Source organism: Cornus florida, unplaced genomic scaffold (assembly GCF_030987335.1).
Source record: "Cornus florida cultivar Cherokee Brave unplaced genomic scaffold, ASM3098733v1 CherokeeBrave_3.0.0_Hap2_Chr03, whole genome shotgun sequence".
Classification (NCBI taxonomy): domain Eukaryota; kingdom Viridiplantae; phylum Streptophyta; class Magnoliopsida; order Cornales; family Cornaceae; genus Cornus; species Cornus florida.
The window spans coordinates 83726934-84015291 of record NW_026775573.1 but is presented as its reverse complement, the minus strand read 5'-3'; the positions used below and the strand labels follow the sequence as shown (position 1 = coordinate 84015291).

General features: G+C 36.6%; 2 protein-coding genes and 4 pseudogenes across 2 annotated transcripts; 3 read left to right on the top strand and 3 right to left on the bottom strand.

The window, feature by feature from the left end:
• Positions 1–13629: 13629 nt before the first annotated feature.
• Positions 13630–13726, bottom strand: LOC132301990 (small nucleolar RNA R71; annotated as a pseudogene).
• Positions 13727–43455: 29729 nt separating this feature from the next.
• Positions 43456–46998, bottom strand: LOC132300819 (uncharacterized). Its single transcript, XM_059798061.1, has 3 exons — positions 46811–46998; positions 46570–46635; positions 43456–43768 (listed from the first exon to the last, which is right to left on the bottom strand). The coding sequence occupies exons 1-3, from the start codon at positions 46877–46879 to the stop codon at positions 43721–43723; spliced, it is 183 nt and encodes a 60-aa protein (XP_059654044.1). The 5' UTR covers positions 46880–46998; the 3' UTR covers positions 43456–43720.
• A 4701-nt stretch (positions 46999–51699) lies between these two features.
• On the top strand, positions 51700–53924 carry LOC132301772 (uncharacterized). Its single transcript, XM_059798997.1, has 2 exons — positions 51700–52525; positions 52642–53924. Exons 1-2 carry the CDS (start codon positions 51700–51702, stop codon positions 53922–53924), a joined length of 2109 nt encoding a protein of 702 aa, XP_059654980.1.
• An 11799-nt stretch (positions 53925–65723) lies between these two features.
• On the top strand, positions 65724–280103 carry LOC132301770 (uncharacterized; annotated as a pseudogene).
• LOC132301938 (small nucleolar RNA R71) lies at positions 130800–130898 on the bottom strand (annotated as a pseudogene).
• Positions 251525–251623, top strand: LOC132301929 (small nucleolar RNA R71; annotated as a pseudogene).
• Positions 280104–288358: the final 8255 nt, after the last annotated feature.

Sequence of the window (288358 nt, the reverse complement as noted above, 5' to 3'; positions counted from 1 at the left end):
AGACTAAGGAAGCATCCTAAGCTACCATGGAGCAATTTCAACAAGAATCATGATATATGTACATATATGAAACAAGTCAAGAATGGAACAATCCAAAGAACAAGACAAGAATAACGCATGGAATCAAGAACAAGGCATAATGTTTATGCAAGTAAACAAGATTGGAATATTCCAATTAACACGACGTGAAGTATACTTGAAATCAAGGACGAGGCATATGATCTATGCGATTAAACAAGGATGGGACATTCCATAAAACACGAAAAGAGATTATACATGAAGTCAAGGACAAGGCATAATATCTACGCAATTGAACAAGGTTAGGGATAATCCATACAACACGATAAGAAAACAAGGAAATATAAGGATCACATTATCAATGCAATTTACATGATTGGAACATACCAACTAGCACGACATGAAGTAATACACGAAATCAAAGACGAGGCATAATATCTATGCAAGTAACAAGATTGGAATATTCCAAGTAACACGATAAAAAAAAACACATAAAGGTGTACTCGCATGCGCACTGCGGATCGTTGTACTCGTGCGTTAGAGTTTCAGGTTGGGATCAGGTTCTACTCAATGTGTCTCCTATGAAGGGTGTCGTGCGTTTTGGGAAGAAAGGGAAGTTGTCTCCTCAATTTGTCGGTCCATTCATGATTACGGATCGAGTTGGAACTGTCGCTTATCGGTTGGCACTTCCAGATAATATGGATCGTGTACACAACGTGTTTCATGTTTCCATGTTGCAGAAATTTCTGCAAGATAAGGATCAGTATCAGCATATCGATGTTGGGGAGATTGAGTTGCTGCCGAATACAACTTTTTTGGAGCCACCATATTGTATTGTCAACCATCGGGATCAAATCCTTCGTAATAAGGTTATCCCTTTGGTGCGTGTTCAGTGGAGTCATCACAATGAGGTTGACTCTACTTGGGAACGGGAGGATGTCATTCGCTCGCAGTTTCCTGAAATATTGGACGAAGGTAAGAGCCTTTTGTTAAGGGGGAAGAATGTAATACCCCTAATTTTAAAATGATAGTCTCGGCATGTTAATATTTATTTTATTGCATTTTTATTTGTTTAATTGTTAATTTTATTTGTTTAATCGTTTATTTGCATTTATTATTTGATATTTGAATTATTTAATTATTGTGTGTTATTTTCTTTAATTGTTTAGTTGTATTTTCTATTTGGAATTCACCTATTTTAATGAGATTAAATTAGTTGTATTTTATGTTGGTTTTGTTATAATTAAATTAATTGTAATTGGTTAGTAACTTTTATACGTGAATGGGTTTACATTACGGTTTAGTTAATGTTTAATTTAGGTTTTAGTTTTTCTTTTAGGATTCACGTGGAGGCCGACTAGAATTTAATTAGGGTTTTCAATCTCTAATTCTAAGTGGACTAGGGTTTAGAGACGTCTATATATATATACTATCATATGGGTTCTGTCTAGGGTTTACAACTAAAACCACGAACAGAAGATATTGAGAGGCAGAGAGAGATTTTGAGAGATGGACAGAGAGGTTCAAGGAGGACGGGAAGAAGAGCAATAGAGGAGTGAAACGGCAGACTGGGAAGTGGTCGAAAATTACAGAGACAGAGGTTTAAGGTTTTGAACAGAAACCTAAAAGCAAGTCTTTATTCCATCTCTTTCCCTTAAACCTGTGTTCTATGCATGCCTAGGTAGACTCCAAGGATTAAACTAATGCTAAAACACATTTTTATGTATGTTTAACAGTATGTAATTTCATTGAATTAATCTGGCTTGAGTTTGCTTAAAGTTTTGAACTGAAATCCTATTACCGTTGTTTTAGAATCTTGTGTTCAATTTATGTCATGATTGTATAACAATATTTTATGATTAATCTGGGACTAAGATGGAACCCTAGAACACGTAATAAAATTAGTACAGAGACTTCTAGTATTGCCGGAGGAGAGGAAGACAACAGAAAAAAACAAACGGGCTTCAGAGAGAGAGAGGGGGGGCCCCCAAAAGGAGGGAGCTGGCTCCCTCCTTTTGGGGGCCCTCTCTCTCTCTCTCACATGGAGCCAGCTCCATGCTGTATAGAGCAGGCTCCCTCCTTTTAGGGGCCCTTGCTCTCTCTCACACATGGAGCCAGCTCCATGCTGCATAGAGCAGGCTCCCCAAACTAGGGAGCCGGCTCTCATGATAAAGGAGTAGGCTCTCAATTTGTGTGAGCCTGCTCTCGCCCAGTTTTGCGTACAGATGGTTTTAGGGTGTTATTTGGACTGTGCAAGGTAATTATAATTCATTTAAACTGCTTGGAAGGTTGTTTATGATTGTTATAAACCTGTAAACATATAGGGAAATAATAATTCATAAATGGATTAGGGAACGGACAGTGTGAAATTAGGGAAAAGTCCTACATGTCGCACTTTGGTTGTTAAGCAACTTACATACTAGAACTTATAGATTCTTATATATATGATTTTATATTATTGAACCATATTGAAACAGAGTTACAATTACAGTGAACTATTTAAAATTTACTGTGCTTGGGTTGGATTAAATTAGGGTTTAATTTGTTATTAACCGCATTAAGTAATGAATTGTTTAGAGGTTTAGATGCCTAAATTTACTTTAGCCATTTAAAAAGTTGGAACATGATTTTTAGGTACTATAATGAATGCCTAAGTTCTTTATATATGTATTAACTTATATTAATACATATTTTGGAGAATGGTTGATGAATATATAGTGTTGTTTTATTAATTACGCTATTTGGAGAATTGTATGCACCGGTATGGGACGGTGGCATACTAGGGACGGATTAGTTCAAACACTAAGTCCTACCTATTCTGGATAGAAGTATGGATTAACCATAAAGGTTAAGTCCTACTCAAGTTAGAGTCATGTCAATAAAATAATTGCATGACCTACTAGATGGATTGTTATACATATATCAAGCCAATATACCAGATGGATGATATTTTGGTTTAGGAGTATACGGACTTTATATATTTATGTTATGGTGCCATGGTATGAGCTTGAGTCTTAAGACCATGGTTAGGGTGCGTATATCGCCTAGGATGGATAACTGGACATAGGTATTGTTCCCTTGTAGGTCTAGGTACACATGACCACATTATGTGCGATTTGCATGGTATCTCTACTCAGGCTGAGACAGACCTATTGGATTAGCGAACATTCTATAATGTGTATTTATACATATATGGACTACTCTAGATATTTTTGGGCTATCTAGGATGTATTTGCGTATTGGGTTTCTGTATGGATCGTAGTAGAATAAGACTTGCATGTGGGCCTGACCCACTCTCTTATTTTTTAGGTGCTCGTCAGTTCCAGGGTTAGAGCTTGGTCGTACAAAGCAGATACTGATATTCATTCCTCGGACTACGTAGGACTACTTCTTTATTTAGCTTTGGATTTTGATTACAGTTATTTCCTTTCCAGTTTGGGATTTTATTAGGGGTCCACTTGAGGGATTCCTGAGTTGTTAAATTAATGGAGTTACTTTATAGGTTTTGGATTAATGGATTTTAACATTATTATTTTGAGGATTTTTAGTTAGAATTCTTTTCTGCTTTATTATTTATTTCTTATTAATTCGATTTGTATTCTGTGCTTAATTATATATTACTTGTTTGATGTCCCTCAGATCTGTGCTCGGACTTGATCACCCGTGGCTCTAGAATCGAGGGGTATCACATATTCCCATCCTGGTATGGTGAGTAGCTCCTTCTAGGAGACATCAAGGAATGATAACCACCACGGCTAGTGATTATTTCTACCACAACCACGACCACGTCCACGACCGTGAATTAAGGATGTATTTATTTCGGGTAATGGATCCAATCCAGTCGGACGGGACTGGTGGTTTTTTAATAAAAGTTCATTATTTTGTTCAGCCACCAATAAGCATGAAATCAACTCCGAATACTTTGTGAATCGATGCTCTCGATATTGCTGCTGGAGGAGCATGTTCGAGGCATGGAATGTGGAGTAAGTTTTTTCCAACATGTCCTCATCAATAATATTTTCTCCACATAACATTAATTTTGAGCTTATTTTGAATAAGGCTAAATTATATTCGCTCACACTTTTGAAATCCTACAGAGGCAAGTGTATCCAGTCATATCTGGCCTTTGGAAGGATTACGGTCCTTTAATGCCCATACCGTTCCTTCAAATTTTTCCAGAGTGTAAGTGGGTCTTTAACCGTGAGGTACTCACTTTTCAATTCCTCATGGATATGACGCCGAAAGAAAATCATTGACTTTGCCCGATCTTGCAAAGATGCTTATTTCCTTCTATAATTGTATTTCTGAGATTCATTGCATCCAAGTGGATCTCAGCATCAAGGATCCATGATAAATAATTCTTGCCCGAAATATCAAGGGCAACAAATTCAAGCTTTGTCAGATTCGACATTCTCGGGATACTATAAATGATAAAATAACATTGTTAGAATTATATAAATAAAATGACATATGTTCCAATCTTAAAATGAACATAATATGAAAAAAAAAATATGATATATTAATAAAGAGAATGTTGAAAGAAAAATAGACAATACAATATTGCATTTCTATGTACATGTATATAACAATAATAATAATAATAATAATAATTATTATTATTATTATCATTAAAATATTTAAATTGCTGAAATATAATTTATTTTCTTACCCTTTGGTGTGAGAAAGAAAAATAGAGTTTTCTTCTCACTTGGTTAGAGCGTCGTGCTGATAACATGTTGTAAATATATATAAGTAAAGAAATATATAAATAAATATATTGAGAGACCTATCAAAGAAAGAAGTGTAATATAACATATATACAGACCTACCCAAAAAGAAGTTTTATTACTTGGAAAGAATCCACCTACAACATACTATCTCACACACACACACACACACACATATATATACGAATTGCACGGCCTCTTTATTGCTTGCTTCTTGATTTTACCATCAGACCAACCTTATATCAGCACATCATTGTACCCAATCAAAAGCCTCCAACTAGTCACACCAACAAAACACTACCATGTACTGGACCCACTATTGTGACACTATGGTCCTTAATTCATGGTCGAATATGTTAACTGAGTGTTGTATCATGGGGGATAGACACAATACAAGTGTATCTAAAGAAGCCCTTGCAACAAAGACTTGCCCTGGAATTGCTGGGAGAGAGAGGTCATGGCTCAGATCGTGCTTTCGGCATTTCAATCTCTAGTGTCTCCACTGCAAATCGACATTCCTTTTTTTATAACCTCAATCTGTTACATTCAATTTTACCACTTGTTGGATTTCATCAAGTCGCTCATTTACTAATTATTTGACCCACTAATCATTTATCATCAAAATAATTTCAATAAATAATTAAACTTATCAAATTCTACATGTTTGCAAGTAAATTATTCAATAAATAATTTCAACAAATGCATTTATATATATATATGTAAAATAAAACGCCTGTGGAGTTGTACAAGCAATTGAAGTAGAAGATGCGATGGTGGTAGGCGTGTATTTATAGATTTATCGTTGTCAAATACACTCCATATCAAGATAAAATACCTACAACCACTTAACTAAAAATGTCTAATGGTAAGTAGGGTCGAATCACGCATTCAACTGAGTTTTTATTTTCGGACAAGAGATTTAAAAACATTGATTTTAGAGTTTGTCACTAGCTAGAATTAACTTAAATCATAGAGAAATATTGAAAAACAAATATTTGAAACAATATTAGAATAAGAAAATTCAAGTGCAAGAACTAATAAGTAATAAAACAACAATGCATTAATTGAGAATGAAATTACAACTAGAACAACCAAGAAAAACTTTCTTCAAATTTATTCTATGTATCTCTATCTCTCCACACCCTCTTTTGTACAAAAGGGGTTGCCTATTTATAGCCGGATGAACAACACAGGTGGTGTGTGGATCCACTTGCCTATTCCAACTTCTCCCATCAGAGGCCACTCCATCTCATTGCAATCTGACATATTGCTTCCTTCCATGCCACCACCTTGTTACACATTTCTAACCACTTCTGCTGACTTTTCTTTTTTCTTTTCTTCTTTCTCTCTCCTCTTTTCTTCTTTCTTCACATGCACATTATTTCTCTTGTTGCAATTGACTTTGTTTTTATTTTCTTCTTTTATTTTCTTCTTTCTCTCCCCTCATTTCTCTTCTTCACTTATTTTCCATTTTTGTTTCTTTTCTTCTCATTCATGCATTAATACCTACAAAACATAAAACAAACATATAAGAATATTTAAATAATATAAAAGTCCAATTAAAAGCTTATTTTGGTGCATAAAATAATAGGTTTTGTGTACTTATCAAACTACCCCCAAACAAGCTTTTGTTAGTCCTCTAGCAAAGAAAGACAAAAATAGATAAGTTCACGAAAAATGTTACTTTTATTAACAAAAAGATGTGCCACTTTCGCAGGCTACTTTCAATTGCATTTACCATATGCAATAAGGCCTTAAACCACTAGGTTACCCCTAGTGGACGAGTTATAGCCTCGTGAAGGTTTCTAGTGAAGGTAACCACAAACTTCCAAAAAAAAATTTTGCATATCTACAAAATAAAAAGTTTCAGAGATGAAAATATCAAGTTCTTTATTTACAACGAGCTACTAAGGTATTATAAAAACAAATATTTCAAGAAAGTTCACCCATAAACAACCTAGAAGTAGAGAGTGTGTGTGTGCAAAGTCGGCAAAAATTCATTTTCAAATCCAAGTGATGAAATTCCCAAGTCTTTAGAAAATTATGTTTTGACTTCAAATCTCACAGTAAATATCTCTCTAAAAGAACATCTCTCGAGGATTTGGCTAACTGTATCTCTCAAATGTATATGAGTAAGAACTCTGTTTCCAAAGTAAAATCAAGCTCACATACTAATTATTTAAAGGACCAATACATATAATAGAAGAGTCTCATGACAGGAATGTTGATCACTTTTGAGATAATGTCAAGTCACCCACCATAACGCCTACTCATTTATTATGTACTTATCATACCTTTCTAATAACATTATTGAGCTCAATTTGTATATAAATACTTCTGAGAATGTAATGACCCAGTTTTTTTCCTCCTTTTCCACTTTCAGCGATTTTCTTTTTTCGTCATTTTCTTTTTTTGTATTTTCCTTATTTCGTCTTTTAGTCGTTTTTCATTTTTCCTTGCATAACCTCACTTATTGTGCTCGGATTTGATTCCGATTTTGCATGCATTCATGATATTTGATTTCCATGACATTGGTATTTCTACTTTTCTTGAAAAGCATGCTAGATTAGTACTTTTCTTGTAAAGGGCATGAATACATACTTTAGTGTAATTATTTATAACTTTTGGGGTTTTAGTGTAATTATGTAAAATAATTATTTTTCGTTTTGGGGACCTTTTTGCAATTTATTCTAGAAGATATTTTGAAAAATGACCATTTTGCAATTTTTGGAAAGTGTGACAAGTGTCACACTCTCATGGAGCCATTTGTTGGCATTTAGGTGAAGAGACTTGGCACCATGACTTCTTGACATTTGGTGGGTGGAGATTCATCCATGTGTTGGCCTTTGATTAGTGCACATATAGCCTTTGGTTTGTGACAAGTGTGGGCTTGGGATTTAGTCTTGCAAGAAGCATTGGATTAGTGACAAGTGTAGGTTCACCATTTAGTCTTGCATTGTGTGTGTGTGTGAGGTAGTGCAAGAGCACATAATGAGTGGAGGATTTCTAGTCCTTCCACTCACCATTTTACACTTTACCTTCTTCATTCCATTATCTCTCATGAACCCTAGCAAAGACTCCATTAGAGGAAAGCTTAGTATAGAGCTTTGACTTCATATTTGGCATTCTTCCACTCACCCTAGACTTTTGACCTTAGGAGAGAAAAGATTCCTTTCACTCTCCTCTTCAAGAATCCTAACCTTGTTTTCCATTTTGTGCTTGGTAGCTTGGATTATAGAGATTCAATTCTCTATTGAGGTAGGGGTGGTAGTATGTTTATATTCTAAGTGTTTTATAGTCCTTGTGGTTTAATATATATTGTGTACATGCTTTTGATATGATAATATTGCATATTATAGGAAACCCTCACTTCTTGACTTAGGGTTTATTGATTTAAGCATGTATGATATGTGTAAACCATGTGTAGGAGGATTATATAATTTAGTAGCATGCTAAATTTTAGAAATTTCACATGTGTTAGTGATGTGGGACACTTGTTATATTTGTTGTTACAATAATTCTATGCACTTGTGAATTACTAATTGTAATTATTTAAGAGCTTATTGCTATGATGTTGATAATTAGTATATAGAGCTTGTTATTGAGGCATGACTTGAATTGATAAATTTGTGATATTGTATTGTGCATAATATCATGATGTGAATTTGTCATTTGGCATGCCACTCTAGATTCGGAACCCTAAGACATGGTTTGTATGGTTTCAAAATACTTGTGCATGGAAGGTGGTTCGTATGCCTTATTATATATATATAAATTTTGAACTTGATATATATTTTGGAATCTTTTGGGACATTGTTACATGTGACATGGCTAAAGTTTGGCTTTAGTACGGGAGGTATGAGTTCTCCCCAATAGAGATAGTGCGCACTAGGGTGGTCTTCCCAGCGGGTTAATACCCGAAATAACCGTATTAATCTTGGTTAAGTCCGAGACGTGATGTCCAAGTCTTCCATTACTTGTTTTCGCATTAAATTTCAAGTTGACAACCAATGCTTAATTGTAGCTTGAAATTCTTATTATTAGCGAATTGATGTTGTTGAGTACATTGATAATTATTTGTGTTGCTAAAAAATCATTTAAGTTAGTTTAAGATGATCCCTTAGAACACCTCGAACATAGACGTTAAGTGGAATGATCCCTTGTATTCGCCTATATTGATCTTGCAATGATATTGAAACTTTAGGGTATACGTATTTGCTTCTCCTACGAGTAACTTGATTACTCGCCTTAGTGGTTTGGGTTGTTTTTCAGGTAAGGAGACTATGTTCATGGATGCTCATCATCCTTAGAAGCTTTTGAGCTATTTGAAGCATTTTTGTATATTAACATGCAAGTGTTTAGCATGACTTGACTTTTGATATCATATTTTGAATGCCATGGGTGTATGGTACTTTTGGAGCTTTAGTAGCTTCCTTGACATGTAATAACACTCAAATATTTGCCTTTGACATTTTAAGTATGTATGTAAAGAGGCCAAGGGCCAAGCATGCCTACTTTTGTACTTAGACACCTTTGGTAACAAAGTTTTGCTTCAAATATCTCTTAATCAAATATTGAGGTTTGACATGTGAAAATCTTGTAAATGTTATATAAGAGGCCATGGGCCATAAATTTACATTCAAAGATCCATATCAAAGATGTTAGTATGTTCACATATCCATTTTTCATTGAGCAATCAGTTTTATGCATTCATTTTGAATCAAATCATCATGGGATTCAAAGTAAAGGTTGACCTTAGCGTCTTAGGCTCATAACAGGTTTAGCAGCAGGATTTTGTGGTGTTTCAGTCGACCGAAACTCCATTTTGGTCGACCGATGTCAATTAGTTTTGTGTTTGTACAGTAATCTCACATTCCAGTAGCCAAAAATACTGTTCAAAGGTCATTTTGGTCGACCGAACCTTTATTTCGGTCTATCGAAGCAATTGGAACCTTTTCTTCATGATTTCAGGTCTCAGCACTTTCATTTTGGTCATCCGAAAGTCCATTTCGGTCAACCGAAATAGCCTGAACCCGAGCCTTGCCTCTGTTGAGTTTCAGCACTGATCATCCGATTTCAATGGGTTATAACTTCTTCGTTTCTAATCCAAATGGGGTGATTCTTGAGCCTAAACTCAAGAATTTTGAGTCAGATTTCCAATGGTACCAATTCTATTCTCAAATTCAAAACACAGTGGGAGTTATGTATGTTTTAGTGAAGTAGTGTCAGTTTTCACTTTAACCGGGACGGGGCATTTTGTGGGATTCTTAGCCAATGTTCATGGAACCTCTTAGAATGTTTCAAAATGATTATATTAGGTTGTATTAACCTTGTTTGACTTATTTAGAGTCAATTTTCTCCTTTTAATAGTGAATTGACCTTTTTGCCCCTTGGATAGCAAATTTTACCCTTTTTAACCTTTGTTTCCGTTTTTGTCCTCTTTAAGTTCCGTGACCTCATGGAGGGTCACATTTGTGTCTTAGGAGTGACTCCTATCTCTAGAGACCTTGGTTTACCTTTAGCTTCCGCAATTCGGATTCGTTATCGGATCACTTTCGGTTCATCACTGACGCACCGGGTTGAAAAACTTGGGCCGTCACAGAGAATGAGGGGTTTTCAGAATACTTGAAAGGGACATTTTACTCTTCTTTTTATTCTTCTTCTTCTTCTTCTTTTCTTTCAAACTATAATATATATATGAAAGAAGAAAGAAGAAAGAAGAAGCCACGGGAAGAAGGAGAGAGAAAGAAGAAAAGAAAAGAAAAAGAGAATGATGAAAAGGAAGAGAAAGAAAGAAGAAATCAGAAAGTGGTGAAGATTGAAGTCAACAGAGAAAAGAAAGATGAGGACTGGTGGCGTGTAAGGAAGTTACATGTCAGATTAGGCAATGAAGAGGAATGGCCTCTAATGGAGAAAGTTGGAATAGGCAAGTGGATCCATACACCATTTTTTGTTGTTCATCCGGCTATAAATAGGCGACCATCTTGTACAAGAGAGAAGAGAGTTGGAGATAGAGAATAGATAGTTAGAAATAGTTGTATTTTTCATTGAGAGTTTATTTACTTGTGTAATTTTTCTTAAAGCTTTCTCTAATTTAATGCAAGTTATTTTCACAAGTTTTATTCTCATTTAAATGTTTAATATTTTGGAGTCATAATTTCATTTTCATAGTTCGTGACAAACCTCAAAATTAATATTTTTAAATCTCCGAAAATGGAAACTCGTCTTGAATACGTGGTTCGACCCTACTTGCCATTAGACATTTTTAGTTAAATAGTTGTAAGTATTTTATTTTAATATGGAGTGTATTTGACAACGATAAAACTATAAATACACGCCTATCAAATGGCGCCGTTGCCGCTTCAAGATTGAGTTTTACATTTTAAACCAATTTATCTTCTCTGCTGCAATCTATTTTCTATTTTTACTTTGGATTATTTTATTTCATTTGTTTGTTTTATCCATTTTGATTTTCTATTTTTCTTTTTGAAACCATCACTGGTACGAAAAAAAGAAAAGAAAAGAGAAGCATTATGGTTTTCTTCCACTCCCAGTATTAGAAAGACAGAAAAAAAAATAATAATAAAAAAAAAGTGTGAATTTTTCTCACTGTTTTGTGCTTCTATTTTGTTATTTATTATTCTCTATATATACATACATATATATATATATATATATAGATATATATATATAAATAAAAACCATCTTCTTCAAACTGTTGCATACAGTGACCAGAAGAACCAAAAAAAAAATCAAAAAGAGAAACCCATTTATAGTCAAGCTCGCAGCCGTCGGCAAAAATAATTTCATTCTCGCCGTCCGACCTCGTCACATTTACTGCCATCAGCGCCCAGAGATCTCTTCTTGCTCACCGTCAGCTGTGGCAGTCATCACCACTGATTCTTGTTCGTCGCCAGGAAATTCTTGCCCACTGTTCTTTGCTCACCACCATTGAGTTCCGGTCACCACCATCACTGACGGTCCAGCTCCTCCGCCCTCCTTTCTCAATCTGAAGTTCGGTAGTTGTCGTCTCTTCATCCTCTCATTAGCAGTTCACAGCCGCGCTCATCGCCGGCCCGTTCCAAACGAGTTCACCATCTCCGCCTTCACCATCGGAGATCGCAGCCAAGTCCACCGCTGCGCAATCTCGCCGCCCCGCAAGTTCATAGCCGCGCTCATCGCCGATCCGCTTCAGCCGCCGTTCACACCCCGTCTCTACTGGCCAAGCTCGCCGGGCCGCACGTCCAACAGCCGCCATCCTCACCGCCGCAAGCTTCCAAGCTCACGCCGCGAGTTCAGCTGAGTACAACTTCGCCGCACCACCGTCCATCACGGCCGATTCGGCCGTCGCCATCTCTCCTCCTGCCAAGCTCGCTGTCGCCGGCTGCCCATCTCCTCCTCGCTGAAACTCTTTTGGGTTTGGGTTTGGGTTTGACAAGCTACATATATGATTTATAAATGTATAATATATGATATATAATATATTAAAGGCCCATATCTCTCTGTTTGGCTATAAGTGTCGCACTGTCCTAGTTCAGGACCCGGACAAGAATCTAAACTGGTTCTGTTGTAAACCAGTTTCAAAAAAAAAAAAATTGCCGATTCGAATTGGGAACTCATTTTGGAGCAGTCAAAGCTTGGATATTCTCATTGGACCGCACGTGGAACAAACGGCAAACGATAGCTTTGTCTTCCAAATAAGTATCTCAAATTTTTATATCGCGAATCTTTCTTTAGCGGTTTTATTTTTTTTTTAGATTAGAAAAAAATTAGTTTTTTTTTTTTTTAGGTGATTAACTTTTGCATGTGAATTTTAGGATAGAATAACATAGACTTAACCTTAGGTTCATAATTTCTTCTATTTTATTTTATTTTTGTATTTCTTTATCTTAAAAAATAAAATAAAAAAAAAAAAAAAATTCACCCTATCACTCCCTTTTTATTTTTATTTTTTTGATTGTCTTATTTGTGCATCTTTTAATTAGCATTTGCATAAGACAATGTCTAAGGAAAGTTTTGTCTAAGGGTGTGGGCGTACCGTCATTAAGCCGGCCTCGTCCTCCCCACACTTCCTCGAAAGTTCCCTGGTTGTCTTGTTGGCAGGCCTTAATTGGTAAGCCTCTAATTATTCTAGAAGAGAGTAGGAGTTTTTTTCATAGGAGCTTTAATTACTTTAGAAAAAAAAAAAAACATCATACTTGAATTTAAGCTCAAGATTAAAAAGCCAAAAATATTTGTGTGGTTTGTGTGTGCACTCCAATGTCTAGCCCATTTTTAGGATCTAATTCTCAAGGGTTTTCACTCAAAAAAAAAAAAATTCGTGTGCTCTTTGGTGTCCGTTTTGTATGCCCAACTGGTTAAGAGTTAACAAACGATTAATCCGTTATTCCAGTGATCCTTCAATCTTTGCTTTGGAGAAAACATCCTTAGTTTCTTCCAAATCCAATTATTCTCCAATGGATCCACCATTTGCACCACCAGTTCCACCACTTGTTCCACCAGTACAACCGGTTGTCCAACCAGCTCCTAGAACTTTGAATGACTATTTTGCTCCTATCACAGCCAATCCACCCAATTGTATTGTTCTTCCTCCAGTCGGGCCTCAATTTGAGATTAGAGATCAATATGTTGCCTACATTCCATGGATTTGAAAGTGAACAACCTTATGTCCATTTAGGGAAGTTCCTAACCATTTGCAGTACTTTCAAAAATCAGCATTTAGATGATGAGGGTGTCAAATTGTGTCTGTTTCCCCTATCCTTAGATGATAAAGCTTCCTCATGGTTCAACTCTCTTCCTCCAAACTCCATTAGAACATGGGATGAACTTGTTAAAAAATTCATGAACAAGTTTTATCTAATGTAAAAAACTGAGTTAATGAGAGATACCATAAGCACTTTTAAAGGGAAAAATGAAGAACAATTCTATCAAACTTGGGAGCGTTTTCATGATTTGCTTCTCAAATGCCCCCACCATGGCTTTGAGAAGGCACAATTAGTTCATTCTTTCTATAAAGGGCTTTCTCCTACTAACCAAATCATGATTGAGTCAATGCATCAAGGAAAGTTCAAATCCCAAACTCCCGAAGAAGCTTATGCTTTCTTAGAAGAACTTGCTGAGAATGCCCAAAGTTGGAATTGGAACCCTTGTGATGACGAATTCTCTAGGAATGATCCCTTTAAAAGAACTTCCAATCCTTTTGAGATCAAACCCGAACCTAAATTCAAATCAGTGATGCAAAGTCTAGCGAAAGGAGTCAAAGATTTGAATAAAAAATTTGATGTCTTTGCTCTCATGTCAACACCTGCAAAATGTAATGTCTGTTCAAGTTCATCTCATCCCACTGAGGCCTGTCTAATCTACTGTACATCAGAACCTTCAGATGCACAAGTTTATGCCTATAATACCTATAGGAAACCGACGGCTAATTCCTTTAGTCAGACATATCATCCCGATACTAGAAACCATCCGAATTTTTTGTGGCGACAAAATTTGCCTCCACAAAACTTAGGTGTTCCTCCCGGTTTCCAAGGTAATCCCAATTGGCCAGCACAACCTCAAGGTCCTCTGGTCCCTTCGAGATATTTTCCTAGGAACACTCAATTCAATCAAAATAGAGAACTTGCAATTGATCCAATGAGCAATTATGTTGCTCCTGTCCCACAGCACCACCGTGCTACCAATTATGAGGACACTCTGAAAATGCTTGCCCTTAATCTTAATTAATCTAACAAGAAATCAGATCAAAGAATTCACAAGTTAGAGAGTCACTTTGACTTCTTAACTCAGAGGCAACTCCAATTTCAACAATCTATCGAAAGTCAGTTGACTCAACTCACTTCTGCACGGTCTGAAAGACAAAAGGGTACCTTGCCTAGCCAACCTGAAATTAATCCAAAAGGCAAAAAAGTGAATCACATTGGAACTTCTCCTCCCACTAACTAATCAAATAATCAAGTGAACTCCATCATAACCCTTCCTTCAGGGAAGAAAGTCAACAATCAAGTTGAGCTACCCACCCAAGCTACAAGTGCATCGTCCAAGTCTAGTGCATCAGACCCACCCAATACCAAAAAGGACCAAGGTTCCCAATCTGAACCAATCCATCTTCAGTCTTATGTTCCCCCTGCCCCATTTCCTTCTCGATTAGCCAACATTAAGAAAGATTCACAATACAGTGAGATCTTAGATATTTTTCAAAATCTTCAGATCAATATTCCATTTCTCACTACTATTAAACAAGTTCCTTCTTATGCAAAGTTCATCAAAGATTTAGGCAAAAGGAAAACCAACATCCCAAAAGAAACTTTCATAGCCCAAAATTGTTCTTCCTTCCTACAAAATCAAGCCGTGGTTAAACATAAAGACCCTAGGAGTCCAACTGTCATTTGTAGGATTGGACAAAATTTTGCTGAGCATGCTTTGTTGGATCTCAGTGCTAGTGTGAATTTGTTACCATATTCAGTTTATTTGGAGTAAGGCTTGAATAATTTGAAGAAAACTGATGTTAGGATCCAATTAGCTGATCATTCGGTCAAAATTCCAAGGGATATAATTGAAGATGTGATAGTGTGATCAATTGTCGAAATGGTAGTATGACATTAACCTTTGGGAACATGAAATTGGAAGTCAATGTGTTTAATTTGATGAAGCAACCCCCTGACTTGTTTTTGGAAGGATTTGAACTTGGGAATTTATAAAAGATTTTGAATACAATTCCATCTCAACTACAATGCTCCTTGTGTTTTCTTTTGCTTAGTAAAACATATAACCTTCTGTGCTTTGTTCTCCATTTTTGCTTGCATTCTTTCCATTCATGCATTAACACCTACAAAACACAAAACAAGCATAAGAATATTTAAATAATATAAAAGTGTAATTAAAAACTTATTTTGGTACATAAAATAATAAATTTTGTGTACTTATCAGATGGCTGAAAGGAGTCTTTCATATCACAAGGAATCAATGGATGCAGATGAGTTTATTGCTCACTTGCACAGTGGTTGTTGTGGTCGTAAGTGTAGCACAATTAAATTTACATTCTGAACCACCGAAAACGAAGCCGTCACATCTCATCCAGCAGGCATTGCAATAAGCTTATTTTTTATCTGAAGAATGAGGATGACTTGCTTCGAGATGACTTGCTTCCAGAGGAAAAGCGTGAGGGGATGTTCCCTGTGAAACAAATGATTTATTGATTTAACCATTGTAGAAGCAAATCATTTAACAATTAAAATAGTGGTTAATTTTAACAATTATAACATTACTTAATTTAATTACAAAAAAGACAGACAAAATACAGACAATTGGAGTACATGAATAAAACTCATGTATATGAGGAAAGAAAAAAAATACAATGTACAACTCATTTACATCAAAAGAAAGAAGAAGAGTAATATTCTTTGCTAAATTCCTTTTTCTCTGCCAACAAAGCAAGAAAATCTTTCCAATTTTTAAATAATAAAATCTTTTAAATTTGGAAAAGAACAACACAGTTTTGAAAAAGAAATACTCCCTCCGTCCCAGTTGTCCATCGTTTCTTTTTGGATTGTTCCAAAATACTTGTCCACTTATCAAGTTTAAACAACATATTTTATATCTTTATATAAAATACCTTTAAAATTTTAAAAAATTACAAACTTGATTAAATATATATATATATATATATATATATATATATATTTAAACTTGAAATGATAATTTTGTAATTTTTAAAGGTGACAATGTAATAATGACATGTCCCTTAAAAAATTCTACTCCCTAAAAAGAACATTTAATATGGAACCGAGGCCGTATACACCTAATTGTTTTTCAGTTAATAAAACATATAAACTATAACCGTTTAAGTTGGTTTTAAATAGATACATCGAGGTCCAGATAATCTGGTTAGTGGCAGGATAACCATAACATGGAAAAAATAATTTAACACTTTTAATAATAATTGGCTAACAATAAAAAAGGACATGCACTACAATTCAAAAAAGGAATACACCACGTTGTTCGCATTAATGATGCGTTCAATATTTTTCCAAAGACAATAAATGATAAGATAAGCATGAATATATTTTGCAACCGTAGAGTTAAAGACAAAATAATTTTATTTTTTTTTAAATAAAATATTTTTAAAATAAATATAAGAAAACTTAATGGATCCGCCAATGACTAAAAGTAAAGAATTATATAAAAAATAAAAGCAATAGGAATATATGAATAAAACTCCTGTATAAGAGAAAAGAAAACAAAAAATTTACAATGCACTACTCATCTACATCAAAGGAAAAAGATAAATTTACCTAAATTCCTTTTTCTCTACCAACAAAGCAATAACAATATGGTGTCATGATGATTCCAAATTTCCAAATATAGAGTAAGTTCCCAAGATTAGGTCAAAATGGAATAAACATTTAAAACATAACTCAACATCAATAGAGAAGAATTTATGTAAAATCACTCAAAGGGGTAGATATTAGAATAATCTCTAGCTACCTCTATTGAACATGAAAGTGAAATGGTGATGATGGTGAGAGGACGATAGTCTACAGATTTCCCGTTTCCTTGTCTTCTTCTTCTTCTTCTTCTTCTCTCTCTCTCTCTATAGCAGTTGAACCCCTCTCTGTCTCTGTCTCTGTCTCGGTTCTCTCTTCATTCTCTGCTTTTCTTGTATTCCTCTTTCTCATATGATGCATATAAGTTCATGAGAGATAACAGGTGTAGTGGTGTGGTAGACGTGTCTAAGTGCACGAGGGAACATTGTTTCATGGATGATCTGCAAGTGCACATGGACCACTTGAACCGTTGCATCTCATTTTGTGAACATTGTTTCATGGATAAAGGTTGACCGTTTCATGCAGCTCAATCCTACTTCAACTTAATTGCTTAACTTTAACTTGAATTGCTCAGTGCATGTCATTTTTATAAAGGAAAATGATTTTTTTTCTATTAAAAAAAAAATTCCCAAATACATGGGAGAAAAGTACGAATAGATCCAGAAAATTAACTGAGAGGGGGTGGTCTTTAACAATAAAATTTTCTATAATTCCAGTGGGGGCGGTTTTAAAATCTTATAGATATGTAATTCAAAAAAAAAAAAAAAAAAAAAAGGTATATAATACTAAAAATAAAATTTTAAGTGGTATGCGCCTCAAGGAAAGTAGGGATGCAACTCGGGAGGGTTAGACCGGTTAAAGGGCTCAACTCGAGATATGAAATCTTCAAAACTTTAACCCAACCCCTCCATCAACTTGAGTCTAACCCAATTCTTAATTTTTTTAAGCTCGAATTGAATTCGGGCATCCACCATAAGTTGCTATCTCGGGTTATTTTCCCGAATTTAATATATTGGCATGAATTAATAACAAATGGATGAAAAGCTAATAAGTTGAATATGACATTGCATAATCAATAACCAATAACCAAAGAGAACAAGAGAAGAGAGAAGGCCTGAGGTGAGATGAGAGATCTAACTTAGGGTTACTATCCTAGTAACTGAATGATAGTTTCAAAAGATTTGATACAGTGTATTGCATATTTGTTATAACCAAGTCAACCACTAAATAATCAATCATATGCAACCAACACAAAGATGGTTATCTATATATATATATATAATATAATATTACATGTATATCAGTAGGGTTGCAAATGAATCGAGTCGGGCTTTAGGCTGTTTGAGCTCGATTCGCCTAGGCCAGAAAGGTGCTCGGGCTTAGCTCGAGCTCGGACAAGCTCGGCTAGCCAAGCTCAAGCTCGGCTTGGTAATTTTTTGACAAGCTCGACTCAACCTCGAGTCCATGTATATAAATATGTATACACATCAATTAACCATTTTCGAAGGCAAAGCCACTAACTTTTTCAAAACGGATTCCATGTTCACAAATCTCCTTTTATCTTCATCATTTCCTTCCCCAACTTCAAATTTCAACCATAAATCTCCGATGGGTTATGATAGATGTGGGCCGATAACTTTGGTCGATTAGTTTGACAGAACACACAAGGCAGTCCATGAAAGTAACTTTAATAATTAAACAAAAAAAGAAAATAAAATAAAAGGAGAAAGAACATACAGTAGATTCATCTTCTCCAAACTGTCAAGTTCATCTTCCCTGGGCTATTTAAGTTATTCTCTTACGATAGTTATCAAACCTCTCGTTCTTCGTTGTCTTTTCAAAGTGCAAACAATATTTCTTAAAGAAAGAAAAAACCTTTAATTAATTAATATTTAAGGGGAACAAAGCTAATAGATCAGATTCGCCGGTGACGTCGCGTCACAGAGACAGTATCCGTTACCGATCTGGCAAAAGGAAAACAACAGAGAAAGTCAGTACGAAACTCCGTTTAAAATTATAGATGATGGACTGGCAGTGACGATGAACTGGACTTTCTATGATGGAACGCCGGTAAAACTTAACAACAGAGACAAAAGACTAACAGAAAAGATCACCAGTGACGATGCAGAACTGGTTTGGCGACAACGATGAGAACGAACGGCGGGCCGCATGAGAAAGATAGGAATTCGGTAGAGAGAAGAACAGGTTGCCAGAGTAGGCGCTGGCTGAACCGATGAGGGTGCGGGACTGAGATGAGATCTAGCAGAGAGAAGGATAGGTCACCGAAGAAGGACTGAGCAGAGATCTGGAGAGATGTTTCATGAATGGTTGGGCGGGAGAAGTAAGAACCGACAGTGTGCTTGGAAGTTGGAATGGAGAGCTGAACAAGGACGGAATGGCGGTGTCAAGCCAGCGATGGTGCAAGGATACACGGTTGATGACAAGCTGGCGGCGACTGCCGAATGCGGGATTGCTGGTGATTGATTAAGTGGCCGTGATGATGGATTCACAACGATGGAGGAGGACCTCAGCTGAGGATGATCTAACCAGCGAGGGGAACTTCAGTGGTGGCACTAAATTGGCGATGACAGATAAGGATCTGAGGTGCGGTGGTGGACAGCGCTATCGAACTACCTGCTCTGACGAACTAGCTTCAGAACAGACCCACTTCTTGTTTCTTTCATGGGTGAATGAGATATTAGAAAGAAAAATAGAATGAGAAAACTAAAGAAATGAGAGAGAAATGAAGGGAAGTAGTCTTTGATGTAGATAACATAGCTTCAGAACAGACCCACTTCTAACTTCTTTCTTGGGTGAGAAAGATACAGTATTAAAGAGAGAGAATGAGAAAAAGAAGAGACCTAATACTTCAACCGAAGTATCAGACCTATTACTTTAGCAGAAATTATGTGGCTTGTCCAGCTAGACCAGTTCCGTCTCTTTCTCTCTCATTTATTCTCTCTCCTCTCTTTGTTTTTCTCATTCTCTCTCTCTAATACTGTATCTCTCTCACCCGGGAAAGAAGCAAGAAGTGGGTCTGTTCTGAAGCTAAGTCGTTGGTGCCGAAGACTACTTCCCTCCATTTCTCTCTCCTTTCTTTCTTTTTCTCATTCTATTTCTCTTTCTAATATCTTACTCACCCATGAAAGAAGCAACAAGTGGGTTTATTCTGAAGCTAGTTCGTCAGCACCGATCGGGGTCTATTCTGAAGCTAGTTCGTCACTGTCCACCACTGTGACTCAGATCCTTATCTGTCTCCGCCATTTTAGCGCCACCACTAAAGTTCCCCTCGCCGGTCAGATCATCCTCAGCTGAGGTCCTCCTCCATCACCGTGAATCCATCATCACAGCCGTTGATTCAATCACCAGCACTTGTGCATTCAGTAGTCGCCGCCAGCTTGCCATCAACTGTGCATCCTTGCACCATCACTGGCTCAACGCCGCCGTTCCGTCTTTGTTCAGTCCTCCGTTCCAACTTACTTCCAAGCTCACTGTCGGTTCTTGCTTCTCCCGCCCGACCTTTAATGAAACATCTTTGTAGATCTCTGCTCAGTCCTTCTCTGGTGACCTGTCCTTCTCTTTGCCGGATCTCATCTCAGTCCAGTACCCTCACCGGACCAATCCGTGCCTACGCCAACGACCTGTTCGGTAACGGATACTGTCTCTATGACGCTACTGTCACCGGCGAATATGATCTGTTAGCTTTGTTTCCCTTAAAAATTAAAGGGTTTTTTTTTTTTCTTTCTTCAAGAAATATTTTTTGCACTTTGAAGAGACAACGAAAAGAAAGAGATTTGATAACTGTATATTCTTTCTCCTTTTATTTTTTTTTTTTCTTTTCTTTTCTTGTTTGATTATTAAAGTTACTTACGTGGACTGATACGTGTGTTCTACCAAACTAATTGGCCAAAATTGAAAAAGAAAGAGAGGAGAGAGGATAGATGAGAGAAAAAGAGATAGAATTGGCATGTAATTTCTGGCAAAGTAATAGGTAATTTGGATGAAATATCATTTCCCATTATCATTAATTAATCATTATGAGTACAAACCTCGTGACCTTTGAACTTATTCACCTTTGACCTTATTCACCTACTTATTGCCGCGGGGGGGACCCATGGCACCTCTCACTAGAGGGTGTCCATGGTAGATCCAAGGGCTGGGATGAAGCCAAATCACCCCCACTTGCCATGTCATCACTGACTAAGTGCTAAGTCAACAATAAGTTTTGAGACCCATTTTTTTTACCATGTATGAATACTTTAAACAAAATACATACTTACCATAATGAATACAATATATAAAAATTATACGTGGGACCCAAATACATACTAACTTACCCTTTTTACTTTTACTTCCTCTTCTCTTCGTATTTTTCTTCCTTCTCTGAGGCCAACCTGCTGCTATATTGTTCATCTTCCTAAAATCGTCCTCTGCTTTCCCGTCAGAACCGTGAGCCGTTGGCTTCCCTTTAGTCATTCAGTTTCTAGTTTCAGCTTCTGTTATCTTCTTCTTCCTTCACCTTCTCTTCCCTCCTTCTTCCTTTATCCTCCCTCCTCTGGTTCATCTCATTTTCCCTCAGAGCCGGTATCGTATTTTAGTTTGTCCGTCTTCCATTTGGGTTGTTTAATAGCAGTTGTTGTTGTTGTTGCATCTTGTTCCTTAAACGAACAAATCCTTTGATTTTGTGAGAGTTTTATAGTGTGATTTTACGAGGGTTTTATACATTCGGGGAAGTATAATGGCAAGGAAAAAAACTATAGCAAAGAAGAAATTAGAAAAGAAATCGATATCTAAAACAATGAACAAAGAAGATATTGCAAGTGGTGAGTAGAATTTGGTGAAAGCGCCTACCTCAGTCTTCGTCATGTATAGGTAAATATTCTTTAAGCTATTGAAATTAATTTATATCCACAACTGCTTTAATTTTAGTATTTAGGTTTTACAAAAATTTGATTGATTATATAAAATTTGATTGATTAAATTAGTGTTTTTTATTTTATTTGTAGAACTGGAAATTCACATTGTGTTAATTTTAGTTGTATAACTGTAAATACATATGTTAGGATGGTATGCAATTCATAATACACAGATGTTGAAAGAATTTGTGGTTGTTATATTTATATAAATATGAAAAAAAAAAAAAAAAAAAAATGAAGTGTATCTTATTTATTGAAATAAGAAGTACCATACACATACACATGTTAGGAAGGTTTGTTGATGTATTATGCAATTCATAATACACAAATGTTTAAAGAATTTGTGATTGTTATTTTTATAGAAATATGAAATGAAAAATGAAGGTGTCAAATGGAAAGTAATGGTGCTCTTGAAATTTTCATGGGCATTAGGCAAAAGGTTTTCATGGGCATTAGGCTAACCAAATTCGCAGTTTACTAGGTGAAAGGGTTTTTGAAAAAAAAAAAAAAAAAAAAAAAACATAATTAGTTTTGTTTCATAATTGTGATTGTATATAAAAAAGAAACAAGATATTTACAGGTGCAAATTGGGCATTCACTTAGATAAATGAACATGAAAACCTTATGAAAAGAAAAGTAAAATAGCAAACTTATGAATCCAAAAATAACAACTCCAAAAATAGAAAATGCAGACCCTTGTAATCAGTTCATGGTAACAAAACAACAGCAAAAAATAGGGACCCCTAGAATCTCCACTAATGCAAATCACAGACAAAAGACGTCAACAAAAAATCACAATTTATATACTAATATCTTCTAAGCTAGCATTCTGTAATGTGAGAACATCAAAGAGATGTGTCTGGCCACTGAATTAGAAAGAGTGCAAACATCCAAATGTAATGTAGCATTTCTTTCCTTCCAAATAGCCCACAAAGATGCTGCAAATAAATTTTTCAGAGCCGTCAAATTATGGCATTGAGAATTAAACCCGAGAAAAAGCTCCCAAACTGTGTTAAAAGCTGCAAACAATTCCATATTCCAATGTAGGACTTCAACAATCCATTTCCAATAAATAAGAGAAAAGACACAATTGATGAATATATGATCCATAGTATCCAAACCTTGAAGACATAATGAGTATCTTGAAGCCAAAGACAGTTTTTTTGTCTGTAAATTTATTATAGTAGGGAGTTTATTCTGCAACACTGGTATTGCAATTGGAGACCACCGAGGCCTACCCTTACCCCAAACCAGTTTATACCACTGTACTTCAACATTTCAAACTCTGCAACATTCCCATGCTCTCTTAAAAGAAAATAAACCACCATTCCATATCAGTTTATGTGGTTTACACTAAATGCTGATAGTATCAACATAAGCCCTGAAAGGAAGAAGCAAATCTTCTTGCAAGAAAGCAAAATTCCAGCCTCCGTCCACCATAATACTATGGATTAAAACATCCCCGTGTAAACATAACGTTCTAGCCAGCGTATGAATAAAATTTTGTGTAATTGTTAACCCCTCACACCAAGGGTGAAGAAACAAATTAATTTCTTGGCCACTTCCAACTTGAAAAGAAACAAAAGAAAGATAGGATTTAGCACTGTTTTACTCAACTCCAACTTACCAGGAAGATATAACAGCTTAGTATTCGAATGAGAAATCTTTTTAATAACCTTATCAACCAGATCTTTTTAACCTTATGTTCTGTTGTTGTTGGACATCGTAGGAAAGTTACTTTGTTGATGCAATATACATTTATTTAATAACTATTGAGTCGTCTAAAAAGTTGATAATAATTTCTTTATTATGATTACAGGTCTGACAATATAGCCAAGTATCAGAAAACTAATAACAAAATGGGAAGGATGTCGAAGGCTCTGATGAATTCAGTGCACAGTGCTTGCCAAATGAAATGGAATGGTATGAAGGCCAGTAAGAAAGAATCGTGGATAAGGGAAAGAAAGAGATTAATGGAAGAGTATGAGAAGCTCGCTCCAGAAAAAAGAGCTCCCATTAAAGAGAAAGTAATTATATTTAGTTGTAATGATTTAATTTTATGGCTAAGTTGTCTGAAAAGATTATATGCATGATGTTTGTTTTTTAATGGTATGGCTTTGAAACAGAAGAGAAAGGCGAAAAAAATTGCTCATCCAGGTGTGTGGTACAAATGCGCTGTTTCGAAGTTTGTTCAAGCTGTTGTATAGCTTGATGAGGATAAGAGAAAAGTAGTGGAGGAAATAGGATTCAAAAATTTATTAAAGCTGAAATGTACATATATGTCCCGGGACTTATGCATGTACTTACTCAACAATTATGACCTTGATAATTCTTACATAAGACTTGAGGATGGAGGCTTTATGTCGATACATTCAACCGATGTGCACTCGATTCTTGGGATACCATTTGGAGTTCTAAATGTTCCCACAAATGCCCACTTCTTTGATGCGGAGTGGATAGACGAAAGTGGTTACTTTGAGACAGGTGGAATTCCTGATGACTTCTTGTTTGACCAAGTTGTAAACTTAAAGGCAAGTGATGAATTCAAGAGAGCATTTGTCCTCTTTGCTTGCTCCACTTTACTAAGTCCCACTAGCAGAAATACACGCCATTGGGGCTTGTTGAAAAGTGTGGATGATGTGAATGGTATCAGTACATACAACTGGTGCGGCTATGTCTGCGATTGTTTGTTGAGAACTATGAAACCATATACCAATGGGAAGCTAAAAAAGTCTTATAGTGGTTGTTTGATGTTTTTGCAGGTATCATTGCCTTCATTGCTATCAACATTTGTTTTTCTTTTGTTCAGATTATCTTTTTGTTTTCTTAGATTTCCTTTTTATTTACTTTGTTTGTTGTTATTCAAAATAGCTATTTTATATGATGCGCTGTGAGACATAATATGGAGGTTACCCAGAGGGAGATATTAAAGTGCTTGATTTTTGGACCACAGAAATTTTTCGGTCTCGCGTAAGATGGGAATTGGGGAACGGAGGTTTTGGTCGTGGATAGGTAATTCAAGTTTTTGTTGTGAACAGGTAATTTATTTTGTTATATGATAATGTAATGACTGACTTATGTATTTTCATATGGAATTTGAGTAGTTGGTGCCTCTTAAGGCGAAGACATGTAGAAGAAGTAGATGCGATGATGGTGCAGCCGAAGATGGCTCGGCCCCTTCTCCGTCTGATTCATTGAACTTTGAATATAATGATTATGAATGTTTTGACTCAGAGGTGGAGGTAATCATTTAGTGAAATGCATTTCATGTATGTAGAATATTTGTTTTAAAATTTACGGATGTCATTAAAATGTATATACACAGGTTTGCATTAAAAAAGTGAAGATGGACATTGCATTAGCTTAATATAATTTAAGAAATTCAAAGAGGAGTCTGGGAAAATTGTTGACTTCATTGAAGAAGCGTGGAATTCGGAAAAAAGTAAAACTGTGTGGGGAGAACAATGGCAATGGCAGCAGTGTAGGTGCGGAATGTGAAGAAGAAGAAGAAAGAGGTGGTAAGGATGGGGATGTTGAAGCGGTTGAGAAAGCAGGTGAAGATAATAGCAGAGGTGGTAAGGATTGTCCTATAAATGATGAAAATGATGACTACGACTGTAATGGTGGTGATGAGCTAGTGGGGGAGGGAATGGGTTCAGATAATAGTGAAGATGAATTGAATGGGAGTGAGGAAAGTACTGGAACAAGTGACGATGAGTGCAGTGATGCGGAGGGTGAAAAAAATGAGGATTGTTCTAGTCTTAGGCAGGAGGTGTTGTTAAGTGCGAAGGAAAAAAATGATTTAAATGCGGTTATTGATTTAAGATATGTTGAAGAGGGAACCAGTGATGTAAAATGAAAAAAGGGAAAGGGGAAGAGTAAATTGAAAGTGAAGAAATATTTTTTCTGTCAATATATATACAAAGGTGGTGAAATGGTTAGTCTGACTCTGGAGCAAAACATGTTGCTGACATATGTGGCAAATGCTAAGTCGGATAAATCGTAAATTTTCCAATGCACCGACTTTTATTAGGCTGGTCATTTAATTTGAATGCGTAGTATATATGAAAGGTACATTGAGTTATAATTGAGCTAATATTGCCTTAATATATTTAGATTTGTGGAACATATATATAGCAAAAAATTTGTGCAAAATGGATTACATGAGTATGATATTAAACTTTGTTGTGGTTGGTGGCAGATTGCTCTGCTTACAAGTTTCTTCTTCTTTTCACTTGAGTAGAAACTGAGCTGAGAAGGATATATATTGCAAGTTAAGTTAAGCAAACCACATGAACAGAAGATGTACAAAGCCTCAGTACCATTTACAATGAGGTGTCACAACACCAAGTTGAAAACACCTGAACCGATTGCAACTATATGTTGTCACAGCTTCAAATAATCATAATAAACTTGCACCAACAATGTTCTCAATAAGCACAGTAACATAATCAAACTGTAGCACACAATCAATAACAAAACAACTAGGGTTAGGTTAGTTTTGTAGCTACTGTGATCCTGTGAACCGAGGGTAGAAAAGGTATTGTGCAAGGTGTCAGGCCTGGAAAATATTCTCCTACACTTGGTTTATGTTTTGAAACGAAACTTAAAGGTCGAGCACTTCTTTATGAATTAAATTTCAGCCCCAAAATCTATTCCTAACCAGTTTCTGCAAAAACTCTGCAAGTTGGGACTGAAATGTAAATTCACCGCTACACTGTCTTGTACTGGACAGCCTCAGTCATATTTCATGATAATACACATGCTCAAATAGAAATATCATCAATAATAGCAAGGTATAATGTCTTCTTAGTTCAAAACACAGTAAACATGCCTAAAACCCTGTGTAATGTGAGGTTTAATAGGTCAACCACAAAAATAATTAGTTTTCTAGTAAATCTTGAATTTCAATAGCCTTTAATTAGTAATGGAAACTTGCTAGGATGAATAACATGCAGCTCATAGCAAGATACAAACAATATAAGTTCAGATTAAGTGAGAAAACCAGAAAATTAGCTGTAATGAAGGTGTGAGATGTAAAATCTTACTTCAGCTCACTTTGGTACAAGAGAGCACCTTCTGCAGATGTAAAAACCATAACCATACATGCTTGAACCTTGTTTTAACACCAGAGGTAGCCACAACTTGATTTCACCTTCAGCAGCCTCAGATTTACACTAGAAAATTAACTTCACAGGTTCATTTTAGACTTGAGTGGATCAGTGCACTCTTCATGGTAATTTCAGAGATTAAAAACACAATTGTTCATGAACTTCTAGAAATGCCTTTCAATTGTCACTTGTAGTGCATACAGGAGAAATACTAATTTTCAGCATTTTTTACATAATGCACCTTCATAAAAGTGATTTAAATTAGCTCTGCCAACTGACTGAAATACCCTTGATACCCTTGAGGTTGTACTCAAAGAGACTGAAATACCCTTGTTAAAATAACATATTACTTAGATGAAAACAGGTTGCAGCAACCTCTTGTAAATTCAGACTGTTATTGTGCTTGATTATGGAAATCTGAACCACCACTTCTTTGTCACCTAGTTGATCATCAGAAACTTAATTAATCAGGTTAGTAACATATTTTCATCATCACAAACTGATTTGATGATTGCATTTTGGACAGGGATGAAACAATTCTTTCCATGTACGGTATTACCGTATCTCACCATGAGATTCAGACTCTTTTCGCTGATAACTGGGTGTCTGATGATGTGAGTTAAATTAACTTTGTATATTGTTTATACATATGTATTAATGTTAATTGAATTACTTTAACATGTATGTTAAAAATCTGTAATTTTTACAGGTAATTAATTACTTTGGGAATATGTTAAATAATAACCAAGGATCCAAGGGGGACAGGTACTACTTTAGTAGTAGAGCCATCCAGTTAATGACTGAATTGAATGTAAGTAAATCAAAGAAAAAAGCTGAACGCATCAGTCGGCTTGAAGAAATGTGGGAAAAATCAAGAAGCATGGTGAATACTGTTTCCTACCTGATGCAGAGACAGCAAAACTGGTTAGTGTGTTTTTTTTCCTTTTCTTTACTTCATAATCTTGTAAACCTTACTTTGTACTATTCATTAACTCTGTATACTTACCTTAATGCAGTTATTTTTCCCTGCATGCATGCAAGGACATTGGTTACTCTTTGTTGTCAACCATCCGAAGAAGATGGTTAATTACCTTTGTTCATTGCGAGGGCCTCGTAAATATATGGATTATTAAACTGTTGGTACGTATATTTAGTTTGTCTTGATGTAATTGATTAGGATTGAACATTTATTATATACAAAATATTGGTATGTACAACAGAAAGAGTTTATTGGGATCGTGTTTAAGGAAGATTTCACAGCATTTCAGCCCAACACACCAAGGGCATTACCCAGACAACCAAATGGGTAAGAATAAGTTTTATGTATTTAATTAGAAAACAGCCCTATACATTTATATAGGTAATTACTTTTAATTAAAAAATGTTGCCATTGCTGTGAATCATGTGGAGTATTTGTCATGAGTTTTATGGAGTGGTGGAATGGGAAATGTTTATCCCCCACTTTCGAACATGTAAGTAAAAAATGTGATAACTTATTCGTACAATATAATGCATGTAATTATATTAATGGTTAGATTTCACATTTACTTTATCAAGAAATAACTCAAACTGTTAAACTTTTCATAATGTTAAGACAGACGCAAAGGCGATGCATTCTGAAATACTGCTCCAGCTCTTGGATGATGATAGGAATGGAAAAAAAGGTTGATTTGTACATCCTGTCATCTATTCGTGGATCTTAATTTGTATTAATTTCGTACAATGAATTTGTGTTAATGTGGTAAAATTGATGGTTGGCAAATTTTCTTAAATGTTGTAGGACTGTTATACAAATTTTATTTATTACACATTAAAATGTTTGAGTACCATGTGTTACAACATATTTGTATATAATATAACATTTATCTTAACATACATCACAGCTTTTACGAGCAATATAGAGCAAAGGAAGTTGAAGGAAGTGTAAAAGGAATCATTAAATACGTATCATAATTTTTTACTAATATGTGTTACAATGTTATTTTATATTATATATGAATTGTTTGTTAACATGCATCAGAACTTTTAATTACGAAGTTAAAGGTAACTGTTAAAAACACATCAAAATTTTTTATTAATATGTGTTACAATGGTATTCTATATTATATATGAATTCTTTATTAACATGCATCACAACTTTTAATTACAAAGTTGAAGGTAACTGTTAAAAACACATCAAAATTTTTTACTAATATATGTTACAATGTTATTCTATATTATATATGAATTCTTTGTTAACATGCATCACAACTTTTAATTACGAAGTTTAAGGTAACTGTTAAATACACATCAAATTTTTTTACTAATATGTGTTACAATATTATTCTATATTATATATGAATTATTTGTTAACATGCATCACAACTTAGAATTACGAAGTTCAAGGTAACTGTTAAATACCTATCATACTTTTTCACTAATATGCATTACAAAATAATTGGGCATAACATATGAATTATTTCCTAACATGAATCCAAATATTTCATTTACACAACAACACCTGCATGAGTAAAATCACTGCCAATCCAAAAAAAATCAGCCCTGCAAGAAAAAAAATAAACAAAGCTTTTGTGATAGACAAATGTATATTTAGAAGATCGGCATCTGCAGTGGTTGTTATTGAACGAGCAACAACGTTTTCAACCGTAGATGGTGGATCGATCCACACAAAAAAAGAACAACACCTTTCTGCACAATTGAAGAATCGCCTCCTTGGATTCTCTTTGGTCTTTAAAACATACAAACGACTTATTTCTCCACATAAACAAATTGGACGATCAACATCACCTCTACGACGTACTCCACTACTGCTCGATGACGCCATTAAAGACAGTTGCTATAAATACGCAGTAAATAAAGTAGAGACCTTAGACCAAAGAGAGAGACTACACAGCTCCTTTGTTCGACAAAAGTGGAATAAGACTGATTATTGGAAGGTTTTAGGGCTATGGATTTCAGATTGTGTCTCTGTTGCTGGTTCTTTGTATACATACATACATATATACATATATATATATATATATATATACATGTAGCTGTATGTGTGTGTCTGTGTGTTGATAACGGCTCTTTGACAGTTCATTTTGTAATGGTTAAAATTGAAGGGTCAGTCATCAGTTTCCAAAGTGGTTTTAATACTTGGTTTTAATTAGAATAAAATAATGGTTCTATTCAATGTAATATATCTTACCAAAGTGGGTTTGTATTCCACCAAATCAATGCAGAGAGAGAAGAAAAAACAGAGGGCTTTAGTTAAAGTGAAATTAAATGGGCCTGCCGGAACTACTGCTAGAACTACAAAAGAAATAGAAACTAGTTTGGAATAAGAAAACGGTTATTACATTCACATCATCCATTCTTCATATTTACTTACATTCACATCGGGAAGTTGGTGAGTGTTTCTATGTTAAGTATAATATTTGTATCTTAACTGTGCATATATAAATTATACTTTTCAGTCTGAGCACTGAAGTATTCAGTTTTGTGTACTTACTTTTCATATTGCATTGGCGGCATGGTTTCCATTCTTGTTCACTATAGTCCGCGTATTGGTGAAATCAGAATTGTGGACCCAGAAAAATTATGGTTACCAGAAATTTTTAGAAGATTTGTGTGGACTGCCATTCATTAGTGCAATTCCACATCCTTTTGCCATGAACGTAGATGCTTATATCCCTGACACACTCGACATAATGGTCCTCAGCAACGATTCAGATATGGCGAGGATGTTTGAATTGAAATATCCCTGTAGAACGATGATTGTTTTCTTTGAAACACAGGAAATAGGTTATCCATTAGCTACCTGTTTTTGATCCATCTACTACTGTGACTTGAAAGTTTAAAGGTGGATGGATGAAATAACTTTTATAAGTATTTTGTGGTTCTTCATGGTGTTCTTCTAATATTTCACTTATGTTATATAGTTGTGACATACGTTTAAAACATATATAAAGTTGTGACATATGTTATGTTATGTATGTCTAACAAATTGGTCTAACATGTGTTTAAAATATATACCTATATGATATACAATGGTTTTAATACTTGGTTTTAATTAGAATAAAATAATGTTTGTATTCAATGTAATATATCTTGCCAAAGTGGGTTTGTATTCCGGCATATCAATGCAGAGAAAGAAGAAAAAACAGAGGGCTTTAGTTAAAGTGAAAATAAATGGGGCTGCCGGAACTGTTGCTGGAACTACAAAAGAAATAGAAACGAGTTAGGAACAAGAAAACGGTTATTACATTCGCATCATCCATTCTTCATATTTACTTACATTCGCATCGTACTTCCATCCCTTGTTATTTAGAAGGAGGTGCTGCCGGACCCGCCAGGGGCTTCGTCGTCACAATTTTCCACCAACTCTAGACCACGTTCCACCAGTAACATTCCATCCTCCATCCAGTTCACCATCTCTATGAGGCGGCCCAATTTTTCCATTACTAACTGCCGAAGGTTTTCATCGCTACTTTCCAACAGAGTTATTGTTGGTGGAGGATGGGGGAGTGGTGGAGGAGGAAGACTTGGGTTCTTGTTCCTTACTACTCTTCTCCTTCCTACGCTTCCTCTTCTTCCTCTACTGTTACCATTTCCACCTACTTGTTCAAACATTGCTATGTCGTACTTATCTTTTGTATTCATACTCAAGTTTTATAGAGGCTACGGTTCTTTCATTCATACGAAATTGTCAACCAAAGTTGATATGCAAAGATTGCATATCTGACCAACCAGATATGGTTCATTGAAATTGCCACCCTTTCCAATCACTTTACATCTATCGCATAGCTCATTCTGACGTCCCTTATGTGTAGCATGTATGACATGCATTAATAGAATATGGTGTTTGTCAATTAAAATCCAAACATTAAAGTAACATATATCAGAATGTTTGACTAATATGTGTTACAATATAATTGTATATAATATATGCATTTCTGCTTAGCATGCATCAAAACTTGCTTTTAACATGCATCACAACTTTTATTAACGAAGTTAAAAGTAAGGAACATTAAATACATTTTATTCATACATCAAATAACAAATATAACATACTTCAACATCAAATACGTTTTATTCATACAATTTCAGGTTGAAGTTAAGGCAATACGTTAAAGTAACATATATCACATTATAAATATAACATAAATAAATTCTAGTATTACCCAAACAGGCCCTCTAGGCAATCTAGTGGAAACCGCCCTTGCAAAAGCATAAGATTTAAATCACACCAACACCAGTTGCATTTGATGATATCCTCGTTAAGGATCCAACAATTCCAATCAATGTGGTTGCCTTCAAGACAACAATGAGGAACATGCATAAAGAAATTACGATTGGAATAAGATCTCAATTTAATAATTGTTAACATCTTTCTCCGCGCAGACTTCATAAATGTGCAAAGTATATCATTTGTCCTCAATAATGTTAATAAATTAATCCCCGCCTCCTTGTCCGCTTCATTGGATAATAATAATGCAATGCACATAGGATATATCAACTCGTAACCATTTGTGTGGAAGAAAGCCAACCCTTTTTTTTCGTTGTAACCAATCCAATCAACCTTATTCAAAAAAACTTATCATGTGAACTTATGAAACAAATAAATTATGTAGTCTTTGAAAAATAGATTATGTTCGTAGACTTATCACTCCCCTAATAAATCTTCCCACATTATTCCTACAATGAAGACATTATTGCAGGTATATAGTTCTTGCTGTGATAGCATTTTTGGTCCATTAAGTGCAAGTAATTGAATTGTTTCTTCATAACGATGTATATTTCTGGTCCACGATGCCCTGCCCATTGCATCGGTTTCCCTTAATGGTAGGACAAAAACAAAGCCATGAATTTTATGTTAACCAAAAATCATATTGATGACAATAATTGTGCTTAATTACATAAATAGAATACATGAACAGAACTGACCAAGCATGTTTTTCATGATTGCTCGTAAAAGCAATACGATTAATTCGATGGACAACATCTTCAATCGCATGTTCAAGAAATATATCCATGGACTTTAATGTAATTTATTAGCCAACAACGATATAAATAGACGAAAATTGCAAGAGCGATTGACAATTAAATCGTCTCATATCGTCACATACTTGGTGTTTTTGAATATAAGGTCTCTTACAAACATTGTGTAAACTTGAAACGCTACTACCAGCGGTTATACAAGTCACTCAAAAAAATAATTCAAACATTGGTAATAACTGACTGCTATTTTTCATTACAATAAACAAGGCTGGAAGTACATCAATAAGAATTATTTTTTTGTTGCATATCTTGGAGGTGGAATTATGAAGTCATCATCTCCCGGGTCAGAAAAATCCGATAAATCAGAATCTGATTTCAAATCTGGGTCATTCAAAATGGAGGCAATTTGTTCTGTTGGATCCTCATATGTTTCTTTAACTTCATTGACTTTCTCCATCTTACGCCATCTTACATAAAGTTGACGAATTTCACGGTTAATCTAAGCAATGATGGAATACATATCTGATGTACGTGCCAGCTTCATTTCAAGTGAACATGGTCTTGGAATGGGTAGACCTGCTCGTCTACAATTGGCAACAATTACACTCCTCGCCTTTGTTAACTCGTCATACTTAATAAGCTGTTTCGGTTGCCATTCAGCTTGAGACACCTGTGGAGGTGGACAGACTGCATTAGCTTCAATATCTTCTACAGCCTCACCTTCACTTTTTACCACTTCAGCGTGGCAGTGGGCATTCCATCTGCTGAAGGCCTCAACAGTGTCTGCATGAGTAGTACAAGGATAATACTTCGCATCAAGATACCCTCGCATCTGTGCCTTCGCTTCTGCCAACTTCTTATATATACCCACCCATATTCCGGCCCTTGAAAACAACATAAAACCGACGTGCACCCATTGCTTATACAGTGTATATGATGTGAATATGTGAAAAAGGATATGGAGATGAAGAATCCCTGAATATTTAAATTTCAAGTTCAGCAAAGGGAAAACATAACTCGCCTCTTTAATGTTCTTACCAAACCGTAATGAATTGTCCAAACAACTACGAGTGTAAGTGGAAAATATTGTTCAAACAAACCATACCCTCTTTACAGTTCTTACCAACGACTTCACCAAACCGAAATATTTAATGTGCAATAATAAATGCAATCTACATAAATAAAGTAGAAAAATTCTAGAGCTTAGATCACATAGGAAGTAAAAGCTTTAAGTTCATATATGTTCTTCAATAACATATTTATACCAAAACAAATAAAAGCACCAACTTTTTTTGTCCTACACAATGTTCTGTTCTGCATCACAATTTTCGACATACATGTTGGTGAACTGTCAGATTCATGTTTCCCATTGGCACAGGGGACATTGGCACAACATTCGATTCACGTATAGCTTATACATCAACTCCCTTTTAGTATCATGATTGACACAAAACAATACAGAAGTTCTGAGCATTCTGAACAGCAAATTTAATTAAAATTTGGGCTTTATGAATATAATATACATTTACCAGATTCAACATGAATAGTTCCTCATATGCATATGGGGTCATTACTGGTTCACTTGAAAATAGGTTACTTAATGGAGTCATGGGTTCACCAAAATAAGCTGTACAGGGGCTATTATCCAATTCCTAGGGTTGTGTTGAAGGTCCTGCCCTATCAAATTCGATCTCCCGACATGAATATGTGTGATGGAATTTCAACACCCTTCAAACAATCAAACCATCAACTCAAGTGTTATGATATACATATAGTTTCAGATATGTGAATCTTAGAAGACGACTCACATTGTGTAAAATAGATGAAGGGGTGGTTGTAATGACCTGGTCATTTGCCTCCCTTTCCTTTTTCTTAAATTTTACGGATAAATTTTTTCCGTTTAATTTTTTTTTTCTGAGTTCTGTTTCTCATCACTTAGTGTCGTCTCGAGTGCTTGGAAATGGTTTTCAAGACTCTTTCATTTGGATTGACAACTTCTTTTAAGGACCGAGTCATTTCCACATTTTTCGTTTTTTGACACTATTCATTTTTCGTCCTTTTCCCTATTTCGGCTTTTCCCCGTTTGTCACTTTTTGGCACAACCTCAATTTTTGTGCTTGGAGTTAGTTTTTGACTTCACGTATCTTCAATCTAAGTGGTTTCCATGAAATACGTATCTTTACTTTTGCAAAAAAGTACTCTGGTTGCTCCCGGTGTCCATAGGGGCATGGATACACAGTTCTTCAGAATTTTTTTCTTTTTTTGCGGTATTTTTCGTAAATATCTTTTGAAGATATTTTATTTCAGGGGTTTTTAAGAAAATATTTTTGGAAGATATTTTCATTCTGGGCCATTAGTGCAGTTTTCACTTTTTGGAGGGGCCATTGTGCAATTAACGAAAGTTATTATAAAAATACCTCGTTTTGAGTCTGGATCCTTGTATGGGATTCATTTTCACATTTCGTCAAGTCGTGTACTCTTAGAATTTCCTTTTGGTCGTTTTTCTCCAGTTTCAGAGTTTTTGACCCTAGTTATCGCCGAACTTGTTCGGGGCATATCTCTCTGCTCGAGACTCGATTTTTGACGATGTTTCTATTCATATTTTCTCATTTTAAATCTTTTTCATTCATAGAGTTATGCCGTTTGAGCGCGTTTGCTCAAAATTCACTTTTTCGGACCCGGCGAGACCCGTTCGGGGCACTTTTTGAGATTTTCTATAAATAGGGGGGTCTTAAGTCAAAAAGTCAGATTTCATCATCTTCCTCCCCTCTCTTGGCCGGATTCCATGGCAGCCATGGCTGCCACCTTCTCTCTCCTCCTTTGAACCACTTTTCCTTGGCGAAAAGTCTTCGGCCTTACCATTTATCGTAGGCCTTGACGTGTTCTACCTTTCCCCCTTATTAGAATCCATTTCTGACCATTTTTTGAGTTCAGGTTTGAAGTCAAGTTGTGATTTTCATGGGGCTTCCTTCGGATTCTTGTTCACTGTGTTGTCCCCGACAAAACCCCTCTGTATCGTCGGATTCAGAGCACTTTTCTTTCAGTGGGGATTTGAGATTTTCATCTCAAATTGAGGTAAAGGGTGTTAAAGTTTATATTCTTGTTATATTATATGCTATGGATGCTTATACAACTCATTTACATGCTTGGATATCAAATCTAGAATTTTTATTTATTTATTTTCTTGTATGAGATTTGATTTTCCCAGTGGGTTATAGCATGTTTTAAACTCGTGGCATGGCATTATAGTACACCTTGATATGGTCATTGACATATATTAAATTTAGAGCATTTGGACAAGTATTGAAGATTTTATTTAATATTTATCTTAAATAAATATTTAATTCATGTGGCCTTAATTAGCTTGAAATCAATATATGTTAACATATTATATTAGGCCCTAGCATGCTCTTCAACATAGGTGAACTTGAGAGTAATCGGAGGTGTTTTAAAATCTAGAGAATATTTAATTAATTTGATTAATTAATTTATTTCAAGTGCAATATTCACTCCATTGGAATTCCGACTTGATTTTATTGATATACATGGCATATACTTTCACATATATTAAATCGCGAATATTTGGTTAGGTTTTGAAACCTGTCATTTAATTATTTTCTAGTATTAAAGTTAAATACTCGTTGCCGTATCTTGTATGGAATTCACTTGTATCATGTTTTTAAATCAAGTCTTGGCATGTTGTATAACATACATTAAATTGAGATCATTTGGATGAATTTCAAAATCTAGAGATTTTAATTAAAAGGCTTAATTAAAATCCATTCAATGGTTCCATGAGCATGATTAGGTTTCTATCTTGGCATTCATGATTTCCATGACAAGTTCATTCACGTGTATCAAATTAAGAATAATCGGATAAGTTTTGAAACTTGCATTTATTTATTTCCTTTGTATGAAATCTAATTCATATGGTTGTATCTCGTATGAAGTAAACTTGTAACTTGACATTGGACTTGTCTTTGACGTATCTTGTTCGTAGAATATTTGACTTGCCTTGCAATCTTGATAATTTAATCCCTTTAGTAGATTAAATTCCCTTTTATGCTTCCATCGATTTAATCATGACCCCTTGTATCTTGGCTTCATTAACGTACTTAATGAACATGCACATTTGTCTTGGAATGATTTAATTACATTTGAATCATGTATCTTATACTTGTGGTATATTTACTTCAATGGATTTCTTGTGCCATATATCTTGGTTCTAGTCTATATAGATGCACACTATGATTTCTTGACATTTCACATGCCATCATAGTTAAGAACTTAGGGCATGACTTGTGTGTTCCAAAATCTTGGTTATGCATGAAACGTGGTTAATGTATTTCTTGTATTTTGATACAATCGTGACTTGCACAACTTGTTGATTTTGGGACTTGGGATATCAATCAAGAATTGACATGGCTAGGACTTGGTTCTAGTACAGGAGATAGAGAGCTCCCTACACTATAGTCCGCACTAGGGGAAGGTACCCATGGGTTAGTAGCCCTAAAGTGATCCCAAGAGTACGGTTTTAATCCAGGCGATATCCGAGTTTTCACATTGGTTGATTTCACTCTTTAAATTTCAAGTTGCTATTCCTTGAAGATTTAAAACTTGTCTTATTATGTGAAATGCACCAATCTTGTTTATAGCATTGATATTATACCTTGTCCTTGATTTCATGTATTACTCCTATCGTGTTAATTGGAATGCTCCAGTCATGTTAATTGCATTGATAATGTAATTCTTGTTAACTTGCATCCGAGTATACTTCTTGTCGTGTTAATTGGTATGTTCCCGTCATGTAAATTGTATTGATAATGTGATCCTTGTATTCTAGTATTCTCTTGTCATGTTGTATGAATTATTCCAAACCTTGCTTAACTGTGTTGATAATGCAATTCATGTTGATTTATATTCAAGTATCCTTCCTATCATGTTCTTTGGATTATTCCAACCTTGATTTGTCTCACATATGTATGTATATCATGATTCTTGTTGCTTATACTCTAAGGTAGCTTAGGATGCTCCCTGAGTCTCATCTTGACATAGACATTAGGTGGCATGACCCTTTTGAACTATATCATGTTGGTCTAAAAATCTGAAAGAAATCGAGTCGATGCATGCTCATTCTCTACGAGTAAACTTGTTTACTCACCCCGAAGTTACTGGGGGTTTTGTTTCAGGTACGAAGGCTTAGTTCGTGGTGCTTATCATTCATTGGGATGACTTATAGCTCTAAGTTTCCATTTCATGCAAATGTTAGCATGAAATGCCATTTTGTAGCCCTATATGTTCAAACTTGTATTCTTTGATTCCATGTATGTAAAGTGTACATAAGTACACTCTTTTCAATATATTCGACATGTATAAGATGAGGACGGAGGCTAATGACATGTATCTTATATTCTATGCACTTTTGTTTTCAAGGTTTAATATGAAAATATTAAAAAAATGCTAAGTTATTGTTTCATAACTTTTGCATCGGGTGTGGGAATTCCATTCTTTTTCTTTGGTCGACCGAACTGAAATAAGGTTTATTTCGGTCGTCCGAAATGAGATAAGATCTGCTGAGTGCTTCATTTCGGTTGTCCGAAATGACTAACCGGTCTGCCGGTTGTGACTTTCAAACTAGCCTAGCTACTACCCAAATTTCATGAGACCGGTATCTATTGCCAATTCATTTCAGTCTGCCAAAATGGGCTATTTTAGAAATACTGGTACTTCAGAAAAATGTTACAGTATTTATTTGTCCATTTACTTTAAGTTTACAATGTAAATAAGGAAGTACCCCCTATTTGGATTCAATAAAAAATTTAAGAAAATTGAAATCCATCTAAACCAAAATGTAAAAATTCAGTTTTAGTACAAATTTTGATTTCCAACAGTTTTGGTAAAAATGAATCCTTATGTAGACCAATGTAGAGTTGGTAATAAATTCTGATAAAATCAGTTTAGGCTATTTGAAGTATAAGGAGTTATTACCAGGAAAAATTATTTTGAAATAATCATTATTTCAAAAATTCATTTTTCACACGTAGCCAAAAACACAGAGCCTCAAGTACCTGTACACTCAGAAGGAGTTGAATATAAGGCAACGTAAGTGGATGGAGAAGATTATGGATTTTGATATGACCCTTCAATATCACCGAGGGAAGGGGAATGTGGTAGCAGATGCCTTGAGTCGGAAACCGAGAGGAATGGTTGGCTTTATGATGATTCAGGAGTGGATGATGTTAGAGGCATTGGCAGAGTTCTCCATTATGCTAACTTCTAAGAATACAGGGGCACTTCTTTGTAGTTTGACTGTAAAACCGACTTTGATCAGCCAGCTTATTCAAGCTCAAACTCAGGATGACAGGTTCCATGCCAGGGCAGTTGAGGCTGCCAAGGATGAGGGTAACGTGGACTGGATATGTGGAATACATAGTGCATCTAGGTGGCACTAAGATATATCATGATCTTAAGAGGCAGTTCTGATGGGAAGACATGAAATGTGATGTGGCAGAGTTTGTGTCTAGTTGTCTCACTTGTCAGCGAGTGAAGGTTGAGCACTAAAGACCAGCAGGACTACTACAGCCTTTGTCCGTGCCTAAGTGGAAATGGGAGCATGTGACGTGGATTTTTTTATGAGGTTACCAAGGTCAATACATGACCATGATACTGTGTGGGTGATAGTGGACAGTTTAACTAAATCAGCTCATTTTCTACCCATTCGAGCTACTGATACTGTAAAGGAGTTGTGCAAGATCTACATCAGAGAGGTAGTTAAGCTCCATGGAGTGTCGATGTCTATTGTTTCAGATCATGATCCTCGTTTTGCATCTCGGTTTTGGAGTACTTTTTATACAGTTTTTGGTACTCCTTTAAGTTTGAGTACTATTTTTCATCCTCAGACCGATGGCCAATCTGAGAGGGTCATTCAGGTGTTAGAGGATACGCTTCGTGCTAGTGTGCTAGATTTTTGGGGCAGTTGGGAGGACCACATTCCACTAATTGAGTTCGCTTATAATAACAGCTATCAAGCTAGTATTGGCGTGGCACCATATGAGGCACTTTATATAAACCTTGTCATTCACCTGTATGTTGGGCTGAAGTTGGTGATGGTAGTCTATTGGGGCAGAGTTGGTGCAAGAGACTACAGAGAAGGTTGCCATCATTTGAGATTGACTTTGTACAGCTCAGAGTCGACGCCGATGAGCTTTAAAGTTTAGTGTGGGAGATTTAGTATTTTTGAAAGTCTCACCAATGAAGGGAGTTACGAGATTTGGTAGGAAGAAAGGAAAGTCAGCTCCTCGATTTATTGGACCTTTTGAGATCACATAGAGGATTAGGAAAGTGGCGTATAGATTGGCACTACCACCCAGACTATCAGCGGTTCATGATGTTTTTCATATCTCTATGTTGAGGAGGTGCTTTAAGGATGAGACTCAGGCCATTGACTGTACAGAGGTTCAGTTGCATCATAATGCAACCTATGTTAAGACGCCTGTTCGCATTGTTGACCATATGGTGAAACAATTGGGGAGTTACGAGATTTGGTAGGAAGAAAGGAAAGTCAGCTCCTCGATTTATTGGACCTTTTGAGATCACACAGAGGATTGGGAAAGTGGCGTATAGATTGGCTCTACCACCTAGACTATCAGCGGTTCATGATGTTTTTCATTTCTCTATGTTGAGGAGGTGCTTTAAGGATGAGACTCAGGCCATTGACTGCACAGAGGTTCAGTTGCGTCATAATGCAACCTATGTTGAGACGCCTGTTCGCATTGTTGACCGTATGGTGAAACAATTGGGGCGGGCAGAGATACCACTATTGAAGGTGCAATGGAATTATTAGGATAAGAGAGAAGCTACTTGGAGCTAGAGTCAAAAATGAAGGAAAAGTACCCACATCTCTTTGAATTAGGTACGCAAATTTCGAGTACAAAATTTCTTTTAAGGAGGGTATGATGTAATACCCGTAATTTATATATATATATATAGATATATATTTCAGTTAAAGTTGGAACCGGATATTAGAGATATATGTATCCTTTAAGTTTTAAATTTTTTTTTTTTTAAAAAAAAGAATCCCAAATTATCTCAACTATCGTATATCATTATCCTTCTTATAGTCATGCTATATCAGTCTTTTGAAATATAATATTTTATTTGTGGAAAGAAAATTACCGAGAGAGAGAGAGAGGAAGTGGATTACTAACGTTACATTGCCAATCTGCAGTAGCCAAAAGAAGAGACGGTGACCAAGGGATCGCCTAGAGAGGAAGGTTTAACGATATTTTCAGACAAGTTAATCTTGCTTTATATTTTTATATATGTGTAAAACTTGATTTATAAAAATTCTTTGAGAATTAATCTAGCATGGTCTAACGAATTTTAGCCAATTAACTGATTAAAATCTATGATCAGTTGATGTATGAAATCTGAGCAGATTATATTGGAGGAAACTAAAAGGAGTGAACAACTTGGTGAAATACAGTAACACAAGGCTTGACAACACTTTATTTTTGTTTGTTTATTATAGAGTTTGTTCATTTTGACATTGTTTAGTATAAAATGTTTACATTGAATTAAATTCCATAATATCTTTTTACGTACCGGAATATAAAATGTTTGCATTGTTATATGAATATAATTGTGCAATGTTTTATTGAAACTCAACGAATTCCATAATATCCTGAAGGACATTTTTATAAATTAAATTCCGCAGTCTCTTTTCTGACAGTCATATTTTATAATACTTGTTACTAATGTAAAGGTTGTGCGTGCGCGCGCGCGCGCGCCTCCACCTCGACCTCCAGACTGAGTGAACCTTAACCGGATATGTGTGACTGAATATTTATAATCCTTTTTTGGCTGTAAATTCATTTATACTTCAATGAGCGAACAAGACATTAATTTCAACCTCACCGTGAGCTGGGGAATTAAGTTTGTGATACTTGGAGGTAAAGACCATGAGCTTGGGTGCGCCCGGAGCACCGTTCACGGGGCTCGCTCATCCTAACTGAACCATACATGTGCACCGTTCACAGGGCTCACTCATCCAAACTGAACAATATGTGTAAGTGGTGTTGTGCATGCGCAGGCACGGTATTGTGCAACGGATGAGCCGGCTACCGGCACACCGAATATCTATTCCATGAGCTGGGGATATTGGAGTCATTTTTTTTGCTGGCTTGAAAGTATGAGGTGCAGAGGACCACAAATTCAATAGTTATACCGCACATACCATGTAAGCACGCTTGGTGCATACATGCATTATAAAATTCCCCAAAATCTTGAGAAAAATGAAACAAATAAAATATATGTATGCACCAAGCGTGCTTACATGTATGCATGTATGCACCAAGCCCTTGCCCTTTCATTCAAGAATATGCATATTACATCTAAAAAAAATAAAAATAAAATAAAAAAAATCCAACAACCATGGGGATGCTCCCACTAGAATTTAACCTTTTAATCAACAGAATGATGCACAAGATATATATATATATATATATATATATATATATATATATATATATAAATCACGAGTTTATTAAGGAAAGTGCCCCGTCTTTATCAATTCACAATACATTGGCTTCCTGCCTCTTTCCACCACTCAAGGATTTTTTGCTCTAGTTAGGATTTTGACACACATCCAAATGACGGCAATAAACAAATACTCAAACTTGTTAAAAGGACAAATAAAATTTTCAACAACATAGACCTCAAAAAAAATAATAAAAATTAAAAATATATATATGGATTGTTAAAAAATAATTCATTTATAGATATAGCAAACATCAACAATACAAGATATGCAACAGAAAATTCAACATCTTGCAAACATTTCAAACATTCAGCAGTAGTTAGATTATATGTGTCTCTCTTGAGTTTTGACCGAAAAATGGAGCACAAAAGGCCGGAAACAGTTTTAAGTTTTGTCACTTTGATGTCTGTATGAAATATTAAAGGACAATAGTTTTGACCGGATCTCTTAAACATTGTGTTCAAGGCCTTGAGTGCAACTCTCTCTCTCTCTCTCTCTCTCTCCAATGGTGGAAAGTTGACAAACACCTAACTCAAACTTGTCTGCAAAGTGGCAAAATGAACACATTCAATTTGACAGGGTATTATTACTGTTTTGAAAGAATAAAAAAAAAACATTTGACAGGGCATCTAGTCTGCTACAAATTGGATTTGAGGCTCTCTACAAATCATACGGCACATGTTGACGCATCTTTCAGACTAATAATGAACATCATTCTGACCATCCAAGTAATAGCAAATGAAATCCAAAAGAGCACATATAAATAAGAAAGCCAATTGTCAACCAAATTTGTAGAGAATGGAACAAACACGACAATGAATAGAGGATGCTGTTAGGTTTAGTCAAAGTCGATCAAAATACTGAACAATCAAATAAAGGGAGATATAATCATCCCAATTCCCCATTTTGTTCACAAAGCAATGAAAACAGAAATTCCATTGCAATGGCTAAGGTCAGAAGAGAGAAACAATTCTCAAAAATATTGCAGAGCTATAAGCAGATAACCATGGCCCCCAAATACTCCAAATCAAGATAAAACACCATTAAAAATCTATAATCATGCATTATTTCTATCACAAATTTAAAACAGAGCCTCACTTCTTCAGTGATGTGCCTTGGCTTCAGCTTTCCTATGAGAATTGGCCTTTGCCTGAACAGAAATAAAAAATAACATAATCAGTAAGAATTTTTTTTTTTTTTTTTTTTTTTTTCCTTGGGTAAAGAAATATTGATAAACTTTTTTTTTTCCTAGTTATATTGATAAACTTTTTTTTTTCCTAGTTATATTGATAAACTTCAAACAGGTCAAGCATAAAGTTTTTTCTTCCTTCATGTGTTTAAAATAAATAAATAACTAAAAAACAGAGAGAGAGAGAGAGAGAAAGAGAGAGAGAGAGAGAAAAAAGAAAAAGAAAAGAAAAGAACATTACCTAGTCAAAAAGGGATATATGAAGTAACTCATTAGTAATTGACTAATGGTATTTCATGCAAACGTTGGTAAAAGGATTCACATGTAGACTGATATTCTCTTGCAGCCAGAATGTGTGTGTGTGTGTGTGTGTGTGAATATGTAGTGATGCACATGATGAGGTTAAATCAATTTAACTTATAAGCATTTTAATAAGTTTTAAATACCGGTACCATGTGTTCAACATTAGACATATTTACAAAGGTGATTTTCTAAAAGATGCAATGCACAATGCACCAAATGTTGATAATTCTTACCCGTCAAACCAGATAAAGAAATATAATAAGAATGCATTGTTCTATTAAATGACTATGCAATCTAAATATTCCATCATAGAAATGGGAGTGCATGTTCAAACATGTCAAATAGTATAACAGGATCAAAGGCGTCTATAACGTTTCTTATCTTGCCCCTTACCCAGCTTATAACAAAGGCATGAATAGAAGTTTACACAGCATTTCTAAAGCTTGACATCCTCATGCAATGTGCTAGAATCAGAATTTGTATTCTTACACATCATAAATAGGCACATTGTGTACCATTTATTTTGTGATGGCAAAAGACACATCATGGCAAATGCAACATTAAACATATCTAACAAATCAATTCACCGTTGAGCATCTCCAAGAGGAGGAAGACACAACGTGAAAAAGCCTGATACTTGCTTTTATACTACTCATATACTCAGTATACTACTGATATATTCTAGCTTCAACAAGTTTAATCCCAACCATAATCTATCTCCAATACGATGTATAATTCTCAGGTTTACTTTCAAGTTTATAATTTGGAAAAACTAGAACTTCACATAACTTCGAAAATCAGAAGGCTAAAGGCGTGGAAGATATAGATTTAGAAAGAGAACTACAAATAAAATAAAATATAACAAATGACCATGCAAGATTATTTATGAAACAAATATGAAAGTCAATAAGAACATATTATATTAACGTGATCAAAGCTTCATGCTATCAAAAATTGTGTGGCTGGTGTATATTTAATGGATCACTGTCAATTTATCCATAAAATGATAGTAAATTTGATATTATAAGCCCCACTGACAGCCATCTATTAGTAATCCCATGAAGCTCTTCATCCATGTCAGGTTCAACCTCACATAAAAAAAATAATAATAATAAAAAGCACAGTAGCTTCACTGAGATTTATGGATTTAGTTGGAGGAGTCGGGCATTAAACCTCGGAAACTACCTTAACTGAGCAGAAAAACACAATAACCCACATTGCAAATATAGTAACAAATTTGACAACATTTTATTATATTGTTCGGTTTTTACTTTTTACTTAAACTAATTGTGAACAATATGAAGGATTGAAACTGGAAAATATAATAGTCAAATCTATTCATTTTGACATTGTAACATGGAGATCACGGGTTCGAAACAAGGAAACAACCTCTCCACATTGAGAGGTAAGGCTGTGCACATCTAACCCACCCCAAACCCTGCAATGGCAGAAGCCTCATGCCCTAGTTTATGCTTTTTTATTTGTTTTTACACCACACTGCTTATTCTACTGCTAAACACGAAAAGCAAAATCTTACATTTTCGCATTCCAGTATAATTGTGGTAATCATAGATAAGACTAGTATATTAGTGTATTTTGGTCATACGAAATGAAAAAACTCATTTAGACTTGGTAACTAAAAATAAATAAAAAATGAAAACCTTTGACTACACTTGGGAGAGGTTTAATATAATTATACAACAAAATGCTTGTGTTGTCAAGCATTAGAATGCGGATTTAAATCTTGAGAACAACCATTTTATTCAAATAATGCCAAAGGGTTAGGTTTGCAGATAGTCTACCCCTCCCAGCCTGCACAACTCATGGAGACAACATTGGGTAATAACGGTTAAACAAGAAAATTTGGTGAAAAGGAACAGCATCGCCATGTGAAGAATTATTTAGCTTTTCATTTAGAGATCAATAGGGTTACAAAACTACTAAGATGGTTGGTCATACAGAAGGCGTAGGAAGTAGGAAAAAATGAACTACCATGATTTACTTGGTCATCATTCACGATACTGTAGCACATGGGTTGACCTGATTTGTATATAACACCTACCATCAGTGTCATTGACCTTAATGCATTTTCACATTCAGACCGTGGGTTGCAATTTCAAGGGTCATCTTGGAGTTCATAATCCCTAAATCCTCATGAACCACAGTACTATAATGGGTGCAAATACTAGAGAAAAAAATATAGATACTATAACAAGTATTCATCAAATGTAGTGATCTGTTTGTTGCAATGGAATTCACTACCAAGAAATTATGAGATTAATACAATATGATACATGGACATTCCAAATAAACAATAATTTCCTCTGGGTTAACACTTTGCTTGAAATTAAATTTATAATTTATAAACCATCACATATATATGATTACACCCAACTAACAAAAACCCAATTAGACCAGAATAGTTTATGCCCAACAAATCATGAAGAACAAAAGAGTACCTTGAGATACTTGAGTTTCATGGTTCCATAAACAAGTCCAAGAGAAAAGGCGGAAACACGAGCCACCTACATCCACATACCAAATTTGAAACATATTACTTCAAAATTAAACCAAATATTTGCGTTTACGTATATCTATGTATACGCGCGCGCGCGCATACACACACACACACACACACACACACACACACACAAAAACACAATCACAAACAGATAGAAGGAAGGACTAGTGAAAGTTTACCAAAGCAAATGTGTTTTTTCCAGTAAAAACACCTGGGAACGGATGAGACTGCGACGTCGCCGACTCCATTGAAGATGGGTTTGTGTTCAAAGTGTGATTGAAGGAGATGAGAAGAGTCTTCAAGGTGCTATGTACGCCTTCAGATCTATATAGCCCTAGTTTTCTCTCTCTCTCTCTCACAAGTTGAGAGAGAATAGTGTGTGATTACGTAGGATCGAGTCCAGGAATACTAACGTACGGCTGCTATATCTCGTGCGTTCGATTTGAGATCCGTATCAGGACTCGTTTTATACCGCGTACTACACTACTAGAGTTACAAAAATCTCATTTGAATTTAAAAATAAGAGAAAAGTGCAAAAAAAAAAAAACGGATATTCAAAAATCAGCAATTAATTTCCTAAATTACAAAAAAAAAAAAAATGCAACTAATCTCTTGAACTATGCATTTTTATTACAGATTGTCCCATCCGACAAGGTTCTTGTCGAAAAAGTGACAATGTGACGGTCACGTGACAAATAATATAATTTTAATGACCATAACGCCCTTATGAACATAAAAAGACACTAATGCCCCTGACCATTACACCCAAATCCTCAACACCCAAACACACCCATGTGACTTATTTATCATCAATACATATATATATATATATATATATATAGTTATAATCACTATTCATCTTCTTTACTATGTTCTCTCTGGTAGTTTAAAAAAAAAAAAAATATGTGTTCATCGCATAAGAAAAATCACGCACTAATGAAAGCAAAAAAGAAATATTAGCCTAAAACCCCCAAACCTTTGGTTGGAATCTCAGGAAATGCATCAACGACTGATTTTGTTCTTTGTCGGTAGCGTCGGCTCAGTGTGTGTTGTAGAAGTGTAGAAGAACACTTTACAACAAATTCTCATACCTCTCAATCGTCAATACACACCATTATATATACACACCCTTATATATAATATTTACATCCAAAATCCTTAGAAACTTAACCCAATTTCAGGAAAATACTAAATAATCTGCCAAATTTAACTTCATACCTCTCTATCGGTCTCAATATCATAATTGAATTCTGCAATATTTGCATCAATAATATCTAATTTACACCTCAATCACAATATAGTTCATACATATGTCTCTGTATTCTTTTTTTGCATGAATAATTGAACAAGACATATGTATGAACTTGGTCAGATTCCTTGTTTCCTCTTTGTGGGTTTTGTATCTCCATGGCCATTGTGAACCTGATAAGTACACAAAACCTATTACTTCATGCACCAAAATAAGCTTTTAATTAGACTTTTATATGTTTAAATATTCTTATATGCTTGTTTTGTGTTATGTAGGTATTAATGTATAAATGAAAAAAAAAAAAAAAAAATCAGTTATATTGTATATATGTGTGTGCAAGTGAAAAAGAGAAATAAGGAGAGAGAAAGAAAAAGGAAGGAAGAAGAATGAAGAAAAGAAGAAAGAAAAGTGTATGCACATGAATCAAGAGAAAAGGAAGAGAGAAAAAGAAGAAAAGAAAAGTAAAAGAGAATGATGATGAATTAGAAAAGGAGAAGAGAGAAATAAGAAATCAGAAAGTGAGTAAGTCAGAAGGCAACAAGTGGGATACACAATTTTGGCTATAAATAGCCGACTCTGGAGCATTCAAAAAGGAGTATAAAGTTAGAGATAGAATTTCTTTATGTAATTTTTTTTAAAGTTTGTTTAATTTAATTCAAGTTATGTCACAAGTTTTATTCTTATTTAATTTTCAATTTGAGTGTTTAATGTTTTATAGTTGTAATTTCATTTCCATAGTTAGTGACTAATCTCAAAATCAATATTTTTAAATCTCTTGTTCGGAAATAGAAACTCATCTTGAATGCGTGGTTCGACCCTACTTGCCATTAGACATTTTTAGTTAAATGGTTGTAGGTATTTTATATGTTGAAATGGAGTGTATTTGACAACAATAAGTCCATAAATACACCCCTATCAAATGGCGCCGTTGTGTATTTGACAACGATAAATCCATAAATACAGTCTTATCAAATGGCGCCATTGCCGCTTCAAAGTTGAGTTAAAATTTTTGGACCAATTTTTATTTTATTGTTTATCTATTTTCTATTTTTATTTTGGTCATTTTATTTTTTATTTTTTTTGTTTTCTGTTTTTCGTGTTATATATAAAATTAAAAAATAAAAATAAAAATTTACTCACTGTTTGGCATTATTGCTATCCGCTGATTTTCTTCAACTCCCAAGTTTAGAAAGAAAAAAAAAAAAAAAAATTAAAAAAAAAAGGTGTGAATTTTTCTCACTGTTTTGTGCTTCTATTTTGTTATTTATTATTCTCTATATATACATATATATATATATATATATATATATATATATAAACCATCTTCTTCAAACTGTTGCATACAGTGACCCAGAAGAACAAAAAATAAATTAAAAAAAATCAAAAAGAGAAACCCATTTATAGTCCTCTTCACCAGCCATCAGCCGAGCCCGGAGCTCACCGCCGACCTCGCCGTAGCCATTGTCTCCACCGGTAGTACCCAAACCCATCATCCAGCAGCCGATTCATCCACAGCCGCTGCCCATCTCCGTTCACGGCCGGTTCTGGCCGTCTTGTCTCGCCACTGCAGCACCACAGTCCTCCGTTCTCACCGGCCGAGTTAACAGCCCACCTTCCTCCAAGCCCTCCAAGCACTGCCGTCGCCACACCTCGGGCCCAAGCCGCCATCATAGCCCCCATCAGCCGCCGTTCTTCTCCTTGTACGGCAGTCCAGTCCATCGCGCTATCCTCACCGCCGCAAGCTTCCAAGCTTACCACCGCGAGTTCAGCCGAGTCCAAAGTCGCCACGCCGCCGTCCATCACGGCCGATTCCGCCGTCGCCATCTCTCCTCCGGCCAAGCTCGCTGTCGCCGGCTGCCCATCTCATCCTCGCTGTCCTTCTTCTGGGTTTGACAGGCATCAGAGACATATATGATATATATGTATAATATATTATATATATATATATATATATATATATTTATATATATATTATATATCAAAGGCAAATAGCCCCTGTTTGGCTACAAGTGTGGCACTGTCCTAGTTCAGGACCTGGACCAGAATCTAAACCAGTTCTACAAACTGGTTCTGTTATAAACCAGTTCTGAAAAAAAAAAAAAAAAAAAAAAAGAAAGAAAGAAAGAAAAAAAATTGCCGATTCAAATTGGGGACTTATTTTGGAACATTCAAAAGATTGGATATTCTCATTGGAGCACACGTGGAAAAAACGACAAACGATAGCTTTGTCTTCCAAGTAAGTATCTCAAATTTTTATGCCGCGAATCTTCCGTTAGCGGTTTCAATTTTTTTTTTTTTTTTTTTTAAATTAGGAAAACTTAGTTTTTTTTAGGTGATTAACTTTTGCGTGCAAATTTTAGGATAGAATAACTTAGACGTAACCTTAGGTTCACATTTTTATTTTTTTTATTTTGTTTTTGAATTTCTTTTTCTTGAAAAAAAAAAAAAAAAAAAAAATCACACTCTCACTCCCTTTTTATTTTTATTTTATTGATTGTCTTATTTGTGCATCTTATAATTAGCATTTGCATAAGATACTTAAGGGCAAAATCCAAACAAGATACGGTCGGGATTTCATCACCCGTTTTCTGTAGCCCACAAATCATTAAATCCTTGCATTTGTCAAACCCGAGCCAAATTTAATTTAATTTTAAAATCAAGTAGACATTGGCCATAGGGTTTTTTACATAGCTCATAGGATCCTCTTAGATAGAATTAATTTTTGGTCACTCCAATTAGTACCTTCCAACTCGACAATGTCTAAGGAAAGTTTTGTCTAAGGGTGTGGGCGTGCCGTCATTAAGCAGGCCTCGTCCTCCCCACACTTCCTGGAAACTTCCCTGGTTATCTTATTGGCAGGCCTTAATTGGTAAGCCTTTAATTGTTCTAAAAGGGAGTAGGAGCTTTTTCATAGGAGCTTAAATTGCTTTAGAAAAAAAAATTCATCATCCTTGAATTTAAGCTCAAGATTAAAAAGCCAAAATATTTGTGTGGTTTGTGTATGCACTCCAGTGTCTAGCCCATTTTTAGGATCTAATTCTCAAGGGCTTTCCCTTAAAAAAAAAAAAATTGTGTGTGCTTTTTAGTGTTCGTTTTGTATGCCCAACTGGTTAAGAGTTAACAAACGATTAATCCGTTGTTCCACTGATCCTTCAATCTTTGCTTTGGAGAAAGCATTCTAACTGTCTTCCAAATCCAATTATTCTCCAATGGATCCACTAGTTCAACCAGTTCCACCACTTGTTCCACCAGTTCCACCATTTGTTCCACCAGCACAACCGATTGTCCCACCTGCTCCTAGAACTTTGAATGACTATTTTGCCCCTATCACAACCAATCCACCTAATTGTATTGCTCTTCCTCCAGTCGGACCTCAATTTGAGATTAGAGCCTATATCATCAATATGTTGCCTAAATTTCATGGATTTGAAAGTGAACAACCTTATGTCCATTTAGGGAAGTTCCTAACCATTTACAGTACTTTCAAAAATCAGCATTTAGATGATGAAGGTGTCAAATTGCGTCTGTTTTCCCTATCCTTAGATGATAAAGCTTCCTCATGGTTCAACTCTCTTCCTCCAAACTCTATTAGATCGTGGGATGAACTTGTTAAAAAATTCATGAACAAATTTTATCCAATGCAAAAAAACGGAGTTAATGAGAGATTCCTTAAGCACTTTCAAAGGGAAAAATGAAGAACAATTCCATCAAACTTGGGAGCGTTTTCATGATTTGCTTCTCAAATGCCCACATCATGGCTTTGAGAAACCACAATTAGTTCATTCTTTCTATAAAGGGCTTTCTCCTACTAACCGAACCATGATTGAGTCAATGCACGAAGGAAAGTTCAAATCCCAAACTCCTGAAGAAGCTTATGCTTTCTTAGAAGAACTTGCTGAGAATGCCCAAAGTTGGAATTGGAACCCTTGTGATGACGAATTCTCTAGGAATGATCCCACCAAAAGAACTTCCAATCCTTTTGAGATCAAACCCGAACCTGAATTCAAATCAGTGATGCAAAGTCTAGCGGAAGGAGTCAAAGATTTGAATAAAAAATTTGATGCCTTTGCTCTCATGTCAACAACTGCAAAATGCAATGTATGTTCAAGTTCATCTCATCCCACTGAGGCTTGTCCGATCTACTGTACATCTGAACCTTCAGATGCACAAGTTTGTGCCTTTAATACCTATAGGAAACCGACGGCTAATTCCTTTAGTCTGACGTATCATCCCGATTCAAGAAACCATCCAAATTTTTCGTGGCGACAAAATTTGCCTCCACAAAACTTAGGTGGTCCTCCAGGTTTCCAAGGTAATCCTAGTAGGCCCGCACAACCTCAAGGTTCTCTTATCCCTCCAGGATATTTTCCTAGAAACAATCAGTTCAATCAAATTAGAGAACTTGCAATTGATCCAATGAGCAATTATTTTGCTCCTGTCCCACAGTACCACTGTGCTACCAATTATGAGGACACTATGAAAATGCTTGCCCTTAATCTTGATCAATCTGACAAGCAATCAGATCAGAGAATTCAAAAGTTAGAGAGTCACTTTGACCTCTTAACTCAGAGTCAACTCCAATTTCAACAAACTATCCAAAGTCAGTTGACTCAACTCACTTCTACACTGTCTGAAAGACAAAAGGGTACCTTGCCTAGCCAACCTGAAATTAATCCAAGAGGCAAAGAAGTGAATCACATTGAAATTTCTCCTCCCACTGACCAATCAAATAATCAAGTGAAATCTTAACCCTTCGGTCAGGGAAGAAAGTCAATAACCAAGTTGAGCTACCCACCCAAGCTACAAATGCACCAACCAAGTCTAGTGCATCAGACCCACCCAACACCAAAGAGGACCAAGGTTCCAAATCTGATCCAATCCATCTTCAATCTTATGTTCCCCCCGCCCCATTTCCTTCTCGACTAGTCAATAATAAGAAGGAGTCACAATACAGTGAGATCTTAGATATTTTTCAAAATCTTCAGATCAATATTCCATTTCTTACTGCTATTAAACAAGTTCTTTCTTATGCAAAGTTCATCAAAGATTTAGTCAAAAGGAAAACTAACATCCCAAAAGAAGCTTTCATAGCCCAAAATTGTTCTTCCTTCCTACAAAATCAAGCCATGGTTAAGCATAAAGACCTTGGGAGTCCAACTGTCATTTGTAGGATTGGAGAAAAGTTTGCTGACCATGCTTTGTTGGATCTCGGTGCTAGTGTGAATTTGTTACCATATTCAGTGTATTTGGAGTTAGGCTTGAATAATTTGAAGAAAACTAATGTTAGGATCCAATTAGTTGATCGTTCTGTCAAAATTCCAAGGGGTATAATTGAAGATGTGATAGTGAAAATAGCTGATTTCTATTACTCGGTTGATTTCATTGTTCTAGATACCCAACCTACCCAAGGTACGCAAATTCCTATTATCTTAGGTCGACCATTCTTAGCTACCGCTAATGCTGTGATCAATTGTCGAAATGGTAGTATGACTTTAACCTTTGGGAACATGAAATTGGAAGTCATTGTGTTTAAATTGATGAAGCAACCCCCTGACTCAGATTCCATTGAAGAAATTTGTCTCATTGAGTCATTAGCCGCTCACACCTTTGAGCACTCTTACCTTAAGGATCCACTCCAACAGTGTTTAGCACATTTTTGTGATGAGTTTGATGCGGATAGTTATATTGGTGAGGTTAATGCTTTACTCGATTCCACTCCAATCTTTGAACCATCAAAGATTAGGTTTGAACCATTATCTGTTCCCACTACCACTGTTCTCGAAACTAAGAAGAAGCCACCCAAGGTTGAACTAAAGCCTCTACCTGAGACTTTAAAGTACTCTTACCTAGGTGAGTCCGACACTTTTCCCGTGGTGATTGCTTTAGACTTAACTACCCATCAGGAAACCCAACTTCTTAAGGTTCTTAGGGAAAATCGTGCAGCCATAGGGTGGTCCATTGATGATATTCACGGCATTAGTCTTTTAGTCGTTCAACATCGTATTCATTTAGATAATGATGCAAAAACCTATAGGCAGCCCTAAAGGAGACTTAACCCTAATTTAAAGGAAGTTGTTCGTGCTGAAATTATCAAACTTCTTGATGCCGGTGTCATCTATCCCATTTCTGATAGTCAGTGGGTAAGCCCCATTCATGTTGTCCCAAAAAAATCAGGCATCACTGTCGTATCTAATAGCCATAATGAATTGGTTCCTACTCGTGTCCAAACTGGATGGCGAGTTTGCATTGATTATCGAAAGCTCAATACTGTCACTCGAAAGGATCATTTCCCTCTGCCTTTCTTTGATCAAATGTTAGAAAGATTAGCTGGTCAATCCTTCTATTGCTTCTTAGATGGTTACTCTAGGTATAATCAAATCCCTATCCACATTGATGACTAAGATAAAACCACTTTCACCTGTCCATTTGGCACATTTGCTTATCGTTGCATGCCTTTTGGTTTATGCAATGCACCTACTACATTTCAGCGATGTATGATGAGTATTTTCAGTGACATGGTTGAAAAGTTTCTTGAAATCTTCATGAATGACTTCTCTATCTTTGGTTCATCATTTAAGCAATGTCTTCACCATCTTACTCTTGTTCTTCAACGTTGTCGTGACACTAACTTGGTTCTTAACTGGGAAAAGTGTCATTTCATGGTTAAAAAAGGAATTGTTCTTGGTCATAATATCTCCGCTGCAGGAATTGAGGTAGATCAATCCAAAGTTGACCTTATCTCGAGTTTACCCATTCCCAAAACTGTTCGGGATATTAGAGCTTTCTTAGGTCATGCTGGTTTTTACCGTCATTTCATTAAAGATTTCAGCAAGATTGTAATGACCCGGTCATTTTCTTCCTTTTCCATTTTTCCTCAAATTTTGCGGATAAATTTTTTCCGTGGATGGTTTTTCTGTGGATGGTTTTTCGTCGCTTAGTGTCATCTCGAGTGCTTATAATTGGTTTCTGAGACTCTTTCATGTGAATTGACAACTTCCTTCAAGGACCGAGTTATTTTCGCATTTTTCGTTTTTGGACACTATGCGCTATTTCGTCTTTTCCCTGTTCTGTCATTTTCCCTATTTCGTCTTATCTCCATTTGTCAGTTTTTGGCACAACCTCACTTCTTGTGCTCGGAGTTGGTTTTTGACTTCACGTATCCTTATCGTGAGTGGTTTCCACGAAATACGTATCTTTACTTTTGCAAGAAAGTACTCTGGTTGCTCCCGGTGCCTATAGGGGCATGAATGCATAAATCTTTGGAATTAATTTCATTTCTTGGGGTGTTTTTCATAAATATCTTTTGAAGATATTTTATTTCAGGGGCATCTAAGAAAATATATTTTGGAAGATATTTTCATTCTGGGGCAGTTTCGCAGTTAACCCTTTTTGTAGGGGCCATTGTGCAATTAACGAAAGTTATTGCAAAACGTCTCGTCTGGAGCTTGGATCCTCGTACGGAATTCATTTTCACTTTTTGTTGACTTGTAAATTCATAGAATTCCGTTCTGGTCATTTTTCTCTAATTTCAGAGTTTCTGGACTCGGTTGCCACCGAACTTGTTCAGGGCATAACTTTCTTCTCGGGACTCGGTTTTTGACGCTGTTTCTTCTGTTGTTCATATTTTCTCATTTTGAATCTTTTTAATTCATGGAGTTTTGCCGTTTGAGCACGTTTGCTTAAAATACACTTTTTCGGACCCGGCGGGGCCCTTTCAGGGCACTTTTTGTGATTTACTATAAATAGGTGCCTTAAAGAAGAAAAATCAGATTTTCTTCTTCTTCCTCCTCTCCTTGCACGACCAAAGGCAGCCATGGATGCCCATGGAGCTGCCATCTTCTCTCTCCTCCTTTAACCTACTTTTCCTAAGTGAAAATCCTTCGGCCTTTGCATTTGTTGCTCGCCTCGTCATGCTCTACCATTACCCCTTATTAGAAACCATTTCTGACCAAATTTTGAGTTTGGGATTTAGACCAAGTTTGGATTTTCATGGGGCTTCTTGGAGATTCATATAAATCGTGTTGTCCCCGACAAAACCTAGGAGTTTCGTCCGATTCGGAGCCGTTTCGTTTTGATGGCTTTTGAGATTTTCATCTCAGATTGAGGTAGGGGGTGTCTTAGGATTATATTTATGTTGTATTGATTGTTATATGAGTATATACAATTTGTGAGCATGTTTTGTTTAAGATTTAGAATTTAATTTAATTAATTTCTATATTTGAGATTTAATTCATATGGCTTTGTGTATAACATGGAATTAAATTGTGGTATGCTAGGAAATTAAGTTTTAGTATGTTGATTAACATATATTAAATTTGGGGCATTTGGATAAGAATTACAAAATTTATTTAATATTTATCTTTTGTGAAAGTTTAATTCACATGGTGATAGCAAACATGAAATCATGATGTAATGTGATATTTGGATAGGCCTTGGCATGTTCTCTATCATAGATTAAATTGAGGGTATTTGGAATTGTTTAAAAATCTAGAGGAAATTAATTAATTAGTTTGATTAATTTTGTTTTAAGTATTTTAGTCACTTAACTTGTCATTTGATGATATATATGTGATGACCATGACATGTCCTTCAAAATATATTAAATTGAGGTTATTTGGGATTAACTTGGGATTTAGAGAATTTAACTATTTGTATTTAATTAAATTCTATTTTATTACTCCATGGATTTAATTATATTTTGGAAGTTGTTTTTATATTTAAATCATGGATTTGGATTTGGTGTATGTTCACTTGATTACTTTTGAGCATTGGATAACATAGTTGTTACTTTTATATTCATGAGAATATATTTTTCCTTATTGAATATATTGTTGCTATGTGTAAGGAATTGCACACTTTGTATTTGACATCTTTCATGCCATAGTAGTTGTAGACTTTGAGCATGTATTGTATAAGTTTCCAAAATTGGATTGTGCTTGGTAAATATTTGATATCTTGTATATACATGTTGATATATATATACGTTGTTGCACAATTTGTTAATTTTAGAAACTTGGGGATGTTGTTGTTTGGCTACAGCTAGGACTTGGTTCTAGTACGAGGGATTGTCCCTCTATATAGTCTAGTGCGCACATAGGGAGGTTACCCATGGGCTAGTAACCTTAAAGTAACTATGTTGTCGGTCTGATCCGGCGTGACGTCCGAGTATCCATTTTGTTTGATTTCGTATTTCATTTCAAGTTGATAACTAGATGATATCGTAACTTGTTGTTCTTTGTTTGATTTCCCATTTTAAGTTGCAAGATGTTAACTTTGAGAAGTCATGCTTTAAGCGTTGTATTAGAAGTTTCAATATTGGTTAAATTGCATCGATATCATAATTTATGTTTTGATGTTCAAATGTAGTTTATGAATGATCCTATAGATTCACTTTGAACATAGACGTTAGGTGACATGACCCACTCTTGTTGTTTTCGTATCTTGGATTTCAAGTTGAAGACTTTGAGAATCTATATCTTGTTGCTTTGTATAACATGTTTCCATGTTGTTTGAATTGCATGAACAATGTGATTATGCTAGAAATGTTTTAAGGTAGCTTAGGATGATTCCTGAGTCTCACTTGACATAGACGTTAGGTGGCATGAGCCCCTTTAACATGTTTCACCCTAAGGTGATAAAACTGTAAAATGCTAGGTCGATGCATGCTCATCTCCTACGAGTAGCTTTACGTTACTCACCCCTACGTTACTGGGGTATATTTCAGGTACAGGACTTAAGACTTGAAGATTTCAATGCCTTGGATCGTTTGGTAGCTTTATGTATCAAACTTGTATTCTTTGATTCTACGTATGTAAAGTGTACATAAGTACACTCCTTTTAATGCATTTGACATGTAGGACATGAGGCCAAGGGCCAAGTAAGTTTATATTTGCACTTGTATTCAATTGGTGCCATATTTTGCTTGAAAATGTATTTTTATCAACTATGGAGGCTTTGTATGCTAAAACTTGTTAATGGAATGTAAAGAGGCTTTAGGCCATGTTGGTACATCTATTTTATCATATTGCATGCACTTGCATGCTCACTTTGGCAAACAACAGCATCCTTGATGAAACAAAAACTCTAAGTAGCATTTTTAGGGAGCTTTACCCCATTCTGTTCCAGGGGCATTTAGGGTATTTCACAATACATTTTTTTTTCATTTTTCCTTGTAAGTCACGTAGAAAACTCAATTTTAAGGGGGGTTTCTTCTTTGTGTTTTTCCAGAAAATGCCATCTTGGCCCTCAAAAATCCATATTTTTTCGTAAAATCCTTGCTAATAGGTTTTGCAGATTTTTAGTGCAAATGTACTTGGTACTATTCATCGACTTTTTTTTTGAAAAGTGTGACGACCGATCCAAAACTTCCGGGGGTCTCGTGGGTGTATTTTAAGATTATATTTTCAATTTAGTCAATTTAAAAACCTCCCGAAGCCCTATTTCCTTTCTTTGGGCAGCAGTTTGGAGAAATTTTTACCCTCTTGACTAGAATTTCTTGGGGGCATTCTGGGCATTTTACAATGCATTTTTTTTTTTTATTTCTATCCATAAGTGGGGTAGGAAACTTGATTTTAGGGGGGGTTTCTCCTTTGAGTTTTTCCGGAAAAGTCCGTTTAGATGCCCATTTTTACTCTCAGTTGCAGTAGTAGTGGGTTGACGGCACTGTAGCTGTCACGGCCTTCGTCGAGCCGCCGTGACGTCAATTTTGTTTTTGACCTTTCTCCCTCATCCGGACTCCAAATCACGTGAATTTTTTTTTTGAAAATGATTAATTTTTCACTGTCTATCCAACAGTGTACTCGATTACACCTAGATATTTCTGGATAATTACTAGTTTACCCCTTTTAGCTTTATTGCTTGTTTTTCTTTGTTTTGTCGTTTCTCCTTCGTTCGGAATCCGAATAATAAAATTCTTGAGTCCAACATGATTAGTTTTTCATTGTATTCCCAGTGGTGTGCTTGATAGCACTTGAATCCACTTTTTTTGCAAAATGACCATTTTGCTCCTAGGTTCCTTTTTGCCCGTTTTTGAAACAACACTTCCGCATTTGTTTTCCTTTGGATTCCATGACCTCATTGAGGGTCACATTGGTGTCTTAGAGACGCATTGTATCTCTAGAGGCCGTTGTTTCACCTTTCGTTTCCGCATTTCGGATCCGTTATCGGGTCATCTTTTGGTCATCACTGACGCACCGGGTTTACAAAACTTGGGCCGTCATAGGTGGTATCAGAGCTCCCAGGTTTGAATACCTTGGGACGACGGGTTTTGGGTGCATATCACATTTTTATTGCTTTATTTTACGTGCTTATATGCTTCATGATAACATGTTTTGGTTTAATAACATGTTTAGGTGCTTATGTGCTATTCGTGGTATGCTATCTGTTTAACTTGTTTTGATTCCAATATAAAGAGCAGGACATATGATGTATGCTAGATTAGATTCGCACATACATAACTGTGTTGCATATTTTGCATGACACGGGATTGGTCATTGAGGCACGAGTTGAGGTTAATGGTGATTGTAGTCACGGTTGTATTGTAGTTTAGGTTGTTGTTGACCTAGAGTTGGTTTTGAGGTAGGTGGAGAGACACTTTTTGTTTAGGCTCTCATGGGGTGAGCTATTAGGCACAACCGTAGTACTGGATTTGTTGATTTTAGGCCATGGTTAGGTTTTGGACCTTTTGGGATCCTTGGTTGTTTTGGAAGGTTCCTCTGAGATTGTAATTTTCGTGGGCAGGTACATTGTGGGTGGGTGCATGGCATTGTCATGCTACCGTACTGGCAAGCTACGAGTGCAGTTCGGATGGAATCAGCGTTGGGTTTTGTTTCGACAGGTGTAGTCCTTTTGGTCAGTGATTGATGGTCATTTTGAGGATTATTTTGGAAATCGTTTTGATTGTTCGATTATATGGCTAGAGTGGCCATTTCATTTAAGTTCTCCTTGCGTGATAACGCTTTTGGGATCAAGTTGATTGATTGATGTTTAAGGTTGGTGAGAGCATTGCACTGTTAGTGTCACTTGTAGTGTCACCTTTAGACTGGAAATAGATTGTTAGAGTCTTACTATCGTGGTAAGGGCTCATGTTTGTTTTGAGACAGGTTGTTGTCAAATTGGTTTCGGAGTCAGATTGTGGCTAGGATTGGTCCTTTTTTTTTATCTAGATACTCTAGGATACGATGTCCATAGGGTTCATTGTTGCATTATTTTATCTTCTGTAATTTCGTTTACTACCATGTTAGTAGTATGATTTATGTTATTGTGATGCATGAGTAGGTGGAGGTCTATCCACATTAGTCTTCTTGTTGTGTGACATTAGCATGCCCTGCATATATGCTTAGAGATGTCATGTTGTTGTTGTGCTTTAATGACATGCTTTTGTGTTTACATGGAGGCGTGCCGCATGTACCTTTGATTTTATCTATGAGAGTAGATTTATTTATTTGGTAGTTGCATTCCTTGTCAAATGCATGACTTCCGTGTTTGATTCTCCTTTCTGTTTCCCTTAGTCGTACGCAGTGTGTACGATTTTGTTGTGAGATTCCTTGTAGAGGAGTTATCACATTTATTTGGTCTTGAGCTGTCTATTTATTTAAGGTGGGAAGTGGGAGAATGGGATTCCTCTTCTTTCTTGGTTCGTGGTTGGGACTTCACAAGGAGTAAGTCTATTCTCTTCGTCACCTTGTGCGCAATTTTGGGGTTGGTTGGTCCGTGAGGATCATCGTTGTCGTTTTGAGTTTTTTGCGAGGATTTGATGGATTTTGGTCGACTTACTTTCATGTAGGGGGTGAAGTCTTTGACCTTGTTGTCATTCATTTCAGAGGTGGAGTCGTGGTGTTATCCTTCTTAGGACTGGTGGTTTCCTTTCCTTCGTGTCTTTCCTTGGGGAGTTTTGTCGTGGATGTTAAAGAAGTTGTGATACTTAGAGTGAGTTGATTGGCGTGAGATCATTTTTCGGGGACTTGTGTCCAATTGATTGAGGATTTATTAAATTCGTGAGGTGAACCCGCTTCTCTTTTGAGAATGTCCTTTAGAGGCTTGTTTTGTTTTTTTGGAGACCTAGATGTGGTTGACTCTTGGGAGAAGTTTTGGAAGATCGCCATTGGATTTGGCTTGTTTATGGAGTTTTCTCGTCCTAGTTATGGCTAGGCATAGTTTTAAGGAATTGTAGTTCCAGTGATTGATTGTGAATTGAAATTAAAGGATTTCGATTTAGCTTGGCGATGCCAAGCACGGTTTTGAGAGATTCGTTTTGTGACTTTGGCTGTCAGGACTTGATGTGTGTACCACTTAGTGGACTTGTATTTCGAGGATTTGGTTATCCGTAGTAGGGATTTTGATCCGATGTTTGATTTCAGTGTGGTTTCGTAGTTGATCTATTTTAGGATGATATCTGGGATTTCGGAGATGATGTTTTGCTCGTTAGACTTTGGACTCTTGATTGAGGTTGTTAATAGGAGTATTTTGAGGCGTTGGAGTTGTTGGTTTTGTTGTATTGAGGACTTAGGACCTTAAGCTTAGCGGTGCCTATGACATTGTTGTCAGAGTTTTGGGATTAGCTACCCCAACTCCCACAAGATGCCTGGTTCCCGTAGTGCTTTTGGTAATGATGATTCACGACATTGATGTCATTTGTATCGAGAGGTTTCATGGGTAGACCTAGTGGGGGGCAGGTTATGAATTAGTGCCTTATACTGCCATTCTACCTTACTGACGAGTAAGTGTGGGTGGGTTCTGGTCGCTATTCGTACTGCCACGTTGTCCTTGTTTTGTACTTTGATTTGATCTGTGATGATCTTGGAGTTCTTTTTGGGTTGTTTTTGGATCGGTATGATGGTTCATCAAGAGAAATGCTTACGGTTGTTGTCTTCCGTTCCTTTGTTTGGCGTTGGGTTCTGTGAGTGACCTTTGACTTGTCGTGTGGTGGTGCAGTCATTTTTCTTTTGAAAGGTTGTCCAGTCGTAAGCACGTGGGTGCAAATGTCACTGGCTTGAGCGTTGTCTTTCAGCCTTGGGGTTGTTTTCATTGCATGTTGTTTGGGGTACTCGGAGATGTACTCCGTAGTTATCCTAGTTTTGCCTTTTGTTTTGTTGGGGTTGGATTTCGGGGACGAAATCCCTTTAAGGTGGGAAGGTTGTAATGACCCGGTCATTTTCTTCTTTTTCCCTTTTTCCTCAAATTTTGGGGATAAATTTTTTCCGTTGTCTTTTCTTTTCTGTGGATGGTTTTTCGTCGCTTAGTGTCATCTCGAGTGCTCATAATTGGTTTCTGAGACTCTTTCATGTGAATTGACAACTTCCTTCGAGGACCGAGTCATTTTCGCATTTTTCGTTTTTGGACACTATGCGCTATTTCGTCTTTTCCCTGTTCTGTCATTTTCCCTATTTCGTCTTATCTCCATTTGTCAGTTTTTGGCACAACCTCACTTCTTGTGCTCGGAGTTGGTTTTTGACTTCACGTATCCTTATCGTGAGTGGTTTCCACGAAATACGTATCTTTACTTTTGCAAAAAAGTACTCTGGTTGCTCCCGGTGCCTATAGGGGCATGGATGTATAAATCAATGGAATTAATTTCATTTCTTGGGGTGTTTTTCATAAATATCTTTTGAAGATATTTTATTTCAGGGGCATCTAAGAAAATATCTTTTGGTAGATATTTTCATTCTGGGGCAGTTTCGCAGTTAACCCTTTTTGTAGGGGCCATTGTGCAATTAACGAAAGATTGCAAAACTCCTCGTCTGGAGCCTGGATTCTCGTACGGGATTCATTTTCACTTTTTGTTGACTTGTAAATTCATAGAATTCCGTTCTGGTCGTTTTTCTCTAATTTCAGAGTTTCTGGACTAGGTTGCCACCGAACTTGTTCAGGGCATAACTTTCTTTTCGGGACTCGGTTTTTGATGCTGTTTCTTCTGTTGTTCATATTTTCTCATTTTGAATCTTTTTCATTCATGGAGTTTTGCCGTTTGAGCGCGTTTACTCAAAATCCACTTTTTCGGACCCGGCGGGGCCCTTTCGGGGCACTTTTTGTGATTTACTATAAATAGGTGCCTTAATGACCCACTCTTGTTGTTTTCGTATCTTGGATTTCAAGTTGAAGACTTTGAGAATCTATATCTTGTTGCTTTGTCTAACATGTTTCCATGTTGTTTGAATTGCATGAACAATGTGATTATGCTAGAAATGTTTTAAGGTAGCTTAGGATGATCCTTGAGTCTCACTTGACATAGACGTTAGGTGGCATGAGCCCCTTTAACATGTTTCACCCTAAGGTGATAAAACTGTAAAACGCTTGGTCAATGCATGCTCATCTCCTACGAGTAGCTTTACGTTACTCACCCTTACGTTATTGGGGTATATTTCGGGTACAGGACTCAAGACTTGAAGATTTCAATGCCTTGGATCGTTTGGTAGCTTTATGTATCAAACTTGTATTCTTTGATTCTACGTATGTAAAGTGTACATAAGTACACTCCTTTTAATGCATTTGACATATAGGACATGAGGCCAAGGGCCAAGCAAGTTTATATTTGCACTTGTATTCAATTGGTGCCATATTTTGCTTGAAAATGTATTTTTATCAACTATGGAGGCTTTGTATGCTAAAACTTGTTAATGGAATGTAAAGAGGCTTTAGGCCATATTGGTACATCCATTTTAACATATTGCATGCACTTGCGTTCTCACTTTGGCAAACAACACCATCCTTGATGAAACAAAAACTCTAAGTAGCATTTTTAGGGAGTTTTACCCCATTCTGTTCCAGGGGCATTTAGGGTATTTCACAATACATTTTTTTAATTTTTCCTCGTAACTCACGTAGAAAGCTCAATTTTGAGGGGGGTTTCTTCTTTGTGTTTTTCCAGAAAATGCCATCTTGGCCCTCAAAATTCCATATTTGTTCGTAAAATCCTTGCTGCTAGGTTTTACAGATTTTTAGTGCAAATGTACTTGGTACTATTTATCGACTTTTTTTTGAAAAGTGTAAGGACCGATCCGAAACTTCCGGGGGTCTTGTGGGTGTATTTTAAGATTGTATTTTCAATTTAGGCAATTTAAAAACCTCCCAAAGCCCTATTTCCTTTCTTTGGGCAGCAGCTTGGAGAAATTTTTACCCTCTTGACCAGATTTTCTTGGGGGCATTCTGGGCATTTTACAATGCATTTTTTTTGTTTCCTTCCACGAACGGGGTTGGAAACTTGATTTTAGGGGGGGTTTCTCCTTTGAGTTTTTCCAGAAAAGTTCGTTTAGATGCCCATTTTTACTCTTAGTTTCAGTAGTAGTGGGTTGACGGCACTGTAGCTGTCATGGCCTTCGTCGAGCCGCCGCGACGTCAATTTTGTTTTTGACCTTTCTCCCTCATCCGAACTCCAAATCAAGTGATTTTTTTTTTTAAATTGATTAATTTTTCACTGTCTATCCAACGGTGTGCTCGGTTGCACCCAAATATATTTGGATAGTTACCAGTTTACCCCTTTTAGCTTTATTGCTCGTTTTTCTTTGTTTTGTCGTTTCTCCTTCGTCCGGAATCCGAATAATAAAATTCTTGAGTCCAACATGATTTTTTTTTCATTGTCTTCACAGTGATGTGCTTAATAGCACTTGAATTCACTTTTTTACAAAATAACCATTTTGCCCCTAGGTTCCTTTTTGCCCGTTTTTGAAACGACACTTCCGCATTTGTTTTCCTTTAGGTTCCATGACCTCATTGAGGGTCACATTGGTGTCTTAGAGATGCATTGTATCTCTAGAGACCGTTGTTTCACCTTTCGCTTCCGCAATTCGGATCCGTTATCGGGTTATCTTTTGGTCATCACTGACGCACCGGGTTTACAAAAGTTTGGCCGTCACAAAGATAGCAAGACCTCTCACCCATCTGTTAGGGAAGGATATACCCTTTGAGTTTACCGATGCCTGCCACTCTGCTTTTGAACAATTAAAGTTAGCTCTCACCACAGCACCCATCATCCGTTCGCCAAATTGGAACTTACCTTTTGAAATCATGTGTGATGCGTTGGATTATGCAATAGGAGCTGTCTTAGGTCGAAAGGTTGAGAAAGCATGACATGTCATTTATTATGCTAGCAAAACCTTGAATGATGCCCAAACCAACTACTTCACCACGGAGAAAGAGTTGTTAGCCGTCGTGTTTTCTTTTGACAAATTTTGCTCCTATTTGATCTGTTCTAAGGTCATATCTATACCGATCATGCTGCATTAAGACATGTTTTGTCCAAAGCAGATGCCAAACCTCGGTTGATCCGTTGGATCCTACTTCTTTAAGAGTTTAACCTTGAGATTCATGATAAAAAAGGCTCCGATAATGTGGTGGCAGATCATTTGTCCCGTCTTGTTGTTGAGTCCATTACTAAATCCATTCCAATCTCAGATGCTTTTCTGGATGAACAATTATATGCAATAACTCATGCCCTATGGTATGCTGATATTGTCAATTACATTGTGACAGGTCAAATTCCTTCCACTTGGTCCAAACAGGAGAGAGATAAATTCCTAGCTAAGGTTAAGGAATATTTTTGGGATGACCCCTACTTGTTCAAATATTGTCCTGATCAAATCATCTGTAGGTGTGTCCCTGAGATAGACCAGGAGTCTGTCATTTCTTTCTGTCATGATCAGGCCTGTGGTAGCCACTTTAGCTCTAAAAGATTCGCTGCTAAAATCTTATAGTCAGGATTTTATTGGCCCACCCTTTTCAAGGATACCCATACCTACTGTCTGGCTTGTCATAAATGCCAATTGTTAGGTAAGATTACCAAGCTTAATGAATGGCCCCAACAACCCGTTCTAATTGTTGAAATTTTTGATGTTTGGGGTATTGATTTCATGGGACCCTTTCCTTCCTCATATGGATGTCTTTACATCCTTCCTGTTGATTATGTATCCAAATGGGTAGAAGCCTTAGCCACCAAGACAGCCGACCATCGAGTTGTGGTGCGTTTCTTCAAAGACTTAATTTTACCTAGGTTTGGTACACCTCGAGCCATTATAAGTGATAATGGTTCACATTTTTGCAATAAAGTCTTTGGACATTTATTGTCCAAATATGGTATCACTCACAAAGTGGCCCTATTATATAACCTACAAACCAATGGTCAGGCTGAGGTATCCAATAGGGAAATCAAGCAAATACTGGAAAAAATAGTTAATCCTACACGGAAAGACTGGACCCTCCGGCTTCAGGATGCTTTGTGGGCATACCGGACTGCTTACAAGACCCCTATAGGAATATCCCTATACCGTTTGGTTTATAGCAAAGCCTGTCATTTACCTGTAGAGCTGGAACACCGTGCTTATTGGGCTTTAAGGCCATGAATTTCGACTCTGATAAAGCCGGTGAATAAAGGAAACTCCATCTTGATGAGTTGGAAGAAATTCGAAATGATGCCTATGAGGGTTCCAAAATGTATAAAGCCAAAACAAAGTTGGAACATGACAAGCACATTCTTCGAAAGGATTTTTCCCTAGGATAAAAAGTTCTTTTGTATAACTCCCGTCTTCAATTGTTTCCCTGGAAGTTACGGTCACGTTGGTCTGGCCCATACTTTGTCAAACATGTGGCAAGTCATGGTGCAATTGAGGTACAAGACCCCATGACTGGGGAATTGTTTAAAGTTAATGCTCATCGCTTAAAGCCTTTCCTTGAGCTCGAGTCTCATGAAATTGAGGATATTCTCCTCATCGATCCTGTCTATTCGGATTTATCTCTCTTGGGGTACTATCCCCCTTACGTCTAGCTGAAGACGTTAAACTTAGCGCTCTTGGGAGGCAACACAGTTCCTTGTTTCTATTTCTTTAGCTATGCTTATATTTTGTTTAGGGGTACAATTTGTCATAATTTCAGAAGACTTGGTCTCTCTTTTGCAATGCATATCTGCAGGGATTGTACTTCAGAAGCACCAAATCAATTGAGGTAATTCGTTCTAATTTTTATTTTTCTCTAGCGGTACATTGTCCATTTCATTCACCACTTTTCAGTGTTTTGTTTTTTCAAACACTAGGGACAGTGTTTTTTTTTTGTTTGGGGGTAGGACAGATTTACCAAAACATGTACCTCTTTTCAAAAAAAAAAAAAAATCATGCTTTTCTACTTTGTGAAAGTTAAGAGATATCATTATTCTAGATTGAGATTGAGCTTGTTACTAAGATGATATAACGATAAACATTGCACCATGAGAATTTAGAAGTAGAAATATTTTTGCACAAAGTCGCAGCTTGAATGAAAGAAGTGAATAATCTCCCAAGAATCTAGAAATCTATTACTGGAGACTTAAAACCATGTGAGCTTTCGTGCCTTTCATCTTTTTAGAGAGTTTTACGCTAACTCCGAGTCACAAGATGGCTCAAATTTCTTGGATAGCGCGATAAAAATTTGTTGTTAGTCTCATAATCCTTCATCTTGGTAGATCATTGAGAATGAAATCACATCGAGTTAAGAGAAACTTAAGTCTTCTAGTTTACCATGTACTATCATACTTTCATTACCTTTTGTAATCTTGTTATTTCTTTGAGAAATGTTAGTAATGACTGTATGTAAAAGAAAAAGGGATCAAGAAGTCATTCATATCCTCTTCAAAAATAAAAAAAAAATAAAAAAGAAAAAAAAGAAGAAGAAGAAAATGAAAAAGAAGAAGAAGAAGAGTAAAGTATCCCTTTCAAGTATTTTGAAGACCCCCCATTCTCAAAAACATTTATGTACAAATTGAGCTCAATAATATTTTTAGAAAAGGTATGATAGTGCATAGTAAATAAGAAGGCGTTATGGTGGGTAACTCGACATTCTCTCAAAAGTGATCAACATTCCTGTCATGAGACTCTTCTATATTATGTATCAGTCCTTCAAATAATTAGTATGTGAGCTTGATTTTACTTTGGAAACAGAGTTCCTACTCACATACATTTGAGAGATACAGTTAGCCAAATATTCGAGAAATGTTATTTTAGAGAGATATTTACTGTGAGATTTGAAGTCAAAACATAGTTTTCTAAAGACTTGGGAATTTCATCACTTGGATTTGAAAATGGATTTTTGTTGACTTCGCACACACACACTCTCTACTTTTAGGTTGTTTATGGGTGAACTTTCTTGAAATATTTGTTTTTATAACACCTTAGTAGCTTGTTGTATATAAAGAACTTGATATTTTCATCTCTGAAACTTTTCATTTTGTAAATATGCAGGAAAATTCTTTGGAAGTTTGTGGGTACCTTCACTGGAATCCCTCACGAGGCTATAACTCGTCTACTAGGGGTAACCTAGTGGTTTAAGGCCTTATTGCATATGGTAAATGCAATCAAAAGTAGCCTGCGAAAGTGGCACATCTTTTTGTTAATAAAAGTAATATTTTTTGTGAACTTATCTATTTTTGCCTTTCTTTGCTAAAGGACTAGCAAAAGCTTGTTTGGGGGTTGTTTGATAGGTACACAAAACCTATTATTTCATGCACCAAAATAAGCTTTTAATTAGACTTTTATATATTTAAATATTCTTATATGCTTGTTTTGTGTTCTATAGGTATTAATGTATGAATGAAAGAAAAAAATAAAATTCAGCTATATTGTGTATATGTGTGTGCAAGTGAAAAAGAGAAATAAGGAGAGAGAAAGAAGAAAAGAAAAGAAAAAGGAAGAAAGAAGAAAGAAGAAAAGAAGAAAGAAGAAAAGAAGAAAGAAAAGTGTGTGCACGTGAAGCAAGAGAAAAGGAAGAGAGAGAAAAAAGAAAAGAAGAGAAGAAAAGAAAAGTAAAAGAGAATGATGATGAATTAGAAAAGGAGGAAAGAGAAAGAAGAAATCAGAAATCAGAAAGTGGGTAAGTCAACAATCGTGAAGAAAGAAAGAAGTCAGAAGTATTAATCAGAAGGCAACAAGTGGGATACACAATTTTGGCTATAAATAGCCGACTCTGGAGCATTCAAAAGGGAGTAGAAAATTAGAGATAGAATTTATTTATGTAATTTTCTTTAAAGTTTGTTTAATTTAATTCAAGTTATGTCACAAGTTTTATTCTCATTTAATTTCCAATTTGAGTGTTTAATGTTTTATAGTTGTAATTTCATTTCCAAAGTTCGTGACCAATCTCAAAATCAATATTTTTAAATCTCTTGTTCGGAAATAGAAACTCACCTTGAATGCGTGGTTCGACCCTACTTGCCATTAGACATTTTTAGTTAAATGGTTGTAGATATTTTATATGTTGAAATAGAGTGTATTTGACAACGATAAGTCCGTAAATACACCCCTATTAGAACCCATTTAGAAGGAATGACACACAACCTTATCACAATTTTACAAACCAAAACAACTCAATATCCATATCCGTCTTCATCGCAATCGCAATCGCCATCGCCATCGCCATTGTGAACCCATTTGTGGCACAATCAAAACCAACTCCTCCACCATCATCGCCATCCCTACTGATGGCACCATCACCACCGTCCCCACAACTACACTGGCGACATCATTCCCATGGAAAAACCAAGTCTTCTATTATATGAAATCACTCCTAACGAAAAACTTAAGTCTGTCTGAAATCACACTCCAGTTGGTGCAGTGACGACGTTAGACTGTTGCGATGGAGTAATGAGATGATTTGGCTAAAAATTATAAGTTGAATTTGCAATGGGATGAGTGTAGGTCTTTTTCTCTTTCATCTTCTTTCTAGAATTGTTATGAACCCAAAGGAATAAGGTTTTTATTACTTGTTTGATGCAAAAAGAATATTATAATATTAGTTGTCAAATTCTTATTGGTCTATGAGATTGCACTGTCCACGTCATCCTCTATCCCATCCATTTAAGTTTTTAGTTATTGAAACTACGCCGTTTTATGAAGGTTAAACATGTCTTTTGATTTTTCCAGTGACCGACTGCCCTTAACTGAAACAAAATCAAAGTTCAATGGGGTTTCTTGTAGTTCAAGGGGTTAGTTGCGAAATCTCAATACTTTAGGGGTTTTTTTTTTTGCACTTTTCCCTAAAAAAATTCAATTTAGCACTTAATAATGAATAAATTATAGTGAATATTTCAAATTAATTATCTTTGATAATACAATAAAAATATGTTATTTAAAATAAAATAAAAATTTAAGTGAATAATTAATGTTTCTATTCACTAAACACTTATAATCAAAAAATGTATAAATTTTTTTCTCAATTTATGTGGCTACTACAAGAATTATATATATGTATATGGGTTAAGTGCATAAAGCACTCGTAAAGTATGCTTACAATGCATATCACACCCCTCACGTGAAAAAAAACACCCCTAAAATTTCAATCTGGTGCAAATAGATCCCTCTAACAAATTTAAACCCTAAGTTGACTAAATTACCCTTATGGAACTATTTTATAAAATATATAAAAATAAATAATTTTGTAAAATGACCGAAAATGACATCATTGGAGGACACCCCTCACATGCAAAAAACACCCCTAAAGTTTCAGTTTGGTGCAAATAGGTTCCTTTGACAAATTTAAACTCTAAGTTGACAAAATTACCCTTAAAAAACCATTTTATAAAATATATAAAAATAAATAATTTTGTAAAATGACCGAAAATGACATCATTGGAGGACACCCCTCACATGCAAAAAACACCCCTAAAGTTTCAGTTTGGTGCAAATAGGTTCCTCTGACAAATTTAAACTCTAAGTTGACAAAATTACCCTTAAAAACCATTTTATAAAATATATAAAAATAAATAATTTTGTACAATGACCGGAAATGACACTATTAGAGGATGCTAGCAATAGACAAGTGAAGATAAAAATAAAAGTAAAGATAAAAATATAAAATAAAAAAATAAAATGCAAACTAAAGAAAGCAAATGTAACGACCCGAACTATGGGGTCCGAATCGTCATCCGGTTCCTTACCCGAACCCGAGGTCATCTAAGGGCATTAAGGTCCTTTCTAACGTTGGAGTACAATCATTATGTCATACTATGCTCTACAATGCACAACACTATCATTGGATGAAAAAGATTGCATGAGTAAAAGAACTAGGCAGCACAGTCGATTGATGGCCTTGCATTGTCCAGCTGAATGGGAAGGTCGGTCAGCTGACTGAGTTAGTCTGCCGATCGAAACAATGACTCCTGAAACCCATCTCTCTGTCTTGCCTCGAAATGCACTGTCGGTCGGCTGGCTAGTTTTACCAGCCGGCCGACAGGCCCTGAAGGCTGCAAAATTTGCAGGTCATGGATTCAAGGGTCTTGTACCCAACCGGGCCCATATGTGAGCCAAAGTATGATGCAAAACCTGTCCCAACTCACGATAAACATGATATAACATCCCATAATCTTAAACATCAACACTTACTCAAAAAGAAAATTCATATTCGTTCTATTCATCCAAACATGGCAACATAGTTAATCATACACTTAATAGCCATTACAGAGACTTAAAGTTACATTAAAATATTACACAAGAAACAAGGTTATAATTACAAGGTCACAAGTTACAAGCTTATACATGTCATGCTAAGGCTTTACAAAAATGAGATTTTTAATTAGAAAAGATAACAAAAATAATCTTCTAATCCTACCTAAGCTTGTGGAGGGACGTCATCTGCCACTTTTGGCATGTCTCTTGCGAGTGAGAGGTCGCTTCACAATGCCAAAATATGAATGTGGTTTAGGAAGCCTTTTTAGTCAAATTTACATTTATAAAACCAGTACTACTACTAATGAAGCAGAGTGAGTAGGGATCATCTGCAAGGATTAAACACGTAGTTGGAATTTAACTTCGACTCTAGTAGATCACAAGATTGCAAAGAGAGGTTTGGTTGGTTGATTACACTAAGTTCAATTAAATGGAAATGCAAGTAAATTAAACTAAGTGAGCTAGGGGTTTATAAGATGAGAAGAGAGGCTTAGGGCACTGGAATCACCACCAAGCTCAAGATCCAAGAGATGATTCATGTTTAATCTTGCAATATATGATGAGAATGATACAATAATGAAACAATATATGAAGATATATATATATGGAGTTATGTAGAAAGAGAGTGCACATATATATAGAGAGAGAAAGTGGAAATGAAGCAATGCCTAATAATATGCCAAAATGGGTTAATCCCGCTACTAGGAACCGGTAGCCCAGTTGGGAACCAGTTCCCCAAAGGCAGTGTTGCCTTGGAGAACGGTTAAAACTGTTGAACCAGTACCAAACTTGTGGTACCGGTAGCTAAGAGACAGTAAGCAATCACATTGCTTTTAGCATCTTGAACTAGTAGTGTAATGACCCGGTCATTTTTCTTCCTTTCCTTTGTCTTAGATTTACACGGATATTTTTTTTTTTCCGTTGATCTTTCCTTTTCTGAGTTCGGTTTCTCGTCACTTAGTGTCATCTCGAGTGCTCAAGAATGGTTTTCGAGACTTTTTCTCTTGGATTGACAACTTCCTTTAAGGATCGCGTCATTTCCACCTTTTCATTTTTTCGACACTATTCACTTTTCGTCCTTTTCCCTATTTTGTCTTTTCCCCGTTTGTCACTTTTTGGCACAACCTCACTTTTTGTGTTCGGAGTCGGTTTTTGACTTTACGTATCCTCATTCTAAGTGGTTTCCATGAAATACGTATCTTTACTTTTGCAGAAAAGTACTCTGGTTGCTCCCGGTGTCCATAGGGGCATGGATGTATAATTTTTCATAAACATTTTCTTTTCTTGGGGTGTTTTTCATAAATATCTTTTGAAGATATTTTATTTCAGGGGTTTCTAAGAAAATATTTTTGAAAGATATTTTCATTCTGGGTCATTAGTGCAGTTAACCCTTTTTGTAGGGGCCATTATGCAATTAATGAAAGTTATTGCAAAGATGCCTCATTTTGAGCCTGGATCCTCGTATGGGATTCACTTTCACATTTTGTCGAGTTGTGTACTCTTAGAATTTCCTTCTGGTCGTTTGTCGTTTCTCTCCAGTTTCAGGGTTTTTGGCTCTAGTTGCCGTCGAACTTGTTGGGGGCATATCTTTCTGCTCGAGACTCGGTTTTCAATACCATTTCTTTTGTTATTCATCTTTTCTCATTTTGGTTCTTTTTTGTTCATGGAGTTTCACCGTTTGAGCGCGTCTTCTCAAATTCCACTTTTTGGACCCGGCGGGGCCTTTTCGGGGCATTTTTAGGGTTTTACTATAAATAGAATGTCTTAAAGTGAAAAACCACTTTTTCCATCTTCTTCCTCCCTCTTGGCCGGCAGCCATGGAAGCCCATGGGGCTGCCACCTTCTTTCTCTTCTTTTGGACTTCTTCCCTTTGTTAAAAAGTCGTAATGCCTTCGTGTTTTATGCTTGTCTTGACTACGCGCATCTTTCCCCCTTATAAGAATCCGTTTTTGGCCATTTTTTGAGTTCAGGTTTGAGGTCAAGTTTGGATTTTGGTATGTCCTCTTTGGAGTTTAATGCTCACTGTGTTATCCCCGACATAACCTAGGAGTATCGTCGGATTCAGAACACTTTTCTTTTGGTGGGAATTTGAGATTTTCATCTCAAATGGATGTAGGGGATGTTATAGTTTATATTTTTGTTGTCTTGCATGTTATTGATGCTTATACAACTTGTATGCATGCTTTTGTTCACAATGTAGAATTTAATTTAATTATTTTCTATATTTAAGATTTAATTCTCATGATGATATTCAACTTAGAATTAAATTATGGCATGCTAAAAATTTAGGCCTTGGTATAGTTGTTGACATATATTAAATTTGGATTATTTGAATAAGAAAAGCAACTTTTATTTAATATTTTTCTTTTGGGAAAGATTAATTCATATAGTTGTATCAAGCATGAAATCAACTTGTAATGTGATATTAAAGTAGGCCTAGGTGAGTTCTTTAACATATGTTAAATTGAGAGCATTTGGAGTTGTTTAAAAATCTAGAGGAAATTAATTAATTAGCTTAATTAATTTTATTCTAAGTGTTTTAATCACTTAATTGGTTATTTGATGTGATATATGTGATGACCATGCTATGTCCTTCAACATATATTAATTTGACATTATTTAGAATTGATTTGGAATCTAGAGAATTTAATTATTTTTTTTATTTAATTAAATTCTATCTAATTGCTCTATGGATTTAATTGTGTTTTGGAAGTTATTTCTATATTTAAATCATAGACTTGGACTTGTTGTACATTCACTTAGTTACATTTTGAGTATTGGATAACATTGTTGTTATATTTAGATTCATGAGTTTATGTTTCCAATATTGACTAACATTGTTATAGCGTGTAATGAATCGCACACTGAAGATTCGACATTTGTCTTGCCATTGTAGTTGTGGACTTAGAGTATGTATTGTATGTGTTTTCAAATTTGGTTGTGCGTGGTAGATAGTTGATTATCTTGTATATACATGTTGATATATACGTTGTTGCACAACTTGTTAATTTTGGAAACTTGGGGATGTCGTTGTTTGGCTACAGCTAGGACATGGTTCTAGTATGGGGGATTGTCCCTCTATAGTCTAATGCGCACATAGGGAGGTTACCCGTGGGCTAGTAACCCTAAAGTAACTATGGTGTCGGTCTGATCCGGTGTGATGTCCAAGTATCCACCTTATTTGATTTCGCATTTCATTTCAAGTTGATAACTAGATGCTATCGTAACTTCTTGTTCCTTAATTGATTTCCCATTTTGAGTTTCAAGATGTTAACTTTGAGAAATCATGCTTTATGCGTTGTATTGGAAGTTCCAATGTTGGTTAAATTGTATCGATATTGTGATTTGGGTTGTATTGTTCTAATATAGCCTAGGATGATTCCTTAGACTTATTTGGGACATAGACGTTAGGTAGCATGAACCATTTTAGTTGATTTCGCATTTTAGATTTCAAGTTTATAACTTTGAGAATCTATATCTGGTTGCTTCGTATAACATGCTTCTATGTTGTTGAATTGCATGAATGAGTTGATTTTTATTAGAAACGATTTAAGGTAGCTTATGATGCTTCCTCAGTCTCACTTATGACATAGACGTTAGGTGGTATGACCCTTTGTCGAATTGTTTCATGTTAAGGTAATGACTTTGTAAAATGTTGGGTCTTTGCATGCTCATTCCTACGAGTAGCTTTATATTACTCACCCCGAAGTTACTGGGGATATTTTTTAGGTACAAGAATCAAGGTTCGAGATTCTCATCATGCTTGGATGATTTGTAGACTCGAAAGTTTCAATTCTTGTGAAGGTTGGCTTGAAAAGCCACTTGTAGCCTTATATGTTGAAATGTGTATATTTGATTATAAACATGTAATGTGTATATAAGTACGCTCTTTACAATGTATTTGACATGTATGGGATGAGGCCATAGGCTAATAACATCAAATTTGTATTCTATACATTTTCACTTTCAAGGTTTATTATGAAAATATTGAAAAATGCCAAGTCATTACTTCACTATATTTGCATCGGGTGTGGGAATTCCTTTTTTATTCTTTCATAGGGTCTCATTAATCATGTTTGAAGTATGGCCAAGGGTCAAACAGTAATTTGAAATTATTTGTTAATTTTGGTTTTCAAATTTTCCATTTCTTGTTCATTTTTATCATTTTTGGCCGTCTGGGGGTCGGATTTTATCATTCCCGCGCACTTAGAATCATTTATTACACTTGCGTGCATATTCGTTTTAACCTAGAAATGCATTTAGGGTCAAATGCATACTTGGTGTAAAGTTACATTTTTTGAGTTTTAAGCCCTTACTGATCTAGGGGCATTTTGGCCATTTCACAGTGTGTTTTTTTCATTTTCTTTCACTTGGCCGGGTTGAAAATTTGATTTCGGAAGGGGTTTCTTCTTTGTATTTTTCCAGAAAAAATCGTTTGATAGTCCATTTTTGATCTCAGATGTGGACAGTTACTGTAGAATCTTTTTGGGCCCTCTTGACCTTTTCTGATCTAGGGGCATTTCGGGGGGTTTCTTCTTCGTGTTTTTCCAGAAAATGTCGTCTTGGTCTCGGAAATCCCGCGCAAAGTTGATTTTTATGGTTTATGCCATTTTCTTTAAAACTTGAGATTTTAGTACTTGGTACTATTCATCGACTTTTTTTTTGAAAAATGTGTCGATCGATCCAAAACTTTTGGGGGTCTTGTGGGTGTATTTTAAGGTTGCATTTTCAATTTAGGCAATTTAAAAACTTCTTGATGCCCCATTTCCTTTCCTTTGGCAGCAGCTCGGAAAGATTTTGATCCACTTGACCTAATTTATCTAGGGGCATTTTGGGCATTTTACAGCTTTTTTTTTTTTTTTTTTTTTTTTTTTTTTTTTTTTGTTTCTGTTTGCACGGTCGGGTAGAAAACTTGATTTTTGGGGGGGGGGGGTGGTTTCTTTTGTATTTTTGCAAAAAAGTCCGTTTCAATGCCCGTTTTTGCTCTCAGTTGCAGCAGTAGTGGACTGATAGCAACAGTAGCTATCATGGCCTTCATTGGGCCGCCGAGACGTCGATTTTGTTTTTGACCTTTCTCCCTCGTCTGGACTCCAATTCGAGTGAACTTTTTTTTGAACTTGACTAATTTTTTGTTATTTATCCAACTGTGTACTTGGTTGCACCCGAATATTTCTAGATAATTACTAGTTTACCCTTTTAACTTTATTGCTCGTTTTTCTTATTTTGCTGTTTCTTCTTCGTCCGGATTCCGAATCATGCAATTTTTGAGTCCATCTTGATTTATTTTTCTATTTTTTCATTGGTGTGCCCAGTGGTACCCGAATCTATATTTTTAGAAAATTACCATTTTGCCCCGGGGGGCTTATTTGTCATATTTTTTTTTTATCTTTTGCTTCCGCATCAGTTCTCATTGTGTTCCACGACCTCATGGAAGGTCATTTTGACTTCTTAAAGTCTTGTTTTCTATTTTTGCTTCCGTATTCAGATCCGTTATCATGTCAATTTTCGGTTCATCACAGAACGCACTGGCTTGAAAAACCCGAGCCGTCACAGGTAGAGGACCTGTAGAACCTGTAGGACCATGATAGTAGACATTTTAAAGACTTTTTGAATCACTCAATGATTAAACGAACTATAAAAAAATCTACAAACTAAAATCAAAAATCTTTTTGAATTTTTTTTTTTTTTATAGTTTTCCATTTTTTTATTTTTTATTTTTTAAAACAAAATTGAAAACAAAAACATTGAGCATTCAATCAAAGTCATTCAAGTCCACACATGATCCAAATTTCCAGAAAATTGTCAGAGATATTTGTGACGGCCTTGGTTTTTCAAGCCAGTGCGTTATGTGATGAACTGAAGATTGACTCGATAACGGATCCGAATGCGAAAGCGAAAACAGAAAACAAGACTCAAAGAAGTCAAAGTGACCTTCCATGAGGTCATGGAATTCAATGAGAACTGATGTGGAAGTAAAAGATCGAAAATATGACAAATAAGCCCCTAGGGGCAAAATGGTAATTTCTAAAAATATAAACTCGGGTGGCATTGAGCACACTGCTGGGAAGACAACAAAAAAATTAATCAAGATAGACTCAAGAATCGCATGATTCAGAGTTTGGACGAAGGAGAAACGGTATGACGAAGAAAAACAAGCACTTAAGGCAAAAGGGTAAACTGGTAATTATCCAGGAAGATCCAGGTGCAACCGAGCACACCGTTGGAAAGATAGCGAAAAATTAGTCAAGTTCAAAAAAAAATTTCACTCGATTTGGAGTCCGGACGAGGGAGAAACGAGGGTTTGAAGTTGAGACGTCGTGGGGGCCCGACGAAGGCCATGGCGCGCCTGGCGCCCATGTGTGAGCCCACCGGCGCCCCATGCGGCGCCCAATGGCATGCACATGCTGACTGCAAGAAAAAAAATGAGTTTCCAGAACTGAGGCATGAAATAGAGGTCGAAACGAGTTTTTCTGGAAAAACACAAAGAAGAAACCTCCCTAAAATCGAGTTTTTTACCTGACAACGCGGAAGGAAGCGAAAAAAAACTCACTGCAAAATCCCCAAAATGACCCTAGATCAGAACCGGATAAGAGGGCAAAAAGCTGCTACAGTGACTGTCCACATTTGAGATAAAAAACGGGCTATCAAACAAATTTTTCTGGAAAAACACGAAAAATAAACCCCTCCCGAAATCAAATTTTCTACCTGGCAAAGTGAGAGAAAATGTAAAAAAACTCACTGTAAAATGGCCAAAATGCCCCTCCAAGAAATCAGATCAAGAGGGCTAAAAAGTTGCTAAAATGCAAAACTGAAAGCTGAACTTCACGAGGGATTTCTAGTACCAAGACGACATTTTCTGGGAAACCGCGAAGAAGAAACCCCCTCTAAAATCACGTTTTCTAAGTGACCATGTAGAGACCGGAATTCATTTCTTGAAGGAAAACCCCAAAATGCCCTAAAATCAGATTATGCAATAAAAATGTAAAATGAGTCTATAAGAGGCTCAAATCACCAAGGACGAGGTTTTTCTTGAAAACAATCATGCACGCAAATGTAACTTATCCATTAGGACGTGCTACAATGGTTCACAGCTTAAAAATATCGCCGATGCAAAATTCGACCCCCTTACAGCAAAAAAAGGCAAAAATGAACTAGAAATGGGAAATTTAAAAACTAAAATTAACAAATGATTTCAAATTACTGTTTGGCCCTTGGCCACACTACATGCTTATTAAATAGGTCCTAATAAATGTGCTCGTGCACACTTTGCATCACCCGATTTGGAAATGAACCCTTAAAGGCTCGGATTTTACTAGTTTAGCTCAAAATGCAAAGTATGAAACTAAAATGCAAAAATGAAAACAAAATGGTGATTGGCCCTTGGCCATACCTCATACATATTAAATGAATACTAGATAATGAATTTCATACCCGATGCACACTCCGGTGCAAAAATGTCATGCTAAAAACCCTAATTTCTTATATATTCTCATTAAAGGCAAGATTTCAACATTTATGAATATACATGAAATTCAAATATGGTTTGGCCTTTGGCCTCATATCATATACATAAAATGAGAATCAAAAAGTGTGCTTAGGCACACATTACAAGTTTAGAATCAAATATACACATTTGACAAATAAGGTTACAAATGGCTTTTCAAACCAGCCTTTACAAGAATGGAACCTTCAAGTCCACAAATCATCAAAGCATAACGAGAATCTCAACCTTGATTCCTGTACCTGAAAAATATCCCCACTACGTGGGTGAGTAATATAAAGCTACTTGTAGGAAATGAGCATGCATCGACCTAACGTTTTATAAACTTATTACATTAACTTATAACAATTCAAAAGGGTCATGCCACCTAACGTCTATATCAAAGGTGAGACTCAGGGAGCATCTTAAACTACCTTAAAACATTTTTAGCATAAATCACATCATTCATGTAATTCAAACAACATAGAAACATGCTATACAAAGCAACAAGATATAGATCCTCAAAGCCATTGACTTGAAATCTAAAATGCAAAAACAACTAAAGTGGGTCATGCCACCTAACGTCTATATTCCAAATGAATCTATAGGATCATTCCTAGGTTGCATTTGAATAATATAGCATAGATGTACTTAACAACATCAAAAACCTGTAATGATTTATTAGAAATCATAATGCATGAATGTACTTAACAACATCAAAACCTGTAATGATTCATTGGAAATCATAATGCCTGAATGTACTTAACAACATTAAATCACCAATAACCAAAAGCACAAGTCACAATTAAACATTGGTTACCAACTTGGAATTGAATGCGAAATCAAGTAGTAGAAGACTTGGACATTAAATCCTAGATAAGGCCAAGACCTACGGTTATTTCAGGCATTAACTCGCTGGGAATGCCACCCTAAGTACGCACTATAAATGGGGAGAACTCATACCTCCCGCACTAGAGCTAAACTCTAGCCATGTCTCCGTAACAATGTCCCAAGTGACTCCAAAATAAATAAGTTAACAACTTATATACGAAATATATATAAAGCACGAAACTACATTTCATGCACAAGTAGGTTGTAACCACATAGCTCATGCTCTAAATCTACAACTACTATAGGATGACAAATGTCGAATCTTTAGAGTGCGATTCGTTACGTGCTATAATAACATCACATGTCGAATCTTCAGTGTGCGATTCATTGCACGCTATAACAATATAATTTAATATTGAAAACATAAACTGAAGAATCTAATACAAGTCCAAAATCATGATTTAAATATACAATCAATGTCAAACACATGATTAAATCATTAACGCAATAGAAACGAAAATTAATTATATAACCTAATTAATTTCTCTAAGTTTCAAATCTCAATTAAATGACCCTTAATTAACACATATTAAACAACATAGCATGGTCATTATATATACCACATCAAAAACATAATTAGGTCATTGAAACAATAAAGTGGAATTTAATTAAATCATGATAATTAAATCCCTAACGTCTAAAGCAACTTCAAATGGTCCCAATTTAATATATGCTAGTATACAAGTCCTAGTTATCACAAATATCAAGTTAAAAACTCAATTAAGCCAATGGAACTTTTAAATAGATTTTAATTAATTCTTTTAGTTAAAATCTCTAAATTTTCAAACTTATTCAAAAGGTTTCAAATTAAAGTATGTTAAAGAACATGCCAAGACTCAATTTAAAAGCATAACATAAGTTAATTTCATGCAAGGTACGTTCATGAGAATTAAACTTTTACCAAATATAATTATTAAATAAAAAATGTAATTCTTATTCAATTAATCCCAATTTAATATATGTTAACAAACATATTAAGGCCTAATTTATCATTATGCCACAATTCAATTCTAAGCTACGTACATCCTTGTAAATTAAATCTTATATAAAGAAATAAATATTACTAATTTTCTAAATTTGATACAAGGCATGCAAACAAGTTGTATAATCATGGAAAACACTCAATATAACACGTACATAATCCTAAAACATCCCCTACCTTAATTTGAGATGGAAATCTCAAAAGCCACTAAAATGAAACGGCTCTGAATCTGACAAAACTTCGGGGTTTTGTTGGGGACAATGGTATGTGCCGTCGGTTGCACCCAAATTTGCAATAAAATAGTGTAGCCAAGTTTTAAATTTATAAATGCCATTAGTACCTCTAACTAAAAAGATAGCTTGGGTGAGTAGGATCATCCCAAGGGATTTTTAGGCGTACTTGTAATTGAAACAATGTGTAGGGTTAGTAGGTCGAGTGATCAAGAGATGGTGTGTTTGGTTGAGTAGACTACAAATTAAACTAAACAAGTTCAATATAGAATAAACAAATTGAATCAAATTTAGAGAAAACAAGAGAGTGAGGTCTTGGGGTCTAGAGGTCACCACTAAACATCACCATTCTAGACATTCAATGCATAATTAATGAGGGGAAACATGTGTTGCAATTTGAGAGTGTGTGATTGATTGTTTCAACAAGTATGGATGATCAATTAAGCATATATTGTCTAAGCAACCTAATGAATAGCACAATACATCAAACTAAGCCATTAATCCTTCATTTAAGCTCACAATCCAAACACATCACATGATTAGAGAATAATACTACTTGCATTCATAAGTATGAAACATCAAATAACAAGTATGGATTATCCTCCCATCTAACAACTAAGGCAACTACACTACAACTAAGCTAAGGGTATGAAAATTAAACTAAAGAAACTAAGGGAGAGGCACAATCCATCAAGACATGAGTATGAACCATCAAATAAACCACAATAGTATTCTATTAAGCACTATGCCTTGATAATCTCTAGATCTATAGCATTAACACACATAGACATGCATTAATAACACAAAAATTAGAGATAAACACATGAACATCTATTCTAACATATATAGACATATGGATAGAATGAAATGATCAATTGGAAGTATTAAACCACACAAATCATTGAATAAACAAGATTCATATATAAAATAAGTGTCAAGACAATATTACAACACAAATCCCCTCAAAATACAAAGCATTAGAGTTTAGAAGGTATGCTTAGGGCTAACTCTAGCCCCAAGAAGATGTTTAGCCACTCATTGAAGTCGCCATCCAACCCTCAAGGGCTATCTCCATGGTAGGAATGACCTTCTTCTTGATGGAAACCCTAGAAAAATGGAAGAACTCCCAAGAATATGTCTCTAGCTTCTCCTCCTCTCTTTTCTTCCTCACTAAGAATGTTTCTAAGACTATATGATGATATATGAGATATGTATATCATATATGATGTAAAAGAGGCTCAAAATCCTTATATAGGTAGGTCAAGTGTCACACCCAATGGTTTGGATTCGTGCACTAGGGTCCTTGCAATGATTGCACCATGAACCAACTTTTAATAAGCTGGAACTTATTTTTTTTCGAACTTGAGGAGGTTCGATCGATCGAACTATTCTGAGATTGATCGAACTATGCTGAGATCCATCGAATGCTGCAGAGATCGATCCATCCTTAGAGGTGCCTTTTTGAATAAAGACAAATCTCTGAGATTTTTTGGGAAAGAGACAAAAGTGGTAGGTGGGGTGGTAGGTGTGGATAAGATCAAATATGTTCGATCGATCGAAGAATGGTTGGATCGATCGAACATTGTGGAATCTTTTGGATGAGGACAAGGGCTTGGATCCATCTTGAAATGTCCAGATCGATGTTGCTTCGATAGATCGAAGTGATGTTGAGATCGATCGAACTTGCTGATTTCTACACTTTGCTTCATTCTGCTTCCACTTTGCTCCTTTTTTCCATCCAGCTTGAGTTAGCTTCTTTAATGGTCTTATTTGGCTGAATTAACTTATTTTTGGGATAAGTGCCTGAAAAAGACAATAACATGAAATTAGTCTAAAATGGGAAAGTAAGATAGATAAAGGTCCTAGAATACCTATGCCTAAGAGGTTTAATTGCGCACTTTTCAGCGCTCATCAGACAACGCCGTGAACATTAAACTCCAAAGAGGACCTACCAAAATCCTAACTTGACCTCAAACCCGAACTCAAAAATTGGCCAAAAACGGGTTCTAATAAGGGGGAAAGATGCGCGTAGTCAAGACAAATACAAAACGCAAAGGCACTATGACTTTTTAACAAAGGGTGAAGGTTTAATTGAGAAAAGAAGGGTGGCAGCCCCCCTTGGGTTGCCATGGCAGCTTCTGGTCATGCATGAAGAGAGGGGAAGATAACTTTTTAATTTCATAACTCCCTATTTATAGGAAAACCCTAAAAGTGCCCCGAAAGGGTCCCGCTAGGTCCGAAAAAGTGAAATTTGAGCAGACGCATTTAAACGGCAAAACTTCGTGAACAAAAAAGAACCAAAATGAGAAAATATGAACAACAGAAGAAATAGCGTTGAAAACTAAGTCCTGAGTAGAGAGATATACCCTGAATAAGTTCGGTGGCAACCGGGGCCAGAAACCCTGAAACTAGAAAAAAACGACCAGAAGGGAATTCTAAGAGTACGCGACTTGACAAAAAGTGAAAATAAATCTCGTACGAGGATCTAGGCTTAAAATAAAGCATTTAGCAATAACTTTCATTAATTGCACGATGGCCCCTCCAAAAAGTGAAAACTGCACTAATGTCCCAGAATGAAAAAATCTTCCAAAAACATTTTCTTAAAAACTCCTGAAATAAAATATCTTCAAAAGATATTTACGAAAAGCACCCCAAGAAAAGAAAAAGATTCTGAAAAAGTATGCATCCCTGCCTCTATGGACACTGGGACCAACCATAGTACTTTACTGCAAATGTAAAGATACGTATTTCATGGAAACCACTTAGAATGAAGATACGTGAAGTCAAAAACCAACTCCGAACACAAAAAGTGAGGTTATACCAACAAAGTGACAAATGGGGAAAAGACAAAATAGGGAAAAGGACGAAAAGTGAATAACGTCAAAAAACAAAAAATATGGAAATAACTCGGTCCTTAAAGGAAGTTGTCAATCTAGGGGAAAGAGCCTCAGAAACCATTCCCGAACACTCAAGACGACACTAAGTGATGAGAAACCAAACACCGAAAGGAAAAGACAACGGAAAAAATTTATCCATAAAATTTGAGGAAAAAGGAAAGGAAGAAAATGACCGGGTCATTACAACCTACCCTCCTTAAAGGGATTTCGTCCCTGAAATCAGGAACATGCATATTAACCCAAGGTCAATCACCGAGAGAATCCCCAAGACAACGATAAGTCGAATCATGACAGATGGCTAAGAATGATATGGTAGTAAGAACAATGGCCAGAACCCGCCCACACTTACTCGTCAGTAAGGTAGCATGATAGTATAAGGCACTATTTCATAACATGCCCTCAACAGATCAACCCAGAAAGAAACTATTTGATACAAATGACATCAATGTCAGAAGTGGTCATTACCAAAAGCACTACGGGAACCAGGCATCCGCGAGAGTTGGGGTAGCTAATCCCAAAACTCTAACAATAATGTCATTGACACCGTTACGCTTAAGGCCTTAAATCCCTAACGCTAGCGTAACTAACAACCCCCATATTTGAAAATGCAACAACAACAACACCAGTCCTGAATCCACAGCCTGACGAGTCTGTGCCCTTAAGCCAATGGATTAGACCCACAAAACCAAAACCCTAAGCACAGATCTGAAGTAGACCTATCGTAAGGCTACATACAGAAGACAATACATTGGGTCAAAACCCCTATCATGGGCAACTAAAACCTCAAAACACAAGTCTACTACGTAGCTCACTCATGACAATCCCGACATCCAAGGTCACAAAACCCTAACATAAGTGCAGGAAAGATGAAACAGTATAAACCAAATACTCACATAGTATATGCTCGCAAAATTTAAATGACATAAATCAAATAATATCATAGTACTAAGCATAGTACACATAAGGTAAACCAAATAAACCACCTATTATATAGAGGTTAAACAAATAGCAACGCGCTATACACCACCAACGGCACAAACATGGTGAGTAGATACAGTATAAGCAACGTATCATATACATCCGTGCACAGACTTCCACATAGTCATAAATCCTAAACATATTTCTAAGATATGCCCGAAAACAATGGAGCTCATAAACATATAAAAGTGATCATACAAATGGCAAGTTTGTAAAATCAACGGAAATGAATGGAATGCCTCTCAAAAGACAACACGTAAAAATATAACATAAAACCTGGATAAGTCCAATCTCTCATTACAAGGAAAGAAACCATCCCCCAAACCAAGATGCCAACGAGCTTTATAGGAACTCTACAGGATTTTACTAGAACCCTAACGTAATGCCCCAAGTCTCCAAGGACCAGGGAGAACAACTAATTGTGCCAGTGAAATTAATTACATGGAACTACTCACATCCCAACCGTAGCTCGTAAGAGCTAACAAGGGTAACACAAGAAAGATTCTAGGTGAACACACCTATTCAAATCCTGAAACCATCATCCTAAGAAGGCAAGACACAAGAACCTCGCGTTGAGGCTCACAAGGCAACTTCCCAGCTCTCTAAGGAAGGATTCGAGTCAATCCTGACTCATCATCCCACGACGCTAGAAACAAAGACCTGCATGACATCAATGACGTCAAGACCACTATAAAGTCCTAAGAGATGATACTGACACCTCTAACACCACCATAACTACATCACGAAAAGACAAAAGAAAATGAGACGAAACGGTGCCTCCGTGGCCTACGTTTCAGCTCGCCAGACAGAGACTACAACTCTACATTCACATGAGCCCTAACGAGAAGACTCTCCGTAAGTCAAAACTGTGACGCTATTTGCGCAAAAAGAAAACGAGATCAATAATAGCACGAATTATTATGATCGAATGCAACTCATACAATGAATGTACCAAACACAAAGCAAGACAGGGTATGCAACATACGGTAATGCTAAAGCAATCAAAGAAAGCTATTTAAACAATTAAGCACTTAAGCAAATAAGCATACATGTCAAAAAAGGATGCTTTTAAACACGTAAGCATATAAGTATAGAGACATGTCATAATACCAAACGTGTTATCAAGAAACACATAAACATGTTATAATACCGAAACATGTTAACAATTAGCATATACACACGTATAACATAGCAACAAAAACATGATATGCACCCAAAACCCGTCATCCAAGGTATTCAAACCTAGGAGCTCTGATACCATGTGATGACCTTGTGGGCGGGTGTGTCGTGGGTGGGTGTTAGAGACACTGAAAGGCTATCACACTGGCGAGCTACGGGTGCACAAGTCTCACATCGCCTAGGAGAGGGAAAGGTGAAGTGCTTATATGTAAGTGTGTCATCTCTAATTGGTATGAGGCCTTTTGGGATGAAGTCCAAGAGCAAAACCGTGCGGGCTCAGGCCCAAAGCGGATAATATCATACCATGGGATGGAGTGGGTCGTTACAAATGGTATTAGAGCTTGACCCAGTCGGAAGTGTGCCGACGGGGACGTCGGGCCTCCAAGGGGGTGGATTGTGATGACCTTGTGGGCGGGTGTGCCGTAGGCCGGTGTCAGAGACACTGACAGGCTACCACACTGGCGAGCTACGGGTGCACAAGTTCCACATCGCTTGGGAGAGGGAAAGGTGAAGTGCTTATATGTAAGTGTGTCATCTCTAATTGGTATGAGGCCTTATGGGATGAAGCCCAAGAGCAAAACCGTGCGGGCTCAGGCCCAAAGCGGATGATATCATACCATGGGGTGGAGTGGGTTGTTACATACCACTTGTGACGGCCCTGGTTTTTCAAGCCGTGCGTCCTGTGATGAACCGAAGATTGATCCGATAATGGAACCGAAGATTGATCCGATAACGGATCCGAATGTGGAAGCAAAAACAGAAAACAAGACTCTAAGAAGTCAAAGTGACCTTCCATGAGGTCGTGGAACTCAATGAGAACTGATGTGGAAACAAAAAATAGAAAATATGACAAATAAGCCCCCAGGGGTAAAATGGTAATTTTTTAAAAATATGAACTTGGGTGCAACCGAGTATACTACTGGGAAGACAACAAAAAATTAATCAAGAGGACTCAAGAATCGCATGATTCGGAGTCCGGACGAAGGAGAAACGGCATGACGAAGAAAAACGAGCGCTTAAGGCAAAAAGGGTAAACTGGTAATTATTCAAGAAGATCTAGGTGCAACTGAGAACACCGTTGAAAAAATAGTGAAAAATTAGTCAAGTTTAAAAAAAAGTTCACTCGATTTGGAGTCCGGACGAGGGAGAAACGAGGGTTTGAAGTTGAGACGTCACAGCGGCCCGACAAAGGCTATGGCACGCCCGGCGCTCATGCGCGAGCCCACCGGTGCCCCATGCGGTGCCCAATGGCATGCCCATGCTGACAGCAAGAAAAAAAATGAGTGTCCAGAACTGAGACTTGAAACGGAGGTCGAAACGAGTTTTTCTGAAAAAACACAAAGAAGAAACCCCCCCCCCCCCCAAATCAAGTTTTTGCCCCGACGCGGAAGGAAACAAAAAAAACTCACTGCAAAATCCCCAAAATGCCCCTAGATCAGAACTAGACAAGAGGGCAAAAAGCTGCTACAGTGACTGTCCACATCTGAGATAAAAAATGGGCTACCAAACGAATTTTTTTGGAAAAACACGAAAAATAAACCCCTCACGAAATCAAATTTTCTACCTGGCAGAGTGAGAGAATGAAAAAAACTCGCTGTAAAATGGCCAAAAGGCCCCTCCAAGAAATCAGATCAAGAGGGCTAAAAAGCTGCTAAAATGCAAAACTAAATGTTGAACTTCATGAGGGATTTCCTGTACCAAGACGACATTTTCTGGGAAAAAGCGAAGAAGAAACCCCCCCTAAAATCACGTTTTCTAAGTGACCATATGAAGACAGGAATTCATTTCTTGAAGGAAAACCCCAAAATGCCCTAAAATCAGATTATGCAATAAAAATGTAAAATGAGTCCATAAGAGGCTCAAATCACCAAGGATGAGGTTTTTCTTGAAAACGATCATGCATGCAAACGTAACTTACCCATTAGGATGTGCTACAATGGTCTACGGCTTAAAAATATCGCCGATGCAAAATTCAACCCCCCCACGGCCAAAAAGGCAAAAATGAACTAGAAATGGAAAATTTGAAAACTAAAATTAACAAATGATTTCAAATTACCGTTTGGCCCTTGGCCACACTTCTTGCATATTAAATAGGTCCTAATGAATGTGCTCGTGCACACTTTGAATCACCTGATTTGGAAATGAACCCTTAAAGGCTCGGATTTTACTATTTTAGCTCAAAATGCAAAGTATGAAACTAAAATGCAAAAATGAAAACAAAATGGTGATTGGCCCTTGGCCACATCTCATACATATTAAATGAATTTTAGATAATGAATTTTATACCCGATGTATACTCCGGTGCAAAAATGTCAAGTTAAAACCCAAATTTCTCATATATTCTCATTAAAGGCAAGATTTTAACATTTACGAATATACATGAATTTCAAATATGGTTTGACCCTTGGCCTCATATCATATACATGAAATAAGAATCAAAAAGTGTGCTTAGGCACACATTACAAGTTTAGAATTAAATATACACATTTGATAAATAAGGCTACAAATGGCTTTTCAAGCCAACCTTTACAAGAATGGAACTTTCAAGTCTATAACGAGAATCTCAACCTTAATTCCTGTACCTAAAAAATATCCCCACTACGTGGGTGAGTAACATAAAGCTACTCGTAGGAAATGAGCATGCATTGACCTAACGTTTTACAAAGTTATTACATTAACTTATAACAATTCAAAAGGGTCATGCCACCTAATGTCTATGTCAAAGGTGAGATCAGGGAGCATCCTAAGCTACCTTAAAACATTTTTAGCATAAATCACATCATTCATGCAATTTAAACAACATAGAAGCATACTATACAAAACAACAAGATATAGATCTTCAAAGCCATTGATTTGAAATCTAAAATGTGAAAATAACTAAAGTGGGTCATGTCACCTAACGTCTATGTTCCAAATAAATTTATAGGATCATTGCTAAGTTGCATTTGAACAATATAACATAGATGTACTTAACAACATAAAAAACTTGTAATGATTCAATAGAAATCATAATGCCTGAATGTACTTAACAACATCAAAACCTGCAATGATTCATTAGAAATTATAATGCCTGAATGTACTTAACAATATTAAATCGCTAATAACCAAAACCACAAGTCACAATTAAACATTGGTTGCCAACTTGGAATTGAATGCGAAATCAAGTAGTAGAAGACTTGGACATCAAATCCTGGATAAATCCAAGACCTATGGTTATTTCGGGCATTAACCCGCTCGGAATACCACCCTAAGTGCGCACTATAAATGGGGAGAATTCATACCTCCCGCACTAAAACCAAACTCTAGCCATGTCTATGTAACGATGTCCCAAGTGACTCCAAAATAAATAAGTTAACAACTTATATACGAAATATATATAAAGCACGAAACTACATTCCATGCACAAGTAGGTTGTAACCACACAGCTCATGCTCTAAATCCACAACTACTATAGGATGACAAATGTCGAATCTTCAGAGCGCGGTTCATTACGCGCTATACTAACATTACATGTCGAATCTTCAGTGTGCAATTCGTTGCACGCTATAACAATATAATTCAATATTGAAACATAAACTGAAGAATCTAATACAAGTCTAAAATCATAATTTAAATATACAATCAATGTCAAACACATAATTAAATCATTAATGCAATAGAAACAGAAATTAATTACATAACCTAATTAATTTCTTTAAGTTTCAAATCTCAATTAAATGACCCCTAATTAACACATGTTAAACAACATAGCATGGTCATTACATATACCACATCAAAAACTTAATTAGGTCATTGAAACAATAAAGTGGATTTTAATTAAATCATGATAATTAAATCCCTAACTTCTTAAGCAACTTCAAATGGTCCCAATTTAATATATGCTAGTATATAAGTCTTAGTCATCACAAATATCAAGTTAAAAACTCAATTAAGCCAATGTAACCTTTAAATAGATTTTAATTAATTTTTTAATTAAAATCTCTAGATTTTCAAACTTATCCAAGTGCTCTCAAATTAAAGTATGTTAAAGAACTTGCTAAGACTCAATTTAAAAGCATAACATAAGTTAATTTCATGTAAGGTACATCTATGAGAATTAAACTTTTACCAAAGATAATTATTAAATAATAAATGCAATTCTTATTCAATTAATCCCAATTTAATATATGTTAACAAACATATTAAGGCATAATTTATCATCATGCCATAATTCAATTCTAAGCTATGTATATCCTTGTAAATTAAATCTTATATAAAGAAAATTACTAATTTTCTAGATTTGATACAAGGCATGCAAATAAGTTGTATAATCATGGAAAATACTCAGTACAACACACACATGATCTTAAAACATTCCCTATCTTAATTTGAGATGGAAATCTCAAAAGCCACCAAAATGAAACGACTCCGAATTCGACAATACTTCGGGGTTTTGTTGGGACAACGCTATGAACATTAAACTCCAAAGAGGACCTACTAGAATCCTAACTTGTCCTCAAACCCGAACTCAAAAATTGGCCAAAAATGGGTTCTAATAAGGGGGAAAGATGCGCGTAGTCAAGACAAACACAAAACGCAAATGCACTATGACTTTCTAACAAAGGGAAGAAGGTTTAATTGAGAAAAGAAGGGTGGCAGCCCCCCTTGGGCTACCATGGAAGCTTCTGGTCGTGCATGAAGAGAGGGGAAGATAACTTTTTAATTTTACAACCCCCTATTTATAGGAAAACCCTAAAAGTTCCCCGAACGGGCCCCGTCGGGTCTGGAAAAGTGAAATTTCAGCAGACGCGGTCAAACAGCAAAACTCCATGAACAAAAAAGAACTAAAATGAGAAAATATGAACAACAGAAGAAACAACATCAAAAATCGAGTCCCGAGCAGAGAGATATGCCCCAAACAAGTTCGGCAACAATCGGGGCCAGAAACCCTAAAATTGGAGAAAAACGACCAGAAGGGAATTCTAAGAGTACGCAACTCGATGAAAAGTGAAAATGAATCCCGTACGAGGATCCAGGCGTAAAATAAGGCATTTAGCACTAACTTTCATTAATTTCACAATAGCCCCTCCAAAAAGTGAAAACTGAACTAATGGCCCAGAATGAAAATATCTTCCAAAAATATTTTCTTAAAAACCCCTGAAATAAAATATCTCCAAAAGATATTTACGAAAAACACCCCAAGAAAAGAAAAAGATTCTAAAAACTATGCATCCCTGCCCCTATGGACACCGGGAGCAACCAGAGTACTTTACTGCAAAAGTAAAGATACGTATTTCGTGGAAACCACTTAGAATGAAGATACGTGAAGTTAAAAACCAACTCCGAACACAAAAAGTGAGGTTATGCCAACAAATTGACAAACGGGAAAAGACAAAATAGGGAAAAGGACGAAAAGTGAATAGTATCAAAAAATAAAAAATATGGAAATGATTTGGTCCTTAAAGGATGTGACGACCCTGGTTTTTAGGCCAGCGAGTCCTGTGATGAACCGTAAGGATGATCCGATAACGGATCCGAATGCGGAAGTGAAAACAGAAAACAAGACTCTAAGAAGTCAAAGTGACCTTCCATGAGGTCGTGGAACTCAACAAGAACTGATGGGGAAGCAAAAGATCGAAAATATGACAAATAAGCCCCCAGGGGCAAAATAGTCATTTCTAAAAATTATAGATTCGGGTTCCACCGAGCACACCACTGGAAGGATAATGAAAAACTAATCAAGATGGATTCAAGAATCGCATGATTCGGAGTCCGAACGAAGGAGAAACGGCATGACGAAGAAAAACGAGCACTTAAAGCAAAAAGGGTAAACTGGTAATTATCCAGGAAGAACTGGGTGCAACCGAGCATACCGTTGGAAAGACAGCGAAAAATTAGTCAAGTTTTAAAAAAAATTCACTTGAATCGGAGTCCGGACGAAGGAGAAAAGCTCAAAAGAAGAATTGACGTCGCGGCGGCCCGACGAGGGGCCATGGCGCACACGGTGCCCATGGGCGAGCCCACCGGCATGCATGCTGGCGCCCAAAGACATGGCTGGTGGCAGCCCTTGGCTGCTGCTACATTTTTTTTGATCTGCCCAGAACTGAGGCTTGAAACGGAGGTCAAGACAAATTTTTCTGGAAAAATACGAAGAAGAAACCCCCTTAAAATCGAGTTTTCTACCCGACCTCGCGAACGGAATAAAAAAAAACTCACTGTGAAATTCCCAAAATGCCCTAGATTAGAACTGAACAAGAGGGTCATAAAGCTGCTAAATGAAAACTGGAAGCTGAAACTTCACGAGGGATTTCTGGTGCCAAGACGACATTTTCTGGAAAAACATGAAAAAGAAACCCCCCCTAAAATCATGTTTTCTATTCAACCATGTTAAAAGAAGAAAATAAAACTGATGTGAAAGGTCCATAATGCCCCTAGATCAGAATATGCAAAAAAAATGCGAAATGAATTCACAAGAGGCTCAAAACACAAACGATAAGGTTTTGCCCGGAAACGACCATGAACACAAACGTAACTTACCTATTTAGACACGCTACAATGGTCCATGGCTTAAAAATATAGCCGATACAAAATCCGACCCCCCAACGGGCAAAAAGGCAAAAATGGACTTGGAATGGAAAACATGGAATCCAAAAATGTAAAATGGAGTCAAATGACCATTTGGCCCTTGGTCACACTTCATACAAGATTAATAAGACCCTATGAAAGAATGAAAATAGAATTCCCACACCCGATGCAACCATGGTGAAGCAATGACTTGCGATTTTTCAAGGTTTTCATAATATTTCATGAAGTTAAAAAGTTGTATAGAATACAATACACATGTCATTGGCCTCCGGCCTCATCTCATACATGTTAAATACATTGAAAGGAGTGCACTTATGTACACATTACATACATGGAATCAAATATACATATTTTGACATATAAGTCTACAAAATGACATTTCATGCTAACATTTGCATGAAATGGAAACTTGAAAGCTACACAACATCCAAGGAATGCTAGGCTTCACGAACCAAGTCTTCGTACCTGAAATATGCCCCAGTATCGTAGGGGTGAGTAACATAAAGCTACTTGTAGGAGATGAGCATGCATCGAGCTAGCATTTTACAAATTTATCACCTTAAGGTGAAACATGTTAAAGGGGCTCATGCCACCTAACGTCTATGCCCAAGTGAGACTCAGGGAGCATCCTAAGCTACCTTAGAGTCTAAGCAACAAGAATCATGATATACATACGTGTATGAAACGAATCATGGTTGGGATAATCCAAAGAACACAATAAGGAGAATGCTTGAGCATAGATTAACATGAATTGCATTTTCAATACAATTGAACTAGGCCTAGAGTAATCCATACAACATAACAAAATCATATTTGAATACAAGTTAACAAGAATCACATTATCCATGCAATTCAACAGCAAAAGAACATGTTATACAATGCAACAAGGTTTAAGTTCTCAAAGCCATCAACTTAGAATCTAAAGCACAAAATAATAGTAGTGGTTCATGCCACCTAACGTCTATGTTATAAATGAATCAATATGATCAATCCTAAGCTTTATTAGAATGTCAAAATATGATTTTCAATATCGATGCAATTTAATCAACATTGGAACTTCCAATACAACGCATAAAGCACAATTTCGCAAAGTTAACATCCTGTAACTTAAAATGGAACGACAATAAGAAACAACAAGTTACAACATCATCTAGTTATCAACTTGAAAATGAAATGCGAAATCAAACAAAGTGGATACTCGGACGTCACGCCGGATCAGACCGACAACATAGTTACTTTAGGGTTACTAGCCCATGGGTAACCTCCCTATGTGCGCACTACACTATATATAGAGGGACTATCCCCCGTACTAGAACCACGTCCTAGCCATAGTCAAACAACGACATCCCCAAGTTTCCAAAATTAACAAGTTGTGCAACAACGCATATATCAACAGGAATATGCAAGATAATCAACTATCTACTAAGCACAACCAAATTTGGAAACCTATACAATACATGCTCTAAATCCACAACTAATATGATATGATGAATGTCGAATCTTCAGTGTGCGATTCGTTACACGCTATGCATGAAAGATGTTAAACACGAAGTGTGCAAATCATTACACAAGGCAACAATATATTCAATAAGGAAAACATATTCTCATGAATACAAACATAGCAACTATGTTATATAATGTTCAAAACATAACCAAATGAATATACAACAAGTCCAAGTCCATGATTTGAATATAGAAACCACTTCTAAAACACAACTAGATCATTGAGCAAATTGATAGAATTTAAATTGATAAACACAATTAAATTCTCTAGATTCCGATCCAATTTCAAATAATCTCAATTTAATACATGTTAAAGGACATGGCATGGTCATCACCTATATCCATTCTAAAACTCAATTAGGTTGTTGGAACAACAAGGTAGAACTTTAATTAAATCATGCTAATTTAATTACCAAGGTTCTAAAGCAACTTCAAATGGTTCACAATTAATATATACTAGTAAACAAGTCATGGCCAATACAAATATCAAGTTAAAATCTTAATTAAGCTAATGGGACCACAAAATAGATTTTAATTAATTCTTTTAATTAAAATCTCTAGATTTTCAAACTTAACCAAATGCTCTCAATTTAATATATGTGAACAACTATACCTAAGCTTAATTTTCTAGCATGCCACAATACAATCCTAAGTTGTATATTACCATGAGGATTAAATCTTAAACATGGAATTTAATTAAATAAAAGGTTTCAAAACCTAACCGAATATTCAAAATCAAATATATGTGAAACTATATGGCATATAAATCAAAAATATCAAGTCGGAATTCAAATAGAGTGAATAGTGCACTCGGGGCAATTTAATTAATCAAATTAATTAATAATTACTAATTTTCAAAACACCTCCAATCACTTTCAAATTCAACTATGTTGGAGAGCATGCTAAGGCCTAATTTAGTATGCTAACACATATTGATTTTAAGCTAGTTAAGGCCATGTGAATTAATCTTTCACCTAAGATAAATATTAAATAAAATCTTTAATACTTATTCAAATGTTTCAATTTTAATACACGACAATGAGCATATCAAGGGGCAATATAAAATCATGCTACATGTTTAAACCAAGTCATGAGCAACCGGGAAAATTAGATCCCGTACAAGAAAAATAAATAATAAAATCTCTAGATTTTATATTTAATCATGCAAACAAGTAGTATAAGCATCACAAGCATGCTATATAACAAGAATTTAAACCTAGAACATCTCCTACCTCAATTTGAGATGAAAATCCCAAAGGCCCACCAAAATAAAAGTGCTCCGAATTCGACGATACCGAGAGGTTTTGTCGGGGACAACACCGTGAACATAACCCCCATCAAAGCCCTATCAAAATCATAACTTGACCTCAAAACCAAACTCAAGAAATGGTCAAAACTGAATTCTAATAAGGGGGAAAGGTAGAGCACGGCGAGGGGAACAATAAACGTTAAGGCCGAAGACTTTCCATTAAGGAAAAGTGAACCAAAAGAGGAGAGAGAAGATGGCAGCACCCCTTGGGCTGCCATGGGAGCTCCAAGTCATGCATGAAGAGGGGAAAAGATTAAAATGAAATATCTCACCCCGCTTTTATAGAAATCTCAAAAAGTGCCCCAAACGTGCCCCGCCGGGTCCGAAAAAGTAAAATTTGAGCAGACGCGCTCAAATGGCAAAACTTTGTGAACGAAAAAGATTTAAAATGATAAAATATGAACAACGGAAGAAACAATGTCAAAAACTGAGTTCTTAGCAGAAAGTTATGCCTATAACAAGTTTGGCAAAAACTAGGGCCAGAAACCCTAAAACTGGAAAACATCGACCAGGAAGAAATTCCAAGAGTACACAACTCGACGAAATGTAAAAATGAATCCCGTACGAGGATCCAGGCTCAAAATAAGACATTTTGCAATAACTTTCATTAATTGCACAATGGCCCCTCCAAAAAGTGAAAACTGCACTTATGGCCCAGAATGAAAATATCTTCCAAAAATATTTTCTTAAAAACCCCTAAAATAAAATATCTTCAAAAGATATTTACGAAAAACATCCCAAGAAAAGAAAATAATTTCAAAGAACTTTGCATCCATGCCCCCTATGGACACCGGGAGCAACCAGAGTACTTTCTTGCAAAAGTAAAGACACGTATTTCGTGGAAACCACTCAAGATGAAGGCACGTGAAGTCAAAAACCAACTCCGAGCATGAGAAGTGAGGTTGTGCCAACAATGTGACAAATGGGGAAAAGACAGAATAGGGAAAAAGACGAAATAGGGAAAAGGACGAAAGACGCATAGTGTCCGAAAAGTGAAAATGCAGAAATGACTCGGTCCTCAAAGGAAGTTGTCAATCCACGAAAAAGAGTCTCAGGAACCAATTCCGAGCACTTGAGATGACACTAAGTGACACGAAATAGAGCTTAGAAAAGAAAATTAAACGAAAAAAAAATTCATTCGTAAAATTTCAGGAAAAAGGAATGGAAGGCAAATGACCGGGTCGTTACAAAGGAAGTTGTCAATCTAGGGGAAAGAGTCTCAGAAACCATTTCCAAACACTCGAGATGACACTAAGTGATGAGAAACTAAACACCCAAAGGAAAAGACAACGGAAAAATTTATCTGTAAAATTTGAGGAAAAAGGAAAGGAAGAAAATGACTGGGTCATTACAACTTACCCTCCTTAAAGGGATTTCGTCCCTGAAATCAGGAACATCCGAGGAGAACAGAACTAAGACTGAATGCAAGGTCAAACCAAAGAACAGACCATAAGGTGCTAAAGGGCAACTCCAAAAGCCTGAAGGTCATCTGAAGGGACACAAAAATCAAGAACTGAGTGACACTCCCCAAACGAATTGGCATATTAACCTAAGGTCAATCACCGAGAGAATCCCCAAGACAACAACAAGTCGAATCATGACAGATGGCTAAGAATGATATGACAGTAAGAACAATGGCCAGAACCTACCCACACTTACTCGTTAGTAAGGTAGCATGACAGTATAAGGCACTAGTTGATAACATGCCTTCAACAGATCAACCCAGAAAGAAACTTTTTGATACAAATGACATCAATGTCGGAAATGATCATTACCAAAAGCACTATGGGAATCATGCATCTGCGAGAGTTGGGGTAGCTAATCCCAAAACTCTAACAACAATGTCATTGGTACCGTTACGCTTAAGGCCTTAAATCCCTAACGCTAGCGTAACTAACGACCCTCACATTTGAAAATGCAACAACAACAACACCAGTCCCGAATCTATAGCCTGACGAGTCTGTGCCCTCAAGCCAATGGATTAGACCCACAAAACCAAAACCCTAAGCACAGATCTGAAGTAGACCTACCGTAAGGCTACATACAGAAGACAAAACATTGGGTCAAAACCCCTATCATGGGCAACTAAAACCTCAAAACACAAGTCTACTATGTAGCTCACTCATGACAATCCCGACATCTAAGGTCACAAAACCCCAACATAAGTGCAGGAAAGATGAAACAGTATAAACCAAATACTCACATAGTATATGCTCGCAAAATTTAAATGACATAAATCAAATAATATCATAGTACTAAACATAGTACACATAAGGTAAACCAAATAAACCACCTACTATATAGAGGTTAAACAAATAGCAATGCGCTATACACTACCAACGGCACAAACATGGTAAGTAGATATAATATAAGCAACGTATCATATACATCCGCACACAGACTACTACATAGTCATAAATCCTAAACATGTTTCTAAGATATGCCCGAAAATAATTGAGCTCATAAATATGTAAAAGTGATCATACAAATGGCAAGTTAGTAAATTCAAAAAAAATGAATGGAATGCTTATCAAAAGACAGCACACAAAAATATAACACAAAACCTGGATAAGTCCAATCTCTCATTACGAGGAAAGGAACCATCCCCCAAACTAAGGTGCCAACGAGCTCTATAGGAACTCTACAGGATTCTACCAGAACCCTAACGTAATGCCTTAAGTCTCCAAGGACCAAGGAGAGCACCTAATTGCGCCAGTGCAATTATTTACCCGGAACCACTCACATCCCAACCGTAGCTCGTAAGAGTTAACCAAGGTAACACAAGAAAGATTCTAGGTGAACACACCCATCCAAATCCTGAAACCATCGTCCTAAGAAGGCGAGACGATACTAAGTGATGAGAAACCAAACACCGAAAGGAAAAGACAATGGAAAAAATTTATCCGTAAAATTTGAGGAAAAAGGAAAGCAAGAAAATGACCGGGTTATTACAATATCTATGAATGAAAATTTCAACTCCATAGAATATTCAATAAATTTTGATTCTCAGGAAATAATCACAACATGAATTTTAACTTGCAAATTTTAATGAAACATTTAGAAATCAATCTACCAAGTTCAAGTGTGTGTGTGCAATCCATCTCATCCATTTTCAATAAATTATTAATAAATCATTGTCCAAACCATATTGATAAAAAATCATCAAGTTAAAATTATCTTTGAGCAATTTTTTAAGTAAGGTGGCTTTCACTCTAAAGAGCAGATAGTAATTCCCCGATTCAACTTGTCTCTACCTTTCTTTTTACTCATTTAGCTCAACTTCAACATCTAATGGGAGCTTTCAAACACATTTTAATAGGTAGCCTTTTCCAAAACAAAGAATTCAGCATTTTTCAAAATTTTCTTTTCTTTTTATGCTGAATATATCATTTATTTTTAAGCTCTTGTTTTTTTAAACAATAACCTTTATAGATTTTATGATTAATATACCCTATTCAACTGATAATCGTTAAATATTGCATATTTAAGCGCCTTTAATTGCATTAGTTAAGCCCATTATTTGATCTGTGTATATAGATTAACTATATTTTTATTTTTTGCAGGTCTTATTACTAAAAAGGAATAAGAATAAGGTTTTAAGGGTTTTTGGAGCACAAGTCATATCAGGCTTACATATCAAGTGGTTTTCAAGTAGAAATGAGTTGAATAGGCGATGGATGCAACCAGAGCTAAAGAAAGAAGAAGAAGCCAAAGTAGTATGCCTTGCGTCCGTATGCAAGAACTGGCGTCCGGACGCCACATTTCAGAACCTCGCGTCCGAACGCAAGAATTGGTATTCAGACGCTAAACCATCAGGACCTGGCGTCTGGACGCCATCCCTCGTGTCTGGACACAAGGCCACAGGACCCCATTTTAATTAAGTCCAATTTTGTTCTATCTTGAGGGGAAATTCGAATTTGAACGAGTCATTTTATTCTGAAACTCATGTAAGGATAAAAGAGGGGAAAAGGCTTGAATCAAGTCAGTTAGTTTTAGTTTTTGAAAGGAGATTGTGAGGGAGATGATTTCTTGAGGGTTCATGGCTGAGTTTTGCAACAATGGGGGAAAAAGGAAATTTCTTTTCTTCTTCAATCCTTGAGGTTGCTGCTATATCCATGAGGGGCTAATTCCCTTTCTAGGGAGTTGATGTAACCTAGATCAAGTAAACATGTGTTAAATTATATTTCAATTTGGGGATTCTTATTGTATATATTCAGTTTTATAAATTAGAAGTGTTTAATTGAATTAATGCTATTGCCCAAGGATTGACTCTAGAGGGGGGTGAATAGAGTTAATGGCCAATTTTCGCAATTTATAGATTTACAATTTCTAATCAACCACTTAAGCAATTATGCAATATTCAAGATATGAAAATAAACAATTAATAACACAATTGTAAAAGAGATAAGGGAAGAGAAATTACAAACAATGACTCGGTGATTTTAGCGAGGTTCGGAAACTCATACTCCTCGGCTCAAGACCCCTCTTGAGACTTCCCAATGCACTATGGCTTCTCCTTATAGGTAGAGAGCAAACCTTTACATGAAGTAACTCCTTACTTCACCTTACTAAGAGAACAACCTTCCCTTAGTCTTCCTTTGGGTCACACCAACCTGGTGGGTCAAACCAACCCTTACAATAGATAGTAACAAGAATAATGAAGTACATGAAATCTCTTAAAGATAGATATACAAATTTTAGCTCACAACTAGAGTATTGATGAATATAAGTAAAGCTCAAACTCTATGAATGATATAAATGAGAGAGGATAGTATAAGTGAAAAATAAAAGCTCTTATGAACTCAATAGGATCTCTCAAGTATAGAATAAAGCAAAAGTTTTTTGAATCCTTAGTTGAATCTTTAAAGTTTAGTATATGAATGAATGAGAGAGATGAAGAGAAAATGTGAGAACAAAAGCTCTCTTTGATGCCTAATGAGGTCTCTCAAGTGTTGGCTCCCTTACGTACCCACAATGTCCTTACATTGTGTATTTATAGGCCCTTGGAAGAATATAGCCATTTGGGGGCATTATGGTAACTTCCCATGATGTTAAATAGTCAAAATAGCCGATGGGAAGGTTCTGCCCATTCATCTAACCGGTTATAAGGCTTAAACTACTCGAGTAGATGAGATTCAGATCTCATCTAACCGGTTACAAGGATGTTCCTAACCGGTTACATCAGCTATGAGTGCATTTTCAGTTTTAGATCAACTACTCGATTACAAGAGGGTTCCTAACCAATTACAACAATTGCAATATGAAAAATGATCTTTTCTGCTTTAGTGTAAGTAATCGGTTACAAAGACTTTCCTAACCGGTTATGTCCATTGAACTACTCGGTTAGAACAGATATCCTAACCGGTTACAGGATGTGATTCTCAGAACATGCTCTCTGTCCTATTCATGTACTCGGTTAGAGGAATTTTCCTAACCGGTTACATGGACATCTAATTTTGGTGACAGTGTTTCAGACCATTCAACTGGACAGTTTTTGTACAGGACTTTTGCATACACCTTATTTTCACCTGCATACACCTTATTTTCATTAAAAATATTTAAGTAAATGTCTTTACAGTATTTGTATGTTGTGATACCCTCGGATTTCCAGATGCAGGTTGGCCAGGCCCATGCCCGAATACACGAGGATATCAAAAACAAATGGCAATAATCGAATACAGGATACAATTATGATAAGTTGGAACAAATAAAATTGCTGAAAGAAAACTAAAACGATAATCCAATGGTGAAAACCTCAGAATAAATTATATATATAAGAACTATTTTGGTACATCCAAACCTCTGATACAAATACAACTCGGGAATCCATACTATGTGGACCCCTAGAAAAACCTGTTGGACTAAAAGGGGGGGTGAATTGGTCAATACCTTCTTTCAAAAATAACTTAAAAACAGTCAAAACAATAATCAATGAATACTGCAACAGGAATTACAAGGAAACCCTCTTAATTAGGGAAAACCTTGGTTCTTGGCTAATGCCAATTCAATCATCCATTAGCTACAAGTAAGCTGTTACACACTCAGTTGTCTTACTCTCTGCACACACTCTTGTCACAGAAGTAGACATTAGTTTTCACACACTCTACTCACACACTAGCTCAACAAGTGTATACACACACTCCCCCTTTCCTAGGCAACCCAGCTTGGACCAAACAAGCTCTCTAAGCTCACCAAATACATCAAAGTATATGAAATACAATAAACACAAGCCCTTCTTTTAATTGAAATAGGCCAGACAATTCAGAATGCTAAATTACCACTTCATAACATCAATTTGTAGCAATTAGTACTTGAGGGGTAAAATGGGAATTTCCTTCTGTGAATCAATCAATAGCTTCATATTCAGTCTTTATTCTCTGTGGTACTCATAATCATAACTTAAAACAATGAATTGTAGCATGAGATGATCACAAAGTTCATAGCAGCCTTTGGTTTAGTAAAACTCAGTTTAAGTCCTAGGGTTTGAATACTGAAAATTGTAGCTAACCAAAATACTATCACAAGGTCAACTTCAACAGACTAGATTCATCAAAATATACTTGCTAGAAGATCAAAAGCTCATAATACAGTAAGATAAAATCAATTAGTACTTAAATCCAAGAATCTGTCAGCAAATCAAGCAACACAGATGAGTTTATTGTCCAAGATTGATTTCAGCAGGTTTTTCAACAAAGCTTTGTACTGAGCAAGTGTAAATAAGTGAATTATACCTGTGTCAGCCCTTAGACTAGACCACAACACCTTTGAACTCAAATTCATTACTCAATCCAGCCCTTGCAGCAGCAGTAACAACAGCAGCATCATCTCATCAGTAAAATACTTAAGTAAAACTTGAATCAGTGAGATTTTATAGCATAAATCATCTTAAATACCCTTAATAAATCAAGTTCATTCAATACTCTTGAGAGAATATAGGCTGCAACTCAGTTTTTCATCTCACTCAAAGACCTTAACCCTAAAAAGCTATAACAACATATTTATATAAAGCCACACAGTGCATAGAACTTCATACACCTTCAGAATACACTTGTCACCTCTGGCCAATCATTGAAACAACACAATGCAGATATTTTTAGGAGCAAAAGCCAATTACTGAAGGCCACCTCAGCATATTTTGTCACTATGCATACTGAAATTCATACATATACATTACAAGGCTATGCACTCCATTCAGCTCAAGACTTAACCTCCAAGAAAATGTAATATTCTTGCATATTCACTTACTTTAGGACCACTAGAATGTGTCATACTCTTGTGCATAGTAAGGAAGTACCAAAATACCCTTGCAACAGATTTTTAACTTCTCAGCAAAACAAAAGTCCTGAGACTATATAAATGGTAATGCAGATTCAATTAGGTCAATCCAGTGCAATGTAGCATCCTGAGCATACTTATATATATAGAATGTAGCTGAGAAATGAAAATGCTACCCTTGAAACCATTTGTGACAATTTTCATGAACTGAGCCCACAAAATTCAGCAAATTCAGCAAGAACAGGTAGATATACTATGATAGAGACATTAAGACAAATATGAAGGATAAGTCACTGATGAGAAAATGACCACACTATCCTTGAGACTTATTTCAAGCAACTTTGACAACGAAAAAGCCCTTTGAAGCCACTGCTACATAGATTTTTGACATTAAAGAGGCAAACAATGCTTAAGGGACTTTAGGACCAACAATCTCCCCCTTTTGCCTTTAATGACAAAAAATTCATGAAACAATAAGACCTCAATGAAGTAGACTCAACCAAAGTAATACAAAGCATTGTAACAATAGCAGCAAAGTAAGAGAAGGGATAGCTGAAAAACTACCCTTATTTCAGTCCATTTTCCCCCTTTTTGACATTGAAGGACAAAAGGTGAGAAGGACCAACAATGAGAGGCTTAGAAAGGGGGTGGAACAACCCTGAGAAGAGCTCTAAGGGTTGAAAATCTTTGAGGGAGAGGAGGTTTGGTCATGATATCTACCAGTTGATTTTCAGTTGGTAAATAAGTGATGTCAATGAGACCTTTTTGGACTTTGTCTCTAAGAAAGTGATACTTAATGTCAATATGTTTGCTCTTCCAGTGAAGTGTGGGAACCAGCCTGAGAAGAAGCTATGTATTCAGCTTCTGAAGTAGACAAAGAGACAGTATCTTGCTTCTTGCTTAACCAAGAAACTAAGTTGGAACTAAGAAGATAACAACATCCTGATGTAGTTTTTCTGTCAGGTAAGGATCCACCCCAATCAGCATTTGAAAAGGCTGTGATAGGCAATGTGGGTGAGAAGATATAATGTAGACCATAGGAAATAGTACCCTTGACATATCTCAAAATCCTTTTAGCTGCCTGAAGATAAGAGAGTCTTGGATTTCTTTAAAACCTTACTACCAACCCCACAGAATATATGATATCTGCTCTGGAAGCTGTGAGATACAATAGACTGCTAATGATAGACCTATAAAGAGTAGAAGGACCTGGTTCTGTGGCACACTTAAGAGACAGCTTGGAATTAGGACATAGTGGGGTTGAAACAGATTTGCACTCAGTCATATTGAATTTTGTAAGTAACTCAGAGGTATATTTTTGTTGAGAAATGAAAATTCCTTTGGAGGTTTGATGAATTTGAAGACCTAAGAAGTATCTAAGAGTTCCTAAAAGAGACATTTCAAATCTGGTTTTCATTAAATTGGAAAACTCTGAGGCTAAAGATGTATTTGAGCCACAAAACATGATGTCATCAACATAGACTTGAAGAATAAGGAACTGATCTTGATGAAGCTTGACATAAAGAGCGCTATCTACTTTTCCTCTATGAAAACCTTGTTCAATCAAGAACTGATGCAGTTTTTTATACCAAGCCTTGGGAGCCTGTTTGAGACCATACAAGGCCTTGTTTAACTTGAAAACATAAGAAGGATACTTGGGATCTTCAAAACCTTCAGGTTATTCTAGGTATACTTCTTCATTTAACTCTCTATTAAAAAAGGCAGGCTTAACATCCATTTGATACACTTTGACTTATTTATGACAAGCAAAGGATAAGAGCATTTTAATGGATTCCATCCTAGCGACTGGGGTAAAAGTTTCATCATAGTCAATACCAGCTTGTTGAGAGTATCCTTTACACACCAATCTAGTCTTGTTTCTAATAATTGTTCCTTTTTCATCAAATTTGTTTCTGTAAATCCATTTGGAACTAATAACATTCTTAGCTGCAGGTCTAGGAATCAGTGTCCAAGTGTCATTCTTGTGAATTTGATTAAGTTCTTCTTTCATAGCAACCATCCAATCTTCACTTTTCTGTGCTTCAGAATAAGACTTTGGTTCAATAGAAGATAACATTGTAAAATGACTATATTCTTTACCATCATCAGCTTCTAATTCAGTGAGTTTCTTCTTTTTTCTTGTTTAAACACCAGCCTGAGGAGAACTAATGATGTTTTTAGCTTGAACCTGTTTTTGTATTCCTGGATAAGTGACTTCCCTATGATCATCAAGTTCTGAAGTGGATTTAACAGACTTATTTAACTTTTGAACAGAATAAGATGGACTAGCTTCTGTTGATCCTGGTATAAAACTAATGTCATCATTGATTCTGAATTGAGGAGTTTCATCAAATTTGACATGAATTGATTTAACAACCTTGGAGGATATGAGATTGTAGCATCTGTAAGCCTTGATTTTTGTAGAGTATCCCAAGAATATCCCTTCATCAGCCTTGGAATCAAAATTTCCTAAGTTCTCTATATGATTGAGAATGAAACACCTGCTGCCAAACACTTTAAAGTAATGAACTGTTGCAGGTCTCCCATACCATAGTTCAAAAGGAGTTTTACATGAATTAGGTCTAAGAAGTACCTTGTTGATGATATATACAGCTGTATTAACAGCTTCAGCCCAAAATCCCTTTGCAAGACCTTTTTCAAGTAGCATAGTTCTCCCCATTTCTATTCTTCCTTTCCATAACCCCATTTTGTTGAGGAGTAGCTACAGCTACGAACTCTTTCTTGATACCTTTTACATCACAATAACTTTTAAATTCCCTCATTGTAAACTCAGAACCAAAATCAGATCTAAGCTTCTTCACAGTACAGCCTCTTTCATTTTCAACAAGATTTACAAACTTAATGAAGTGTATTATAGCCTCAACTTTTCTTTCAGAAAGTAAACCTACGCCATTCTACTGAAATCATCAATGAGTAATAAGAAGTACTTATTTCGACCGATGCTTGTAGTTCTGGTAGGACCACATAGATCCATATGTATCAAATCAAGGGCTTTGGATGTGTTAATTTCTTTGGAAGGGAATGACACTTTAGTTTGCTTACCTTGCTGATAGGCTTTGCATAGATGATTGTCACTGAATTTTAAATCAGGTACACCTTTCACAGCTTTTAACTTTAGGATTTTGATTAGATTTTTTGAGTGAAGATGACCTAGTCTCTTATGCCACAGTACAACTTCATTTAGAAAGGTCAAATTGCAGTAAGTAACTTCTTCTGAGACTGTGTACACATTTCCAGAGTATCTGCAAGCTAAGAATATGACTTTTTCTGATTCAATATCAACAACATTATATCTTTCTTTATCAAAATAGACTTTCTTCCCATTGTCATATAGTTGACTTACACTTAGAAGATTATGTTTGAGGCCTTCAACAAGTAATACCTCTTTGATCTCAGGTAATTTATCAAACTTACTCACAGTGCCAATACCAATTATCGTGGCCTTTTGATTGTCTCCAAAGATGACATTTCCTCCATCAAAGTTTTTTAGAGATACAAACTTAGAACCATCACCTGTCATGTGTCTCGAGCAGCCACTATCAACATACCATTTGTCATTTGTGTTACCAGCTTTGAAAGCAGTATACACCAACATACTCACAACATTCATTTTCTTTGGTATCCACATCATCTTAGACTTCACAAGAGATCTGTTATCCTTAACTTTCTGAGCTGGAGTTATGTCAAACTTCTTTACATACATTTTGGTACCTTTGTAATTCCTGAAGGATGATGTGATAAAATCACTTTCATTTAACCTTGACTTACTGTAGAAGTTGTCAAGTAAATCATACTTTGTTCTCGAGGATTTTAAAATTGGAAATCTTGCATACACTTCTCCTGAAGATGCCTTAACAAACATAGTGTGATTTTGTTTAACTTTGGTTGCAGTATCGCAAATGTAACCAATTCCAGTCTTCCCAATTTGATTTGTGGATTACTTCTAAATCTCAGCCATTTTCAAAGACCTTTCTTCAAGAATTAGTGAGAGTTCTTCTCTATATCTTTTGGTTGACCATTCAATGTTGGATTGAGACTTCTTTAGACTTGAGAAGATAAGAGAAATTGAACATAAGGTAGACAGCTTAAGTTTAAAATGTTTAACAAGAAGTTGTTTGGATTTTTGCAACTCAGAGCTGAGGGCTTTCAGCTGAGACTTTTGTTGATTGCACTTCACAGCAAGTCTCTCACATTCTTCAAGTATTTCTTCAATCTCTGAGTCACTGTCTTCACTATCTTCTTCAACTTCAGTTGTTATCTATGGTGTTTCAAGAGTAGCCATAAACAAACACTCATCTTCTTTTGATTCTTTAGGTTTGTCTTCTTCAGAAACTGAATTCCAATCTGAAAAGAGAGCCTTTCTTCCAAATCTTCCCTTGAAGTTTCCCCCTTCTTTCTTCCTCTGGTTTTGCCCTTTCGAAGTTGGACAACTTGAGATATAATGGCCAGGCTTGCCACAACCATAACAAGTTAGGTTTTGAGATTGATTCTCTTCTTAAAAATGAATTTCTTGAACTTCTTTGACAGATAGGTCACTTCATCCTCTTCAAGATCATCTTCCTCAGACTTTGGTTCAGATTCTTCAGTAACTTCTTTGGCTTTAAGTGCAGCTTCTCTTCTTTGAATAGTTGGAGTTCCAATTCTCATTTCATAGGCCGTAAGAGAAGCTTGTAGATCATCAATCTTCATTTGAGATAAGTTTTTATACTCAAAAATTGTAACCCTCGCATTGAATCTAGGTGTAAGAGACCTAAGTATCTTCTTGCAAACATCTGAGTCTTTAATGTCTTCAATAAGGGATTTCATGTTGTTGACAATGTCATTGATCCTAAACAAATACTTAGCTACAGTTTCCCTTTCCTCTATCTTACAAGCTTCATATTGAACTTTGTAGAGCTGAATCTTGTTTTCTTTAATGACAGTACTTCTTTCTTAGGCAGCCTGAAGAGAGTCCCATATTTCTTTAGCTGACTTGCAATTCTTGACTCTGGTGAACTCTTATTGCTTCAAAGCACAGTAAAGGACATGCTTGGCTTTACCATCATTAGCCACAGCAATTTTATCAGCTTCAGAGGGATTTTCAGGACTAAAAACCACAATTCCATTCACAACAGCATGCCAGACATCATAAGAGTCAGACATTAAGAATGCTTCCATTATGGTTTTCCATGAATTATAGTTCACACAACTGAACCCTGGAGCTTTGTTTGTAGCTTGGCCTTAATCCATTTCTAAGATCAACTGCAGGCTTACTAGAACCCTATACAGCAGACCAAAGCTCTGATACCAATTATTGGACCAAGAGGGGGGGGTGAATTAGTCAATACCTTCCTTCAAAAACAACTTAAAAATAGTCAAAACAAAAATCAATGAACACTGCAACAGGAATTACAAGGAAACCCTCTTAATTAGGGAAAACCTTAGTTCTTGGCCAATGCCAATTCAATCATCCACTAGCTGCAAGTAATCTGTTACACACTCAGCTGTCTCACTCTCTGCACACACCCTTGTCACAGAAGTAGACACTAGTTTTCACACACTCTACTCACACACTATCTCAACAAGTGTATACACACACTCCCCCTGTCCTAGGCTGCAATGACCCAGATTTCTTAACCCGGTGCGTTAGTGATGAACCGGAAGTTGACCCGATAACGAACCCGAAATGCGGAAGCGAAAGAAGCCAAATGACCTCAAGAGATGTACGTCATCCCTAAGGCCCCAAAATGAATCTCCATGAAGCCATGGAACTCAAATGAGCCAAGCAAATGAAGTAAGAATGCTTAACCCAAAAAGAGATGAACTAAGGGCAAAATGGTCATTTCTTATTGAAAAGGGTGCCACCATGCACACCAATGGAAGGACAACAAAAAATGAACAAAATTAGACTCAAGAATCATCTGATTCTGAGTCCGGGCAGAAAAGATATGAAATTCCAACACCCGATGCGAAAGTTATGAAGCAATGACTTAACATTTTCCAATATTTTCATAATAAACTTTGAAAACAAAAGTGCATAGAAAATGAGATACATGTCATTGGCCTCCGGCCTCATCTCATACATGTTAAATACATTGAAAAGAATGCACTTACGTACACTTTACATATACGAATCAACGACTACAAGTTTAAATAAATAGGGCTACAAAGAGGCATCTTATGCTAACACTTGCATAAAATAGAAACTTAGAAACTGTAAGCCATCCAAGGAGCAATGGAATCTTTAAATCCTGAGTCCTGTACCTGAAATATGCCCCAGTATCGTAGGGGTGAGTAACATAAAGCTACTTGTAGGAGATGAGCATGCATCGATCTAGCATTTTACAATTTTATCACCTTATGGTGAAACATGTTAAAGGGGCTCATGCCACCTAACGTCTATGTCAAGATGAGACCCAGGGAGCATCCTAAGCTACCTAGATCATTTATATCATAATCACATTGTTCATGCAATTCAAACAACATGGAAACATGTTATACAAGGCAACAAGATATAGATTCTCAAAGTCTTCAACTTGAAATCCAAAATACGAAAACAACAAGTGTGGGTCATGCCACCTAACGTCTATGTTCAAAATGAATCTATAAGGTCATTCCTAAACTACATTTGAACATCAAAACACAAATTATGATATCGATGCAATTTAACCAACAATGGAACTTCCAATACAACGCATGAAGCATGCTTTCACAAAGCTACATCTAAAGCTCAAAATAGGAAATCAAATAAGGAACAAGAAGTTACGATATCATCTAGTTATCAACTTGAAATAAAATACGAAATCAAACAAAGTAGATACTCGGACGTCACGCCGGATCAGACCGAAATCATAGTTACTTTAGGGTTACTAGCCCATAGGTAACCTCCCTATGTGCGCACTAGACTATATAGAGGGACAATCCCGCGTACTAGAACCAAGTCCTAGCCGTAGCCAAACAACGACATCCCTAAGTTTCCAAAATCAACAAATTGTGCAACAACGTATATATATCAACATGTATATACAAGATATCAAATATTTACCAAGTACAATCCAAATTTTGGAAACTTATACAATACATGCTCAAAATTCACAACTACTATGGCATGTAAGATGTCAAATACAAAGTGCGCAATTCCTTACACATAGCAACAATATATTCAATAAGGAAAAACATATTCTCATGAATATAAAAGTAACAATTATGTTATCCAATGCTTAAAAGTAATTAAGTGAACGTACATCAAATCCAAATCTATGATTTAAAAATAGAAACAACTTCCAAAATGTAATTAAATCTATGGAGTAATAAAGTAGAATTTAATTAAACATAAATAGTTAAATTCTCTAAATTCCAAGTTAATCCAAATAACCTCAATTTAATATATATTGAAAGACATGTCATGGTCATCATATATATAATATCAAATGACAAGTTAAGTGATTAAAACACTTAAAACAAAATTAATAAAGCTAATTAATTAATTTCCCCTAGATTTTTCAACAATTCCAGATGCCCTCAATTTAATCTATGTTAGAGAACATGCCAAGACCTATTTAAATACTACATTACAACTTGATTTAATGCTTGATACAACCGTGTGAATTAAACTTTCACTAAAGATAAATATTAAATAAAAGTTGTAATTCTCAATCAAATGATCCAAATTTAATATATGTTAACCAACATATCTAAGCATAATGTCCTAGCATGTTACAATTCAAATCAAAGTTATACATCATCATAAATTTTAAATCTTATACAAAGAAATAAAAATTACTAACTTTCTAGATTAGATACAAGACATACATATATGTTGTATAATCATGGTAAACACACAATACAACACACAAATAATCCTAAAACATTCCCTACCTCAATTGGAATGAAAATCCCAATTACCACCGAAATGAAATCGCCCCAAATTTTCGGTCCGCAAAACAAAAATTTCAGCTTGCTACCTTCAACTTGTAAAATTCAAAAAAAATTCAATTCTAACCCAAATTGAATGAATCCAATTCTCAATGAAAGCTTAAACACTGTAATTTGATAATATCAATTTAATTTAACAAAATATTTTCCCAATTGAAATAGTTTTAACCCACAACTTTGAAACAAATTCTGCCCAGAAAACACATTTTCAGCCTGTAGCTTCCAACTTTGAAAATTCATGAAAAATTCATTTGACATCCAAATTGGGCAAACCTAATTTATTTTGGAAGTAAAAATATAAGAGTGTAAAACTAAAAATTTAAGCTATGATCCAATGTCAAAAGGTTAGTGAAATAAATCATCTAAAAATATGTTTTCCAGCTACGATAAAAATATGGACAGCAGATAGTTTCAGATTTTAAAAAAAATTTAGAAATGCTCTAATATCGTGAAAAAATTCTGAGTAGTGTAAAACCCATGGGTGAAGTTCCAGTAAAAATTTCAAGGCAATTGAAGCAACACAGATCCATATAAAAATTCATTTCAGGACCAAAAAGGAAAAGCTTTAAATTTCCAACAACTAGCTTGCAACTTCAAAAATTCATAACTAATTCATTTTAAATTCAAATTACATAAAACCAAAGCTAAATGAAAGCTAATTGAGTATATTTTCATATTTAATATTTAATTTGACAAGATTAATTTCAAGTTAAAATAGTTTAAGGGTAAAATACAAGTCCTTCTCTTTCATGCATGTAAAACACTCAATAATGACATAAAAATACTTCAAAATAATAGATCAATACCTCACTAGAGAATTGAATCTCTAGATACCAAAGCAAAACTAGGAGTTAGGCTAGATCCTTCAAGGGTTTTGAAGAGGAGGATGAGGGGAACAAAAAGTATTCTAAGCTTTATGGTCTAAAGTAAGTGGAAGGGCCTCAAAGATCAAGGTCAATGCCTAAGGCTTCAAGCTCCATCCATGGAGGCTAGGGTTTTCTTGTAAGGAATAGAATGAAATAATGTAGTTAAGTGTGAGTGGAGGAAATAGAAATCCTCCACTCACTATGTGCTCTTACACCATGGTCAACACACACATCTATGGTCAATTGCACAAAAACCCTCATTTAAAACCATAATCCCAAAGTGGCCCAAAGATATTTGCAAGACTAAATTGTGAACCTACACTTGTAACCAATCCATGGCTCCTTCCTAGGCTTAATCCCACACCTACACTTGTCAACCATCCAAGCCAACAAGTGCACCAATCCTAGGCCAACAAGTGGGTGAATCCTCACCCTCCAAATGTCATCATCCAATGCATTAAAGTGTTTCCACACAAATGTTAATAAGTGGACCAATGAGAGTGTGACACTTGTCACTTGTCACACTTTTTAAAAATTGCAAAAAGGTCCTTTTTGAAAATATCTGCCAAATTTAATTGCAAAATAGTCCCCAAGATGAAAAATAATTACTTTATTTAATTACACTAAAACCCCACAAGTTAAGAATAATTACACTAAAGTATGCATTAATGTCCCTTTATGAAAGAAGTAAGTAATCAACATGCTTTTCTAGAAAAGTAAAAATACCACTATCATGGAAATCAAATATCATGAATGCATGCAAAACCAGAATCAAATTCGAGCACAAAAAGTGAGGTTGTGCAAGGAAAAAGGATAAACGAGAAAAAGACAAAATGTGAATAGTGTTCGGAAAAATAAAATATGGAAATGACACAATCCCCAAATGAAGTTGTCAATCCAAGGAAAAGAGTCTCGGAAATCATTCCAGAGCACTCAAGATGACATCAAGTGATGAAAAATCGAACCCAAAAAGGAAAAGACAACGGAAAAAAAATATCCGTTAAAATCTGAGAAAAAGAAAAGGAAGAAAAATGACCGGGTCATTACATAGGCAACCCTGCCTGGACCAAACAAGCTCTCTAAGCTCACCAAATACATCAAAGTATATGAAATACAATAAACACAAGCCCTTCTTTTAATTGAAATAGGCCAGACAATTCAGAATGCTAAATTACCACTTCATAACATCAATTTGCAGCAATTAGTACTTGAGGGGTAAAATGGGAATTTCCTTCTATGAATCAATCAATAGCTTCATATTCAGTCTTCATTCTCTATGGTACTCATAATCATAACTTAAAACAATAAATTGTAGCATGAGATGATCACAAAGTTCATAGCAGCCTTTGGTTCAGCAAAACTCAGTTTAAGTCCTAGGGTTTGAATACTGAAAATTAAGCTAACCAAAATACTATCACAAGGTCAACTTCAACAGACTAGATTCATCAAAATATACTTGCTAGAAGATCAAAAGCTCATAATACAGCAAGATACAATCAATTAGTACTTAAATCTAAGAATCTGTCAGTAAATCAAGCAACACAAATGAGTTTACTGTCTAAGATTGATTTCAGCAGGTTTTTCAACAAAGCTTTGTACCGAGCAAGTGTAAGTAAGTGAATTATACCTGTGTCAGCCCTTAGACTCGACCACAGCACCTTTGAAGTCAAATTCACTACCCAATCCAACCCTTGCAGCAACAATAACAACAGCAGCAGCATCTCCTTAGTAAAATACTTTAGTAAAGCTTGAATTAGTGAGATTTTATAGCATAAATTGTACCGACCCAGATTTCTCAACCCGGTGTGTTAGTGATGAACCGGAAGTTGACCCGATAACAAACCCGAAATGCGGAAGCGAAAGAAGCCAAATGACCTCAAGAGATGTACGTCATCCCTAAGGCCCCAAAATGACTCTCCATGAAGCCACAGAACTCAAATGAGCCAAGCAATTGAAGCAAGAATGCCTAACCCGAAAAGAGATGAACTAAGGGTAAAATGGTCATTTCTCACTGAAAAGGGTGCCACCGTGGGTACCATTGGAAGGACAACGAAAAATAAACAAAATTAGACTCAAGAATCGTCAGATTCTGAGTCCGGACAGAAAAGATATGAAATTCCAACACCCGATGCGAAAGCTATGAAGCAATGACTTAACATTTTCTAATATTTTTATAATAAACTTTGAAAACAAAAGTGCATAGAAAACAAGATACATGTCATTGGCCTCTGGCCTCATCTCATACATGTTAAATACATTGAAAAGAGTGCACTTACGTATACTTTACATATACGAATCAACGAATACAAGTTTAAACAAATAGGGCTACAAAGAGGCATCTTATGCTAACACTTGCATAAAATAAAAACATAAAAACTGTAAGCCATCCAAGGAGCAATGGAATCTTCAAATCCTGAGTCCTGTACCTGAAATATGCCCCAGTATCGTAGGGGTGAATAACATAAAGCTACTCGTAGGAGATGAGCATGCATCGACCTAGCATTTTACAATTTTATCACCTTATGGTGAAACATGTTAAAGGGGCTCATGCCACCTAACGTCTATGTCAAGATGAGACCCAGGGAGCATCCTAAGCTACCTAGATCATTTCTCTCATAATCACATTGTTCATGCAATTCAAACAATATGGAAAAATGTTATACAAGGCAACAAGATATAGATTCTCAAAGTCTTCAACTTGAAATCCAAAATACGAAAACAACAAGTGTGGGTCATGCCACCTAACGTCTATGTTCAAAGTGAATCTATAAGGTCATTCCTAAACTACATTTGAACATCAAAACACAAATTATGATATTGATGCAATTTAACCAACAATAGAATTTTCAATACAACACATGAAGCATGCTTTCAAAAAGCTACATCTTAAGCTCAAAATAGGAAATCAAATAAGGAACAACAAGTCACGATATCATCTAGTTATCAACTTGAAATGAAATACAAAATCAAACAAAGTAGATACTCGGACGTCACGCCGGATCAGACCGACAACATAGTTACTTTAGGGTTACTAGCCCATGGGTAACCTCCCAATGTGCGCACTAGACTGTATAGAGGGATAATCTCCCGTACTAGAACCAAGTCCTAGCCGTAGCCAAATAACGACATCCCCAAGTTTCCAAAATCAACAAATTGTGCAACAACGTATATATATTAACATGTATATACAAGATATCAACTATTTACCAAGTATAATCCAAATTTTGGAAACTTATACAATACATGCTCAAAATTCACAAAACTATGGCATGTAAGATGTTAAATACAAAGTGTGCAATTCCTTACACATAGCAACAATATATTCAATAAGGAAAAACATATTCTCGTGAATATAAAAGTAACAACTATGTTATCCAATGCTCAAAAGTAATCAAGTGAACATACATCAAATCCAAATCCATGATTTAAATATAGAAAAAATTTCCAAAATGCAATTAAATCCATGAAGTAATAAAGTAGAATTTAATTAAACATAAATAGTTAAATTCTCTAAATTCCAAGTTAATCCAAATAACCTCAATTTAATATATATTGAAAGACATGTCATGGTCATCATATACATAACATTAAATGACAAGTTAAGTGATTAAAACACTTGAAACAAAATTAATCAAGCTAATTAATTAATTTCCTCTAGATTTTTAAACAATTCCAATGCCCTCAATTTAATCTATATTAGAGAACATGCCAAAGCCTATTTAAATACCACATTACAACTTGATTTAATGCTTGATACATGTGAATTAAAGTTTCACTAAAGATAAATATTAAATAAAAGTTGTAATTCTTAATCAAATGATCCAAATTTAATATATGTTAACCAACATATCTAAGTATAATTTTCTAGCATGTTACAATTCAAATCAAAGTTATACATCGTCATAAATTTTAAATCTTATAGAAAGAAATAAAAATTACTACCTTTCTAGATTTGATACTAGGCATATATATATGTTGTATAATCATGACAAACACACAGTACAACACACAAATAATCCTAAAACATTCCCTACCTCAATTGGAATGAAAATCCCAATTACCACCGAAATGAAATCGCCCCAAATTTTCGGTCCGCAAAACAGATTTTTCAGCTTGCTACCTTCAACTTGTAAAATTCATAAAAAATTCAATTCAAACCCAAATTGAATGAATCTGAAGCTTAATGAAAGCTTAAACACTGTATTTTGATAATATCAATTTAGTTTAACCAAATATTTTCCCAATTGAAACAGATTTTCCCCACAACTTTGAAACAATTTCTGCCCAGAAAACACATTTTCAGCCTGCAGCTTCCAACTTTGAAAATTCATGAAAAATTTATTTGACATCGAAATTGGGCAAACCTAATTTATTTTGGAAGTAAACATATGAGAGTGTAAAACTAGAAATTTAAGCCATGATCCAATGTCAAAAGGTTAGTGAAATAAATCATCTAAAAATATGTTTTCCAGCTGCAATAAAAACATGGACAGCAGATAGTTTCGGATTTTTTAAAAAATTTAGAAATGCTCTAAAATCATAAAAAAATTCTGAGTAGTGTAAAACCTATGGAGGAAGTTCCAGTAAAAATTTCAAGGCAATTTAAGCACCACAACTCCATATAAAAAATTTATTTCCGGACTAAAAAGGAAAAACTTCAAATTTTCAGCAACTAGCTTGCAACTTCAAAAATTCATAACTAATTCATTTTAAATCCAAATTACCTGAAACCAAAACTAAATGAAAGATAATTGAGTATGTTTTCATATTATATATTTAATTTGACAAGATTAATTTCAAGTTAAAACAGTTTAAGGGCAAAATACAAGTCCTTCTCTTCCAAGCATATAAAACACTCAATAATGACATAAAAATACTTCAAAATAATAGATCAATACCTCACTAGAGAATTGAATCTCTAGATACCAAAGAAAAACTAGGAGTTAGGCTAGATCCTTCAAGGGTTTTGAAGAGGAGGATGAGGGGAACAAAAAGTATTCCAAGTTCAAAGTTCTAAGGTGAGTGAAATGGCACCAAAAATGAAGTCAAAGCTACTAGTCAAGCTTTTATCCAATGGTGGCTTCCTTAGGGTTTTTGAGAGGAAAGTGATGAATGAATTAAAATGCGTAAACCCTAAGCTAAATTGGTGGGCTTCTGCACTCACTAGGAGCTCTTGCACTACCTCTCACACACACACTAATGCAAGACTAAAGGTGAGTCCTACACTTGTCATGAATCCAAGTAAGCTTCCAAGATTAAATATTAACCCTACACTTGTCAACCATCCATGCCAACAAGTGCACCAATCCTAGGATAACAAGTAGGTGAATCCCCACCCTCCAAATGTCATCATCCAATGCATTAAAGTGTTTCCACACAAATGTCAACAAGTGGACCAATGAGAGTGTGACACTTATCACACTTTTCAAAAATTGCAAAAAGGTCCTTTTTAAAAATATCTTCCAAATTTAATTGCAAAATGGTCCCTAAAACGAAAAATAATTACTTTACTTAATTACCTAAAAACCCCTCAAGTTATGGATAATTGCAAAAAGTCTTGTTTTCATGGCTTTTATAAAGAAAGTAAGCATTTAATATGCATTTTTACAAAAGTAAAAATGTAGATGTCATGGAATTTAAGTATCATGAAAGTATGCAAAACCGGAATCAAATCCGAGCACAAAAAATGAGGTTATGCAAGTAAAAGTGAAAAACAAGAAGAGGACGAAATAAGGAAAAGACGAAAAATGAATAATGTCAAAAAACAATAAAATGTGGAAATGGCTCGGTCCTCAAAAGAAGTTATCAATCCAAAGGAAAGAGTCTCAAAAACTATTTTCGAGCACTCGAGATGACACTAAGAGGTGGGAAATCGAACCCGAAAAAGAAAAGATAATGAAAAAAAAATTTATCCGCAAAATTTGAAGAAAAAGGGAAAATGAAGAAAATGACTAGGTCATTACAACCTTCCCATCTTAAAGGGATTTCGTCCCCGAAATCTAGCCCCAACAAAACAAAAAGGCGAAATCAGGATAACTACGGAGTACATCTCCGAGTACCCCAAACAATATGCAACGAAAACAACCCCAAGGCTGAAAGACAATGCTCAAGCCAATGACATTTGCACCCACGTGCTCACGACTGGACAACCTCCCAAAAAAAAAAAGGCCGCACGGCCACACGATAAGTCAAAGGTCACTCACAGAACCCAACACCAGACAAAGGAACGGAAGACAACAACCGTAAGCATTTCTCCTGATGAACCATCATACCGATCCAAAAATAACCCAAAAAGAACTCCAAGATCATCACAGATCAAATCAAAGTACAAAACAAGGACAACGTGGCAGTACGAATAGCGACCAGAACCCACCTACACTTACTCGTCAGTAAGGTAGCATGACAGTATAAGGCACTAATTCATAACCTGCCCCCCACTAGGTCTACCCATGAAACCTCTCGATACAATTGACATCAATGTCGTGAATCATCATTACCAAAAGCACTACGGGAACTAGGCATCTTGTGAGAGTTGGGGTAGCTAATCCCAAAACTCTGACAACAATGTCACAGGCATTACTAAGCTTAAGGTCCAAAGTCCTCAATACAACAAAACCAACCACTCCAACGCCTCAAAATACTCCTGTTAACAACCTAAATCACGAATCTAAAGCCTAACAAATAAAACATCATCTCCAAAATCCCAAGCACTCGAGATGACACTAAGAGGCAGGAAATCGAACCCGAAAAGGAAAAGATAATGAAAAAAAAATTTATCCGCAAAATTTGAAGAAAAAGGGAAAATGAAGAAAATGACCAGGTCATTAAATAAATCATCTTAAATACACTCAATAAATCAAGTTCATTCAATACTCTCAAGAGAATATAGGCTGTAGCTCAGTTTTTCATCTCACTTAAGGACCTTAACCCTAAAAAGCTATAACAACATATTTATATAAAGCCACACAGTGCATAGAACTTCATACACCTTCAAATACACCTATCACCTCTGGCTAATCATTGAAATAGCACAGTGCAGATATTTTCAGGAGCAAGAGCCAATTATTGAAGGCCACCTCAGCATATTTTGTCACTATGCATACTGAAATTCATACATATACACTACAAGGCTGTGCACTCCATTCAGCTCAAGACTTAACCTCCAAGAAAATGTAATATTCTTGCATATTCACTTACTTTAGGACCACTAGAACGTGTCACACTCTTGTGCATAGTAAGGAAGTACCAAAGTACCCTTGCAATAGATTTTCAACTTCTCAGCAAAACACAAGTCCTAAGACTGTATAAATGGTAATGCAGATTCAATCAGGTCAATCCAGTGCAATGCAGCATCCTGAGCATACATATATATATAGAATGTAGCTTAGAAATGACAATGCTACCCCTAGAACCATTTGTGACAATTTTCATGAATTGAGCCCACACAAAATTCAGCAAATTCAGCAAGAACATGTTGATATACTATGATAAATACATTAAGACATATATGAAGGATAAGTCACTGATGAGAAAATTACCACACTATCCTTGAGACTTATTTCAAGCAACTTTGACAATGAAGAAGCCCTTTGAAGCCACTGCTACATAGATTTTTGACATTAAAGAGGTAAACAATGCTTAAGGGGCTTCAGGACCAACAAAACCCAACTGATCAAGTCGCTACATTAGAACACTGAAACATAAAGAAAACTTCTAGGTAATTAATCTGGAAGAATGAAGAAGATGATCCCTGCTCAGCACGAACAATCCCTACTCCTGTCGAATACCTGAAAAATGATGGTAGGTCAGGCCCACAAACAAGTTTTACTCTAACTACAATCCAAGCAGAGACCCGATACGCAGATACATCCTAGATAAATCAATAATAACTATTTAGTTCATAAATATATATATATCCACACTAAGGACATTCACTGGACTACAAAGAGGGTTTCAACCTGAATAGAAGGCAACATGCAAATCGCACCTGACGCAACCCACTGCATATATGCTCCCTAACCGTCGACTCTGAGACTCAAGCTCATATCGCGGTACCATAGATATAAATTTAAAGTCCATCCAAACCAGAGTATGTCATTTAATTTTTCATTGATCTGACATAAAATATAAGTAACAAGTAATCCAGTTAGTCATTCAACTTATTCAGTTGATCTGACTTGAATCCATATAGGATTTAACTATTTTAGTTAATCCATTCCATATGTATGAATAGGTAAGAATTAACATTTTGATCTAATCCATCCCTAATATGCCATCATCCCATACCAGTGCATATAATCCACATGATCCATAAATGATACAACACTTAAAACAGTACATCAAATAAATCCACAATATATAATAAAAATCATATATATATATATCTTTGCATATAATTAAGCAAAATAACAACTCTAAGTAGCATGCATTTAATTTTTACAATAATAAATTAACATACATCTCAAATAGACTGTTTTAACGTCCAGGACGTAATTAAACTATTTAAATCCAATTAATTGATTAAATTAGTTTAATTCCAATATTCATCCATCTAAATTGCTCAATAATATCAAGCAATGAAATCCTTAGTTAACAATATGCAAATTGATTTAAAACTTCATATTTTTCAAGTCCATAACATATAGTCATAGATTATGCATTCCGGTTATTAATCTAATTTATTTAAACCATATAAATCATCTAAACTAAATTAATTATTATTGGAATCATCCTAACAGTAAAACAGAACCTTTAAAAACTAAAATCTACAAGTTCTCAGCAATGGAGCGTGCTCTCGTTTTGAGAGAGCAAGCTTTGTCCTCAATGGAGCAAGCTCTCAAACTAATGGAGCATGCTCTCACCAAAAAGAGCAAGCTCCCAAACTAATAGAGCATGCTCTTAACTAAAAGAGCAAGCTCCCAACCTAATGGAGCATGCTCTCAACTAAAAGAGCAAGCTCCCAAACTAATAGAGCATGCTTTCAACTAAAAGAGCAAGCTCCCAAATGAATAGAGCATGCTCTCAATTAAAAGAGCAAGCTCCCAAACGAATAGAGCATGCTCTCAATAAAAAGAGCATGCTCCCAAACGAATAGAGCATGCTCTCAATTAAAAGGGCATGCTCTCGGCCTGAGGGAGCCAGCTCCCTCTTCCATGGAGCCGGCTCTCGCCCTGAGAGTCGTTAATTTTCATTAGGGAGCCGGCTATCAACCTGTTCTTCTCATTCTTCTTCGTCTCCGACGTCCTCTGATCGTTCCAATCATCTCTGTTAAGGATCCTAAACTTCTGTTCTATGTCCCTGATGATCTCAAATAATTTTTACAGAGTACTTATACATTTTTTCCACAAATTTAAAACAAGTTTCATGCAAAAATTTCAAGATCAAGCCACTATAAATATAAACATATAAATTCTATTTTAAATCAACTTAAACAAGCATAATATCAATTTAATACGTGATTAATCCTGGAATTAACCTAGGCATGTATAGAATACAGATCTAAGGGAAAGAATAAGAGCAAAACTTGCCTATCAATGTTTTGGTTTGAAACCTTTAACCGTCTTTTTCCTAAACTTTTCGGTGACCTTAGTTGCCATTAAACCTCCTCTGCCACTCTTGGTTTAACCCACGAGCCAGCCCCTCTTCATCCTCCTTGGTTCAGCCCTCTTGGCCGAACCTTAGCTTCCTCTCTCGGTTTCTCTTCTCTCCTTTCTGTTATTTCTCTTTCTCTAGGACTAATAAAAACTCACGTAGTAAACCTAACCTCCTCCTCTACAGACTTAAATATACATATATAGGCAATAATATATACCTACAACATAAAACCTTAATCCTAGCTTAACCCTAAGCCGGCTTATACAGAAAAGAGGAACAAATAATCATATTTTAATAATACTAATACTACCCTTACATATGACGTATTTACATATAAATATAATCATTTATAAATATAATATAATTATATCTATTTCTATATATAACTAAATCTCTTTATCATTATTAATTAGAAAAATAATAATAATCACCTCCAGTACCCATGGGTCCCACACCTTACACATGAAGGCCCATCCAAGTAGTCCATGTGACCCATTTATCTGGTCCACTACTACTATCCAAAACTAACTCCTTTTAAAAATAAAATAAAAATAAACCATAAAACAATATATCATTTAAGCCTAACAATTTAATTTCAAATAAACCACACAATTTAACAAGCAATTAACACACAATTAAATCACAAAAATCAAATAAACAATTATTCAAATAAATAATTTGCCACATAAGCATATAGCCACATAATCAATTAAAAATACACATGAAATAAAAATTTAAATTCTAATTTTATCCTTTTGAAAACTGGGGATATTACATATGTCCATTTACTTTAAGTTTACAATGTAAATAAGGAAGTACCCCTCATTTGGATTCAATAAAAAATATCAGAAAATTGAAATCCAACTAAATCAAAATGTAGAAATTCAGTTTTAGTACAAATTTGGATTTCCGATAGTTTTGGTAAAAATGAATCCTCATGTAGATCAATGTAGAATGGATGAAAAACTCCCATAAAATCAGTTTAGGCTATTTGAAGTATAATAAGTTATTACCGGGAAAAATTATTTTGAAATAATCATTATTTCAAAAATCCATTTTTCATACTTAGCCAAAAACACAGTTTTTCATGACGCACATTCAGGGGTCCTAATGTCCTTTGCCAACTCACGGTAATGAAGGTTTCTCATGCCTTAATAGTTGACCAATATAAATCATATAATTGTTGTGCATGGTCTTAGCATTTCTAGCACAAGTGATGAGTTCCTTCAAAGCTTAAGCAAGCTCGAACTAACTCATTCTTTAGCAATGACTTCATGTGTTAATTATATTGAATGAAATGCATAGTCTATTGTTAATGGATATAGGAACATATAAATGATGATATGATATGTATGGTCCTATAGAGATGAGCTTCAAATAGATTCATAAATACTTTGAGATTGAATCCTAAACACTCACCATCCTATGTACTCCTTTCTTTATGCTTTGTCTATGATTGTGTAGGCTTTGAGGTATTCTTGCTTCCTTGCTTTCTTTTTTTCTTTGAGTTGCTTTCTTGATTATTGATGTCCAAGATATCTTTGGATGGACTTTGTATTTGGTTCTTGTAACTTCAAGTCTTCTTTGTATCCATTGCTTTCCGTAATGTGATCTTGAATAATAGAATACTTAGCATGGTCTTTATGATCTTTATTGAGGTTCTTCTTTGAATGTAAATCATCTACAACATTCAATGTAAATATTAGTTCTCAAACACCATTAATGGTTTGTTATCATCAAAACCTTTAGATTGTTCTTGGATGAAATCCTTAAGGGCAACAATCTCCCCCTTTTTGATGATGACAAAACATTGATGTGTTCAGAAGCAAATAGAGCAGTATTTGAAAAATGCCCCCCTATCAAAGTGCATGCATTGAACTTAATGTCATATAATAGAATGCTTATACATTCTACATTCAGTTACATGCATTTAAGATCATACATAGTGAATCACATCATACATATTTCTCCCCCTTTGTCATCTAAAAAAGGTGAGAGGCCTAAACAACTTCATTTAGCATATATCTTTAAGCATAGTGCAGTGATGATAATCAAGAAATGGCAATATAGAATTAATGACTATAACGTGCTTTGGAGTGCAACATATAAGTAATAATATTATAAGATACCAATTTCATTGATAACATGAGTTCAAATCATCATTTAGGGTTTCATGGCATATACAAAAGTATACATAAAGTATAAACAAAAGGATGAAACGTAAACTTATTTAGGCAAAAAGTATACATAATAAAATAACAAAAATGAAGCTTTGACTAGAATAAGCCAAAAGGCAAAAACCTTTGTAGAGACAAATCTAGAAATTTAAGTGTGCTTCAATCCTAATATTTTTCCCATTTAACATTTTCAAGAAGAAGGGAAATTTCATCATAGTCATGAAAGTTCATATGAATGAATATAATGACCAAAAAGTCATTTAAAGGCATGTTTGACAAAATACAAGATAAGTCCATTAAGCTTAGCATAACATGCAATATTTATGCATAAGAGATTATTAATAATCTCCCCTTATAAACATGCTTCCATTTCAATCATATATCATTTATTGGATATGCATAAACATAATGATATATAGATAAGGCAATGATATCAAAAGATACTCTTTCATTGAAGAATATAAATTTTTGTATGATTTTACTATCCAAAACAATTGTAAAATCATATATGGTGAAAAACACAAAGCATATACAAGTAGTGTTTCTACTCTAGTTATATGCAATAAATTTCCAAGTATTCAAAAACATATTTTCTTAGACATGTATAGTTAGAGATAACTGGCTACATGATTGTCCATATGGATGAGCTCAATATTTCTCTTATACATATTTTTTAAGGTGCATATCAAAACATCTTATGGAATCCTAAGGTGCTAAGAATAATATATAGAGTGTGGCCTTAAAAGCAAAATATCTTCTTTAAGAGATGTGGTGAGAGATTTGCTACATGAATTTCCATGTGGATAAGCTAACTATCTCTTTTAGACACATTCTTTAAGAGAACATCACATGAAGTTCTAAAGTGATAAAAGTAGATATATCAAAATAGAATAACACTTGATATCGCATAAGTCATTTAAGATAGAACAAAGTGTCCTTTGAATGTCATATTCCCAAGACTAAAGAGTTAAATAGATATATGAAATTTAAGTTTCATGACACTTTAGGAGTTTAAACTCTAGAAGAAATCAAATTTACTCATCATGCTAATTTCAATTTATTTTGCATGCTAGAGATAAGCTTCTTTGCATAAATCATAAATGTTGATTCAATGATAGTATATAAGTTCAATCAACATATTTTCATGAATGGTTTTGAAAACAAATATATATCAATTTAGTCAAAACCCATCAATTTTGAGAAAATCACTAAGCCTTTCAAAGAAAGTTCTAGGAGCTTATTTTAATCACATAAGGCCAAAGATAATTTTAAATATATAGTTTAATTTAATTTAATTTTTTATTTTATTTTTACATTTCAATTCTGGGTGATTTTTCTTCATAGTCTTAAAAAAAATGAAGTTAATTAAAAATCATTTCATGCAAAAACATGTAGCATTTTTATTGCTTCAATTGAAAGTCATATGTGCACAAAGACATGTATTCAATTTCTTCTTCTTGGTGTAACCTTAGGGAGTAGTCTAGCTTAGTTGCAAATGATACTCAAGATACCTAATATGATGTGATCACATGTAAAAGAACATGGTTAAAAGTATATTAACTTTTAAGAAATAATTAGTTCTTTTAATTAGCACAAAGAAATATTCACCATTGAATGATCAAATAAATGGTGGTGAACATTATTTAACTCTTGGGAAGGCATTAGAAATTCATATTCTTATTTTTTATGAGATGGCTCTTTCAATGAGATTTGTTCATTTAGATATTCAAAATAGGACTTATATGATTTATCATTTCTCAAGTCCATCTAAACCTTTTCAAGTTAAACAACTTCATTTTCTATATGCATGGAGGTGACACAATAAAGTGTGGATAAAACATTTAAGATCACAAAAGCATATAGATGACTTTTTAGACATTGCTACTTTAATAGATTTGATAAGGTTCAAATAAATTAGCATTGATGGTCTACATGAGGTAACGTATGCTTTCCTTTGATGGCATATCTTCCAAAAAGCAAATCTTTCACACAGATTGGTTATTGTTAATCTAAAGATCATTTGAAAGATAGAGAATTATTTCGTGTTAGCATGTGTATAACTCATATACCAAAACAAACTACTTTCATGCGCAATATCAAAATCTATAACATAGACATTTTTACATCTATCAGCAACAAGTAGCATATCAAGAGCATCATGCTTAGAATTTCATGATTAAATTATTCATATAAAGCACGTTGATGAGAAAGGAATTCTTTACCCATGGTACTAACTTCATTAGCTTAGGAGTCGTTTCTCAATGTGATGCATCCTTTCCATTTTGTGAATGAGAAGAATTCTTGGCATAATGTCATTTCTGTGCTTTAGGCACCTACTTGAGAATCCACTTGTCCTTGAGTGAAAATCATTTCTATACCTATAAAGCACACTCAAGTAGCATTCTTTGGCACCCAATTCCTTATGGGTCCATATAGATTAGCATATATTGATAAGGTTCCTTTTGGAATTAAATTCAATAAAATGCAAATGTCATACTTCCTTTAGTTAACATGCTTCAAAATAAATTTGTAATTTTGGTGGATCTATCATGCTAGTGCATTTGTCAATTTAAGGAATAACTATGCTTACGGTTGCATAAAACTCAATGAGACAATATGAAATTAATAGGAATTGAGTGATGTAGCACAATTTCATATTTAGATCATGATCAAAGGAACCATTTGCATTATCCATGACAAAATCTAGAATTGACAATGAGATTCTTCCTAGGTGGGCAAAATGAATAAGGTGCCCCTTTTTAGAAATCCTTGAAGGATTCAACAATTGAGGAAGTGTTTTTCTTTCCAAAACCAAATATGCATTTTCAAGAATGTTACCTTATTGGAAAGTAAGGTTCCTACTAAGATTTAAACCTTCTAAAACTATTTTATTCTAATTCAAGGTGTAGCATTCCAAATGCAATTTCAAGTAATTCATTTAAATGTAATGCTTGCAAAAGATAATATTTCAATCATTGAAAAGCGTGCACTGAAACAATTTTCCTATTTGAATACTTGAATTAAAATAAGACAATAAATCCATAATCTATAGATATAACAAATCATCATATTTTGGGAGTTACGGTCTTCAATGATTTAGAGCATTTCATTTAAGCATACTTCATACATAATGATCTAAGATATGAAGATACATTTCATATAGCTTTCTAGAGATCATAAATGTACCAAGGAAGTAAGTGGTAAAACAATTTATAACATGGAATGAATCTATAGAGTTTACCAATTACCATGCCCTTGAAGTTGTTCTCAATTGTAAAACTTCCTTCATAATAGGTTTTGTGGAAGTTGGAACAATCTTTCATCATATGCTTCCCTGAAGCATCCCTACAAGATAAACTCAAGATTTTTTCTATTGGTACCCAAATTTCTTGGGTCTATATGAGTTAGGTAATTGAACATAAGTTCCTTTTGGAACCCAAATCTTCCTTGTCCTTGTCTTCTTTCTAAATAGACTATTATAAATTTCATGTCCAAACTTTTTACAATAATTGCATGTAGAAGAACTTTTCACAAACGAATCTTTTCCTTTTGTGAACTTTGCTAAAGTATCATTTTGATCATTAATTACTTTCTTTAAAGACTCTTTTTTGGACATAAGATCAATTGATGATGATTCTTTAGAAAATACACATTCATTTTTCTTTTTCAAAGACTCATTTTCAATTTGAATCTTTTCAAGTTTTTGTACTAGATCATGATTTTCCTTTTTAAGAGATCTACACTTCAAAACAGTTTTTCCTAGAACATGATATAATTCTTTAAAAGCGTCAAGTAATTCATTATGTGCATCAACTAGTTCATTATAAGAGGCTTCTAAATCAAAAAATTCATGATTAGAATTTACCTCATTTTCATCGGCCATGAGACAAAGATTGTCCACCTCTTTGATGTCACTCGTTTCTTTACTAGAAGCTTGGAGAGCTATACTCTTCTTTTGAGTTGCTTCATTTTCTTCACTACAGGAAGAAGAGTAAGTTCTATTAAGAAAATTCAAATGATTAACAATGTTAGTAGAACTAGAATACATCTCACTACTTGATTCATTTTCATTTATGATGGAAGCTATATCTTTTTCAATAAGCATAGGCATATATGATTCCTTACTATTAATTGATCCTTCATAGGCTAATTTAAGTGAGTTCCAAATTTCTTTAACTGTTTTACAAAAGATAATTTTATTGAACTCATTTTTGCTTAATGCACAATAAAGATAGCATATGGCTAAAGCATTACACTGAATGAATCTATGATCATTTTCATCCCATTCCTCTTTTGATTTAGGAATTTTATTTCTTTCAATAACTTTGGTTGGGATATGATCACAATTTTCTATAACTTTCCATAAATCAATATCAATACTTTTTAGGAAGGCTCTTATTCTAATTTTCTAATAGATATAATCATTTCCATCAAAATAATGAGGTTTATCAATGGGTTATCCTTCTAAGTGTGTGATACTACCATTGTTGGCCATGATCATACTCTAAGATGGTTAAGTCCTTTAATAGAGTTTAGGCTCTGATAGCAATTGTTGTCCAAGGATTGACTCTAGAGGGGGGTGAATAGAGTCAATGGCCAATTTTCGCAATTTATAGATTTACAATTTCTAATCAACCACTTAAGCAATTATGTAATATTCAAGATATGAAAGTAAACAATTAATAGCACAATTGTAAAAGAGATAAGGGAAGAGAAATTGCAAACAATGACTCGGCGATTTTAGCGAGGTTCGGAAACTCCTACTCCTCGGCTCAAGACCCCTCTTGATACTTCCCAATGCACTATGGCTTCTCCTTATGGGTGGAGAGCAAACCTTTACATGAAGTAATGAGCGCTGAAAAGTGCACATTTAAACCCCTTAAGCTTAGGTATTCTAGGACCTTTATCTATCTTATTTTTCCGCCTTAGATTAATTTCGTGTTATTTCCATTTTCAGGTACTTATCCCCTAAATAAGGTAACTCAGCCAAATAAGAGCAGAAATGAAGCAATTCTGGAATGAATCAAAGAAAGGAGCAAAGTAGAGCAAAAGGAAGCTTAAAGGTGGAATTTCAGCATCTTCGATCGATCCAACATCAATCTTCGATCGATCGAACTTCCATCGATCTCAGCACTTCAAGATAGATTCAAGGCATGATATCATTTTCAGAGATCCCAAAAGTTCGATCGATCGAACTTCCTCCAGTATGAAAAGTTAAATTTTCAGCTCACAAAAAGTTGTCCTTTATCCAATCATTGGGGAATATTTGGTGTACGACCCCAGCTTATTTTGGGTGTCATTTGACCTACCTATATAAGGATAAGGATTACTTTTTACATCATATCATATATACCTTGTAGAACTCTTAGAGAGAAAGCTTAGAGGAGAAGGAGGCTAGAGACACCATTGGAGACTCTTCATCAACCAAGGAGCAAATCTCTACCATGGAGTTAGCCCTTAAGGGTTGGAGGACACCATCCATGAGTGGCTAGACATCCTCTTGGGGCTAGAGTTAGCCCTAAGCATGCTTTCTACATCTTGATTTATGTATTTTTGAGGGGATTTGTATTGTGATACTTGTTTTGACATATTTATATATATAGATCTTGTTTATTCAATGATTTGTATGGTTTAATGTTTCCAATTGATCATTTCATTCTATCCATATGTCTATGTATGCTAGAATAGATGTTCATGTGTTTGCCTCTATTTCTTGTGTTGTTGATGTATGTCTATGTGTATTAATGCTATAGATTTAGAGATTGTCAAGACATAGTGCTTAATGGAATGTCCTTGTGGTTTATTTGATGGTTCATGCTTATTTCTTAATGGATTATACGTCTCCCTTAGTTTAATTAGCTTAATTTCATGTCATTAGCTTAGTTGTAATGTAGTGATAGCTAGATGTTAAATGGCAGGACAATCCATGCTTGTTGTTTGATGTTTTATACTCATGAAAGCGAGTGGCGTAATTCTCTAATTTTGTGTTGTGTTTGGTTGTGAGCTTAAAGAAAGGATTAATGGCTTAATTTGATATGTTATGCTATCTACTATGTTGCTTAGACAATATATGCTTAATTTGTCATCCATGCTTGTTAAAACAACCACACACACACACCATTGTCACAATACATGCCTTTCCCCTCATTAATCATTCATTAAAGGTGTAGAAGAGTTGTGCTTAGTGGTGATCTCTAAACTCCAAGATTTCTCTCTCTCTCATTTTACCTCTATTGCACTATTATTTAGTTTAAAGTGCATCTTAGCTTAATTCAACCACCAACCAATCTTTTGATCACTCGACTTACTAACTCTAATTTTGATTCCACAACCTTTTGCGACCCTCATAATCCCTTGGGACGATCCCTACTCACCCTAACTATATTTTTACTGAAAGGTAGTAGTAAAAAATTATAAATGTAAAACTTGGCCCTCGCCTTAATGCACTCTTAAGCTTATGGTAGGATTAATTGATTGGCAATGTCGTATTTGTGAAATCAATTAGGAATTAGTACTCTTTTGATCGTGTCTTTATTTTTTTTTTATTTTTATTACTTAGTGTGTTGGTTCTTGTTTTACTAAGAGCATTGAGTAAGAAGGTGAGTAAAGGAGCATCCAAGCAAACGAGCTAAGCAAAAGCATGGAAAAAGGCTAAATTCTAAAAAATTGCTAAGCTAAGCTAAAATTTTTGGAGTTGAAGTGCTATAGGACCTTTGTGAGATCTTTCTAACTCAATCCCTAGTTAAATCATCGGCCCGCGTAGAGGCTTGTATTTCATTCTTAGATAAATCGTGAGCCCGCGTGGAGGCAAATTTACTTTTCTTTGCATGTTGTTCAAGTATGGGAGTATGGGAACAATGTATATGGAGGAAGTTTGTTGATAGTTGATTTGTTGTGAAGGTGAAGTGTTTGACATTTTTCCTTATTGTGTTGCATTGTGCATGCATGGTCGTAGATCTTTGAGACCCACTATTGTCCTTTTAAATTTTCATCTTGAATCCATTATTCGAAACCCTAGGGGAAGAGGTAGTTCTAGTCAATCCATTTCATCAATGGAAGGACACAATGAGGACTATGTGGAGGACCTTGGTCACATAGACCAACAAGGTCTCCTCCACCCCAATGTGCATCATGATAACATGCAAGTACCATTAGGCATGCTAAGGCCATTCATTTATCCACCACAACAACAAGGCCAAGTTCCATTGGGAATGCCAAGGCCAATTTATGCTCCACCACCACCTATTATTCAAGGCAATCAAGGAGCCCATGTTGCACCTCTAATTGCTAATCCTCCCCTTGCTTTGAGAGATCACTATGTGCCTAATGAATATAATGCACCCACATGCATTCAATTGCCACCACTTAGAGTACATCACTATGAGATCAAGCCACAAACCATTCAAATGCTTTCTAACTACCATGGACTTCCAAGTGAAGAACCTTACAAGCATTTGGATGAGTTTCTTGAAGTATGTTCCCCATTAAAATATACGGACATTCCGGAAGAGGTCTTAAGGCTTAAACTTTTTCCATTCACCCTAAAAGATAAGGCAAAATATTGGTTTAACAATCTTAGGCCTTTTTCAATAACTTCTTGGGCAGAAATGCAACAAGCGTTCTTGAAGAAGTACTATCCGGTTTCTAAGACCAATGCCATACGAACCTCAATTCGAGAGCTTTTACATGGGGATGGGGAAACATTCCATGAGGCATGGGAACGCTTTAATGAATTGCTTAGGAAGTGTCCACATCATGACATGCCCAAATGGCAACTAGTTCAATACTTCTTTGAGAGCTTATCGGACAATCATAAGGGCATGGTTGATGCTTCCATGGGTGGCTTTTACATTGATAGGCATGAGGATGATGTGTGGCGTCTTTATGAGAGCATGAGTGAAAATTCTTTGCATCGAACTTTATCTTCTAAGAATGGTAGGAATTCTAGTGAAAGAAAGAGCATTGGCTTGCATCAAGTCAACCATTCCAATGAAATAGCCGCCGAGATGAAATCCTTATCTCAAAGGTTTGATCAATTCTTAATCAACCAAAACTCGGCAAATCAAATATCTTCCATTCCTAACCATTCGCATCATGCATTTAATGAGACATGTATGACTTGTTCAAGTGTTTTACATTCTACTTCCAATTGTCCCCATGGACATGTACAAGGTGAACATAATGAACAAGTCAATGTAACTTTTTTTAATCAAGGGAACAATCCTTATGGCAATCATTATAATCCAAGTTGGAGGAATCATCCGAATTTTTCTTGGAAAAACCAAAGGGGAAGGCTCAAACCATCCCCAAGGCAGTTTCTAAGGGAAATACATTCCACCTCCAATGCAAAGCCAAAGTTCCCAAGGATATAGACCATTTCAATCACAAGGAAACCAATTCTCTAATTCTCATTTTCCAAGTCAATCATATTCTCAAGGGAATTCTAGGAGTCCCGTCTTGGAAGAGAAAGTTTTGACCGCTCTAGGCACTTTAGAGGCTAACACTCAATTACTTCATTCTCACTCTCAATCCATTGCAAAGCTAGAAACCCAAGTAGGGCAAATAGCTAGCACCTTAAATGCTAGAGAGAAAGGGAAAACGCCTTTGAATGCCTCACCAAAGCAACAATGTGTTGTGGAGGCTCATTCCTCTTCAGAAGGTTACACAATAGAGCATGTCAATGCGGTGACAACCTTGAGAAGTGGGAAGATTGTGGACAACCAAGTGGGTATGTCCAATAAAGAGAGTGAACCGGTGCAACTCAAAGTTGACACCCATCCCGTTTCACATCCTATTCGTCCTTTATTGCATATACATGATTTTTCAAATGAGAATGTATTGAAAAGTGATTTTGAAAAGAAAGGTTTGTAAAATGATTTAAAAACTTCTTCTGTTGAAGAGACTTCAAAGAAAAATTTTGAAAAGATTTTTGAACCAAAAGCTCCATTTCCGGATGCCTTAAAAAGATCCATTTCAAATGACAAGCAAAATACCAAAATCAATGAAATTATGGATGTGTTTCGGCAAGTGAAAGTCAATCTTCCACTTTTGGATGCAATCAAGCAAATTCCGGCTTATGCTAGGTTTTTAAAAGATTTATGCACCCAAAAGAGGAAGAACAAAAGCTAAGCACCTAGGAAAGTGGTCTTAACCGAGCAAGTAAGCTCAATTTTGCAACATAACACTCTTCCAAAGTTTAAGGACCCCGGTTCACCTACTACTTCTTGCATCATTGGTGACCAAGTCATTAATTGGGCTCTTCTAGACTTAGGAGCAAGTGTTAATCTTCTTCCATATTTGGTGTATGTGAAATTAGGCTTAGGAGACTTGAAACCAATGTCGGTGGTTTTGCAACTTGCCGACCGATCCATTAAGAAGCCTAGGGGTATCATTGAAGATGTTTTGATTAAAATTGATAATTTTTTCTTCCCCGTTGATTTCATTGTCATTAACACGGAACCGGTCCCGAATCCTAAGAGCCAAATTCTCGTTATCCTTGGTCGTCCTTTCTTGGCAACCACGAATGCCAATATTAATTGTAGGACGGGGATAATGAAGATCTCATTTGGCCATATAAAGGTGAAGTTGAATATTTTTAATCCAACCCCAAATTTATTTGACAAGCATGAAGAAGTTAATGTTGTAGAGAAATGTTATGACCTTAAATGTGAAGGAATTGAGTTTTTGTGTGGTTCCAAGGTTAATTAGAGGACGGGGATAATGAAGATCTCATTTGGCCACATGAAGGTGAAGTTGAATATTTTCAATCCAACCTCGAATTCATTTGACAAGCATGAAGAAGTTAATGTTGTAGAGAAATGTCATGACCTTAAATGTGAAGGAATTGAGTTTTTGTGTGGTTCCAAGGTTTCAAATAGTCCATCTTCAACCTTAAAACCAAAGAAAGTTATTTCAAAATCTTGCTTTGAAAGGACATGGAAGCCCAAAGATTGTTTTGACTAAGGACCAAAAAGTTCCTTTGAGCCTAACCCAATAAATTCTCTAGGGAATCATTTGTTGGGTGGAGCTCAAGGCATCCATCACCCCATTAAGGAGGGGATGCACTACAAGATGTTTGATCTGGGCTAAAAATGCCTAACGTCTTGCTAGAGACATTAAAGACTAGCAAAGCATTTCGTAGGGTGTCAAAACCCTATTCCTCCCTCATTTTTATCTTTAATTTCATTTCTTCTGAAGTTTAGATACTTATTTTTGGTTCATATGCATTGCTAGGAACTGTGATTAGGATTGCATGCACTTTTATGTTGTGATTGAGCATTCTGCATAAGTTCGATCGATCTCAAAGGAGAGTTCGATCGATCGAACTTCTTCCTGCATCCAACACTTAGAAAAATTTTCAACCTGCATCCGCCTGCATCCAAATCACCTCTTTGTTAGATCGATTGAAAATATTCCAAGATCGATCTAAAGATCTTTGATCGATCCAACTTCATTATTGGATCGATCTTTAGTTCCAACACTTAGACAAATTTTTGAACCCAAAAACCTGCATATTTTTGCTCTTTGTCAGATCGATCGAACATTTTGTTCAGATCGATCTTAGTTCTTCATCTCACTATTTTTGACTTTATTTGACTTTTCAATTTTTAAAAAAATCCAAAAAGATTTTATTTTATTGTTATTCTTATTTTTCAAAAAAAAAAAAAAAAAAAAACAAAAATATTTTTTTGTTTTTAATTGTTAATTTTAGTTTTTAATTTTTCAAAAAAATCAAAATTCAAAAAATTGAAAGGTGGATCGATCCAAGTTCGATCGATCTGAGATTTCAGTTCGATCGATCGAACTGGTTCGGGGGTGTCTTTAAAAATAGATCTAGGGTTAGATTGATCATCAAAGATCGATCCAACCCTCTCGCTCTTCAAACCCTCATCCCTTATTTCAGTCGCCACTGTGCACTCATCCACCATCTCTATCTCCGGCGAGATTTAGTGAGCTTCGACTCTCTCTTCTTTCGGATTCCCTTCACATCTCCACTTTTCTCTTCGTTTGGGGTAAGATCTGAACCCCAACTTTAAATCTAATTGTTGCCTAAATGTTTTTATGCTAGATCTAGGTTGCTTAGATGATGAATCTGCCATTGTTGAGCTTCGAAGCATTGTGTTTATATATATATATATATGTATATGCTTCGTGTTGATATATTTGTGTATTTTGAATCCATTTTGGGAGTATGGGCCATGCTATGTGAGTAGGATTGATGATTTGACGTGTTGATGGGCCCACGACCTTGTTCGTGTGGCCCCCATGCTTCCAAAGTTATAGATCTATGGTATTTCAATTTTCGCATCGCACAGTTTAATCGATTAAACTTTTTACCAAATCGATCGAAGTTTCTTCAGTTCGATTGATCTCACTAATTTTCGATCGATCGAAGTTCCTTTTGTCAGATCAATCTCATAATTTTTGTGATCGATTAAACTTCACAGATTTTATACATACATTCCATGCATCTTATCTTGTGTCCATGCTATCTCATTCATGCCTAATGCCTGTGATTTTCCACATTGGATGCATTTAACACTTATACTACGTAGCATGCTTCATATCCTGTCACATGCATAGATTCATGTCATATCTGTTTTGTCTATCTTATTTGACATGCATGTTTTTATTTTGTGCTTTCAATTCTTTATTCTGGCACTGACTTCCCTTTGAATTTCTTTTATTTTTCAGGCCATGGCTAAGCACAAAACCGTAGCTCGCGGTCATTTTCACACTGGAGATAGACGCAGACTAGGCGACAAGGCTGGTCCATCTTATGTCCGGGATCCCAGTCCCAATGACACTCCGAAGAGAGTCCGGCAGCGGACAAAGGTGCCAGCAGAGCCCTCCCATGAACCTACTCCACCTCAGTCACCTTCTCATGCGGCTGAGGCTGAGCATTCTCCATCTCCTTCTTAGGCTCAGGCTGCGTTTACACCATCTCCATCTCCTCCACCAGCTTATCCAGATCTTGATATCGACCGGCCATTGCCGAGATACTCACGCCTGCAGGTGGCGCATGAGTCCTTCTTCAACACAGACTATTTCTCCCAATCGGTGCTGACTCGATCGGCATACTACGATATTATTCGGCGAGGCTTGACAGCCATTCTGACTCCTGTCACTTTCCTAGTTTACCCGAGGCTAGTCCGGATGTTCTACCAGAACCTCTGGCCTACCCCAAGTAACCCGGAGGAACTGCGAACTTCTATTGATGGCCACCTGATTTCCATCACGGTGGACACATTATCCAGATCCTACCAGTGTCCCCATCTTTGCCCACCAGATCTACAGAAGCTATATCCTACTCTCTACAGGCCTTCATATTCAGACATGGCCGTCCTTCTTACAGGCTACCATGCCGCTGGTGAGACTTTCACCACCCGGACATATCTCCCAGATGATTTATAGTTCTTCGATTCGGTACTCTACCGAAACGTATTTATGGCCGGCCACAAGATCCAGAGGTGCGGCGACTTTCATACAGCCCTATATACTTTCTACTTAGGGCATTGGCTTTCTATCCCTTCTCTCATTTGGTGCGTGATGAGAAAGTTATATAATGACTATATCTGCAGGGACCGGCCCAGGCGGCCCAAGTCCCTCCCATTTGGCCACCTCATCACCCAGATTCTACGTGATCAGCGCTACCCTTTCCAGCCACGGGAGCGCCCTGAGAGAGGATCAGGTATCTTCGAGAAGAAGGATTGGGATAAGAGCTACAATGCTATTATCATTAGACTGCAGGACCACGCAGTAATGGCTGCAGAGGAGCTCGACGCTGAGGAGGCAGAGGCAGTAGTAGCAGACCTCATAGCGGATGATGTACTAGTAGTTCCAGCTACCGAGCACATAGATATTGATTTAGAGCGACCTGCAGATGACGCAGAGCAACACTCTCCAGTACACGAGGAGGAGTAGACTCAGGATTCTCATTCTTTAGATTCTTATATACCTGAGGCTCCTAGTCAGACCCCCGGCTTTGGAGAGCACCTTCAGGCTCTTGAGGATGCAGTGGTTGCTATGCGAGCCGATATTACCACCCTCAGAGCTGATACTGTTGCTCATAGAGCTGATTTTGCTGCACTCCGTACGGATATCATGACTATGTTCCGAGATTTATCTAGGGATGTCCGCGGAGCACACCCTGCCAGTCCTGCCTCGTCCACCTGAGATTCCCAGTTTCTTCTATCTTTTCATACTACATCTCTATCATTCATACTTCATTTTTGTCACTGTATATTATTTTTACAGTCGGGTCTATCAGTTTTGACATTTTTCTGTTCCTTGTACTCTACTTTCTTTATATATGCTTTCTTTATGGATGTCATTTTTTTTATTATTTATATATTCTCATATCTATTTGTTTGACTCCATTAGGTGTATCACAGTGACTTCAGTGAGAGAGAGTACTGCCCAAATTTTAAGGACCACCCTTATACCTCTCTCTATTTTCAGTAGTTATCCCATTTACACTTGCATGTCCACTGTGCACTATAATTATCCTTTTTTGTTATCTGATGAGTTTTATCCAAGTGCCAAATTTTAGGACCATAGTTGATCCCAAGTTTGGGGGGGCTATGCCACCCACTTTGGATACTTCTGTCCCGATCATTCTTGCTATAGTTGCACTGGTATACTCTTTCCCTTGTTCTCTTTGCACATTGAGGACACTGTGCCATTTAAGTTTGGGGGTAATGGTGCTTTGCAGTGTTTGTTTTTAAATTCCAAATTTTTGAGCATGACTTGTGTATTTGAGCGATTTTCTATATTGGTCCATGATTAGCGATGATTTTGATCTTTTGAGGACTATATTGTTAGAATTTAAAAATTACTCATCTTTTGAGGACTATATTGTTTAGAATTTTAAAATTGCTTGACTTGAGAGTCCAACACTCTTTGTATGCCTTGTAGATGCCATTTAGGAGTAAATTTTTTGAAAAATTGATATCATGCTTGCACTTGTGGTCCACATCATCCTGATTTTGTGATTGTTTTGAGATTCATTCTAGGATTCTACACTATCACGGGCGCACACTAGCATTCATTTGTGGGGTACATGCTTTGTTGATTATTGAATTGATTATATCCCAATTGGGCTAGTAGTGCATTGAAAGCTTTCATTCTTGATAAAGGTCGATAACAACCCCTTTTCACTAAGTAGCTGGGATTCTAGCCTCATCAAGCACTGAATTTCTGGCGCCGAAAGGTGGAAGGCCCAAACTCTAGGTTAATAATTGAACTTATTTATTTATTTTTTTTAAAAAAAAAAGAAAAGAAGAAGAAGCTGCAAAAGCAATAAAAGTGAGGACTTCTCCCAAAAGATGAGAAGTGGGAAATGATTAGATAGAGGTTGTTTTGATTTGTAGCCTAGTTGATTTGAGTTTGTAAGTCCGTAGGGGTGTTTGAACGCCTAATGCCCAAAAGCCGCCTGGTTTGGGAGTCATTGACCTAATGTTCGATCTTATGAATCTTTAGAAAGCTTAATAGATCAATAGATTGCACTATGCTTCCATCTTTGATCCTATAAAAAAAAAAAAAAAATTCGAGTGAAAAGAATAAGCGCACCTAGAACAATAAAGCTTTAATAAAAGGTTCACTTTTTGTCTTGATGATCGGTACTAGATTTGTGTGCTAGTTTGAGGGCAAGGATGTGATCATTTCTTTAGTTGGCTTAAATAGCAACACACTTGATGCCGGTCCACTCAAAAGGATTCTAGAGTTGTTTTGATTTTCATGATCATTTTCTTAATGAGTGGAGGACCACATTTGCTTGCTTGATGTTGAAATTTTGGGAGATTGCTTAGAAATGTTTGAATCATTGCATACTTGAGGTAGTTTTCTTCCAATACTTGTTTGCAATATTGGTGCCTCTTTTGAAAGAATGAGCTTAATGTTTGTAGGTATCATTTTTGGAAACCCTCACGAGACTTCACTCGTCCACTAGGGGTAACCTAGGGGTTTAAAAGGCTAGTTGCATGTGCTGAATGCAATCATGCTCCCTACAAAAGTGGCGTTATTCATTTATTGTTTTCTAGATTCATACTTATACAGTTGTTCATTTCATTCTTTTACTTCCTAGTTCATTGCTAGCGACTACCAATATTTAAGTTTAGGGTGTGATGATCACTGAAAAGTGTGCATTTAAACCCCTTAAGCTTAGGTATTCAAGGACCTTTATCTATCTTATTTTCCCGCCTTAGATTAATTTCGTGTTATTTCCATTTTTAGGTACTTATCCCCTAAATAAGGTAACTCAGCCAAATAAGAGCAGAAATGAAGCAATCTTGGGATGAATCAAAGAAAGGAGCAAAGTAGAGCAAAAGGAAGCTCAAAGGTGGAATTTCAGCATCTTCGATCGATCCAACATCAATCTTCGATCAATCGAACTTCCATCGATCTCAGCACTTCAAGATAGATCCAAGGCATGATGTCATTTTCAGAGATCCCAAAAGTTCGATCGATCGAACTTCCTCTAGTGTGAAAAGTTAAATTTTTAGCTCACAAAAAGTTGTCCTTTATCCAATCATTGGGGAATATTTGGTGTACGACCCCAGCTTATTTTGGGTGTCATTTGACCTACCTATATAAGGATAAGGATTGCTTTTTACTCATATCATATATACTTTGTAGAACTCTTAGAGAGGAAGCTTAGAGGAGGAGGAGGCTAGAGACACCATTGGAGACTCTTCATCAACCAAGGAGCAAATCTCTACCATGGAGTTAGCCCTTGAGGGTTGGAGGACACCGTCCATGAGTGGCTAGACATCCTCTTGGGGCTAGAGTTAGCCCTAAATATGCTTTCTACATCTTGATTTATGTATTTTTGAGGGGATTTGTATTGTGATACTTGTTTTGACATATTTATATATATAGATCTTATTTATTCAATGATTTGTATGGTTTAATGCTTCCAATTGATCATTTCATTCTATCCATATATCTATGTATGCTAGAATAGATGTTCATGTGTTTGCCTCTATTTCTTGTGTTGTTGATGTATGTCTATATGTATTAATGCTATAGATCTAGAGATTGTCAAGACATAGTACTTAATGGAATGTCCTTGTGGTTTATTTGATGGTTCATGCTTATTTCTTGATGGATTATGCCTCTCCCTCCGTTTAATTAGCTTAATTTCATGTCATTAGCTTAGTTGTAATGTAGTGGTAGCTAGGTGTTAAATGGTAGGACAATCCATGCTTGTTGTTTGATGTTCTATACTCATGAAAGCAAGTGGCGTAATTCTCTAATTTTGTGTTGTGTTTAGTTGTGAGCTTAAAGAAAGGATTAATAGCTTAATTTGATATGTTGTGCTATCCACTATGTTGCTTAGATAATATATGCTTAATTTGTCATCCATGCTTGTTGAAACAACCACACACACACACCATTGTCACAATACATGTCTTTCCCCTCATTAATCATTCATTAAAGGTGTAGAAGAGTTGTGCTTAGTGGTGATCTCTAAACTCCAAGATTTCTCTCTCTCTCATTTTACCTCTATTACATTATTGTTTAGTTTAAAGTGCATCTTAGCTTAATTCAACCACCAACCAATCTTTTGATCACTCGATCTACTAACCCTAATTTTGATTCCACAACCTTTTGCGACCCTCACAATCCCTTGGGACAATCCCTACTCACCATAACTTTTTTTTTAGTGAAAGGTAGTAATGTCAAATTATAAATGTAAAACTTGGCCCTCGCCTAAATGCACACTCTTAAGCTTATGGTAGGATGACGACCACCATGAAGCTGTTCCTTACTTCACCTTACTAAGAGAACAACCTTCCTTTAGTCTTCCTTTGGGTTATACCAACCCGGTGGGTCAAACCAACCCTTATAATAGATAATAACAAGAACAATAAAGTACAAGAAATCTCTCAAAGATAGATGTACAAATTTTAGCTCACAACTAGAGTATTGATGAATATAAGTGAAGCTCAAACTCTATGAATGATATGAATGATAAAGGATGATATAAGTGAAGAATAAAAGCTCTTATGAACTCAATAGGATATCTTAAGTATAGAATAGAGCAAAAGCTCTTTGAATCCTTAGTCGAATCTCTCAAGTTTAGTATATGAATGAATGAGAGAGAAGAAGAGAAAATGTGAGAACAAATGCTTTCTTTGATGCCTAATGAGGTCTCTCAAGTGTTGGCTCCCTTACGTACCCACAATGTCCTTACATTGTGTATTTATAGGCCCTTGGAAGAATATAACCGTTTAGGGGCATTATGGTAACTTCCCATGATGTTAAATAGTCAAAATAGCCAATGGGAAGCTATTGCCCATTCATCTAACCGATTACAAGGCTTAAACTACTCAAGTAGATGAGATTTAGATCTCATCTAACTGGTTACAAGGATGTTCCTAACCTGTTGCGACAGTTATGAGTGCATTTTCAGTTTTAGATCAACTACCCGATTACAAGAGGGTTCCTAACCGGTTATAACAATTGCAATGTGAAAAATGATCTTTTCTGCTTTAGTGTAAGTAATCGGTTACAAAGACTTTCCTAACCTGTTATGTCAATTAAACTACTTGGTTAGAATAGATATCCTAACTGGTTACAGGATATGATTCTTATAACATGCTCTCTGTCCTATTCATGTACTCAGTTAGAGGAATTTTCCTAACCGGTTACATGGACATCAGATTTTGGTGATAGTGTTTTAGATAGTTCAACTGGACAGTATTTATATGTCCATTTACTTTATGTTTACAATGTAAATAAAGAAGTTCCCCCCGTTTGGATTCAATAAAAAATATAAGAAAATTAAAATCCAACTAAATCAAAATGTAGAAATTCAGTTTTAGTACAAATTTGGATTTCCAACAGTTTTGGTAAAAATGAATCCTCATGTAGACCAATGTAGAATAGATGAAAAAAATCCCATAAAATCAGTTTAGGCTATTTGAAGTATAATGAGTTATTATCGGGAAAAATTATTTTGAAATAAGCGTTATTTCAAAAATCCATTTTTCATACTTAGCCATTTTTCACACTTAGCTAAAAACACAGTTGTTCATGACGCACATTCAGGGTACCTAATGTCCTTTGCCAACTCATGGTAATGAAGGCTTCTCATGCCTTAATAGTTGACCAATATAAATCATATAATTGATGTGCATGGTTTTAACATTTCTAGCACAAGTGATGAGTTCTTTCAAAGCTTAAGCAAGCTTGAACTAACTCATTCTTTAGCAATGACTTCATGTGTTAATTATATTGAATGAAGTGCATAGTCTATTGCTAATGGATATAGGAACATATAAATGATGATATGATATGTATGGTCCTCTAGAGATGAGCTTCAAATGGGTTTATAAATATTTTGACATTGAATCCTAAATACTCACCATCCTATGTACCCCTTTCTTTATGCTTTGTCCGAGGTATTCTTGCTTCCTTGCTTTCTTTCTTTCTTTGAGTTGCATTCTTGATCATTAATGTCCAAGCTATCTTTGAATGGACTTTGTATTTGTTTCTTGCAACTTCAAGTCTTCTTTGTATCCATTGTTTTCCTTGATGTGATCTTGAATAATGTTATACTTGGCATAGTCTTTATGGTCTTCATTGAGGTTTTTCTTTGAATGTAAATCATCTACAACACTCAATGTAAACATTAGTTCTCAAACACCATTAATGGTTTGTTATCATCAAAACCTTTAGATTATCATTGGATGAAATCCTTAAGGTCAACAGATGTATTTTACATTATATTGATGTATTTGATTATCATTTGAATATATAATTTTGTTGATTTGTTTATCTTGTCTTAGAAATCACATTGATATAATTATACACTTGATTTCCTATTGTGACAATGGAAAATAATTTATGGAATGGTTATATTGGCATATAATTGAGTATTTATATAGGTTATGCTTAGGAAAGATGGACCGTGCTACACCTTTAGATTAATGTAGTTAGGTAGATGGTCCATACCAATTGAAGATAATCTATAATATTTAATTGATTTCATGTGTTGCAACATACCATTGAAGGACCTTGATAAGCCATGCCTAGGGAAGATGGTTCATACCACAACCTAGTTTAGGTGGATGAACCATGCTAACCAAAGATAGGTTATGGTTAGTCCTGAAATGTATGATCTTCTTGACGATGTTGTGGTAGTTTTATGCTTCTACACATAATTATATATATATAATTGTCTATCCCCAAGTTGAGTGCAGTTTACTATGTTATGGGGTTGAGGTAAAGTCAATTCCCTAGCCTTCTCTTTATAAGTTCAATCTATTCTAATCACATTATTTACTGTGTTATGAAATTTAAATTTGTAGGTTAAGTGACAAACCAATCAAACTATCATCTCTGTTATCAAATTAGGAAGTAATTTTACAATTCTGTTTGCCATAAACTAGCAATCCTTGTGGTTCGACAACCCCCTACTATAGCAATAATCTACAATGATGAATATGCTATTGTTATAAGTGGTATTTTTAACTGGTACACATTTATGTGCATCAACTTTTGGCGCCGTTGTCGGGGATTGCATACGGTTTTGTAATCAGAATTTAAAAATTACTTTATTGTTTGATTGTATATATATTTTTATGTTTTTGATGTTTTTGTGTTACTAGGGACTAAGGACTTTCCAGGAGATTTAATTGCAAAATTTGAAGTCTTAAGGACTTTGGGTAAGTTTTTGAAGTTCCTAGTTTATTCCTTGTTTGGCCTTTGTCGAGGCTATTGCAATTTCTTGTTTTATTCAGAGCATAGGTCCTTGTCATGGCCAATTTAATCTGTTTTCATTATTATTGAATTGAGGAGAAAGGGATTAATGTATGTGGATGTATTGGTGAAGGGTTGTTGTGATTGTTGTGTTTAATAGTTAATGGTAGGTCGTAGATCATCGTCTTTACCACATCTCGAGGAACCAATTGATATTGCTTTACTTGAAAGAACTCTTAGGCAACAAAGAAGGAACCTTAGGGATCCCAAAATTTTAAGATAACATGAAATTTAAGTAGACCAAATGGCTAATGAACATGATAATCTCGGAAATGTAAATGCTGAAAATGAAAATTTAGCAACAATGACTCTTAGGGATCATTTTGTACCTTCTACATATACATCTCCATCATGCATTGTCATACCCAATGTTGAGGCTCATCATTATGAGATCAAATTTACCACAATTCAAATGCTTGCAACATATCATAGGTTTGATAATGAGAATCCTTATAAACATCCTGACGAGTTTTTGGAAATCTGCTCCACCATCAAGATGAGAGACTTCCCCCAAGATGCACTTCATATGCTTCTCTTCCCATTCTCTTTGAAAGACAGAGCAAAATATTGGTAGAACTCTCTTGTTGCAAATTGTAACGCCCCAAGTTTTTATTCAACCCGGTGTATCAGCGGTGACCCGAACGTAAATCCAATAATGAATCAGAATGCGGATGCAAGGGGTAAAACAATGGTCTCTAGAGATACAACATCTATAAGACACCAATGTGACCCTCAATGAGGTCACGGAACCCAAAGAAGATAATTGCCAAAGCGACATTTAAAAAATGAACAAGAATGAGAGTTGGGGCAAAATGGTCTTTTCAAAAATAGAAGTGGGTGGAAACAAGCACACCATTAGAAAGAAAATGAAAAATTAATGAATTTAGACCCAAGAATCACCTGATTCGGAGTCCGGACGGAAAAGATATGAATTTAGAACCAAATGGCCTCCTCCGTTTTGGAGCATGACCCTATCTCACTAAAACTGCAATAACTCTTACTACGGTAGGAGTGTTAATGCATGGTTGGTACCATTGGAAAACTAACTTCAAGCTCTTGAGTTTAGACTCAAGAACAACTTGATTTAGATTAGGAATGAAGGAGTTATGGCTCTCTGAATTTGCTGTAACAATGCTGTCCAAGAAAAATCAAAAGAGGAAGGTTCTAGGGAGGATCAGCCGGCTGAACACTCATGATCAGCTGACTGAACCCCAATGATCACCCAATTTAAATGCCAAAAATCCCAAAAAGGCTATAGGAATGCAAACTCGATATGTGTCAGTCGGCTGATTTCTGTTATCAACTGACCGATGCACCCTGCTGCAGCAAAAAAAGCTGCTGTAAGGAATGGGGAAGGTGCTTGGTCCATTTCAAAGGCTATACATGCTTCCCCTTTGATCCGAACAAGTTTCAAAACATCTTTAAACCTTAAATGAACAAACATTACATACTAAATCGAAGTGCAGCTTTAAATGATACTCCAATGCATGAATTTTGCTTAAATTTTCATAATTCATCCAAAAATAGTTCGAAAGTTAAAATCCATGTATTCCTTGAGATGTAATCATGCTCGCATGTGTAAAATGATGAATTAGATGCGTTAGAATGGCCTATAGCCTCATGGCATGTCATATACAAAATATGACCCTCCAATGCATGAAATCCTATGTATTCAATAAACAAACTATGAAAATAAAATAGCATACATGGCATATGAGTGTCTTTGGCCCTTGGCCTCATTACATACACATCTAAAAAGTAACAAAAGGTGCACTTAAGTGCACATTACATGGCTTGAACAATAAATATAAGTTTTTATACAATACACCAAAAAGGATCATGAAATGCTAACAAGTGCATATTCAATGTCACTAAAAATACTCTAAGAAATCTAGTAAGTCTAAGAGTATTGTGCATCCCACAATAAAGCTTCTTTTCCTGAAAAATACCTGGTAACTTTGGGGTGAGTAAACAAGTTTACTCGTAGGGAATGAGCATGCATAAGTTCAATTTCTTACAAAGTTTACAATTCAATAAAATTGAGTCCATGCTATTAAAATGACATTGGAACTTTCAACATAGCACAATGAGATGCAATATCACAAGGTTATCAAGTTTGAAAATTAAAGAGTGAAATCAAACTAAAGTGGATACTTGGATATTGCCTGGACTAAAACTGCACTCTTGAGATCACTTTAGGGCTATTAACCCATGGGTTCCTTCTCCTAGTGCGCACTATAGTGTAGGGAGCTCTCTATCTCCCGTACTAGAACCAAGTCCTAACCATGTCAAGTTCTTGATGATATCCCAATTTTCTAAAATCAACAAGTAGAGCAACAAGTCATAATATGTGATAAAACGTAATAAGTTCCATGAATTACATGACTAAATCATTAGATCAATATGTTAGAAATTAAATAGATCAACTAGGTAATTTCTCTAGATTTCAAGAGTTGTCCAAATGAGTCCAATTTAATATATAACAAAGAGTAACTCATGGCCTTGCTATATATCAAGTCTAAATTGGGATACAAGCATGGTACAAATAATTAGAATTTAAATCAACTTAAATTAATTAATCTTTAGTTTAAAAGCTCATTTAAATCATACCAAATTAATACACAACAAGGATTAAGTCATGGCCATGCCATATATCAAGTCAAAAATAAGTTATCTACAAGCTATAATTAATCATTTCTCATTTCAATACAAGACATGCATACAACTTAATATCACTACAAAAGCAATTAATTTACTTAGATAATAAACTAGAACACCCTCTATCTCAATAGAGAATTGAATCTTTATAATGCAAGGCAACTAAGCTTAAAATGGAAGATCAAACTAGGGTTTTGTAGAGGAAAGTGAGAGGAAGATAAATTATTCCAAGCTGATAGGTCTAAGGTGAGTGGAAGGAGGCCAAAATGAAGTCTAAAGCTTTAAACCAAGCTTAGTCTTCAATGGTGGCTAGGTCAGGGTTCTTGAGAGGAAAGAAATGAATGAATAAAATGTAATGAAAACCTTAAGTTAAATGTGGTGGGATTTTCCACTCACTAGGTGCTCTTGCACTGCCTCTTATACACACACTTGCAAGACTAAAGGTGAGTCCTACACTTGTCATGAATCTAAGCAAACTTCCAGGATTTAAAATCAAGCCTACACTTGTCAACCATCCATGCCAACAAGTGCTCCTATCCTAGGCCAATAAATGGGTGAATCTCCACCCTCCATGTGTCAAGGAATTAAGCTTCCAAGTTACTCAACCCCAATGCCAACAAGTGGCACCATGAGAGTGTGACACTTGTCACACTTTTCGAAAATTGCAAAAAGGTCATTTTTAAAAATATCTTCCAAATTAAATTAGAAAATGGTCCCTAAGACGAAAAATAATTACTTTACATAATTACACTAAAACCCCAAAAGTTTAAGAAAATTACCAAAAGTTATGCATGCATGCCCTTTACAAGAAAAGTAAACATTTAGCATCCTTTTCTACAAAAGTAAAAATGTAGATATCATGGAAATTAAATATCATAGATGTTTGCAAAGTCGGAATCAAACCTGAGCACAAAAAGTGAGGTTATGCAAGGAAAAATGATAAACTAGAAAAAGACGAAACAGGGAAAAAGATAAAAAAAGAAATTACTGAAAAAGAAAGGAAGGAAATAATCGGGTCATTACAACCTACCCTCCTTAAAAGGGATTTCGTCCCCAAAATTGAATCGTACCTAAAAGAAAGAACAAATGGGGATACTAAGAGTGAGCCTCCAATCAAGCTCACAGGTAGCCTCCTCAACGCCGTGGTGTCTCCACAAGACCTTAACCAATGGAATGGTCTTGGTTCGCAAGACTTGTTCCCGTGAATCAAGAATTTGGACTGGACATTCCTTGTAGGTCACGTCCTCATCAACAACCACGTCAGTCCACTGCAGAATATGCGATGGGTCCGGTTCGTACTTCCTCAGCATAGAAACATGAAAGACGCCGTGAACCCTATCCAGTTCTGGCGGTAATGCCAAATGATAAGCGACCTCACCGATGCACTCCAAAATCTCAAATGGTTCAATGAACCTAGGAGACAACTTGCCCGTTTGTCAAAATCTCAGAAGTCCCTTTCGCGGAGAAATCTTGAGAATGACATGGTCTCCTACCTCAAAAGATAATGGTCGTCTCTTCCTGTCAGCGTAACTCTGCTGTCTGCTCTATGTAATAACTAACCGCTGCTGAATCAACTTGATTTTCTCTATAGTCTCAATGACAATGTCAGGATCCAAGGCAAGGGTATCATCGACCTCAGTCCAACAAACTGGAGATCTACATGGCCTACCATATAACACCTCAAAAGGTACCATGCCAATACTGGTCTGGTAACTGTTATTGTAGGCAAACTTAACCAAAGGCAAGTAGTGCTCCCAACTACCACCGAAATCTAAGATACAAGCCCATAACATATCCTCTAATATCTAGATGGTGCATTCCGACTGACCATCCGTCTGAGGATGGAATGCCATGCTAAAATGAAGCCCCGTATCAAGAGCCTCTTGAAAACTTTGCCAAAAATGAGACATGAACCGCGGATCCCTATTCGAAACAATGGATACAGGAACCCCATGAAGCTTGACAATCTACCTCACATACAATCCACTCAATCTCTCTGCACTGTCTGTCACTGCCATGGGCAAGGAGTGAGCCGTCTTAGTCAACCTGTCAACTATGACCCAAATGGCATCATTCCCTGCCTGAGACATTGGAAGTCCCATTACAAAATCCATAGTGATGTGCTCCCATTTCCACTCAGCTACTGGTAATGGTTGCAACAATCCTTCCAGTCACTGATGCTTTGTCTTCACTTGTTGATAAGTAAGGTATCGAGCCACAAACTATGAAACATCCCGTTTCATGCCCTGCCACCAAAACTGTCGCCGCAGATTATGATAAATTTTCGTACCACCAGGATGACCTGCGAATCGAGAGTGGTGAAAATCTCAAAGAACGTCCTCATGACAAGATAAAGGAATAAACATCATCCCCTTGTACCTGAGACCACCATCTGAATGTAAGGTCCAACCCTCTATATTCTCGCTGCCTAAAATTCAAACATAGATGGCCTTCATCTCCCCATCCTCCAACTATGCTTTAATACCTCTGCTAATAAGAGCCGGTTGAGCCACAAGGCTAAACAAAATAGCTGGTGAAACATCCTTATAAGACTGTAAACCAAGATCTGCAAGCTCTTTTAGCATCTTTCATATGTGAACGAAAATGCTAGCAAGAGTCCCCCATGACTTCCTACTCAATGCATCGGCCACCACATTGGCCTTACCCAGATGGTACTGTAACTCAAAGTCATAGTCCTCCATGAACTCAGCCCATCTGCGCTGTCTCAAGTTTAAATCATTCTGAAAGAATAGATACTTGAGACTCTTGTGGTTGGAAAAAACCTCAAACTTTTCCCCATACAAATAGTGTCTCCACCTTTTCAGGGCAAAGATAACTGCTGCCAACTCCAAATCATGTGTCGGATAGTTCAACTCATGAGTCTTCAACTGTCGTGACCCATAAGTAACCACCCGATCTGTCTCTATCAAGATGCAACCTAAACCTTCCCACGAAGCATCACAGAAGATCACATAACCCAAACCACATTCAGGAATGATTAAAACCAGAGCCGATGTCAACCTGACCTTTAACTCCTGAAAAGCAACCTCACATGCCTCATTCCATACGAACTTGACCCCCCTGCGGGTAAGTCGAGTCATAGATGCCGCTAAACGAGAGAAATCCCGAACAGATCTCCAGTAATAGCCAGTTAGGCTAAGAAAACTCCGAATCTCAAACATTGTCTTTAGACACTCCCAATCCATCACTGATTTAATCTTCGACGGATCCACTACAACACCGCCCCTTGACACAATATGTCCAAGGAACTTCACTTCTGTTAGCTAAAATTCATGTTTCTCGAACTTGGCGTACAATTGATTATCCCTAAGGATCTACAACACTGTCCTCAAATGATACTCATGCTCCTCCACTGAAGCTGAGTATATGAAAGTGTCATCAACAAAAGCAACAATGAACTAATCAAGATGGTCACTGAATACACGGTTCATCAAGTCCATAAAAGCTGCTGGAGCATTGGTTAAACCAAATAGCATCACTAGAAACTCATAATGGCCATATCGTGTGTGGAAAGCGGTCTTGGATATATCCTCATCTTTAACCCTCAACTAATAGTAACCCGATCTCAGATCAATCTTTGAAAAACCAGTGGCTCCTTTCAATTGATCAAACAAGTCATCAATCATAGGCAAAGGATACCTGTTCTTGATCGTAATGTGATTCAGCTTGCGATAATCGATGCAAAGTCTTAAAGACCCATCATTCTTCTTAGCAAAAAGAACCGGTGCTCCCCAGGGTGAAGCACTAGGATGAATAAAGCCCTTAACTTTCAAATCATCCAACTGAGCTTTCAGCTCATCCAATTCTGCCGGTGCCATACGGTACGGTGCCATAAAGATTGGTGCAGTACCAGGAATGACGTCAATGGCAAAGACAACTTCCCGAAGAGGAAGAAGTTTCGTCTACTCCTCTGGAAAAATATCTAGAAACTCCACAACAACTGCTGGATAAACATGACCCAAACTGCTGTCCTCGTTGGCTAACAGGCTAGCCAAGTAAGACCTGTGGCGACTTCAGTCACCGATGCTGAAAATCATCGCCAAGTGGGAATCGCTCTGATCTCCCACGAAGTGAAAACAATCTCCCACAGGAGTGCAAATAGACACTTGCCCGCAGAAGCAATCAATCATGGCATGAAAGAAAGATAACCAGTTCATCCCGAGAATGACGTCGAAGCCTGTCATATAAAAAATGACGAAATTGAACTCTAAAGTCCGCCCAGCTATCTTAATAGCATAACCCTGATAAACACGTTCTAAGGACACTGGACCCCTAACTGGTGTGTCAACACAAAGGAAACTATCCCGCTGCATGACCTCTAGACCCAAAGAATGTGCAAATGAAGTAGATATGAATGAATGTGATGCACCCGTGTCAACAAGAACTCTAGCCTAAGAACTAAAAACTGGAAAGATACCTCAAATTGTAGACGTCCCTGTAGAGGTATCGGCCTGTGGTAATGTGTAAGCTCATCCTTGAGCACCTGACTACTGAGAACTGCCCTGGTGGCCCGACTGATGTCCGAAAGCAGTAGGCATAGAACCTTTACCCGGATATGAACTAATTGGTGCAATTGGCTGTGGTGCTTGAGGCACCCTGAAACCTGATTACACAATTGCTGACTGTGCCGGTGTGGCCTGTGAATCTGCGTCACTCTGTGCCCTACTCGGTGGATGAGGGCAATCCTTCCTCATATAACTAGGCTGCTTGCAGTAGTTGCAAGTCCCCTGAAACCCCTTCATTGAAGCTGTAGGCTTACTAGCCTATGATTGACTGGTCTGTGGCTGAAGCTGTAGGCAGCAAGGCTTGATATGCCCTGGCTACTGACAATGGTGATAAATCACTCCTCGGGCTGACCCCAAAGATACTGGGATTGTAGATGCAGATTGAGCCTACTGTAACTGTCCTTGAGTGTGTGAACTATCCTCGGCCATAGCCTTCATCCATTGACCCCCAACGGATACTAATGGAGCCTCTCCACGTGGCTGCTTATATGAACCCTTGATCCTGTGCTGGTCTCGGTCCTCTGCCTTAACCATCATAGCCCTCTGGACCACCTTTCCATAGGTCCTCAAGTCCAATACTGAAATTCGTGGCCTAATATCAAGGTGCAACCCATCCTGAAATTTTTTTGCCCTGAGTTCATCGGTAGCTACCATTTCTGGTGCATAGCAGGAAAGAGAAGTGAAACGTGTCTCTTACTCAATGACACTCATCATGTCCTGATAGAGACCTGTGAACTGCACTCTCATATCCTGCCCCATAGCCCTCAGAAAGAAGCGGTCGAAGAACAATGTCCTGAACTCGTCCCAAGTCATCACCTCCACATCATGGATATTGGTCATAGACCTCCACCAGATATCGGCATCTCCAATGAATATAGAGGCAGTCAAGGAGATCCTCAATCAGATTGTAGGTACTACCATGCTATTAAGCTTACGTACTATGAGATCAAACCATGCTTCTGAAGTAAGCGGATCCATACTCCCTGCAAATTGGTTAATCTTAACCCGTTGTAACTTCATGAAGTAGTCCAATGCCTCATTAGCAACTGGTGCCTGTGCTGGTGCCAGTACCAGAATCTGCGTCCCTGCGATATGTTGACGAAACATTTGTTGAATGGACTCTGACATTCCCAGAGCCACTCCCTGTGCAATCTGCTCCTCATAAGTCAAAGTTCGTGGTGGATTAGGACCCATGCCACGAACTGGAATCCTAGGCCTTCCCGGACCCCTCGTAAACTCAGTGTCATCCACCTACTCCTCAATGCCCTGATGTGAAGACTCTCCACGTGTGACAACCGTGATGCTAAATGTACGCAAGAAAAGAGGTCAACAATAACATAAGCTATCATGGCCGAATGCAACTCACACTATGAATGCATGAAACATAGAGCAAGATAAGGTATGTAACATACGGTCATGCTAAAGCAATCAAAGAGAGTTGTTTAAAGGGCTAAGTACATAAGCAAATAAGCATACATGTCAAACAAGGATACTTTTTAAACACATAAGCATATAAGTATAGAAGACATGTCATCATATCGAGTATGTTATAAAAAGGCACATAAACATGTTATCAAAAAGCAGTGAATACATCAAGGTAAATCAACAAAAGCATGATATGCACCTGAAACCCGTCGTCTTAAGGTTTTTGAACCTAAGAGCTCTGATACCACTTGTAACGACCCGAGTTTTTATTCAACCCGGTGCGTCAGCAGTGATCCGAACGTAAATCCAACAATGAATCAGAATGCAGATGCAAGGGGTAAAACAATGGCCTCTAGATATACTACATGTCTATAAGACACCAATGTGACCCTCAATGAGGTTACGGAACCCAAAGAAGATAATTGCGGAAATGACATTTCAAAAATGGACAATAATGAGCCTAGGGGCAAAATGGTCTTTTCCAAAATGGAAGTCGGTTCAACCAAACACACAATTAGAAAGAAAATGAAAAATTAATGAATTTAGACTCAAGAATCACCTGATTCGGAGTCCGGACGGAAAAGATACGAATTTAGAACCAAATGGCCTCCTTCGTTTTGGAGTTACCACGACCCTATCTCACTAAAACTGCAATAACACTCACTATGGTTGGAGTTTTAATGTATGGTTAGTACCATTGAAAATCTAACTTCAACCTCTTGAGTTTAGACTCAAGAATGACCTGATTTGGATTAGGAATGAAGGAGTTATGGCTCTCTGAATTTGCTGTAACAACGCTATCCAAGAAAAATCAAAAGAAGAAGGTTCCAGGGAGGATCAACCGGCTGAACCCTCATCATTAGCTGGCTGAACACCAACTATCAGCCAGCTAAACCCTAATGATCAACCAGCTGAAATGCCAAAAATCCTAAAAAGGTTACTAGAATGCAAACTCGATATGTGTTAGCTAGCTGATTTCTGTTATTAGTCGACCGATGCACCTTGCTACAGCAGAAAAAGCTGCTATAAGGAATTAGGAAGGTGCTTGGTCTATTTCTAAGGCTATGCATGCTTCCCATTTGATCTGAACAAGTTTCAAAATATCTTTAAACCTTAAATGAACAACCATTACATGGTAAATCAAAGTGAAGCTTTAAATGAAACTCCAATGCATGAATTTTGCTTAAATTTTCATAATTCATCGAAAAATAGTTTGAAATTTGAAATTCATATATTCCATGAGATGCAATCATGGTCGCATGTGTAAAATGATGAATTAGATGCGCTAGAATGGCCTACGGCCTCATGGTATGTCATATGCAAAATATGACCCTCCAATATGCATGAAATCCCATGTATTCCATAAACAAACTATGAAAATAAAATAGCATACATGGCATATGAGTGTCTTTGGCCCTTGGCCTCATTACATACACATCTAAAAAGTAACAAAAGGTGCACTTAAGTGCACATTATATGGCTTGAACAATAAATACAAGTTTTTATACAATACACCAAAAAGGATTATGAAATGCTAACAAGTGCATATTCAATGTCACCAAAAATACTCTAAGAAATCTAGTAAGTCTAAGAGTGTTGTGCATCCCACAATAAAGCTTATTTTCCTGAAAAACACCCGATAACTTTGGGATGAGCAAACAAGTTTACTCGTAGGGAATGAGCATGCATAAGTTTAATTTATTACAATGTTTACAATTCAATAAAATTTAGTCCATGCTATTAAAATGACATTGGAACTTTCAACATAGCACAATGAGATACAATATCACAAGGTTATCCAGTTTGAAAATTAAAGAGTGAAATCAAACTAAAGTGGATACTTGGATATCGCTCGGACTAAAACCGTACTCTTGAGATCACTTTAGGGCTATTAACCCATGGGTACCTTCCCCTAGTGCGCACTATAGTGTAGGGAGCTTTTTATCTCCCCGTACTAGAACCAATTCCTAGCTATGTCAAGTTCTTGATGATATCCCAAGTTTCTAAAATCAATAAGTAGAGCAACAAGTCATAATATGTGATAAAACGCAATAAGTTCCATGAATTACATGACTAAATCATTAGATCAATATGTTAGAAATTAAATAGATCGACTAGATAATTTCTCTAGATTTCAAGAGTTGTCCAAATGATTCCAATTTAATATATAACAAAGAGTAACTCATGGCCCGCTATATATCAAGTCTAAATTGGGATACAAGCATGGTACAAATAATTAGAATTTAAATCAACTTAAATTAATTAATCCACTAGATTTAAAAGCTCATTTAAATTATAGCAAATTAATACATAACAAGGATCAAGTCATGGCCATGCCATATATTAAGTCAAAAATAAGTTACATACAAGCTACAATTAATCATTTATTTCTCATTTCAATACAAGACATGCATACAACTTAATATCACTAAAAAAGCAATTAATTTACTTAGATAATAAACTAGAACACCCCCTACCTCAATAGAGAATTGAATCTCTATAATGCAAGGCAACTAAGCTTAAAATGGAAGATCAAACTAGGGTTTTGTAGAGGAGAGTGAGAGGAAGATAAAGTATTCCAAGCTTATAGGTCTAAGGTGAGTGGAAAGAGGCCAAAATGAAGTTTAAAGCTTTAAACCAAGCTTAGTCTTCAATGGTGGCTAGGTTAAGGTTCTTGAGAGGAAAGAGATGAATGAATAAAATGTAATGAAAACCCTAATTTAAATGTGGTGAGATTCTCCACTCACTAGGTGCTCTTGCATTACCTCTCATATACACACTTGCAAGACTAAAGGTGAGTCCTACACTTGTCATGAATCTAAGCAAACTTTCAAGATTTGAAATCAAGCCTGCACTTGTCAACCATCCATGACAACAAGTGCTCCTATCCTAGGCCAACAAATAGGTGAATCTCCACCCTCCATGTGTCAAGGAATTAAGCTTCCAAGTTACTCCACCCCAATGCCAACAAGTGGCACTATGAGAGTGTGACACTTGTCACACTTTCCAGAAATTGCAAAAAGGTCCTTTTTAAAAATATCTTCTAAATTAAATTATAAAATGGTCCCTAAGACAAAAAATAATTACTTTGCATAATTACACTAAAACCCCAAAAGTTTAAGAAAATTACCAAAAGTTATGCATCCATGTCTTTTACAAGAAAAATAAACATTTAGCATGCTTTTCTATAAAAGTAAAAATGTAGATATCATGGAAATTAAATGTCATGGATGTATGCAAAGTCAGAATCAAACTAGAGCACAAAAAGTGAGGTTATGCAAGGAAAAATGATAAACTAGAAAAAGACGAAATATGGAAAAAGACGAACAAAGAAATTACCGAAAAAGAAAGGAAGGAAAATAACCGGGTCATTACACAAATTCCATTACTTCATGAGTCCAATTGCAACAAGAATTTCTTAAAAAAAACTATCCTGTGAGTAAGACCAATCAAATGCGTTGATTCATTCTTAGCTTCTCCCAAATTGATGGGGAAATATTCTATGAGACGTAAGAGAGACTTCAAGATTTTCTGAGGAAGTGTCTGCACCACCAAATTCCAAGGTGGCAATTGGTGCAAATTTTCTATAATGGTTTAACAGAACCACATAGACAATTAATCGATTCTTCGTGTTGGGGTATGTTCATGTCCAAAAATCCAGATGATGCATGGACTCTACTTGAGAACATAAGCGAAAATTCTATACAACATAGTTCTCATAGAACTTCTACATCTAATGTGGTGAAACCCTCAAATCCGTGTCAACCGCGGACTCTTAAGGAAGAATCTTTTCAAGTGGATGCTATAGCCCACAAAGTTTTTTAGCTAGTGGCACCATATTTCTCATCTTCTCAGAATTCTTCATCAAGTGTTATGTATGCACATTGCACAAGCACTTTTCATAATGTAAAAGATTGCCCAATACCAGAGCAATTTTCTGAAGGTATGCTAGAACAGGCCAATGCCATGTTCTCTAGCCAAGGAAATAATCCTTATTCCAATACATACAATCCAGGTTTGAGAGATCATCCAAATTTCTCGTAGAGGCAACAAGCCCCACAAAATTCATCATTTCAAGGTCCTGGGCAATCAAATCAATCTAATTCTCAATCTATGAACTGGCCATCTCAAGCTTCTTCAAGCTAATGTCCTCCTTCATATAATGCAAATTTTTCCAATCAATATCTTGTTATTTCTCAACAGTCTCAATTAGATGAGCTAATAATCTCCAATAAGCAGATAATGGCTACTCTTAGTGGTATGCAATCAACTGTGCAATTGGTTAATACTCATTCCCAATCAATAGCCAATATTGAAACCCAATTGGGACAAATGGCTAATTCAATAAATCAGCTTCATAAGAAGGATACAGGAAAACTTCCAGCTCAACCTGTGGTGAACTCGAAGGGGCAATATATGATTGATGAGATTACTCCTCTGAGTGGATCAAATATTGGGCAAGTTCAAGCAATCACCACACTTCGGAGTGAAAGAATTATGGACAATAAGGTTGATGAAAAAATTGAAACTCTTGTTCCTAAGGATTCAACTTCTTCATCCAAGAATCTGAAAGATAGTCCAGAAATTCCAAATTCGCCAATCCAAAATGTTAAGACATCTTATGAGCCTAAGGCTCCTTTTCCTCAATGCCTCATAGAGTCCACACATTTTGGGAAAAAAGGATGATAAAATTTAGGAAATGTTTGAAGTCTTTAAGCAAGTAAAGATCAATATTCCTCTCCTTGATGCCATTAAGCAAAATTCCACCTTATGCAAAATTTCTTAAAGATTTGTGTACTAAAAAACGCACTTCTAAGAGCAATATTCCTAAAAAGGTAAGGTTAACTGAGCAATCAAGTGCTATCATTCAGCATAATACACCTCCAAAGTTTAAGGATTCGGGTGCCTCAATAATCTCGTGTGTCATTGGAGATAATGAGATAGAAAAGGCCCTCCTTGACTTAGGATCAAGTGTAAATCTAATTCTTTACTTAGTATACTTGCAACTTGGCTTAGGAGAACTCAAATCCACTTCGGTTGTCTTGCAACTTGCGGATAGATTTGTAAAATAACCTCGTGGTATCATTGAAGATGTACTCATCAAGGTGGATAATTTTTACTTTTCGGCAGACTTTGTGGTTCTAGATACTGAACCAATCCATAATCCAATAAAACATATTCCTGTGATCCTTGGTTGGCCTTTCTTAACTATGGCTAATGCTTCAATTAATTGCCGAACTGGGGTGATGGATATTTCTTTTGGAAATATGAAGGTGAAGCTTAACATCTTTAGTGCTTCTCAACATCCTCAAGGGGAATATGAGTGTTTCTCTTTTGACATCATTGATGAAATGGTTAAAGAATCTTTCCCATTTATTTTAAGTCAAGATCCTCTTGAAACTTGCTTGGCTCATTTTAACTTCGAAAATTTTGATATTGATTAATCCATTCGTGAAGTCAACTCTTTACTTGAAGCCAATGAAATCTCAGACTTTCCTTCTCGGAAAGTGCCAAAGGAACCTCTTCCATTAATTTCTAGCACGTCTCCTTCTTTAGTGAGACAAATTCGATCTTTTCTTGGCTATGTTAGCTTTTATCGTAGCTTCATCAAGGATTTCAGCAAGATATCTTGGCCTTTATGCCACCTTCTTGAAAAGGACACTAATTTTAACTTTGATGAAGCATGTTTGGAAGCTTTTAAGAAGTTCTGTTCACTACTCTCTTCTGCCCCAATCATGAAACCACCTAATTGGTCTCTTCCCTTTAAGATCATGTGCAGTGCATCTGATTATGCATTAGGTGCTGTTTTGGGCCAACGTGTGGATAAAACTCTTCATGCTGTTTACTACGCTAGCAAGACTTTCTCAGATGCTCAAATAAATTATACAACAACTGAGAAAGAGTTGCTAGCAGTTGTCTATGCCTTGGATAAATTCCATTCATATCTTCTTGGACCCAAGGTCGTTGTTTTCACGGATCATGTCGCATTAAAACATCTACTTGTAAAGAAAGAGACCAAACCATGACTCATTCGTTGGATACTCTTACTCTAAGAGTTCCACATTGAGATTAAAGATAAGAAAGGAACTGACAATGTGGTTGTAGACCACCTCTCTAGGCGTCTTATTGAGAACACTTCTGATTTTGCTCCAGTTCATGATTCCTTTCCAGATAAGCAATTGCTTCAGATTTCTCATGTGTTGCCTCCTTAGTTTGTTGACATTGTCAACTATCTTGCGGTTGAAAAAATTCCATCAAAATGGTCTAAGCAAGAGAAAGACCGGTTCTTCGCTCAAATAAAAAATTTCTTTTGGGAAGGCCCGGAATTGTTCAAGTATTGCTCGGATCAAATTATCCAGAGATGCATTCCTGAATCTGAAGTCCAAAATATCTTGAAATTCTACCACACTATTAAATGTGGAGGACACTTCAGTGCTAAAAAGACTTCATATAAAGTCTTTCAAAGTGGATTTTAATTGCCCTCATTATTGAGGGATGCTTATAACTTTTATAAGTCTTGTACGCGATGTCAAAAGCTTGGGGCCATGTTTAAAAGGGATATGATGTCAATGAACTCCATTCTAATTATTGAAATCTTTGATGTATGGGGAATAGATTTTATGGGACCATTTCTATCTTCATATGGCTATGTTTACATTTTCCTAGTGGTGGACTATGTATCTAAATGGATAGAGGTTGAGGCAACCATAACCAATGACCACACTAAAGTGGTCCAGTTCATTCAAATGAACATATTCAGTCTATTTGGTACACTTAGAGCACTCTTAAGTGATGGAGGGTCTTATTTCTGCAATCATTATCTTTGATATATTCTAATTAAGTACTCTGTTACTCACAAGGTTGCCATGCTTTACCATCATCGATCGAGTGGTCAAGTGGAAGTCTTAAATTGGGAAATCAAACATATTCTTGAAAAGACGGTTCGACCGAACTGCAAAGATTGGTCTTTACGACTGACCGATGCATTTTGGGCCTACTGAACTGTGTTTAAGATGCTAATTGGCATGTTACCATACCGGCTTGTTTACGGTAAGGCATGTCATCTTCCGGTTGAATTAGAGCATCGTGCCTTTTGGGCCATAGAAAGGTTCAATTTCAATCTTGATCAGGCCGGCTCTAATAGAAAATTACAGCTCAATGAGCTAGAAGAAATCCAGAATGAGGCTTATAAAAATGCCAAAATTTATAAAGCAAGGACTAAAAAATTCCGTGACAAACATATCATGAATAATTTTTTTATTTTAGGTCAAAAGGTCTAGCTTTTCAATTCCCGATTGCAACTCTTCCCAGGAAAGCTTCGTTCACGCTAGGAAGGACCTTTTCTAATCACTTCTGTCTTCTCCTATGGTCTGGTTGAGTAGCAAGACCCAAAGAGTGGGAATCTTTTTAAAGTTAATGATCAGCGGCTTTAACGAATCTAATTTACGAGGACTATAAAGATTCCTATATCGTCTAGCTATCGACATTAAATTTAGCACTTCAAAGAAGCAAATTCTTTCCATTCTAAGCTTCCTTATATACTTGTTACCATGAACCAAAATTCTCTACAAATGGCTAAATAGAATTTCCACTTCGCATTATTCAGGAATCATTTACATGTCCATTTAAGTGGCCATAGTGGGTTTCTATAGTTATACAAAGGTTTGGTAACATTTTTGGGCGTCTTTGATCAACAATTCAGTAGAGCAACTAAAGCATCTCGTGTCCGAACGCCATTTCTTACGTCCAGATGCCAATTACTGAAGACCCTGTGTCTAGATGCCAAATATTGCGTCTGGACGCCACCACCTGGAAGCACTAGGTCTGGACGCCACCACCTGGAAGCACTTGCATCCGAACGCCACCATTAGCGTCCGGAAGCCAACTCCTGTTACTTCTCGCATTTAGATGCCAAAATGTGCATCCGGACGCCATTCTATCATCATCAGCACCCAGCGCTCATACATCCTTCATCGAGAGCCCCGCTACAATCCACGTCCGGACGCAAAAGCCCATGAAGACAACCCTAGCCCAGCTCGGGATTTTATAAACTTCATTCCTTCATTCCTCATTCACAACCTACGCCTCCTAACTTCTAACCTTACCTTCCCATACCATCTCAAAATCATATTTCACTCTCTCCATCTCCATTTTTCATCAATTCATCATCTTTAATCATCCTCTTCCATCATCATCTTTTAATCAAAGAGGGCAAGGTTTCAAACTCCAAATTGAGGTAAGTTCTTTTCTCTTTTATATTTCAACTCTTGAATATTTCATGGAGATTAGAACTTGATTTTGTGGGTGATTAGTTCATTAAGTGAGGAATTGTTGTGCTTTAATTCTAGATTCACGCTTATTGGATTCAAATAATCTAATCTTCACAAGTGTTCTTTACTTTTCAGTCTTGCACACCACATGTTCGATAAAAGTCCTGAACCAACTTCAATCACTCACATGGCTTCTTCCTCCACTTCTAAGCACCCTCGCACATCCAAGGGGTCTTCTGAAGACACTCCTACCCCGGATTGGACTGACTGGCCCATTGAATATGAGACCAAATTCACAATTGAGAATGAATTTTAAGACTATCCGAAAACGGCTAGGTCGGTTTTAGAGTTGAAAAATCGTGGTCTGCCGCTTTATTTAAGTTATGCGCTCGTGTTTTCCTTCCGCGGATCGTCTGACAATTCTATGCCAACATGTCACACTCCTGTTCCGAGCCAGATGTGATACGGATAACAATTGATGGCACACCTTTCGCATTCACCATCAATGACATTTCCATAGCTTGGGAAATTCCTATGACTTATGACTTTTCCTTTGAATGATGAGAATGAGCCTATTTATGGCATTTTGTCTGAACACAATTACCTTACCGGACATTGTGCGTGAAATTTGTCACAATAGCTTCACACATCGTCTCACAACAAGCACTAACAAGTCCTATATTCTGTGCCGGATTTGGTTTTTGGACTCTGTCCTTAATTAGAATGTCTTTCCGGTTGCTAGGCATTTGGAACGAAAGAGTGTTTTTCTGATTACCCTCTATGCTGTAGAAATAGGGTATTGGTTTTGTATTCCACAGCTAATTTGGGATCAAATTTTGAAACTCTATCGTGAACTCATTGTGAAACAAGTGGATAATGCTTTGACATGGGCATTTTCCTTTCCCTATTTGATCACGAAAATGCTAAAGAAAAAGGGACTTAAGGTGCGCCGAAATCAGGAGAAATTGGAGCATGTGTATCAGTACAATCTCACTGAATGGAAGAAGAGCCGCTTTTAATTGAAAAAAGGTAGACAACTACGCATTGGTGACGACTTTTATTGGGGTGATGTGAATCTTCCTTTGGAGGCTGAGCATGATGAACCTGCACCTGTCGATCCACAGCCACCTGTTATTACTAGAGTAGAGTATGACTCTCTCAGCACCCAGCTTGATGCTCTTCAGCTGCAGGTCGAGAACCATAGAGGGCACCCTTACCGACTTTCGTAAGGAGAAAAGAGAGGGACAACAACTTTTGCAGGTAATAATGCAATCAATTATCGACCGTGGTGGTGCTGGTTTGGGTCCATTGTCTTCCACCTTTATGTAGGATTGAGCATTGTGTTGCTCTTTAGTTTATTTAGTTTATGCTACTTATTTTTCCTTTGTGTTTTTCGAATAATGTTAGGATTTGGGCCATGTTTGGCATGACAATTATGGGTGCACTTTTTAATGTGCACAATTTTGATTTCTTTCTTAGTTTTGAATAAAGCATGACATATTACTTCATATTTATATATTTATATATGTCTATACTTTACGCTTGGTACCCAGTTTTTGTGAACAGATTATACGGTCCAAGTTTGCGGGAGAGAAGTTTAACTTTTTGAATAAGAATGGTTGCACTGAAGTTCATATCTCGAACTCGGTAGTTTCTCTCTCTTTTATATATACTTGTTTTCATACATTGAGGACAGTGTATATGTTGATCAAATACCCTAATCCATTGGTGTTGATGATAACAAATCAATAAGGATGTGTTTTTACTAACGGTTCAACTGAGTATTAGATGCAAGGAAATCGATATCTTGTTATAGAAAGGATGGAAGGAACTTTAAGTCATTATATAGTCACCTAAAGCATCAAGAGGCTAGAAATGCTCTTCAATGTGTTCATCTCACTATAAATGTTCATACAAAATGTTCCAAATGAAATTCAAAGGGTCAAAATATGTACCTGACCATCTACAAAAGAAAAGGGCCTAAAATTCAAAGTTCAAGCAGCATACGTCGACTGGTTTAATACACACATCGACCGGTATCTAGGCAGTGGCAAAAATCTAAGTTGAAGCTCACACACGTCGACTGGTTTGACACACATGTCGACCGGTATCTAGGCAGTAGCAAATGTCCAAATGGAGCTCAGTATATATCGACTGGTTCAAAGCATACATCAACTGATTTATGAAGCATATGTCGACTGGTTTGTAGCATACGTCGACCAGTTTATTCCACACGTCGACTGGTTTGGTCGCAGGTCTGCAGATTCAAATTTGTAACGGCTATATCTTCATTTAATGCTCCCAACTACCTTTAACAACTATATTGAACTCGAAATATCTATAAATACAGAAGGTTGGTGTATAAATAAAGGGCCTTACAAGTGAGAACACTCAAGAACATCATTCAAGTGCATTCAAAGAGCCTAAAATTCTGATCTGAGCATTTACTTCTCATTTTTCTCTCTCATATCAGTTCAGAGACTAGAGCTTCATTTACTTTATCCACTTACTCTAGTGTGAGAGTTATTCTTGTAATATCTTTTAGAGAAAGAGAGAGAGAAATAATCTTGTAATCCTCATCTATATATCTCTACTATCTTATAAGGGTTGGTGTGACCCAAAAGGCATAGCTCAGGAGAAAGGTGTTCTCCAAGCAAGGAAGAGAAGCAAAGTCTTGCTTCAATTAACGGTTTGCTCTCCACCATTACGGAGGAACTTTAGTGATTTTGGAAAGTCTCAAGGGAGGACCTTGAGCCGAGGAGTAGGAGCTTCCGAACCTCGCTAAATTGCCGAGTCACTATTTGCAATTCTCTATCTCTATCCTCTTTAATTGTGCTTATATTACTTGAATATTTTTATTGTGTATTGCATTCTATTTAGTTGGAAACAAATTTTTAAAATTCCAAACATTGGCTATTGACTCTATTCACCCCCCTTTAGAGTCAATTAGTGACTAACAATTGGTATCAAAGTCTAATCTCTAGCAAAAGATTTAATCATCTTAGAGAACGATCATGGCCAATACAATGTTTCATTACGAAGGTCAATCTAACAATAGACCTCCTTGGTTTAAAGGAAGTGACTACAACTATTGGAAAATCAAAATGAGAGCATTTTTAAGAGGTATAGATATAGATGTTTGGAAAGCCATTGAACAAGGAGACCATGTTCCAACCAAAATAGTAAATGTTGAAAATATTCCAATAACCGACCCTCAATGATCGTAGGCTTGTACAATGTAATGTCAAAGCTATCACAAATCTCTATTATGCCTTTAGCAAAGATGAATTCAATAGAATTTCGGATTACAAAACGGCCAAAGAAATTTGGGATAAACTTGAAGTTACCTATATAGGTACTAGTCATGTTAAGGAATCCAAAATGAATATGCTTGTCCATAAATATGAACTCTTTACCATGAACAACAAAGAAACTATTAGTGAAATGTATTCTCGCTTTACTAACATTGTGAATCCTTTGAAGGCTCTTGGAAAGTCATATACATCATTCGAGAATGTGAGAAAAATTCTTAGGTTTTTGCCTAAAAATTGGGAAGCCAAGAAGATTGCCATCCAATAGGCTAAAGATCTCAACACCTTTCCTATAGATGAACTCATAGGTTCATTGATGGCATATGAGCTAGAAATGAATGTCAGAGATAAAGAAAAAGAAACTCAAAAGAAGGACATAGCTCTTCAAGTTACTACCAAAGAAGTCACTATTGATAAGGCTTCTAATGATGAAGAAGAAGAAGAAGTTGCTCTCATTACCAAAAGCGTGAGAAGGATTCTCCAAATGAAGAAATTCCAAAAGAGTAACAACTTCAAAAGAAATAGTTCATCTAGTGAGCAAGGAAAAAGGGAAGCACCTACTTGCTTCCATTGTGGAAAACTGGGGCATTTCAAATCCGATTGCTATGCTTACAAAAATGAAAAGGAAAGGAAAAAGAAAGGCAAAGCCATGCGAGCTACATGGGAGGATGATGATTCAAATGGATCCGAAAGTGACAATAAATTCAATGAATTGGTTAATCTTTGTCTCATGGCCGACGAAGATGAGGTTTGCTTGAAGTCTCCATATTCATCTAAGGACAAATGGTTCCTTGATAGCGGTTGTTCAAGACATATGATGGGAGATCGATCAAAATTTCTCTCTATCAAATCTCACAAAGGAGGAAGCATTATATTTGGTGATAATTCAAAAGGCAAGGTCATTGGCATCGGAACTATTGGTATCTCATCTTCCTTATCTATTGATGATGTTTTACTTGTTAAAGGCTTAAAACATAACTTGTTTAGTATTAGTTAACTATGTGATAAAGGATATGATGTGCTATTCAAATCTGATAAATGTATCATCAAAAAGGATAATAACGAAGTATTTCATGCTCTTAGAAATGGTAATGTGTATACTCTGCTTCTGTATGAATTACATGATCAAGATGTTAAGTGCTTTGTATCTTCAAATGAAAATAGTTGGCTGTGGCATAGAAGGTTAGGTCATGCTAGCATGGATTTGATCTCAAGATTATCTAAAAATGAGTTAGTCAAAGGCCTCCCAAAGACTAATTTTTCGAAAGATAAATCTTGTAGCGCATGCCAAATTGGCAAGCAAATCAAATCATCATTTAAAAGGAAAAAGGACATAACGACTACAAGACCACTTGAATTAATTCACATAGATTTATTCGGTCCAGAGAGAATTGCTAGTCTTGGTGGAAAACTCTATGCATTTGTAATTGTTGATGATTACTCTAGGTTCACTTGGGTGTTTTTCTTTTCCCACAAAAATGAGGCTCATTCAATTTTTGCTAAATTTTGTAAAAGAGTTGAGAACGAACAAGAGTGTAAAATTAAAACCATTAGGAGTGATAGAGGAAGAGAGTTTGAAAACCAAGATGTTGAAAGTTTTTGTAATAATAATGGATACAATCATAATCTTTCGGCTTCTAGATCTCCTCAACAAAATGGAGTTATTGAAAGGAAAAATAGGTCTCTCTAAGAAATGGCTAGGACTATGTTGAATGAACACAAATCTCCTAGAACTCTATGGGCCAAAGTCGTTAGTACCTCATGCTATGTCATAAATAGAGTCATTATTAGAAAACTTCTCAACAAAACTCCTTATGAACTTTGGAACAAAAGAAAGCCAAACATTGGTTATTTTAAGGTTTTTGGGTGTAAATACTTTGTGTTAAACAATAAAGATATCTTAGGGAAATTTGAACCTAAATCGGATGAAGGGATTTTCTTGGGGTATTCATCTCGTAGCAAAGCATTTAGAGTATTTAACAAAAGAACACTTGTTGTTGTTGAATCTATACATGTTGTATTTGATGAATCACCACTACGCCCTCTTAGATGCTCTTTGGATGAAAATGAGGATGTGGTTGAAATTGAAAAAAACCTTAAAAATCTTGACTTAAATGATTCATCTCGAGATGATCTCTCCACAGTCAATTCAAAAGAAAGCCTCTCTCATAAGGAGACACTTCCTAATACTTGGAAGCAAGTACCTCATAATCCAATCAATCAAATTATTGGTGATCCATCCAAAGGAGTAAGCACTAGATCTCAATTGAGTAATATATGCAATTATGTTGCCTTTGTCTCACAACTTGAATCGAAAAACATTCATGAAGCTGAAAATGATGAGTCTTGGCTATTGGCAATGCAGGAAGAACTCAATTAATTTGAAAGAAATGAGGTTTGGCAATTGGTTCCAAGACCTAGAAACAAGACCATCATTGGCACAAAGTGGGTATTTAGAAACAAAAAGGATGAGTTGGGATTAATTGTAAGAAATAAGGCAAAACTTGTTGCTCAAGGTTATAATCAAGAAGAAGGAATTGATTATGAGGAAACATTTGCTCCCGTTGCTAGACTTGAAGCTATACGAATGCTCCTTGCTTTTGCATCCCATAAGAATTGTAAATTATATCAAATGGATGTAAAACGTGCTTTCTTGAATAGCTTCATTGATGAAGAAGTGTTCGTTTAACAACCATCGGGTTTTGAAAAGTTATGATTGTCCAAACCACGTTTTTAAGTTGTCAAAAGCCTTGTAAGGTTTGAAATAAGCTCTAAGAGCTTGGTATGAAAGACTAAGTGGTTTCTTACTTGAAAATGGTTTTTCTAGAGGAAAAATTGACAATACCCTATTTACTAAAACTATTGATTGCAGTCTATTAATTGTTCAAATTTATGTTGATGATATTATCTTTGGATCATCCAATGAAATGCTATGTGAAAAATTTGCTTCTTGCATGCAAAGTGAGTTTGAAATGAGCATGATGGGTGAACTTACTTTCTTTCTAGGATTGCAAATTAAACAAACACTTGATGGTATCTTCATTTGCTAATCAAAGTATGTTAAAGATTTGCTAAAGAAATTTGGCTTGGAGGAAGTCAAACATGCCCATACTCCTATGAGCTCATCCTTGAAACTTGATAAAGATGAAAAAGGGGTTAATATAGATATTAAAAAGTATCGAGGTATGATTGGTAGTCTTTTGTATTTGACCGCAAGTAGACTGGACATCATGTTTAGTGTTTGTTTATGTGCCCGCTTTCAATCCTGTCCTAAAGAATCTCACCTAAGTGTCGTTAAGTGGATTTTTCATTACTTGAGCAATACCATAAATTTGGGTCTTTGGTATCCTAGGCACACCTCATTTGATCTTGTTGGTTACTCGGATGCTGATTTTGGTGGATGCAAAATTGATAGAAAAAGCACTAGTGGGACTTGTCACTTTCTTGGACAATCCCTAGTGTCTTGGTCTTGCAAGAAACAAAATTCCGTGGCTCTATCAATGGCCGAATCTGAATATATTGTAGCCGAAAATTGTTGTGCTCAAACTCTTTATATTAAGCAACAACTTGAAGATTTTGGATCTTTCCTTGATCATATCCCCATTATGTGCGATAATACAAGTGCCATATGTATTTCAAAAAATCCCATTCAACATTTAAGAACAAAGCATATCGAAATTAGATATCATTTTCTAAGGGATCATATGTCAAAAGGCGATATTGTGCTCACATATATAAGCACTGAAAATCAATTAGTGGACATCTTCACTAAACCTATTCAAGAAGATCAATTTTGTTCACTCAGAAGGAACTTAGGAATGGGTTGTGAAAATGAAGTTGTTCAAACCTGACCACAGGCTTGGTTCAGCTTACTTGCTTAAACCGGTTGACGTTTCTATACCTTACATCAACCGAATTAAGTGAACCGGTCGACGCCTAGAATGTTTACATCGACCGGTTCCTGTGATGGGTCAAATTTTTTTTTTTTCCCGGGTTATTTTTAAACCATACCCGTATTATATCTTTTGTCTTTCACTTTTTGTTTCTTACTTTCTCTCAGTCTCGTTTGGTCATGTTCTCCTCTCTCCTCAAGGCGACTTAGGGTTTCTCAAACCTCCTTCCTTCCCGCATCATTCAAGGTAAGATCTTCCAAGTCATCTTCCTCATGATTCAACTAGTCTCATAATTTTTTATGTTCATTTGTTATCGAGAATCTCTTATAATCATTGATGATACAACTAAACTTAGGGTTCAAAGATTAATTCTCTCTAACATTTCGAATCATAAATCCTCAATTCCTGCTTAATTCATGATAAATATGTTCATTAAAAATTTTGTGTTCTCCCTACATCGATTCCTCTTGGTTCAAATTAGGGTTTAGTTGTTACAATCCTTCTAATCATTATTGGTTCCATATATTCCATATTAACCTATTATATTTGCCTTCCCAGACTCCAACCATAAACACCAATGAGTCCTAGGAGAAACCTACCCCGTTCCACTCAAAATCGAGAGAAGAGAACCAAAGCCCTACATGATTATGAAGCCAGTGCCTTTGTTCCACCCCCTTTTCGTAACCTAATGATCTTCCAATCTCCCGAATACAAGGCAAGATTTGAAACCATTTTTCTTCAAAAGAAAGTCACTTATGGAAAAACTTTCAAAAGTACAGATTGTATTAACAACAATCTAAATACCTTTGATCTTTTTGAAGCTGTAAGCTTGGCTGATTTTGTGTCAATGGAAATTCCATTTTATCCAAAGTTAGTTTGCCTTTTCTACACCCATCTCAAGAAAATTAATGCAACAAACACTCTTCAGTCATATGTCTAGGGTGTTGAAATCTCCCTTCACAAAAAAATTTAAGAATCCTCCTAAATCTTCCCGAGGGTGGTCTCCGGCACTATGACACACATTCTTGGTATGAGAGTGATGACTTTGATCCTCTCACCGCTGTTCGTGATATTTGTCATGACAAAACTACTGAGGAAATTGATGTCATAAAATCCAGTGATCTTACCATTAAAGCCCGCCTTATCTATCGAGTTATTGTTCATTCCATCATTCCCAAGTTCAGCGGTTATTCCGATGTTTCTTATATGGAAACTCTTTTAACTTGGTGTGTGCTTAAGGGTCACAGAATTAATGTGTCTCATTTAATATACCATCATATGATGGATAGTATCAATCGCGAGAAATGCCATCTGTACTACGCAATGCCTCTCTCTAAGATCTTCCGCGCAAAAGGGATATCATTTGTTGGACAACCTAAAATGAAGCTGCTATCTCAACACCGCTTTGACAAGTCGGCACTTCTGCGAATGAGATTAAAAACAGATGATGATGGAAATTGGTTTGATCCCAAAATTGTAGGTGGTGCACAAACCGAAAGGGAATTTGAAGACTCAGATGCGGAAGAACACGGGGGCAACCAGAGTGACAATGAACATCTTCCAGTCAATGAAATCCCAGCAGCTAATACGGACACTGAAATTTCTCTTGACACCTTACAGGCTGGCTCATCCACAGAACCATCTATTCGCGAGCTAATTCTTAAACAATTGGCTGTTTCTCGTCAAACTCAAGAGGAAGTAATGATGCTCCGGGAAGAGCTGAGGAGCATGAATGATGATCTCCAAGAATTATGCACCAATCTCGATCAGCCACCTCACTAGTTGTTTGACCTTCCCCTCTTTTTGATGTGACAAACGGGGAGAAGATGTGATCTAGGGCCTAGACTTTTTGCACTTAGGATACTTTAATGTGATCTACACTTAGGAAATTTTGTGGGATATTTTGACTTGACAAAACTATGTTATTTTCTGTGACTTTTTGCTAAATGCTAATCTATGCTGTGACTTTTTATTAATGCTAATCTATGATATTTTGCTGTGACCTTTATAATAGTGTGTTATGTCATTTGCAAAATGGTTTATTGATAATCTATGCAATTGATCTCAGTTGAGTCATGGATATTTGGTTTAGATGAATGCTTGAAATATTGCATGCCAGTTACAATTAGTCATTTATGATCTTCATGAAAAGCATTATATAAAAATTGACTATTCTTTTACTTCACTAAGTCTTAATGCTATATAAAATTACTTGAAGCATATAAACAGGGGGAGATAACATCTCCAAAATTGAAATTAAAATTTTTGTCACGAATAATTAAAATTTCATTTCTTCAAAGCATGTCAATTTATATATTCAATGGGTAAAATGACCGGGGGAGTATCTTTATACAACCCTATTTTTTTCAAGATCACATAATTGATTTGTCATCATCAAAAAGGGGGAGATTGTTGATCAAATACCCTAATCCATTGATTTTGATGATAACAAATCAATAATGATGTGTTTTTACTAATGGTTCAACTGAGTATTAGATGCAAGGAAATGGATGTCTTGTTATAGAAAGGATGGAAGGAACTTCAAGTCATCATATGGTCACCTAAAGCATCAAGAGGCTGCAAATGCTCTTCAATGTGTTCATCTTACTATAAATGTTCATACAAAATGTTCCAAATGAAATTCAAAGGGTCAAAACATGTTCTTGACCATCTACAAAAGAAAAGGGCCTAAAATTCAAAGTTCAAGCAGCATACGTCGACTGGTTTGATACACATGTCGACTGGTATCTAGGCAGTGTCAAAAGTCCAAGTTGAAGCTCACACACGTCGACCGGTTTGACACACATGTCGACTAGTATCTAGGCAGTAGCAAATGTCCAAATGGAGCTCAGTATATGTCGACTGGTTTAAAGCATACATTAACCAATTCATGAAGCATACGTCGACTGATTTGCAGCATACGTCGACCGGTTTATAACATACGTTGACCTGTTTATTCCACATGTTAACTGGTTTGGTCGCCGGTCTACAGATTCAAATTTGTAACGGCTATATCTTCATTTAATGCTCCCAACTACCTTCAACAGCTCTATTGAACTCGAAATATCTATAAATATAGAAGGTTGGTGTATAAACAAAGGGCCTTACAAGTGAGAACACTCAAGAACATCTTTCAAGTGCATTCAAAGAGCCTGAAATTCGGATCTGAGCATTCACTTCTTATTTTTCTCTCTCATATCAGTTCAGAGACTAGAGCTTCATTTACTTCATCCACTTACTCTAGTGTGAGAGTTATTCTTATAATATCTTCTAGAGAAAGATAGAGAGAAATAATTTTGTAATCTTCATCTATATATCTCTACTATCTTGTAAGGGTTGGTGTGACCCAAAAGGCATAGCTTAGGAGAAAGAGTTCTCCAAGCAAGGAAGAGAAGCAAAGTCTTGCTTCAATTAATGGTTTGCTCTCCACCATTAAGGAGGAGCTTTAGTGATTTTGGAAAGTCTCAAGGGAGGACCTTGAGCCGAGGAGTAAGAGCTTCTGAACCTCGCTAAATCACCGAGTCACTATTTGCAATTCTCTATCTCTATCCTCTTTAATTGTGTTTATATTGCTTGAATATTTTTATTGTGTATTGCATTCTATTTATTTGGAAACAAAATTTTAAAATTACAAACATTGGCCATTGACTCTATTCACCCCTCCTCTAGAGTCAATTAGTGACTAACATTATAATATAAGTTTGGGGGTGTTAAGAGTTACTATTTATTGTTAGTTACAGGTGTACTGTCATTATTAAATATGGTTGAATTATGTACATATAGTTGATTTGTTTTAAAAATAATAATAATAATAATAAAATAATAAAAAATATTGTATGTTTAGGCAAATGATTTTTGGTGTTATTGGAACTAAGTTTGGGGGGAAGTGTATGTGATTAATACAATTTGTAAGCTTATATAGGATATCAAGGAATGATTGAAAGTTGATAGCATGATTGTTTAAATGAAAAAAGTCCATTGCATGATTTAAATGTTTTATTTTGGAATCTTTCATCTCTAAGCGACTTCACAATGCACATTGAGCATACCAGAAATTGCATTCCCTTCCTTGTGGTTTTACTTAATTGGCTCCTTGAATTAGTAAGTCGGATGAATGAAATAATCCTTGGCATTAAAAAAAAAAAAAATGATGAATAAAACTGCATTATTTGAACATGTTAACTGATTAAAAAAGAAGACAAAGAAAGAATGTAAGATGTATGATTAGTTTGAGTTCATAGCCTAACCATTCCGAGTCTGTACACACAAATTTTGTAGTTTGCAAATAAGAATAAAATATGGAGAAAAAAAAAATATTTTATTAATTTGAAAAATTTGGAGTACAACCCTCTGTAATATTCTTTACAAAAAATAAGGTCCTTTGATTCGATTTCCTTTTTTTTGTTGGTTGGATCCAAGGGTTGCACGAGCTTGATCTTGAATCACTGTGGAATTTGGATGAAGAACGACACGATTTGATGTACTTTTTGTTAATCACCATGGAATTTGGATGAAGAACATCACGATTTGATGTGCTTGTTGTTCTTCATCTTTAGAGGGGATTTGTTGAATTTGGTGAAGAACGGCACGACTTTGGATGTGCTTGGTGTTCTTCGCTTTTAGGTTTGCCCTCTGGATTTTTGGCCCTCTAGATTTCTGATTCTCTCAATTTCTGAACCTTCTAGATTTTTGAGTCTCTGGATTTCTGGACTCTGAATTTGTGTGTCTAAATTTCTGGACTTCTGAATTCTGAATTTCTGGACTTTTGAGTCTCTGAATTCTGAATTTGTTTCCCTCTTCCTTCTTCCTCCAGGCCTCTATTTATAGGCTTCTTGGATTAATAGGATGATGACACGTGTCCTCTCTTGATAGGAAAAAAAATCATAACTGGGCTAAGCCGGGTATATTATGATAATTTTCCTTAAAAATAATTACTCCAAATATATTTTATTAGGAATAATTATCTTTTTATTTAACCATCTGAGATGGGTTAATTAAATAATTTAAGTGGACCAAGCTTGGGCCAATTAGATAACTTAATTAAACATTAACCCATATTTAATGGGTCAATTTGTCAAAACAAAAGTCCATTAAATTTTTAATGTCTACAAATTGGCCCCACTTCAAGTCCCAGGTTTGACAGGACTTGTCTCCTTTTTCAAGTGGGACTTGAAGTATCCAACTTGGTCTTTGAATTTGTAAAGTTTCCTTTTTCTTTTTTCTATCTAACTTTGGATTGTAAGATTTTTCTTTCCAATTTGAATTGAATTATACAAATCCTAATACAAATTGGAGTTATTTTGCTGCCTATATATACAACCAATGTTATAGGATTTGACATCAATTCCAATAGCCTCTGAAGACTGTGTTAGATTGCAGCCTCTGCTCGAACAAGTACCACATATAATTGGTATGCCCCCTTTTTTTTTTTTTTTTTTTGTTTCTTCTTTCCTTTTCTTTTCAAGCTGGAATTTTTTTTTTTTTTCCTATTTTTTTTTTCACGCTAGATTTTTTTCTTTTTTTCCCCCCCCCCTTTTTTTTTTCACGCATCTTTTTTTTTCTCTCCCCTTTTTTTTCTCACGATTTTTTTTTTTCACTCTTTTATTTTTCATGACCTCTTTTTTTCACTTTTATTTTTTTCATCATTTTTTTTTTTCTAGAATTTCCTTGACAATTTTCAGAAAAACTTGACCAAACATCAACTGGTTTTTTTTTTTTTTTTTTTTTTCAACAGAAGTAGAGATTGGAATTACCTTGACAAAACAGTTAAGTTCCTGCACCTATTTTGTTTTCAACCATAATCACCAATGGAGATTTCCGTTCATTAGTCTTTCGCTATGCCGATCAAAGACCTGTGTCAATGGAGTTTTGCTATGCAGATCAAAGCTCCGCCTACGACTAACAATGAAACGATCAAAGACCCACATACAACCATCAATGGAGCTTTAAAGACTGATGGATGCCTTTATCTGTATGAACAAACCTATACTTGCCACGTGAAGAGGTGGTTCGGCATGGAGTTTTTATTTATTTATTTTATCGGACTTCTTGAGAATTAGCTCTCCAGTTACGAATGCAAGAACTACACAGAAGCTGTTCCATGCAATCAGCGCCGACTCCAATCAACTTTGCCTCCAAGCTGGCCTTTTCCCTTATTTGTGGCGGTCAACCTTGATTAGTAATTTAACTGAATCCATCTTTTCCACCAGAAGCTTTCTTCTCAGCGAGGACACCACGATCCACGGGTCTTCAATTGCGCTATCACGGAGTGGGGTTCCAGTTTGTTGTTGCTTTCATAAAACAACGAATTGTATTTGAATTTATTTTCTTGAGCTTCAAATATATCAATTGTTTTGCAAAAACCTGAAATGTTTCAGATAATGATTCAATCAACACAAGGTGGTTGTACCATGTCCTCCTTCATGTTCACACGAGGCAAATAAATATTCCTATCCACATTCATTTGCAATAAGACACATTCAAGAGGTTTTTTTTTTTTTCACATGATCTTGGTTGCAACGTGATCCACCTTCTAATTGAAAGATCTAAATAGAAGCATTCCTAGATGAGAAAGTGATGATGAAGCCGATAAACCGCAATTTGTCAACACAACTATCAAAAGGAAACACATGGTGGTAATCGATCCATTATACTTGGGCCACAAGCACCACGACGAGAAGTTGTTGCAGATGCTGTAAGGATGCGACAGACGAAGCTTGCATGCCTATGCCTCCATGTGGTGATTTGTTTTTTTACTTCAGCAATATCCTGGCAATGCCGTGAATTTTCCTTAACGCAATACCTAAATAGAAAACCAAATTTCTCTTTCAACAACACCTCGACAGTGAGCCAAATTTTTTTTGTAGCAACACTTTGGTGATGACCCAGATTCTTTAGCGACGCCTTGGCGGCAAGTCAATTTTACTAATTTCTTCCAGCCAAATCTCGATGAACCAATTTATTTCTTCGCAGCTACACTTTGCCAGATCAAAATTTCCTTTGTAGCTACACTTTGGTGGCATGCCAAGTTGACAGGTGCGACGAGCACTTTTGATATCGCATGATGAGTGACAACATCTTAATAGCAAGCCAAGTTGAAAATTTGTGACGAGCGACAACAATATCTTGACAATAAGCCAAGTTGATTAATTGCGACTAGTCCTTTTGATATATTGTGACGAGCACACTTTGTCATTTTACAACTCTAAGGAGTTTTTTTTTTTTTTTTTTTTAGCGTCGTACAAAACTTAGAATAAAATTCTAAGCTGCCTACGTACCCTCAAAAGAGGGATCAAGTCATTACGTAGTTCAGTAAAAAGAAGAGATTTATTTATTTATTTATTTACAGGTAGACAGTTTAAGCTCGTGTCAAGGAGTGTCAATTTTGATTTTTATTTTTGGGAGATAGTTTAAACTCGTATCAAGGAGTTCTTGTTTTTTTTTTTTTTTTTTTTTTTTTTCCTTTCAGGTAAACAGTTTAAACTTGTGTCAAGGAGTGTCATCGACAGTTTAGGCTTGTATATGGGAACATTTCAATTTTAATTATTCTTCAATTTTGCAAGAATAAAACGACAATCCAAGCTTATACTTGAGGGCACGAACTATCTCGTCATCACTTTGAGGATTTTCTTCTTGGTTTCCTTGACTTAATTCCCCCTGTGATTTTGCACTTTTGGTTGAAGTCATTGTTGCAACATGGTGCATTTCTTGATGCAAGTCTCTCGAGATAATGCTTATAATGAAAACTGAAGCTATTTCGTCATCCGAGTTAGGAAGTATATTGTCTTCTTTTTCAGACTCACTTCTCTCATCTTCTTGAAGGCTATCGGTTATATCAGGAACATCTTCCCTTACACTATAATTTTCCATACTAAGCTCTATATTGTAGGCTCGAGTAACAAGCTCTTTAAATATGCAAGGCTTAATCCCTTGTAGGATGTAAAGAAGCTCCTAGCACATACCTTGCATACATGCTTCAACTGCAGAAAATTTAGACAAACGATCCTTGCAGTCAAGACTCAGAGCTCGCCAATGGTTGATGTAGTTAACCACGGGTTCACCCTTCATCTATTTTGTGTTTGTAAGTTTTAACATACTTACAGTACAATAAGTGCTGTAGAAATGGTTGAGAAATTCTTGTTCCATCTGTTCCCAACTGTCAATACCTCCAGCTTTGAGGTCTGTGTACCAATCAAATACATTCCTTTTAAGGGAACAAACAAATTGCTTGGTAAGGAGATCTCCGTTTGTACTAGTATTGCCGTAACTTTCTACAAAGTGTGCGACATGTTGCTTGGGATTGCCTTTTCTGTCAAATTGTTGAAGCTTTAGAGGTTGATACCCAACCGCCATTTTTAAGATGTCAATTTTTTCCGTGTAAGGCTTTGAGTACATGCGAGCACTTTGAGAAACGCCACTGTATTGTTCTCTTATGTAATTCAATATTATTTCTTAAACTTATTGGACAGAAAGTAAGGTAACAGAGGCAGTATCAATTGTTGGATTGGCGGACACGTCATTTTGATCATCAATTGGAGTGTTCTTTGGCATGGAATTAGAATGAGGAATTCGGCCTTTGCTTAACTTAGCATTATCGTCATGCAATTTTAACTTTTCTATCAGCGAGGCAATTTTCAGAACTTGCTCCTTGAGAGAGTGTGGTAATCTTTCAATTGCACGGGTCATAGTCATCAATTGATCTTCATACGAGGTAGTGCTCGTCATCATGACAGGCATAGTGACGGAGTTGGAAAACATCTTTGGCCTTGGGTGAATTAGCCTTGAACTTAAACTTGTGACTGGAGCAACCTTTGAGGTTGTAAGAACCTTCCTCCTTGCCCCTAGTAAGGTGAATGTAGTATGAGTTTGAGTTATTACTTTGATAGATTTGGTGGAATCGACTCTAATTGCATCGTGCTGTCTTTTGGTAGGAACAGATGCTCTGACCATGCTCCATATCATTGAACTTACAGAGTTATTTGTACCACTTGATGAAGTTACAACCTTCTTGCCACCTTTTGTGGTGGTGATGGTGTTGTCCATCATGACTGCAATGTCCGTGGTGTTATTCTTGATCATCGTCTGAATCTTGTTGTGTGACAGCCCAAGTTTTTCAACTCGGTGCGTCAGTGATGACCTGAAAGTTGACCCGATAACGGATCCGAAATGCAAAAGCAAAAGATGAAACCAAAGTCCTTTGAGATATAAATCATCTCTAAGACACCAATGTGACATTCCATGAATTCATGAAACTTAAAGAGAGTAAAAGAGGAAATTAGTGTCAAAACGGGCAAAATTTGTTAATTAAGGGCAAAGTGGTCAATTCACAATTAAAAAGAGAGAATTATCTCTAAAAAATTCAAACAAGGTGAATGCAACCTAATCTAATCATTTCACAACATTCCAAGAGGTTTTAAGAAATTTGGCCGCCCTTTCCCGGTTTAAGCGAAAACTGATACTACCTCACTAAAATATGAATAACTCCTCCTGTGATTTGAATTTGAGAATGAAATTGGTACCATTGGAAATATGACTCAAAATCCTTGAGTTTAGGATCAAGAATCACCCCATTTGGATTAGAAATGAAGGAGTTATGACCTTTTGAAGTTGGAACATCAGTGCTGAAACATAACAGAGAGGCTGCGTGCATGTAAGCTATTTCGGTCGACCAAATTAGAGTTTCGGATGACCAAACTGGACAAAAATTATGCTGAAATCATATTTTTGAGGGGAAGTCATTTTGGTAGACCGAAATAAGGCATCGGTCGACCAAAATAGGTCAAAACAGTGAAAAAGGCATCGGTCGACCGAACTAGCATTTCGGACGACCAAAATGACTCGAATAGGTGCTGAAATGCTAGAAAAAGGTCCTCGATCTAATCCTAAGGTGATGCATGCACCCCATATGATCCAGACATGCTTAAAAACATTCCCTAGCCTCAAAAGAGCATCCATAACATGCTAAAACAAAAGGGAACTTAAAACATACTCCAATACATGATTTTTTTTATATAAAAATTCATAATATATCCATAAATAGTTCAAAAAGTCAAAACTTAAGAGTTTTGTGAGATGTGAATATGCACGCAAACGTAAAATGATGTAGTAGATGACCTACAATGGCCTACGGCCTCATGACAATCCATTTAAAAATTTTGACATGTCAAACCTCTAATTTTCACATTAGGCTATATTTGGAATACTTGAACTTCTAGAACATGCTTATGAACATCAAGTTAATGGCCCTTGGCCTCATGTTGTACATACAAAACAAGTATCAAAAAGTGTACTTAAGTATACATTACATATTTCAAAGCAAAAATAGCATTTTACACCAAAATGGTATTACATGCTAACACTTGCATGTTTTTCCCAAATTACAACAAAGTACTTCAAGGCATCAAAGAAACTTAGGGATGTGATGTATCCCAAAACAAAGTTTCTTTACCTACAAAATGACCCAAACAACGAGGGTGAGTAAACAAGTTACTCGTAGGATGTGGTGCATACGCATACCCTATAGTTTCAAGTACAATGCAAACCAAACATAGATCATTACAAGGGTGCATTCCACCTAACGTCTATGTTTTTAAGGTACTCTAAGGGATCATCTCAAGCTATTCAAATATTTGAAGTGATAAACACATAGCATCCAAGTATATATACACAAGTACACTAACCGTATTGAAACTAAAATTACCAAATCACAAGCTACAAGAAATCCATGATTTATAACTTGGAATATACTGCGAAATCGAATAATGGAAAGAGTAGGATATGTGGCCACGAGACCATACAAGTTATTTTGGGTAATTACGACCCACAAGGTACTACCTAGTGCGTACTATGACTTAGGAGAATTCTTATCCTCTGTACTAGAGCCAAACCCTAGCCATCAACATTTCATATCCTTACATGTTTCCAAAAATCAACAAGTCCATGACATCTATATAATCTCAATGCATGAAACTATCTACCAAAATAGGGTGAAACCACATAAACCATGCCCTAAGGTTACATGTCTAAAGTAGCAAGTTAATGATACTACATATTACACTAAAACAATTTATTATCAATGTTGGCCACAATTACTAATCATGCAATATAGTAATTTACCTACAAATAAATACAAGTGTCACATACAGGATCTTTACACTACACCTTCAATGAATTTTTTATTACTTAACAATATAAGTACCAACTCCAAGAAATCCACAATAGACCCTCAATAAAATTACAAGTATTCGGCAAGTCATTTAAAAGTAATTTACCTATTTCATTTAATAGTCATATACATGCTTTAATTCACAAATCGTAAGTCAAGCATAATAAATCTCTATTTATATGCAAATATAAGAATTTAAAAAGCACGTAATCAATATATATCAAGCTCTAATATATATAAAACCCAAAGAGGATAAACATACAACCACCCCTATCTCAATAGAGAATTGAATCTCTATAATCCAATGCAACCAAGCTAAAAATGGAAAACCAAACTAGGTTTTATAAAGGAGAGTGAGAGGAAGCTAAAGTATTCCAAGCTTAAAGGTCTAAGGTGAGTGGAAGGAGGCCAAAAATGAAGTCAAAGCTCTAAGTCAAGCTTTGCTCCAATGGTGGCTAAGTTGAGGCTTGAGAGGAAAGAGATGAAGTGAAAAATGAAATGCAAACCCAAAGTTAAATGTGGTGGGATTCTCCACTCACTATGTGCTCTTGCACTACCTCTCACACACACACTTGTAAGACTAAGTATGTTGCCTACACTTGCCACCATCCTAAGTAAACTTCCAAGACTTAATATAAAGCCTACACTTGTCAACCATCCATGCCAACAAGTGCTCCTATCCTAGGCCAACAAATGGGTGAATCTCCACCCTCCATGTGTTAAGAGATTAAGCCTCTAAATGGTTCCACCACATTGTCAACAGGTGGCTTCATGAGTGTGTGACACCTGTCAGATTTTTCGAAAATTGCAAAAAGGTCCTGTTTGAAAAAATCTTCCAAATTAAATTATAAAATGGTCCCCAAGACGAAAAAAAATTACTTTGCATAATTACTCTAAAACCTCAAAAGTTAAGAATATTAGTAAAAATTTATGCATCCATGCCCTTTACAAGAAAAGTAAACATCTAGCATGCTTTTCTACAAAAGTAAAAATGTAGATATCATAGAAATTAAATATCATGGATGTAGGCATAGCCGGAATCAAATCCGAGCACAAAAAGTGAGGTTTTGCAAGGAAAAATGAAAAATGAGAAAGAGACGAAATAGGGAAAAAGACGAAAAAAGGAAATTACCAAAAAAAAAAAAAAAAAAGAAAAGAAGGAAAATGATTGGGTCATTACAACCTACCCTTCTTAAAAAGATTTTGTCCCCGAAATCAAGTCATACCTGAAAGAGAGAACAAATGGGGATACCAGGAGCGAACCTCCTGTTCGAGCTCCCAGGTAGCCTATTCAATGATGTGGTGTCTCCACAAGACCTTGACCAGTGGAATGGTCTTGGTCCGCAAGACCTGCTCTCGTGAATCAAGAATCTAGACTGGACCCTCCTCGTAGGTCACATCCTCATCAACAACATCTGTCCACCGTAAAACATCAGAAGTCCCTTGCGCAGAGAAATCTTAAGAAAGACATGGTCCCCTACCTCAAAAGACAAGGATGGCCTCCTCCTATCAGTATAACTCTTCTGTCTGCTCTGTGCAGTAGCCAACCGCTGCCGAATCAACTTGATTTTCTCTATATAGTTTCAATGACAATGTTGAGACCTAAGGCAATGGTATCACCGACGTCGGTCCAACAAACAGGAGATCTACAAGGCCTGCCATACAATGCCTCAAAAGCTGCCATGCCAATACTGGCCTGGTAACTGTTGTTGTAGGCAAACCCAACCAAAGGCAAGTAGTCCTCCCAACTACCTCTGAAATCCAAGATACAAGCCCGTAACATATCCTCCAATATTTGAATGGTACGTTCCAACTGACCATCAGTCTGAGGATGGAATGTCATGCTAAAATGAAGCCCCGTGTCAAGAGCCTCCTGAAAACTCTACCAAAAGTGAGATGTGAACCGCGGATCCTTATCCAAAACAATGGATATAAGAATCACATGAAGCTTGACAATCTATCTCACATACAGTCCACTCAGTCTCTCTGCACTGTCTGTCACTGCCATGGGCAAGAAGTGAGCCGTCTTAGTCAACCTGTCAACTACGACCCAAACGGCGTCATTCCCTGCCTGAGACCTCGGAAGTCCCATTACAAAATCCATAGTGATATGCTCCCATTTCCACTCAGCCACTGGTAATGGTTGCAACAGTCCTGCTGGTCGCTGATGCTCTGCCTTCACTTGCTGACAAGTAAGGCATCGAGCCACAAACTGTGAAACATCCTATTTCATGCCCTACCACCAAAACTATCGTCACAGATTGTGATACATCTTCGTACTACCAGGATGAACTGCGAGCCGAGAGTGGTGAAAATCTCGAAGAACATCCTCACGACAAGACAAGGGAATAAACATCATCCCCTTGTACCTAAGACCGCCGTCTGAATATAAGGTCCAACCCTCTACTTTATTGCCGCCTGAAATCCGAACATAGATGGCCTTCATCTCCCCATCCTCCAACTGTGCCTCAATAACTGTGCTAACAAGAGCCGGTTGAGCCACAAGGCTAAATAAAATAGCTAGCGAAACATCCTCATAAGACTGTAAACCAAGATCTACAAGCTCTTCTAGCATCTTCCATCTGTGAATGGAAATACTAGCAAGAGTTCCCCTTGACTTTCTGCTCAATGCATCGGCCACTACATTGGACTTACTCGGATGGTACTGTAACTCAAAGTCATAGTCCTCCATGAACTTGAACCATCTGCGCTATCTTAAGTTCAAATCCTTCTGAGAGAAGAGATACTTGAGACTCTTGTGATCGACGAAAACCTCAAACTTCTCCCCATACAAATAGTGTCTCCACCCTTTCAGGGCAAAGATAACTGCTGCCAACTCTAAATCATGTGTTGGATTGTTCAACTCGTGAGTCTTCCACTGTCGAGACCCATAAGCAACTACCCGCTCTGTCTGTATCAAGACACAACCCAAACCTTCCCGCAAAGCATCACAAAAGATCACATAAACTAAACCACGTTCAGGAATGATCAAAACTGGAGCCGATGTCAACCTGACCTTCAACTCCTGAAAAGAAAACTCACAAGCCTCGTTCCATACGAACTTGAACCCTTTGCGGGTAAGTCGAGTCATAGGTGCCGCTAAACGAGAGAAATCCCGAACAAATCTCCGGTAATAGCCGGCTAGGCCAAGAAAACTTTGAATCTCAAACACTGTCTTCGGACGTTCCCAATCCATCACCGATTCAGTCTTTGATGGATCCACTGCAACACTGCTCCTTGACATGACATGTCCAAGGAACTTCACTTCCGGTAGCCAAAATTTGCATTTCTCGAACTTGGCGTACAACTGATTATCCCTAAGGATCTGCAACACTGTCGTCAAATGATGCTCATGTTCCTCCATCGAAGCTGAGTATATGAGAATGTCATCAAGAAAAACCACAATGAACTGATCAAGATGGTCACTGAATACATGGTTTATCAAGTCCATAAAAGCTGCTGGAGCATTGGTCAAACCAAATGGCATCACCAGAAACTCATAATGGCCATACCGTGTACGGAAAGCGGTCCTAGATATATCTTCATCCTTAACCTTCAACAGATAGTAACCTGATCTTAAATTAATCTTTGAAAAATAAGTGGCTTCCTTCAACTGATCAAACAAGTCATCAATCATAGGCAAAGGATACCTGTTCTTGATTATAGCGTGGTTCAGCTTGCGATAATTGATGCAAAGTCTTAAAGACCCAACCTTTTTCTTCATAAAAAGAACCGGTGCTCCCCAGGGCGAAGCACTAGGATAAATAACGACCATCCAACTGAGCTTTCAGTTCATCTAGCTCTGCTGGTGCCATGCGGTATAGTGCCATAGAGATGGGTGCAGTACCGGGAATGACATCAATGGCAAAGACAACCTCCCGAAAAGGAGGAAGCTCCATCAAATCCTCAGGAAAGACATCCAGAAACTCACCTATAACTGCCGGAAAAACACGACCCGAACTGCTATCCTCGTCAGCTAATAGGCTAGCCAAGTAGGACCTATGGCGACTCCAGTCACTGATACTAAAAATCATCGGTGAGTGGGAATCACTCTGATCTCCCACAAAGTGAAAAAAATCTCCCTTGGGAGTGCAAACAGTCACCCTCCTGCGGAAGCAATCGATCGTAGCATGAAAGAAGGATAACCAATCCATCCCGAGAATGACGTCAAAGCTGTCATGTCAAAAACAACAAAATCTAACTCTAAAGTCCACCCAGCTATCTCGATAGCACAACCCTAACAAACATAGTCTAAAAACACTGGGCCTCAACTGGTGTGTTAACACAAAGGAAACCATCCCACAGCGTGACCTCCAGACCCAATGAATGTGCAAATGAAGCAGATATGAATGAATGTGATGCACCTGTGTCAACAAGAACTCTAGCCTAAGAACTAAAAACTGGAAAGATACCTCGAACTGTAGAAGTCCCAACAGAGGTATCAGCCTGTGGCAGTGCGTAAGCTCGTCCCTGAGCCCTAGACTGTTGTGAACTGCCCTGGTGGCCCGACTGATGTTCGGAAGCAGTAGGCATAGAGCCTCTGACTAGATATGAACCAACTGATGGCGCCGCTGACTGCGGTGCCTAACGCACCTTGAAACCTGACTACACAACTGATGACTGTGCCGGTGTGGCCTCTGAACCTAAGCCACTCTGTGTCCTGCCTTGTAATTTCTTACACTCTCTCCTGAAGTGACGTAGTTGCTTACAATAACGATAAGCTCTGTGAACCCCCTTCGTTGAAGCAGTAGGCTTACTAGCCTGTGATTGACTGGCCTGTGGCTGAAGTTGTGGGCAGGGAGGCTTGATATGCCCCGGCTGTTGACAGTGGTAACAAATCACTCCCCGGGCTGACCCCGAAGATACTGGAACTTCAAGTATAGATTGAGCCTGCTGTGACTGTCCCTGAGTACTTGAACTATCCCCAGCCTTAGCCTTCTTCTACTAACTCCCAACAAATACTGATGAAGTCTCTCCACGAGACTGTTTATATGAACCCTTGATCCTAAGCTAATCTCGGTCCTCTGCTTCAACCAACATAGCTTTCTACACTACCTCCCTGTAGGTCCTCAAATCTAATACTAAAATCCGTGGCCTAATATCAAGATGTAACCCATCCTAAAACTTTCTCGCCTTGAGCTCATCGGTAGGTACCATCTCCGGTGCATAGCGGGAAAGAGAAGTGAAGCGTGTCTCATACTCAATGACAATCATCCTGCCCTGATAGAGACCTATGAACTGCACTCTCATGTCCTGCCTAATAGCCCTCGGAAAGAAGTGGTCGAAGAATAATGTCCTGAACTCCTCCCATGTTATCACCTCCATATCGTGGATATTAGTTATGGACCTCCACCAGATATTGGCATCCCCCATGAACATAGAGGCAGTCAAAGAGATCCTTAATCGGTCTGTAAGTACTGCCATGCTATAGAGCTTGCGTACCATGAGATCAAGCCATGCCTCTGAAGCAAGTAGATCCATACTCCCTGCAAATTGGCTGATCTTAACCTGCTGTAACTTTATGAAGTAGTCCAACGCCTTATTAGCAACTGGTGCTGGTGCTGGCGTTGGTGCTGGTGTCAGAATCGGCATCCCTGCCATATGCTGATGAAACATCTAGTGAATGGACTCTAACATCCCCAGAGCCACTCCCGGTGCAATATGTTCCTCATAAGTAGGCGCTCGTGGTGGATTAGGATCCACACCACGAGGTCGAGCCCTGGGCCTCCCTGGACCCTGATAAGCGCCGAACACTGTATATTCAAGTGCCCTAAATTACATTAGTTAAGTTCATTAATTGATTATTTTATGTAGATTATCTCCATTTGCATGTTTTTGTACATTTTCAGGTTAAATTGCAAAAAGGAAGCAAAAATGATGCCTTGTGGAATTTTGAACAAAAAGGGTGCCAATTCTGAAATTCTGGCAGCAGTAGAGCCCGGCCTTCCTCGCCATTTTTGACCTAGAAAACTCGAGAACTGGACTCCCATCAAAACATAAAATTTTAAATCCCTGAATCAGCTTTCCAAATCTTCAAGCGGTTCATCATTCGGAGTTTGGAGCAGAGAGTTATGATCTTCTTACCAGAGGTGCGCAGAACTGCCTGGCAGCACTGAAGTGCTGCCTTTCTCCCCATTTTCGACCAACCAAACTTGAGAATTGGGTCTTCATCAAAACATGAAGTTTTTAAACCTCTGAATCCGCTCTCCAAATCTTTAAACAGATCATGATTCCGAGTTCAGAGCACAAAGTTATGGTCATTCTTCCACAGTGGGTCAGTGATGGGCAAGAATTGCATGTTACACATTACACTAATTTCGAGTGCTTGAGGCCACCCTTCGAGTGCTCGAAATTTGGCCAGATTGCAGCTCGGAAATGAACCCCTCTTCAGCCCACTTGTGCATTGGTTTCCACATTTCCACCCTCCTTCTTTATGGAGTGGTTGGGAATGTCTTTGGAGGAGAGAGAGAGCTTGGTTGAAAGATTTAAGGCAACTAAGCGCCACATGCATCATATCCTTCATTCTACAAAATTAGAGGAGAGAGAAGAGAGCAAGAAAGGTGTGTTCTTGAAGCAAAGGAAGGAGCATGAAAATGGAGTCTTGGATGGAGCTTCTTCCTTCTTCTAGCTTAGCAATGGGTAACTAACTCTTTCTCTAGGGAGGTGATGAAGTCCCTCCCTTGTAAGCATGTCCTAGGGTAGTCTATATTGGGGGATTGTAATGTATATTTATGGTCTTTTTCATAGCTAAGAGCACTTCATTTGGTGTAATGAATGTTTATATATGTATGGATGATTTCTTCAAGCTCATTATCTTATGTTAGGTGATGTCTTGTATTAATCTTTTTGCTTGAGTTTACATGGTGAGAATGGAAACAAGGTTATGAAATGATTTAATGGCATGTTGATAGGTGACTTTGATAGACCATTGCTTAGGAAATCCTTTGATGGTGTATGCTTAATCTCTAGCTCCATGTGCTTCATCATTTTGTCAAGAATTTGATAGTCTTTCATTTAAGTAAACGTGTATAAGCTACACCTTAGTTAGGTAGTAATGAATGTTTATATATGTATGGATGATTTCTTCAAGCTCATTATCTTATGTTAGGTGATGTCTTGTATTAATCTTTTTGCTTGAGTTTACATGGTGAGAATGGAAACAAGGTTATGAAATGATTTAATGGCATGTTGATAGCTGACTTTGATAGACCATTGCTTAGGAAATCCTTTGATGGTGTATGCTTAATCTCTAGCTCCATGTGCTTCATCATTTTGTCAAGAATTTGATAGTCTTTCATTTAAGTAAACGTGTATAAGCTACACCTTAGTTAGGTAGTCTAAACATGTTTACCCTTTTGATGGATTGTACTTGTTTGAGACCTAATGTACCTCTTGATTACTTACATGGCAACTATGTGTTGCTATGTAGTTCTTGACCATCATATGTTGTTTTTCCCTTAATTTAGGTCTAATCTAGCATGTGTATAGGGATGGAGGTGGATTTACTTCCTTAGTCTTCTTTACTCGTCTTTCATCTCTTAAATTCTTGCAAGTTCTTAATTTATGCATCTTTACATTCCTATCTTTAGTGACAAACAAACACTCTATACCCCTTCATCATCCTAAGAATGACTCTAGACACTTAGGTTGCCTTATACTAGCGCAGTCCCAGTGGTTCGACTTACCTGACCAATAGCCCTATTTTACAATGATTCGTGCTATTACGAAGGTTGTGTTTAATTGACCAACCGATCAATTTTTTGCGCCGTTGCCGGGGATTGCAAACGGTTTAGCGACCAAGGTTCTAGGGTTAATTTTAGTTTGATTGTGAATATTGTGTCTTGTGAATATTCCTTGTGTGTTTTGACCATCTTTGTGTTTTAAGTGTTGTAAGATTCTAGGGACTCAAAGCTCGCCGTGGGAATGCTAGCAAATTGTGAGTCTAGAGGACCCCAGGTAAGTCTCGTGACTTCTAGTTTCGAATTGTGAATATCATGCATGTGTTAATTTTAGAAGTAGTTAATTTAGTTGTGAAGCCCTTGTAGAGGCTATTATCTTGTTTAATTTCGTGTACAAGCATCGGTCCTTGTCATGGCTATTTATTTTCTGTCTTGATAATTGAGGAGAAAAGGGAACATCGTATGTGGAGTTGTGGATAATGAATTGCTTTGTTGATTATATGCTGTGCTGTTGATGTTTGGTCGTACGTCACTCTCTCTACCCACAATCGATTCGCCCATTTATATCAATTCTCTTGAAAGAACTCTTAGAAGAAACCTTAGGGAATCTACTCTTACAAGGGATCTTGAAACTGAATTTAATACAATGGGGGATAACGTAGGAAATCTGGGGAATGAAAGGGCTGAAATTCCTAATGTAGAACCAATGACTCTTAGAGATCATTTCATCCCTACCAACTATGCTTCTCCTTCTTGCATAGTAATACCAAACATCGATGTAGCTCAATATGAGATCAAATCAAGCACCATCCAAATGCTTCCATCATTTCATGGCTTTGATAATGAAGATCCATATAAGCATCTTAATGAGTTCCTTGAAATCTGTTCGACCATCCGGTTGAGAGGTTTTCCGGACAATGCACTCCATCTCCATCTTTTCCTATTCTCCTTAAAGGATAGGGCAAAATACTGGTTGAACTCCCTCGCTCCCAATTCCATTACTTCTTGGGCTCAATTGCAACAAGAATTCCTTAAGAAGTATTATCCGGTGAGTAAAACCAACCAAATGAGGCGTTCCATTCTAAGATTTTCTCAAATTGATGGAGAACAACTCCATGAGACTTGGGAAAGGCTACAAGATCTTCTTCAAAAATGTCCTTATCATTTGATCCCAAAATGGCAATTAATGCAAGCTTTCTATGCCGGTTTGACCGAAACCCATAGATTCATGGTTGATTCTTCTTGTGGTGGGATGTTCATGTCCAAGAATACAGATGAGGCTTGGACCCTACTTAAGAATTTAAGCGAAAATTCACTTCAACATAATTCTCGTAGGGCTCCGACCTCAACCATTGTAAAGAACACCAACCTTTATCAACCAAAATCAGTAAAGGAGGAATCATCCCAAGTGGATGCCATCGCTCATAAATTCCACCAATTGATGGCACCACATTTTCCTCCTTCATTGGCTCAAAATTCGGCAAGTTCAGTTTGTGCTTCATATACTAGTCCATTCCATCTCTCGGAAGATTGCCCCACACCGGAGCAATTTCCCAATCCCAACCAAGAGCAAGCTAATGCCATGTTCTCAAGGCCCGGGCATAACCCGTATTCCAATACATATAATCCGGGTTGGAGGGACCATCCAAATTTTTCGTGGAGGCAACAAGCCCCATAAAATTCCCAATTTCAAAATCAAGGGCCTCAAAATCAGCCCTCTTCTCAATATCAAGGTAGGCCTTTCCAAGCCTCTTCAAGCTACCGTCCTCCTTACAATCCAAATGTTTCCAATCAACCTCCTGTGTGTCCAACTGACGAGATAGTAGCTGCAAACAAGCAAATGATGGAATCATTGAACAAGCAAATCATGGATTCCAACAAGCAACTTTTAACATCCTTGCTGCCTACTCTCCAAATGGTTCACTCTCATACTCAATCCATAGCTAAGCTCGAAAATCAAGTGGGCCAAATAGCTAACTCGGTGAATCAATTGCTTCAAAAGGACAAGGGCAAGCTTCCCTCTCAACCTTTTGAAAATCCTAGAGGAATGCATGTGATTGATGAAACCCCTCCTCCGAGTGGGCCGACTCATGAACAAGTTCAAGCTATCACCACCCTTCGGAGTGGTAGAGTGGTTGACAACAAGGTTGATGGAGACACAAGTGAGAAAAACCCTCCTTTGAAAAATCCAAATTCAAGCTCTTCTAATCCAAATCCAAGCTCTTTTAATCCAAATTCTTGTCCAAATACCATTCACGAAAATCCCACACATGTCACCCCAAATGTGGAAACTACTTATGAGCCAAAAGTTCCGTTTCCTCAACGTCTTCAAGAGTCGACACATTTTGGGAACAAGAATTGTAAAATTCAAGACATGTGGGAAGTTTTCAAGCAAGTGAAGATTAACTTGCCCCTCTTGGATGCTATCAAGCAAATCCCTCCCTATGCAAAATTTCTCAAAGATTTGTGCACTCAAAAGCGCACTTCTAAAAATCATTTGCCAAAAAAGGTGAGGTTGACTGAAAATGTTAGTGCTATCATTCAGCACAGCACTCCTCCGAAGTATAAGGATCTGGGTGCCCCCACAATCTCTTGCGTCATTGGTGACAGGAAAATCGAGAGGGCCCTCCTTGACTTAGGAGCTAGTGTGAATTTAATTCCATATTCAGTCTACCTACAACTTAGTTTGGGAGATCTTAAGCCGACTTTCGTGGTTTTGCAACTTGCCGATAGATCGGTCAAGCATCCACAAGGTATTCTCGAGGACGTTATCATCAAAGTGGACAAATTCTACTTCCCGGTAGATTTTGTGGTTCTTGATACGGAACCGGTCCATGACCCAAAAAAGCACATTCCCGTGATCCTTGGTAGGCCATTTTTAGCCACGGCTAATGCATCAATTAATTACCAAACTGGGGTGATGGACATTGCTTTTGGAAACATGCAAGTCAAACTCCACATCTTTCATGCAACTCAACATCCCTCCAATGAGGATGATTGTTTTCTTGTGGATGTCATTGATGAAGTGGTCGAAGAATCTCTCCCCTTCATTCTAAGCAAAGATCCTCTTGAAACTTGCATGTCCCATTTTGACTTCTCAAACTTTGATGTTGATCAAACCATTCAAGAAGTCAATTCCTTGCTTGATATTAATGCTATCATGGATGTACCTCCTTGGAAAATTCTAAAAGAACCACTTCCCCAACTTTCCACAACTCCTTCGGTCCCATCATTGCTATCTCCACCACAACTTGAGCTTAAGCTGCTCCCGGCCCATCTCAAGTATGTGTTCCTTGGTCCAAAGCAAACCCTTTCGGTCATCATTGCCTCGGACCTTCAAAAAGACCAAGAGACCAACCTTTTAGCGGTGCTCCAAGAGCATAAAGAAGCTATTGGTTGGATAGTGGCAGATTTGAAAGGAATTGACCCCTCCATTTGTATGCACCGCATTCATATGGAGGATGATGCAAAGCCTACTAGAGAGGTCCAGCGCCGGTTAAATCCAAATATGAAGGAAGTGGTCATGAAAGAGGTGATCAAATTGCTAGATGCGGGAATCATCTACCCTATCTCTGATAGCAAGTGGGTAAGCCCCACACAAGTTGTTCCCAAGAAATCTGGTCTCACCGTTGTTGAAAATTCGGCGGGTGAGCTCGTGCCACAACGAACTACCACCGGGTGGCGTGTGTGCATTGACTACCGAAAACTCAATTCATCAACTAGGAAGGATCATTTCCCACTCCCATTCATAGATCAAATCCTAGAAAGGTTAGCCCACCAAAGCTTCTATTGTTTTCTTGATGGTTATTCCGGCTATAACCAAGTGGCAATCGCCCCCCAAGATCAAGAGAAAACAACATTCACATGTCCCTGTGGTACTTTTGCCTATCGACGCATGCCTTTTGGTCTATGCAATGCGCCGGCAACGTTCCAAAGGTGCATGATGTCCATATTCTCCGATATGGTTGAAAAGTTCTTGGAAGTTTTCATGGACGATTTTTCCGTATTTGGCTCCTCCTTTGACTCGTGTCTCAAAAATTTATCTCTTGTGCTCCAAAGATGCAAAGAGACGAATCTAATTCTAAGTTGGGAGAAAAGCCACTTCATGGTCCAAGAAGGCATTGTTTTAGGACATGTCATTTCTAAACGGGGAATCGAGGTAGACAAGGCAAAAGTTGAGTTGATCTCTAATCTTCCTCCATCGAATTCCGTCCGTCAAATCTGTTCTATTCTTGGCCATGCCAGATTCTATCGTCGCTTCATCAAAGATTTTAGCAAAATCTCACGGCCCTTGTGTAATCTCTTAGCCAAGGATGTTCCGTTCAATTTTGATGATGCTTGCATGGAAGCTTTCATTAAACTTCGCACTCTCCTCTTATCCGCCCCAATCATGAAACCACCTAATTGGTCTCTTCCTTTTGAGATCATGTGTGATGCATCCGACTACGCATTAGGGGCGGTTTTGGGCCAACGTGTGGATAAACTTCCGCATGTCATTTATTATGCCAGCAAGACTCTCTGCGATGCCCAATTGAACTACACCACCACTGAAAAAGAATTGCTAGCTGTGGTGTACGCCTTGGATAAATTTCGCTCTTATCTTCTTTGTTCCAAGGTCATCGTCTTTTCAGATCATATCGCTCTTAGGCATTTGTTAGCGAAAAAAGAGACAAAACCCCGTTTAATTCGATGGATCCTCTTACTTCAAGAGTTTGACATTGAAATCTGGGACAAAAAAGGGACCGACAATGTTGTCGCCGATCATCTCTCTCACTTGCTTATTGAAAAATCTTCCGAATTTGCAGCCATCTGTGATTCTTTTCCAGATGAGCAACTTCTTCAAGTTTCACATTCCAATCTTCCATGGTTTGCAGATATTGTCAATTATCTTGCGGTTAGCAAAATTCCAGCTCATTGGTCCAAATAAGAGAGGGACCGGTTTTTCTCCCAAGTCAAGCATTTCTTTTGGGAAGATCCAGAACTATTCAAGTATTGCCCGGACCAAATCATCCGGCGATGCATTCCTGAAACCGAGACCACAAGCATTCTAAATTTTTGCCATACTCTTGCTTGTGGAGGCCATTTCAGTGCCAAAAAGACCGCTAACAAAGTTCTTCAAAGCGGATTCTTTTGGCCTACCTTGTTTCGGGATGTATACAATTTTTGTAAATCGTGTGAACGATGTCAAAAACTTGGATCCATGTCCTGAAGAGACATGATGCCCCTCACCAACATTTTAATTGTTGAAATTTTTGATGTGTGGGGGATTGACTTCATGGGACTATTTCCATCTTTTTATGGCTATGAGTACATCCTTGTAGCGGTGGATTATGTGTCTAAATGGGTTGAAGCCGAGGCTACCAAAACCGATGATCATAAAGTCATGATCCATTTCATTCAGTCTCACATCTTTAGTCGTTTTGGTACACCCCAAGCAATCATTAGTGATGGCGGATCTCATTTCCAAAATCGTTATCTCAAATCCGTCCTTGCTAAGTATTCAGTCATTCATAAGGTTGCTACACCTTACCACCCTCAAACGAGTGGTCAAGTAGAGATTTCTAACCGGGAGATTAAGCACATTTTGGAAAAAACAGTTAGACCGGACCGCAAAGATTGGTCATTAAGGCTAAACGATGCGCTTTGGGCTTACCAGACAGCTTATAAGACACCCATTGGCATATCACCATATCGACTTGTCTTTGGCAAAGCATGTCATCTCCCGGTAGAATTAGAGCACTGTGTTTATTGGGCCATAAAAAGGTTCAATTTTGATCTTAAACAAGCCGGCTCTAATCGTGCGTTGCAATTAAATGAACTTGAGGAATTGCGTAATGACGCGTATGAAAGTGCAAAAATCTATAAGGCAAAGACTAAAGCTTTTCATGACAAACACATCGTCAAGAAGTCTTTTGCCCCCGGACAAAAGGTTTGGTTTTTCAATTCCCGCTTGGAACTCTTTCCCGGTAAACTCCGGTCAAGATGGGATGGTCCATACATTGTCACTACTGTCTTTCCTCATGGAGCAATCGAACTTTATGATCCTGCAAAAGGATCACTCTTCAAGGTTAATGGCCAACGACTTAAGCCTTGCATTGATGGCACAATCCCAACCCGAAAAGTTGAGGAAGTCCTCTTGACGGACCCAATTTATGAGGATTAGTGCCAACTCTAACTTCGTCTAGCTATCGACATTAAATTTAGCAAAGCAAGGGAATAAATTCTTTCGATGTTCCAAGCTTCTCTACCTTCTTAAATTGCTCGTGCCTTGAAATTTTCTGGGAAATGGTTTCGATAAGCCAAAAATTTGATTTTTCTGAAATGGTCTTCAGTTGTGTTTTGCAATTTTAGACTGGCCTCTTAGACCTTCTCAGCTCTAATTTTCATTCCCGGAAATTTCCATCGCTTTCGAGCAATTTCATAGGATCTTTGGCATGCAACTCATGTGCAATATCTCATTTTTAATGCATTGTTGAAATGTTCTTAATCTCATCCATGCATTGAAGAGATGTTCCAAAGCTTGAAAATTTTCTCAAAATCATCCATGCATTGTGTGAGGTTGTAAAAGTTGGGAAATCTTCTTGAAATCATCCATGCACTCATTGAAAAAAAAAAAAAAAAATTGCACAGTTTGAAAATTTTTCTAAATTTTCCATGCATTGCAATGAAGTGTAGAGTTTGACAATTTTCCCTCCTTGCATTAGAATGGATTGAAGTTCAAAAGTTTAAAAATTGTCCATGCATTAGAACGAAGTTGAAAAGTTTTCAAAATTTTCCATCCATGCATTACATTGGAATGAATTTGCAAAGTTTTAGAAAAATTTTCAGAAATTTAATTCATGCATTGTGTGATGTTGCAAAGGTTTAAAAATTTTCCTACATTCATCCATGCATTTGAAGAGACCAAATTCCATCCATGCATTTGAGATGAAGTGAAAAGTTTAAAATTTTCCATGCATTGAATTAAAATGGAGTTGCTAAGTTTTAAAAAAATTTCCATTCATTAGAGCTGAGGTGCAAAGTTAAAAAAAATTTTCCATCCATGCAAAAATTTAATCCATTGCATCCATGCAAATTGCAAATTGCATCCAAATGATGTTGCATCATGTATACATGATGCAAGATGTATATACAGTTTATACATTGGAATGATCAGGTAGATGCACAGTATATTCAAAATGCTCAAAATGATGTTACATCATGTATACACAGTTTATACATTGCATGGGAATGAAATGCAAATTACATCCATGCAAATATGTGAGCAAAAGTATGCATCCACCCATCACTGCCATCCATGCAAACCCATTCATGCATCCATGCAAGCTCACGATGCATCCATGCAAGCTCACTACCTTCACATTGCAACCATTCAATTTCCATGGTGTGCAACTTCATTTCCGAACCTACTGATGCCAATTTCGTGCAGTCCAAAGTCTAGTTGAGTGCTTAAAAATTCCAACCCACAATTCCGAACCCACTGCCTTATTTTCGAGCACTCTCATTCCCCATTTCGAGTGCTCGAACATCCTTGCAGCTGCTCGAAAGCTTTGCCCAAATATCCTGAGGCTACTGTTTCCATTTCGAGCACTCGAAGTCCCCTTGCGAGTGCTCGAAAACTTCATGCATCACAACCCGAGACACTGTCTTCAATTCGAGTGCTCGCAGGCTCAGTTCGAGCACTCGAATCTGCTTCCTCACTCTCTTTTAAACCATCAACCCTCAACCCACTTCAAACCACACCCTCTCCCTTCTCGGCAGAAACCACCTTCCACTCCTCAAACCATCCAACCATCACCCCAATAAACACCCCTCTTGGCATTCCACTCCTCCACTACCCTTCCCAACTTACCATCCCAACAACCACCTCAAACCTTCCCACTCTCCCACCTCTCGGCACCTCCTCTCTCAACCCCAACTCTTAACTGCACCATGCACCCACAACCTCATAAACCTGAGCCACACTCATACACACTTCAACCCTCCCCATGCATGAACCAACCAAACCACCCCGAGCTTACTTCGAGTGCTCGCGGCAACAACCAACTTCCTATCTCGGCTTCTTTCCACCTCCAAACCAACCTCATCTTAAACCCACCTCAACTCCTCACAAACAACCATCTCGGCAACCCCTCTCCATGCAAACCAACCCACCCCATGCATTCACAAACCCACCTGCTCGAGCTTGTTCAACCCTCACCCAAGCAAACCTCACACCCTCCTCATAACCATCTCTCTCTCAAAAACAAACCAACTTCCCTCTCAACCATGCAGTTGCCACCACAAACCAACCTCCACGACCTGCATCCACCTTACCCATACCACCCCATACAACTCCTTCACACCCAGCAAGCCACAAACCATCCACCTTCAACCAACCTCCCAAACCCCATGCACCAACACCATCTCTCCCTCGGCAACAACCACCCAACCACCCATTTTCTCTACCTACAACAACCAATCACCCTCACCTCACTCGAGCTCCCCCTTGCAAGTGCTCGAACACCCCACTCTCTTCTCACTCAACAGCCAAGCACCACCATCCAACTCCATGCCCTGCATGCATGCATGCAAGCCCATGCATGAATGCTCCTCAACCAGCCACCAACAAAACCAACCCACGACCAACCCCTCTCCAAAACCAACCCACTTCCATGCATGCTCCAAACTTCATTCCAACCTCATCTCTCACCCCAAACACTAAACCAAACCCTCTCTGCTAAATTCTAGAGCACTCGAAGCCAAGCTTCGAGTGCTCGCCATTGCCTAAGCTCTCTCACTCACCACCCGAGCACTCAACCTCTCTCACCCCTCGGCTCCCAACTCTCTGCCCTTATTTCGAGCACTCGAAGTCCAACTTCGAGTGCTCGAACCAAGCTTACCCTTCTCTCTTTTAAACCCCGAACCCACACTCCACTTCCCTTCCCACTCTAGGTCACATTCAAAACCAACCAACCTCACATCTCTCTTCTCAGCATTCACCAAGCCACCCACACCACCCTCTCAACCAAACCACCATCAACCTACCACAACCCCCAAATTCTCACTCACCTCAATACCCCACCACCCCATCATCTCACCTCCCTCTTCCTGCCTTCCTTCTTGCTCTCGGATACCCTGAAATTCAGGTCTGTGTCTTCTTCATTTGTTTTTCTTTTCCTTTGTTCATTCATGGTGTTTTACAAGGAGGATGGGCTTGTAATGTTGGAGTTTGGTTTTGTTGATGCTTTGTTGTTGATTTGTTGATGATAGAGCTTGATTTGCTTGTCAAAAATTTTGGGTTTCATCATCCACCCCTCATTTTCACCTTCTCCTTTTTGTGGTGCACGCCAGGTGTTCGCTGAAATTCCTTAACCAAGTCCACTTCTCTAATAGTCTCGTGCCAGTCCTTCTCGCCCTCCTAGACCCTCTGCAGGTGCCCGTGCTGTCAATCGTGAGCGACCACGTGATCCTTGGGATCGCAAACAACTCAACTACGAGCTTTCTTTTCCGCTCACGGATGCCTTTGACATTCTACCCACTACTTCGTGGGCTGTAGCCGAATTGACTAACCGGCATCTGCAGCACATTTGCGCGCCCCTTGCCAGGGTTGCCTACCCCCGTGTAGTGCGCCTCTTCTACCAGAATCTCCAATGCCCTGAAGAGCCACCCATTTCTCTCACTACATCCATTGATGGCACCACCTATGCTTTCACTATGACTGACATCATTCAGGTTTCTGGTTGCCCCATTGAGTGCCCCGATGACATTGTCAATCGTGAGAATCTCCCTTTATATGAGGAGCCGGATACATTAACTGTGGAGTAGGTTGTCGCTGCCATTTGCAATGTTGACGATCCTAATAAACCCCGGTCTTTTATCCGCAAAACCAATCTTCCGGAACGCCTCTGGTTCATTGACACTGTTTTCAAGCACAATGTCTGCCCTTTGGTGCATAGCACCGAGCGTAGGGGCCTCCTTTTGCAAGCCTTATATGCCATGGACCAAGGCCAATGGTTCTCCATCCCGAAGCTCATTTGGACAACATTTATGAAGTTTTGGCATGACGCTCATAATGCACGGGCTCCGCGAGTTGAAAATCAGAAATTGCCTTTGCCGTTTTTCATCACTCGGCTCCTAAAGCACAAGGGTTTCATTGTTCCTCCCCATAAACCAAAAGGCGAAAAGATTAAAAATTTTACCAAGCGCCGGTGGATCAATGTTCTTAGCCATTCTAGTACCCCTCAGCCTGCTGCCCCCCTGTTCATCCAAGCTCCACCTCCTCCTCTTTCTGAGGATGCTTCCACGGTAGCAGCCGCTGCAAGGGTGGAGCCTCTGGTCGACTCTCAGCAGGACCAGGCTTTCATCCGGGCTAGCATTGCTGGTATTCATGAGCGGATGGATCGTTTTGAGAATTCTTTGTCCGCGTACACTCGGACTATGTGTGAGACTTCTTCACGTGCTGAAGAAGATCGTCGTCTTGCTGCTGAAGACCGTCGTGTCGCAGCTGAGGAACTTCGTTTGGCTTCCGCCGAACGGCGTAAGACTCAATCTCTCCTCCATTCCATCCTCGCCCATTTACCCTCTGGCCCATAGCTTGTTGCGAGTGTTGGACCTTATCTTTTTGTTCATATGTAAATATTTCTCTTGTATCTTTTGTTTTACTTTTGAACTTTCAGAATTTGCTATGTATAGGTTGCTCTAGTAGACATGATCTATGTACAGCTCTTTTGTAATCATGTAAACTTCCTTTTGAATGCAAATTCTCTCTTTTCTGTTAACTTTTTGTTCATCTTTTTTTTTTTTTTTTTTTTTTTTTTTTTTTTTTTTCTGTATATGTGCTTGTGCTATTAATACCCTTTGTGGTTGTTTCTTTTTGTTCTTCATCATACTATCTAGGTGACGCAGTTCATTTCTAGTTTGGGGGTTTTGTTTCACCATGCCGTTTCCTCCCCCTGGGTATTTTTGTTCGTTTTTATTTTTCTGTCATTTTTTGTCTTTAACTTCAACCCATGTCCACATTGAGGACACTGTGTAGTTTAAGTTTGGGGGTGCAATATTGCATTTTTGGCATAGTTTTGGTATCACTATTTTGTAAAGTAATGATAGTATAGCTTGAAACTTGTCGGAGACAAAGCATATGTTTAATACCTTGTGTATAGAAGCAATTGAGAATTCTTGAAAATAAAGAAATTTGAATTTGAAGTAATCATGCAAAATACAATGTAGTCTGTATAAATGCCTCAATTAGATTCTTGCTGGATTTACACTCTTATAAGCTTCACAATGCACAGATGCACATTGGAAACTTAACTGTGAGGCATGCAACTTGATTGACCTTGACCTTGGCCAAGTTAATCTGATTTGATGAACCTGATAGATGAATATCTTTGGCATGATATAAGTTCATTGTCATAAAAAAAAAAAAAATGAAGATGAGAAAGAAAGAAAATAATGACCAGTTGAAGTTCGTAGCCTTTCCAACTCGAGTTATTAAGCCCTATGGAGTGTCTCTACACTTAACACCCTAAAGCCGTCTGGTTTGGGAGTTATTGGCCTAACGCTTGCTACATGGGTTGGTTAGAAAGCTTAAAGGACTTAAACATTGCACGGTCATTCAAAAAATGTGTGTAATAAACATGGTTTGTTGGAATTCGTAGCCTTTCCAACTTGAGCTACTAAGCCCTAGGAGTGTCTTTACACTTAGCACCCTAAAGCCGTCTGGTTTAGGAGTTGTTGGCCTAACGCTCGCTACATAGGTTGGTTTGAAAGCTTAAAGGATTTCAACACTGCACAACCATTTTATGTTTCACTTTTGAGTTATAATAAATTCTTAACAGGCAACAAAAGTTGTCTTGAAAATAAAATCATGCCTTAGGGACTTCATGTAAAGGGGAATTCATTGATTTGAAAACTTGTGCCTTGGAATTGGAAAAGAAAGTAAAAGCCGCATGTTGAGAATTCAATTCACTTTCACTGGAGTTTGAGTTATTTCCATTTAAGAGATGACAATTGAATTATTTATATGGACTATGATGTTGATGCATGCATGTTGAAATGGTTTTTGCCAATTTTTGTATCAATGCTTCATATATGCAAGGTAGTCTTCCCAATGATCCCGTCTCCAGCTATTTATCTGTTTCAAGTTGTATTTGAGCTATGTTTATATTTATTTTTGCCATGGTTGATATTTTTGTAATAGCATTCCCATGTTTTTCATTCCATTGAGCTTTTCATTTTGGTTTTGCTAAGGGACTAGCAAAATGTAAGTTTGGGGGTGTGATAAGCGCCGAATACTGTATATTCAAGCGCCCTAAATTACATTAGTTAAGTTCATTAATTGATTATTTTATGTAGATTATCTCCATTTGCATGTTTTTGTACATTTTCAGGTTAAATTGCAAAAAGGAAGCAAAAATGATGCCTTGTGGAATTTTGAACAAAAAGGGTGCCAATTCTGAAATTCTGGCAGCAGTAGAGCCCGTCCTTCCTCCCCATTTTTGACCTAGAAAACTCAAGAACTGGACTCCCATCAAAACATAAAGTTTGTAAAGCCCTGAATCAGCTTTCGAAATCTTCAAGAAGTTTGTCATTCGGAGTTTGGAGCAGAGAGTTATGATCTTCTTACCAGAGGTACGCAGAACTGCCTGGCAGCACTAAATTGCTGCCTTTCTCCCCATTTTCGACCAACCAGACTTGAGAATTGGGTCTTCATCAAAACATCAAGTTTTTAAAGCTCTAAATCAGATCTCCAAATCTTCAAACAGATCATCATTCGGAGTTTGGAGCACAAAGTTATGGTCATTCTTCCACAGTGGGTCAGTGATGGGCAAGAATTGCATGTTACACATTACACTAATTACGAGTGCTCGAGGCCACCCTTCGAGTGCTCAAAATTTGGCCAGATTGCAGCTCGGAAATGAACCCCTCTTCAGCCCACTTGTGCATTGGTTTCCACATTTCCACCCTCCTTCTTTATGGAGTGGTTGGGAATGTCTTTGGAGGAGAGAGAGAGCTTGGTTGAAAGATTTAAGGCAACTAAGGGCCACATGCATCATATCCTTCATTCTACAAAATTAGAGGAGAGAGAAGAGAGCAAGAAAGGTGTGTTCTTGAAGCAAAGGAAGGAGCACGAAAATGGAGTCTTGGATGGAGCTTCTTCCTTCTTCTAGCTTAGCAATGGGTAACTAACTCTTTCTCTAGGGAGGTGATGAAGTCCCTCCCTTGTAAGCATGTCCTAGGGTAGTCTATATTGGGGGATTGCAATGTATATTTATGGTCTTTTTTATAGCTAAGAGCACTTCATTTGGTGTAATGAATGTTTATATATGTATGGATGATTTCTTCAAGCTCATTATCTTATGTTAGGTGATGTCTTGTATTAATCTTTTTGCTTGAGTTTACATGGTGAGAATGGAAATAAGGTTATGAAATGATTTAATGGCATGTTGATAGGTGACTTTGATAGACCATTGCTTAGGAAATCCTTTGATGGTGTATGCTTAATCTCTTGCTCCATGTGCTTCATCATTTTGTCAAGAATTTGATAGTCTTTCATTGAAGTAAATGTGTATAAGCTACACCTTAGTTAGGTAGTCTAAACATGTTTACCCTTTTGATGGATTATACTTGTTTGAGACCTAATGTACCTCTTGATTACTTACATGGCAACTATGTGTTGCTATGTAGTTCTTGACCATCATATGTTGTTTTTCCCTTAATTTAGGTCTAATCTAGCATGTGTATAGGGATGGAGGCGGATTCACTTCCTTAGTCTTCTTTACTCGTCTTTCATCTCTTAAATTCTTGCAAGTTCTTAATTTATGCATCTTTACATTCTTATCTTTAGTGACAAACAAACACTCTATACCCCTTCATTATCCTAAGAATGACTCTAGACACTTAGGTTGCCTTAGACTAGCGCAGTCCCAGTGGTTCGACTTACCCGACCAATAGCCCTATTTTACAATGATTCGTGCTGTTACGAAGGTTGATGTTTAATTGACCAACCGATCAGACCCCGTACGAGCTTGGTGTCTGCAACCTGATCCTCAGCCTGCTCATCCACTTCGACGTGATAAGAATACTCTTCGTGAGTCAAGACCATGTGCTACACACATAAGGGACAAGGTCAAAAACAATGCAAGTCATTAAGACCTAATGTGACTCATGCCATGAATGCATGAAACAAGTATCACATAGTAGATGTAAGAAATGTATGCAACATACAATCATGCTAAAATATACAAGCATATACGACATGCCAACACAAAACAAGCATATACAAAATGCTAAGGTATACAAGCATACACAACATACTAAAATAGTTAAGGTAGACTCCAAAATATACTACCACATAAGCGAGTAGACATGTTATTAAGTCAAAACATGTTATCAAGAAACACGTAAACATATCAAAGCGTGTTAACAAAAGCATAATATGCACCCAAAACCCGTCGTCCTAAGGTTTTCGAACCTAGGAGCTCTGATACCCCTTGTGACGGCCCAATTTTTTCAACCCGGTGCGTTAGTGATGACTCGAAAGTTGACTCGCTAACAGATCCAAAATACTGAAGCAAAAGATGAAACTAAAGTCCTTTGAGAAATAAATCATCTCTAAGACACCAATGTGACATTCCATGAAGTCACGAAACTTAAAGAGAGTGAAAAAGGAAACTAGTGTCAAAACGGGCAAAATTCGTTAATTAAGGGCAAAATGGTCAATGATAATTAAAAGAGACAATTGAATCTAAACAAGTCAAACAAGGTGAATACAACCTAATCTAATCATTTCACAAGATTGCAAGACGTTCTAAGAACTTTGGCCAAAAATCCTACAAGACGCATTTTCCTAGTTTAAGCGAAAACTGACACTACCTCACTAAAATATGAATAAATCCCATTCTAATTTGAATTTTAGAATGGAATTGGTACCATTGGAAATCTGACTCAAAATCCTTGAGTTTAGGCTCACGAATCACCTCATTTGGATTAGAAATGAAGGAGTTATGACCTTTTGAAGTTGGAGCATCAGTGCTGAAACATAACAGAGAGGCTGTGTGCATGCAACCTATTTCGGTTAACCAAAATGGAGTTTCGGATGATCGAACTGGACAAAAATTTTGCTGAAATCATATTTTTGAGGGGAAGTCATTTCGGTAGACCGAAATAAGGGTCGACCGAAATAGGCCAAAATAGAGAAAAAAACTACTGGAATGAGTGATTTACTGTGCAAAAGAATTTCCAAAAGCCATCGGTCAACCGAACTAGCATTTCGGATGACCAAAATGACTCGAATAGGTGCTAAAATGCTAGAAAAAGGTCCTCGGTCCAATCCTAAGGTGATGCATGCACCCCATATGATTCGGACATGCTTAAAAACGTTCCCTAGCCTCAAAAGAGCATCCATAGCATGCTAAAACAAAAGGGAACTTAAAACTTACTCCAATGCATGATTTTTTTATTTTATAAAAATTCTTAATTTATCCATAAATAGTTCAAAAGTCAAAACTTAAGAGTTTTGTGAGATGTGATTATGCACACAAACGCAAAATGATGCAGTAGATACGCTACAATGGCATACGGCCTCATTACAATCCATTTACAAATTTTGACATGTCAAACCTCTAATTTTTATATTAGGCTATATTTGCAATACTTGAACTTTTAGAACATGCTTATGAACATCAAGTTAATGGCCCTTGGCCTCATGTTGTATATACAAAACAAGTATCAAAAAGTGTACTTAAGTACATATTATATATTTCAAAGCAAAACTAGCATTTTACAACAAAATGGTACTACATGCTAACACTTGCAAGTTTTTCCCAAATTACAACAAAGTACTTCAAGGCATTAAAGCAACTTAGGGATGTGATGCATCCCAAAACAAAGTTTCTTTACCTGCAAAATGACCCAAACAACGAGGGTGAGTAAACAAGTTACTCGTAGGATGTGGTGCATGTGCATGCCCTATAGTTTCAAGTATAATGCAAACCAAACATAGATCATTACAAGGGTGCATTCCACCTAACGTCTATGTTTTTAAGGTACTCTAAGGGATCATCTCAAGCTATACAAATATTTGAAGTGATAAACACATAGCATCTAAGTATACATAAACAAGTACACTAACCGTATTGAAACTAAAATTACCAAATCACAAGCTACAAGAAATCCATGATTTACAACTTGGAATATAATGCAAAATCAAATAATGGAAAGAGTAGGATATGTGGCCATGAGACCATACAAGTTATTTTGGGTAATTACGACCGACAAGGTACTACCTAGTGCGCACTATGACTTAGGAGAATTCTTATCCTCCATACTAGAGCCAAACCCTAGCCATCAACATTTCATATCCTTACAAGTTTCCAAAAATCAACAAGTCCATAACATTTATATAATCTCAATGCATGAAACTATCTACCAACCACAAGTAAGGTGAAACCACGCAAACCATGCCCTAAGGTTACATGTCTAAAGTGGCAAGTTAATGATACTACATATTACACTAAAGCAATTTAATATCAATGTAGGCCACAATTACTAATCATGCAAAATAGTAATTTACCTACAAATAAATATAAGTGTCATATACAGGATCTTTATACTAGACCTTCAATGAATTTTCTATTACTCAACAATATAAGTACCAACTACAAGAAATCCACAATAGACCCTCAATAAAATCACAAGTATTAGGCAAGTCATTTAACAATAATTTACTTATTCCATTTAATAGTTATATGCATGCTTTAATTCACAAATCCTAAGTCAAGCATAATAAATCTCTATTTATATGCAAATACAAGAATTTAAAAAACATGTAATCAATATATATCAAGCTCCAATATATATAAAACCCAAAGAGGATAAACATACAACCACCCCTACCTCAATAGAGAATTGAATCTCTATAATCCAATGCAACCAAGCTAAAAATGGAAAATCAAACTAGGGTTTTGTAAAGGAGAATGAGATGAAGCTAAAGTATTCCAAGCTTAAAGGTCTAAGGTGAGTGGAAGGAGGCCAAAAATGAAGTCAAAGCTTTAAGTCAAGCTTTCCTCCAATGGTGGCTAAGTTAGGGCTTGAGAGGAAAGAGATGAAGTGAAAAATGAAATGCAAACCCTAAGTTAAATGTGGTGGGATTATCCACTCACTATGTGCTCTTGCACTACCTCACACACACACACTTGTAAGACTAAGTATGTTGCCTACACTTGTCACCATCCTAAGTAAACTTTCAAGACTTAATATTAAGCCTACACTTGTCAACCATCTATGCCAACAAGTGCTCCTATCCTAGGCCAACAAATGAGTGAATCTCCACCCTCCATGTGTCAAGAGATTAAGCCTCTAAGTGGTTCCACCACAATGTCAATAAGTGGCTCCATGAGTGTGTGACACTTGTCACATTTTTTGAAAATTGCAAAAAGTTCTTTTTTGATAATTTCTTCCAAATTAAATTACAAAATGGTCTCTAAGACGAAAAATAATTACTTTGCATAATTACACTAAAACCCCAAAAGTCAAGAATATTACAAAAAATTTATGCATCCATACCCTTTTCCAAGAAAAGTAAACATCTAGCATGCTTTTCTATAAAAGTAAAAATATAGATATCATAGAAATTAAATATCATGGATGTATGCAAAGTCAGAATCAAATCCGAGCACAAAAAGTGAGGTTATGCAAGGAAAACTGAAAAACGAGAAAGAGACGAAATAAGGAAAAAGACGAAAAAAGAAAATTACCAAAAAAAGAAAAGAAAAGAAGGACAATGACCTAGTCATTACATGTTGGAAGTCATAGAATCTGATGATGAATTTGCTGAGGATTTGATGTTGGAGAAAGAGATGAGAGGTAGAGATGTCCCACCGGGCGTGCCAAAAATTTGTACACACACATTTTGTAGTCTGCAAATATGAACAAAATATGGAGCAAATAGAATTTTACTAATTTATAAAAATTTGAGTACAATCCTCTGAGATATTATTTACAAAAGAAAGAAAATATCTTCTGATTCAATCTCCTTTGTTAGATGGATTCAAGGGCTTTTGAAGCTTAATCTTGAATCGGGTTGTTGACAATCTTCTTCAAGTATTTGTAGTTGAGGAAGTCCGCCAATGATTTCTGATCAAGGGTTGATGAAGCTTGATCTCGAATAGTGTTGTCTGATGATTCTTTGAACTTATTGAATCACAAGGAAAGAATGGCACGATTTTGATGTGCTTGTTGTTCTTTGTTGAATTTGAGGAAGAACGGTACGCCTTTGGATGTGCTTGTTGTTTGGTGTGTCTCGAACCAAAGCACGAAAAATTTTGTACTGTGGCCAAGTTTAAATTTAGAAAATGCCACTACTACCTCTAACTACTAATATAGCATGGGTGAGTAGGGATCATCCTAAGGGAAAGAGGGCAGTATTTATGTGGAAACAATGTTGGATTAGTAGGTCGAGTGATCAAAATATGGTTTGTTGGTTGAGTTAAACTACAAATTCAACTAGACAAATGCAATATAGAACAACTAAATGGAGTAGAGTGTAGTGGTGGTGTGATTCGTCGTCACTACACCACAAGCTTAGAGAGTGTGCATAAAGGCGAGGGCCAAGTTTTACATTTATAAAAGCCACTACTACCTTCACCAAAAATATAGTTAGGGTGAGTAGGGATCGTCCCAAGGGATTGGAGTCGAATTTGGTTGTGGAATCACTATTAGGGTTAGTAGGTTGAGTAATCAAACAAATAGTTGGTTGGTTGATTAAACTAGAGAGCAAATTAAACTAAATAATTGAACGCAATAAAGAGTAAGTAAGAGAGAGAGATCTTGGGGTTTAGAGGTCACTACCAAACAATACTTTTTTACACCCTTAACAAGTGACTAATGAGTGAAATATGTGTTGCAATATTGATGTGTGTGTGTCTGTTTGGTTGATTCAATTAGTAAGGATGACCAATTAAGTATATATTGTCTAAGCAACATGTGAAAAACATAATATATCTAACAATTAAGTATATATTGTCTAAATAGCATGTGAAAAGCACAATATATCTAGCAAGTCATTAATCCTTTTATTAAGCTCACAAGACAAATACACCACAAGGTTAGAGACATATGCTACTTTCATTCAAAAGTATGGAACATCAAACAGCAAGCATGGATTGTCGTCCCATCTAACCGCTATGCTACCACTACACTACAATTAAGCTAATGACATGAAATTAAACTAATTAAGCTAAGGGAGAGGCACAATCCATCAAGAAAATTACAAGAGTATTCCATTAAGCACAATGTTTTGACAATCTCTAGATCTATGGCATTAATACACATAGACATGCATCAATAACACAAGAAATAGAGACAAACACATGAACATCTATTCTAGCATACATAGACATATGGATAGAATGAAATGATCAATTGGAAGCATTAAACTACATAAATCATTGAATAAACAAGATCTATATATATATAAGTGCCGAAACATGTATTACAACACTAATCCCTCAATAATACACAAAATCAAGATGTAGAAAGCATGCTTGGGGCTAACTCTAGCCCCAAGAGGATGTCTAGCCACTCATGGTAGTGCTTCTCCAACCCTCAAGGGTAAACTCCATGGAAGTAATCTACTCCTTGGTTGATGAAGAGCTCCCAAGCTTATGTCTCTAGTCTTCTCCTCCTTTCTTCCTCTCTAAGAATAACCTCTATTGTGATAAATCAATCTAAGTGTCTCCTAGCATCCTTCCTCAAAAAGTGTATCATATTCTATATATAGGTAGGTCAAGTGACACACAAAATGAGCTAGGGTCGTGCACAAAATATTTGCCAATGATTGGATAAGGATAGCTTTTAATGAGCTGGAAATTTAACTTTTTCGCACTAGAGGAAGTTCGATCGATCGAACCTTGGACTTGGATCGATCAAACATGGCTGATATCTATCGAACTGAAGTTGGATCGATCCTCAATGGCGGCGCTTTTTGGATAAAAACAAATCTGAGATATTTTGAAGAAAATTTTGGGAAAAGGACAAAAGTGGTTGGTAGGGTGGTACAACTAGATAAGATCAATCATTTGGATAAGGACAAGGTAGTTCGATCGATCGAAGAATGATATTGGATCGATCAAACTTTTGAGATCTCTGAAAATGTCATCATGGCTCTGATCCATCTTGAAGTGCTGAGATCGATCATATTGGATTGATCAAACCTTGATTTGAGATCGATTGAAGATGTTGAATTCCACCTTTTTCTTCCTTTTCCTTCCACTTGGCTCCTTTCTTTTATTCATCCCAGAATTGCTTCATTTCTGCTCTTATTTGGCTGAGTTAGCTTATTTTCGGGATAAGTGCCTGAAAATGGAAATAACACGAAATCAATCTAAGACGGTAAAGTAAGATAGATAAGGGTACTAAAATGCCTAAGCTTAAGGGGTTTAAATACGCACTTTTCAGCGCTCATCACACCCGCAAACTTAAATATTGCTAGTCCTTAGCAATGAACTAGAAAGTAAAGGAATGAAATGAATAACTAAACAACCATGAACTAGAAAGCAATGAATGGATAACGCCACTTTCGTAGGGAACACGATTGCACTTTGCATATGCAACAAGCCTTTTAAATCCCTAGGTGAAGTCTCGTGAGTTTCCAAAAATGATACCCACAAACATTAAGCTCATACTCACAAAAGTGACACCAATATTGCAAACAAGCATTGGGAGAAAACTAACTCAAGTATGCAATTTTTCAAACATTTCTAAGCAATCTCCCAAAATCTCAACATTAAGCAACCAAATATGGTTCTCCACACATCAAGAAAATGATCATGCAAATCAGAACAACTCTAGAATCCTTTTTGAGTGGACCGGCATTAAATGTGTTGCTATCTTAGCCAACTAAAGAAATGATTACATTCTTACCCTCAAACTAGCACATAAATCTAGTACCGATCATCAAGACAAAAAGTGGACCTTTTTATTAAAGCTTTATTGCTCTAGGTGCGCTTATTCTTTTCACTCGGATTTTTTTTTTTTTTTTTTTTTTTTTTTTTGATCAAAGCTGGAAGCATGGTGCAATGTGTTGATCTATTAAGCTTTCTAGTGATCCATGAGATCGAGCGTTAGGTCAATGACTCCCAAACCAGACGGCTTTAGGGCATTTGGCGTTCAAACACCCTTACGGACTTACAAGCTCAAATCAACTAGGCTACAAATAAAGACAACCTCCATCTAATCATTTTCCACTTCTCACCTTTTGGGAGAAATCCTCACTTTTTTATTACTTTTGCAACTTTTTCTTATTTATTTATTTTTATTTTTATTTTTTATTTTTATTTTTTTTAAATTCAATTATTAACCTAGAGTTTGGGCCCTCCACTTTTCGGCGCGAGAAGTTCAATGCTTGATAAGGCTAAAATCCCAACTACTTGGTGAAAAAGGGGTTATTATCTACCTTTATCAAGAATGAAAGCTTTCAATACACTACTAGCTCAATTGGGATATAACCAATTCAATAATCAACAAAGCATGTACCCCACAAATGAATGCTAGTGTGCGCCGGTGCTAGTGTAGAATTCTAAAGTGAATCTCAAAATAATCACAAAATCAAGATGATGTGGACCATGAGTGCAAGCAAGATATCAATCTTTCGAAAAATTTACTCATAAATGGCATCCACAAGACATACAAGGAGCATTGGACTCTCAAGTCAAGCAATTTTTAAATTCTAAGCAATATAGTCCTCAAAAGATCAAAATCATCGCTAATATGGACCAATCATAGAAAATCTCTTAAATACACAAGTTATGCTCAAAATTTTGAATTTAAAAGCAAACACTGTAACATACACCATTACCCCCAAACTTAAATGGCACAATGTCCTCAATGTGCAAAGAGAACAAAAGGAAAGAGTATACCGGTGCAATTAAGGCAAAGAATGGTTGGGACTGAAGTATCCAAAGTGAGTGGTATGGCCCCCCCAAACTTGGGATTAACTGTGGTCCTGAAATTTGGCACTCGGATAAACTCATCAAATAACAAAAAGGGATAATCAGTGCACAGTGGACATGCAAGTGTAAATAAAATAAAACAGTGAGAGAGGTATAAGGGTGGTCCTGAAAATTATGTAGCATTCTCTCTCACTGTAGTCACTGTGATGCACCTGATAGAGTCAAACAGATAGATATTTGAACATAATAGATGACATCCATAGCAAAAACATATTTAAAGAAAATAAAGTATAAAGTACATCAAAAGAGCAAAGCCGACATATCCGGCTACAAATAATATACAGTGACAAAAATGAGGTATAGATCACAGAGGTATAGTATGAAAAGATAGAAGAAACTGGGAATCTCAGGTGGACGAGGCAGGACGGGCAGGGCGAGCTCTGCGGATATCCCTAGATAAATCTCAGAACATAGTCGTGATATCCGTGCGGAGTGTAGCAAAATCAGCTCTGTGGACAACAGTATCAGCTCTGAGGGCAGTAATATCAGCTTACATGGCAACCACTGCATCCTCAAGAGCCTGAAGGCGTTCTCCAAAGCTGGGGGTCTGACTGGGAGCCTCAGGTACATAAGAATCTAAAGAATGAGAATCTTGAGTTTGCTCCTCCTCATGTACTGGTGACCCAGCTGGAGAGTGCTGCTCTGTGTCATCTGCAGGTCACTCTAAATCAATGTATATGTGCTCGATAGCTGGACCTACTGGTACATTGTTCGTTGCTGGGTCTGTTGCTGCTGCCTCTATCTCGAGCTCCTCTGCAGCCACTACTGCGTGGTTCTACAGTTTGGTGATAATAGCATTGTAGCTCTTGTCACAGTCCTTCTTCAAGAAGTGATAAGAACCTCTTTCAGGGTGCTCTTGAGGATGGAAAGGATAGCGCTGATCAATCAGTATCTGGGTGATGAGGTGGCCAAATGGGAGAGACTTAGCCCTTCTGGGCTTCTCCTTGTTGATATACTTATCGAAGAGCTTCCTCATCACGTTCCAGATGAGCGCGAGGATAGATACCCAGTGGCTTGTATAAAATACGTAGAGGGCTGTTAGATAGTCTCCTCGCCGCTAAATCTTGTGCCCAGCTATATATATATTCCGAAAGAGAACAGAATCAAAGAACTATAGGTCATCTGGAAGATAAGTGCGGATGGCGAAAGTCTCACCATCGGCATGGTGACCTGTCGAGAAAACTGTCATGTCGGTATAAGAAGGCTTGTATAGCTTAGGATAAAGCTTCTATAGCTCTGGAGGGCATCGGTGTGGACAATGGCATGATCTGGCTAGTGTGTCCACAGTAATAAAAATCTAATGGCCATTTATGGTAGTGACCAGCTCTACCGTGGTACGCGGGGACGGTCGGAGGTTCTGGAAGAACATCCGTACTAGCCGCGGGTAGACTGGCTCAGTAACTGGGGCAAGAATAGCTGTAAGGCCCCTCTAGATAATATCATCATAAGTTAATCGGGTCAGCACCGATTTGGAGAAGAAATCTATGTCAAAAACTGACTTATGGTCTACTGTCATATGTGCATATCTAGGTGCGGGCCTGTCACACTCTCGAGCTGGCTGAGCTAGCTGGTGTGATGGTAATGGTAATGGTGAATGCTCAACCTCAGCCTGTAATGGAGATGGAGATGGAGATGATGTAAACGCAAGTTGAGCCTCAAAAGTAGATGGAATATGATCAGCTTCAGCCATATGAGAAGGTGACTGAGGTGGAGTAGGCTCTAATGGCTCCTCCTGTATATGAGAGGGCTCTGCTGACTCCTCTATCCTAGGTCTGATACGTCTCTAAGGCCCGTGCTGCCTCTTGGCAACAGTCTTGCGCTTAGTCATGGCCTGAAAAATAATTTAAAACTTGCAAGGGGAGTCAGTGCCAAAATGAAGAATTGAAAGCACAAAATAGAAACATGCATATCAAATAAGATAGACAAAACATATATGACATGAATCTATACAAGTGATAGGAGGTGAACATGCTAAGCAATATAAGTGTGAAATGAATCCAATGTGGAATATCACAGGCATTGGGCATATATGAGATAGCATGACCATAATACATGATGAATGAAGTGTGTGTATGAGATCTGTGAAGTTCGATTGATCACAAAAAATGTGAGATTGATCTCAAAACTTTGATCGATCTGAGAAACTGAAAAAAAAATAAGTTCGATCAATCTCTTAAGATCGATCTGAGATAGAAGTTCAATCGATCGAACTGTGCAAAGATGAAAATTAAAAGGTCACAAATCTGTGACGTGGGAGGCACGGGGCCTTCACGAATAGTGTCGTGGGCCCATCAACACAACAATTCCTTAATCCTACTCACTTTACAAAGCCCATACTCTCACAAAACAAATCAAAACTCAAATATAAACAAATATATACAAACACTTATTTACATATATATACATAATGTTTCAAGCTTCATGAATGGTGGATTTCATCATCAAAATATAATGGATCTAGCATGTAAACTACGAATACATAAAATAGAAGCTTAAATCATAAAGCGGATCTCAGATCTCACCTAAAATATGAGAGAAATGGATGAGATGCGAAGGGGGTGATGGAATCCGAGAGAAGAGATAAGTCAACGCTCACCAGATCTCGCCGGAGAAGATTATGAAGATGGGTGTATAGTGGTGACGGGAATGAGGGACAAGGTTTTGGAAGGTTAGATCGATCTAATGAATTGATCTTGAGACCCTCAGGTTCTATTTTTAAAAACTTTTCCTGTTCAGTTCGATCGATCGAACTGAGATTTTAGATCCATCGAACTGTGATGATCTCTCTTCAAAGTATTTTTGGAATTTTTGAAATTTTTGAAAAAATAAAAACTAAAATTAAAAAATTAAAATTAAAATTGAAAAATAGAAAATATTTTTGGATTTTTGAAAAATAAGAGTAAAAATAAAATAAAATAAAATAAAATCTTTTTAGATTTTTGAAATAAATAAAGTAAAATCCTTTTTTTTTATAAATAAAATAAAATCTTTTTGGGATTTTTGAAACAGAAAATAAAATAAAAATATTTTTGGATTTTTAAAATTAAAAAGTCAAACAAAGTCAAAGATGGTGAGATGAAGAATTGAGATCGATCTGAACAAAATGTTCGATCGATCAGACAAAGAGTAAAAATATGCAGGTTTTTGGTTCAAAAATTTGGTTAAGTCTTGGAACTCAAGATCGATCGAACTTTGAAGTTGGATCGATCTAAGGTCTTCTGATCGATTTGAGAATAAGTTCGAACGATGGGACAGAGAGGTGATTTGGATGCAGGTGGATGCAGGTCGAAAATTTTTCTAAGTGTTGGATGCAGGTGGAAGTTCGATCGATCGAACTCTCATTTGAGATCGATTGAACTTATGCAAAATACTCAATCACAACATAAAAGTTCATGCAATTCTAATTACAGTTCCTAGCAATGCATATGAACCAAAAACAAGTATCTAGACTTCGCAAGAAATGAAATTTAATATAGAAATGAGAACAAATGGTTCTTTGAAGAACTAGTTGGATTAAGCTCAAAAGAAACTTTTGATCCATTGTCAATGCAATCATAATCTTTGGGCTTCTATGCCCTTTCAAGGCAAGAATTTGAAACAAGACTTTGAGAATGCAAGGTTGAAGATGATCCATTTGAAGTTTTGGTCTTACACAAAAGCTCACTTCCTTGACATTGAAGATCATAGCATTTATCTATAACATTAACCTTTCCTTCATATTTGTCAAATGAGTTGGGTGTGGGATTAAAGATATTCAACTTCACCCTTATGTGGCCAAATGAGATCTTCATTATCCCCATCCTACAATTGATGTTGGCATTAGCGGTTGCCAAAAAAGGACGGCCAAGGATAACGGGAATTTGGCTTTTAGGATTGGGGACCAGTTCCGTGTCAATGACAACAAAATCAACGGGGAAGAAAAATTTGTCAATTTTTATCAAAACATCCTCAATTATACCCCTAGGCTTCTTAATGGATCGGTCGGCAAGTTGTAAAACTACCGACATCGGTTTCAATTCACCTAGGCCCAATTTGACATAAACCGAGTATGGAAGAAGGTTAACACTTGTTCCTAAGTCATGAAGCGCCCGATTAATGATATGATCACCAATAATGAATGAAGTAATAGGTGAACCGGGGTCTTTAAACTTTGGTAAAGTGTTATATTGCAAAATTGAGCTCACTTACTCGGTTAAAACCACTTTTCTTGGTGTTTGGTTCTTGTTCTTCTGCTTTTGGGTGCACAAGTCTTTCAAGAATTTGGCATAAGCCAGAATTTGCTTGATTGCATCGAAAAGTGGAAGATTGACTTTCACTTACCTAAACATTTTGATAATTTCATTGGTTTTTGCCTTTTGCTTGTCGTTTGAAATGGATCCTTTTAAGGCATTCGGAAATGGAGCTTTTGGCTCAAACACTTTTTCAGCATTTTCTTTTAAAAACTCTTCAACACAAGAATTTTTCTAATCACTTTGTTTGAAATCATTTTTCAACAAAACCTTTTCAAATTTTCGGCAAATCTTTCTTCGAATAATTTCAAAATCATTCTTCAAATCACATTTTGAAGCTTTCTCATTCACAAGATCATGTATATGCAATGAAGGAGGAATGGGATGTGAAACGGGATGGGTGATAACTTGAGGTTGCACCGATTCACTCTCTTCATTGAACTTTTCGACTTGATTATCCACAATCCTATCACTCCGCAAGGTAGTCACCGCATTAACATGCTCAATAGTGTGGCCTTCCGATGAGGAATGGGTTTCCACAACACATTGTTACTTAGGTGGGGCATTCATAGGCATCTTTCCCTTCTCTCTTGCATTAAGAGTGCTTGTTATTTGCCCTACTTGGGTTTCTAGCTTCGCAATAGATTGAGAGTGGGAATGAAGCAATTGTGTGTTTGCCTCAAGAGTGCCCAAAGCATTTAAAACTTTTTCTTCAAAGGCGGGACTTCTAGCATTTCCTTGGGAATAAGATTGGTTAGGAAAATGAGAGTTAGCAAATTGATTCCCTTGTGATTGATAAGGTCTATAACCTTGGGATCCTTGGTTTTGAAGTGGAGGTGGAATGTACTTCCCTTGAAAACCGCCTTGGGAAGGGTTTGAGCCCTCTCTTTGGTTTTTCCAAGAGAAATTCAGATGATTTCTCCAACTTGGATTATAATGAGTACCATAAGGATTGTTCCCTTGGTTCACAAAAGCTGCATTGACTTGTTCATTAGGTTCATTATGCATTTGTTCATGAGGACAATGAGAAGTAGAATGAAGAACACTAGAACAAGTCATACATGTTTCATTTGATGCACGATGAGAATGGTTAGAGAAGGAAGATACTTGGTTTGCTGAGTTTTGGTTAATAAAAAATTGATCAAACCTTTGAGATAAAGGCTTCATTTCGGCGGCTATTTCATTTGAATAGTCAACTTTATGTAAGCTAACACTCTTCCTACCTTGTGAATTTATACCATTCTTGGATGATAAAGTTCTATGCAAAGAATTTTCACTCATGCTCTCATAAAGACGCCACACGTCATCCTTATGCCTATCAATGTATGAGCCACCCATGGAAACATCAACCATGCCTTTGTAATTGTCTAATAAGCTCTAAAAGAAATATTGAACTAATTTCCATTTGAGCATGTCATGATGTGGACACTTCCTAAGCAATTTATTAAAGTGTTCCCATGCCTCATGAAACGTTTCTCCATCCCATGTGAAAATTCCCGAATTGAGGTAATCATGGCATTGGTCTTAGAAACCAGATAGTACTTCTTCAAGAATTCTTGTTGCATTTTTGCCCAAGAAGTGATTGAAAAAGGCCTAAGATTGTTAAACCAATACTTTGCCCTGTCTTTTAAGGTGAATGGAAAAAGTTTGAGTCTTAAAACCTCTTCCAGTATGTCCGTATATTTTACGATGGAACATACTTCTAGAAACTCATCCAAATGCTTGTAAGGTTCTTCACTTGGAAGTCCATGATAGTTAGGAAGCATTTGAATGGTTTGTGGCTTAATTTCATAGTGATGTGCTCTAAATGGTGGCAATTGAATGCATGTGGGTGCATTATATTCATTAGGCACATAGTGATCTCTTAAAGCAAGTGGAGGATTAGCAATTTGAGGTGCAACATGGGCACCTTGATATTGATTTCCTTGAATGATGGGAGGTTATGGAGCATACATTGGCCTTGGCATTCCAAATGGAACTTGGCCTTGTTGTTGTTGTGGTTGGTGAATGAATGGCCTAGGCATGTCTAATGGTGCTTGAATGTTCTCTTGATGCACATTTAGATGGAGGATACCTTGTTGGTCTATGTGACCAAGGTCCTCTACGTGCTCTTCATTATGGCCTTCCATTGATGTAATGGATTGGATAGAACTAGAACTTCCTCTTCCCCTAGGATTTCTAACTACGAATTCAAGATGCAAATCAAGAGGGACAAGAGTTGGTCTTAGTGATCTACAACCGTGCATGCACAATGTAAAAACACACAAACACAATGAATGAACAAACACTTTGACTTCACAACAATTCAATGAATCTTCGTCCACAAAAACTTAACCCATACTCCTATGCTTTAACAACAATGATGCAAAGAATAATTAAGAATGCCTCCACGCGGGCTCATGATTTATCTAAGAATTTAAAAACAAGCCTCCACGCGAGCCGACGATTTAACTAAGGGATTGAGTAAAGAAAGTCTCACAAAGGTCCTTTAGCACTTCAACTCCAAATTCATAGCTTAGCTTAGCAATTTTTTAAAAATGTTTAGCATTTTTTCTTGCTTGCTTAGCTCCTTCGCTTGCTACCTAGCTCAATGCTCCTTGTCAAAGATGAACAAACACAATAAGTAATCAAAAGAAAATAAAAACAAAGTAAAGACACGATCAAAAGAGTACTAATTCCTAATTGATTCCACAAATATGACGTTGCCTAATCCCCGGCAATGGCGCTAAAAACTTGGTGGTGTGATTCATCGTCGCTACACCACAAGCTTAAACAGTGTGCATTAAGGTAAGGGCCAAGTTTTATATTTATAAAAGCCACTACTACCTTCACTAAAAATATAGTTAGGGTAAGTAGGGATCGTCCCAAGGGATTGGAGTTGAATTTGATTGTGGAATCACTATTAGGGTTAGTAGGTCGAGTGATCAAACAAATAGTTTGTTCGTTGATTAAACTAGAGAGCAAATTAAACTAAATAATTGAATGTAATAAAGAGTAAGTAAGAGAGAGAGAGATCATGGGGTTTAGAGGTCACCACCAAACAATACTTTTTGACACCCTTAACAGGTGACTAATGAGGGAAATGTGTGTTGCAATATTGATATGTGTGTGTGTTTAGTTGATTCAACTAGCAAGGATGACCAATTAAGTATATATTGTCTGAGCAACATGTGAAAAACACAATATATCTAACAATTAAGTATATATTGTCTAAATAGCATGTGAAAAGCACAATATATCTAGCAAGTCATTAATCCGTTCATTAAGCTCACAAGCCAAATACACCATAAGGTGAGAGACATATGCTACTTGCATTCAAAAGTATGGAACATCAAACAACAAACATCCCATCTAACAACAATGCTACCACTACACTACAATTAAGCTAATGACATGAAATTAAACTAATTAAGCTAAGGGAGAGGAACAATTCATCAAGAAATGAGCATGAACCATCAAGAAAATTACAAGAGTATTCCATTAAGCACAATGTTTTGACAATCTCTAGATCTATGGCATTAATACACATAGACATGCATCAATAACACAAGAAATAGAGACAAACACATGAACATCTATTCTAGCATACATAGACATATGGATAGAATAAAATGATCAATTGGAAGCATTAAACCACATAAATCATTGAATAAACAAGATATATATATATATAAGTGCCAAAACATGTATTACAACACTAATCCCTCATTAATACACAAAATTAAGATGTAGAAAGCATGCTTGGGGCTAACTCTAGCCCCAAGAGGATGTCTAGCCACTCATGGTAGTGCTTTTCCAACCCTCAAGGACAAACTCCATGGAAGTAATCTACTCCTTGGTTGATGAAGAGCTCCCAAGCTTGTGTCTCTAGCCTTCTCCTCCTTTCTTCCTCCCTAAGAATAGCCTCTATTATGATAAATCAATCTAAGTGTCTCCTAGCATCCCTCCTCAAAAAGTATATCATATTCTATATATAGGTAGGTCAAGTGACACATAAAATGAGCTGGGGTCGTGCACAAAATATTTCTCAATGATTGGATAAGGATAACTTTCAATGTAACGACCCGGTCATTTGCCTTCCTTTCCTTTTTCCTGAAATTTTACGAATGAATTTTTTTCGTTTAATTTTGTTTTCTGAGCTCTGTTTTGTATCACTTATTGTCATCTCGAGTGCTTGGAATTGGTTCCTGAGACTCTTTTCCGTGGATTGACAACTTCCTTTGAGGACCAAGTCATTTTCACATTTTTTGTCTTTTGACACTATGCGCTATTTCGTCCTTTTCCCTATTCTGTCTTATTTCCGTTTGTCAGTTTTTGGCACAACCTCACTTCTCATGCTCGGAGTTGGTTTTTGACTTCACGTACCTTCATCTTGAGTGGTTTCCACGAAATACGTATCTTTACTTTTGCAAGAAAGTACTCTAGTTGCTCTCGGTGTCCATAGGGGCATGGTTGCAAAGTTCTTTGAAATTATTTTCTTTTCTTGGGGTGTTTTTCGTAAATATCTTTTGAAGATGTTTTAATTTAGGGGTTTTGAAGAAAATATTTTTGGAAGATATTTTCATTCTGGGCCATAAGTGCAGTTTTCACTTTTTGGAGGGGCTATTGTGCAATTAATGAAAGTTATTGCAAAATGTCCTGTTTTGAGCCAGGATCCTCGTACGGGACTCATTTTCACATTTCGTCGAGTTGTGTACTTTTGGAATTTCCTCCTGGTCGATGTTTTCCAGTTTCAGGGTTTTTGGCCCCAGTTTTCACCAAACTTGTTTTGGGCAAAACTTTCTGCTCGGGACTCGGTTTCTTCCATTGTTCATATTTTATCATTTTGAATATTTTTTGTTCACAAAGTTTTGCCATTTGAGTGCGTCTGCTCAAATTTTACTTTTTCGGACCCGACTGGGCCCTTTCGGGGCACTTTTTGAGATTTCTATAAAAGGGGGGTGAGATATTTCATTTTTCATCTTCTCCCCTCTTCATGCACGACCTGGAGCTCCCATGGCAGCCCAAGGGGTGCTGCCATCTTCTCTCTCCTCTTTTGGTTCACTTTTCCTTGATGGAAAGTCTTCGGCCTTAACGTTTGTTGTTCCCCTCGCCGTGCTCTACCTTTCCCCCTTATTAGAATTCAGTTTTGACCATTTCTTGAGTTTGGTTTTGAGGTCAAGTTATGATTTTGATGGGGCTTTCATGGGGGTTATGTTCACGGCGTTGTCCCCGACAAAACCTAGTAGTTTCGTCAGATTCGAAGCCGTTCCATTTTGATGGCTTTTGAGATTTTCATCTCAAATTGAGGTAGGGGATGTTCTAGGTTTTAATTCTTGTTATATAGCATGCTTGTGATGCTTATACTACTTGTTTGCATGATTAAATATAAAATCTAGAGATTTTATTATTTATTTTTCTTGTACGGGATCTAATTTTTCCGGTTGCTCATAACTCGGTTTAAACATGTAGCATGATTTTATACTGCCCCTTGATATGCTCATTGTCGTGTATTAAAATTGGAACATTTGAATAAGTACTAAAGATTTTATTTAATATTTATCTTAAGTGAAAGATTAATTCACATGGCCTTAACTAGCTTAAAATCAATATGTGTTAGCATATTAAATTAGGCCTTAGCATGCTCTCCAACATAGTTGAATTTGAAAGTAATTGGAAGTGTTTTGAAAATTAGTAATTATTAATTAATTTGATTAGTTAATTTGCCCCGAGTGCACTATTCACTCTATTTAAATTCTGACTTGATATTCTTAATTTACATGCCATATAGCTTCATATATATTTGATTTAGAATATTCGGTTAGGTTTTGAAGCCTTTTATTTAATTAAATTCCATGTTTAAGATTTAATCCTCATGGTGGTATACAACTTGGAATTGTATTGTGGCATGCTAGAAAATTAAGCCTAGGTATAGTTGTTCACATATATTAAATTGGGATTAATTGCATGAGAATTGCAACTTTTAATTTATATTTAACTTTAGTTGTTCTCTAAGATATGTTAAATTGAGAGCATTTGGTTAAGTTTGAAAATCTAGAGATTTTAATTAAAAGAATTAATTAAAATCTATTTTTTGGTCCCATTAGCTTAATTAAGGTTTTAATTTGATGTTTGTATTGGCCATGACTTGTTTACTAGTATATATTAATTTGGGATTATTTGAAGTTGTTTTAGAACCTTGGGATTTAAATTAGCATGATTTAATTAAAGTTCTACTTTGTTGTTCTAACAACCTAATTGAGTTTTAGAATGGATATAGGTGATGACCTTACCATGCCCTTTAACATGTATTAAACTGAGGTTAATTGAAATTGAATCAGAAATCTATAGAATTTAATTGTGTTTATCTATTTAAATTCTATCAATTTGCTCCATGATCTAGTTGTGTTTTATAAGTGGTTTCTATATTCAAATCATGGACTTAGACTTGTTGTATATTCATTTGGTTATGTTTTGAACATTGGATAACATAGTTGCTATGTTTGTACTCATGAGAATATGTTTTTCTTATTGAATATATTGTTGCCTAGTGTAATGATTTGCACACTTCGTATTTAACATCATTCATGCATAGCGTGTAACGAATCGCACACTAGAGATTCGACATTCATCACATCATATTAGTTGTGGACTTAGAGCATGTATTGTATAGGTTTCCAAATTTGGTTGTGCTTGGTAGATAGTTGATTATCTTGCATATTCCTGTTAATATATGCGTTGTTGCACAACTTGTTGATTTTGGAAACTTGGGAATGTCGTTGTTTGGCTATGGCTAGGACGTGGTTCTAATACGGGAGATAGTCCCTCTATATGGTCTAATGCACACATAGGGTGGTTATCCATGGGCTAGTAACCCTAAAGTAACTATGTTGTCGGTCTGATCCGGCGTGATGTCTGAGTATCCACTTTGTTTGATTTCGCATTTCATTTTCAAGTTGATAACTAGATGATGTTGTAACTTGTTGTTTCTTAATTGTCATTCCATTTTAAGTTACAGGATGTTAACTTTGCGAAATTGTGCTTTATGCGTTGTATTGAAAGTTCTAATGTTGGTTAAATTGCATCAATATTGAAAATCGTGTTTTGACGTTCGAATAAAGCTTATGATTGATCCTATTGATTCATTTATAACTTAGACGTTAGGTGGTATGACCCACTTCTGTTGTTTTCGTGCTTTAGATTTCAAGCTGATAGCTTTAAGAAATTGTATTTTATTGCCTTGTATAATATGATTTTATGTGGTTAGATTGCATTGAAGTTGTAAATTGCGTTTTAATTGTTCAGCATGGCCTATGATGATTCCTTAGACTTATTTAGAACATAGACGTTAGGTGACATGATCACTTTAGTTGTTTCTGTATTCGAGACTGCAAGTTAATACCTTTAAGAACCTATATCTTGTTGCTTTGTATAACGTGCTTCCATATTGTTTAAATGGCATAGATGATGTGATTTATGCTAGAAACACTCTAAGGTAGCTTAGGATGCTCCCTGAGTCTCATTTCGATATAGACGTTAGGTGGCATGAACCCCTTTAACATGTTTCACCTTAAGGAGATAAATTTGTAAAATGCTAGGTCGATGCATGCTCATCTCCTACGAGTAGCTTTATGTTACTTACCCCTACGATACTGGGCATATTTCAGGTATGAAGACTTGGTTCGTGAAGCCTAGCATTCCTTGGATGTCGTGTAGCTTTCAAGTTTCCATTTCATGCAAATGTTAGCATGAAATGTCATTTTGTAAATTTTTATGTCAAAATATGTATATTTGATTTAATGTATGTAATGTGTACATAAGTGCACTCCTTTTAATGTATTTGACATGTATGAGATGAGGCCGGAGGCCAATGACATGTGTATTGTATTCTATACAACTTTTTAACTTCATGAAATATTATGAAAACCTTGAAAAATCGCAAGTCATTGCTTCACCATGGTTGCATCGGGTGTGGGAATTCCATTTTCATTCTTTCATAGGGTCTTATTAATCTTGTGTGAAGTGTGGCCAAGTGCCAAATGGTCATTTGACTCCATTTTACATTTTTGGATTCCATGTTTTCCATTCCAAGTCCATTTTTGCCTTTTTGCCCGTGGGGTGGTCGGATTTTGCATCGGCTATATTTTTAAGCCATGGACCATTGTAGCACGTCCAAATAGGTAAGTTACGTTTGTGTGCATAGTCGTTTCCGGGCAAAACCTCATCGTTTGTGTTTTGAGCCTCCTACGATTTCATTTTGCGTTTTTGTTGCATATTCTGATCTAGGGGTATTCTAGACTTTTCACGGTGGTTTTATTTTCTTCTTTCAACATGGTTGAACAAAAAACATGATTTTAGGGTGGTTTCTTTTTCGTGTTTTTCCAGAAAATGTCGTCCTGGCATCAGAAATCGCTTACGAAGTTCAGCTTTCAGTCTACTATTTAGCAGTTTTTTCAACCCTCTGGACCAGATTTCTTGGGAGGGCATTTTGGGCATTTTACATTGCATTTTTTTTTTAATTCTCTTGCGAGTCATTTAGAAAGATCAATTTTGAGGGGGGTTTCTTCTTTGTGTTTTTGCAAAAAAATTCATCTAGGCCTCCAAATTCAGCCTCTGTTCTGGTTTTCTTTTTTAAAAAAAAGCACATAACAGCTTTTGGGCTGCTGGCAGCCGTGTGTGTGCCCAGCGCGCGTGCGGCGTGCATGGGCGCGCATGGGGGGCTGTCATGGCCCCTCGTCGGGCCGCTGCGACGTCAAATCTTCTTTTAGGATTTTCTCCTTCATCCGGACTCCGATTCAAGTGAATTTCTTTTTTTGAACTTGATTAATTTTTCGTCGTTTATCCAACGGTGTGCTCGGTTACACCTGGATATTTTTGAATAATTACCAGTTTGCCCTTAAAGCTTTAAGTGTCCATTTTTCGTCGTCATGCCGTTTCTTCTTCGTCCAGACTCCGAATCATGCGATTCTTGAGTCCATCTTGATTATTTTTTCGTAGTCCTTCCAGCGGTGTGCTCGGTGGCACCCGAATATACAGTTTTTAGAAATGACTATTTTGCCCCTGGGGCCTTATTTGTCATATTTTTGATCTTTTGCTTCCGCATCAGTTCTTGTTGAGTTCCACGACCTCATGGAAGGTCACTTTGACTTCTTAGAGTCTTGTTTTCTGTTTTTGCTTCCGCATTCGAATCCGTTATTGGATCATCCTTACGGTTAATCACAGGACACGCTGGCCTAAAAACTAGGGTCATCACATTCAATGAGCTGGAAATTTAACTTTTTCGCACTAGAGGAAGTTCGATCGATCGAACCTTGGACTTGGATCGATCAAACATGGCTGAGATCTTTCGAACTGAAGTTGGATCGATCCTCAATGGCGGCGCTTTTTGGATAAAAACAAATCTGAGATATTTTGAAGATATTTTTGGGAAAAGGACAAAAGTGGTTGGTAGGGTGGTACTACTAGATAAGATCAATCATTTGGATAAGGACAAGGTAGTTCGATCGATCAAAGAATAATGTTGGATCGATCGAACTTTTGAGATCTCTGAAAATGTCATCATGGCTCTGATCCATCTTGAAGTGCTGAGATCGATCATATTGGATCGATCAAACCTTGATTTGAGATCGATTGAAGATGTTGAATTCCACCTTTTTCTTCCTTTTACTTCCACTTGGCTCCTTTCTTTGATTCATCCCAAAATTGTTTCATTTCTGCTCTTATTTGGCTGAGTTAGCTTATTTTCGGGATAAGTGCCTGAAAATGGAAATAACACGAAATCAATCTAAGACGGTAAAGTAAGATAGATAAGGGTACTAGAATGCCTAAGCTTAAGGAGTTTAAATAAGCATTTTTCAGTGCTCATTATGTAGAGAATAAGAGAGAAGTCTTGGGATTTAGAGGTCACCACTAAACATCACCTTCCTAGACATTCAATGTTTGATAGATGAGGGGAATTATGTGTTGCAATAATAGTGTGTGTGTGTGTGTGTGCCATTGATTGAATCAACAAGCATGGGTGACTAAATAATTATATATTGTCTAAACATACTAGTGAATAACACAACATATCAAATTGAGCTATTATTCTTTCCTTTAAGCCCACAACCAACACACATAATCAAATTAGAGAAATATATACTACTTGCATTCATAAGTATGGAACATCAAACAACAAGCATGGATTGTCCTCCTATCTATGAAAGTAAAACAACTACACTACAACTAAGCTGGGGACATAAAAATTAAACTAAGTAAAGTAAGGAAGAGGCACAATCCATCAAGAAATGAGTATGAACCATCAAACAAACCACAAGAGTATTCCATTTAAGTACCATGCCTTGACCATCACTAGATTTATAGCATCAACACACATAAACATGCATCAATATCACAAAACCTAGAGATACACATGAACATCTGTTCTGGCATACATACATATATGAATAGAATAAAATGATCAATTGAAAGTATTAAACTACACATATCATGGTAGAAACAAGATTTATATATATATCAAAGGTTAAGACAAGAATTACAACACTAACCCCATTAATTACAAAACATTAAAGTCTATGAGGCATTCTTAGGGCTAGCTCTAGCCCCAAGAAGATGTTTAGCCACTCATTAATGTTGTCATCCAACCCTCAAGGGCTATCTCCATGCTAGAAATCTTCTTTTTCCTCCTTGGTGGAAACCCTAGAAGAGATGAAGAACTTTCCAAATCTAAGTATTCTCTCTCTAACTACAGCCAAGTCTCTCTAATCACACCCCTTCTCTACTTAAAATTGCCAAAATCCTTATATAGATAGCTCAAATGTCACACCTAATGGTTAGACCTCGTGCACTAGGACCTCCCAATGATTACACCACGAGCACACATTTAATTTGGCTTGAAATTAAATTTTCACGCAACTTGAGGCAGTTCGATCGATCTCAAGGTTGGTTCGATCGATCGAACCATGGCGGTACCTTTTTGGAATAAAGACAAATCTGAGATATTTTTGGGAAGAGGACAAAAGTGGTAGGTGCAGTTAAGATCAAAGATGTTTGATCGATCGAGGAATTGTTGGATCGATCGAAGAAGGCTTTTTGCTGAGGATAAGGACAAAAGGCTCGATCTATCTTGGCATTGTTGGAAAGATCGATATAAGATCGATCTGAGATCTGTTTGATCGATCAAAGGGGCTTCCTTTCACCAACTTGCTCCACTTTGCTCCTTTCTTCCATTGTGCTTGAGATTGCATCTTTTATACTCTAATTCAGTTGGATTAACTTATTTTGGGGATAAGCGCCTGAAAAAGGAAATAACATGAAATTAGACTAAAACGGGAAAATAAGATAGGATTAGGTACTAGAACGTTCAAGCTTAAGGGGTTTAAATGCGCACTTTTTAGTGCTCATCACACCCCCAAACTTAAATATTGCTAGTCCCTAGCAATGAACTACAAAGTAAAGGAATGAAATGAACAACTATACAACTATGAATCTGGAAAGTAATAAATGGATAACGCCACTTTCGTAGGAAACATGATTGCATTTAGCATATGCAACAAGCCTTTTAAACCCCTAGGTTACCCCTAGTGGACGAGTGAAGTCTCATGAGGGTTTCCAGAAATGATACCCACAAACATTAAGGTCATTCTCACAAAAGAGGTACCAATATTCCAAACAAGCATTGGGAGAAAACTATCTTAAGTATGCAATTTTTCAACCATTTCCAAGTAATCTCCTAAAATCTCAATATCAAGCAAACAAGTATGGTCTTCCACACATCAAGAAAATGATCATGCAAATCAAAACAACTCTAGAATCCTTTTGAGTGAACCAGCATCAAATATTTTGTTATCTAAGCCAACCAAAGAAATGATCACATCCTTACCCTCAAACTAGCACACAAATCTAGTACCGGTCATCAAGATAAAGAATGGACCTTTTATTAAAGCTTTATTTAACTAGGTGCGCTTATTCTTTTCACTCAATTTTTTTTTTTCCCTAAGGATCAAAGATGGAAGCATAGTACAATGTGTTAATCTATTAAGCTTTCTAGCAATCCATAAGGTCAAGTGTTAGGTCAATGACTCCCAAACCAGATGGCTTTAGGGCATTAGGTGTTAAAACACCCCCAAGGACTTACAAGCACAAATCAACTAGGCTATAAATTAAAACATCCTCCATCTAATCATTTACCACTTCTCACCTTTTGGGAGAAGTCCTCACTTTTTTAACTTAGAGTTTGGGCCTTCCATCTTTCGGCGCGAGAAATTCAGTGCTTGATGAGGCTAGAATCCCAGCTACTCAATGAAAAGGGTTTTTGTTATCCACCTTTGTCAAGAATGAAAGCTTTCAATGCACTACTAGCTCAATTGGGATATAACCAAATCAATAATCAACAAAGCATGTGCCCCACAAATGAATGCTAGTGTGCACCTGTGCTAGTGTAGAATCCTAGAGTGAATCTTAAAACAATCACAAAATTAGGATGATGTGGACCACAAATGTAAGCAAGATATCAATTTTTTGAAAAATTTACTCCTAAATGGCATCCACAAGGCATACAAGGAGTATTGGACTCTCAAGTCAAGTAATTTTTAAATTCTAATCAATATAATCCTCAAAAGATCAAAATCATGGCTAACATGGATCTCAAATCTCAATCATTAATTTAAAGCTCAAAACTTTAAGTAGAATGCCCCAAAGACACCTTACCCCCAAACTAAAACCACACATTATCCTCAATGTGCAATGATAACAATGAAAAAGATGGAAAGAATATACCGTGGTGGCAAAGGCATGAAGCCTGGCAATAATCCAATTTAAAGATGTCTCCCCCAAACTTGGAATCAACAACCTACTTGAATAACCACATTAGCAAACATACATCAAATATCAAATGGGATAAGAATAACCAAGGCATGCAATCTAAGGCAATATAGTACAAGTTGAAAGAGAGATATGAGATCACAATGGTAAAATGTTTTTATATTTTTTTCTTTGTATGAAATTATATACAATGAAATAAAATGCAAGAGAAAGAAAAAAAAAATGAAAATGAAAATGTATGATACAAAAGACACAATGTGTCATGTGGGTGCTAAGACGGAATGCTACGTTGAAAGATTGATCTTTTTTTTTTTTTTTTGGAAGTGAAATGAGATTCAAGTAAGTAAAAAAAATAAAAGTAAAAAAAAAAAAAATGAAAAATGAAATAAACTAAAAATAAAAAGAAAAAAGTTAAAAAGTCAAAGTGGCAAGGATGTGATCGATCTAAGAGTGATCGATCGAAACTCGATCGATCGAGAATGCAAAAACCTATAGATAACTTCGAACGATACATAGAGAGGTGATTTTTTAGATTTTCAAAAAAATTTCTAAGTATAGAACTGAGATCGATCCAAGAAAAAGTTGGATTGATTGGATAATGCTTAGATCGATCTAAGGGAAAATTTTGCACGATACATAGAGGATGAAATATGCAGGAAATTTTTGCACGATGGAACTGAGAGATGGAAGTATGCAGAGAGATGTTCGATCGATTGAACTTATTCTTAGATTGATCGAACAAGCATGAATTCGCGCATTTTACATTGCACAACTACCTCAAGCAAGTTGATGATGGTAGGGACAAAGACAAAGAGAATGAATGATACCAAGGGAGAAACAAATTGAACTCCTTTTAATAACATTGAGTTCATCACTAAATCTCTTCGTAGATAGGATCCACTAAGAAGGCGGCTTCCGTATGTCTTCGAAAAATTTGCCCCTTAATGTAGGGTTTCAACCTTTGTCCATTCACTTTGAATGTAGTTCAATCTTTTAAGCTTTGAATTTCAACCGCCCCATGGGGCGCAACAGAGATGATCTCATATGGACCTTCCCATTTGGTTCACAATTTCCTGGGAAATAGTTTTAATCTAGAATTGAAAAGCCATGCTTTTTTACCGGGTTCAAAAGGTTTCTTCACAATGTGTTTGTTATGAAAAACTTTAGTTCGCTCTTTGTATAGTTTGGCATTATCATACGCATTGTGTCTCAATTCTTCTAACTCACTCAATTAAAGTAACCGATTCTCTTCGGCTTTGTCAAGGTCAAGATTGAGCTTTTTAACTGCCCACATAGCTTTGTGTTCTAACTCAACCGGAAGATGTAAGGCTTTCCATAAACAAGTCTATAAGGAGATATGCTAATGGGAGTCTTATATACCATTCGGTAAGCCCACAAAGCATCATTCAACTTGTGTGACCAATCCTTCCGGGTTGTGTTGACTGTTTTGTCAAGAATATGTTTAATTTCCCGGTTGGAAACTTCTACTTGCCCACTTGTTTGAGGATGGTAAGGGGTGGTGACTTTATGAGTAACGAAGTACTTAAGAAATAATTGCCTTAAGAATTGATTGCAAAAATGCTTTCCTCTATCACTAATCATGGCTCTTGGCATACCAAAACGAGTGAAAATGTTGGACTTAATGAATTGAACAACCACGGAGTGGTCATTGGTTTTGGTAGCACAAGCCTCCACCCACTTATAAACATAGTCATTGGAAAGTAAAATGTATTGAAATCCATAAGACATAGGAAAATGACCCATGAAATTGATGCCCCAAATATCAAAGATCTCAACAACAGGAATATTCGTCAAGGGCATCATGTCTCTTCTCGACATCGATCCTATTTTTTGACATCTCTCACACTCCTTGCAAAAATTGTAGGCATCTCTATGAATGGTGGGCCAAAATAGCCCACTTTGAAGAACCTTCAAGGCGGTTTTCTTTGCCCTAAAATTCCCACCATATGCAAGGGTACGAAAAAACACAAGGACACTTGGAATTTCACTCTCTGGAATGCATCTTCTCACAATTTGATCTGGACAATATCGAAACAAGATAGGATCTTCCCAATAGTAATTCCGGATGTTGGCAAAGAAACGCTTCTTTGCTTGCTTTGACCAATTAGTTGGAAGTTTTCCAATTGCAAGAAAGTTCATAATGTCGGCAAACCAAGGCATTTACCCATTAGAGATTTGGAAGAGTTGTTCATCCGGAAATAAATCGCGAATTGGTGGGCTCGGGGAAAATTCTACCACTAACCTTAAAAGATGATTGGCAACCATAGTTTTGGTGCCTTTCTTATCTTTGATTTCAAAATCAAATTCCTAAAGAAGTAAAATCCATCTTATCAAATGAGGCTTTATTTCCTTCTTAGTCAAAGGATGCCTCAAAGCAGTATGACCAGAATAGACAACGACTTTTGATCCTAGGAGATAGGACCGAAATTTATCAAGAGCATACACTACGGCAAGTAATTCTTTCTCGACAGTGGAGTAATTCAATTGAGCTCCCGAAAAAGTCTTGCTTGCATAGTATATGGCGCATGGAAGTTTTCCTACCCTTTGTCCCAAAACTGCTCCCATGGCATAATCAGAGGCATCACACATGATTTCAAATGGTAATGACCAATTGGGTGATTGCATAATAGGGGCAGATGACAATAAATCATGCAGTTTATGAAAAGCATCAAGGCATGCTTGATCAAAGACGAATGGTGTCTCCTTGGTAAGAATATTGCACAAGGGTCTAACGATTTTGCTAAAGTCTTTGATGAAACGGCGATAAAAGCCAGCATGACCTAAAAAGGAGTGAACCTCTCTCACCATAGAGGGTGGAGGTAATTTAGAAATGAGCTTAACTTTTGCTTTATCCACCTTGATACCCCTTTTTGAGATGACATGACCCAAAACAATACCCTCTTGAACTATGAAATGGCTCTTTTCCCAACTAAGAACAAGGTTTATTTCATGACATCTTTTAAGCACCACAGATAGATTTTTAAGGCATGCATCAAATGAAGACCCAAAGATAGAAAAATCATCCATAAAGACCTCTAAATACTCTTCCACCATATCCGAGAAAATTAACATCATACACCTTTGGAATGTGGCGGGAGCGTTGCACAATCCAAAAGACATCCGTCAATAAGAAAATGTGCCAAAAGGATAAGTAAAGGTGGTTTTCTCTTTGTCTAAAGGGTCTAAAGGTTCTTGATTATAGCCCGAATAGCCATCAAAGAAGCAGTAATATTGTTACCCAGCTAATCTCTCTATAATTTGATCAATAAATGGCAATGGGAAGTGATTTTTTCTAGTGGCGGCATTTAATTTGCGGTAATCAATGCATACACGCCATGAATTGGCGTTATGCTTAGATATTGCTTCACTTTTTAAATTTTCAACCACCATAATCCCTGATTTCTTGGGAACTACTTGAGTTGGACTCACCCATTTGCTATCAAAGATTGGATAAATTATACCGGCATCTAAGAGCTTAACAACTTCCTTCTTAACCACATTTTTCATGTTTGGATTTAATCTCCTTTAGGCGTCCCTAAAAGGTTTTGCATCCTCTTCCATAAGTATGCGATGCATACAAATAGAAGGGTCAATTCCCTTTAGATCTACCATACTCCATCCAATAGCTTCCTTATTTTCTTTAAACACATTTAAAAGATCATTCTCTTGGTCTTTTTCAAGACTTGAAGAAATAATGATCGAAAGAGTCTCTTTTGGGCCCAAGAAGGCATATTTAAGCTTGGAAGGAAGAGTTTTAAGTTCAAGAGTGGGTGGAGAGATTAAGGATGGGACCGAGGGAGTGCTAGAGAGTGGAGGAAGGGGTTCTTTTGGAGCTTTCGAAGGTGGAAAATCCAAGCTTGCAACAGATTCCATTAAATCATTTACCTCACTCCTTGACCCCTCATGGTCAAACCCACAACTTTCATACATTTCAAGAAGACAAGATGCAAGAGGATCCTTGGAGAGAAAAGATGAAAGACTATCCTCGGTTGACCTTTTCATAATCATGGAAGGAATGGACTCCTCAACAACATCTAAGGCATCTATGAGACAACACTTGTCTTCATCTATGGGATGTCGACTTGCATTGAAAACATTAAGCTTAACCATCATGTTACCAAAAGAAAGGTCCATAACCCCGGATCTAAAATTAATGGTAGCATTTGCGGTAGTAAGAAATGGCCTTCCTAAGATGATTGGGATGTGGTTGGTAGGGTTAGCAACAGGCTCGGTATAAAGAACCACAAAATCGACCGGGAAGTAGAATTTGTCAACCTTAATGAGTATGACCTCAGCCATGCCCCTAGGTGTTTTGATAGATCTATCGGCTAATTGAAGCACCACTGAGGTTGGTTTCAACTCATTCAATCCGATTGGACATACACAGAGTAAGGAATCAAATTAACACTCGCTTCTAAGTCAAGAAGAGCTCTACAAACTTCATGGTTTTCAATCACATATGAGATGGTCGGAGCACCAGGATCTTTGAACTTAGGTGGAGTGTTATGTTGAATGATGGAACTTACTTGCTCCGTGAGGAACACTGTTTTAGGGCCTTGTCCCTTGCTCTTTCTCTTTTATGTACAAAGATTTTTAAAAAATTTTGCATAAGGCAAAATTTGCCTAATTGCATCCAAAAGAGGAAGATTTATGTTTACTTATTTGAACACCTCAATCATGTCATGGATTTTTCCTTCTTGCCTCCCAAAAGGCAAAGTTTCTCTTATAGCATATGGAAATGGAGCTTTTTGCTCATAAGATTTTGCAAATTGAGGAGTTGATAAAGAAGAAGAAGATTAAGAATTTCTATTTAGAACATTTTCCTCTAAGGAAGTAGGAATAGGATTAGAAACGGGACGAGTGCTAAGTTTGGGTTGCATCTGTTCAAGATTGAGAGCTTGAACTCTGAGAGAAAATTGATCAAAATGAGGGTGTTCCATGAAATGTGGGTCTAAGTAACTAAGATTACCTTCTAGATTTTCCATTAGGATGCCTAGGATGAAAGGTAGGGAAAAATGACCTCACAACACTTCAAGCGACACAACACTGAATTCAACTAAAGCAAGCATTCCTCCTTCGCAACACAAAGCAACCAACAACAATCCTCCACATACAATGATCCCATACTCCCGATTTAACTAGAGATAGATTTAGAAAAAACTCACAAAAGGTCCTTAAGCAACTTTAAATTGTTTGTCAATTTTTGCTTTGCTTTGCAAATTTTTAGATTTTTGAGCTTTTTATGCTCTTGCTTAGCTTGGCTTGCTCCTTACTTTAGAATTTTCCTTTACTTCACTTTCCTTGGCTCAATGCACCTAGTCAATCAAGTACAAACACAATAAGTAACCAAAATAAAGAAAAAAATAAAGATACGATCAAAAGAGTACTAATTCCTAATTATTTCCAAAATACGGCGTTGCCTCTATACCGGCAACGGCGCCAAAACTTGGTGTGTCTCGAACCAAAGCACGTAAAAGTGTGTAGTGTGGCCAAATTTAAATTTAGAAAATGCCACTACTACCTCTAACTACTAATATAGCTTGGGTGAGGAGGGATCGTCCCAAGGGAAAGAGGGCAGTATTTGTGTGGAAATAATGTTGGATTAGTAGGTCGAGTGATCAAAAGATGGTTTGTTGGTTGAGTTAAACTACAAATTGATGAGCACTGAAAAGTGCACATTTAAACCTCTTAAGCTCGAGTATTCTAGGACCTTTATCTATCTTATTTTTCAGTTTTAGACTAATTTTATGCTATTGCCCTTTTCAGGGGCTTATCCCCAAAATAAGTCAGTTCAGCCAAATTAGAGCATAAAAGAAGCAATCTCAAGCTAAATGGGCGAATGGAGCAAAGTGGAAGCAAAATGATGGAAAGCAGCAAGCTTCAATCGATCAGATATATTTTCGATTGATCTTATAGTGATCGATCCAACCCTGCCAAGATGGATCAAACCCTTTGTCCTTATCCTCAAGAATTTCCATCTTTGATCGATCCAATTTTCTTCAGATCGATCAAACTTCCTTGATCTTATGCCCACCTACCACTTTTGTCTTTTTCGCAAAATATCCTAAAAATATCTCAGATTTGTTTTATTCCAAAAAGGCACTGCCAAGGATTGATTGATCTGGCCTTACTTCGATTGATTTGGCCAGAGTTCGATTGATCTCCTCTGAATTTGATCGATCGAACCTCCTCAAGTCCGAAATAAAACAGAGTCTAGCTCATTAAAAGATGGCTCGTGGTGCAATCACTGAAAGGACCCTAGTGCACTAGACCTGACCATTGGGTGTGACACTTGAGCTACCTATATAAGGATTTTGAGCCATTTTTACATATATCTCATATAATATCTCATATCATATCATAGATATCAATACTATCTTGGAGAGGAGGCTAGAGATTAGAGAGACATACACTATTTGGGAGTTCTTCCATTCATCTAGGGTTTCCATCAAGAACAAGATCATTCCTACAATGGAGATGGCCTTTAAGGGTTAGATGACTACATCAATGAGTGGCTAAACATCTTCTTAGGGCTAGAGTTAGCCCTAAGCATGCCTTCTAGACCTTGATGTTTTGTATTTTAAGGGGATTTGTGTTGTAATCTTGTCTTGGCATTTGATTTATATATAAATCTTGTTTTTACAATGATTTGTGTTGATTAATACTTATAATTGATCACTTCATTCTATCCATATGTCTATGTATGCTAGAATAGATGTTCATGTGTTTATCTCTTGGTTTTGTGATATTGATGCATGTCTATGTGTATTGATGCTATGAATCTAGAGATTGTCAAGGCATAGTGCTTAAATAGAATACTCTTATGATTTGTTTGATGGTTCATACTCATTTCTTGATGGATTATGCCTCTACCTTAGTTTAATTAGTTTAATTTTCATGTCATTAGCTTAGATGTAGTGTAGTTGCTTTACTATCTTAGATTTGAGGACAATCTATGCTTGTTGTTTGATATTCCATACTTATGAACGCAAGTAGTATAATTTTCTAACTTGTTAGTGTGTTGATTGTGAGCTTAAAGGAAGGAATAATGGCTTAGTTTGATATATTATGCTATTCACTAGGTTGTCTAGACAATGTATACTTAATTAGTCAATCCATGCTTGTTGATTCAATCAATCACACCTCTTTGTATTGCAACACATATTTCCCCTCATTTATTACGCATTGAGTATCTAGAATGGTGATGTTTAGTGGTAACCTCTAGATCCTAAGACCTCTCTCTCTTGTTCTCTACCCTTTATTTACATCAATTGCTTTGTATTGAATTTATTTACATTGTAGTTTAATTAACCAATCAAACCATCTTTTGATCACTTGACCTACTAGTCCGACTTTATTTCCATATCATATTGCCCTTAATCCCTTAGCTATATTAGTAGTTAGAGGTAGTAGTGGCACTTTATAAATTTAAACTTGGCCACACTTTTATATGTAATTTGGGGTGTTACGATATGACCGCACCACAAATTAAACAAGACAAATGCAATGTAGAGCAACTAAATGGAGTACAATGTAGAGAATAAGAGAGAGGTGTTGGGATTTAAAGGTCACCACTAAACATCACCTTCCTAGACATTCAATGTTTGATGGATGTGGGGAATTATGTGTTGTAATAATAGTGTGAGTGTGTAATTGATTGAATGAACAAGTATGGATGATTAGATAAGTATATATTGTCTAAATATACTAGTGAATAGCACAACATATCAAATTGAGCCATTATTCCTTCCTTTAAGCCCACAACCAACACACATCATCAAATTAGAGAAATATATACTACTTACATTCATAAGTATAGAACATCAAACAACAAGCATGAATTGTCCTCCCATCTAAGCAAGTAAAGCAACTACACTACAACTAAGCTAGGGACATGAAAATTAAACAAAATAAACTAAGGAAGAAGCACAATCCATCAAGAAATGAGTATGAACCATCAAACAAACCACAAAAGTATTCAATTTAAGCACCATGCCTTGACCATCACTAAATTCATAGCATCAACACACATAGACATGCATCAATATTACAAAACCTAGAGATAAACACATGAACATCTATTCTAGCATACATAGACATAAGAATAGAATGAAATGATCAATTGGAAGTATTAAACTACACAAATCTTGGTAGAAACAAGATTTATATATATATCAAAGGTTAAGACAAGAATTACAACACTAATCCTCATTAATTACAAAACATCAAAGTTTAGGAGGCATATTTAGGGCTAGCTCTAGCCCCAAAAAAATGTTTAGCCACTCATTGATGTTGTCATCTAACCCTCAAGGGCTATCTCCATGCTAGAAATCTTCTTCTTCCTCCTTGGTGGAAACCCTAGAAGAGATGAAGAACTTTCCCAATTTGAGTATTCTCTCTCTAATCTCCAGCCAAGTCTCTGTAATCACACCCCTCCCTACTCAAAATAGCCAAAATCCTTATATAGATAGCTCAAATGTCACACCCAATGGTTAGACCTTCTGTACTAGGACCTCCCAATGATTGTACCACGAGCACACATTTAATTTGGCTTAAAATCAACTTTTCACATAACTCGAGGCAGTTCAATTGATCTCAAGGTTGGTTCGATCGATCGAACCATGGCGGCACCTTTTTGGAATAAAGATAAGGGTGAGATATTTTTAGGAAGAGGACAAAAGTGGTAGGTGCGGATAAGATCAAAGATGTTTAATCGATCGAAGAATTGTTGAATTGATCGGAGAAGACATTTTGCTAAAGATAAGGACAAAAGGCTCAATCCATCTTGGCATTGTTGGAATGACTGATATGAGATCTGTTCGATCGATCAAAAGGGGATTCCTTTCACCAACTTGCTCCACTTTGCTCCTTTCTTCCATTGAGCTTAAGATTGCATCTTTTATGCTCTAATTTAGCTAGATTAACTTATTTTGGGGATAAACGTCTAAAAAGGGAAATAACATGAAATTTGACTAAAACAGGAAAATAAGATAGGATAAGGTACTAGAATGTTCAAGCTTAAGGGGTTTAAATGCATACTTTTCAGTGCTCATCATTATTCTTCATCGTCAGAGAGAATTTGTTGAATTTGGTGAAGAACGGCATGACTTTGGATGTGCTTGTTGTTGATCTCCATGGAATTTTGATGAAGAATGGCACGATTTGATGTGCTTATTTCTTTTCGCCTTCAGGTTTGGGATAAATGTTAGGAGTGTCTTTACACTTAATGCCCTATGACCATCTAGTTTAGGAATTATTAGCTCAACGTTTGTTGCATGGGGTGATTAGAGAGCTTAAGGAACTTGGACATTGCACATGGTCATGCATTAAAAAAAAAAACAAAAAACACAAAAAAATGTGTTCAAATAAATTCATGCCTTGGATTATGATTTCAAAAGATAAGTTAAAGATGTGGAAGACTTTGTATGCACCATAAAAGGGTTAAAAGTGCATTATAAAGAGAAAATTACATTCCGGTTCACTTTTAAGGAACTTGAGATGAAATTCTATTATAAATGAGATGTTGAAGATCATATATGTGGATTAGTTTGTTGATCCATGAATACTGGGAATTGAATATTGTTTGGAGATGACATTGTATGCATGCTTGTTGTAGTCTTCATGATAGAGTTTTTCCCCAAAGTCATATGTTTCAATATATACTAGAATGAGCCTTGTGCTTAGTGTTTGTGGGTTTCATTTTTGGTAAACCCTCACAAGACTGCACTTGTCCTCTAGGGATACTTAAGGGTTTAAAAGGCTTGTTGCATATGCTAAATGCAATCGTCACTCCCACGAAAGAGGAGAATTTTGTGTTTCAATCTTGTTTTGGTAAGGGACTAGCAAATTGTAAGTTTGGGGGTCTGATAAGTGTCAAATATTGCATATTTAAGCGCCCTTAATAACATTAGTTTAGCCCATTATTTGATCTGTGTATATAGATTAACTACATTTTTATGTTTTTTTGTTTTTGTAGGTTTTATTGGTAAAAAGGGATAAAAATAAGGTTTTAAGGGTTTTTGGAGCACAAGTCATATCGGGCCTACACATTAAGTGGTTTTCAAGGAAAAATGACCTGAATAGGCGATGGATGCAACTAGAGCTAAAGAAAAAAGAAGAAGCCAAAGTAGCATGCCTCGCGTTCGGACGCAAGAACTGGCGTCCGGACACCACCTTTCAGTACCTCACATCCGGACACAAGAATTGGCGTCCGGACATCAAACCATCAAGACTTCGCGTCCGGACGCCATCCCTCGCGTACGGACGCAAGGCCACGGGTCCCCATTTTAATTAAGTCCGATTTTGTTCTATCTTGAGGGGAAATTCAAATTTGAACGAGTTATTTTATTCTAAAACTTATGTAAGGATAAAGGAGGGGAAAAGGCTTAAATCAAGTTAGTTAGTTTTGGTTTTTAAAAGGAGATTGTGAGGAAGACGATTTCTTGAGGGTTTTTGGCTGAGTTTTGCAATAATAAGGGAAAGATGGAATTTCTTCTCTTCTTTAATCCTTGAGGCTGCTGCCATATCCATAAGGGGCTAATTCCCTTTCTAGGGAGTTGATGTAACCTAAACCAAGTAAACATGTGTTAAATTATATTTCAATTTGGGGATTCTTATTGTATATATTCAGTTTCATAAATTAGAAATGTTTACATTGAATTGAAGTATTTTACATTGAATTGATGTATTTGATTATCATTTGAATACATAATTTTGTTGATTTGTTTATCTTGTCTTAGAAATCACATTAACATAATTATACACTTGATTTCCTATGGTGACAATGGGAAAGAATTTATAGAATGGTTATATTGGAATGTAATTGAGTATTTATATAGGTTATACTTAAGGAATATAGACCATGCTACACTTTAGATTAATGTAGTTAGGTAGATGGCCCAAATAAACTAAGATAATCTATGATATTTAATTGATTTCATGTGCTGCAACATACCATTGAAGGACCTTGATAGGTTATGCCTAGGGAAGATGGTTCATACCACCACCTAGTTTACGTGGATGAACCATGCTAACCAAAGATGGGTTATGCTTATTCCTGAAATGTATGATCTTCTTGACGATATTGTGATAGTTTTATGCTTCTACACATCATTATATATATATAATTGTCTATCCCTAAATTGAGTGCAATTTACCATGTTTATGAGGTTGAGGTGAAGTCAATTACTTAGCCTTTTCTTTATAAGTTCAATCCATTCTAATCACATTATTTACTGTTTTATGAAATTTAAATTCATAGGTTAAGTGACAAACCAATCGAACTATCATCTTTGTTATTAAATTAGGAAGTAATTTTACAATTCTATTTGCCATAAACTAGCAATCCTTGTGGTTCGACAGCCCCCTACTATAGCATTAATCTGTAATGATGAATGTGCTATTGTTATAAGTGGTATTTTTAAGTAGTACACAATTATGCGCATCATCAACAATTCAAAAATTTTCAATCAAATTTTTCAGATTTGGACTAGTGCATAAAAGGTTATGAACTTAAGAGATTTAAATCTAAAAATCCCTTAATCAATGCAAATCAACTTTCATTGTACAGATTACAAACCAAGAATCTATATTTTAATAAAAAAAAATCATGTGTCACAATTTGCATTCAAAGATAGATCATAAATTCAATGGAAGAATTTTCTTAAAATATATAATGAAGACTATGATCAGGAACCCAAACCTAAACCAAACCCTAGCAAGTGATCCAATGGCAACAAAATTTTCTTTTAAACACATGCTATGATCACTGAATTTCATAGGACTCAGTTTGAAGGTGAAGTCCTTTTGGAAACTTGTTCTATGGACTCCACAAGCACATAATTGATCAAATTAGATTTTTTGATCTAAATAGTTCTCACTCTCATTTCCTGAAATTCTTTTTCTTTCTTTACCTCTTTCTTAGGCAAATTTTTAGCTCTAGAAGTTTTAGGTGTCACAACATACTTTTTCCTCCTAGAGCTCACCTTTTTCTTAGCATGAGAATTTTGAGAATGAATTTTAGAAAAATCTTTCTTGTTCCTGTGAAGGCATGAGTTATACTTATGTCCATTCTTTCCACAGAAAGTGCAATGCAACAATTTAGGCGCATAAGACATATAAGAATGTGATACATCAACCAAACATGGTTTAGGTAATAACATCAGGTTTAATAAAAATTATTTTACCTTGACTACTAGACGTACCTTTAACAAATCCCAACCCAATTTTGTCAGTCACATCCTTACCCATGTTGATTATCTTATTTAAACTGTTTTGAATCAAATTGAATCCTTTGAGTTTATCTTGTTCAGATTTCAATTCAATTTCAAGATAATCATTTTTCAAAGCAAGACATTCCTTTAATGAGTTAGCAATACTTACCTTATCCTCGAGAATGATGATCTTCTTCTCAAGCTCAGTGAAGACAGAATTGCTTTCAAAAGCTTTTCTTTTGCCTTCATCAGTTTGTTTCTTTAGATCTTCATTCTCTCATTTTGCTTGGATAAGCTCTTTTGCTAGCCTAACGATTGCCTGTTTGACTTCAATGGTTTCTTCGACCATCTTTTTTAATCTTTCATCGTCATTTTCAGCCTCTTGAAACTGTTCATCATGAAATTCAATGCCTTCGTTATCTGAAATATTAGAGTTAGATAAAGTAACAACATGAGGAACTCTATTAGAAAAGTAACATAAGAAAAATCATTAGAACCACCCTGAGGAGAATCATTATCAGTTAAAGCAGAATTTTCAGTCATAGAAACTTTAATTGCTTTTCCTTTATTCATATCTTTTTGTTCCTTACTAGGACTATGACAAACATTGGATGCGTGACCTTTGCCACCACAATTCTAGCAAGTGAATTCAGTTTCTTTAGATTCTTTTTCTTTCTTTTCATTAAACCTAAATTTTGACGTCTTGTCAAAATTTTGAGGATTAGCTATGTTTCTATTCCTTCTCCTCTGTTGTCTTTGCAAGATCTGATTAAATTGCCTTGACAAAAGAGCAAAATCATTATCAGAGTTATCATCCACATAATTATCAACCTGTGTTGATTTTAAAGCAAGATTCTTTTCCTTCTGATTTAAATCAAAGTTTTACATCTGAAAAGTTTTCAATGAACCTACCATCTCATCAACTTTATAGGTAGTTAAATCCTAATGTTCAGTGATAGTTTCAACTCCAATCTGGAATCTTTTAGGTAAAGACCTTAAGATTTTTTCACATATTTTCTTATCACTAAGTTTTTTACCTAAGTGATGCAATTCAGAAATTATTTTAGGAAGACTAGAATAAAAATCAGAAAGAGATTCATCTTCTTTCATCACGATATTCCCAAAATTATGAGAAAGCATCTGAATTTTGGACAACTTCACTTTTGAAGTTCCTTCTTGAGTAACCTGCAAAATATCCCAAGCTTCTTTAGCAGTTTTACAATCAGAAATTCTAGCATATTCAAATGGAACAACATAATTAATAATTGCATATAAAGCTTTGCCATTAGCATCATTACGCTCAGTTTCAATAACAGTAAAAGCAAAAGGATCTTTTAAGACCTTGACTTCTTTACCATCTACAGTTTTATCTTTTGTAGGTGGTGAATAGCCAGATTAAACTATAGCCTAAGTTTTACCACCAGAATTTTGCAAATAGGCTCTCATATTTGATTTCAAAAAATTGTAATTATCTCCTTCAAACAAAAGACCACGTTGATTAGAACCTCCTTCTCTCAATGCATAAGATATGATTAAAAATCAATTTTTGAAATCAAAACAAAACGTTCCAACAAGGAGCAACTTAATGTGTAGAGATTGGCTCTAATACCAATTTGTGAGTTGTACACAGCGGAATATTTAGAAAGTTTTGATTATTTTAAAAACAGATCTTGTGTTTTTCTAATTTTTTTTATTTTAGCAATTAATATCATGCAATATAAAATAAAGCAAAGTAAAGTTAGAGATGACACCAGGATTTTTAGCGAGTAAACCCCAGTTGATAAAATACATCAACTGTTTATAAGGGAAAAACCTTGTGGACTGTGCAGTCTAAAGTAAACCGATCCACTATGCTTGAAACAAAGTACACTGAACTTTGACTCTGGCTCACACCATATCGTTCTACCAAACACCAACTACTGACAATCCTCTGGCTTTGTGACTCCCCATCCAATGGTAACTTGACCTCAGGCTTATGCTTGATATTTATAAAAGAGTAGTAGGTAGATTAGACAACACTCCTTAAATGCTCCAACCCTTTCAAAGTGTGATCGCTTTTACTTCTCTTCTTTAATCGTCTGAATTTGATATAGAAGTAGATCTGCTTTTGTCTGATTAATGTAGACGCAATGTATGATCACGATTAGGATTTGAAGGCCACAGTTCTAACCTCACTATGTGTTTATGTGTTTGTGTTCTAGAAAGATGACAGAGAAATCTCTTGGATTATCTGCAAGACTAATTTTCCTAAGACTTTAAAAATAATGAAGTTATAGAACAAAAGTCGTGAATAAACCTGTTTGTAATGACCCGGTCATTTTCCTTCATTTCATTTTTCTCGAATTTTACGAATAATTTTTTTCGTTGATTTTTCTTTTTCGAGTTCAGTTTCTCATCACTCGGTGTCATCTCGAGCGCTCAGGAATGGTTGCCAAGACTCTTTCCTTTGGATTGATAACTTGTTTAAAGGATTGCCATTTCCACATTTTCATTTTTTGGATGCTATTCGCTTTTCGTCTTTTTTCCCGTTTGTCACTTTTTGGCAAAACCTCACTTTTCATGCTCGGAGTTGATTTTTTGACTTCACGAGTTTTCATTCCAGTTGATTTCCTTGAAACGCATAGCCTTACTTTTGGAAAAAAGCTCGTCGGTTGTTCCTTTTTCCCATAGGGGCATGGATGAAAGGATTCTTAAGAAACATTTATGTTTCTTGGAGTGTTCTTCATAAATATCTTTTGAATATAATTTATTTCGGAAGTGTTTAAGAAAATATCTTTTCATTCTGGGCAATTTTGCAGTTATCCTTTCTTGGAGGGGGCCATTGTGTAATTCACGAAAGTTATTGCAAAATGCCTCATTTTGAGCCTGGATCCTCGTACGGGATTCATTTTCACTTTTCATCGAGTTATGTACTTTTAGAATTTTCTTCCGGTCATTTTCCCAGTTTTAGGGTTTTTGGCCCTAGTTGCCGTCGAATTTATTCGGGGCATATCTCTCAGCACATGACTCAATTTTCGTTGTCGTTTCTTCTATTGCTCATTTTTTTTTTTTTTTTTAATTCTTTTTTGTTCACGGTGTTTTACTGTTTGAGCACGTCTGTGCAAATTTCACTTTTTTGGACCCGGTAGGACCCGTTTGGGGCACTTTTTAAGATTTTCTATAAATAGGGGGTTTGAAAAATTAAATCATTTCATTTCCACTTTTTCTATACTACTGCAGATCATATTCTATAGCTCTTCCATGGTTGCCACCCTTCTTTTTCCAAATCAACTTCCTTCCCTTTTGAATTTTGCCGTAATGCCTTAGGTTTTATCGTAGGCCTTGGCGAGGCGATTCTTTCCCCCTTATTAGAAGCCGGTTCTAACCATTTTTGAGTTCGGGTTTTGAGTTCAAGTTAGGATTTTGGTGTTACCTTGTGAAGGATTGTTGTTCCCCTCGTTGTCCCCAACATAACCCCGAAGTATCGTCGGATTCGGAGCGGTTCCGTTTCGGTGAGGATTTGAGATTTCATCTCCAAGTGAGGTAGGGGATGTCTTAGGTTTATATAATTGTTGTATTGATTGTTTTATAAGCTTATACAACTTGTATGCATGCCTATGTATTTTATCTAGAATTTAATTTAATTTAATTTAATTATTATTTTTTGTATAAGATTCAATTATCATTGTTGTATATAGATTGGAATTGAATTGTGGCATGCTATTCAATTAGGTATTGATATGTTCATTAACATATATTAAATTGGGAGTATTTGAATAAGTATTGAAACTTTTATTTAATTATTTTCTTGTATGAAAATTTAATTCATATGGTTGTAACTTGCATAGAATCAACTTGTAATGTGATATTAAAATAGGCCTTGGTATGTACTTTAACCTATGTTAATTTGAGAGCAGTTGAAGTTGTTTTAAAATCTAGAGAAAATTAATTAATTAGATTAATTAATTTTATTTTAAGTGTTCTACTCACTTAATTGGATTTTTAACTTGATATTGTTGATGAGCTTGGTATGTTTCATCATATATACTAAATAGAGAATAGTTGGATAAGTTTTCAGTAATTTATTTAATTATTTTCCTGGCATTGAGTTTAATTTAAATAGTTGTAACTAGAGTAGAATTATCTTGTAATATGATTTTAAAGTATGCCTTGATATGTTCATCAACATACATTAAATTAAGAATATTTAAATAAGCATTGAATAGAATATTTAAATAAGCATTGAATACTTTATTTGATTATTTTCTTGCATGAAATTTAATTCACCTAGTGATGCCTAGTGTAGAATTAACTTGTATCATGAAATTAAAATATGCCTTGATATGACCATTGACATGTATGATTTGTATAATTTTTGGAGTTACTTTGTAATCTTGAGAATTTAATTATTTAAGTTAATTAAATTCCCTTTAATGCTTCCATTGAGGTAATTAGGTATTGATGTTGTATACTTGCTTAATTTGTAATTTGGAACTTGTTATTTGATTACATGATAGTATTCCATGAGTTAAAGTTATAATTTAACTTGTAAGTATTCACATTTACTTATATGACATTTAATATGCCATTGTATCTTGAATTCCTAGAGCATCTTTTGTGTGTTTTCCATGACTTGGTTGTGCATGGTAATTGATTTTGTGTATTGTGTAAATGTCATACTTGTTACACAACTTGATGATTTTTGGAAAGCTTGTATGGACATTGGAAATTGTTAAGGCTAGGGCATGGCTCTAGTATGGGAGATGAGAGTTCCCTCTATACCATATAGAGCGCATTGGGTGGTACCCTGAGGGCTAGTAACCCAAAAATAGCAATATAACAGTTTTATTCCGGGTTAGTGCGCCCTAGGTAGTACCTTGCGGGCTAATAACCCGGAATCACTTGCTTGGTTATTGAGACCTCATGTCATTTGTCTTTCCGCCATTGGTTGATTTCGCATTCAATTCTAGTTGTAATCATAGATTACTTTTAACTTGTACTTGGGTGTATGATACTTCATTTCTTGCTTAGTATACTTGGATTTGTATACTTGTACACCTTATATATAAAAAATGCTTAGTATACTTGGATTTGCATACTTATATGCCATTTATGTCAACATTGCTTAGTATACTTAGAAATGTATACTTTAATATATATGTTGCATTTCCATTTCAATATTGCTTAGCGTACTTAGTGTGTACACTTGTGTATTGATGATTTACTTTCGAGATAACCTAGTATACTCGTGTCTTAAGTGCATTTCAATATTGATTGTATACTTATGTACATATACTTGTATATTGATTATCTTGTTGCGTTGTTGGTGGTTGTCGAGACCGAAGCTTGCAAAAGAGTGAATGTTGGACTAAGATAAGTGTGGCCAAGTTTTACATTTATAGTTTGCCACTACTACCTTTCACTAAAAATATAGTTAGGGCGAGTAGGGATCGTCCCAAGGGATTGGTGGGTCATATTAGGTTGTGGAATCGAGATTAGGGTTAGTAGGTCGAGTGATCAAAAGATTGGTTAGTGATTGAATTATACTAAGATGCACTTTAGACTAAAGTAAACAATTAAATGCAATAGAGAGAAAATAAGAGAGAGAGATCTTGGGATTTAGAGATCACCACTAAGCATAGCTTTTCTACACCCTTAATCAATAATAGTGTGTGTGTGTGGTTGTTTCAACAAGCATGGATGACCAATTAAGGATATATTGTCCAAGCAACATGGTGGATAGCACAATATATCAAACTAAGCCATTAATCCTTTCTTTAAGCTCACAATCCAAATACATCACAAGGTTAGAGACATATGCTACTTGTTTTCATAAGTATGGAACATCAAACAACAAGCATGGATTGTCCTCCCATTTAACATCTAAACTACAACTACACTACAATTAAGCTAATAACACGAAATTAAACTAATTAAACTAAATGATAGGCTCAATCCATCAAGAAATGAGTATGAGCCATCAAATAAACCACAAGAGCATTCTATTAAGCACTATATCTTGACAATCTTTAGATCTATAGCATCAATACACATAGACATGCATCAATAACACAAAATCTAGAGACAAACACATGAACATCTATTCGAGCATACACAAACATATGGATAGAATGAAATGATCAATTAGAAGCATTAAACCACACAAATCATTGAATAAACAAGATCTATGTATATAAATATGTCAAAACATGTATCACAGTACAAATCCCCTCAAAAATACATAAATCATGATGTAGAAAGCATGCTTAGGGCTAACTCTAGCCCCAAGAGGATGTCTAGCCACTCATGCATGGTGTCCTCCAACCTTTAAGGGCTACCTCCATGGTAGAGATTGCTCCTCTTCTTGGTTGATGGAAGAACTCCAAGCTTGTGTCTCTAGCCTCCTCTTTTCCTTTCTTCCTCACTAAGAATATGATATCAATTGTCTCTAGTGTATGTGTATCTCCCCTTTCTTCTCTTAGGAGTGGCTCATATTCCTTATATAGGTAGGTTAAAATGTCACCCTAATGATCTAGGCTCGTACACCAATATTCCTCCCAATGATTGGATATGAGACAACTTTTAATGAGCTGAAAATTAAATTTTCTTACATTTGGGGAAGTTCGATCGATTGAACTTGTGGTGAGATCCATCGAACATGGCTAAGATCTATTGAACTTAAGCTAGATCGATCCTCTATGGTGGTGCCTTTTTGGATAAAGACAAATCTGAGATATTTTGGGGAATGAGACAAAAGTGGTAGGTAGGGTGGTATAACTGGATAAGATGGAATCTTTTCGATCGATCGGAAGAAAGTTGGATTGATCGAACTTTATGGGATCTTTAGATAAGGACAAAAGAGCTTGGATCCATCTTAAAATGTTTAGATCGATGAACTTTTGATCAATTGAATATTTCCTGAGATCGATCGAACTTGCTGAATTTCCACCACTTGCTTCCTTTTGCTCCCACTTTGCTCCTTTCTTTGATTCTTCTCAAGATTGCTTCAATTATGCTCTTATTTAGCTGAGTTAGCTTATTTTGGGGATAAGTACCTGAAAATAAAAATAGTACAAAATCAATCTAAAGCGGAAAAATAAGATAGATAAAGGTTCTAGAATACCTAAGCTTAAGGGGTTTAAAAGTGCACTTTTTAATGCTTATCACACCCCCAAACTTAAATATTGCTAGTCCCTAGCAATGAACTACAAAGTGAGGAAATGAATTGAACAACTATACAATTATGAATTAGAAAGCAATAAATGGATAACGCCACTTTCGTAGGGAACACGATTGCACTTAGCATATGCAACAAGCCTTTTAAACCTCTAGGTTACCCCTAGTGGATGAGTGAAGTCTCGTGAGGGTTTCCCGAAATGATACCCACAAACATTAAGCTCATTCTTTCAAAAAAGAGGCACCAATATTACAAACAAGCATTGGGAGAAAACTACCTCTAGTATGCAATTTTTCAACCCTTTCTAAGCAATCTCCCAAAATTTCAACATCAAACAAGCAAGTATTGTCCTCCACATACCAAGAAAATGATTATGCAAATCAAAACAACACTAGAATTCTTTTTGAGTGGACCGGCATCAAATATGTTGCTATCTGAGCCAACTAAAGAAATGATCACATCCTTACCCTCAAAGTAGAACATAAATTTAGTACCGATCATCAAGACAAAGAGTGGACCTTTTATTAAAGCTTTATTTTTTTAGGTGCGTTATTCTTTTCACTCGATTTTTTTTTTTTTTTTTATAGGATCATAGATGGAAGCATAGTGCAATGTAGTGAACTATTAAACTTTCTAGCGATTCATGAGGCCGAGCGTTAGGTTAATGACTCCCAAACCAGACGGCTTTAGGGCACTAGGTGTTCAAACACCCCTAAGGACTTAACAAGCTCAAATCAACTAGGCTACAAATCAAGACACCTCTATCTAATCATTTCCCACTTCTCACATTTTGGGAGAAGTCCTCACTTTTTTTATTGCTTTTGCAACCTTTTTTTTTTTTTTTTTTTTTCAAATTATTAACTTAGAGTTCGGGCCCTCAACCTTTCAGCATGAGAAGTTCAGTGCTTGATGAGGCTAGAATCCCAGCTACTCAATGAAAAGGGTTTGTTATCCACTTTTATCAAGATAAAAGCTTTTAATGCATTACTAGCCCAATTGGGATATAACTAATTCAATAATCAACAAAGCATGTACCCCACAAATGAATTCTAGTGTGTGTCTGTGCTAGTGTAGAATCCTAGAGTGAATCTCAAAACAATTACAAAATTAGGATGATGTGGACCACAAGTGCAAGCATGATATCAATATTTCGAAAAATTTACTCCTAAATGGCATCCACAAGGCATAGAAGGAGTATTAGACTCTCAAGTCAAGCAATTTTTAAATTTTAAGCAATATAGTCCTCAAAAGATCAAAATCATAGCTAGTTATAGACCGATCATAGAAAATTCCTCAAATACACAAGTCATGCTCAAAATTTTGAAGTTAAAGCAAATACTGCAATTAACACCATTACGCCCCAAACTTAAATGGCACAATGTCCTCAATGTGTAAAGTGAATAAAGGAAAGAGTATACCAGTGCAACTAGCAAAAATGACCGGGACAGAAGTATCCAAAATAGGTGGCATAGCCCCCCCAAACTTGAGATTAACTGTGGTCCTAAAAAGATGGCACTAGGATGAAAGTTCATTAGACAACAAAGGGTATAATAACAGTGCACAGTGGACATACAAGTGTAAATGGGATAAGAAATTGAAGTAAGAAGAGAGGAAAAAGGGTGGTCCTGAAAAATTTTGTAGCACTCTCTCACTGAAGTCACTGGAATGCACCTGATGGAGTCAATCACAGACAAATATATCAATATGCATTTATGTCATCCAAAAATAAAGTATGCATAAAAGGGAAATAAAGTATAATACAGTACATCCAGTGTCTAGGCCAATAGACTGGCTGCAAGTATATAACAGTAGCAAAAATATGGCAGATATCACAGATATATAATAAGAGAAGAAGATATGGAATTATCAAGTGGAGGAGGAAGGACGGGCAGGGCGTGCTCCGCGGATGTCTCTGGGTAGATCTCGCAATGCAGCTATAACATCTGAGCGGAGTGAAGCAATATCGGCCCGGACGAAAACATGCCATCCTCCAGAGCCTGAAGACGCTCTCAGAAGATGGGTATCTTGACTAGAGTCTTAGGTGCTACTGGATCGGGAGAATGATGATCCTGAGCCTACTCCTCATTAAGAACGGGCGACCCAATTGGAGAGTGATGCTCTGGGTCTCTCCGGGCTGCTCCAAATCAACATCCATATGTATGGAAGCCAAATTGACTGGTACATCATCCGCCGCCTGCTCTGCTACTGCTGCAGTTGCTGCCTACTCCAACTCCTCTCTCTCAAGCTCCTCAGCTGCCTCTACAACATCCTCCAGTAGACTTTTGATAAGAGCCTTGTAGCTCTTATTCCAGTCCTTCTTCTGGAACGAGCAGGCCCAGCCTCAGTACGCTCCCGTGGCTGGAAGTGATAGCGCTGGTCTCTCAAAATCTATGTGATAAGATGGCCAAATAGGAGATACTTAGCCCGTTTGGGCTTGGCCGTGCTGATGTGATCAACATATAGCTTCATCATAACACTCCAGATGAGCACAGGGATGGATAGCCAATGCCCTGTATAGAAGGCATATAAATCTGTCAGATAGTCGTCGCGCCTCTGTATCTTGTGGCCGGCCATAAAAATATTTCGGTATAGCACCGAATCAAAGAACCAAAGGTCGTCTGGCAGATAAGTGCGTGTGGCGAAAGTCTCGCCACCTACATAGTGACCTGTGAGTGCCATGGCCATGTCTACATAAGAAGGCCTCCATAGAGTAGGATATGTAGTCTAGAGATCGGGAGGGCAGATGTGTGGACATCGGCATGATCTAGATAGAATGTCCATAGTAATACTGATGGTGTAGCTGTCAATGGTAATCCACAGCTCTGCCAGGTTACTTGGGGAAGGTTGGAGGTTCTGGAAGAACATCCGGACCAACCTCGGGTACATTGGATAAGTAACAGGGGCTAATATGGCTGGAATGCCCCTCCGGTCTATGTCGTCATATGCTGCTCTGGTAAGAACAGACCGGGAGAAGAAGTCTATATTGAACACCGACTCTGCGGTACTTAAAGGCATGAGTATCTCGGCAATGGCCAGTCTAATTAAGTCTTGGGCTGGCTGAGCTGGTGGTGGTGATGGAGATGGTATGTGTTTATCCTTAGCATCAGCTTGTGAAGCAGATGCCTCAACCGAAGACTGTAGTCTACTGTCAGCGGATGGAGACTGAGGTGGAGTAGGCTCTGCGGGCTCATCCTGTATCTGCTCTGGCTCTGGCTCTGGCTTTGGCTCGGGAATGGAGTCCTGGACGTGAGATAGACCTACCTGGTCATCTAATCTCCACTGGACTCTGCGATGATAATGTCCACGAGCAACAGTCTTGACCCGAGCCATGGCCTACAAAATAAAAGGAAAACTCAAAAAAGAAGTCAGTGCCGGTATAAAGAATTAAAGCACAGTTTATAGAATCATGTATGTCAAATAAGATAGACAAAACAAAAAAGGAATATGAATCTATGCAAGTGATAAGGAATAAGTGACATGATGTGAAACATGCTAGACAGTATAAGTATGGAATGCATCCAATGTCGAAAACATAGGCATTGGGCATGTATGAGATAACATGAAACACAAGAGATGGTGTGTGATGCAAATCTGTGAAGTTTGATCGATTACAAAAATGTGAGATCGATGTAAGTTCGATCGTTCTTGAATAAGTGAGATTGATCTGTTACATATCGATCTGAGCAAAAGTTCGATCGATCGAACTGTGAGGTAAAATTTGAAAAGTCACAGATCTGTGACGTGGATGGCACGGGGGCCTCAAAAACAAGCTTGTGGGCCCCTCTACATAATAAATTAGCAAATTTGGTCACTTTCCTTGGTCCGTGACCCCTAAAATCAAAATTAAAAAAATATATATATATAAAACGATATATATACATATATATACATAGCTTTAAAGCTTCATATATGGCAATAATCATCATCAAAACACCTTAGATCAAACATATAAAGCATGGATTCATGAAGATAAAGCTTGAATCAAAAGTGGGATCTTGGATCTTACCCAAAACCGAGAGATGAGATGAGAGGGAGATGAAATCGGAGATCCGAGATGAGGGAGAGAGATTCGAGATGGAGTCGCTGGAGGTGGGGAAGTGAGCTGCAGCGGCGAGGGACGAAGATGAGGGTGTTAGATCGATCTGTGGTATCGATCTAATAACCCTAGGTTTGATTTTTAAAAACATTCCTTTACCAGTTCGATCGATTGAACTGAATCCTCTGATCGATTGAACTAGTATCGATCTCTCCTCGCTAAAAGATAAAATTGTTTTGAAGCTTTTGAATTTTTGAAAATTAAAAATGGAATATATATATATATATATATATATATATATATATTTTTTTTTTTTGAAAAAATAAAACTAAATAAAATAAAAAATAAACAAAAATAATATAAAATAAAATATTTTTGGAATATAAAATAAAATAATATAAAATGAAATATTTTTTTTTTGGAATATTTGAAATATAAAATAAAATAAAAGAAAAGAAAATATTTTTGGGATTTTTTTTTTTTTTAAATTTAAAATTCAAAACAAAAGTCAAACTTAAATCAGAACAGTAAATCAAAGAACAGAGATTGATCTCTCCAAGATTGATCTCAAAAGAACTCCAATTAATCGAACATGCAAAAACCTACAGACATGTTCGATCAATGGGACAGAGAGGCCTTTTACAGAGGGTGGATGCTGGTTCAAAATTTTCTAAGTGTTGAGACTGCAGATCGATCCAAAATGAAGTTGGATTGATCGAATAACTAAAGATCGATCTAGGAACAGGTTCGAACGATGGGACAGAGAGCTGAAATATGCAGGTTTTCTTCGAATGATTGGAAAGAGAGGTGATTGGATGCATGTTGGATGCAGGTATAGAGTTCGATCGATCGAACCTCCTTGGAGATCGATCAAACTGATGCAAAATGTCCATTTTCAACATGAAAGTGAATGTAATCCTAATCACAGTTCCTAGCAATGTATATGAACCTAAAGCAAATATCTAGACTTCACAAGAAATGAAATTTAAAATAGAAATGAGGGAGGAATAAGGTTGTGACACCCTACGAAATGTACTAGTCTTTAACGTCTCTAGCAAGACGTTGGACTCTTTTAGCTCGGATCAAACATCTTGTAGTGCACCCCCTTCTTAATGGGGTGATAAGTACTTTGAACTCCACCCAATGATATGGTTCCCTAAAGAACTTGTTGGATTAGGCTCAAAAGAAATTTTTGATCCTTGGTCAAAATGATCTTTGGGCTTCCATGCCCTTTCCAAACAAGATTTTGAAACAAATTTCTTGGAATTCAGGGTTGAAGATGAACTTTTTGGAATTTTGGTTTCATACAAAGACCCTATTCCTTCACTTTTATGGTCATGATATTTCTCTACAACATTCACTTCTTCATGCTTGTCAAATGAATTAGGGGTCGGATTGAAGATATTCAACTTCACCTTCATATAGCCAAATGAGATTTTCATTATCCCCATCCTACAATTAATGTTGGCATTCGCAGTTGCCAAGAAAGGACAGCCAAGGATAATGGGAATTTGGCTCTTAGGATTCGGGACCGGTTCTGTGTCAATGATAACAAAATCAACGGGGAAGAAAAATTTATCAATCTTAATCAATACGTCCTTAATGATACCCCTAGGTTTTTTGATGGATCGATCGGTAAGTTACAAAACCACTAACGTTGGTTTCAAGTCTCCTAAGCCTAATTTGACATATACCGAGTATAGAAGAAGATTAACACTTGCCCCAAAGTCTAAGAGAGCCTGATTAATGATATGATCACCAATGATGCATGAAGTGGTAGGTGAACCAGGGTCTTTAAACTTTGGAAAAGTGTTATGTTGCAAAATAGAGCTCACTTGCTTAGTCAAGACCATTTTCCTAGGTGCTTGGCTTTTGTTCATCCTCTTTTGGTGCATAAGTCTTTTAAAAACTTGGCATAAGCCGAAATTTGTTTGATTGCAACCAAATGTGGAAGATTGACTTTCACTTGCCTAAACACATCCATAATTTCATTTGTTTTGGCCTTTTGCTTGTCAATTGAGATGGATCCTTTTAAGGCATCCGAAAATGGAGCTTTTGGTTCAAAAACCTTTTCAAAAATTTTCTTTAAAGTCTCTTCAATACAACAAGTTTTGAAATCATTTTACAAATTTTTCTTTTCAAGATCACTTTTCAAATCACTTTTCAAATCATTCTCATTTGAAAGAACATGCGTATGCAATGGAGGAGGAATAGGATGCGAAACGGGATGGGTGTCAACTTTGGGTTGCACCGGTTCACCCTCTTCATTGGACATGCCCACTTGATTGTCCATAATCTTCCCGCTTCTCAAGGTTGTCCCCGCATTGACTTGCTCTATTATAGGACTTTCCAATGAGGAATGAGTCTCCACAACACATTGTTGCTTTGGTGGGGCATTTAAAGGCATTTTCCCTTTCTCTCTAGCATTTAAAGTACTAGTTATTTGCCCTACTTGGGTTTCAAGCTTAGCAATGGATTGAGAATGAGAATGAAATAATTGAGTGTTTGCCTCTAAAGTGCCTAGAGTGGTCAAAACTTTCTCTCCAAAAGCGGGACTCCTAGAATTTCCTTGAGAATATGATGGTTGATTAGGAAAATGAGAATTAGAAAATTAATTTCCTTGCGATTGAAATGATGATCTAAAACCTTGGGAACCTTGGCTTTGCATCGGAGGTGGAACATACTTCCCTTGATAACCACCTTGGGGAAGGTTTGAGCCTTCCCCTTGGTTTCTCCAAGAGAAATTCGGGTGATTCCTCCAACTAGAATTATAGTGATTGCCATAAGGATTGTTCCCTTGATTAATAAAAGCTACATTGACTTGTTCATGATGCTCACTTTGCATATGTCCATGGGGACAATTGGAAGTAGAATGTAAAACACTTGAACAAGTCATACATGTCTCATTGGATGCATGATGGGAATGGTTAGGGATGGAAGATACTTGATCTGCCGAGTTTTGGTTGATCAAGAATTGATCAAACCTTTGAGATAAGGATTTCATCTCGACGGCTATTTCATTGGAACGGTCAACTTGATGTAAGCCACCACTCTTCCTTCCACTTGAATTCTTACCATTCTTATAAGATAACGTTTGATACAAAGAATTTTCACTCATGCTCTCATAAAGATGCTACACGTCATCCTTATGCCTATCAATGTAAGAGCCACCCATGGAAGCATCAACCATGCCCTTATAACTGTCTGATAAGCTCTCAAAGAAATATTAAACTAATTGCCATTTGGGCATGTCATGATGTGGACACTTCCTAAGCAATTCATTGAATCTTTTCCATGCCTCATGGAACATTTCCCCATCCCCGTGTGAAAACTCTCTAATTGAGGTTCTCATGGCATTGGTCTTAGAAACCGGATAGTACTTCTTTAAGAACTCTTGTTGCATTTCTGCCCAAGAAGTTATTGAAAAAGGCCTAAAATTGCTAAACCAGTATTTTGCCTTGTCTTTAAGGGTGAATGGAAAAAGTTTAAGGCTTAATACCTCTTCCGGCATGTCCGTGTATCTCACGGTGGAACATACTTCAAGAAACTTATCCAAATGCTTGTAAGGTTCTTCACTTGGAAGTCCAAGATAATTAGGAAGCATTTGAATTGTTTGTGGTTTGATCTCATAGTGGTGTGCTCTAAATGGTGGCAATTAAATGCATGTGGGTGCATTATATTCATTAGGCACATAGTGATCTCTTAAAGCATGGGGAAGATTAGCAATTGTAGGTGTAACATGGGCACCTTGGTTGCCTTGAACTATGGGAGGTTGTGGAGCATACATTGGCCTTGGCATTCCCAATGGAACTTCGCCTTGTTGTTGTGGTAGGTGAATGAATAGCCTCGGCATGCCTAATGGTACTTGCAACGTTATCATGATGCACATTGGGGTGGAGGATACTTTGTTGGTCTATATGACCAAGGTCCTCCACATGGTCCTCATTATGTACTTCCATTGATGAAATGGATTGACTAGAACTTCCTCTTCCCCTAGGGTTTCGAAAAACAGATTCAAGATGAAAATTAAGAAGGACAAGAGTAGGTTTCAAAGATCTACGATCATGCATGCATAACAGACACAACAAGCAACAAGCAATAAACAATCACTTCACCTTCGTAACAATTCAACAATCAACAAACTTCCTTCACATACAATAATCCCATACTCCCATGCTATCAAAATTATGCAAAGAATAATAAAATTTCCTCCACATGGGCTCACGATTTATCTAAGAATTGAAGTACAAGCCTCCATGTGGGCCTACGATTTAACTAGAGATTGAGTTAAGAAAGAGCTCACAAAGGGTCCTTTAGCACTTCAATTCAATTTTCAATTTTAGCCTTGCAAATTTTTTTTAGATTTTAGCATTTTCCTTGCTTTTGCTTAGCTCCTTAAAATGCTCACCTTCTAGCTCAATGCACCAAGTCAAATAAGAACCAACACAATAAGTAACCTAAATGAAAATGAAAATAAAGTAAAGACACGATCAAAAGAGTACTAATTCCTAATTGATTCCACAAATACGATGTTGCCTTCAATCAATCCCCGGCAACGGCACCAAAAACTTAGTGGTTGTCGGAACCAAAGCTTGCAAAAGAGTGAATGTTGGACTAAGATAAGTATGGCCAAGTTTTACATTTATAGTTTGCCACTACTACCTTTCACTAAAAATATAGTAAGGGCGAGTAGGGATCATCCCAAGGGATTGGTGGGTCATATTAGGTTGTGCAATCGAGATTAGGGTTAGTAGGTCGAGTGATCAAAAGATTGGTTGGTGATTGAATTATACTAAGATGCAATTTAGACTGAAGTAAACAATTAAATGTAATAGAGAGAAAATAAGAGAGAGAGATCTTGGGATTTAGAGATCACCACTAAGCATAGCTTTTCTACACCCTTAATGAATGATTAATGAGGGGGAAAACATGTATTGCAACAATAGTGTGTGTGTGTGGTTGTTTCAACAAGCATGGATGACCAATTAAGTATATATTGTCTAAGCAATATGGTGGATAGCACAATATATCAAACTAAGCCATTAATTCAAGCTCACAATTCAAACACATCACAAGGTTAGAGATATAAGCTACTTGTTTTCATAAGTATGGAACATCAAACAACAAGCATGGATTGTCCTTCCATTTAACATCTAAACTATAACTACACTACAATTAAGCTAATGACATTAAATTAAACTAATTAAACTAAGGGAAAGGCACAATCCATCAAGAAATGAGTATGAACCATCAAATAAACCACAAGAGCACTCTATTAAGCACTATGTCTTGACAATCTCTAGATCTATAGCATCAATACACATAGACATGCATCAATAACACAAAATCTAGAGACAAACACATGAACATCTATTCTAGCATACATAGACATATGGATAGAATGAAATGATCATTTGGAAGCATTAAACCACATAAATCATTGAATAAATAAGATCTATGTACATAAATATGTCAAATCATGTATCACAATACAAATCCCCTCAAAAATACATAAATCAAGATGTAAAAAGCATGCTTAGGGCTAACTCTAGCCCCAAGAGGATGTCTAGCCACTCATGGATAGTGTCCTCCAACCCTCAAGGGCTAACTCCATGGTAGAGATTGCTCCTCTTCTTGGTTGATGGAAGAACTCGAAGCTTGTGTCTCTAGCCTCCTCTCTTCTTTTCTCCCTCACTAAGAATATGATATCAATTATCTCTAGTGTATGTGTGTCTCCTCTTTCTTCTCTCAAGAGTGGCTCATATTCCTTATATAGGTAGGTTAAAATGTTACCCTAATGACCTGGGCTCGTACACCAATATACCTCGCAATGATTAGATATGATACAACTTTTAATAAGCAGGAAATTGAATTTTCTTGTACTTGGGGAAGTTTGATCGATCGAACTTGTGGTGAGATCAATCGAACATGGTTAAGATCTATCAAACTTAAGCTGGATCGATCCTCTATGGCGGCGCCTTTTTGGATAAAGACAAATCTGAGATATTTTAGGGAATGAGACAAAAGTGGTAGGTAAGGTGGTACAACTAGATAAGATAGAATCTTTTCGATCGATTGGAAGAAAGTTGGATCGATCGAACTTTGTGAGATCTTTAGATAAGGACAAAAGAGCTTGGATCCATCTTGAAATGTCTAGATTGATGAACTTTTGATCGATCGAATATTTTCCGAGATCGATCAAACTTGCTAAATTTCCACCACTTGCTTCCTTTTGCTCCCACTTTGCTCTTTTCTTTAATTCTTCTCAAGATTGTTTTAATTATGCTCTTATTTAGCTGAGTTAGCTTATTTTGGAGTTAAGTACCTTAAAATGGAAATAAAACAAAATCAATCTAAAACGAAAAAATAAGATAGATAAAGGTTCTAGAATACCTAAGCTTAAAGGGTTTAAAAGCGCACTTTTCAGCGCTCATCAGTTCTACCGCATGCTCTTATGTTGTTTAAATTGTATGAATGATGTGGTTTATGCTAGGAGTACTATAGATAGCTTATGATGCTCCCTGAGTCTTACCTTGGACATAAACGCTAGGTGGCATGGACCGTATGTATTAATTTATATCAATTAAATGAACAGTAAAATGTTAGGTCTATTGCTCATCTCCTCCGAGTAGCTTTATGTTACTCACCCACATAGTGGGGACATTTTTGAAGTATAGGGACTATGATTTGGGATGCACACTATGCCTTGGAAGTTTCATAGACTTGGAGTATTTGATTCACGCAAATGTTAGCATGAAATGCTATTTTTAGTTTAAAATGTCAAAACTTGTATATTTGGTTCTAAATATGTAATGAGCACTTAAGTGCACCATTTGGGATGTATTTGACATGTATGTAATGAGGTTATGGGCCAAGTACTTTTATTTTGAATTCTAAGAACTTTTACTTTCAAGTGATTTTATTGAAAAATGGAAAAAAATGGAATGCTTTAACTTCATAGCATTTGCTTGGGATATGAAAAGTGTGCTTTAGCACTTCCATAGGGTCTCTTGATTTATGCATGAAGTGTGGCCAAGGGCCAAATGGTCTTTTGAAACCATTTTATAATTTTAAGTTTCAAATTTTCCTTTTAAAGTTCAGTTTAGGCATTTTTGAGGTTTAGATAAGTTGTATTTTGCATTGGGCATTTTTAGGGCCCACGGGTGATTCTCGTGCACTAAAAGTCACTAAATACATTTGCGTGCATAATTTTTTTAGCCTAGAAATGCATTTAGGGTCAAATGAGCACTTGGTGCAAAGTTGTTTATTTTTTTTCATCGTTTTGACCTAAACTGATCTAGGGGCATTTTAGGAATTCATTTTAAAAAATAAATTTCAGACTTTACATGATCACATAGAAAACATGATTTTAGGAGGGGTTTCTTCACAACATTTTTCCAGAAAATGCCGTCTCGGTCTCGAAAACCCCACGTCAAATTTGATTTTCTGGTGCGCACATTCATTTTTAGAAAAAGTCTGTTATAATGGCATTTTGGGGATTTCACGTTAAAAATAAAAATTTTCTTTTGACATAGTCAGCTTAGAAAAATAATTTTAAGGGGGTTTTTTTCTTCGTGTTTTTCCAAAAAAACATCATTTAGTGCCTCAAAATGGCATAAGGTTTCAGCATTTTTCTGCCCCGCACTATTCATTACTGTCAAAACACTATTCACTACTGTCAAAATACTATTCATAGTCGCGACTTCTTTTCCATTTGGACTCCGAATCAAGTGATTCTTTAGTCTAAGTTCATTATTTTTTTGTTGTCTATCAATTGGTGTGCTTAGTAGCACCCAAATCTTGCTGGAAATTACATTTTTGCCTTTGGGGCTAAACTTGTCCGTTTTTAAAACGTCGCTTCCGCTTGTTTTCCTTTTGTTTCCATGGCTTTATGAGAAGTCATGATTGTGTCTTAGGGATGATGTACATTTCTAGAGATGTTGTTTCCATATAAAAATACCATTTTGCCCTTGAGGGCTTATTTGGTCTTTTTCTGATCTTTTTCTTCCGCGTTAGTTCTCATTGAGTTTCGTGGCCTCATAGAAGGCCACTTTAGCATCTTAGAGATGCATTGCATCTCTAGAGACTTGTTTTCTATTTTTGCTTTCAAATTTTGGATCCGTTATCGGGTCAAACTTCGGTTCATCATAGGACGCACTGGCTTGGAAAACTAGGGCCGTCAAAGGTGGTATCAAAGCTCCTAGGTTCGAATACCTTGGCCGACGGGTTTTGGGTGCATATTATGCTTGTGTTACCATGCTTTATGTGTTTAATTGCATCTTAATAACATGTTTTGATTTGATAACATGTCTGTTTGCTTATGTACCAACTTGTTTAGAAGCTTACTTTAATTACCTTAGCATGTTGTATATGGTTGTCTATCTTAGCATGTTGTATGTGCTTGTCTGCCTTAGCATACTATATATGCTTGTAGGCCTTAGTACATTGTATATGCTTGTCTGTCTTCGCATGTCATTTACGCTTATTTACTTAGCATGTTGTATATACTTGTTTGCTTTAGCGTGTTATATATACTTGTTCATCTTAGCATGATTATATGTAATATGTCGTCAAGCTTTATGTCCTTCTCCTGCATACACTGACGTGCCTTATGTGATTTTAATTACCTGTGTGAGTTGGTAGCCCGTTGCTATGCTATATGCTAGTTCGTTACTTTCTATGTCTTGTTTTAGCATTGCATGTGTTCCAGCTTGGTTGGTAGAGAATTATGCCAGGGCATTGTCTCTTGGGGTTTGTCGTATCCCTTGGACGTATTCTTGTTTTGAGGAGTTTCTTCCTTGGATAGGAGAAATTCATTTTGTAAGGACCCATGTCGTGAACCTTCTTGTCTGTTTTGTCGGTTTGGGAGTTTTGAGACCTTAGTCTGACGATTGATGCGAGTAAGGCTCATGTGAGTGTAGAATCACAGTCCTTATTTGGTGGAGTGAGACGTGGGCCAATGAGGCACCGTTTCATTTCCTTTTCCTTCGTGGCTTCACGACGTGGTCGGGAGTGTCCGAGGTGTTGGTATTGTCTCTTGGGGTTTCGTGGTGACCTTGATGTGATGACATCATTTGGGTCTTATTTCTAGCGTTATGGGATGATGAGTCGAGATTGACTCAAATCCTTCCTTGGGGATTTGGGAGGTTTGTCTTCGTAAGCCTCAACGGCGAGGTTCTCATGTCTTATCTTCTTAGAGTGATGATTAGGAATTTGATAGGTGCGTTGACCTAGGATCTCTTCTTGTGTTGCCTTGGATAGCTCTTATGAGATAAGGTTGGGGTGTGAGTGGTTCCATGTTATTAATTGCATTGGTCCAATTAATTACTCTCCCTTGTCATTTTAGGGTCCCGATAGGATCTTGTAGAGTTCTCATTGGACTCATCAGCATCTTGAGTTGAGTTCTCTATTGATGTCTTGTAATGGCTTATATTGGAACTATCCATTGCATCGTTGTTTCGTTCTAAGTGGCGTTAGGATTCCACCTTGGGTATGTACTAGTCTTGGGAAAGACTTGTAGATTCCTTGATTCGGGAACTTTAAGGTTCATTCTAGGAGATGATTCCTTTCCTCACAGTGAGAGATTGGAACCATCTGAGTTTTTGGGCTTCACTTTCAGTGAGTTTGTCCTTTTGAGATGTATTTCATCCCTTCTTACTTTTGACTTGTGGGATTGTTATTTGCATGGTCCTTTTTACATGTTTGTATGCCTTGTTGTTTTGAGCATGCCTTAGAAACATGTTTAGAATTTGTGACCATCTGGTAGTTATGTGATGATATAGATGATGTGTGTTCAATTTACTTTATCTGTTTAACCTGCTAGTGCCATTGGTGGTGTATAGCTTGTCGTTGATTATTTGACCCCTATGTGGTAGGTGGCTTGCTTTATTTACATTATGTGTACTGTGTGCTTAGTACTAAGGTGTTATTTGATTTATGTAATTTAATTTTGCAAGTCTGTACTATACGAGTATCTGGCTTATACTGTTTTATCTATCCTACGCTTATGTTAGGGCCTTGTGACCTTGGTTGTTGGGATTATCATGAGTAAGCTATATGGTAGACTTCTGTTTTAAGGACTTAGTTGTCATTTTGATCCAGCATTTTGTTTCCATTTGTGACCTTAGGATATGTTTGCTTCTAAACGGTGTCTTTCGGTTCTATGGAGTCCGATCCATTGGCTTGAGGGCATAGACTTGTTAGGCTTTGGATTCATGACCGGAGGTTGTTATTAAGGGTGTTTTGTAATGTAGGAGCTGCTGGTTCTACTTGCACTGAGGATTTAAGGCCTTGAGTGTGACGGTGCCTATGACGTTGTTGTCAGAGTTTTGGGATTAGGCACAACTCTCACAAAATGCCTAGTTCCTGTAGTGCTTTTGGTAATGATTTTTCTTAACATTGATGTCATTCGTATCAATAAGTTTTTCCAGGTTGACCTATTTTAGGATAGGTTATGAACTAGTGCCTTATACCATCATGCTACCGTATGAAGTTGTGTGTTGTGGGCAAGTACTAGTTGCCGTCAATGCTACCTTACTGACGGGTAAGTGTGGGCGGGCACTAGGCACTGTCATTGCTACCACATATTTAAGTACATCGTAAGCGGGTTCTAGTCGCTGTTCATACTGCCATGTCACTCATATCTTTTGTCGTGATACGACGTTCGTTATCTTGGGATTCCCTCAGTAGTTGACATTGAGTTGACATGCTGATCCATCTAAGGAGTCGTCTTTCGGTTCATGGTTTCGCGTTCCTTTAGTTGATCTTGAGCCCTTTGGAGTTTTCTTTTACTGCTTTGTGATCCTTTCCTTGGTGTGACCTTGTGTTCGGTCCTTATTTGGTTCTTCCAGTGATGTTCCTAATTTCAGGGATGAAATTTCCATAAGGAGGGTAGGTTGTAATGACTCGGTCATTTTCCTTCCTTTCTTTTTTCTCAAATTTTATGAATATTTTTTTTTTCCATTGATTTTTCTTTTCCGAGTTCGGTTTCTCATCACTTGGTGTCATCTCGAGTGCTCAGGAATGGTTCCCGAGACTCTTTCCTTTGGAATGATAACTTCCTTAATGGACGCGTCATTTCCACATTTTTATTTTTTGGACACTATTCACTTTTTGTCTTTTTCCCCATTTGTTACTTTTTGGCACAACCTCATTTTTCATGCTCGGGGTTGATATTTCACTTCATGAGTTTTCATTCCAGTTGATTTCCTTGAAACGCGTAACTTTACTTTTGGAGAAAAGCTCGCCGGTTGTTCCTTTTTCCCATAGGGGCGTGGATGAAAGGATTTTTCAAAAACATTTATATTTCTTGGGGTCTTTTTCATAAATATCTTTTGAAAATATTTTATTTCGGAAGTTTTAAAGAAAATATCTTTTTTGCAGTTATCCTTTCTTAGAGGGGCCATTGTGCAATTAACGAAAGTTATTGCAAAATGCCTCATTTTGAGCCTGAATCCTCATACGAGATTTATTTTCACATTTTGTCGAGTTGTGTATTCTTAGAACTTCCTTCTAGTCGGTTTCCCTAGTTTTAGGATTTTCGGTCCCAGTTGCCGCTGAACTTGTTCGGGGCATATCTTTCTGCATGGGACTCAATTTTCAACGCCGTTTCTTCCATTATTCATTTTGTTTCATTTTGGTTCTTTTTTGTTCATGGTGTTTTACTGTTTGAGTGTGTCTGCGCAAATTCCACTTTTCTGGACCTAGAGGGACCCTTTCGGGTCAATTTTTGAGATTTTCTATAAATAGGGGGTTTGGAAAATTAAATCATTGATAAGTGCTCAAATGTGATGCATTTTAGCACCTAAGCTAGGGTATTTTAGTCCATTCATCTATCTTACTTTAATGTTTTAGTACTTATTTATGTTTTTGCCCGCCATTTAGGTCAATTTTGGAGCTAAGGAGAAAATCTGGAAAGAAGTTAAGAAAATTGCATCAAGGGATCTTCGATCGATCGAAGGAAGTCCCGATTGATCGAAGAAGGCTACAATCGATCGAAATCAAGGCGGTGCCAGCTCAGCAATCCGGATAAGGCCAAGAAGATATTTTCATGACACGTCATCTTCGATCGATCGAAGTAAGTGTTAGATCGATCAAAAATCCTTCAATCGATCGAAATGGCAGATGGCAGTGAGCTGTCTAATTCCTGAGTGTGCCCGAACTCTACCTACTTTTTGTAGCTGCAAATTTCCACCAATCATAGGCAATATTTCTGACTTTTGCCTACTCAAAAAGAATTCTAATAGATTAATTGAAAAAAAACTTTTGTAGAGGTAGCACAAGGAGATATTTTACCAATTATAGAAAGAGTTTCTCTCTCTAGAACTGGGGTTTTGTGAAGAAAGTAAGGATGATGATACCAAACTCCAAGTTAACCCTTGAGGGTTCTATGGTCACTATAATGAGTGGCTAAATCCTTTTCTTGAGGCTAGAGATAGCCCCTAGGCTTGCTTCCAAAACCTATTTTTTGGATATTTTTGGGGATTTAAGTTGTAATTGATGTTTTAACCATGAATAAATATAGATCTTGTGATTTTTACATGATTTGTATGGATTAATGCTTTCAATTGATCATTTAATTCTATCCATATGTCTATGTATGCTAGAATGAATCTTTATGTATTTTTCTCTAGATTCAATTAAATTGATGCATGTCTATGTGTGTTGATGTTGTTAATCTAATGATGGTCAAGGCATGGTGCTTTATTGATTACTTTTGTGATTTATTTGATGGTTCATACTTAGTTCTTGATAGATTGTACCACATCCTTAGTTTAATTAGCTTAATTTTCATGTCATTATTTTAGTTGTAGTGTAATTGCTTTAATTTCATAGATAAGTGGACAATCCATTCTTGTTATTTGATGTTCTATACTTACGAATGCAAGAAGTACATTTCTCTAGATTTTTGTGTGTGCACTATGATGAACGCTGAATATTTGTAGATTCAAGCCCCTAAATATACATATGTTAAGGCCTAAAGTGATACTTCTATCATTGTTAGACTAATTTATGGTTAATGTGTGTTTATAGGTACTTTCCCAAAGAAACAGTTAAAACCGGTATTTTATGATGAAAAGACTAATATCAAAGCTTATAGAGTCGTTGTCGGTCATTTAGAGCAAGTCGAGAGCTTAAGTGGTGAAGTTTGTAGGAATTCAAGATCTAAAGCTCGAGCCCAAGTCTTGAGGTTCAAGCCCTACAAGAAAAGAAGAAAAGTCAACAAGGGATTAAAGCTTGAGCCTTATACCTTAGAGCTCGAGCCTTAACCCTCAAGCTCGAGCACAAGGCGTCAGAATTTAAAGAGTTGATTTAATGAAGAACCAAGCTCCTAGGGCCTCGTGCCTAACCTCAAGGATCGAGTACCATTACCCAAAGCTAGAGCCTTGAGTACCTAAAGCTCAAGCCTAGTACCTAGTGCTCGGGTCCATGAAGCTTGGATCGAGTAATGTTAAAAGAGATAAAGCCCGAGAATATTCTAAGTTGAAGAAAAAGACACTTAGAAAAATTGTTGAAGAAATTTGGCTAAGTGTCAAAGTGAAGATCAAGCACCAATCCTTGGAGCTTGAGCACTAATCCTTGGAGCTTGAGTACCAATCCAATGAAGCTCGATCCTTGTTCCCAAAGCTCGAGCCAGAACTATGACGACCCTAGTTTTTAGGCCAGCGTGTCCTGTGATGAACCGAAGATTGACCCGATAACGGATCCGATATGCGGAAGCGAAAACAGAAAATAAGACTCTAAGAAGTCAAAATAACCTTCCATGAGGTTGTGGAACTTAATGAGAACTGACGCGGAAGCAAAAGACCAAAAATATGACAAATAAGCCCCCAGGGGCAAAATAGTCATTTCTAAAAATTGTGGACTCGGGTGCCACCGAGCACACCGCTGGAAGGAAAATGAAAAACTAATCAAGATGGACTCAAGAATCACTTGATTCGGAGTCCGGATGAAGAAAATATGAAACTCCAAAGTTTCATAAAAATCACATTTTTGGGTTTGAAATCAATGCAGCAAGGGTACTTTGCAAGGGGTAAAATGGTCTTTTCTGACAAAACTGAATGTAACTGAGCATACTGTTAGATAGACCAGGAAAAATTAAAGAATTTAGACTCAAGAATCACTTGATTCGGAGTCCGGACGAAGAAGATATGAAACGTCAAAGTTTCATAAAAACCAACTTTCTGGGTTCAAATCTGGGCAGGACCTGCACCGATTTTTGGACTTCAAATGTGGTTTTAAGGGCTTAAACCACATTTTTTGGCAAAAAGTTATGAACAAACCCCCCTCCCCCCCTAAATCATGTTTTCTACATGACCATGTCAAGAGAAGATTTTATTTTACAAGTGAAATACCCGAAATGCCCCTTAGATCAACACTTTTTTCGGGAAAAACTTGGAACGACCAGATTTTCCAGATCAGTGAGTTATTTTCGGCATGAAGATGATTTTTTTTGTAAAAACACGAAGAAGAAACCCCCCCTAAAATCACGTTTTCTACCTGGCTTGTGAATGAAAATGAAAATTAAACACTATGAAGTACCCAGAATGGCCCTACATTAGAAAAGGGCAAGAGGATTAAAAAGTTGCTATATGCATAATAGAAAGCTGAACTTTGCATGGGATTTTTGGCACCAAGGCGACATTTTCTAGAAAAACACGAAGAAGAAACCCCGCCCTAAAATCACGTTTTCTAAGTGACCATGTCAAGAACGTAATTTATTTCCTGAAGGAAAACTCCAAAGTGTCCTAAAATCAGATTATGCAACAAAACTTCAAAATGAGTCCATAGGAAGCTCAAAACACAAACGATAAGGTTTTGCCTGGAAACGACCATGAACACAAACGTAACTTACCTATTTGGATGTGCTACAATGGTCCATGACTTAAAAATATAGCCGATGCAAAATCCGACCCCCCAACGGGCAAAAGGGCAAAAATGGACTTGGAATGGAAAACATGGAATCCAAAAATGTAAAATGGAGTCAAATAACCATTTGGCCCTTGGCCACACTTCATACAAGATTAAAAAGACCCTATGAAAGAATGAAAATGGAATTCCCACACCCGATGCAACACCCTGATGAAGCAATGACTTGCGATTTTTCAAGATTTTCACAATATTTCATGAAGTTAAAAAAGAACATAGAATACAATACACATGTCAATGGCCTCCGGCCTCATCTCATACATATCAAATACATTGAAAGAAGTGTACTTAAGTACACATTACATACATGGAATCAAATATACATATTTTGACATATAAGTCTACAAAATGACATTTCATGCTAACATTCGCATGAAATGGAAACTTGAAAGCTACACGACATCCAAGGAATGCTAGGCGTCATGAACCAAGTCTTCGTACCTGAAATATGCCCCAGTATCGTAGGGGTGAGTAATATAAAGCTACTCGTAGGAGATGAGCATGCATCGACCTAGCATTTTACAAATTTATCACCTTAAGGTGAAGCATGTTAAAGGGGTTCATGCCACCTAACGTCTATGTCGAAGTGAGACTCGGGAAACATCCTAAGCTACCTTAGAGTCTAAGCAACAAGAATCATGATATACATACGCGTATGAAACGAATCATGGTTGGGATAATCTAAAGAACACGACAAGAAGAATGCTTGAGCATAGATTAACATGAATTGCATTTTTAATACAATTGAACTAGGTCTAGAGTAATCCATATAACATGACAAAAGCATATTTGAATACAAGTTAACAAGAATCACATTATACATGCAATTCAACAACAAAAGAGCATGTTATACAATGCAACAAGGTTTAAGTTCTCAAAGCCATCAACTTAGAATCTAAAGCACAAAATAACAGTAGTGGTTCATGCCACCTAACGTCTATGTTATAAATGAATCAATAGGATCAATCCTAAGCTTTATTAGAACGTCAAAACACGATTTTCAATATCAATGCAATTTAACCAACATTTGAACTTCCAATACAACGCATAAAGCACAATTTCGCAAAGTTAACATCCTGTAACTTAAAATGGAACGACAAATAAGAAACAATAAGTTACAACATCATCTAGTTATCAACTTGAAAATGAAATGCGAAGTCAAACAGAGTGAATACTCGGACGTCACGCCAGATCAGACCGACAACATAGTTACTTTAAGGTTACTAGCCCATGGGTGACCTCCCTATGTGCGCACTAGACCATATAGAGGGACTATCCCCCATACTAGAACCACGCCATATTCAAACAACAACATCCCCAAGTTTCCAAAATCAACAAGTTGTGCAACAACGCATATATCAACAGGAATATGCAAGATAATTAACTATCTACTAAGCACAACCAAATTTGGAAACCTATAAAATACATGCTCTAAATCCACAACTAATATGATATGATGAATGTCGAATCTTCAGTGTGCGATTCGTTACACGCTATGCATGAAAGATGTTAAACACAAAGTGTGCAAATCATTACACAAGGCAACAATATATTTAATAAGGAAAACATATTCTCATGAATACAACATAGCAACTATATTATCCAATGTTCAAAACATAACCAAATGAATATACAACAAGTCTAAGTCCATGATTTGAATATAGAAACCACTTCTAAAATACAACTAGTCATGGAGCAAATTGATAGAATTTAAATAGATAAACACAATTAAATTCTCTAGATTTCCAATTCAATTTCAATTAACCTCAATTTAATACATGTTAAAGGGCATGGCAAGGTCATCACCTATATCCCCAAGGTTCTAAAACAACTTCAAATAGTCCCAAATTAATATATACTAGTGAACAAGTCATGGCCAATACAAACATCAAGTTAAAACCTTAATTAAGCTAATGGGACCACAAAATAGATTTTAATTTATTCTTTTAATTAAAATCTCTAGATTTTCAAACTTAACCAAATGCTCTCAATTTAACATATCTTAGAGAACATGCTAAGGACTAATGTAATATCACATTACAAGTTTATTTCATTCAATTTAAGACCATGTGAATTAAACTTTCACTAAAGTTAAATATAGATTAAAAGTTGCAATTCTCATGCAATTAATCCCAATTTAATATATGTGAACAACTATACCTAAGCTTAATTTTCTAGCATGCCACAAATCAATTCCAAGTTGTATATCACCGTGAGGATTAATCTTAAACATGGAATTTAATTAAATAAAAGGTTTCAAAACCTAACGGAATATTCCAAATCAAATATATGCGAAGCTAGATGGCATGTAAATCAAGAATATCTAGTTGAAATTCAAATAGAGTGAATAGTGCACTCGAGGCAAATTAATTAATTATATTAATTAATAATTACTAATTTTCAAAATACCTCCAATTACTTTCAAATTCAACTATGTTGGAGAGCATGCTAAGGCCTAATTTAATATGCTAACACATATTAATTTCAAGCTATTTAAGGCCATATGATTTAATTCTTTATTCAAGATAAATATTAAATAAAATCTTTAATACTTGTTCAAATTCCCTCAATTTAATATATGTCAATGACCATATTATAGAGCATCATATTACCATGCTATATGTTTAAAACAAGTCATAAGCAACCAGGAAAATCAAATCCAATACAAGAAAATTAAATAATAAAATCTCTAGATTTCATATTTAAGCATGCAATCAAGTTGTATAAGCATCAATAGCATGTTATATAACAAGAATTAAACCTATAACACCTCCTACCTTAATTTGAGATGAAGACTTCAAATCCCCACTGAAAAAAAAAATGCTTCGAATCCGCCGAAATCAAAGGGTTATGCCAGGGACAACACGATCTACATGAATCCGAAGAAAGCCCCATGAAAATCCAAACTTGACTTCAAAGCCAAACTCAAGAAATTGTCAAAAATGAATTCTAATAAGAAATAATGGTAAAGCACGACAAGGGGAACAACAAATGCTAAGGCCGAAGGATTTCTACCGAGGAAATCAAGTGGAGGAGAAGAAAGAGTGAAGGCAGCCCCTTGGGCTACCATGGCTGCCAGCCAAGAGGAGGAAGAAGGTTTGAAAATCTGATTTTAAAAATTAGGGCAACCTATTTATAGAAATCTCAAAAAGTGCCCCGAAAGGGCCTCGCCGGGTCCGGAAAAGTGGATTTTGAGCAAACGCGCTCAAACGGAAAAACTCCGTGAACAAAAAAGATTTAAAATAAGAAAATATAAATAACGGAAGAAACGACACCAAAAACTGAGTCCCGAGCAGAAAGTTATGCCCCGAACAAGTTCGGCGGCAACTAGGTCCAGAAACTCTGAAACTGGAGAAAAATGACCAGATCGGAATTCTATGAATTTACAAGTCAACAAAAAGTGAAAATGAATTCCATACGAGGATCCAGGCTCCAGATGAGACATTTTGCAATAACTTTCGTTAATTGCACAATGGCCCCTACAAAAAGGGTTAACTGCAAAACTACCCCAAAATGAAAATATCTTCCAAAAGATATTTTCTTAGATGCCCCTGAAATAAAATATCTTCAAAAGATATTTATGAAAAACACCCCAAGAAATGAAATTAATTCCAAAGATTTATTCATCCATGCCCCTATGGGCACCGGGAGCAACTAGAGTACTTTCTTGTAAAAGTAAAGATACTTATTTCGTGGAAACCACTCACGATAAGGATACGTGAAGTCAAAAACCAACTCTGAGCTTGAAAAGTGAGGTTGTGCCAAAAACTGACAAACGGAGATAAGACGAAATAGGAAAAATGACATAATAGGGAAAAGACGAAATAGCGCATAGTGTCCGAAAAACGAAAAATGCGAAATGACTCGGTCCTCAAAGGAAGTTGTCAATCCACATGAAAGAGTCTCATAAACCAATTCTGAGCACTCGAGATGACACTAAGCGGCACGAAACAGAGCTCAGAAAAGAAAATTAAACGAAAAAAATTCGTTCGTAAAATTTCAGGAAAAAGGAAAGGAAAGCAAATGATCGGGTCGTTACAAGAACCTCAAAGCTCGAGCCCTTGTTCCAAAAGCTCGAGCCTTCCATGACATATTAGATTTAAGTTATGGGATTATTCTCTTTACAAGTCGTATCTCATTCCAGATGGGCCAGAAGACCTAAAAACCCACCAAGCCTTTATTTTCTTCTATAAAAGAATGCACAAGCCTTGATAGAAGAGGTCACTTTTTCTCATATTATTTTTGAAGGTTGATATTGTGGTGGCAGCTTTTAGGGTTTTCATAACCTTAGAAGGTGAAGATCCTAAAAAGAGAAGTGTCGTTCGTGACGATGGAGACAACTCTAACACAGATGATATCCGGCATCGTCATAAGTAGCTAATTCCTCTCTTAGGGCACTAATGTAACCTAATCTAGTATTATTGTTTGATTGTTCTTAACTTTGGGATTATTTAATGTATATTATGTTTTTGATTATATGACTATAAGCAATTCAGACAACTCAATTGGATTTAATGCTTTAAATAGATTACAAATTGTTATTACTTTGTCTTAGATATAACTATTTATTCTTTATTCTCAACCTATTCTTATTGGACGGAATCTGGCGGAGCCCTGCTTGACATAAGAATAGAGGTCATATAATGGTGTTCCAATGTTTTTTTATAAAAGAATGTTTTCATAGTCTATGCTTTGGAAAGATGGATTATTTACAAAGTGGTTAAAATAGTTAGAGTAGGTAGGTGGATAGTCCATGCTAACCGTAGATAGGTTATAGTTAACTGAATTTTATAAAACATCTTTCTTTGAAACCCAAATTGAATGAATGTTATTAAGTTTAATTCATTTAAAATACAATTTGTTACATCCCAAAGTTGAAACAATTAACCATAGTATGATGATTCTGGCAAAGTCAAAGCCCTAAGATTTCTCTTTCTGATCACTTAGTTTAGTTTAGCTTAATTTTAATTTAATTTCAGTTTTTAATCGTGACAACCAATTAGACACTTTAACCAATTACCTGTGAACCAATAGAAATTAATTAAAGGCTAAACATAAATTCTGATCTCCCTATGGGTTCGACACAATCTCTATAGTGCTATCCTATAAGGATTCATTCTATTGCGAGTGGTAAAAATTATAGACACATCAATTTTTGGCGCCGTTATCGGGGAGATTTGTTATTTAGTTTAGTTTTTAATTAGTTATTTTTGGTTTACCTATCTTCAAACTTTCTGATATCTTACCTTAATTCTTTTTCTTTTCAGGTACAGGAAATTAGCAGTGAGAACAAAGATGCTTAAGGGATAAAAAGATTCGGTTTATTAAACCTTCTATGAGTTTTTGCTGTTTTCTTTTACTTGGAAAATTTTATCTTTTTCATTTTTTTTTAGTATTAGCAGAATGAATGCATGTTAACTAGTCAAACTCGGTCAAAACCTTTAGTGTATGATCCTGAAATAGAGAGAACTTTTAGTCAATTAAGAAAGCTTAAAAAACATTTGAATACAATAGGTAGTTCCTCTGATAACATGGTTGATAATCGTGATGCACCAGGTAATGGCAATGGTAATGGAGGATGGGTTCCACCTGTTCCTCCACAACCATAATTGAGGGACCATTTCATTCTTACCACATACACTTCTCCTTCGTGCTTTGTATTTCTAGATGCTAATGCAATCCATTTTGGGATCAAGCCTGCTATGATCCAAATGCTTCCTACCTTTCATGGGTATGCAACAGAGGATCCCTATACGCACTTGGATGTATTTTTGGAATTGTGTTCAACTACCAAGTTGACCACTTTTACCAATGATTCATTCCAATTCTCTCTCAAGGACAAAGCAAGAACTTGGTTGTATTCCCTTCCTCCAAATTCCATTTCTACATAGGAGATGTTGTAACAAGAGTTCTTGAAAAAGTACTACACAGTAGATAAAACCTATCAAATGAGAATAGAAATCATGGCATTTTCCCAAATCCCGAGAGAACAGTTCATGATGTATAGGAAAGATATACTGATCTTCTAAGAAAGTGTTCACACCATGATATTGCTAACTGGCATTTAATACAGATTTTCTATGATAGTCTTTTTAATTCTTATAGAAATATGATTGATGCATATAGTAATGGAGCTTTTCTGCGTAAGAGTCTAGCTAACGCTTAGGAACTATTTGAGGCCCTAAGTGAAAATTCAACACAACATTCGTCTTCACCTGCATAAAGTTGAAAAAGTCTTCGAGGTAGACAAATCTAATGAGTTAGCTGCTCAAATAGAAGCCTTAAACCGTAAGTTCGACCAAATTCTATCATCTGGCTTTGCTTTTGTTGCTAATCCACAAACTTCCTTAGTGGGGTCGTGTCATTAATTCAAACCCAAAGTTTATGCAATGTGGCCAAGTTTTACATTTAGAAATTGCCACTACTACCTTTCACTAAAAATATAGCTAGGGCAAGTAGGGGTCGTCCCAAGGGATTTAGGGTCGCATTCGGTTGAGGAATCAAAATTACAGTTAGTAGGTCGAGTGACCAAAATAGTGGTTGGTTGGTTGGATTACACTAGATGCAAATTAAACTAAGGTAAACAATAATGCAATAGAGAGAATAAAAGAGAGAGAGATGTTGGGGTTTAGAGATCACCACTAAGCATAGCCTTTCTACACCTTTAATGAATGATTAATGAGGGTAAGAACATGTATTGTAATAAGGTGTGTGTGTGTGGTTGTTTCAATAAGTATGGATGACAAATTAAGCATATATTGTCTAAATAACATGGTAAACAGCACAACATATCAAATTAAGCCATTAATCCTTTCTTTAAGCTCATAATCCAAACACATCACAAGGTTAGAGATATATGTCACTTGCTTACATAAGTATGGAACATCAACAACAAGCATGGATTGTCCTCCCATTTAACAACTACACTACAACTAAGCTAATGACATGAAATTAAACTAATTAAACTAAGGGAGAGGTATAATCCATCAAGAAATGAGTATGAACCATCAAATAAACCACAAGAACATGCCATTAAGCACTATGTCTTGACAATCTCTAGATCTATAACATCAATACACATAGACACGCATCAATAACACAAGAAATAGAGAAAAACATATGGACATCTATTCTAGCATACATAGACATATGGATAGAATGAAATGATCAATTGAAAGCATTAAACCACGTTAATCATTGAATAAACAAGATCTATATATATAAAAGTGTCAAGACATGAATCACAATACAAATCCCCTCAAAAATACATAAATCAAGAAGTAGAAAGCATGCTTAGGGCTAACTCTAGCCCTAAGAGGATGTCTAGCCACTCATAGATGATGTCCTCCAACCCTCAAGGGCAAGCTCCATGGAAGAAATCTGCTCCTTGGTTGATGAAGAGTCTCCAATGGTGTCTCTATCCTCCTCCTCTCCTTTGCTTCCTCACTAAGTATTTTCTTCTCTAGGTATGTGTAGAAAAGTCTCTCTCAAAAAGTGGCTCATATTCCTTATATAGGTAGGTCAAAAATCAACCCAAATGAGTTGGGCTCATACACCAATAATCCTCTAATGATTGGATATGAGATAACTTTTAATGTGCTGGATTTTGGATTTTTCTTGAGATTTGGGAAGTTCGATCGATCAAACTTGAGGTGAGATCGATCAAACATGGCTGAGATTTATCAAATTGAAATTGGATCGATCCTCAATGGCGGCGCCTTTTTGGATAAAAACAAATCTGAGATATTTTAAAGATATTTTTGGGAAAAGGACAAAAGTGGTTGGTAGGGTGGTACAGCTAGATAAGATCATTCATTTGGAAAAGGACAAGATGGTTCAATCGATCAGAGAATGATGTTGGATCGATCGAACTTGTGGGATCTCTGAATAGAAACAAACATGGCTCAGATCCATCTTGAAGTGCTGAGATCGATGAAAGTTGGATCGATCGAACCTTTCTTGAGATCGATCGAAGTTGCTGAAATTCCACCTTTTACTTCCTTTTGCTCTACTTTGGTCCTTTATTTGATTCATCCCAGAATTGTTTCAATTATGCTCTTATTTGGTTGAGTTAGCTTATTTTGGGGATAATTACCTGAAAATGGAAATAACACAAAATTAATACAAAACGGTAAAATAAGATAGATAAAAGTTCTAGAATACCTAAGCTTAAGGGGTTTAAATACATACTTTTCAGCGCTCATCATCCCTTGCTAAAGGAAGTTTGTTCAATATGTGTTAATCCTTCCCATTTTGCTGGCACTTGCCCTATGATGGGACAATCATCTGAGATCCCACAGGAGGAAGTGAATATTTCATTCTCTAGACCAGCATACAATTCATATGCTTCCACATATAACTCTGGCTGGAGAGATCATCCAAATCTATCATGGCGTAATCAAAGCTAAGGAACTACTGTACCTCAATCTTACGGACAGTATCAAAATTCATCCAATCCTATGCCACAAAATATTTTTTTCAACCAATCTAGTATCTATCATCCACCTTAGTTTAGGAATCAACACACTCAAACTCCTAATCTTTCACCTCCTCCTAGAAATTCTATTTTTAAGGATCAAGTACTCAAAGCTCTTATTGATCTTAAAGCCAATACCCAACTTCTTAATTCTCATTCACAAGATATAGCAAAGCTAGAGTCACAAGTTGGGCAACTAGCGAGTATTCTATCTTGAATAAAGGACAGAAAGCTGCCTAGTCAGCCAATAGCCAACTCGAAAGGGCAAACTTACATGATTGATAAAACCAATTCCTCAGGTATTCATCATGAGCAAGTTCAGGCTATTATTACATTAAGGAGTAGTAGAGTGGATGACAATCAAGTTGAAAAAGAAAGGCTTAGGGTTCCCATTGTTCCTATCATTCATAATCCACATCCCAAGGATGTTTCCTCGAGTTCTATTCCACAATCCACCATAGGAGTTAAAGGTGGGGTCACTTCTTCATCTGCTCCTATTCTTAAGACAACTTATGAACCAAGAGCACCTAATCCTGAATGTCTCAAGGAAGCCTCCCACTTTGGTAAACAAGGGGAGAAAATTCAAGATATGATGGAGGTATTTAAATAGGTCAAAATCAATCTTCCTCGGCTTAATGCTATATGTAATGACCCAGTCATTTGCCTTCCTTTCTTTTTTCTTGAAATTTTACGAATGAATTTTTTTCGTTTAATTTTCTTTTCTGAGCTCTATTTCGTATCGCTTAGTGTCATCTCAAGCACTCGAAATTGGTTCCCGAGACTCTTTTCCATGGATTGACAACTTCCTTTGAGGACCGAGTCATTTTCACATTTTTTGTTTTTCGACACTATGCGCTATTTCTTCCTTTTCCCTATTCTGTCTTATCTCTGTTTGTCAGTTTTTGGCACAACCTCACTTCTCATGCTCGGAGTTGGTTTTTGACTTTATGTTCCTTCATCTTGAGTGATTTCCTCGAAATAAGTATCTTTACTTTTGCAAGAAAGTACTTTGGTTGCTCCCGGTGCCCATAGGGGCATGGATGCACAATTCTTTAGAATCTTTTTCGTTTCTTGGGGTGTTTTTCGTAAATATCTTTTAAAGATATTTTATTTCAGGGGTCTCTAAGAAAATATCTTTTGGAAGATATTTTCATTTTAGGGCAGTTTCGCAATTAACCCTTTTTGTAGGGGTCATTGTGCAATTAACGAAAGTTATTGCAAAATGTCTCGTCTGGAGACTGGATCCTCGTATGGGATTCATTTTCATATTTCATCGAGTCTTGGACTCTTAGAATTCCGTTCTGGTCATTTTGCTCCAGTTTCAGAGTTTCTGGACCTAGTTGTCGCTAAACTTGTTCGGGGTATAACTTTCTGCTCGAGACTCAGTTTTTGACGCCGTTTTCTCCGTTGTTCATATTTTATCATTTTAAATCTTTTTTGTCCACAAATTTTTGCCATTTGAGTGCGTCTGCTCAAATTTTACTTTTTCAGACCCGACGGGGCCCATTCGGGGCACTTTTTGAGATTTCTATAAAAGGGGAGTGAGATATTTCATTTTTTATCTTCTCCCCTCTTCATGCATGACCTGGAGGTCCCATGGCAACCCAAGGGGTGCTGCCATCTTCTCTCTCCTCTTTTGGTTCACTTTTCCTTGATGAAAAGTCTTCGGCCTTAACGTTTGTTGTTCCCCTCGCCGTGTTCTACCTTTCCCCCTTATTAGAATTCAGTTTTGACCATTTCTTGAGTTTGGTTTTGAGGTCAAGTTATGATTTTGATGGGGCTTTGATGGGGGTTATGTTCACGGCGTTGTCCCCGACAAAACCTAGTAGTTTCGTCGGATTCAGAGCCGTTCCATTTTAATGGCTTTTGAGATTTTCATCTCAAATTGTAGGGGATGTTCTAGGTTTAAATTGTTGTTATATAGCATGCTTGTGATACTTATACTACTTGTTTGCATGATTAAATATAAAATCTAGAGATTTTATTATTTATTTTTCTTGTACGAGATCTAATTTTCCCGATTGCTCATGAGATTTTATTATTTATTTTTCTTGTACGAGATCTAATTTTTCCGATTTCTCATGACTTGGTTTAAACATGTAGCATGATTTTATATTGCCCCTTGATATGCTCATTGTCGTGTATTAAAATTAGAACATTTGAATAAGTATTAAAGATTTTATTTAATATTTATCTTAGGTGAAAGATTAATTTACATGGCCTTAACTAGCTTGAAATCAATATGTGTTAGCATATTAAATTAGGTCTTAGCATGCTCTCCAACATAGTTGAATTTGAAAGTGATTGGAGGTGTTTTGAAAATTAGTAATTATTAATTAATTTGCCCCGAGTGCACTATTCACTCTATTTAAATTCCAACTTGATATTCCTGACTTACATGCCATATAGCTTCATATATAATTGATTTACAATATCCGGTTAGGTTTTCAAACCCTTCACTTAATTAAATTCCTTGTTTAAGATTTAGTCCTCATGGTGATATACAACTTGGAATTGAAGTGTCACAAGCTAGAAAATTAAGCTTAGGTATTGTTGTTCACATATATTAAATTAGGATTAATTGCATGAGAATTGCAACTTTTAATGTATATTTAACTTTAGTGAAAGGTTAAGTCACATGGTCTTAAATTGAATGAAATAAACTTGTAATGTGATATTACATTAGTCCTTGGCATATTCTCTAAGATATGTTAAATTGAGAGCATTTGGTTAAGTTTGAAAAGCTAGAGATTTAATTAAAAGAATTAATTAAAATCTATTTTGTGGTCCCATTAGCTTAATTAAGGTTTTAACTTGATATTTATATTGGCCATGACTTGTTTACTAGTATATATTAATTTGGGACTATCTGAAGTTGTTTTAGAACCTTGGGATTTAAATTAGCATGATTTAATTAAAGTTCTACTTTGTTGTTCTAACAACCTAATTAAGTTTTAGAATGGGTATAGGTGATGACCTTGCCATGCCCTTTAACATGTATTAAATTGAGGTTAATTAAAATTGAATCGGAAATCTAGAGAATTTAATTGTGTTTATCTATTTAAATTCTATCAATTTGCTCCATGATCTAGTTGTGTTTTAGAAGTGGTTTCTATATTCAAATCATGGACTTAGACTTGTTGTATATTCATTTGGTTATGTTTTGAACATTAGATAACATAGTTGCTATGTTTGTATTCGTGATAATATGTTTTCCTCATTAAATATATTATTGCCTTGTGTAATGATTTGCACACTTCGTATTTAACATCTTTCATGCATAGCGTGTAACGAATCGCACACTAAAGATTCGACATTTATCATATCATATTAGTTGTGGATTTAGAGCATATATTGTATAGGTTTCCAAATTTGGTTGTGCTTAGTAGATAGTTGATTATCTTGCATATTCCTATTGATATATGCGTTGTTGCACAACTTGTTGATTTTGGAAACTTGGGGATGTCGTTATTTGACTATGGCTAGGACGTGGTTCTAGTACGGGGGATAGTCCCTCTATATGGTCTAGTGCGCACATAGGGAGGTTACCCATGGGCTAGTAACCCTAAAGTAACTATGTTGTCGGTCTGATCCGGCGTGACGTCCGAGTATCCACTTTGTTTGATTTCGCATTTCATTTTCAAGTTGATAACTAGATGATGTTGTAACTTATTGTTTCTTATTTTTCGTTCCATTTTAAGTCATAGGATGTTAACTTTGCGAAATTGTACTTTATGCGTTATATTGGAAGTTCTAATGTTGGCTAAATTGCGTCGATATTGAAAATCATGTTTTGACGTTCTAATAAAGCTTAGGATTGATCCTATTGATTCATTTATAACATAGACGTTAGGTGGCATGAACCATTACTGTTATTTTGTGCTTTAGATTCTAAGTTGATGGCTTTAAGAACTTAAATCTTGTTGCATTGTATAACATGCTCTTTTGTTGTTGAATTGCATGGATAATGTGATTCTTGTTAACTTATATTCGAATACGTTTTTGTTATGTTGTATGGATTACTCTAGACCTAGTTCAATTGTATTAAAAATGCAATTTATGTTAATCTATGCTCAAGCGTTCTTCTTGTCGTATTCTTTGGATTATCCTAACCATGATTCGTTTCATACACATATGTATATCATGATTCTTGTTGCTTAGACTCTAAGGTAGCTTAGGATGCTCCCTGAATCTCACTTGGACATAGACATTAGGTGGCATGAACCCCTTTAACATGCTTCACCTTAAGGTGATAAATTTGTAAAATGCTAGGTCGATGCATGCTCATCTCCTACGAGTAGCTTTATGTTACTCACCCCTATGATACTGGGGCATATTTCAAGTACGAAGACTTGGTTCATGATGCCTAGCATTCCTTGGATGTCGTGTAGCTTTCAAGTTTCCATTTCATGCAAATGTTAGCATGAAATGCCGTTTTGTAGACTTATATGTCAAAATATGTATATTTGATTCCATGTATGTAATGTGTACTTAAGTACACTCCTTTCAATGTATTTGATATGTATGAGATGAGGCTGGAGGCCAATGACCATTATATTGTATTCTATGTACTTTTTAACTTCATGAAATATTGTGAAAATCTTGAAAAATCATAAGTCATTGCTTCACCATGGTTGCATCAGGTGTGGGAATTCCATTCTCATTCTTTCATAGGGTCTTATTAATCTTGTATGAAGTGTGGCCAAGGGCCAAATGGTCATTTGACTCCATTTTACATTTTTGGATTCCATGTTTTCCATTCCAAGTCCATTTTTGCCTTTTTGCCCGTTGAGGGGTTGGATTTTGTATCGGTTGTATTTTTAAGTCATAGACCATTGTAGCACGTCCAAATAGGTAAGTTACGTTTGCGTACATGGTCGTTTCCGAGCAAAACCTTATCATTTGTGTTTTGAGCCTCTTGTGAATTCATTTTGCATTTTTTTTGCATATTCTGATCTAGGGGCATGATGGACCTTTCATGGTGGTTTTATTTTCTTCTTTCAACATGGTTGAATAGAAAACATGATTTTAGGGGGGGGTTTCTTTTCCTCTTTTTTCCAGAAAATGTCGTCTTGATATCGGAAATCACTTACGAAGTTCAGATCTCAGTTTTTTTAATTTAGCAGCTTTTTGGACCTCCATGACCAGATTTCATGGATGGGCATTTCGGGTATTCTACATTTCATTTTTTTTGAATTCTCTCATGTGTCACATAGAAAATTCAATTTTGAGGGGGATTTCTTCTTTGTGTTTTTTCAGAAAAATTCATCTTCTAGCCCATTTTTGTTCTCAGTTGCAGACAGTCACTGTAGCAACTTTTAACCCTCTTGTTCAGTTCTGATCTAGGGGCATTTTGGGGATTTTATAGTAAGTTTTTTTCGATTCTGTTTGCGAGATCGGGTAGAAAACTCGATTTTAGGGGGGGTTTCTTCTTCGTGTTTTTCTAGAAAAACTCGTCTTGACCTCCGTTTCAAGCCTCAGTTCTGGGTAGATAAAAAAAAAAATGTAGCAGCAGCCAAGGGCTGCCACCAGCCATGTCTTTGGGTGCCGGCATGTGCGCCGGTGGGCTCGCACATGGGCGCCGTGTGTGCCATGGCCTTCGTTGGGCCGCCGCGACATCTCAACTTTAAACCCTCGTTTCTCCCTCGTCCGGACTCCAAATCGAGTGAACTATTTTTTGAACTTGACTAATTTTTCGCTGTCTTTCCAACGGTGTGCTCGATTGCACCTGCATCTTCCTGGATAATTACCAGTTTACCCTTTTAGCCTTAAGTGCTCATTTTTTTTCGTCAGGCCGTTTCTCCTTTGTCCGGACTCCGAATCATGCGATTCTTGAGTCCATCCTGATTATTATTTTTTTTTATCTTTCCAGTGGTATGCTCGGTGGCACCCGAATCCACATTTTTCAAAAATGACTATTTTGCCCCTGGGGGCTTATTTGTCATATTTTTGATCTTTTGCTTCCGCATTAATTCTTGCTGAGTTGCACAACCTCATGGAAGGTCACTTTGACTTCTTAGAGTCTTGTTTTCTGTTTTCGCTTCTGCATTCGGATCCGTTATTGGATCATCCTTACGGTTCATCACAGGACACGCTGGCCTAAAAACCAGGGTCGTCACACTATAAAGCAAATTCCAGCCTACTCCAAATTTTTAAAGGACTTATGCCTTTAAAAAGAAAATCCAAAAGCAAAGTTCCTAAGAAAATTTGTCTCACCGAGCAAGTCAGTGCTATTCTTAAGTATAACACTCATTTTAAGTTTAAAGATCCTGGTGCCCTTACAATTTCTTGCGTCATTAGAAACAATGTGAAAGAGTGAGCACTTTTTGATCTTGGAGCAAGTGTTAATCTTATTCCTTACTTAGTATATGAGAAGTTAGGTTTTGGAGAGTTAAAACCTACGTCGGTTGTTCTACAACTTGCTTACCTTTCTGTCAGACAACCACGAGGTATTGTTGAAGATGTACTCATAAAAGTGGACAAGTTCTTCTTTTCGGTAAATTTCTTAGTTCTTAATACAGAACCGGTTCATGATTCCAAAAAGTATATTCCAGTTATTATTGGGCATCCTTTCTAGCCACAGCGAGTGCTTGCATTAACTGTAAGACTGAAGCCATGGATTTATCTTTTGGAAATAAGAAGGTCAAGCTAAACATCTTCAATGCTATTCATCATCCCTATGATGATAGTGAATGCTTCTTCCTTAATGTTATTGATAAGTTGGCTGAGGAATCACTCCTAACTATTTTATCTAAGGATCCTTTAAAAGTTTGTGTGAATAATCTCAATTATGAAGATTTCGATATCGAATTTTCGATAACTGAAGTAAATTCTTTGTTCAATTATACTCATATCACAGATTTTTCTCCATGAAAATCTAGACTTGAACCTCTTCCTCTACTTTCTAGTACTCTGCCGATTCCTTCTTTAGAGTCTCGAACTAAGCTTGAGCTTAAGCCACTTCCGGACAAGCTTAAGTATGCTTTCTTAGGTTTAAATGACACCCTCCCAATGATCTTTGCTTCCAATCTTACAAGTTCCCAAGAAAGTGGTCTCTTAAAAGTTCTTGAGTAAAATGAAGAGGCTATTGGGGGGAGTGTGGCTGATTTAAAAGGAATTAGCCCCACAATTTGCATGCATCAGATTCATTTAGAGGAGGATGCCTGAACATCTCGGGAACTCTAAAGAAGATTGAATCCTAATATGAAGGAGGTGGTGTTGAAGGAAGTTGTGAAGTTGCTAGATGCGGGAATAATTTACCCCATCTCAGATAGCAAGTGGGTGAGTCCTACTTAGGTAGTACCTAAGAAGACAGGTATTACAATAGTTGAGAATTCCGAGGGAGAATTAGTTCCACAATGCACTACCACTGGATGGTGTGGTGTATTGATTACCGGAAACTCAACTCCACTACTAGAAAATATCATCTTCCTCTTTCATTCATTGATCAGATTCTAGAGTGATTGGCTAGCCAAAGCTATTATTGCTTTTTAGATGGATATTCCGGCTATAATTAGGTGGCCATGGATCCTAAGGATCAAGAGAAAACTACTTTCACTTATCCAATCGGTATATTTCCATATAGACGGATGCCTTTTGGATTGTGTAATGCACCAACAATATTCCAGAGGTGTATGATGTCTATCTTTTCGGACATGGTTGAAAAGTTTCTCGAGGTTTTTATAGATGACTTCTTTGATTTCGGATCCACATTCAAGAACTGTCTCTAAAATCTGTCCCTAGTACTTCAGCATTATAGGGAAACCAATCTTATTCTTAGTTGGGAGAAGAGCCATTTTATGGTTCAAGAGGGGATCATTTTAGGACATACCATTTCAGAGAGAGGTATTGATGTTGACAGAGCCAAAGTAGATTTGATCTCCAAATTGCCTCCTCCTACCTCCATAAAGGGAGTGCGATCATTTCTTGGGTACGCCGGCTTCTATCGACGTTTTATTAAAGATTTTAGCAAAATATCTGGTCCTTTGTGTAATTTACTTTCAAAGGATGCTCCTTATGTCTTTGATGAGTCATGCCTAGAAGCTTTCCACAAGTTTCGATCTTTTCTTTCTTCAGTTCTTATCATGAATCCTCCAAATTGGGCTCTTCCATTCGAGATTATATATGACGCATCTGATTATGCTATGGGTGCGGTCTTAGGACAACGAGTAGATAAGCTTCCTCATGTTATCTACTATACGAGCAAAACTTTTTCAGAAGTACAATTGAATTATACCACTGCTGAAAAAGAGTTGCTTACAGTTGTCTCTGCTTTCGACAAATTCAGATCTTATCTGTTGGGTTCTAAAGTAGTGGTCTATTCTAATCATTCTGCTTTGAGACATCTTCTCTACAAAAAGGAAACCAAACCCCATTTGATTCAATGGATCCTCATGCTTCAAGCATTTGATTATGAGATCTAGGATAAGAAAGGGTCAGAGAATGTGGTAACTGATCATCGTTTTAGAATTCTTATTGAGGAAACCTCACCTTCACTTCCAGTTTGTGATTCCTTTCCAGATGAACAACTATTTAGGGTTTCTCATACAGATTTGCCTTAGTTTACTGATATTATGAATGACCTCGCAATAGGCAAAATTCATTTGTCTTGGTCAAAGCAGGAAACAGATCGATTCTTCTCTCATATTAAGATGTACTACTGGGAAGATCCTCAGTTTTTCAAATACTGTGTTGATCAAATCATTCGTAGATGTGTTCCTGAGAGTGAATTTCATAGTATCCTAACCTTCTGTCACAATTTAGCTTGTGGAGGTCATTTCAGTGCAAAGAAAACTGCAGCTAAAATTCTTCAATGCGGTTTCTTTTAGCCATCACTCTTTTGGGCTGCATACTTATTCTATAGGTCATGCCTTCAATGTCAGTAGTTAGAATTAATTTCCAGAAGAGACATGATCCCCTTAAATCCAATCTTAGTCATTGGGTTTTTGATGTCTGTGGTATTGATTTTATGGGTCATTTTGTTCAGTCAAATTTTAATGAATATATTCTTGTGGCTGTTGATTATATGTCTAAATGGGTTGAAGCAGTTTCTATTAAAACTGCTGATCACGCAGTCATGGTTGAGTTCATTTAAACAAACATTTTTAGTTGGTTTTGTATGCCATGAGCTATTATTAGTGATAGAGGTGCTCACTTCTGTAATAGGTATTTCCGTACCTTAGTACAAAGATACTCCATCACTCATAAAGTTGTTACTCCTTATCATCCCCAAACAAGTGGCCAAATTGAACTATCCAATTGTGAAATTAAGAGAATTTTTGAAAAAACAGTTAAACTAGATCGTAAAGATTGGTCTTTAAGACTGAATGATGCTTTATGGGCTTACCGAATAGCTTTTAAAACTCCAATTGGTATGTCACCGTACCGTCTTATCTATGGTAAAGGATGCCATCTTCCTGTAGAATTAGAACACAAAGCTTTTTGGGCCATAAAAAAGCTCAACTTTGATATGAACTCTACTGGATTTAACAAGAAGCTTCAACTAACAGAGCTCGAAGAATTGCGTAATGATGCTTATGAAAGTGCTAAGGTTTACAAATCAAAGACTAAGGAATTTAATGATAAACATATCTTGCGTAAGACTTTTGAGCTTGGGAAGAAGGTTTGGTTGTTTAACACACGACTAAAACTTTTTCCTGGTAAACTGAAGTCACATTGGAAGGTCCATATATGGTTATTTCTATTACACCTTACGGTGCGTTTGAGATACAAGATTATAAAACTAGATAAATGTCCAAGGTCAATGGACAAAGACTTAAACCCTACATAGAAGGTAGTGTGTAGAGAGGCACAGTGGAGGTAGTAGAACTTCATGATCCTATTTACTTGGACTAAAGAGCTCAATTTTCGTCAAGCTATCGACGTTAAACTTAGCATGCTATCGAGCTATCGACGTTAACCTTAGCATTTGTATGTTGTACTGCAGTTTTATTTCATTTTTAGTTTTATTTATTTTATTTGTGCTTTAATTATTTTTTAGGTTTTAGGTAATCTTTCTGTTTATTTTATTCTTAGAAGAGTTTAGGTTTAGGTTAAATAAAAAAAGAAAATAAAAATTAAAAAATAGAAAAATCCAAAAAAAAAAAAAAATTGTCTCAATGCTCGAGCCTGAACTTTGGAGCTCGAGCATCAGCTACTAAAGGCTCGAGCCTGCATACGCTAAGCTCGAGCCCTCCATCATCGTGAACTTTATGGTTTGTGGCGGTAATCTCGAGCTCGTATCCTTTAAGCTCGTGCTATAGGTCCTAAAAGTTTTAAAACCAGGGAACTGACTACTCCATCTCCTATTACATAAAGGACATCTCTCCCCTATAAAGTCCCTCTAAGTTCTCTCCATATTCATATACAGTGATGCTTCACATTCTCCTCGTAAATTTGCAGGAACTATAGAGGTAAAGTTCTCATTCTTCATCCTCTTTCCCTTATCTCTTCCCTAGTTAATTAATGTTCTAGATCTAGAGCAGAAGAGCATGAGTTACTCTTTGGATGAATGATTCTTTGGACTTTTATACATCTTCAAAATAGAATAGTTTTTTGAATCAATTTTTGATTGGTTTGTGCACTGAAAAACTATTTTGATGAAGTCCAGGTAAAGCTTGAGCTCTACAACTTCAAGCTCGAGCTTAGAAGGTCAAGCTCGAGCCTCAATTTCTAGATTGCAGGGTTTTGGGAATTTTGGGTGATTTTAGGGATTTTATTACAGGAAGCTAAAGATGGTTCGTCCTACTCCTTTTAAGCATGCTAGGGTGACTAAAGATGTTTTGCCATGTGCTTGGAAAGAAATTCTAATTTCTTATGAGACGACCTTTGATTATCAGGCATTCATCACTGATCCTCGCACTAGATGGGCTATAAAGTCTTTCAATTACATGCATCTTCTGCATCTTATGGTCCCTGTAACTAACATTGCATATCCTCGTCTTGTTCGTTAATTTTATCTTAATCTTGCTTATAGTGAGGACGACCCTTGGGAGATGAGGACTATAATTGATGGGTATGAGTTGATTATCAATCCTTGTATCATTATTGTAGCTTTAGAATGTTATCATACGCTTCCTAAGGTAGTAGATGAGCGGCATAGTTGTCCAACTTTCACACCTTTCCCTATGGTACCGATTACAGAGAATTTAATTCAAAAGCCGTGTGATGATCGATTTGCTAGGAGAAAGCGTAGTAGTACTACTAAAGCCAAAGTTCCTAAGAGGTTATGGACTTTAGATTCTATCATCTCTGCTAATGTCCATCCTCTTGGACATAAGAATATTAGGAATACTGATTTTCTCCAGGCACTATATGCTATTCAGTTTGATCATTGGTATTCGTTTCCTAGGATGATTTTCTATCAGCTATTGGAGTTTTGGTCAGAAATTGGACCACACAAAACTATTCCTATACATATGCTACCTTTTCCAAATATGATTACTAGACTGTTAGAGTTGCAGGGTTTTGTGGTAGGTCAAAAAGAGGAATCATGTGATGAATCACCAAAATTTGGAATGAAATAATGGAATAAAGTGTGGACACAAATGCTAGCACCTCGACGTAATGTAATAGAGTTTGGTGATAAGGGATATATAGCAGTTACTACTAGGAGGGTAGATGATGATGAGGCTATGGAGGATGAGATGGAGCTCTCTGATAGCCAGGCCCCGCCGAGTAGAAGGCCCATTCTTACAGCCCAACCTGAGAGTTTTATGAGCGCTGCAAAATGCGCATTTAAACCCCTTAAGCTCAAGTATTCTAAAACCTTTATCTATCTTATTTTATCGTTTTAGACTAATTTCGTGTTATTGCCCTTTTCAGACGCTTATCCCCAAAATAAGTTAATTCAACCAAATTGGAGCATAAAAGAGGCAATCTCAAGCTAAATGGAAGAAAAAAGCAAAGTGGAAGTAAAGTGGTGGAAAACAGCAAGTTTTAACCGATCAGACAAATTTTCAATCGATCTCACAGTGATCGATCCAACCTTATCAAGATGGATCAGACCCCTTGTCCTTATCCTCAAGAATTTCCATCTTTGATCAATCGAATATCCTCTCGATCGATCAAAATTTCTTGATCTTATCCCCACCTACCACTTTTGTCTTTTTCCCAAAATATTCCAAAAATATCTCAGATTTGTCTTATTCCAAAAAGGCGCTGCCAAGGTTTAATCGATCTGGCCATACTTTGATTGATCTAGCCATACTTCAATTGATCTCATTAGAATTTGATCGATCGAACCCCCTCAAGCTCGAAAAAAAATAGAATCCAGCTCATTAAAAGATGGCTCATGGTGTAATCATTGAAAGGGCCCTAGTGCACAAAACTTGACCATTGGGTGTGACATTAGAGCTACCTATATAAGGATTTAAGCCATTTATACGTAAGAGAGGAGAGATACAATCTTAGAAATACACACAATCTTAGAGAGAGGTTGGAGGAGCTAGAGATTAGAGAGATACACATTATTTAGGAGTTCTTCCATTCATCTAGGGTGTCCATCAAGAAGAAGATCATTCCTACCATGGAGATGGCCCTTGAGGGTTGGATGACTACATCAATGAGTGGCTAAACATCTTCTTGGGGCTAGAGTTAGCCTTAAGCATGCCTTCTCGATCTTGATATTTTATATTTTGAGGGGATTTATGTTGTAATTCTTGTCTTGACATTTGATTTACATATAAATCTTGTTTCTATAATGATTTATGTTGTTTAATACTTCCAATTCATCATTTCATTCTATTAATATGTCAATGTATGCTAAAATAGATGCTCATGTATTTATCTCTTGGTTTTGTGATATTGATGCACGTCTATGTGTGTTGATACTATGAATCTAGAGATTGTCAAGGCATAGTGCTTTAATGGAATACTCTTGTGGCTTGTTTGATGGTTTATACTCATTTCTTGATGGATTGTGCCTCTTCCTTAGTTTAATTAGTTTAATTTTCATGTCCCTAGTTTAGTTGTAATGTAGTTGTCTTATTTTCCTAGATGGGAGGACAATCCATGCTTGTTGTTTAATGTTCCATGCTTATTAATGCAAGTAGTATAATTCTCTAGCTTGTTAATGTGTTTGATTATGAGCTTAAAGGAAGGAATAATGGCTTAGTTTGATATATTTTTCTATTCATTAAGTTGTTTAGACAATGTATGCTTAATTAGTTATCCATGCTTCTTGATTCAATCAATCACACATATTAGTATTGCAACATATATTTCCCCTCATTCATTACACATTGAGTATATAGAAAGGTGATGTTTAGTAGTGAATCTACATCGCAAGATCCTTCTCTCTTGTTCTCTACCCTTTATTTACTTTAATTGCTTTGTATTGAATTTGTTTTACTTTGTAGTTTAATTAACCAATCAAACCACCTTTTGATCACTCGACCTGCTAATCCGACCTTGTTTCCATATCAATATTGCTTCCAATTCCCTTAGGACGATCCCTACTCACCCTAGCTATATTAGTAGTTAGAGGTAATAGTGGCACTTTATAAATTCAAACTTCGCCACTCTTTAACACGCTTTAACTTATTGGTTCATAACGACACCAGAGTTCTTCTCAGGCTGAGATTAGAGTGCTACAGGTACAAGTGACAGAGCTACAGGATGGATAGGCAGTGCTGCGGTAGATGCTGACCGCGCAGCAGAGCATATTAAAGGAGTTACTACACCGCACTCCATCTGGTCCTTCTATATCCACAGACACTCCTCCCCTACAGATAAATTAGCTAACTAGGGCTTCTCTATAGTTTCTTTTGTTACTTTTGTTGACTAGGGTAGTGTTTTCAGATGTATTCATTTCTTTATGATGTATATCTGCCCTAAGTCTGTTATTTTGAAAGCATTGTACTGATCATTATCATTTATATATATATTTTTGCCTATGATATCATGATATTTCTCTATTATTGCTCCATATGCTAGATACTCTAATATGTTTTGGAGTTTGTTGATTTTGCTAGATGCTACAGATTAAGTTTGGGGGTGATGTCCCAATTTACCCTTCTAAGTTTCATTTTGGTCTATCTTTGCTGGTCTGCTTATCTGATAATATCTTTCTAACTCTCTTTTGTTCTCACACATTAAGGACAATATGCACACTAAGTTTGGGGGTAAGGTAATTTTGGACTTAAGAGAAAATTTGAAATTTTTTGTTAACACAAGGATATGATATGATATTTGATGTTATTAGCATGAGTTTGAGTCTGTTGATTGTTATATACTCTGTTTGCAGTCTGATGTTGGTTAGATATGGTTTGTATGCTAAAATATTGTGAAAAGGGATTCTTGAAAAGTTTTGAAATCAGTTGGTGGCCTGTGGTTCACTCTATTAGAATGATCCTTGTTCAGTTAAATTAATCTCTTGAATGCTACATTTTACACATATTCACACTTACATGAATTCTGTGGGGTAAATACTAGAAGTCTTGTTTTGTTTGGAGTTAAACTTAGATGAGCAGGTAGATTTAATAATTTTGATAACCAAGGCATAAAAAATAAAAATAAAAATAAAAAGATTGAAAAAAAAGAGAAAAAAATATAGAAAAGATTGGTATATATGCAATGTAATAAAAGAAAAAAAAAATTCTTCACCAATGTGAATGAAAAAAAAAAAAAATGTAGAAAAGGATCAAATTCATGTCTGTACCTAGATTGTTTGAATGATTAAGTCCTTAGGGGTATGTACTGACACATAATGCCCTAAAACCATCTGGTCTGGGAGTCGTTGGCTGAAAGCATGTTATATAAGGGGTTTAGGTTGCCTAGATTACTTGAACAATTAGGTCTAGAGGGGTGATTTATCACTAAATACCCTAAGACCATCTGGTCTGGGAGTCATTGGCTGAAAGTTCATTACATGGGTAATTTAGAAAGCTCAATAGACCTGAATATTGCACAATATCCTTTTGAAAACATGAATACCTTGAAAAAAAAAAAAAAATGCCTTGAGTTAGAATTTGAAAAGTTTGCCGGTGAATTGAGGAATAGCTAGGAATGAATGTAAGTATGGATAGTAAGCCACACGTTGAATTGTAAAATCATTTTTAAAAAGTGTTTTGGAGGTTGAGATTGTTGAATGAATGATTAAACTGACATGTGGGGATTATGGTTGCTGAATTGAAATTAGAAGTTGAAAGTTTTTCTGATTACATGATTGGTTGTACTTGCTATATTTGACTGATTAATGACCTGCAGGAATAATATGATTTGAAAATAGGTTTGAATAAGCTTATTGTGCAATTAAGGCACTGATTTTAGAAGTTTGTGGGTATTTTTATTGGAAACCCTCATGAGACTACAACTCGTCCACTAGAGGTAACCTAGGGGTTTAAAGGCTTGTTGTATATGCTAAATGAAACTATGATTCCTACGAAAGTGGCTTTTTAGTTCTGTATTGCTAAGAGACTAGCAATATGTAAGTTTGGGGGTGTGATGAGCACTGAATATTTGTATATTTAAGCCCCTAAATATACATATGTTAAGGCATAAAGTGATACTTCTATCCATTGCTAGACTAATTTATGGTTAATGTGTGTTTAAGGTATTTTCCTAGAGAAATGGTTAAAACTAGGATTTTATGATGAAAAGACTGATACCAAAGCTTATAGAGTCATTGCTAGTCATTCAGAGCAAATCGAGAGCTAAAATGGTGAAGTTTGGAGGAATTCAAGATCGAAAGCTCGAGTCCAAGTCTTGAGGCTCGAACCAAACAAGAAAAGAAGAAAAGTCAACAAGGCATTAAAGCTAGAGCCTTGTACCTTAGAACTTGAGCCTTACCTTCAGGGTGCTAGAGCCCAACCATAGGGTGCTCGAGCCTTGACCCTCAAGCTCAAGCATAAGGCATCGAAATTTGAAGTGTTGATTTAATGAAGAACCAAGCTCCCAAGGCCTCATGCCTAACCTAAAGGATCGAGCACCATTACCCAAAGCTCGAGCCTGAGTACCTAAAGCTAGAGCTTAGATTGAGCAATGTTAAAAGAGATGAAGCCTGAGAATATTATAAGTTGAAGAAAAAGACACTTAGAAAAATAGTTGAAGAAATTTGGCTTAGTGTCAAAGTGAAGATCAAGTACCAATCCTTGGAATTCGAGCACCAATCTAGATAAGCTCGAGCCTTGTTCCCAAAGCTCGAGCTCGAACCTCAAAGCTCGAGCCCTTGTTCCTAAAGCACAAGGCTTTCATAACATGTCAGATTTAAGTTACGGGATTATTCTCTTTACAAGTCATATCTTATTCCAAATGGGTCAGAAGACGTAAAAGCCCACTAAGCCGTTATTTTCTTTTATAAAAGAAGGCACAAGCCTTGATAGAAGAGGTCCCTTTTTCTCGTATTATTTTATAAGGCTGATACTGTGGTGGCGGCTTTTAAGGTTTCCACAACCTTAGAAGGTGAGATCCTGAGAAGAGAAGTGCAGTCCGTGACGATAGAGACAATTACAACACAGATGATATCCGGCATTGCCATGAGTAGCTAATTCCTCTCTTAGGGTACTGATGTAACCCAATCTAGTATTATGGTTTGATTGTTCTTAACTCTAGGATTATTTAATGTATATTATGTTTTTGATTATATGACTATGAACAATTGGGCAACTCAATTGGATTTAATGCTTTAAATAGATTATAAATTGTCATTACCTTGTCTTAGATATAACTGTTTGTTCTC

Coding starts and splice junctions, on each gene's coding strand:
- LOC132300819 (XM_059798061.1), bottom strand. CDS start 46,879: ATGGAGTCGGCGACGTCGCAGTCTCATCCGTTCCCAGGTGTTTTTACT. Junction 46,636..46,810: donor GAAAAAACACATTTGCTTTG/GTAAACTTTCAC, acceptor ATGTGGATGTAG/GTGGCTCGTGTTTCCGCCTT. Junction 43,769..46,569: donor TGAAACTCAAGTATCTCAAG/GTACTCTTTTGT, acceptor ATTTCTGTTCAG/GCAAAGGCCAATTCTCATAG.
- LOC132301772 (XM_059798997.1), top strand. CDS start 51,700: ATGATTGAGTCAATGCACGAAGGAAAGTTCAAATCCCAAACTCCTGAA. Junction 52,526..52,641: donor ACTGTCTGAAAGACAAAAGG/GTACCTTGCCTA, acceptor CCCTTCGGTCAG/GGAAGAAAGTCAATAACCAA.